Source organism: Pleurodeles waltl, chromosome 2_1 (genome assembly GCF_031143425.1).
Source record: "Pleurodeles waltl isolate 20211129_DDA chromosome 2_1, aPleWal1.hap1.20221129, whole genome shotgun sequence".
Lineage (NCBI taxonomy): Eukaryota > Metazoa > Chordata > Amphibia > Caudata > Salamandridae > Pleurodeles > Pleurodeles waltl.
In genome coordinates, this window is record NC_090438.1 from 84,385,767 (window position 1) to 84,674,124 (window position 288,358).

The 288,358-nt window shown below is 46.2% G+C and overlaps 1 protein-coding gene across 8 annotated transcripts; it reads right to left on the reverse strand.

Annotated features, from left to right (window-relative positions):
• Positions 1–25,882: 25,882 nt before the first annotated feature.
• Positions 25,883–232,597, reverse strand: LOC138261381 (V-set and immunoglobulin domain-containing protein 4-like). Of its 8 annotated transcripts, none has more exons than XM_069210314.1 (8): positions 232,186–232,597; positions 203,721–204,068; positions 189,198–189,482; positions 180,948–181,064; positions 180,287–180,442; positions 165,473–165,595; positions 121,466–121,487; positions 25,883–25,931 (listed from the first exon to the last, which is right to left on the reverse strand). In XM_069210314.1, the coding sequence occupies exons 1-8, from the start codon at positions 232,238–232,240 to the stop codon at positions 25,898–25,900; spliced, it is 1,140 nt and encodes a 379-aa protein (XP_069066415.1). In that variant the 5' UTR covers positions 232,241–232,597; the 3' UTR covers positions 25,883–25,897. The 8 variants fall into 8 exon arrangements, with proteins under 8 accessions (XP_069066415.1, XP_069066440.1, XP_069066395.1 ...); XM_069210294.1 differs by lacking the exon at positions 25,883–25,931 and adding an exon at positions 90,763–93,944 and having other exon boundaries at positions 203,721–204,065; XM_069210287.1 differs by lacking the exon at positions 25,883–25,931 and adding an exon at positions 90,764–93,944 and having other exon boundaries at positions 180,287–180,439.
• Positions 232,598–288,358: the final 55,761 nt, after the last annotated feature.

Sequence of the window (288,358 nt, forward strand, 5' to 3'; positions counted from 1 at the left end):
ATATAGGTAGAGGTGGAAATGCCTGCAGCCCCAATGCACAGCCATGGCCTCCTTCTCAATTTGAGAGCACCGCTGTTCAGTCTCTGTCAACGCACGGCTGGCATAAGCCACCAGAGCCCACTCTCCATATTGTTGTCCCTGCGCCAACACTGCTCCCAAACCAGTGGGGCTGGCATCAACAAATAACTCAGACTCTTTGTGTGGATCAAAATACACCAGTGTAGTGTGCTCTGACAATGTTGACTTGGTGGCTTGGAACGAAGCATCTTGGTCAGGTCCCCATTCCCATACTGCATTAGCCTTTATTAGGTCTCTGAGCGGGGATGTCAGGGCCTTCAAGTTTTTGATAAAACGACTGCAATAGTTTATCATGCCCAGATAACTCCGAACGCCAGACACATTGGTGGGAGCCGCTGCGGATTGAACGTCTTTTACTTTGGCAGGATCGGGCATGACTCCTTCCCCAGAGAAACGGTACCCAAAAAATGGGCACTTCAGTTTGTAAAAAGGCACACTTGTCTCTGGAAAGTGTAAGACCATTTTCTTGAAGCCTGTGGAATGTCGCTCGAAGACAGTGCAGATGTAGTTCTATGGTGGGAGCATGTACTAAAATGTCATCACTTACATTGAAAACTCCGGGTAGGCCAGCAAGCACCCCTCGAATAGTGTCCTGAAAAACTTCCGCTGCGCTGGAGATTCCAAAACTCAAACGCTTGTACCTTCTCAGACCCACATGAGTGGAGAAAGTGGTTATACCTCTAGAGTCAGGATAGCGCATGAGCTGATGGTATCCAGCGGGCAGATCCATCTTTGAGAACCATCGTGATCCTGCCATGTCCGCAACAATGTCATCCACGGTAGGTGTCAAATGATGTTCTCGCTCAATGGAGACATTCGGCAGGCGCATGTCGACACAGATCCTCACCTCTCCTGGCTGTTTGGGCTTCCATGCAATTACCATCGGGGATACCCAGGGTTTGGGACCATCAACCTTATCAATGATGTCAGCCTGCTCAAGCTTTCTGAGATCTTCTTCCACCTTCGACGCAGATGGAAGGCCACGCGGTGGTGTTTTAATGCCACAGGCTGGATGGATTTATCAATGTGCAACCGTATTACACGGTCTTTTAGACAACCAATCCCCTAAAAAAGATGCCCCAATTCGGCTAGTAATCTCTCCACCATTCCGAGGTGCACACTGAAAGCAAATGACACACGGTTGAGTTGTTCAGCCGTTCTGCAGCTCACTAACATGTCAGATCCAGTCTTTGTAAAAACATCCTGGTGCGTACTGAACTCTCCTCATGGGCCAAATTGGTGGTGAAAACCCCCACTAATGGCAGCGGTTGCGAAAACCCAAATGCATATACTTGAGTCGATGTTGAGTTTTCAACAGTGACTGCGCCAGTATGTTAATGGAGGCACCAGTATCAATTAATGTCTGAATTTTATGACCTGCAAGAGAGATGGAACATAGTGGTATTCGTTTTTGAGGATACCCTCCAGGCTGCAGAGCATGTATCACATGGACAGTCCCTTCTTCCTCTTCGTCGTCATCCAGATCAACTTCTTCACCAACGACTACCGTTGGTTGCAGTAAGTGAACAGTCTTAGATTTCTGGGACTTTGAATGTACCGCTGACCGAAAACCTTGGCAAAATGATTCATCTTATTGCAGCTTGTGCATTTCTTGCCTTGGGCCGGACAGACACCTTGATGAGGGAACGGGCCACCACACGAAAAACAAGTTTGTGAGCTAGTGGCCACCTTTTGCTGACTTTTCTTCTTCTCCGTGGCCGCGGTGGTGATGGCATTCACAGGTTCAACCTTGACCGGAGTCTGCAGTGTTGCTTCCATATGGGCTGCCTGTACTTTTGACAGTTCTTTGGATTGGCCCATTGTGAGACTATTCGCCATAGACATGCCAGATACCAGTAGTATGTGTTCTCGCAACTTGACAGACGCACGGTCCTGTATGAACTGCGCACAAATTTCATCTTCTGCGTCCACTAACGTACATGTGCGTGCTAGTTCTCTTAATCTGCCATAGAATGTATCAACAGATTAATTTGGGAGTTGCCTAGCCTTCCGCAACAAAAACCGCTCATAGTCCGGATTTGCTAAAGGTTCAAAATGAGCGGTTAAAGCTCTTTTTAACAACTGGTAATTGAAAGGTGGGCCCTCTTCAACTATGGACCTCCCCAGTTTATGAATAGCTGCACCTCCTAAGTGTGGGTGGCATCTCTCATCCTCTAATGCTGTGGCTGCAAAATAGGTTTCCAACATATCCATTCCTTCCACCGAGCTGCTTGGGTACAAGGAGGACCCTCCACAATAAAAGGTTCTAACGCAGGAACAGACGACATGGCTACCACTTTGCAGAAATGTACACAGTCACTTCAAAGTCGCTCACTGGTAGTATCCACAGTGCTGGACCTGGGTTAGTATGCAACAATAACTGCACAGGACAGGTGGCCTCACTTGGCTAGGTACTTGTGGGAAAAACTCAGTGCCACCTCATTACTCTTGCAATACATGGTAGTTGGCATGAGGCGCACCTGAGTCCTGACATGTTTTTCTCCTGTGCAAGGTTATTGATGATATGAAGTCAGTATGTCTAACAGGTTCATCCCCAGTGTATTTCTGAAGGATTTTCGTTTTTTCCTTTTTTTTTTTTGTGCATGAAAAAAACTGGAAACTCTCACTGTCCTTTTTTTGTTTTGTGCCATTTGTGCCCAGTGCCTTATCAGATTGTTGTTTCTGTTTGTTAGGTCTTATTTTATGCATTTATTTTGTTAACACAGAAATCCCACGATGTCTGCTTCACGTGAATTCACCTCCTCCCAGCGCGCCGCCTACTACTTACACAGAGCCTTCTGACAACTCCGACTGAAGATCCTGCCAACGAGTTGCCCCGGGAACAGCCAGGAAGCTTGGGGCCCACGTGCCGCCAAGCACAACGAACACACCTCAGGCAGCACACCTTGACGGGCCTGTTTACATATGCGACCGGGCACTGCAAATACCGCTGCTGCTCTTCCTCAGCAACGGGCCCCACCAGCGTGACACGGCCAGTGCGAGTACAGCATACCCCGCTGCCGCCGGGATGCAGCGCTTCCTTCAGGAGCAGAAGCAGCAGGTAAGAGAGCAGGCACTCGTTCGTCACCAATTTGTTGTGTTGGGGTTACGTAATGCTAGGCCTAATAAGAGGGTAATAACAGCAGGGTGGGGCACATATCACTTGGACAGCAGTTAATAGATACTGGCCACGAGGGAAACCTCCCTTGGCCTCTTTATTCCTTCTGGTTCACGTCACCGGGCAGACCACATAACCCCTAAAACAAAGGGGAGATTCACAGCATCTCCCTGCAGTAACGTGCACAATGGATTTACCCACACCAAACATAACAGAGAACAACCTGTGAGTTGGAAGGTCAGTGAAAATAGAAATAAATATAGTCCTTGAGTCTTTCTGAAGGAGTTCAGTGACGAGCCATCAACTTAACGCTCCCTGAAATCTGTTCTTTAGACTCCTGCCCCCTTCCATGCACTACAACCAGTATCCCATTAAGGACTGTGTAAACGTCTGCCAGATAGGACCCAAAGAAGATGCTGGGCCGCGGGTCGGTTTTGAACACAGTTCCTTTATTCACTCTATATTTCTAAAAGAATCATTTTCGTGCCTTCGCACACAACATTTATACTCTAGGATACGTCATGCCGGGCTGGAGTGTCTGCCGTGACTGCATTGACGGGTTCTTTCTTCACTTGGACGCCTACTGTAGGAGGCTGGCCTGGTTTATAGTGGGTACCTTGTGATACTTACAACTTGTGCCAGGTCCAGTTATCCCTTATTAGTAGTTTAGTAGTGTTCTAGCAGCTTAGGCTGATAGAGGTAGCTATAGCAGAGAAGCTTAGGCTGAACTAGGAGACATGCAAAGCTCCTACTATACCACTTATATCATACAGCACTATATCATAAGAAAACACAATACTCAGAGTTACCAACAATAAATGTACAGGTATGGTCTCAACTTTTTCAGTGCCAAGACCACAGCAAAGACCTCCCTCTCTATGGCAGACCAACGCTTCTCTCTAGGGGTCAACCTCCTGCTGATGAAAGCAACAGGTTGATCATGGCCCTCAGTATTAAGCTGTGATTGCACTGCCCCAACCCCCAATTCAGAAGCATCAGTCTGGACTATGAACTTTTTGGAGTAGGTGCAGAGCACATGGCCAGATTGAGCTCTTCAAAAGCTTTTTGACAGCTAGCTGTCCACAATACCTTTTTAGGCATCTTTTTATTAGTGAGGTCATTAAGAGGAGCTGCGATGGAGGCATCATTCTTGATGAACCTCCTATAGTACCCTGTGAGGCCTAAAAATGCTCTCACCTGGGTTTGAGTTGTTGGGGGAGCCCGTTCCATAATGGTCTGGATCCTCCCCTGCAGTGGTGCAATCTGTTCCCCACCTACCAGTTGGCCCAGATAAACCACTTTTCCCTGCCCTATTTGGCACTTTGAGGCCTTGATAGTGAGGCCTGCCTTTTGCAGGCCTCCAAAACTTTCCACAGGTGGACCAGGTGATCATCCCAGGTGGAGCTAAAGACAGCTATATCATCCAGCTATGCTGCACTAAAAGCTTCCAACCCTTGCAGGACTGTGTTCACCAACCTTTGAAAAGTGGCAGGTGGGCAGGTGCATTCTTCAGACCAAAGGGCATCACAGTGAATTGATAGTGCCCTCTAATGGTTGAAAATGCAGTCTTGTGTTTAGCACCTTCTGATAAGTTAATCTGCCAATACCCTGCAGTTAAATCAAAAGTGCTTAGATACTTGGCAGAAGCCAGTGTATCTATGAGCTCATCTGCCCTGGGTATAGGGTGAGTATCTGTCTTGGTCACTTGGTTGAGCCCTCTATAGTCAACACAAAACCTCATCTCTCTTTTTCCATCCTTACTGTGAGGTTTTGGGATAAGCACCAATGGGCTAGCCCATGGGCTTTCCGAAGGCTCAATCACTCCTAAGTCTAATATTTTCTGAACCTCTTGTTTAATGCAGTCCCTGACATGGTCAGGTTGCCTATAAATCTTACTTTTGACAGTTAAACTGTCTCCAGTATTGATTGTATGCTCACACCAAGTAGTGGTACCTGGTATCAGTGAGAAGAGTTCAGAAAACTGACTTAAAAGATTTACACAGTTATCTTTCTGCTCAGCAGTAAGACAATCTGCAAGTACCACTCCCTCCACTAAGCCATCAGCTTCAGTGGTGGAGAAGAGATGAGGGAGAGGGCCACTCTCCTCTTCCTGTCCCTCATCAGTTGCCATGAGCAGGGTGAGGTCAGCCATATCATAGTAGGGTTTTAGGCTGTTGACATGGAACACCCTAAGGGGACTCCTGGCAGTGCCCAGGTATACCAAGTAGGTAACCTCACAATTTTTCTCAACAATTAGATGGGGTCCACTCCATTTGTCCTGGAGTGCTCTTGGGGCCACAGGCTCCAATACCACACCTTCTGTCCTGGTTGGTACTGGGTCATCCTTCTGGTCATGCCATTGCTTTTGCAGCTCCTGGCTGGCCTGAAGGTTTTTACTGACCTTTTTCATGTACTCAGCCATTCTTGATCTTAGGCCAAGTACATAATCCACAATTGTAGGAAAGTACCATCTTGCCTGGCATGTTACCCCCATTTTGCACTGTATATATGTTATTTTAGTTGTAGGTGTCACTGGGACCCTGCCAGCCAGGGCCCCAGTGCTCATAAGTGTGCCCTGTATGTGTTACCTGTGTTATGACTAACTGTCTCACTGAGGCTTTGCTAACCAGAACCTCAGTGGTTATGCTATCTCATTTCTTTCCAAATTGTCACTAACAGGCTAGTGACAAATTTCACCAATTTACATTGGCATACTGGAACACCCTTATAATTCCCTAATATATGGTACTGAGGTACCCAGGGTATTGGGGTTCCAGGAGATCCCTATGGGCTGCAGCATTTCTTTTGCCACCCATAGGGAGCTCTGACAATTCTTACACAGGCCTGCCACTGCAGCCTGAGTGAAATAACGTCCACGTTATTTCACAGCCATTTACCACTGCACTTAAGTAACTTATAAGTCACCTATATGCCTAACCTTTACCTGGTAAAGGTTAGGTGCAAAGTTACTTAGTGTGTGGGCACCCTGGCACTAGCCAAGGTGCCCCCACATAGTTCAGGGCAAATTCCCCGGACTTTGTGAGTGCGGGGACATTATTACACACGTGCACTATACACTATACCTATGTATAGCTTCACAATGGTAACTCCGAATATGGCCATGTAACATGTCTATGATCATGGAATTGCCCCCTCAATGTCATCCTGGCATTGTTGGCACAATCCCATGATCCCCCGGGTCTCTAGCACAGACCCGGGTACTGCCAAACTACCTTTCCCGGGGTTTCACTGCAGCTGCCCAGGCCCAGGAAGGCAGAACAAAGGACTTCCTCAGAGAGAGGGTGTTACACCCTCTCCCTTTGGAAAAAGGTGTCAGGGCTGGGGAGGAGTAGCCTCCCCCAGCCTCTGGAAATGCTTTGATGGGCACAGATGGTGCCCATGTCTGCATAAGCCAGTCTGCACCGGTTCTGGGATCCCTCAGCCCTGCTCTGGCACGAAACTGGACAAAGGAAAGGGGAGTGGCCACTCCCCTGACCTGCACCTCCCCTGGGAGGTGCCCAGAGCTCCTCCAGTGTGCTCCAGACCTCTGCCATCTTGGAAACAGAGGTGCTGCTGGCACACTGGACTGCTCTGAGTGGCCAGTGCCAGCAGGTGACGTCAGAGACTCCTTCTGATAGGCTCCTTCAGGTGTTGCTAGCCTATCCTCTCTCCTAAGTAGCCAAACCCTCTTTTCTGGCTATTTAGGGTCTCTGCTTTGGCGAATTCCTTAGATAACGAATGTAAGAGCTCATCAGAGTTCCTCTGCATCTCTCTCTTCACCTTCTGCCAAGGAATCGACTGCTGACCGCGCTGGAAGCCTGCAAAACTGCAACAAAGTAGCAAAGACGACTACTGCGACACTGTAACACTGATCCGGCCGCCTTCTCGACTGTTTTCCTGGTGGTGCATGCTGTGGGGGTAGTCTGCCTCCTCTCTGCACTAGAAGCTCCGAAGAAATCTCCTGTGGGTCGACGGAATCTTCCCCCTGCAACCGGAGGCACCAAAGAACTGCATCACCGGTCCTCTTGGTCTCCTCTCAGCACGACGAGCAAGGTCCCTTGAACTCAGCAACTCTGTCCAAGTGACTCCCACAGTCCAGTGACTCTTCAGTCCAAGTTTGGTGGTGGTAAGTCCTTGCCTCCCCACGCCAGACTGCATTGCTGGGAACCACGTGTTTTGCAGCTACTCCGGCTCCTGTGCACTTTTCCAGGATTTCCTTTGTGCACAGCCAAGCCTGGGTCCACGGCACTCTAACCTGCATTGCACGACCTCCTGAGTTGTCCTCCGGCGGCGTGGGACTCTCTTGTGCAACTTCGGGTGAGCACCGTTTCACTCCACTTCGTAGTGCCTGTTCCGGCACTTCTGCGGGTGCTGCTTGCTTCTGAGATGGCTCCTTGTCTTGCTGGACGCCCCCTCTGTCCCCTCACGCAACTGGCGACATCCTGGTCCCTCCTGGGCCACAGCAGCATACAAAAACCCTAACCGCAAGCTTTGCAGCTAGCAAGGCTTGTTGGTGGTCTTTCTGCGGGAAAACACTTCTGCACGACTCTTCACGACGTGGGACATCCGTCCTCCAAAGGGGAAGTTTCTAGCCCTTGTCGTTCTTGCAGAATCCTCAGCTTCTACTATCCAGTGGCAGCTTCTTTGCACCCACAGCTGGCATTTCCTGGGCATCTGCCCACTCTCGACTTGATCGTGACTTTTGGACTTGGTCCCCTTGTTCCACAGGTACTCTAGTCTAGAAATCCATCATTGTTGCATTGCTGGTGTTGGTCTTTCCTGCAGAATTCCCCTATCACGACTTCTGTGCTCTTTGGGGAACTTCAGTGCACTTTGCACTCACTTTGCAGGGTCTTGGGGTGGGCTATTTTTCTAACCCTCACTGTTTTCTTACAGTCCCAGCGACCCTCTACAAGGTCACTTAGGTTTGGGGTCCATTCGTGGTTCGCATTCCACTTCTAGAGTATATGGTTTGTGTTGCACCTATCCCTATGTGCCCCCATTGCATCCTATTGTAACTATACATTGTTTGCACTGTTTTCTATTGCTATTACTGCATATTTTGGTATTGTGTACATATATCTTGTGTATATTTGCTATCCTCATACTGAGGGTACTCACTGAGATACTTTGGCATATTGTCATAAAAATAAAGTACCTTTATTTTTAGTATATCTGTGTATTGTGTTTTCTTATGATATTGTGCAAGTGACGCTAGTGGTACTGTAGGAGCTTCACTCGTCTCCTAGTTCAGCCTAAGCTGCTCTGCTAAGCTACCATTTTCTATCAGCCTAAGCTGCTAGACACCCCTATACACTAATAAGGGATACCTGGGCCTGGTGCAAGGTGTAAGTACCCCTTGGTACTCACTACAAGCCAGTCCAGCCTCCTACATTGGTTGTGCAGCGGTGGGATAAGTACTTTGCAACTACTTACCACTTTTGTCATTGTACTTTTCATAAGAGAAAAATATACAAAACAAGTTCAGTGTATGTACACCTAACCAAAAGGTTTTGCTTTTCTTCTCTCACTTCTTTGCTAAGTGCTGAAAAGTACCTCTAAAACTTTCAAAAAGTTCTTAAAAAGTTGTAAAAGTTTTTTTTTACTGTTCTTTAAAAAAAGTTCTGAAACTTTTTCTTTCTTTTTCTGTCCCTTAAACCTCTTCTATCATGTCTGGTACAGGCCAAACTCTTGATCTGGCCAACATAGCTTATGACAACCTTAGCTGGAAGGAAGCAAGGAGTCTCTGCATAGATAGAGGTTTAGGGGTAGGGAAGAATCCCTCAAGACAACGGTTAGTTAATATGCTCATTGAACAAGATAAGACCTTAGGTGGCACTTCTGGTGAGAAATTAGCTGATGGTTCCCATTCTGATTCTGGGGCACCCCTAGCAAAAGATTTGGGAGGGAATCTTTCCAACCTGCCCCTTAGCAGGACACCTAGCAGGGCTGGTACTTATGTGAGTTCTCATCACAGTATAGAGATTACTCCCTTAGGCCAGGTTGTTAGAGTGCCATCTGTTAGGGACAGGTCTCCCTCTGTTCATTCACACCATTCTTCTGTGTCAAGGCATGCCCAACCCACCCACCCTGAGGACAGAGTGTTAGAAAGGGAGCTCAATAGATTGAGAGTGGAAGAGTCCAGGCTGAAGCTTAAAAAGCAACAGCTGGATCTAGACAGGGAAGCATTTGACTTAGAAAAAGAAAGGCAGAGGTTGGGGTTTGGACCCCATGGTGGCAGCAGTAGTATTCCAAATAGTCATCCTGCAAAAGAGCATGATTCTTGGAATCTGCACAAGATAGTTCCCCCTTACAAGGAGGGTGATGACATTAACAAGTGGTTTGCTGCACTTGAGAGGGCCTGTGTTGTACAGGATGTCCCTCAAAGGCAGTGGGCTGCTATCCTATGGCTATCATTTAGTGTAAAGGTTAGGGATAGGCTCCTTACTGTGAAAGAAAGTGATGCCAATAATTTTACAGTTCTTAAGAATGCACTTCTTGATGGTTATGGCTTAACCACTGAACAGTACAGGATCAGGTTCAGAGAAACCAAAAAGGAGTCTTCACAAGACTGGGTAGACTTTGTTGACCATTCAGTAAAGGCCTTGGAGGGGTGGTTACAAGGCAGTAAAGTTACTGATTATGAAAGCCTGTATAACTTAATCCTGAGAGAGCATATTCTTAATAATTGTGTGTCTGATTTGTTGCACCAGTACCTGGTGGACTCTGATCTGACCTCTCCCCAAGAATTGGGAAAGGAGGCAGACAAATGGGTCAGAACAAGGGTGAACAGAAAAGTTCATACAGGGGTTGACAAAGATGGCAAGAAGAAGGATGGTAAGTCTTCTGACAAGGGTGGGGACAAATCTAAAAATGAGTCTTCATCAGGCCCACAAAAACACTCTGGTGGGGGTGGTGGGCCCAAATCCTCTTCAAATCAAAACAAAGAAAAGAAACCATGGTGCTATTTATGTAAAATAAAAGGCCATTGGACAACAGATCCCAGTTGTCCAAAGAAAAGCACCAAGCCTCCTACCACTACAACCCCTGCTGCTACACCTAGTGCCCCTAGTAATAGCAGTGGTGGTGGGAGCAAACCTACTAATAGCCAATCCAAGGGAGTAGCTGGGCTCACTTTTGGGAATTTAGTTGGGGTTGGTCTGATTAGGGAGACCACAGAGGCTGTGTTAGTCTCTGAGGGGGCTATTGATTTAGCCACCTTGGTTGCTTGTCCCCTTAACATGGATAAGTACAAGCAACTACCCCTAATAAATGGTGTTGAGGTTCAGGCCTACAGGGACACAGGTGCCAGTGTTACAATGGTAATAGAGAAACTGGTCCACCCTGAACAACACCTACTTGGTCACCAGTACCAAGTAACCAATGCTCATAACAACACCCTTAGCCACCCCATGGCTGTTGTGAATCTCAACTGGGGGGGGTTACTGGCCCAAAGAAAGTTGTGGTTGCCTCAGATTTACCTGTAGACTGTCTATTAGGAAATGATTTAGAGACATCAGCTTGGGCAGAAGTGGAGTTGGAGGCTCATGCAGCAATGCTGGGCATTCCAGGGCATATTTTTGCTTTGACCAGGGCTCAGGCCAAAAAGCAAAAAGGACAGGGTGACTTGGATCCTGGAAGAATGGACCAAGTGCTCCCTAAAGCTAGGGTTAGTAAAGGTAAATCACTACCTACTATCCCTCCCTCTACAGTGGATTCTAATTCTGAGGAAGAAGAATTTCCACCCTGTGCAGAACCTACACCAGAGGAGCTGGAAGCAGACACTGCTGAGCTTTTGGGTGAAGGGGGGCCTGCCAGGGAGGAGCTGAGTGTGGCACAGCATACCTGTCCCACACTAGAGGGTCTAAGGCAGCAAGCTGTCAAACAAGCAAATGGGGATGTCAGTGACTCTCACAGAGTTTACTGGGAGGACAACCTCTTGTACACTGAAGCAAGGGATCCAAAACCTGGAGCTGCCAGGAGATTGGTGATTCCTCAGGAGTACAGAAAGTTCCTACTAACTCTAGCCCACGACATTCCCTTAGCTGGACATTTGGGGCAAATGAAAACTTGGGAGAGGCTTGTTCCCTTGTTTCATTGGCCTAGAATGTCAGAGGACACAAAGGAATTTTGTAAGTTCCGTGAAACCTGTCAAGCCAGTGGCAAGACAGGTGGCACTCCAAAGGCACCCCTTATTCCACTGCCTGTGGTTGGGGTTCCCTTTGAAAGGGTAGGGGTTGACATAGTTGGCCCCCTTGACCCTCCTACTGCTTGAGGCAATAGGTTTATCTTGGTGGTAGTGGACCATGCCACCAGATATCCTGAAGCAATTCCTCTAAGGACCACTACAGCTCCTGCAGTGGCAAAGGCCCTCCTGGGAATCTTCTCCAGGTTGGGCTTCCCAAAAGAGGTGGTATCAGACAGGTGAAGCAATTTCATGTTTGCTTACTTAAAGGCCATGTGGAAGGAATGTGGTGTGACATACAAGTTCACCACACCCTATCATCCACAAACAAATGGACTGGTGGAGAGATTTAACAAAACTCTCAAAGGCATGATTATGGGACTCCCTGAAAAACTCCGCAGGAGATGGGATATCCTTTTACCTTGCCTCCTTTTTGCTTACAGGGAGGTACCCCAGAAAGGAGTGGGCTTCAGCCCCTTTGAACTCCTATTTGGTCACCCTGTGAGAGGTCCTCTAACACTTGTTAAGGAGGGTTGGGAAAAACCTTTAAAAGCTCCAAAGCAAGACATAGTGGACTATGTACTTGGCCTAAAATCTAGGATGGCTGAGTACATGAAAAAGGCCAGTAAAAACCTTCAGGACAGCCAAGAGCTCCAAAAGCAATGGCATGACCAGAAGGCTGTTTTGGTTCAGTACCAACCAGGGCAGAAAGTGTGGGTCTTGGAGCCTGTGGCCCCAAGAGCACTCCAAGACAAATGGAGTGGGCCCCACATAATTGTTGAAAAGAAGGGTGAAGTCACCTACTTAGTTGACTTAGGCACTGCCAGGAGTCCCCTTAGGGTGCTCCGTGTCAATCGCCTGAAACCCTACTATGACAGGGCTGATCTCACCCTGCTCATGGCAACTGATGAGGGACAGGAAGAAGAGAGCGACCCTCTCCCTGATCTCTTCTCTTCCACAGACCAAGATGCTCTAGTGGAAGGTGTAGTACTGGCAGATTGTCTTACTGCTGAGCAGAAAGACCACTGCATAAATCTCCTGGGTCAGTTTTCTGAACTCTTCTCTACTGTACCAGGTACCACTTCTTAGTGTGAGCACACTATAGATACTGGAGACAGCTTGCCTGTCAAAAGTAAGATCTATAGGCAGCCTGACCATGTCAGAGACTGCATAAAGCAAGAGGTGCAGAAAATGCTTGAACTGGGAGTGGTTGAGCACTCTGAAAGTCCATGGGCCTCTCCTGTGGTACTTGTACCAAAACCTCATTCCAAGGATGGAAAGAAGGAAATGCGGTTTTGTGTAGACTACAGAGGTCTCAACCAGGTAACCAAAACTGATGCTCACCCTATACCCAGGGCAGATGAGCTAATAGATGCACTGGCATCTGCCAAGTATCTAAGCACTTTTGATTTGACTACAGGGTATTGGCAGATCAAGTTATCAGAAGATGCAAAAGCAAAAACTGCATTTTCAACCATTGGAGGCCATTACCAATTCACAGTAATGCCTTTTGGATTGAAAAATGCACCTGCCACTTTTCAAAGGTTGGTGAACACAGTCCTGCAAGGGCTGGAAGCTTTTAGTGCAGCATATCTAGATGATATAGCTGTCTTTAGCTCCAGCTGGGATGATCACCTGGTCCACCTATGGAAAGTTTTGGAGGCCCTGCAAAAGGCAGGCCTCACTATCAAGGCTTCAAAGTGCCAGATAGGGCAGGGGAAGGTGGTTTATCTGGGACACCTGGTAGGTGGAGAACAGATTGTACCACTTCAGGGGAAAATCCAAACTATTATAGATTGGGTTCCCCCTACTACTCAGACTCAGGTGAAAGCCTTTTTAGGCCTCACTGGGTACTATAGGAGGTTCATAAAGAACTATGGCACCATTGCAGCCCCTCTTAATGACCTCACATCCAAGAAAATGCCTAAACAGGTATTATGGACAGCAAACTGTCAGAAAGCTTTTGAGGAGCTGAAGCAGGCCATGTGCTCTGCACCTGTCCTGAAAAGCCCCTGTTACTCCCAAAAATTCATTGTCCAAACTGATGCATCTGAATTAGGGGTAGGGGCAGTCTTATCACAACTTAATTCTGAGGGCCAGGATCAACCTGTTGCTTTTATCAGCAGGAGGTTGACCCCTAGAGAAAAGCGTTGGTCTGCCATAGAGAGGGAGGCCTTTGCTGTGGTCTGGGCACTGAAGAAGTTGAGGCCATACCTGTTTGGCACTCACTTCATTGTTCAGACAGACCACAAACCTCTACTTTGGCTAAAACAAATGAAAGGTGAAAATCCTAAATTGTTGAGGTGGTCCATATCCCTACAGGGAATGGACTTTACAGTGGAACATAGACCTGGGAGTACCCACTCCAATGCAGATGGACTCTCCAGATATTTCCACTTAGACAATGAAGACCCATCAGGTAATGACTAGTCTTATTGTCCTTCGTTTGGGGGGGGTTGTGTAGGAAAGTACCATCTTGCCTGGCATGTTACCCCCATTTTTCACTGTATATATGTTGTTTTAGTTGTATGTGTCACTGGGACCCTGCCAGCCAGGGCCCAGTGCTCATAAGTGTGCCCTGTATGTGTTACCTGTGTTATGACTAACTGTCTCACTGAGGCTCTGCTAACCAGAACCTCAGTGGTTATGCTCTCTCATTTCTTTCCAAATTGTCACTAACAGGCTAGTGACCAATTTCACCAATTTACATTGGCATACTGGAATACCCTTATAATTCCCTAGTATATGGTACTGAGGTACCCAGGGTATTGGAGTTCCAGGAGATCCCTATGGGCTGCAGCATTTCTTTTGACACCCATAGGGAGCTCTGACAATTCTTACACAGGCCTGCCACTGCAGCCTGAGTGAAATAACGTCCACGTTATTTCACAGCCATTTACCACTGCACTTAAGTAACTGATAAGTCACCTATATGTCTAACCTTTACCTGGTAAAGGTTAGGTGCAAAGTTACTTAGTGTGTGGGCACCCTGGCACTAGCCAAGGTGCCCCCACATAGTTCTGGGCAAATTCCCCGGACTTTGTGAGTGCGGGGACACCATTACACGCGTGCACTATACATAGGTCACTACCTATGTATAGCTTCACAATGGTAACTCCGAATATGGCCATGTAACATGTCTATGATCATGGAATTGCCCCCTCAATGCCATCCTGGCATTGTTGGCACAATCCCATGATCCCCCGGGTCTCTAGCACAGACCCGGGTACTGCCAAACTACCTTTCCCGGGGTTTCACTGCAGCTGCTGCTGCTGCCAACCCCTCAGACAGGTTTCTGCCCCCCTGGGGTCCAGCCAGGCCTGGCCCAGGAAGGCAGAACAAAGGACTTCCTAGGGGGAGAGGGTGTTACACCGTCTCCCTTTGGAAAAAGGTGTCAGGGCTGGGGAGGAGTAGCCTCCCCCAGCCTCTGGAAATGCTTTGATGGGCACAGATGGTGCCCACCTCTGCATAAGCCAGTCTGCACCGGTTCAGCCCTGCTCTGGCGCAAAACTGGACAAAGGAAAGGGGAGTGACCACTCCCCTGACCTGCACCTCCCCTGGGAGGTGCCCAGAGCTCCTCCAGTGTGCTCCAGACCTCTGCCATCTTGGAAACAGAGGTGCTGCTGGCACACTGGACTGCTCTGAGTGGCCAGTGCCAGCAGGTGACGTCAGAGACTCCTTCTGATAGGCTCCTTCAGGTGTTGCTAGCCTATCCTCTCTCCTAAGTAGCCAAACCCTCTTTTCTGGCTATTTAGGGTCTCTGCTTTGGGGAATTCCTTAGATAACGAATGTAAGAGCTCATCAGAGTTCCTCTGCATCTCTCTCTTCGCGACTTCTGACCGCGCTGGAAGCCTGCAAAACTGTAACAAAGTAGCAAATACGACTACTGCGACACTGTAACGCTGATCCGGCCGCCTTCTCGACTGTTTTGCTGGTGGTGCATGGTGTGGGGGTAGTCTGCCTCCTCTCTGCACTAGAAGCTCCGAAGAAATCTCCCGTGGGTCGACGGAATCTTCCCCCTGCAACCGCAGGCACCAAAGAACTGCATCACCGGTCCTCTGGGTCTCCTCTCAGCACGACGAGCGAGGTCCCTTGAACTCAGCAACTCTGTCCAAGTGACTCCCACAGTCCAGTGACTCTTCAGTCCAAGTTTGGTGGAGGTAATTCCTTGCATCCCCACGCCAGACTGCATTGCTGGGAACCGCGTGTTTTGCAGCTACTCCAGCTCCTGTGCAGTTTTCCAGGATTTCCTTTGTGCACAACCAAGCCTGGGTCCACGGCACTCTAACCTGCATTGCACGACCTCCTGAGTTGTCCCCCGGCGGCGTGGGACTCTCTTGTGCAACTTCGGGTGAGCACTGTTTCACTCCACTTCGTAGTGCCTGTTCCGGCACTTCTGCAGGTGCTGCTTGCTTCTGAGAGGGCTCCTTGTCTTGCTGGACGCCCCCTCTGTCCCCTCACGCAAGTGGAGACATCATGGTCCCTCCTGGGCCACAGCAGCATCCAAAAACCCTAACCGCGAGCTTTGCAGCTAGCAAGGCTTGTTGGTGGTCTTTCTGCAAGAAAACACTTCCGCACGACTCTTCACAGTGTGGGACATCCATCCTCCAAAGGGGAAGTTTCTAGCCCTTGTCGTTCTTGCAGAATCCTCAGCTTCTACTATCCAGTGGCAGCTTCTTTGCACCCACAGCTGGCATTTCCTGGGCATCTGCCCACTCTCGACTTGATCGTGACTTTTGGACTTGGTCCCCTTGTTCCACAGGTACTCTAGTCTGGAAATCCATCGTTGTTGCATTGCTGGTGTTGGTCTTTCCTGCAGAATTCCCCTATCACGACTTCTGTGCTCTTTGGGGAACTTCAGTGCACTTTGCACTCACTTTTCAGGGTCTTGGAGTGGGCTATTTTTCTAACCTTCACTGTTTTCTTACAGTCCCAGCGACCCTCTTCAAGGTCACATAGGTTTGGGGTCCATTCGTGGTTTGCATTCCACTTCTAGAGTATATGGTTTGTGTTGCCCCTATCCCTATGTGCCCCCATTGCATCCTATTGTAACTATACATTGTTTGCACTGTTTTCTATTGCTATTACTGCATATTTTGGTATTGTGTACATATATCTTGTGTATATTTGCTATCCTCATACTGAGGGTACTCACTGAGATACTTTGGCATATTGTCATAAAAATAAAGTACCTTTATTTTTAGTATATCTGTGTATTATGTTTTCTTATGATATTGTGCAAGTGACACTAGTGGTACTGTAGGAGCTTCACTCGTCTCCTAGTTCAGCCTAAGCTGCTCTGCTAAGCTACCATTTTCTATCAGCCTAAGCTGCTAGACACCCCTATACACTAATAAGGGATACCTGGGCCTGGTGCAAGGTGTACGTACCCCTTGGTACTCACTACAAGCCAGTCCAGCCTCCTACAACAATGTCCTGCTTAGGAGCTTTTAAAGGTTGTTCCCAACCCTCCTTAACAAGTGCAAGGGGACCTCTCACAGGGTGCCCAAAGAGTTCAAAGGGGCTAAAGCCCACTCCTTTTTGTGGTACCTCCCTGTAAGGAAAATGGAGGGAAGGTAACAGGACATCCCATCTCCTTCTGAGTTTTTCAGGGAGTCCCATTATCATACCTTTGAGAGTTTTATTAAACCTCTCAACCAGACCATTTGTATGTGGATGACAAGGAGTAGTGAACTTGTATGTTACACCACACTCCTTCCACATTGCTTTGAGGTATGCAGACATGAAGTTACTACCTCTGTCTGACAGCACTTCCTTAGGGAAGCCCACTCTGGAAAAGATTCCCAGGAGGGCCTTTGCCACTGCAGGAGCTGTAGTGGTCCTTAAGGGGATAGCTTCAGGATACCTAGTGGCATGGTCCACTACCACAAGGATAAACCTATTGCCTGAAGCTGTTGGAGGGTCAAGGGGGCCAACTATGTCAACCCCTACCCTTTCAAAGGGCACCCCAACCACAGGAAGGTGGATTAAGGGGTCCTTTGGAGTGCCACCAGTCTTGCCACTGGCTTGGCAGGTCACACAAGAGCGACAAAACTCGTTGGTGTCCTCTGACATATGAAGCCAATGAAACAGGGGAACAAGTCTGTCCCAAGTTTTACTTTGGCCTAAATGCCCAGCCAAAGGAATGTCATGTGCCAAGGTAAGAAGAAACTCCCTGTACTGCAAAGGGATGACCAATCTCCTTGCAGCTCCAGGTTTAGGGTCCCTTGACTCAGCATACAGGAGGTTGTCTTCCCAATACACCTTATGGCTATCACTGATATTCCCATTCTGCTGCTTGACAGCTTGCTGTCTCAAACCCACTAGTGTGGGACAGGTCTGCTGTGCCACACTCAGCTCTTCCCTAGCAGGCCCCCCTGCACCCAAAAGCTCAGCAGTGTCTTCTGCCAGCTCCTCTGGTGTAGGTTCTGCACAGGGAGAGGATTCCTCTTCCTCAAAAGGGGAATCTTCTGGAGAGGGAGGGATAGTGGGCAAGGATTTACCCTTAATAGCCCTAGATTTTGGGAGCACTTGGTCCATTGTTCCAGGATCCAAGTTTCCCTGTCCTTTTTGCTTTTTGGCCTGAGCCCTTGTTAAAGCAAAAATATGCCCAGGAATGCCCAGCATTGCTGCATGAGCCTCTAACTTCACTTCAGTCCAAGCTGATGTCTCCAAATCATTGCCTAGTAAGCATTCTACAGGTAATTCAGTGGCTACCACAACTTTCTTTGGACAAGTAACCCTCCCCCCTCCCCCCAGTTGAGATTCACAATAGCCATGGGGTGGCTAAGGGCCAGATGTAGCAAGCATTTTGTGCCATGCAAAATGCCGTTTGCGATGCTCATTCACAATTTGCGAGTCGGTACTGACTCGCAAATTGTGAATGCGACTCGCAAATAGGAAGGGGTGTCCTGCTAAATTGCTTTGCGAATGCGGTCGCAAAGCAATTCGCAGTTACCACCAGTGTTACACTGGTGGTAACCCATTCGCAAAAGGGAAGGGGTCCCCAGGGGACCCCTTCCCCTTTGTGAATGTTGCCAAAAAGGGGTTTTCAGAGCAGGTAATGGACCACTGCCTACTCTGAAAAACCGAAACCAAATGGTTTGTTATTTGTTTTATTTTGCAACTCATTTTCCTTTAAGGAAAACGGGCTGCAAAATAAATTTTAAAACTGCTTTATTTAAAAAGCAGTCACAGACATGGACGTCTGCTGTCTTCAGCAGGCCACCATCCCTGTGACTGCAGGGACTCGCAAAAAGCGACCCACCTCATTAGCATTAATGAGGTGGGTCTTTGCGACCCCATAGCGACTCGCAGACGGTGTCTGAGACACCGTACCGCATCCGATTTTGCGAATCGGAAATTGCGAGTTGCACCGACTCGCAATTTCCAATTCGCAAAATCTGAAAATGCTACATCTGGCCCTAAGTGTGTTATTGTGAGCATCAGTCACTTGGTACTGCTGACCAAGTAGGAGTTGATCAGGGTGAACCAGTTTCTCTATAACCATAGTTACACTGGTTCCTGTGTCCTTGTAGGACTCAACCTCAACACCATTAATTAGGGGTAGTTGCTTGTACTTACCCATATTAAGGGGACAAGCAAACAAGGTGGCAAAGTCAATGCCACCATCAGAGACTAAAACAGACTCTGTGGTCTCCCTAACAAGACCAACCCCAACTACACTGCCAATAGGGAGCCTAGCTATACTCTTGGATTGGCTATTTGTAGTTGTCTTTCCACCACCACTGCTATTACTAGGGGCTCTAGAGGTTGCAGTTGGGGTTGTGGTAGTGGGAGCCTTGGTGTTTTTCTTTGGACAAGTGGCATCACTTGCCCAATGGTCTTTTACTTTAGATACATAACACCATGGCGTTTTCTGATTGCGAAAAGAGGATTTGGACCCACCACCCCCAGAGGATTTTTGTGGGCCTGATGAAGACTCTGAATGTTTTTTATCTTTGTCGCCACCCTGGTCAGAAGACTTACCATCCTTCTTCTTGCCATCCTTGTCACCCCCTGAATGAACTTTTCTGTTCACTCTTGTTCTGACCCATATGTCTGCCTTCGTTCCCAATTCTTGGGGAGAGGTCAGATCTGAGTCTACCAAGTACTGGTGCAACAAATCAGACACACAATTGTTCAAAATATGCTCTCTCAGAGTTAGATTATACAGGCTTTCATAGTTAGTCACCTTACTGCCATGTACCCAACCCTCCAAGGCCTTCACTGATCAGTCTACAAAGTCTGTCCAGTCTTGAGAGGACTCTTTTCTGGTGTCTCTGAACTTAATCCTATATTGTTCAGTGGTTAAGCTAAATCCATCCAAGAGTGCCTCCTTCAAAACTTTGTAATTGTTAGCATCACTTTCTCTGACAGTAAGGAGCCTATCCCTACCCTTACCAGTGAATGATTGCCACAAGCTAGCAGCCCACTGCCTTTGAGGGACCAACTGTACCATACAGGCCCTCTCAAGTGCAGCAAACCACTTGTTAATGTCATCCCCCTACTTGTAAGGAGGGGCTATCTTATGCAGGTTTCTGGAATCTTGTTCTCTATCAGGATTACTATCAAAAACACTGCTGCTGCCACCATGGGGAACTAACCCCAACCTCTGCCTTTCCCTTCCCACATCCAAAGATTCCCTGTCTAAGGCCAGCTGCTGCTGTTTAAGCTTCAGCCTGGCCTCTTCCAACCTCAGCTTTCTGAGTTCCCTTTCCATAAGTTATCCTCAGGGTGGGAGGCTTGGGAATTGTGAGACACGGAAGAAATGTGGGAATTGGCAGAGAGAGACCTGTCCTTAACTGGCTGGAAACTAGTAACCTGGTCTTTAGGAGTGAAAAGTGCCCTACTAGTGTGTGACCCCCTTACACTACTAGTGTCACTAGATGGCCTGTTAGCTGACAGGTCCTTGGAAGAACCCTCCCCAGCATCCTCAGGGGACTCCTCTGAGTCTTGCTGGGTACCCCCTCCTCTACCTCCTGATCCTGGGATTGGCCAGACTGGTTCTGGTCACTTTCTAGGAGAAGGCTAAGGAAAAGATCTTTGTTAGGATTCTTACCAATTGCTAAACCTCGTTCAATGCAGAGACCCCTCAAACCTTTAAAGTTTAGATTCCCATATGTTGCCTGGACAACTGTGGGAGTAAGCTCTACTGCAGACATGACAGAAAGGGTGTAGGACAGAGAGAGAAAAAAGTTTTGAAACTTTTTAAAGAAAGGAAAAAACTTTTTCGAACTTTTGAAAACTTTTCAGAAACTTTTTTAGAAAGTTTTAGAGAAGGAAAGTTATACTGTTTAGGTTACTGTGTATATTCTGAAGTATTTTATATATGTTTTTCTTATGAAAAGCACCAATGACAAAGTGGTAAAGCAGTTACAAGTACTTATCCCACCGCTGCACCACCAATGTAGGAGGCTGGCCTGGCTTATAGTGGGTATCTTGTGGTACTTACACCTAGCACCCTAAACACAATACTCAGAGTTACCAAAAATAAAGGTACTTAATTTTAGTGACAATATGCCAAAAGTATCTCAGAGGATATACTCCCTTAGGAGGTAAGTAAAATACACAAAATATACACAGAAACCAAAATCGGGTAAGTAAAACACTTAGAAAAGTGTTGCAAATACCGTAGAACACAATAGAATGCAATAGGAGACAATAGGCCTAGGGGCAACACAAACCATATACTCCAAAAGTGGAATGCGAACCACAAATGGACCCCAGGCCTAGTGTAGTGTATAGAGGGTTGCTGGGAGTGTAAGAGAACACTAAGGGTGTCCAAGATACCCCACCCCAAGACCCTGAAAAGTAGGAGTAAAGTTACCCTACTACCCCAGAAAGACACTAAAGTCGAGATAGGGGATTCTGCAAAGACAACAACTGACTGCAAAGCACTGAAGATGGATTCCTGGACCTGAGGACCTGTAAAGGAAGGGGACCAAGTCCAAGAGTCATGCAAGTGTCCAGGGGGAGCAGAAGCCCACTAAACCCCGGATGAAGGTGCAAAAGGGTTGCCTATGGGTGGAAGAAGCCAAAGATTCTGCAACAACAGAAGGTGCCAGGAACTTCTCCTTTGGTCAGAAGATGTCCCACGGCGTGCTGGAGGATGCAGAGTTGTTTCCACGCAGAAAGACCACAAACAAGCCTTGCTAGCTGCAAGAGTCGCAGTTGACGGTTTTGGGTGCTGCCAGGGCCCAGGAAGGGCCAGGAGGTCACCCGCAGAAGTACCTGAACAGGCGTTCAAGAAATCTGAGCACAGCAGTCATCTCAGCACAACAAAAGAGGGTCCCATGAAGTCGGAGGTCAACTCAGCGAGTTGGGCAATGCAAAACGGAGTGCTGGGGACCTGGGCTGTGCTCTGCATGAAGGAAGTTTTGTAAAAGTGCTGCAGATCATGCAGTACACAGGATTACTGTCTGGCATGGGAAGGCAAGGACTTACCTCCACCAAATTTGGATAGAAGGACCACTGGACTGTCGGGGTCACTTGGATCCAGCTCCTGTGTCCCAGGAACCACGCTCGTCAAGATGAGAGGGGACCCAGAGGATCGGTAATGCAGAAGTTTGGTGCCTGCGTTGGCAGGGGGAAGATTCCGTCGACCCACTGGAGATTTCTTCTTGGCTTCCAGTGCAGGGTGAAGGCAGACAGCCCTCAGAGCATGCACCACCAGGAAACAGTCGAGAAAGCCAGCAGGATTAGGCGCTACAATGTTGCTGGTAGTCTTCTTGCTATTTTGTTGCGGTTTGCAGGGGTCCTAAAGCAGTCAGCGGTCGATCCTTGGCAGAAGTCGAAGAGAGAAGTGTAGAGGAACTCTGTTGAGCTCTTGCATTCGTTATCTGAAGAGAAACCCACAGGAGAGACCCTAAATAGCCCTCAGAAGAAGATTGGCTACCTAACCAGGTAAGAGCCTATCAGGAGGGGTCTCTGACGTCACCTGCTGGCACTGGCCTTTCAGAGGTCTCTATTGTGCCCTTACACCTCTGCATTCAAGATGGCAGAGGTCTGGGACACACTGGAGGAGCTCTGGGCACCACACCTGGGGTGGTGATGGACAAGGGAGTGGTCACTCCCCTCTCCTTTGTCCAGTGTTGCACCAGAGCAGGAGCTGGGGGATCCCTGAACTGGTGTAGACTGGTTTATGCAAGGAGGGCACCATCTGTGCCCTTCAAAGCATTTCCAGAGGCCAGGAGAGGCTACTCCTCTCAGGCCTTTAACACATATTTCCAAGGGGAGAGGGTGTAACACCTTCTCTCAGAGGAAATCCTTTGTTCTGCCTTCCTGGAACTGGGATGCCCAGGCCCCAGGGGGGCAGAAACCTGTCTGAGGGTTGGCAGCAGCGGTAGCTGCAGAGAAAAACCCAGAGAGCTAGTTTGCCAGTACCCGGGGTCCATGCTGGAGCCCCGGCGATGCATGGGATTGGCACCCCAATACCAGATTTGGCTTGGGGGGACAATTCCATGATCTTAGACATGTTACATGGCCATGTTCGGAGTTACCATTGTGAAGCTACACATAGGTATTGACCTATATGTAGTTCACGCGTGTAATGGTGTCCCCGCACTCACAAAGTCTGGGGAAATTGCCCTGAACAATGTGGGGGCAACTTGGCTAGTGCCAGGGTGCCCTCACACTTTAGTAACTTTGCACCTAACCTTCACTAAGTCAGGGTTAGACATATAGGTGACTTATAAGTTACTTAAGTGCAGTGTAAAATGGCTGTGAAATAACAAGAATGTTATTTCACTCAGGCTGCAGTAGCAGTCCTGTGTAAGAAATTGTCTGAGCTCCCTATGGGTGGCAAAAGAAATACTGCAGCCCATAGGGATGTCCTGGAACCCCAATACCCTGGGTACCTAGGTACCATATACAAGGGAATTATAAGGGTGTTCCAGTGTGACAATAAGAATTGGAGAAAATAGTCACTAGCCTGCAGTGACAATTTTAAAAGCAGAGAGAGCATAAACACTGAGGATCTGGTTGGCAGAGCCTCAGTGATACAGTTAGGCACCACACAGGGAACACATACAGGCCACAATTATGAGCACTGGGGTCCTGGCTAGCAGGATCCCAGTGACACAGGCAAAAACAACTGACATATAAGTAAAAATGGGGGTAACATGCCAGGCAAGATGGTACTTTCCTACACCTGGTGTCTGTTCCATGTGCGCTGCTCTCTTATTGGATAACTCTTGGGGGCGGCCTAGGGTGAGGATGTCTCTCATCCGCACTTTCGGTTCCTGTAGGATGTGCTCCCGCAGTTTTGATGAGGAACAGCCCTGGAGAAACTGAGCTCTTATCTCGTCTTCCTCATCTGGTAATGTGCACGTGCTGGCCAACTCTCTTAGGTGCGCATAGAACACGTCCACCGATTCGTCGGCGGATTGGTGTGCTTGCTGGAGGAAGAAACGTTCATAGTCCGCGTTGGGGTATTGCTTGAAGTGCGCCGTGATTGCCTCCTTGATGTACGTGTGTGGTTTTGCCTCGTGGGCAGATTTGGAAATCTTGTGGATGTCTGCCGTGCCCAGATGAAGAAGTAGGGTTCTCTTTCGTTCCTCTTTTACCTCGAGGGCCTCGAAGTATGTTTCAAGGCGTTCCAACCACGCCTTCCATCTTGCAGCCTCGGTGGGAGGGACGCCGGTGACGGTGAATGGTTCCAGGGCCGGAATGCCTGCCATGGTATTAGTGACGAGTGTGCCATGCAGGTGTGGGAGGAGCAGCGCAGGACACCACAGTTTGGATAAGGCAGAGAGAAGTTTACTCCAGAGCACACATGAAAATGTCTTGCCACTTGTGAACAACAGGGGCAGGGACCTGCAGAATGAGCCGTATGAGAGTCTCCTCTGTGGCCCCCTGATTAATACTGAGGCGAGGCTGCACAGGTAGCTGGCAGGCACGATGGGAAATGAGCAGACTAACTCTGCAGGCTGGGCAGCGTGTTGGGCAGAGTCTGTTGACAGCGTGCAGTAGGTGTGGTAGAGGCAGGGGAGAAAATACCTCTTTTGGAGATCCTCGGGCAGGGCCTCAGGCACCTTGCTGTCAGTGAAGAATGCGGCCCACTCCAAGGCTTCTGGCCGGGTGCAGAGAGACGTGGGGCTGCCACGTCCAGGCTGGAGAGAGCGCGAATGCCGGGCTAGAGGCACAGGTGAGCGCTGACAGCCCAGACAGCGCTTCAGCGGCTGCTTGATGAGGGGCACCGGACTGCGAAGGAGCAGTGACTGGGAGCAGATGAGGCAGCGGGGCTGCGTTACTCCTTCATCGCCAATTGTAAAGGTCTGCCAGATAGGCCCCAAAGGAATACACTGGGCCGCTGGTCGGTTTTGAACACAGTTCCTTTATTCAATCTATATTTCTAAAAGAATCCTTTTCGTGCCTTCGCGCGCATCATTTATACTCTAGGATACGTCATGCCGGGCTATAATATTTCGGCCCACGAATGAGGAGTATCCTAGAGTAACACCCCTGTAGACCAATGCAAGGTGGGCATGCCCAGCCAAGGGGGGCGATGCTACAGACTGGAGGAGCATGCAGCAATTCTTCAAGAGGAAGGCCCCCTTTAACCTGGTGTAGTTTTACAGGATAGACCTCAGAAGGCAAAGGTGGTAGCATAAATCTTTAGGAGCTAGGCAAGTGCCCAGAAGCCTACTTTCCCTGCCCCCAAGCCCTCTTTTCACTGAAGAAAAATTCCACTCTCCAAGTCACAACAACCCTCAGGGGAAAGGGGAATTAGAGGAAAGATAATACACATATGAATAATCTGGGTTCACGCAAAATGTCCGCTAAAGTCCCCAATGAGTTTACAACCTCCTATGCATGAGTGGGTCTGGAAAATACAAAATTAACACTGTTACTTATTCCAATCTCTCTCATTCTGCTACCAGTTGTTGAAATACGTTCTTACCCACACTTCCCTCTTTCCCGGCTGAAAATCCAGAACATTTAAAAAGCTGTAAATTGAGAACACTCAAGGACTGTGATCCCAAAGGAACAAAGTTAAGTACATTCTTATTATACATACATTTTTAATACACTATTCCTTTCTGCAAACCCGCCCTTTCCAAAAAAAATAGTAGCCTATTAGAACCTTCACTCAAAAGGAATTACTTAATTCCCATAATAAAGTAACAAAACTACCAAAAACTGGATTACACAAACATCAGTCCGCTGAGATAATCCAGAGGAGAAACGAGGGAACTAGAAACAAAAGTTTGATACTCAAGTAAAGTCTCTAGCTATTAGTTCATACTTCATAGTCTTTTTACAGGTGTTAAGTCTCTTTTTTATCTTTTAATTTCTAATAATGAGTTATACAAAATACAAGGTTGAGAAACGTCAAATTCATTCCAACATGGACCATGAAATGGATGGTCAGTAACTTCTTGAAATTGAAGAGTGCGCCTTACCCAAGGTTGGAGGAATGGGTTGCAATTTGTAAGTGTTTTTTCTTACTTGTCTTTGCAGGAGAAAGTGGCAGGACTACAGGAACCAAAAAGGAAATTGCTGTTGATTATCGCTTACTGGTACAGGAGATGACAACAGCAAATGGATCTAAATAAACAGGGTATAAAAAAGTGGAAATTTCAGGTTATAGAAATACAAACTGGATATCAAGCATAACTTGTGTCCTTTTAATTGCAGCCATACCTAGGATTTCGAGCGCGCTCTTAATCCCCGCACTTGGGAGCTCATAGCGTGTCTAGCATGACTTACTGCAGGGGGGATCAATGTGGAAGGCTGAGTAATGCTAAAACGCATACTCTATATTGGTCCATCCCACTCTGGGAGCCATGTCGGCTGCGCCGCGTGCTCGATATTGGGTCGCGCTGCAGCAGCCGTTACACAAGCACTCCTGTTCCATTTTATTATCACCTCCAACATCCCTGTCATGGAAACTACCTACCTATGCAGACATCATTCTTGGCATTTCTTCTATAGCATCTACATACTCTGCCAAAATTCCCTATTTCATTTAAATTCTTATCCTCTTTTCCTTTCTGAGTACATAATTTGAAGGAAGACAATCATTATAGCTTCCACACCTGTCACAACTAAATTATTTTTCACCTTCCCCACACCTATGATCCAATTTTCTTTCACTAATAGTTTTCATCCACCTCTCAATCGTGTTAGCTGTGGAGATGGTATCTGTTAGACCTGACAGCTCTAGGGTGGCCATCCTCCAACTTTTTGCATGGCTCCCTCCACTTTTCTGACACTGTTTTTGCTGGTTTTAGGACTCTGCGCACTTTACCACTGCTAACCAATGCTAAAGTGCATATGCTCCCTCCCTTAAACATGGTAACATTAGCCCATTCGCAATTGGCATATTTGATTTACTTGTAAGTTGCTAGTAAAGTGCACTAGATGTGTCCAGGGCCTGTAAAGTGAATGCTACTAGTGGGCCTGCAGCAATGGTTGTGCCACCTGTAGGAGGCTGGACTGGCTTGTAGTGAGTACCAAGGGGTACTTGCACCTTGCACCAGGCCCAGTTATCCCTTATTAGTGTATAGGGTGTCTAGCAGCTTAGGCTGATAGATAATGGTAGCTTAGCAGAGCAGCTTAGGCTGAACTAGGAGACGTGTGAAGCTACTACAGTACCACAAGTGTCACTTGCACAATATCATAAGAAAACACAATACACAGTTATACTAAAAATAAAGGTACTTTATTTTTATGACAATATGCCAAAGTATCTTAGAGTGTACCCTCAGTGAGAGGATAGGAAATATACACAAGATATATGTACACAATAGCAAAAATATGCAGTATAGTCTTAGAAAACAGTGCAAACAATGTATAGTTACAATAGGATGCAATGGGGACACATAGGGATAGGGGCAACACAAACCATATACTCCAAAAGTGGAATACGAACCACGAATGGACCCCAAACCTATGTGACCTTGTAGAGGGTCGCTGGGACTATTAGAAAATAGTGAGAGTTAGAAAATTAGCCCTCCCCAAGACCCTGAAAAGTGAGTGCAAAGTGCACTAAAGTTCCCCTAAGGACAAAGAAGTCGTGATAGAGGAATAATGCAGGAAAGACACAAACCAACAATGCAACAACTGTGGATTTCCAATCTAGGGTACCTGTGGAACAAGGGGACCAAGTCCAAAAGTCACAAGCAAGTCGGAGATGGGCATATGCCCAGGAAATGCCAGCTGTGGGTGCAAAGAAGCTTCTACTGGACAGAAGAAGCTGAGGTTTCGGCAGGAACGAAAAGGGCTAGAGACTTCCCCTTTGGTGGACGGATCCCTCTCGCCGTGGAGAGTCGTGCAGAAGTGTTTTACCGCCGAAAGAACGCCAACAAGCCTTGCTAGCTGCAAATCGTGCGGTTAGCGTTTTTGGGCGCTGCTTTGGCCCTGGAGGGACCAGGAGGTCGCAAATTGGACCAGGAGAGAGAGGGGACGTCGAGCAAGACAAGGAGCCCTCTCAGCAGCAGGTAGCACCCGGAGAAGTGCCAGAAACAGGCACTACGAGGATGCGTGAAACGGTGCTCACCCGAAGTTACACAAAGGAGTCCCACGTCGCCAGAGACCAACTTAGAAAGTCGTGCAATGCAGGTTAGAGTGCCGTGGACCCAGGCTTGGCTGTGCACTAAGGATTTCCACCGGAAGTGCACAGGGGCCGGAGTAGCTGCAAAAGTCGCGGTTCCCAGCAATGCAGCCCAGCGAGGTGAGGCAAGGACTTACCTCCACCAAACTTGGACTGAAGAGTCACTGGACTGTGGGGGTCACTTGGACAGAGTTGCTGGATTCGAGGGACCTCGCTCGTCGTGCTGAGAGGAGACCCAAGGGACCGGTAATGCAGCTTTTTGGTGCCTGCGGTTGCAGGGGGAAGATTCCGTCGACCCACGGGAGATTTCTTCGGAGCTTCTAGTGCAGAGGGGAGGCAGACTACCCCCACAGCATGCACCACCAGGAAAACAGTCGAGAAGGCGGCAGGATCAGCGTTACAGAGTTGCAGTAGTCGTCTTTGCTACTGTGTTGCAGGTTTGCAGGCTTCCAGCGCGGTCAGCAGTCGATTCCTTGGCAGAAGGTGAAGCGAGAGATGCAGAGGAACTCGGATGAGCTCTTGCATTCGTTATCTAAAGTTTCCCCGGAGACAGAGACCCTAAATAGCCAGAAAAGAGGGTTTGGCTACTTAGGAGAGAGGATAGGCTACTAACACCTGAAGGAGCCTATCAGAAGGAGTCTCTGACGTCACCTGGTGGCACTGGCCACTCAGAGCAGTCCAGTGTGCTGGCGGCACCTCTGTTTCCAAAATGGCAGAGGTCTGGAGCACACTGGAGGAGCTCTGGACACCTCCCAGGGGAGGTGCAGGTCAGGGGAGTGGTCACTCCCCTTTCCTTTGTCCAGTTTCGCGCCAGAGCAGGGGCTAATGGGTCCCTGAACCGGTGTAGACTGGCTTATGCAGAATTGGGCACATCTGTGCCCAAGAAAGCATTTCCAGAGGCTGGGGGAGGCTACTCCTCCCCTGCCTTCACATCATTTTCCAAAGGGAGAGGGTGTCACACCCTCTCTCAGAGGAAGTCCTTTGTTCTGCCATCCTGGGACAAGCCTGGCTTGACCCCAGGAGGGCAGAAACCTGTCTGAGGGGTTGGCAGCAGCAGCAGCTGCAGTGAAACCCCAGGAAAGGCAGTTTGGCAGTGCCAGGGTCTGTGCTATAGACCACTGGGATCATGGAATTGTGCCAACAATGCCAGGATGGCATAGAGGGGGCAATTCCATGATCTTAGACATGTTACATGGCCATATTCGGAGTTACCATTGTGAAGCTACATATAGGTAGTGACCTATATGTAGTGCACGCGTGTAATGGTGTCCCCGCACTCACAAAGTTCAGGGAATTGGCTCTGAACAATGTGGGGGCACCTTGGCTAGTGCCAGGGTGCCCTCACACTAAGTAACTTTGCACCTAACCTTTACCAGGTAAAGGTTAGACATATAGGTGACTTATAAGTTACTTAAGTGCAGTGTAAAATGGCTGTGAAATAACGTGGACGTTATTTCACTCAGGCTGCAGTGGCAGGCCTGTGTAAGAATTGTCAGAGCTCCCTATGGGTGGCAAAAGAAATGCTGCAGCCCATAGGGATCTCCTGGAACCCCAATACCCTGGGTACCTCAGTACCATATACTAGGGAATTATAAGGGTGTTCCAGTAAGCCAATGTAAATTGGTAAAATTGGTCACTAGCCTGTTAGTGACAATTTAGAAAGAAATGAGAGAGCATAACCACTGAGGTTCTGGTTAGCAGAGCCTCAGTGAGACAGTTAGGCACCACAGAGGGAACACATACATATAGGCCACAAACTTATGAGCACTGGGGTCCTGACTAGCAGGGTCCCAGTGACACATAACAAACATACTGAAAACATAGGGTTTTCACTATGAGCACTGGGCCCTGGCTAGCAGGATCCCAGTGAGACAGTGAAAACACCCTGACATACACTCATAAACAGGCCAAAAGTGGGGGTAACAAGGCTAGAAAGAGGCTACTTTCTCACACCACCCACATAAGTATCCCCTTAACCATGTCTCAGAAACGCCATTGCAAGCCCTGTGTGTGCAGTTTCACTGCCCCTTTGGCTTGGCATTTAAAAGTACTTGCCAAGCCTTAAACTCCCCTTTTTCTCTATATATAAGTCACTCTTAAAGAAGGCCCTAGGTAACTCATAGGGCAGGGTGCTTTGTAGATAAAAGACAGGACAGGTACATGTATGTTTTATCTGTCCTAGTAGTGGAAAACTCCTAAATTCATTTCCACTGCTGTGAGGCCTGCTCCTTTCATAGAATAGCATTAGGGCTACCCTCATATACTGTTTGAGTGATAGATTCTGATTAGAAAGGGGTAACCAGGTCACATTTAGTATGGCCAGAATGGTAATAGAAAATCCTGCTTATTGGTGAGGTTGGATTTTATATTACTGTTTTAGAAATGCCACTTTTAGAAAGTGGCCATTTCTCTGCACTTAAAATCCATCTGTGCCTTACAGCCTGTCTCCAATCCTTGTCTGGGCTGGGCTGGCTGACAGCTTCCTTGTGCATTTCACCCAGACAACCACAAACACAGGATACTCCGTCACACCTGCACTCATCTGCATACTGAATGGGTCTTCCTGGCCTGGACGGGTGAAGGGGGAAGGGCCTGACACTTGCATTTCAAAAGCTAGTGACCTACCCTCACACAATGGACTGCCTAACCCCTACTGGGACCCTGGCAGCCAGACCTGTACTGAAAGGGGACCTTGTTCACTTCAAAACCACTCTTTGAGATCTCCCCCACTTCAAAGGCATTTTGGGGTATAAACTTGGTCCCTGACCCCACCAACTCAGATACCTCTGGACCTGAACCTGCAACCTGTCAAGAGGAACTGCCTGGCTGCCCAAAGGACTCATCTGGACTGCTTTACTGAGAAGGACTGCTGCCCTGCTGTTGCCCTGCTGCCTTGCTGTCCTCTGACTTTGTTGAGAGAGAAGTGCTCTTCAAGGGCTTGGATTGAGCTAGCCTCCTGTTTTCTGAAGTCTCAGGGCCAAAAGGACTTCATGTCTTCAAGGAACTCCTTGTGTGACGGAAATTGACGCACCGCTTTCTGGAAATGACGCACAGCCTTCCTTACGAAGAGAAAATCGCTACACAGCAGAACCGGAACAATGCCGCTCGACTTCCTGGGTGAAGTTTGATGTAGCGCCTGCCTTGCGACCAGAGATTTGATGCACAGTCCTACCAGATTGACGCACAGCTGAACCTGAATGATGCAGCCTGACTTCCCGAGTGAAGAATTGATGCAGCACCTGAACATTTGACTCATCACCACCCTGGATCGATTCAACGCCTGTGACTTCAGCCTGCATGCCCAGGATTTCCACGTTTGCAGCGTGGAAATAAACAACGCATCGTATGGACCGCGCAGGAAATTCCGCCGCACACCCAATTCTTCCACGCATCTCCTCCTCTACACAAACCAGGTACTTTGTGCAAACGAGACAACTGTTGATTTCTAAGATTTAAGACTCTTTTTAATCTTGCAAAAGTGATATCTCAACTTGTGCTTAGTGAATTTTTATAGGTTTGACCTTAATTTAACCAGATAAATATCATATATTTTTCTAAACCTGCGTGGTGTATTTTTGTTTTGTTTTCACTATGTTACAGTATGATTTATTGCACAAATACTTTACATATTCCCTTCTAAATTAAGCCAGACTGCTCAGTGCCAAGCCATCAGAGGGTGGCCCCAGGATAATTTACATTGTATGTGACTTACCCTGACTATGATTGTGGTCCCTATTTGGACAAAGGTTAATACCTCTGCCAACTAGATACCCCATTTCTAACAGTATTGTTGAGACAAGGGTAATCTAACATCCATAACTGCTTCTGATCTGTTTTTGTTTTTGGCATTAACAATGCCAATGCTAATAATCTCATCTTCCATAGTTCCAAAATTAGACAACAATGAAAGTGCCCACAAAGAAGTTAGGAGCTCATCAAATGTTTACTCATCTTTTTGCACCCTTGTATGGATATTATATCTGTCAAATGCCAAACTGGAATTTTTCTTAAACCTCCCTACTAATTGCAGTAGTGCTCCTTCATATCTTTTATATTATGTTGCCCCTCCTGGTGAGTGATTTGGGGGTAGCATCCTAAAAACTACTGGCCCTTTCAACCCCCGGCAGTGTGACAGAATACGTTTACGAGGATCCACTGACATTTTATCAGCTTCATTGGCTTTTATGTAAGTGAAATAATCCTCTTCCATTGTCGTCGTGGAACAGTAGATTTCCCTTTCTCTTGTAAGAATTTTGGTGGTGCTTCATGGCGACTAACATTGTCTTGTGATAACGCAAGTATAACCTACATCATACAGTATGGCACAACTAGAGAAGAGTCTAGAAAGAGTTATTTGGGAGATCATAGTGGTAAGATGAGGTGTGGGATGAGACAAAAGAGAGATGAAGGTGACAAGAGTCTAGAAAGCGATTCAGGAGATCATTGCAGTAAAATAAGGTTTGGGTTGAGTCAGAGGTGGAATACACGAGGGAACAATCTAAAAAGGGTCATTTGGGAGATCACAGTAGTAAAATGTGGTTTTGGGGAGCCATGGAGAGATAGAGGATGGAAGAGTCTAGAAAGGGTTATTTTGGAGATCACAGTAGTAGTGTTGTGTTGGCTCTTGTTGTACTAATGAGAATGCTGGATTTGGGGGCAGCACCACCCGATTGTGAGGAACTGAGTCCAACCCCACAGAATGTGACAACTTTTGGCCTAACCCTTAAGGCTGGCTAGCACTACCTCACCAATACCCAAGAATAGAGGTGATTTGTGCCAGCCGTGAGTATGGCATTCTGATTTCTCAGGTTAATTGTGGTAGAACAGATCCTTTTCTCTCAGTAACATTTGTCTCATACATTCAAAGACTAACAGAAGCAAGACTTGGTTCAATATATTTTATTGAATCAACTACAAGCTAGATTAAAAGGCATGTAATACAATGATTGGGATAATGGAACATCCTAATAGCAGAGTGATGACGAAAAAGGTGAAACATAGGAATATTCCCACCATAGTGTCACAATGCTAAATTTAGGAATTACTACCTACGCCGCTAAGGTACTAAACTAGATCACAGCAGTGTTAGCCCAAATCCGGCCTTCAGGACCCCTGGGAAGATATTATCCCCCTATACCTGAATGTTTTACTAGCGAAGGGGGCTGTTGGTCTACCAAGAGTCCTCTCCCATGTAGGTAGAAAATATGTCAAGTCTCAGCAGACGGCTGCAATGAAGCTACAGCATGTGGTGGCAGTTTCCATCTGAAACTTCCCTCTAATGTATAGAGGGCAGAGCAATGTTTTCTAATAAAACAGCTGGTGTTCTAAGAAAAGTGCCCTAACGTAAGAACATGTATGTTTCCGTAAAGTAGCGGGGAATGTTATGTTCTACTTTGTACCAACAACAATATGATGTATAGCCTTGAGCAAGCACAGAGTGAAGATGTTGTGCTAAGAAATGAAAATAATTCCTAGGCAGAGCAAGCAATAGATAAAGAAATAAAAACATCACTGCAAAATGCGGCTTCTGGTAAGATATTAAACTAGGCTAAAGGCACAAGCTGCAGGCCTATCGCTAAACTAATGTGCCCATAAAATTATGTTAAAAAAAACTCACCATATCCTCCCTTGTCATATCAAAGTGTAGAGGTCAGCATAAAAGGACTATGTTAAAAATAAACTAAAATATGTACATAAATGTCCAAGTTGACAAGCAAAACACACTGAAGCAGGCCAAATAAAAATGGTCAATTCAGAATGTAGAGCTTGTGAAATTAAAAGTCAGAGTCATTTTGAAATTCACCACTTATATCCATGATAGTTGAATCAAGAAAAAATCCCACTTCTGTAGGTGTTAATGTCACCAAATTGATGCCAAGGAAAACCAAAGAGCACTCATGTTGCAAAGCCTCAGCTCCAGCCAAGGCAGCAGCATTCCGTGTAGTGGCGGATGTTAAAGTACCAAGAGCCACATGATCCACAAAAGGCAGCTCGTCGGAGGCTTCCCGTAGCAAACGCACCCTCAACGCGCATGTCTGGTAATACGCCTTTAGCAAGAACATCAACAATTCAGCATACAATGAAAGACACAATTGTAGTGCACATTCAAAAAGGCACCAAAGGCAATGAAGCATGGGCTGCTCACAATCCCAAACTGGTCTAAACAACAAAAACCAGTTGCACTCCAGTTCTTCAAGTTGTGGTGCTCCAAAATACTGCATCATGCGTTCACAAAACAGTTCCATTAGTGGAAGCGCAATCAGCCCTCCTTGCTAAGACGGGGAAGCCTTTGCAAATAAAATACAGCAACAGCAAAATGCCACCAATTAAGGCCAAAGTAAATGGGAATCACCCCATGCCCTAAAATATTGAATGTATGGCTGAAGGTACTATACGAAATATGACGAAAAAAAAAGATACTGATGAACCCAGAACCTACAGCCTTCAAGAAATGTATAATCCCAACAGTATTGGATGCATTAAATATTCACCCAATGAGTTCACTGAAGTGCCTTGGAAAGTTGGTATTTAAAAGGGACTGTATCTCTGCAGATGATCTCACTATTTGGAGAGCATAGGTCCCATGTGCTGATGTAGCATTACATGTTTCTGAAACAGTATAGCTTTTACTCTGCTTAGCCTGTCAAAATGTAAACAAGAAGTAGCAATATGAGGCCAGATGTCTGCTACTTTCCTCTGTTGCATGGGGGGAAAGTACTTTACAGCAACAAGCTACAATTTTGGAGCCCAAAACTACATAGGCAATTACAGTACACAATCCAAAACAGCTCTCACTGTTTAGAAGCACGTAACTTCCATTAGAGAGCTCCTGAAACACTGGCTGAATTAAGGAGACAGGAACTCTCTTCAGATAACAGGCCAAATTTGCTGCAAAAGTTTTACAAGCTCCGGGCAACGACAGCTGCTTACAAACCATTAAATACCTCACAGAAGCCTCACATTCGCTACTGCTAAGAAAGACCGCTTTTATTTCACAAACAGGTCTTTTGCTCTAACGTATTGCCATGGAACACAACCATTTTTCAATGTCTGTAGTGTCCAACCTATCTGCATAATGGCCTAAGTTGTCTCTGTTCATGTTGTAAAGATGACATGTCAGTTTGCATAATGGCAATTGCAGAAGAAATTATGTTGCTAAGAGTGTATATACTCTCAAACCAGGTGTTAATCCCATTATCTACAAAGGCTAATGCTTTCTGTAAGTTCTCCTGATCTATTTGCCTTAACCGGGCAGCGACTTCTTGTTCTGAAAGTTTCCAAACTTTGTTGTGAATTGCATATAAGATGTGCTTTTTACATTGCCTTCTGGGGCCTAACAAGAACCCTTGTGAGTTTGTGTTATTTGACAGGAGACTGAGGTGTTCTTTTAAAGCATCTAGTGAGGAACTTTTTAACCAATGTTGGCATAGTTTTCATATGCTATATGTTGCTACAGTGCCTGAATGTTCTGATGACACATAGCAGGGTCTGGTCTGTTCGCTCTAAAACCCCCTATGGAGTTTATACAACGCGCATGACAACCATTTGTATCTACTGGCCACAATAACCACCTGCTAAGGCTTGAAAGTGTTTGGTTAAAGGTTCCTTTCTGGACCCACCTATCGAGCTGTTCTTCAGTTGCATTAATGTATTTTTGCCACTTGTAAAATTTTGCTAGAGTGGGAATACTGGACGCATTTAATTCTTTAATTTTCACCAAGCCCAGACAACTCATCTGCTGCACTGTGTCATTAAAAATATCATTTATAAGGTGTAGGAAGCTGGCTCTATATACTATATCAAAATGAGATATAGGGGGTCATTACAACCTCAGCGGTCTTTTCGCAAGAACGGCAAGGTATCGCCGTGCTGAAGACCGCCAGTGGTGGCGGTCTTCCGCGCCACGTATTATGACTGCTGGCAGGCCGCCGTCCTTTTTCGCACGGAACGCCGCCAGCAGCCATACTGGCGGGAAAGTGGAGGTTGTTTAACCTCCACCGCCACGTCAACATAACACCGCCCACTGAATCACGTCCCATGATTCGGTGTGGCGGTGTTCTGGTGACGGTGTTCTGGTGGCGGAGCTGCCCCCATGGATCCCATCCCCTCCCGGAGGATCAACGGACAAGGTAAGTTGATTGTCTGTTAGGGAAGGGGGTGGGGGGGGGGTGTTGTGTGTTGTGTGCGTGCATGGGGGTGTGCATGTGAGAGTGTAGAGGGGGTGAGTGAGTGAGTGTATGCGTGCGGGGGTGCTGTGTGTATGGGAAAATGTGTGCGGGTCAGACGGTGTGCATGTCTGCTTGTATGTGTGCGGGTATGTGTTGTCGGGGTGTATGTGTGCGAGTAGGGGTGTGTATATGTGCATGTTGGGGTGTGTGCGTGTAGGGGTGCGTATATGTGCATGTTGGGGGTGTGTGCGTGTAGGGGTGTGTATATGTGCATGTTGAGGGTGTGTGCGTGCAGGGGTGTGTATATGTGCAGGTTTGAGGTCGGGGTGGGGAGGGGGGTTGTGCCACCTTAGGGGGTGGCAGAGGGGTGGGGGTTGTTGGGGGAGGATTCGTGGGGGGCAGTGGGGGTGGGGGAGACCCCTATCAGTGCCAGGGAAGGAATTCCCTGGCACTAATAGTGCCTACCGCCATGGATCTCATGGCGGTTCCCAACCACCCGAGATCCATCGCAGTATGCAGGGTCCTGATACCGTTGGCGGTCTAGTGACGACCGCCGGGCTGAAGACCGCAATCTCCAGCCCAGCGGTTCTCACCGCCATGGCGGTTGGAATGGTGAAGTGGCGGATGACCGCGGCGGTCATAATTCAATTTTTTTTCCGCCGGCCTGTTGCCGGTCCTACCGCCGCTTTACCACCGACCGCCAGGGTTGTAATGAACCCATAGTGTGCACAGAGTCCAGGGGTTGCCCAAGAGGCTTGACAGAGGCAATAATAGATAATACTAATGCTCTATTTGTGGTAGTGTGGTTGAGCAGTTAGATTTATCAGAGGGTAGTGTTAAGCATTTGTTGTACACACACATGCAATAAGTGAAAACACACACTCAATGACTTAAGTCCAGACAAGTAGGTTTTTATATAGAAAAATAGTTTTTCTTAATTTATTTCTAGAACCACAAGATTCACTTAGCAGGTAAGTACATCAAATGAAAGGTACTTTGCATAGTGATACTTAGAACTTTGAATGGAATCATCAATGTACACAGTTTTCTTTAAAATGGCAAAAAGCTGTTTTAAAAGTGGACACTGCAATTTTCAACAGTTCCTGGGGGAGGTAAGTAATTGCAGTTTTTGAGGTAAGTAACAAACTTACGGGTTCAGTCTCCAGGGCATAGGTAGCCCACCGTTGGGGGTTCAAGAAACCCCAAACACCCAGCACCAGCAACACAGGGCCGGTTAGGTGCAGAGGTCAAACAGGAGGCAAAATAATGTGGGCCACTATGGAGACGGGGGTATTCTGGTTCCGGTCTGCTTGCAGCTAAGTACTCGTGTTGTCGGAGGGCAGACCGGGGGGTATAGGGGAGCACTGGGTGGGGGCCCAAGTAGGCACTAAACATGCACCCTCAGAGGCACTGGGGCAGGCGGGTATGAGGTACTGGGTTTTTCAGAACCGGTACTGATCCGGTAACCCAGCGGTGCCAGGGTACACCCAAAGACCTCGGGTACTTTCCTGATTCAGACTACAGAAACTCAGAGTCTTCTAGGTGAAGTCAAAGATCGAATTTATTGGCTGCAACCAATTGACAAGTGTCCTAGAAGTACAACAGCACGATTTGTATGTTCTCAGGAGACTGTGTTTCAATGCAAAGTCAGGTTTCCTTATATACAGTTTTTTAAGCTTCAGGCAAACATTCTTGACATTTTGGTTGGTCATTCACATGTTTTCACTACAAAGGAAAAAACAGTGTCATGATGAAACCTTATATTTCATGTCATCCAACCCATAATAAATTACCCGGCAAGGCCTAGTATTTTACATCAGATAAGTGTGGACCCCTAATAAAAACGGGCACCTCCCCCTCGTAAAGTAAGAAGAAGAAAAGAGCAGGTGCAGGTGTGAGCAAGTTAGGCAGGGTGTGTGAGCGATAATAAGGGTTTTATGGCCTGGTGTGCCTTGATGCTATCTGATTCGGCCACTGGGAGAGGGACTGACCAAACAGGTTTGGCCTGAGGCAATGGTTCCAGCTTGCCCAGGTCAGAGAAAAGTCAATCAAGGTGTACGTGTCCTTGGAATCAAATCTGACTGTATTATAAGCCTATGTGAGGGCAACTTTTAAAAATGGCTGCCGTGTATAAAATGGGAGCCACGAGTGCAGGACGAAAATGGCGATTACGAGGTGAAAACGCTGCTGGAATTGAGCGAAAATGCTCATGCTTAGTGTACTAGTCATTATCGGTCTTTTGATACTAAAATCGTACTGCTGTGGCAAAGTAAATTACATGGGTCCAGAATTTTTAGAACCACAAACCCTCCTTTTGCCCTTACATAGGTAATAAACCTATTCTCATGCTAATCTGAGTCCAGGTCTATGTTTATAAGGCCATGGAGATGTTGCTGGAGCAAAATTCTAGTACTTGGTAACTCTCTCTGGACAGGTCTCCTCGAACATGAAGTAGCACAAAAGGCCACATATGGCAGGACAAAATAAGGAATACCTCTATCTGCAGTAGGTGGCATAAGATCACACACCCAACAATTAGTGATGTTCACTACTAACTAGTGTTGATGCAGAAGCTGTACAAAAGAATTGCTTACAAATTCTGATCTTCTGACCTGCTCATGTTCAGGAAAAGGGTGAAAAGAGTGCAAAGAAACAATAGTAGGAAAAGACATAGGTTGGGAAGTGGGTGCAGAAGTCAATTGAGTAGAGAAAAACAATCCCACCCATAAATGACAACGTCATGTTTAAAAGACACTAGAAAACACGTTATTAAGAACAAATAGACAACGGGAGAAAGTAGTGACCACTATTTACAAATGAAATAATAATTTTTCACAACCCTAACCAAAAAGCAAATCCTAAAATTATCTAGTAACATTTTTAGGGCTCCTCTGCATTTCAGTAATTTTTGTATGTTCAGGTGGAACAGTGGTGACTCTCATCAATGCTCTAAGGTGAAAAGGGGGTACTCTTTCCACAGAAAATGGACTTTATTCTGCTTTTACTAAACAGAATAGTACTTTAAAACAATGCCAGCAAAACAATCAGTCTCCTAACACCTAGTCTATACAATCACACGGAAACCTCTTGTGAAACCAACTATGCCCAGAGTCCGTTCAAAAAGCCTCTCTGGCAGGCTTCTATTGTCCATCAAATTTTCTTTTGTTGTTTTCTTTCGCATGGGCCTTTCAATTCAGGCCTCTTCGTGAGAAAAGTACTGCTTAGTTGGAGTGCCCTCCTGGCAAACACCCACAGCTCACTCGAAAGTCTCAATGTCTTAAAGCAATGCACCAGTGTCTCTCCTCTGTGGCAGACACTACAAACAATGTGCTCTTCATTGATCAAGGGCACAAATCATCTCGTGCAGACGCAAGCACCATTAATTGGGAAATAGCTCAAGCTCAGCAGCACTTTCAGACTCCAACACTCATTATTTAGTGTCAGAGGACGCTCAAGCTGCTCTTTCATGGGCACCACAATATAGTGCCTTTTTCCAAACTTGAAATCTCCGGTGCACTGCCCTTCTTCCGTTGGAGCAAAGAAAAGGGGGTGTGTGGCCAAAACTCAGGCCAAGGGGCTCAAGGGATTGCACACTGTCAGAGGTTACCAGCACATGACAGGTAGAGAAATGAAACCTCAAAACAGCTCTGCCATCAACAACAGGAATCCTTCTCTTTAGTTCTTTTACACTGAAACTTTGGTTTTGTGATGTCCAACGCCGTCTGATGGAGCAAGTACGATATCATGCGCTGGCGATCGCTGTCCAGCTTTGCTACTTCCTGGGTGCTGAGACTGTAGGGCCAAGACGTCTGTCTTTCATCTGTAGCTGTCACTGATGGGAATTAGGCTTAAATCAATGTCCTGCAGGTTATTATGACTTGATACCCGCAGAATCTAGTGACGTAGGAAGTGTGCCACAGCTGTTAGTTTCCTTCAATTTAGTACAAAAACAGTTCATGGTTTTTAACAAGGGGACTGCAAGCAGGTGGTCTGCAATCTTCAAAGGAGTAGCCATACACCATGGGCATAAAATACAAAGACAAAGGCAGAAGGGCAAAACAGGGTCTGTAGCATCTTTAATTCAGTTCTCTCCATTATTCTCTGCCATCTATAGCTACATGAGAATTCTATCTGAATGGATTTCCTCACACAGTGGCATTGTCTAATGGGGTAAACACATATTTGCCTCAATGATTAAGTCTAGGTGTTCCTCCTTACCTTAGAACATCTCAATAGAGAAATCACATGATACCGATTATCAGGGACATGTAGAAACCTTCCTTTAAAAACTGTGCATCAGGTGCACTATGCAATACACAGGCTAATAGTCAAATGTGCAAACAAAAAGACAAGAACTAGAGGGTCCTGATATTTGCATGATTAGGACACATCTGATCCCACAAAAAATTAAAGTAGCAGGAACAGAAGGGAACCGAAAACCAAATTAAAATAGACATTGAAAATTCGTCATGTTCAAAAAGGTAAACATAAGATATCTCCTATTGAGATGGAAAACGTGTCTTACTATAATATTGAGTCAGTTAACCAGTCTATCGCTACCCTGACAGTCAGGCTGGAAAACATTGAAGCAGGCAAATTCTTGAAAACCAGTCTGGTCATACCAAAGGGAATTATACATAACATGGGGGTCCCTGGTACATCACTGCAGTCTGGAAATGTGAACCTGAACAATACATCAATAATAATAAAAGGGCTGACTGGTGAAAGGAATTCGAAAAAGAGAAATGGGACTAGGACATAGCTAAAATCTCAATAACTAAGCATGGTGCGACATTGGTCAGGGGAAGTAACCAAAGAAAAAATCTATAGAAAGAACAAAAAAATTTTTTTGGGTGATAGTCAGGCATGTGACACAACACCAAGAGTACGGGTGATACACAAAGGCCAAAGTTACACAAATTTGACTACACCATATACGGTACTCCTAGCTAATGTTTCAGTTCCTTCTTCAGGAAAAAATGAAAACCTGGTTTTCTTTTAAGGAACGAAAGCCATATGCTACTTAGGAAACAGAACATCATTAACTAATGTAATATAGAAATTAGGCCACCTTGAGTCACAGATCTATAATTTCATCCTTAGGTCCAATCAAGGATACATAAATGTAGGGCTGCCTGTTCCTTTAAGGGAAGGGGCAGTAACGTGACTAACTGCAGGTGACACACTTTGATCCTGTATATCTCTTTTTATTTTCCTTCAATACCATTATAGCCAAATAGACATTCACTGGTGAAGTGTTGTCTTTTATGTTCACAGCATGAAATATCATTATCTGTGGAATTTAGTAACCAGAACAAGTTCAACCAACTGTTGCGTAGCGATGGGCATCGTCATGACCATCCCCTCACAACACAGGGGAGCTTGTAATAGTATCAAAAGCAGCAACAAACATGCAAAAAACAAATAAAAAATAATAAAAACGCACAAAACGTCAAGCCATCAGATATACTTGCTGTGTATCAAGCACAAAAAGCATAGACAAAACAATAGCATGTGTGAATAAGCGGTGACACACAACACCATGTCATGTACTTTATGCACTGTAAACCTGCAGCCCAAAACCCAATATTTGGGCCTGTTTAATTTGTCAGGTTTAAAATCCTTACCCTCCTTTTGACAGTAGATCACCAGGCAATGGAAATCTGCTGTCAAATATAACTTTACTGTTTCTCTTCTAACATACAGGACCAGCAAGAACAATTCATGATAGGACCAAATACATGAAAATAAATTTCCATTACTTAACTGTTACCCTCTTGTCAGTTACTTCGCAACATCAAACCACCTTAGTTTTACCTTTCTAAAAGTAAAAATTGTTACACTGACACTCCATATTAATTTGGCACCTACAATTTCCACTGTGAAAAATAAGTCTTAATTGGCAAATCGTTCTCATTAAGGCATGTAGGGGGTCATTCTGACCTCGGCGGTAAAAGGCCCTTACCGCCGGTCAGAAGACCGCCATAACACCGCCGCAGCCGCGGTTAACCGCCACGGTCATTCTGACCCACAACGGCCAAACCTCCAAAATTCCGTCCTCCACTGCAGCCCGCCACATCAGCGGGCAGCGAAAAACTGGAGATGACCAAACCTCCACCGTCACGCCAACAGAAATACGCCCATGCCATTACGACCCACGAATCCACACGGCGGTCATTCAAACGCGGTATTCCATTGGCGCTACACACCGCTGCGGTCAGAATACACACACAGCACCAAAACACAGCCACATTGGACAATTTGAAATACACACACCTGATACACATACACACACCACTCCCACACAATCAACCAACTATAAAACACACACCCACATCACCCACAAACCCCTGCGACCATAATTACTGAGAGAAGGAGAGAGAGACACAGCAGACAATCCAAAGCAAGACACACTGAGGCACACTACACCATCACACACACCACATAGTAGCACAAAGCACCACTCACAAACATACTTATCATCACATACACCACCCCACACCTCACCCACACCACCCCATGGCACCCCAAAGGCACCCACGCTTTTCGGACCAAGAACTCCGGGTCATGGTGGAGGAAATCCTAAGAGTGGAACCCCAGCTCTTCGGCTCGCAGGTGCAGCACACCAGTATAGGTAGGAAGGCGGAGCTATGGCAGCGGATCGTGGACAGGATCAACGTGGTGGGACAGCATCCCAGGAATAGTGAGGACATCCACAAAAGATGGAACGACCTACGGGGGAAGGTCCGATCGATGGTCTCCAGGCACAACATCGCGGTCCAGAAGACTGGCGGCGGACCCCCACCCACCCCTCCCGAATTCACATCGTGGGAGCAAGACGTCTTGAACATCCTGCATCCTCAGGGCCTCGCAGGAGTAGCCGGAGGAATGGACTCTGGTAAGTCCAATCTCAACTACTATATCCCCCCCACCCCACCAGCATGCCAACCCACACCCCCACCCTCACCCCCAACCCCCCAGCACACATCCTCCCTGACAATGTCTCACCAGCACAACCCACCCATCCCAACACCAACTCCTGCATGCCAACACAAATCATGGGCACCCATCACCTAAGCATGACCACTGCACTAAACCCCCCCCCCACTAACTACCCTCACAACACCTCCCTCAAGGGAATGCCTGCACTGGGGGACAAGGGCACCCATAACACGCACGCTATTGCACACACAGAAACAATAACCAAACTCTCTTACCCCATGCAGGACCCGAACGACAACACACCAGCCAGGAGGGTCCAGAAGTGTCCATCCCACCACCGGAACAGGCCCACACTGAGGATAGCAGCTCTGTCGACAGTGAACCTGATGACCAGCCCGGACCATCGGGGACCTCTGGGCAGTCGGTTCCCCTCAGGCAGCCACAGGCCACACCAGACCCGACCCCCTCTGCCAACACCAGCACAGCTCCCACCCAGCGGGCCCATGCCTCTGTCTCTAGGACAGCTCAATCAGCGGTGTGTCTGCCACTACAGGGCACCCAGGCTAACCCAACACCCCAACAACAACAGGGACCTGGGGGCAGTGGTAGCGGGCACACCGTCCAGGGGACAGAGGCCGGGGGAAACCGGGCAGCTCGGAGGGCTGCTGTGCGACAGGGGGGGAGGAGAGGCCCAGGGAACCCACTCTCCAAGAGGCCCTCACCACCCTCATGGGGGCATACCACCACTCCCAAGAAACGATGGCGACGGTACTGGCCAGGTTCACTGAGATCCAGGCACAGCAGGAGGAACGCTACATGGGGTTCAGGGAGGAGCTGAGAATCATCGGGACCGCAATGGGGACCATCGTCCTGGCCCTCCACAGGATAGAGGACGCGTTGCGGGACCATGGTGCACCACACAGGGCCCCTGTCACTAGCCCGGACCAGGAACAGCCTACCACCTCTGCCGGCGCTAGTGGACAGGAGGTCCCAACACCTCGACAGCCCCCCAGAACCCCACCTCCTGCTGAAGAACAACCACCCCGTAAGAGGAGCCTGAGACCAAAAAAAAAGACAGAGTAGGATGTCAAGACCCCCGCCAGCAGGACATACCCCCTCAAGTCTTCCCACTGTCCCACATTGCCACCCTGTCCAACCATGAACTGCCTATGCTCCATCCTTCCACAGGCAAAAGGACAATGCACCTGTGAGACTGAGAACTGGACTCTGCCATGGATATTCCTCCACCCCCACCCATCACCCTTAGAATCACATGTACCAATATCTAGCACTGTAAATAAATCACATTTTGCACACAAATCTGTTTTGAGTCATGCTGTATTATTAACAAATGTATTACATATTACTGTTCAATTTCTGTTCTGTCAATTAGTCATGACAACATACCAATGTCAATACGCTGTATTTCATGGGCGAACCAAGCAGAAGTCAGGTACTGAGTCAGACAGCACTGAGAAGGGAAGGGAAAGGCAAAAATTAATGAAAAACATCTGTGGGGAACTACAGAAAGTACAGATGCAGGAGGCTATAAGCAATTGTGAAATGGCGTGGGTGATTCTTACCTGTGTGTTACTGGAAATACTGTTGTATCACTCTGTCCCTATTGTCTGTGTCGTCCTCAGAGTCTTCCTCCTCTTCACTCTCCACAGGCTCCACGGCTTCTACAACACCACCATCTGGACCATCCTCCTGCAGGAAAGGCACCTGGCGTCGCAAACCCAGGTTGTGGAGCATACAGCACGCCACGATGATATGGCACACCTTCTTTGGTGAGTACATTAGGGATCCACCTGTCATATGCAGGCACCTAAACCTGGCCTTCAGGAGCCCAAAGGTTCGCTCAATCACCCTCCTAGTACGCCCATGGGCCTCATTGTACCGTTCCTCTGCCCTGGTCCTGGGATTCCTCACTGGGGTCAATAGCCACGGCAGGTTGGGGTAACCAGAGTCACCTATTAGCCACACACGCTGTCTCTGTAGCTGTTCCATCACATAGGGAATGCTGCTATTTCGCATAACATACGCGTCATGCACTGACCCTGGGAACTTGGCATTTACATGGGAGATGTACTGGTCAGCCAAACAGACCACCTGGATATCAAATCAAATCATTAACATTTATAAAGCGCGCTACTCACCCGTGCGGGTCTCAAGGCGCTAGGGGGGAAAGGGGGGGTTATCGCTGCTCGAACAACCAAGTCTTTAGGAGTCTCCGGAAAGCGGAGTGGTCCTGGGTGGTCCTGAGGCTGGTGGGGAGGGAGTTCCAGGTCTTGGCCGCCAGGAAGGAGAAAGATCTCCCACCCGCCGTGGAGCGGCGGGTGCGAGGGACGGCAGCAAGTGCGAGGCCAGCGGAGCGGATGGGGCGGGTGGGGACGTAGAAGCTGAGGCGTCTGTTGAGGTATTCCGGTCCCTTGTTGTGGAGGGCTTTGTGTGCGTGGGTGAGAAGACAGAAGGTGATCCTTTTGCTGACTGGGAGCCAATGCAGGTGTCTCAGGTGTGCGGAGATGTGGCTGTTGCGGGGTACGTCGAGGATGAGGCGGGCCGAGGCGTTTTGGATGCGTTGCAGGCGGTTTTGGAGTTTGGCTGTGGTCCCGGCGTAGAGGGTGTTGCCGTAGTCCAGGCGGCTCGTGACGAGGGCGTGGGTCACGGTTTTTCTGGTGTCGGCGGGGATCCAGCGGAAGATCTTACGGAGCATGCGGAGAGTGAGGAAGCAGGCGGAGGACACGGCGTTGACTTGCTTGGTCATGGTGAGAAGAGGGTCCAAGATGAAGCCGAGGTTGCGGGCGTGGTCTGCGGGGGTCGGTGCGGTGCCGAGGGCCGTGGGCCACCAGGAGTCGTCCCAGGCGGATGGGGTGTTGCCGAGGATGAGGACTTCCGTTTTTTCAGAGTTCAGCTTTAGGCGGCTGAGCCTCATCCAATCTGCGACGTCCTTCATACCCTCTTGTAGGTTGGTCTTGGCGCTGGCGGGGTCCTTGGTGAGGGAGAGTACAAGTTGGGTGTCGTCGGCGTAGGAGGTGATGATGATGTCGTGCTTGCGTACGATGTCGGCGAGGGGGCTCATGTAGACATTGAAGAGTGTCGGGCTGAGCGATGAGCCTTGAGGTACGCCGCAGATGATCTTGGTGGGTTCTGAGCGAAACGGAGGGAGGTAAACTCTTTGGGAGCGGTTAGCGAGGAAGGAGGCGATCCAGTCCAGGGCCTGGCCTTGGATCCCGGTGGAGCGTAGGCGGGTGATTAGGGTGTGGTGACAGACGGTGTCAAAGGCAGCCGAGAGGTCGAGGAGAATGAGGGCGACTGTTTCACCGTTGTCCATCAGGGTTCTGATGTCGTCTGTGACTGAGATGAGGGCGGTTTCCGTGCTGTGGTTGGTTCGGAATCCGGTTTGTGAAGGGTCGAGCAGGTTGTTGTCTTCCAGGAAGGTGGTCAGCTGTTTGTTGACGGTCTTTTCTATTACCTTGGCTGGGAAAGGTAGAAGAGAGATGGGGCGGAAGTTTTTCAGGTCGCTTGGGTCAGCCGTAGGTTTCTTTAGTAGGGCGTTGACTTCAGCGTGCTTCCAGCATTCGGGGAAGGTAGCAGAAGAAAAAGAAGAGTTGATGACGGTCTGGAGGTGCGGGGCGATGATGTCGTCGGCTTTGTTAAAGATGAAGTGCGGGCAGGGGTCCGAAGGGGCGCCGGAGTGGATAGAGTTCATGATGGATTTGGTTTCTTCCGTGTTGATGTGGGTCCAGTTGTTGAGGGTGATGTCCGGGGAAGCGGGTTCAGTGGTGTATGGTTGGGTCTGGTGTCCGAAACTGTCGTGGAGGTCGCTGATCTTGCGATGGAAGAAAGTGGCGAGGGATTCGCACAAATCCTGTGAGGGCGTGACGGCGTTGGCGCTGGCGCTGGGGTTGGAGAACTCTTTGACGATGCTGAAGAGTTCTCTGCTGTTGTGGCTGTTTTTGTCTAGTCTGTCGGTGAAAAAGTTCCTTTTGGCAGTGCGGATCAGGTGGTGGTGTTCGCGTGTAGCGTTCTTGAGGGCGGTCATGTTGTCAGCGGTGTGGTCCTTGCGCCAGGCCTTCTCAAGGGCACGACAAGTTTTCTTTGATTCTTTGAGGGTGTCAGAGAACCAGAGAGGTTTTTTGGTGTTGGTCTGTCGATGTGTGCGTTTGAGGGGAGCAAGGTCGTCAGCGCAGTTGGAGATCCAGTTTGTGAGGTTGAGAGCTGCGTCGTTGGGGTCGGTGGTGAGGGTGGGTTGGTTGGCGGCGAGAGCGGAGAAGAGTTGCTCTTCAGGGATCTTGTTCCACTGTCGATGAGGGATGGGTTGAGTGCGGAGGTGGGAGGTCTCGCGTCGGAATGTGAAGTGGACGCAGCTGTGGTCGGTCCAGTGTAGGGCAGAGGTGTGGCTGAAGAAGACGTGTTTGCTGGCGGAGAAGATAGGGTCGAGCGTGTGTCCGGCGATGTGGGTGGCGGTGTTCACCAGTTGTTTGAGGCCGAGGTTGGCGAGGTTGTCGAGCAGGGTGGTGGTGTTGGGGTCGTTTTTTTGTTTCAGATGGAAGTTGAGGTCGCCTAGGAGGATGTAGTCCGGTGAGGCGAGGGCGTGCGGGGAGATGAAGTCGGCGATGGCGTCGCTGAAAGAGGCGCGAGGTCCGGGAGGACGGTAGACGAGGGATCCTCTGAGGGTGGTCCTTGGGTCGGTGCGAATCTGAAAATGCAGGTGTTCAGCGGCGAGGGGGGGGTCTTCGGTGGAGGTGGTGACGCTGATGGAGTCTTTGAAGATGATGGCGACACCTCCTCCTACTTGGTTGGTGCGGTCTTTTCTGGAGATCTTGTAGCCTTCGGGGATGGCGGTAGCGATGTCTGGGGCAGAGGAGGCGTTCATCCATGTCTCCGTGATGAAGGCGACGTCCGGGGCTGTGGAGTCCAGGAGGTCCCAAAGTTCAACGGCGTGCTTGTGGACGGAACGAGCGTTGATCAGGATGCACTTGAGGTGGTTGATGGCGCGTGGGCTTATGGTCATGGTAGTTGCGTGGTGGAAGATGCGTTTGCAGGCGTTGCAGGCGAAGGGTCCATGGGTGCGTTTGGGGTGAGCTAGGAAGCAGGTTTTGGAGCGCCCTGGGTTGAGGGCGTGGAGGGTGGTGGGGTCGTAGCGGATCAGCGGGGCTTGGGGGAGCTGGGGACCAGGGGTCGTGGCGCTGGGCAGGGCGAGGGGCTGGGAGGAGGGGGGTACTTACAGTTAGGTGGGTCTCAGGAACACAGGAACTCGGGAACTTGGAGGAGCTGCAGCGGCAGGGGGAGCGACCTACCCTTGGGTCAAGGGTCGCTACCACTGTCGCGCAGCGGCCGCCATAAGAGGTAGGAGGAGGGGGGAGGGGTCAGCTGGGGGCGAATGGGAGCTGGGGGGCGGGGCGTGCAGGAGGTCGCGGCGGGAAAGCGCGAGGGAGGGGGGGGGACAGGTAGAGTGAGAGGAGCTGGGGGAGGGGGTTTAGGGTGGAGGAGGGTGAGTGTTAGGAGGTTTGGAGATTAGGGAGAGAGATAGGAGTAGGGTTGTGAAGATAGGGGAGGGGGGTTGTAGAGGTGGGTGAGGGAGAGAGGTAGAGTGAGAGGATAGGGAGATAGGTAGTAGAGGGGGTGGCGGGAGGGGGGGAGAGATAGAGAAATAGATAGAGCAAATAGATAGAGAAGTCGATAGATAGGGAAATAGATAGATAGACAGATAGGTAGGTAGGAGGAGGTGGAGAGTGGGGGAGTTAGATAGTGAGATAGGGAGCTAGAGAGATAGGAAGATAGGAGGAGTGAGGGAGGTAGATAGCGAACGGGTTAGCTAGGGGTAAGAGAGGGGGAGGCGAGTGAGGGAGGGGGATGAGGAAGGAGCAGGAGGGCAGGCTCGGGGGAAGAAGACGGAGGAGGTAGAAGAGCCGAAGACAGGAGAACAGAAGACAGAAGAACAGAAGACAGAAGAACAGAAGAACAGAAGAACAGAAGAGCAGAAGACAGAAGAACAGAAGAACAGAAGAACAGAAGCACAGAAGATCGGAAGAGCAGAAGAACAGAGAAGAACAGAGAAGAACACAGAAGAACACAGAAGAACCGAGAAGAAGAACACAGAAGCACCGAGAAGAACAGAGAAGAAGAACACAGAAGACCGGAAGAACACAGAAGAACAGAAGGGAAGAACAGAAGAACAGAAGAGAAGAACAGAAGAACACAGAAGAAGATTGCAGAGGGGGGGCGAGGAGGAAGAGACAGAGAGGAGGAAAAGAAGCAGGAGCAGGAGAGAAGGTGAGTGGCGCGGGGCAGGGCGAGGGGCTGGGAGGAGGGGGGTACTTACAGTTAGGTGGGTCTCAGGAACACAGGAACTCGGGAACTTGGAGGAGCTGCAGCGGCAGGGGGAGCGACCTACCCTTGGGTCAAGGGTCGCTACCACTGTCGCGCAGCGGCCGCCATAAGAGGTAGGGGGGGGGAGGGGTCAGCTGGGGGCGAATGGGAGCTGGGGGGCGGGGGCGTGCAGGAGGTCGCGGCGGGAAAGCGCGAGGGAGGGGGGGGGACAGGTAGAGTGAGAGGAGCTGGGGGAGGGGGTTTAGGGTGGAGGAGGGTGAGTGTTAGGAGGTTTGGAGATTAGGGAGAGAGATAGGAGTAGGGTTGTGAAGATAGGGGAGGGGGGGTTGTAGAGGTGGGTGAGGGAGAGAGGTAGAGTGAGAGGATAGGGAGATAGGTAGTAGAGGGGGTGGCGGGAGGGGGGGAGAGATAGAGAAATAGATAGAGAAAATAGATAGAGAAGTCGATAGATAGGGAAATAGATAGATAGACAGATAGGTAGGTAGGAGGAGGTGGAGAGTGGGGGAGTTAGATAGTGAGATAGGGAGCTAGAGAGATAGAGAGATAGGAAGATAGGAGGAGTGAGGGAGGTAGATAGCGAACGGGTTAGCTAGGGGTGAGAGAGGGGGAGGCGAGTGAGGGAGGGGGATGAGGAAGGAGCAGGAGGGCAGGCTCGGGGGAAGAAGACGGAGGAGGTAGAAGAGCCGAAGACAGGAGAACAGAAGACAGAAGAACAGAAGACAGAAGAACAGAAGACCGGAAGAGCAGAAGAAAGAAGAACAGAAGAACAGAAGAACAGAAGAACAGAAGACAGAAGAACAGAAGACAGAAGAACAGAAGACCGGAAGAGCAGAGGACAGAAGAACAGAAGAACAGAGGAACAGAAGAACAGAAGAACAGAAGAACAGAAGAACAGAAGACAGAAGCACAGAAGCACAGAAGATCGGAAGAGCAGAAGAACAGAGAAGAACAGAGAAGAACACAGAAGAACACAGAAGAACCGAGAAGAAGAACACAGAAGCACCGAGAAGAACAGAGAAGAAGAACACAGAAGACCGGAAGAACACAGAAGAACAGAAGGGAAGAACAGAAGAACAGAAGAACACAGAAGAAGATTGCAGAGGGGGGGCGAGGAGGAAGAGACAGAGAGGAGGAAAAGAAGCAGGAGCAGGAGAGAAGGTGAGTGGCGCGGGGCAGGGCGAGGGGCTGGGAGGAGGGGGGTACTTACAGTTAGGTGGGTCTCAGGAACACAGGAACTCGGGAACTTGGAGGAGCTGCAGCGGCAGGGGGAGCGACCTACCCTTGGGTCAAGGGTCGCTACCACTGTCGCGCAGCGGCCGCCATAAGAGGTAGGAGGGGGGGGGAGGGGTCAGCTGGGGGCGAATGGGAGCTGGGGGGCGGGGGCGTGCAGGAGGTCGCGGCGGGAAAGCGCGAGGGAGGGGGGGGGACAGGTAGAGTGAGAGGAGCTGGGGGAGGGGGTTTAGGGTGGAGGAGGGTGAGTGTTAGGAGGTTTGGAGATTAGGGAGAGAGATAGGAGTAGGGTTGTGAAGATAGGGGAGGGGGGGTTGTAGAGGTGGGTGAGGGAGAGAGGTAGAGTGAGAGGATAGGGAGATAGGTAGTAGAGGGGGTGGCGGGAGGGGGGGAGAGATAGAGAAATAGATAGAGAAAATAGATAGAGAAGTCGATAGATAGGGAAATAGATAGATAGACAGATAGGTAGGTAGGAGGAGGTGGAGAGTGGGGGAGTTAGATAGTGAGATAGGGAGCTAGAGAGATAGGAAGATAGGAGGAGTGAGGGAGGTAGATAGCGAACGGGTTAGCTAGGGGTGAGAGAGGGGGAGGCGAGTGAGGGAGGGGGATGAGGAAGGAGCAGGAGGGCAGGCTCGGGGGAAGAAGACGGAGGAGGTAGAAGAGCCGAAGACAGGAGAACAGAAGACAGAAGAACAGAAGACAGAAGAACAGAAGACCGGAAGAGCAGAAGACAGAAGAACAGAAGAACAGAAGAACAGAAGAACAGAAGATCGGAAGAGCAGAAGAACAGAGAAGAACAGAGAAGAACACAGAAGAACCGAGAAGAAGAACACAGAAGCACCGAGAAGAACAGAGAAGAAGAACACAGAAGACCGGAAGAACACAGAAGAACAGAAGGGAAGAACAGAAGAACAGAAGAACACAGAAGAAGATTGCAGAGGGGGGGCGAGGAGGAAGAGACAGAGAGGAGGAAAAGAAGCAGGAGCAGGAGAGAAGGTGAGTGGCGCGGGGCAGGGCGAGGGGCTGGGAGGAGGGGGGTACTTACAGTTAGGTGGGTCTCAGGAACACAGGAACTCGGGAACTTGGAGGAGCTGCAGCGGCAGGGGGAGCGACCTACCCTTGGATATTCATTGAATGGTAATTCTTCCTGTTCCTGTACACCTGTTCATCGTCATTTGGGGGGACTAAAGCCACATGGCTCCCATCAATTGCACCAATGATGTTGGGGATGTGTCCAAGGGCATAGAAATCAGCTTTCACTGTAGGCAAATCACCATCCTCTGGGAAAATGATGTAGCTCCGCATGAGTTTCATCAGGGCAGACAACACTCTGGATAAGATCTTGGAAAACATAGGCTGAGACATCCCAGATGACATGGCCACTGTTGTCTGGAATGAGCCAGTTGCAAAGAAATGGAGGACAGACAGAACCTGCACTAGAGGGGGAATTCCTGTGGGTTGGCGGATGGGGGACATCAGGGCTGGCTCCAGCTGGGCACACAGTTCATGGATGGAGGCTCGGTCAAGTCGGTATCGTAGTATTATGTTGCGTTCTTCCATTGTGGACAGGTCCACCAGCGGCCGGTACACGCGAGGATTCCTCCTTCTCATCGCTAGTCCCAGCGGACGGTGCCTAGGAAGGAGAATATGGAGTACAGAGTCAATCCACTCACAGGTACGTACAACACAGCTTGCACAGTACAGGTAAATGTATGGTTTGATATGTTTGTATGTGTGCCATTGCAAGGCCTAGGCCTGTGTGACGCATTAGAAATTAAGCCATGTGGGCCCTTGAAATGGCCGATGCCTGACCTGTGAAGTGGGACAATGGGATGTGAGGTCACTGCGCTGGCGGGGCACACCGTGGCGGTAGGCGGTCGAAGACCGCTGTGCGAAGACGCATTGGTTAACATTGAAGCCTATGGGTTTCAGGAGCCAATGACGATGTGCGCCGGCGGTCGCGGAACGCACCGCCGCGGTACGCACCGCCGCGGGCGTGACCGCCATTTTCTATCTGCTCAATCATTCGAGACCTGATCATCCACAGGAGAGGACCTATACTGCAAGTGCTGCTGTGAACTCGGTCTGGAAGTGACAATGGCTGCTGCTACTGGTGAAAGGGCCCCCGCCTTCAGTTCAGAAGAGTTGGAGAAGCTCGTGGACGGGGTCCTCCCCCAGTATGCGCAACTCTACGGTCCTCCAGACCAACAGGTGAGTACACTCAGTGCACATTGAATGGGTTATGCCTGTGTGGAGGGGGGGGGGGATGTAAGTTGGTGGGGTGTGGAGGGAATGGGGAGTGCAACGCACGACAGATGAGAGAATGGGAACCATGACAAGGTTGGGGAGGGGGGGGCATGTACTCCAAACATGCAGATATGTGACGGTTTCTCTTTCCCACCCTGTACATGTCAAACAGGTGAGCGCCCACCAGAAAATCGATATTTGGCGTGCCATCGCCGAGGAAGTCCGGAACTTGGGGGTCCACAACAGACGGGGCACCCACTGCCGCAAGAGGTGGGAGGACATCCGCCGCGGAACGAGGAAGACCGCAGAAACACTGCTGGGGATGGCCTCCCGACCTAGGAGGGGTGCCAGTCGCACCATGACCCCCCTGATGTCCCGGATCCTGGCGGTGGCCTACCCTAATTTGGATGGGCGCTTGAGGACAGCATAGCAGACACAAGGGGGTGAGTATCCGCACATTCTCCTATCTGTATGCGCATTGGAGGCGTCTGGGTGGGGGAGGAGGGCTGTGGGTGACATTAGGCCCGGGCGCTCTCTGTAGTGTAGTCCGCTCCCTTAGGCATGGCCCTGTGCCCCCGCCCCCCACCTCTCTAGGGTGCCAAGTGCAGCTACCCATGCTCCAGCATCACACATGTGCGCGTGTGTTGTCCCTAGACCTGTTTGCCTAGTCAGAAGTACTGAGTAGTGTACCCCAAGTTCGCGACTTAGTGCACGAGGCACCTGTGTCTGTCCTCTCTGCAAAGGGTATTGCTAAGGCATGCACTCAACTTTGTTTAATTTCTCCCCCCACCCTAAATCTTTGTCTTCTTGTGTTTTAGCATCATCAGGCGGAGGAGATTTGGCGTCGGAGCAGGAGGGAGCTGCAGGTCACCAGGCCCCGGTGGGCACTGACACAGACACCGAGGGCACCAGTGATCCGGAGGGCGAGGGGAGCACCACAACGGGGGCCGGTTGTGACACCAGCGACACGGACACGTCCTCGTTTGGGAGCTCCCCAGCGGTGGCGGCACCATCTGTGCCCCCGGCAACAACAGGTACAGCCGCCACCCAGTGCACCAGCACCGCCCTCCCAGCAGCCCCTCAGTCTTCGCTCCGTGGCCGCTCGGCCAGGAAGGCGCGCGTCTCCTTCGCCCCAGGCACCTCAGCCCCTGCCTCTGTTACCCCTGCTGCCCTCAGTGCGGAGCTCATTGACCTGGTGAGGACGGTCATTGTTGGGCAGACTACCCTTCTGAATGCCATCCAGGGGTGGAAAGGGAGGTGCATCGGAGCAATGCCTACCTGGAGGGCATTCATTCGGGTCAGGCTGCCCATCAACGAGCGTTCACTGCTCTGGCCTCAGCACTGACGGCAGCCATTGTCCCTGTCTCCAGTCTCCCTCTTCTATCTGCCTCCACCCTTTCTCTGTCTCCTGTTCCTCAACCTATCCCATCCACACCATCAGACCAGCCTGCACACACCTCAACACCCAAGGCCAGCTCATCCAAACATAAGCACCACAGAAAACACAAGCATTCACCCAAGCAACACACAGATGCAGACATATCAACAGTCACTACCACCTCTGTGTCCCCGTCCTCCTCATCTCCCTCCTCCCTCCCTGTGACGTCTACACTCACACCTGCATGCACCCCAACATCAGCCAGTTCTTCCACCACCAGCAAACCCTCCACTACAGTCCGCACACCTGCAGTCACCACCCCCACTGGCATTTACACGTCCCCTGTGTCCTCTCCCACTGTGTCTGTCACCCCCTCTTCCAAGACACATAAACGCAGGCAGACACCCAAACAACAGCCAACCACCTCACCACAGCCTACGTCCCAGTCACCTGCACCCAAGGACAGCACACCTGGCTCTCATACAACCACATCCTCTTCCTCCACTTCTCTCACCACTACTCCTACCCCTTACCTTGGTCCCAAGAACAATTACCTCTCCAGTTTTGACCTCTTTCCCTCCCCCGACCCACCCCCTCCAACTGGGAAAAGTCCCAAGGGCACCTCAGCCACCACCAGCCCAACTCCTACAGTGCAAGTGGTGCATGGCATGTGGAGTCCACCCTTTGGCGGCAGTAACACTTCGGTGAGCAGCAAGGGGACAGCCAGGCCCCCCCCCCAGGCAAGAGGACCCGGAAATTGAAGGGCCGCCGTGAGTGGACAGAGACGGCTGCCCCCAAGGAGGTGACTCCGGCCACTTCACCGGCCACAGCAGCCAGGGGAGGCAAGGGCCCGAGAGCCCCATCTAAGGAGCGGAAGGACAGCAGGGCGGAGAGGACAACCACCAGGAGCGCGGAGCAGGAGGGCCCCACAAGCCCCATCCCGGCTGCAAGGGACGACACCAAAGGGCCCAGGACTCACTCCCCGAAGGGGCCTGACACACCCCGGTCAGAGGGCGACTGAGCAGGGTGTCCAGGCCAGGTATGACTCCCTTGACATACTGCAAGAGCACCGCTGAACAGGGCCCCGCCGTGAAGACAGGTACCGCTGAACAGGGCCCCGGCGTGCAGAAGAGCACTGCTGAACAGGGCCCCGCCGTGAAGACAGGTACCGCTGAACAGGGCCCCGCCGTGAAGACAGGTACTGCTGAACAGGGCCCCGCCGTGAAGACAGGTACCGCTGAACAGGGCCCCGCCGTGCAGAAGAGCACCGCTGAACAGGGCCCCGCCGTGAAGACAGGTACCGCTGAACAGGGCCCGCCGTGTAGACAGGTACCACTGAACAGGGCCCCACCGTGAAGACAGGTACCGCTGAACAGGGCCCCGCCGTGAAGACAGGTACCGCTGAACAGGGCCCCGCCGTGAAGACAGGTACCGCTGAACAGGGCCCCGCCGTGAAGACAAGTACCGCTGAACAGGGCCCCGCCGTGAAGACAGGTACCGATGAACAGGGCCCCGCCGTCTCAAGCACCGCTCCGCTGGGCCCCGCCGTCTCAAGCACCGCTCCGCTGGGCCCTTCCTGTCAAGCACCGCTCCGCTGGGCCCTTCCTGTCAAGCACTGCTCCGCTGGACCCTTCCTGTCAAGCACCGCTCCGCTGGACATCGCCATGTCATGCACCGCTGCGCTGGGTCCCGCCGTCTCAGGCACTGTTTATGGTTCACTGTGCCCACCATGCCTCCTCCTTGACCAGTGGACTCTGTAATCCACCTGAGAGACTGTGGCTTTGCACTCCCCAGGATGGCACAGTGGGCAATCCACCCACTGTAGAGACTTGAGAGACTGTGGCTTTGCACTCCCCAGGATGGTCCAGTGGGCAACCCACCCACTGCAGAGACTTGAGAGACTGTGGCTTTGCACTCCCCAGGATGGTACAGTGGGCAACCCACCCACTGTAGAGACATTGAGAGACTGTGGCTTTGCACTCCCCAGGATGGTCCAGTGGGCAACCCACCCACTGCAGAGACTTGAGAGACTGTGGCTTTGCACTCCCCAGGATGGTACAGTGGGCATGGTGGCTCCTCGTGGATCTGGCGTCGTGGACTCATGTGGCTGTGGTGGCCCCCCCTTCCCTTCCCCCTGAGGTGCCTGTAGTTTTGACATCGGATGCCCCTGCAGTGTTCTCTCCAAAGGACTCAGGTCTCGTGTGTGGGCTTTGCCCTTGTTTCGCAGAACCTTGGCCCACGGACATGTTAGATTCGTAGGATGTGCAGGACTTGTTACTTCAGTGATACACTGATGTGTATATCTTTTTGGTTTTTGTAAATATTTTTCACGGTTGCTCAATTATTTCCAGGTGCTTTTTTTGTACATGAAAATTTATTCCAAATTTGGTTGTGTCATTGTATTTTTAAAGGATCTTTGTGTGGTGTCACTGTGACTTCCTGCTCTGCATTGGTGTGTACATATTGGGGGGGTCACATATGTGTATGCCCATAACCTTTCTTCCTCCCCCCTCCCGTGTGTCGTAGGTGCAGTACTCACCGTTGACGTCTGCGCCGGAGTTCGTACTCGTGGTAGATGAGCAGGTAGACGAGAGCAGGTATGATGTTCAATTCGGGTTCCATGCTGTCCGGATTCCGCGTGGAGTGTCTCGAGGTGAGCGTTTTCCATTGGAAATGTCTGTTTCCGCCGTGTTTTTATCGGCGGGGCTCCCGCCCCGGAAAAGGTGGCAGATTGGTGGGTCGTGATAGGGTGGGCAGTACATTGTCTGCCGCCTGGCTGTTGGCGGTGACCACCGCGCTGTTTGTTTGTTCCGCCGTGGCGGTCGGAGTGTTAATGCGGCGGGCTGTGTTGGCGGTTCCCGCCAGGGTCAGAATTGCATTTTTTTGACCGCCGGCCTGTTGGCGGGTTGGCCGCCGCTTTATCACCGACCGCCAGGGTCAGAATGACCCCCGTAGCCTTCAAAATTTTTAAAAAAAGGGCTGCATCTTATTTTCTGTCTAAGACTTAATGCAACACTTCGTTTTCTGTCAAATAAAAGCAACTAGCAGGCATAATTTTATTTTTTTAGAGCGGAGACACAAATGTATCAGTTCTGCAGAGCATTTAACATGATGTTGGGACATTCGAAGAAACCCCTTTTTTTTATATTTTCCCTTTGGAATTAAGTTCTTTAATTGTATTGATGTTCTTCTGGAGAAACCAGAAATCCCACTTTTAGAGGCCCGTAGGGTCATTCTGCATTTCACAGAGACAAGGCCCTAAGTTAAAAGGTCACAGGTGTCAACATGACAGTATCCTCCATTGTTTATGGGAAAACTAAAGATAGCATCTCAGCAGCGTGACTTGAGCCAGCCTCTGTAGCTCTCCTAGCTTCTGCCACTCTGAATCTGTCAAAGACAGTAGGCCTTCCTATTTTCCTTCTAACCTGCAATAATTCACTCTATTTAAAAAAAAAAAAAAAAATCCCTTTTAGGCGCTAAAAAAATTATCTCTATTTCCAGATTATTAAACTACATTTACTGTGAATAATTCACAAACCTTAATAACACACATACCAGTTGTTAGAATAAATGCTTGTTGCAATCCCATGCAATGGTACATATTTCATCAACCTCGAATGAATGAACGTCTCAGTAGGCCTGGCTGAAGTTAGAACCTTCAACCTTGATATTAAAACAAGCCTTTGTACTGGCACATTGACTCATTGAATCATAAGAAGGCACAACCTGCAAATATATATCAAACCTAAATGTATGCATTTACTGAAGCCTGAGACACTTTAAAAAGTACTCTGAATGAAAGAAAATGCAGTTTAAACAGTACTTTTGCCCAAAATCGACTTTGATATTTTAGGCATTAAAAAATCAATATCCTACAATTTTCTTGCATAATATGCATTACCAGAATGTCTATTACACAATCCATGAGTCAGCCATTGAAAATATTAACTTATACTTTATAGAAATGAGCTTGTTTGCTCCTGCGCCAAGGGAAAATTGCACATACAAATGTCATTTTAGCTGTGCAACATAACTTAAATTAAATTTTAATGTTAGGAGGTCATAGTATAGGTATTAAGCTTTATAAATATTAAAAAACGATTTTGAAAGGCACTTATTTTTTAAATAATTTTTCCATAATTAATAATTTTCTTTTAAAAAAAAAAATAAGAACCCAATTATTCTTTTTTTTTTTTTTGATAATTCCACATATAAAGCAAGCTGCATCCCTTTGCCTATGATTTGGGATACATTAACTCACAAGCCTAAGCGCATAAGCCTAACTTGAAATGCGTCACATTTTTGCGCCACTTTCATTTAAAAGGAAGGTTATGCAAAATTCCACCCATGTTTAACTGGGAAAGTGCTGGCTGAATTGAAAATAGATAATTTCGTTTTTTTTGGGGGGGGCCCTATTTATATCTATTGAATGTGTTTTCTAATTTATTAAGCATTTAACGGCAGTTTTGTATATGTGCACAATTGCTCATTCTATAAATTAAAGAGCAACATATAGCTATGTTAGCACATCACATGGTTCATTTCTGGATTTTTTCTAAGTTTCTACTTAATATTAATTAACCAACATTTTACTTAACAAACTGAAAACATCAAGAAGACCCACAAACACACATTGAGCTAATTTCAGATATAAAGAGAAAACACTCAGGACACACAATACAGCGCGCTTTAGCCATTTTTCATAAATAGCGCCGTCGCAATTTACTTACAGAACCGTTTGCAGATCCTAGTTGTAAGTCATATTTACAAGAAAAAAAAAAAACTTTTCTCAATTATTTCCGAGAATAGCGGACCCATACTTTATTAAACGTGATGGGGCCCACTCCGTGCTTCACATATAGTTCAAAGGTTGGAGTTCCAATCGGAGGAACCGGACATGAGTCCTCCAATCGGGAGTTCCTTTTACAACCAAGACAAAACAAATTTCCAAGTCTGCTAAGACCAGGCATCTTTGCTCACTAGTCTAGCTTCAAACTTCAAAGGATTATCGTTTACGATAGTCTCGTGAATACACGAGTCCTTCGGCTTTGGTACTTGCAAGTTCCAAATCAAAGTGATCCCAAAGGGATACCAAACCAAATGTCCAATTAAGGACCAAACCAAGTGTCCAACTAAGGACCAAACCAAGTGTCCAACTAAGGACTGGGAGACGCTCCACTTATACTTAACTGAAAATATCAATGACGTCACCAGAAGACTCGTCTTATCGTTTCGCTCTACCAAAAATCAAGGGTCCAAATCAGGGCGATAGCCAGGGCAGCAGTCCTTCATAGCCGTCGGGAAGCGGGGAACCTCGCAACAAAGACTTTCGGACCACGTCGACATGCAGGGGTCGATGAAGTGGCGGCCTTCCTCCAGAATTTTCACACGAAGCTCCCCACGGACCTCAGGCTTGGACCGGTACCACTGGTATCGCCCCACGTTGGGCGCCAACTGAGGTACTGGGTTTTTCAGAACCGGTACTGATCCGGTAACCCAGCGGTGCCAGGGTACACCCAAAGACCTCGGGTACTTTCCTGATTCAGACTACAGAAACTCAGAGTCTTCTAGGTGAAGTCAAAGATCAAATTTATTGGCTGCAACCAATTGACAAGTGTCCTAGAAGTACAACAGCACGATTTGTATGTTCTCAGGAGACTGTGTTTCAATGCAAAGCCAGGTTTCCTTATATACAGTTTTTTAAGCTTCAGGCAAACATTCTTGACATTTTGGTTGGTCATTCACATGTTTTCACTACAAAGGAAAAAACAGTGTCATGATGAAACCTTATATTTCATGTCATCCAACCCATAATAAATTACCCGGCAAGGCCTAGTATTTTACATCAGATAAGTGTGGACCCCTAATAAAAACGGGCACCTCCCCCTCGTAAAGTAAGAAGAAGAAAAGAGCAGGTGCAGGTGTGAGCAAGTTAGGCAGGGTGTGTGAGCGATAATAAGGGTTTTATGGCCTGGTGTGCCTTGATGCTATCTGATTCGGCCACTGGGAGAGGGACTGACCAAACAGGTTTGGCCTGAGGCAATGGTTCCAGCTTGCCCAGGTCAGAGAAAAGTCAATCAAGGTGTACGTGTCCTTGGAATCAAATCTGACTGTATTATAAGCCTATGTGAGGGCAACTTTTAAAAATGGCTGCCGTGTATAAAATGGGAGCCACGAGTGCAGGACGAAAATGGCGATTTCGAGGTGAAAACGCTGCTGGAATTGAGCGAAAATGCTCATGCTTAGTGTACTAGTCATTATCGGTCTTTTGATACTAAAATCGTACTGCTGTGGCAAAGTAAATTACATGGGTCCAGAATTTTTAGAACCACAGGTATAGGGTGCAAACAGGGCGTTGGGTTCCCAATGGAACTCAATTGGCGGACCCGGGTGTCACTTAGGCGCTGCAGGCAAGGCACAGGAGGGCTTCTCGGGCAAGCCACCTACTGGGCAGGGAGGAGGGCCACCTGCTGGTCACTTCTGCACTGGTGGTCAGTTTCTCTCGAGTCTGGGGGCTGTGGGTGCAGTGCTTCTCCAGGCGTCGGATATCTTCGTCCCAGGCAGTCACGGTCAGGTGGATCCTTGGGATTCCCTCTGCAGGCGTTGTCGTAGAGGGGTGGAGAGGTCAGCCCAGGGTGGACACTTAGTCAGAATTGCCTGGGGTTCCTCTCTGGCTGGTTGGTTCCTCTGGACACGGGCCAGGGGTGTCAGGTGCAGAGTAGTATGGACTCACGCTTCTGGAGTGAGGTGGGAGCCCCTTTAAAGATGGTTCCTTTGTCTTCTTGTTGGACAGGTCTGCTGTGCACGGGAGTTTCTTGGTCCTCGTGAGGCAGGCAGTCCCCTGGAGGCTTTTCAGGGGTCGCTTGTCCTGCAGGACGCGTTGCTTCTTCTTGTGCAGCTTTTCGAAGCAGGAGACTGGCTGGTAGGGCTGGGGCCGAGTCAGTTGTTGTCTCCTTCTCTTCTCTGCTGGGTTTTCAGCTCAGCAGTCCTTCTTTATTGAGGTCATCAGGAATCTGACTCTCTGGGTTCAGGGAGCCCTTAAATATAAGATTTAGTGGTGTTTTTAGGGTTAGAGGGCAGTAGCCAATGACTACTGTCCCTAAGGGTGGCTCCCCTTTGGGGAGGGGGGCATATTCCTATCCCTATTGGCCTTGATCCTCCAAAACCAGATGGAGGATTCTGCAAGAAGGAGGCCACTTCCACTCTGTACACCTTAAGGGTGGTCCTGGCTGAGGTGGTGACTCCTCCTTCTTTTTCCTAATTATCCCTCTGGACTTGCCGCCAAAAGTGGGGCTTTGTCTGGGGGCTGAGCATCTCCACTAGCTGGAGTGCCCTGGGGGACTGTGACACAAAGCCTGAGCCTTTAAAGCTCACCTCTAGGTGTTACAGTTCATGCACGGGGTGAAGCACCTCCACACAGTGCAGGCTTTGTTTCTGGTCCCAGGGTGCACAAAGGCTCTCACCCCATGGGGTCAGAAACCTGTCTCTCAGTGGCAGGCTGGCACAGACCAGTCAGTCCTGCACTGAAGGATTGGGTAAAATAAAGGGGGCATCTCTAAGATGCCCTCTATGTGCATTTTGTAATATATCCAACACTGGCATTAGTGTGGGTTTATTATTCTTGTATAAATGTTTATGATTTGATTCTGAGCAGTACCAAACTTCCCAGTATTCAGTGTAGCCATTATGGAACTGTGGAATTAGTTTTTACAAACTCCCGAGCCATATACTTAATATGGCCACACTGTACTTACAATGTCTAAGAATGGACTTAGACACCGTAGGGGCATATTACTCATGCAGCTATGCCCTCACCTGTGGTATAGTGCACCCTGACTTAGGGCCTTAATGCTTGCGAGAGCGGTGACTTACCTATCCCCCAGGCAGTGTTTTGTGTGCATGGCACCCTGAGGGGGATGCCATGTCAACTTTGCCTTTTCCTCCTCACCAACACACACAATCTGCAATGGCATGTGTTAGGTGAGGGGTCCCTTAGGGTGGCACAACACATGCTGCAGCTCTTAGGGACCTTCCCTGGTCCCAGGGCCCTTGGTACCACTGGTACCTTTTACAAGGGACTTATCTGTGTGCCAGAGGTGTGCCAATTCTGGGAACAATGGTACATTTTTTGTGAAAGAACACTGGTGCTGGGCCCTGGTTAGCAGTCAAGTCAGCATCAAAATCAGGCAAAAGTGTGTGGGGGTAACTGCAATAAAGGCCATTTTCCTACATAAGGGTGTCAGGAATGCTCTAAGTAAAGCTTCCCTTCCCTGTATTTATCAATTTTTAGTACCCCAGACTCTCTTTAAGTCAGTCATCTTCATCCAAAATTCATAGCATTCTATAGCCAGCCGGGAAACAAAGGAATCAGAATAAATCAATTTTGTGTCCATAAACAGTACATTGTGCATTTCCATTGGAGTCAATTTACAATAATATGACTCTGCATTTTGAACATTATGCCCAGAAAAATATACACACTTTTCCATATATGTTTTTGAACTCCCCACTGATGGGGTAGGATAATGTTCCCATTGTGTATAATTAAAAATAGTCTTTAGGGTGATGTCCATAATAATTATAACAGAACATATCACCATAATTTTCTTTTGTTTGATAAATATCTTCCCTTTCAAATACAGTAAAATATTCTAGCTCAGAAAGCATGCAATCAATTATTTTCACATCCCAATGATCAGAGGCAACCTCAGTTGTTATCAAATCATTCTTTGAAAGTTTGAAAACATATGGAATTTGAAGTACCTCCATCAAACCAAATATATCAAAAGATACTTTATCCCAAACAATCCCATTAGGAATTGGTATAGCTGAAATGTCCACTAAGGACAAATCTTGACGGACCTTATGCGAGAACAAATATTGTTTTAGGACCTCATCGACCAATTTGGCTGCCGAGCATTTAGGAAAGTAATCACCAGGTAGGAGTAAGAAAATGGCAATGACAAACCCAATCCAAAGGAGGAAGGCGACTAAAGTTACTGAGAGCCACAGATAGTTCAATGGATAAATAAAATAGTTAATCTTGAGCCAATATATCAGCTTATGTGGTCTTGACAATAGTGTTGCATCAAAAGTAGATGAGTCAGAGAAAAAATTATTGTGATCAGTGAAGTATCGAAAAGCAGTTAGTGCAAAAGCTGGAACCATGTAAGGCTGTGGAGAACTAGCATAAGTCTCCCTCAGTGGTTCGTAGTAGATGATTCCATCAGTTTGAGTTGCATTTGAGTATTATTGCTCATTATTTTGGTAATTTTGTGTCACAAATGAAAATTGTGGTACTGATGAAAAATCATTTTCCATCCTTCCCAAGCACGGGGAAGTGTCAGCATCGCTGCTTAAAACCTGTAGAGGAACTTCCAGGTCTGTAATGAAAGGGATTTGGAAACTACCCAGGAGCCCTTTAGGTCTGCTGTGTAGGATCAGCCTCATGGTGTAACTTGACATTATCAATAGAAATAAAGTGGTTTTCCCTTGAACCAGGCAGCAGTGGTAGAATAACAATTCTTGTACTGTGTATTCTCAGGACTGGAACCGGTGCAAGATATGAAGGAGCAAACTCCTTTTTCACAGCAATCTTTTCTCGCAGTAGATCCCCAAATTTTGGAATCCAGCTGGTTGATGTTATTGGTGCATTCCTTATTCCCAAGGAGGTGGCACAGGCAGAAACGTTTTCATCATGGAACTATTGTTATATCCTGCAAGACAGTGACACGTTCATTTATGTCAAAAGGTGTGTCTGCTGCCTCTGCACCAGAGCCATTGGGAACATACATTTGTATTCCAAACAGCACCTCATAAGGGGTTCACCATCCCCGGGACCTTCTGGACAGATTATTAAGTGCTGCCTGGACTCCATACAGATGAATACGCCACCTACAACTCATGTCTTAAATTATTGCTGTTAAGGATTGCTTTAAGTATCAAATCTTCCATTAAAACACACTGTTACCCTCTGGATGGTAGGGTGACGAGAAAAGGAGTTGGACTCCTACCAAAGCTGTGGTGTCTCTGAATGACCTTGAGGGTAAGGCAGCCCTGGTCCAAGTGGAAAGTCATGACTGCATAAGTAATGATAGAGACTTGCAAATCTTTTATAACAGTTTGAGCGCCAGCTGATCATTATGGCAATACCCATAAATATCTGGAGCATGTTGACAGCCACTAAAATTTATTTGTATGCACCATCAGGTGTCGTGGGGACCACAGTGGTCCAGGTTCACACATTGTAGTGGTTTATTTGAAATGAGAAGGGGTGTCTGTGGTGGGTGTTTGACGGTGGACCCTTTTATTTTCTGACAGATGTCACAACTAGGACGTACTGTACTGTCTGTATAGAGAAATGTCTGTTGAAGTAGAAAAATAGTAGCCGCCACACCTGCATGGTCAGAAGAAACTCCCTCATATGCCACTGATATCAACTCGGATCTTTGGTCTTGGTTGAGGATCACACGATCACCCACCCCTGGCAATGTTACTAAGGCAGTATTTAGGTTAGTTATGCAGTTGGAATATTTGGTAGGATGTGCCTTTGGTAATGGCTTGCCGTCAGCGGAATCTTTCACAGCAGTTAGTGTTTCATCATCCAGCTTTGTTCGTTACCGAGTAATTGCTGCAACAAAAGCCATAGCTGCTGCTGACTTAGCTGCTTCATCAGCCAAAGGATTGCATGTAACTTGTATTCCTACACTTTGATGTCCCAATGTATGAACTATATGGGCATTGGGTAGCATTTCTTTCAGATCTGCTACTTTCCCCCACAGTAACCTGTGCTTTCTGATGTTTCCTTCTGAATCTGTGAACCCATAAAGATGCCAGTAATGCAGGTATTCATTATAGGACTTGACACAGTAGTACAAATTACAGATTATTATTGTTATTTGTTCTAGATCTGTGTGTTCCGGTGCCATCACCAGAGACTTCAGCTCTGTTAATTGCGCTGTACAGTCCCCTAAGGTCTGTGTGTAAGTATTTTGTGGATGGAATGCACCATCTTTTATGTAGCCACTCATAGCCGCAAGAGCAATGGAGTATTGATGTTTAATGCCTATTGACTGGTTGGGCTGAACCATCAGTATAAATAACTGCTTGATATTGATCAATAGGCAAAGTGTTCGCTGGTATTGGATATTACATTTCGTATTGAAGGAATTCTTGAGTTTGTAATTTGGGTCGAAAATGTAATAAACATCAGTGACTGTCAGAGACGTTGCCTATTGGATCCAGCGCGGGTGTAATGTTTTCGCATTTGGAACGCTAGCTTTTGTAACAGCCTCAAAGATCAGAGATACAACAATAATGTGTTTCCCCTGAGCCAGGGGTCTCCCTTTAATGAAAGCCATCTGAACAGCAGTCAGAATCTTTTCTGTGGGAGCAAAGCTTTGTTCTGCTGTGGAGTACAGGTGTGATTTGTGTGCAATAGGGATGGTATCACCCTCATTAAATGTGACATAGGTGAAGCCAATGGCACCAGCAATTAGTCTGATGACCAAATGTGTTTTGTTGTCCCTTGTGTGTAGATGTTTTGCTGCAAGCATATTTTGTTGCAATGCTCTGAGAATGCGTGTGTGTTTGACTGTCCAATATTACACTGAGAAGTCGGGCATATTAAATCATATAATGATTTAATGCATTGTGCATAATCTGGAATGTAAGTTCTGCTAAGGTTTAAAAAGCCCAATAAGGAATGGAGCTTTTTTATGGAATCTAATGGTTGCAACTGTGCACTCTTTTCTAGAAAGTGGGGCGCTAGGCTCTTGCCTTCATCTGATATCTTCTATCCCAAAAATAGGACACTGAGAAAGGCATTTTTTAAAAATTAAATTTGTAGCCAAATTTGCACATCCCACAAGAATGTGGGCCACCTGTTTTAGGTGGTGAATGAGATCATCATCCTTTAGGTAGATGTCGGCGACAGGACAACGCATCATGCTCAATATTGTGTAATATGGATGTTACATGTGCTGAGTACAGGCCAGGACTGTTCTTGTACCCTTAAGGGAGCCTACAATTTTTTTCTGCAAGCCTAAAGCACTAAATGCTGTTAAATCCCCTACTTTCAGGCACTATATTTTGGCAGAAAAAGCCGTTGGAAATAGCCAACGTTGTTTTGTATTTTTTGCACACTATGTTGGTAATGAGTGCTGTGCTATGTGCATTTTGGATAGCAAATGTGCGTGTATGTCTGTTTAAATGTTTGTAATCTAAGACTATTCTATATAAGTGGTCCATCTTAGCAACAGGAAATTAGGGATTATTCATTGGTGAGACGCAGGGCTCAATGACACCCTGGTACTCTATCTATGCGAGAATCTCTCTCACAGGTGTTTTAGCTTAATGCTTAATAGGCTATCAAGGTTGATGCTGTGGTTGGGACCTAATTGGTATTATGTGGCAGGGAGAATCTTTATCCCAACCAACATGATTGCGATACAGTGCGAGGGCTTGTGCCAATGCCCAATCAAGTGCATACAACTCTTTTAACTCTACAGGAACAAGGGGCAAGAAAGAAGGCTTAATGATCTCTTCCCCTCGTAGGACATCACAAACAAATTCTAGCAGCCAATCTTATTCGGCCAACAAAATGTCATAAATGCCAGTTCATCATTTCCAGAATATGATATCATTTGTGTCCTCAGTGTCTCCCTCTAACTGTATTTTCATTTTATACACTCTATTGGGAGGGGAGACACGCATGTCTGCAGTCTGGACTTCTATGAAGTTGTCAGTTGCTTTCACCACCACATGCTCTTGAAGATTTGGATGAACTATTGTGACCTCTGGTGCGCAGTCTAGCAGAGGCAATGCCCAGTTCCTGTTCTCTCATCTTGGGTGGCATTTCCTACAGAAATAGTTGCCAACTTCTTTTTTTTGAATGGGGTTTTTGTGGTGGAAGTTTTAATTGAAACTTCTGATGAGTGTTGTAAACCTTTTTTTGGTTTCACATACTCTGTTTGTTGTTCTGATTGCCCACCTCTCTCACTTTGCTTATCTGGTGCATCCTGAAAGGAACAAGAATGGCATGTATCAGTTTATTGATCTATCAGAAGTTTTTATTTTATTCCTATTTCTTAGGTTATATTGTTTTTAAGAGGTCTCCGAATGTGGCGATTCTCCCCTATCTTTTTTATGTGTATGCTTTTGTTTAACCCACCATTTATTTGAACCTTCAGCTGCTTGCTTGGTAGAATCCTTATTGGATTTACCTTATAATTGTGGTCTACTAGGTCTGGCTCCCAAACTATCCCAACCTATACTGGAATAAGCTTTAGCAATAATTTTAGGCAGCTCATGCTCTTGATCCTGTGGAGGAACATCCCAGAGCTGCATGTGCACTGCCAGTCCTACTGCTTCCCCCTTAAGATTACTTCTTACTAGAGGACATTGTAGCAAAATTGCCTGTTTATTGGATCCTGAATTCCAGGACCAGGGCCACCCTGTATTCATCTTGAATTTGTTTTAACACTTCCAGAACATTGGCAAGTGTTGGTGTAATGTTTGCAGTAGTGTAGAGTGCAGCAAACACCATGCCCTAGGTGGTGCAGTTATCCACGAGGGAACCATCCCAAATGGCAAGCACAGAGTGAGAATTCTGTGTTTATCTTGGGATCCTGTATGGACAAACACTGCTTCCAGCGAGTTTATTTTTTGAGCTAACCAAAATGGAATTTCTTACCCATAATCAAATGCACTGTCGCAGGTTTAATTCCTGGTGTGACTGCGTGCGGTTGTGTTGGAGCAGCCTGTACTAGGTCAGCGTTGGACCTGGCCCTTTCTACAGGGTCATTCCCCAAACCTTTTGGCTTTTCCTCCTAATTTTTCTGACCGTTTTTGGCTGTCGTAATGACTCTGGTCACTTTATGACTGCTAATCAGTGCTAAAGTGCATGTGCTCTCCTCTTACGACTCGGTTGTCCCATCTCTAGGGGGCACGTACGGGGACTGTCGGAAGCCTGGGAATCACCTTGAACAGTTATCTAGAGTCCCATGCTGACTCCGGTTAGTTTCTCTTTTGGCCATGGTATACTTGTGTAGTACTACATTTGCTTCCTGGGACTGCAAATCCCATAATGCACAGCCTGATAGTCAGGAAAGCCTGGATTCTGTTTCCCATTGTTTTCTATGGGGTAAGTCCAGTTGCTCCTTTTCACCGGATCCTCTCTTCCAGGACATGCAAGTGTCTAAAATTACACACACCTGAAACCTCTCCTATGCAGCCCAGCTTGGAACTGCTTATAAGCTGCCATTTCCTCAAGATCCCCATCATGCGTTGGAGTTCGGTTCCTTTGTGTTACAGACCCCTTATCAGATGGTGTTCCAGTTTTGTTCCTGTTCTGTTCCAGCTTGATCCTGTTTCCTGTTTCTCTGCCCTGTTCCTGATTGTTCCAGCCGGAGTCTTCTCCCTATCTCCTAGCCTTGTACCTGTCTGTTTCCTCCAGAGCCTGCTCCCTGTTTCTCTGCCCTGCTCCTGCCTTGTTTGAGCCTGAACCTGCTCTCTGTTTCCCAGTCCTGTTTACTGCTCATTCCTACTCCCTGTATTCCAGCCCAGTCCTATCCCTGTTTGTTCCAGCCAGAAGTTTGCACCCTGTTTTCCAGTCCTAGTCCTCCTTTTGCTTCAGCCTGAGCCTGTTCCCAGTTCTTGCCTCTGCCTCTTAGTTTGTTCTCTTCTATTTCTGTTTCTTCTTGGTTATTTGTGTCTTGTAAGTGTTCTATCAGTCTTCACCAGTGTATAAGTGTCCTACTTTGTACTTGGGTTGGCTGCTGGTTTCGAGGAGGCAATTCCAGCCCCCATCTTTGTCTAGTGTTATACGTTGTCTTTCCTGCCTAACAGTGGCAATGTGCTATTGCTGTTTTCTCAGGAATCGCCACTGTGTTTCCAGCTGGATCCATAAGAGCGTGTCTTGTGTATGTAAGTACTATCCTTGTTTGTGCTCTAGGGTCCAGAGACCGAATCACTTCTCCTGCCTCCTTTCTATGGGGCTGGCAGGGTGACTATCTGTAAGAGCAAACTGCACAGAGGCATTGACATTCCCTGTCACTGTGGGAGGTTCTGCGCCTTACTCTGTGTACAACCCCAGCGTGTTTGTCCATTAGTAATCTGTTTGCTGTTTGTTCACACAAGGGTTGTTCTGCTTTTACTTTCCTGTTTCCTGTGCCTGTCCATAGCTGTCCTTTGTGTGTACACCTTTAGCTGCTCTTCTGACCCAGCACACTACCTCTTTAGGATATTCGGTGACCTCAAGGTGTGTCCCAACCAAAGTCCTGATCAGACCCACCCGAAACCGTGACATCTCCCTTGTAAACTCGGTATGATTGGCTTATACCTGATTGGCACATTTAATTTACCCATAAGTTCCTTGTACAGTGGTATCCCTATACCCAGAGCCTGTAAATTAAATGCTACTAGGGGGCCTGCAGCGCAGCTTGCGCCACCCACAGAAGTAGCCTTTAAACCTGTCTCTGGCTTTGTCAGCGTGAGGACAGCGCTGTGTTTGAGCCTCCTAGGCTGGGACAGAAATGCCTGGAGAGCCCCTTCTTGGCGTTGGCTGAGGCACCTGGAGAAAGCTTTCTCTTGTGGGCAGTGCAGAGCTTGGAGAGCAATTTATCTTTTTTGGCACTAACACCTTGTGAGCGATTCGCAGGCTGCCGACGTGCAAAAATCACAGCTGGGACCCAGACATTCTCCGTGCTGCCCCTGGTAGCCTTGGGGCACCACAGAGTGAAGAATGGAGCGAGCACACTCCTAGCGGTGCACCTGGGGTGAAGCACGCTCCGAGGAGTACCCCTCTAACAGGCACTGACTTTGGATTGATCACTGCTGCGGCCCGAGCAGGCTGCATTAGACTAGTGCACCAGATTGGGTGCGGGCAAGTCAGTTGGGGTTGACAGTACAGGTGGGGAGGAGGCCCCCAAGCTCCCCCGAGGCCCCAGTGTGTTGTGGATATGGACAGGTGGGGAGGAAGCCTCATCAGAGGCTCCCCGCCCCACCAGGCCCTCATCTTTGTTCCGAGGATGGGTGGGGAGGAAGTCTCCTCGGAGGCCTCCACCCCACCGGCCCTCATTTGTGCAATGAGGTCACGGGCGGAAAGGAAGCCCCTTGTGGTTCTGCTCCCCACGGGAGGGTTGGTCGTGCCAGTCACAGGGACTGTAGGTGCCCAGTTTGGGTGCGGGCACCAGATGGGGCCGGTATAAAAACAGAGGGGGTGCGTGCCACCCCCGCAACCATAAAAACACCCCCGTTTTGGTGCCACGGATTACCGAGGGCCCCTGTTTTCTTCGTGGCATTCGAAGTGCCTTCGTCATAAAAAAACTGTTACCTTTAATGACCACATGTTTTTCTGATGTTCCTTTTATGGACAGTCTGCGAATATTGTGCTAGCCTGTTGTGTTATATGACGTGCCATATGGTTGCTGATGTTCCTTTTATGGACATTTATGCTAATCTGTTTTTATGACTTGCTATGTGTTTCCTGATGCTCCTGGTATGGGCATTTATGAGGATCTTGTGACATGCATTACTGTAGTAATGTTTTCCTGACTACTGTTTATGTTGCAGAATAATGAGTAACCTGTGTCTTATATGTGACTACTGCTGGTTTCTGCAGAGTAACTGTACTGTGTAATGTTCTGACAACTGCTTGGGTAGCAGGATATTACTGACATGTTGTGTTTGGTGTACTGATGTTGTGTACAATACAATTTATTTATATATAACTTTGTGTTGTGTTTTCTTTGTGGTGGAAATAGTACGTCACATGTGTTGTGTGTGTTGTGCAAACGTTTTACACATTGCATCTGGGATAGGCCTGACTGCTCGTGCCAAGCTACCAAGGGGGTGAGCAGGGGTTATCTTGGGTATGTAACTCCCTTGTGCTGCCTAGAGTGGGTGGATTCTACCTGGCTTAGGTGCATACTCTAGCCAACCAGAAACCCCATTTCTAACAGCCAGTATTTAATGTTTGCATTGCAAATTGTGCTAAGAATCTATATATTGCTACAAGCTCAGTGTTAAAGCGGCGAACCTCAGCTACCACCAGTGTGCATATATCAGGTTGTGATGTGTATGTGGCCAATTGTGGTCAGGTAGGAGCTTCATTGCTCAAAGGACCTAGCCTAACATGCAATGCTGTATCTGGTAGGGCACCATCATGTATGCGTAAGCTCTGTATTCTACAGGTGCATTAGCATGTGTTTAGCAATGAAATGTATTAGGGTTCCCATCTACTGCTGGAAAGTTAAACCAAGAGTAAAATATTTCTGTTCTGTAGACTAGATGTGCCTCAACTACAAATGTAACAGCACCCCCTGGGCTGCAAGGCCATTATGTATTAAATGATTAATGAGGAGGGGCCCCATGTTTACTGCAATTACCCCTTGTTGTGGATTTGCCATGTTAAATGGACTTGTTCAGAGATAAGGACACCAAATGGGGATTAATCCTTTTAAGGTTAAAGCCTGAACAACCTACAGTCTGAAATAGGTGTTACCTATCCAGCTGAGGAGGAGATCCTCAATACCACAGACTTCTCTGTATATAGTATTGGGGTGGCTTTAGCACGTAGTGAGACAGAGATACTCAGGAAGATCCATAATTCAGTGCCTGATCACACGTTGGTGGCGCCATGTTGTGATGGCTCTCATTGTACCAATGAGACTGCTGGATTTGGGTGATAGCACCACCAGATTGTGGGGAACTGAGTCCAATCCCACACTGTGTGACAACTGTCAGCTTAACCCTTCTGGCCAGCTAGCAGTACCTTACCAATACTAAAGAGTAGAGGTGATTTTTTGCAGCCATGCACTTGACATTCTGATTTCTCAGGGAAATCGTGGTGGAAGAGATCTTATCCTTTTCTCTCGCTTACATTTGTCTCACACATGCAAAAACAAACAGAAGCAGGACTTGGTTCAATGTATTTTATTGAATCAACTGCATACTAGATAAACTAAAAACGCATGTACTGCAATGATTAGGATAACGAAACATGCTAATAGCAGAGTGGTGATCAAAAACGTGAAACATAGGAAAATTCCCAGTATAGTGTTACAGTGCTAAAAATAGCAATTCCTACCTACCCTGCTAAGGTACTATATTAGAGAACAGCAGTGTTAGCCCTAATCCGCCTTTCAGAACCCCTGGGAAGACACCATCCCTCAATACCTGAATGTGGTAGTAGTGAAGAGAGCTGTTGGTCTACGAGTGTCCTCTCCCATGTAGGCAGAAGTGACGGCAAGTCTCAGCAGACAGCTGCAATGAAGCTACAGCATGTGGTGGCAATTTGTTCCCTCTAATTTATAGGGGGCAGAGAAATGTTTCATAATAAAACAGCTGGTGTTCTATGAAAACTGCCCTAACATAAGAACACGTATGTTTCCATGAAGTGGCAAGGAATGATATATTCTACTTTGTACCAACAACAATATCATGTATAGCCTTGAGCGAGCACAGAGAGATGTTGTGCTAAGAAATGAAAATAATTCCTAGGCAGAGCGAACAATAGATAAAGAAATTAAAACATCACTGCAAAATGAGACTTCTGGTAAAATAATACAATGACTTAAAATAAATTACTACTAGGCTAAAGGGCACAATCTGTAAGCCTATGGATAAAATAACATGCCCATAAAATGATGCTAAAATAACCTCAGGACAGTAGAATGAGATTTTGGGATGAGCTGGAGAATGGAGATAGAGGAAATATTGAGAGAAGTACAAAATGAGAAATAGAGTAGTGCATTGAAGACAGTCAAAGGTTTTTTCCTTCCTCTACAGTAGGAGTTAAGTAATAAATATATTGATGCATATCTAAATAGAAAAGATATACATGAATAGTGAAGCTATTTTTGGTGTATTTTCATAAATATTTATTACAAATTCTGAGCACATGGAGGTCTGAGACATACAATCCCACCAGCACACACTTCACATAAATTACATTTGCCATGAGGCATGCACACATTCATGGGTCACAGAATACTCTGTCATAAAGCATGAGCGAGTGTATAATAAAGAACGTTCAATGTATTAGCTCAGGAATTCAGGGTTATAGAGGTCACATGTTTTTAAGTGTTTTTTCATTTTCAATCTATAACTTGAATGTTAACTATTATTTACTGTATGTAATAAAGCACTGTATCGAATTGTATAAAAGGCCTGTCTGTGAGGCAGATTGTGCAGGTCTGAGGTAACGCCCACAGTGTTTTTCTCCCTGCAATGACAGTAAATACTGCCTTTGGATTGCCAAGAAGAGTATGTGTGGTATTTTGAGTCTTGGGAGTGTTTTCATTCACCCCGTAACACTCTGTCCCGCTCTCTGCTCCTCACTGTCTCTGTTCCTCTTGTTGTCCCTCTCTGCCTGTTTCTGTCGATCTTTGTGTCTCTCTCCCTGCGACATAAAGCAAAAAGAAACCTAAAAATGGCTGCCACATGCTTGTATTAAAAATGTAAAGTTAAAAAAATATTTACTTTCATGGCCAAACTAGTGTTTTTTTTAAATAAGTGTTTCAGTTGGACCATGTATTTTACGATTATTGCTGTTGGTGAAAGAGATACGAATAAGCCATCCAATAACCAAGTACTTACATTGGCAGGCACCTATAATGTTAACACTCACAAACTTGAAGAAAATTGAAAATACATCACCATCTAATAGTGCACCATAGTGCAGGAAACAAAATAGCTGGTAATCTGAGTTGATATCCTAAATAAAATCAAAAGCACACTTTGAGCGAGCTTTGCCATCAGTGTAAGTTCATAACCATACCTGGCAAATTTCAACTGTTATAGATTTTTGAGCCAGACCGATAACTAGTAATTTTTAACTGTGTGCTTTTTTCAGTGAATATATAGTGTATATATATATGCAGATGTGCAGTGTCATATGTTATTTATTAAAATATTTAATTTGGAGAGGGGGGCCATTACTCACAAGAGATGAAGCCTTGAATGAGTCATGATACCCCTCCCACAACAATGGTAATATATAGCATATAATGTGCTGCAGATCTATATATACGGTTTATGCCACGGCATTTTTTCAAGTGTATTTGTTTTAGCAATAGTTATTTAACCAAAACAAGGATTAAAAGGGTTAAAATTGTGTAGTAAGGTAAAAATCATACTGAAGAGACTCCTGACTATTAGAAGAGTTGTTTCCATGTGTAAATAATTAAGAAACACAATCTCTTTTTCTCATGTCAGTTTTGCTGTACTGCAGTAATAATTTCATAATTTACTTTTGAACTGTAGTAATACGTTTTAATGCATGTTTATTATTAAGTGGCTGTAAATATCCTGTGTTTTGTGGCCACCTCATAAATATATATATATCCAAGAAAGAAGTGACTCAAACAGATGATCTCACTAAAGAACAAAAATATATATACATGTATACATGTATGTATTATATATATATATATACTCACTGAAAAAACAAATGTTAAAATTACGTTATAGTTAGGTGAAAATGTCAGTGACCTCATAACAGTCATGGTTATCTCAAGTAACTTTACCTCGTGCCCTAAGGTAACCATAATTCCCGCCCCTACGAAAAGCGCCCAACTTTTTAGGCCAAGGGGGATCCCACTGTGACCCCTCCAAAAGGGCTAGGGGGTCAGGGTATCCCTACTCTCTTACCTTATATATATTTTTAAGAACATTTTCAGGACAGGGGCTAGTTCCCAGAGTCCAGTAAATGATGCCAGCACCATTTTTCTTCATGTTGCTGGCACCCAAACAGAGTGCTTGCTCCCACGCAAGCATGTCTCCCTTGGGAGCAAATTGGTCCAAGGAAAGAAATCACCCTGGACCAATCAGAATGCTCTTTTTTAAAATTGGGGTCAAGAGGACTCTCCCGAGAGTCCATCAAATCCAACCATGCAGATATAAAAACTATATTTGGAGATTAATATCTCCAAACTACTGAACGGATTAACATCAAATCACAGAAAGCATGTTTTTTTGACCAAGATTAGGTCCCTGCCAAATGTGGTGAAATTCCTTCAGCAATTTTTGAAGTAATGCTTCTTAAAATCTGTGGAAAATGCAGGGGCATTTTGCATTTTGGGACCCACATTTTTCTTGACCTTCACTTGATGGATTACCCTAAAGCTTTCTATGCACACACTAGGCAAAAAGGAGAAACTTTAAGGAACGTTTCGAGGAGATTCTTTGAATAGAGCCAAAGTTATTAGCAAAACAAAAAAGGCTTTTCCTATGGAACCGCTGACCTAACTATGAATCCCACTGTGTAATACTTAGATAGATAGATAGATAGATGTTATAGTTAGGTGAATATGTCAGTGACAACATTAACGTTGTGAACTCAAAAAGCTACAGAAATTCACTAGTTATAGTTAGCAGGGCTAACTATAAATTGCACCCCCACCATGCACTGCTTATGACCTCACATATTACATCACTCATGACTCCCTGAACCTGTTTTGGCCCCAGGGACCCTATCCCCCAGGGCCTCTATCAATTATAAGTGGGTATCCCGGTGCCTGACATCCAGTTCTCCACTGGGAGCCACACGGAGGCAGCCAACCCCATGCCATGTATGTCCTTTGGTCCGCAGGGACTGTGTTGCAGCCAGGCCCTGCTTCTGACTCCCCCAGGTATCCAACTAGATGCTGCGCAGCCTTTGGTTCTGTGCAGTGGGAGAGTTAGTCACAGAAGGCTGCCACCCCCGCACCATGGACAGCTTTTGGCATGCACACTGTAGGGCTGGCCTTTGGGATCCAAGGAACCCCTCCCTTGGGGCCAAAACATATATATTAAAGGAAGGGGGCGTGCAACCCTCTCCTGACCCTTAATTGGCCAGGGGACCTTATTCCCCAACAACAAATACAATTAAGCAGGGGAGGAGAGCATGCAGCTCCACTCCTCAAGCCTTAATAGGCAGCACGGATCACATGGCCTGGTGCCAAATACAATAAAAATGTGGTGGCTGACACACGGTCCCACTCCCCATGCCTTCTTGGGCCCTGGGGACCCCATCACCTGGGCCAAAATCTAATGCACCCCTGGCTTTGTGCTCCCCGGGTCCTATAATACCATGTACCCCCACTCACGTTATTTAAACAATGCAGCCCAAGACCATCATTTTTTTTTTAATTCCACTGGAGTCCTATGGGATTGCTGCTTAAATTGCAGTTTTTGTTACCATTTTGACTATGGGGGGGGTCCGTATGGATCCCTGCATTGGGCCTAGGGGCGGCAGGGTATCCCTACCCTGCCCCCTTATATCACCTTTTATTAATGTTCAAGAAAGGGGACTAAATCCTGGAGTCATATAATGACTACCAACAACATTTTTCTGGCAGCCAGTCAGAGCGCTCACTCCTGCAAGAATCGGCTCTCAAGGAAGCGAATTGGCCCAAGGAAAAAAAAAGCTCTGTGGGCCAATCAGAATGCTCCATTTTTAAACTGGAGCTCCCACAAGACTTTTGCAATCCTCTCGCAGACCCAAACATCCAGACACATCAATATTTTTTAAACTTTAAATTCTCAAAATCTACTGTAACAGATTTACACCAAATCACACAAAGCACACTTTTCCAAGATCCAGCTTCCTGCTAAGTTTGGTGTAATTCTGTTCAGCATTTTTTGCGGTACCGCTTCTTCGAAAAAGAAGTCTGTGGAATATGCATGGGGATTTTGCATTTTGTGACCCCCTTTTTCTCATCCCCCGCTTGACGGGTCTACACTACACACTACACAAACTAGGCAAAACAGAGGACTTTTTCAAATGTTTTGTGGTAATTCATCAAATGGCGCCAAAATTATTAGCAAAACAAAAAGCACGTTTCCTATAGAAATGCTGACATACTATACCCACCCAGCGGTGACCTGCACTCGGGGACTTAGTCCCCTGTCCTGAATTTTAACAAAATGATATAAGGGGGCCGGGTTTTAAATCCATGCTCCCCTAGGCCCTGCAGGGAGGACCCAGATGGACCCCCCTGGGGCCAAAATTGTAAAAAAAAAAAAACTGCAAATTTTGCCATGATCCCATGGGACCCCTACGGGATTGTATTAAAAAAACTGAAAAAAACTAAATGGCAACCCAAATTGCATTCTTTAATTAAGAGCAGGGGGTTATGCAGCCCCCCTCTCGGCACCAGGGACCCCAATCCCAGAGGCCCAATTTAGTTATATAAGAGGGGGAGGCACCTAGGCTCTCTCCCCAAGCAGTGTTTGGCCCAGGGGGCCCAATCCACAGGGCCCAATTTAATTTATATGGGAGGGGGCACATTGCCTCTTACCCGAGCTGTATCTGGCCTCGGGGATTACATCCCCTCTGGGCCTAATGTATTTAGTAATGTGAAATGACCGTGTGGCCTCCTCTCTGAGACCTTTCTCTGAACTTTTAATGGCTCCAGGGTCTCCATCTGCCGGAACCGACTCACTTGCTGTGTCCTGGAGAGCTCAGTTACTCACAGCGGAGGTCCTGCCATGAGTGAAGGGCCCCTGCCATGTGTGGGGGGCCCCTGCCATGACTGCAGGGCTTATGCCACAAGTGCAGAGGCCCTTTTATGAATCATCCTCTAAGTCTGCTCCTAGCGGGCAGAAGCTTTTCAAATCCTCCTGCCAGCTGTGAGCAGCATTGTGCTCTGTTTCCCTGCCCCCATCAACGCAACAGATTGCCTGCATTTGAAGAGAGCAGCATAAATATCTTATGTATCCAGGTGGAAGCGATGCCGGCTCATGCAGCATGCGAGGAGCCAGCTGGGCCGCTGGGCTCTAGTGCTAACCTGGCAGCCCCTAACATGTGCTTGGTGGATGCCCCAGGTGCCAGGTGGTTGATAGTTATTGTGAACCAGGCTTCCCGTGAAGTGTGTGGTGTAGGGTCAATGTTGCAAATAACATATGCTTTCTAGACCTAAGGGAGTTTTATCTGTGATGGCATTAATGATGCTTCATGTTGTTTTGGATTATTTTGTGCTTACTTTCAGGCCATACTAGTTTATACAGTAATGTGTGGAAAAGAAGCTTGGATGATGCCTTCAGTGATGTCATCAATGATGTCATTTGAGATGTCATCAGTGATGTCATAAATGATGTCATAGAATATGTCATGAGTGATGTAATGTGTGAGGTCATAAGCAGTGCATTGAGGATGCAAGTTATAGTTAGCCGTGGTAACTATAACTGGTAAATTTCTGTGAATTTGGATTTTTGAGTTCAAAACATTAATGTTATCAGTGACATATTAACCTAAGTATGGAGTTAGTTTAACCCATTGATGCACATATATATATATATATATATATATATATATATATATATATATACACAAAAAAACAAGGGTTACAGGGATGTTATAGTTGGGTTCAGAATTTACATGCAGAAAATCATAGAAATTCAGCTATTAATGTTAGGAAGTTAGAGTTATTTCAAGGATCTTTAACTTGTGCCCTAAGGTAACTATAACTTGTGCCCTCACCATGCACAGTCTTCTCATCAATAATTGTACTGCCAATGTTACAGTGATATTATCAATGATGTCATAGAAGATGTCATGAGTGATGTAAAATCTGTGGTAATTAGCAGTGCATGGCGAGGGCACAAGTTATAGTTAGCTTAGGGCATGAGTTAATAACTATAACAGCAGAATTTCTATGGCTTTGTGCATGTAAAATCTGAACGTAACTAGACCGTCCTTCCATCCTTTGGTTTTTTAGTGTTTTTCTAAGGTTTTTTTTTAATTCCATTTCCTAAGTATACTTTTCAGTGTATTTCTAGGGTTTTTTAACATTAAGTAAGATGCCCATCTCAATGCACGGTGAGGGAGGGGGAGTTTGGATGCAGGGCCTGGCCTAGCATTGTGCTGCCCCACCCAAGCTTGTTAGCTTGGATGGGGCAACAAGCCAACCCTGCTTGTTGCCCCACCAAGCAGGTGGGGCAACAAGCTCCCACCTGCTCCCTCATTACAGCCCTGTGTGGCCTTTGTTCTGCACTGCCCCCTCCCTCCTGCTCTTCATGGTCGGTTATACCGTAACTGTCCCTCCTGTCTATCTGGGATGGTCAGCTTGCTACCCCTGCCTCTTTTCCCCGTTGCACTCTGTTGTCCAAGTGCACGGCCCTGTCTCCTCCCTATTGCTTTCCATGGTCTGTTGTGCTTTGTGCTGCACTGTGGTCCTGCTTGCCCTGTGTGGTGTATTGTGCTGCTGCAAACCCAGATGCTTGTCCTCATTTGTTATGAAGCTCCATTTCCTCATTTACTGCAGTATCTTCAGTAGAAAATGGTTTCAGTTTTCCACTTCGATTTCACCAAGATGATGTTCAGATATGTCACAAGATTTGCATAGATTCAGAATGTTAGCGCTCTAGTTGCTCATTAGAACACTGTAATAAAGCTGCTGATCACCAGGGTGTTAGCTGGCAGTCTGCTGCTGGTGTGCATATGTAGCTATGTATAGAGTCAGAGAGTGTAATATGCTATTTGTTAGCATTATTGAGTGTGAGGAGGGGCCATGACTCAAAAGAGGGAAGGCCTGCACATTATCGCTTATGGCATGCTGTTTTTTCATATGTAGTAGCTATAAACAATGCTTTAAATGGAAAAAGACAAGTGCAGGTACTCACCAAGTTGAATGGGTTGGGTCTGGAAGAGGTGTGTCTGGAAGCGCGGCTTCCAGGCAGGTATTTACAATATCAACATTTTTTTTCTTCAATTTAAAGTGTCCTAATGGTCCTCAGCCAAGTTCAGCTCATAAGTGCAGGGCGTAATTGATATTTTTTGTAGTTTCATATACCGTTAACTTGGCCCACGGGCATTTTAGCTTTGTATATGGGAAGCAGAAGTTCTGCTTGAAGACATATTTTTTTGTTTTTATTTTACAGGGAGATTAAATGATGTGCCCAGAATCATAGGATGTTGAGCCTGTGGTGGGATTCTACCTCCCCATGCCCTAAAAGGAAAGAAGTATAAGTCTCGGTACACAAGGGGAGAACACTGAGAAGTGCTGGTACTCAGTACCAGTGAGTAGTTGCCCATTTAAAACATTGGTTATAAATAAAGGTATTTATACATATACAGAGCACAGGCATTTTAATCCATTCGTTAACATAAAATCACAAGAATTAGGAGTAATATATATTTTCCCAGTTGGTTTCTAATTTAAATTGGTTATAGAATTGCATCTGTGAGACAATACGCAGTGTTTTCTGTAGTTGACCTTAACTGTTTTAATAAACAGACAAATATATGGTTATTTGTACACTGACTGTAAATAACATTTTTATGTTTTTTTAGACTATACTTATTTCCATTATATTTATATAAATTGTAAGACTGTGAATGGTTAATTGGGGTGAATAGTAGTCCACCACAAGTAGGAAAGGGCCTGATTTGTGTTTGGGAGGCCCGGCTGACAACTCTTAACATTGGCACAGTGTTAAAAAATGTCTGGTGTGGAGAACATAATCCTAATATTGGCAAGTACAAAATGGTAGAACAATTTAATTTTTGAAATTGTAATTTTATTTATATAGCGCTTACTACCCCTGACGAGGCGTCAAAGCGCTTTTCGGGGAGTAGCACGCTACTGCAGAACCCAAGAGGAATTAGTGTTGGGTTAGTACAGGGAAATATGCAACAAATCCCATACACAACTGAATGTAGAAAACCGGTTTCTAATGCAAAATGGTCCTTTGCCACTCCAGCTTTTTTTTATTATTTAAAACCATTGAAACAGAATGATAAAGAAAAAACTCAGCCCGCTCCCAGGATAAAAGGTTCTTGTCAGAACAAACCATTTTGATTAAAAATGAGCTACTTTTTGCTCACTACATTCTTCTCATTGCCTTACTTGGGTCATTTGAAGGTCAGGGATGGCTGCCTGCTGTGGGCTGGATGCAGGTCCTAGTCCAGTTAGGCAGGACATGTACTCAGTGACCAGGGATGGGACATGGGGGACACTACACGTCCTCCGCGCCTCCATGTAGGGTAGGAAACAGTCAGTCAGGGAGATGAATTTCATATCACTTTGATTCATTCGTCTATTTGTTCGGGCAGTTCCAGTTACACGGCAGAAGCTTTACAATTCCTAATAGATTTCACAATCGGCCCAAAGTAAAGAGGGCCACCTTTTTGTTTTTGTTCAATGTCTCCCCAATAGTTTGGGGGACTTTACATTATGAAATTGATCCACGCACTGCAGTGAGGATTCGAAAGACAGGTCACAATGTAATACTATTTCTCAAGCCCTTGGATTATTATAATTCTACTATTAGTACACTTAGGAGACATTAAGACACATCTTCAGGAATCTGTCTTTTTTTTTGTTGCTTTTAGACACATTATTTACTGCCATATTTTGGCTCTGAGCACTGGGTACTGAAGAATGTCCAGAGCTTGGACCACACAATTAAAACATTCAGAATATCAGCGAAACCCAGTTGGCTTTTTTACGTTTTGTGTTGGGACACAGTAACATGAAATGTACCTGTGGCATAAAGTTTAAATGTCACACATGAGCTGGCTGCATTGTGCACAACCTGGCCTGGCAGTTCGGGCTGGACTGTTCCCATGAGGAACAGGGTCAAGACTGATTTGCATATGGCTGGGTTCAAACTGGGGTGGCATGGTGAGCAAAATAATGGATGGATTAAACCCAGATCTGTGACTGGGGGTGGATGTTTGATTGGTTCCGCATTCCGTCCATCCAGTTACGCGATCCCACAGCGTTGTGTTTTGCTTTTGCCATCCTAAGTGCGCCGGGTATGCCCAGACGTGGGTCCCGGGCTCACTGTGCCACTGGATTCAAGCTAGCCTGGCTGATGAGGGGTGAAACCCCGAAACCGGTCCCAGGATGCTTGTTTCCGGTCCAGGGAGAACCTGGCCTGGCAGTTCGGGCTGGACTGTTCCCATGAGGAACAGGGTCAAGACTGATTTGCATATGGCTGGGTTCAAACTGGGGTGGCATGGTGAGCAAAATAATGGATGGATTAAACCCAGATCTGTGACTGGGGGTGAATGTTTGATTGGTTCCGCATCCTAAGTGCGCCGGGTATGCCCAGACGTGGGTCCCGGGCTCACTGTGCCACTGGATTCAAGCTAGCCTGGCTGATGAGGGGTGAAACCCCGAAACCGGTCCGGGATGCTTGTTTCCGGTCCAGGGAGAACCTGGCCTGGCAGTTCGGGCTGGACTGTTCCCATGAGGAACAGGGTCAAGACTGATTTGCATATGGCTGGGTTCAAACTGGGGTGGCATGGTGAGCAAAATAATGGATGGATTAAACCCAGATCTGTGACTGGGGGTGAATGTTTGATTGGTTCCGCATTCCGTCCATCCAGTTACGCTATCCCACAGCGTTGTGTTTTGCTTTGCTTTTGCCATCCTAAGTGCGCCGGGTATGCCCAGACGTGGGTCCCGGGCTCACTGTGCCACTGGATTCAAGCTAGCCTGGCTGATGAGGGGTGAAACCCCGAAACCGGTCCCAGGATGCTTGTTTCCGGTCCAGGGAGAACCTGGCCTGGCAGTTCGGGCTGGACTGTTCCCATGAGGAACAGGGTCAAGACTGATTTGCATATGGCTGGGTTCAAACTGGGGTGGCATGGTGAGCAAAATAATGGATGGATTAAACCCAGATCTGTGACTGGGGGTGAATGTTTGATTGGTTCCGCATTCCGTCCATCCAGTTACGCTATCCCACAGCGTTGTGTTTTGCTTTGCTTTTGCCATCCTAAGTGCGCCGGGTATGCCCAGACGTGGGTCCCGGGCTCACTGTGCCACTGGATTCAAGCTAGCCTGGCTGATGAGGGGTGAAACCCCGAAACTGGTCCCAGGATGCTTGTTTCCGGTCCAGGGAGAACCTGGCCTGGCAGTTCGGGCTGGACTGTTCCCATGAGGAACAGGGTCAAGACTGATTTGCATATGGCTGGGTTCAAACTGGGGTGGCATGGTGAGCAAAATAATGGATGGATTAAACCCAGATCTGTGACTGGGGGTGAATGTTTGATTGGTTCCGCATTCCGTCCATCCAGTTACGCTATCCCACAGAGTTGTGTTTTGCTCAACCTCCATGTGACTGCAAGGGCTGTCTCCCTGCCTATCACTGTAGCTTGGCTGTCTGTAGACAAAACATAGCAGTGGTACCTGCCAAAAGAAACAGTTGTGATTTAGAAAAGTCTACATTTAAATATGAGCTAAGTCCCCCCAAGTGTGCCTTTGCAGCCCCCAGTCCAGTGTGTATACAGAGTATAAAAAACCTGGACGTGCTAATATTTACACTGGTTTGTCCAACAAGTAATTGTTTACAAAGTATTATATTTAGTGCATAGGCCACAGTGACTTCTTCGGTGGAGACTGCCTACTTATCACTCAAAGGCACTTTTATAAAAGTTTCCTACTTAAATGCTGGAGAGTATATTCTGCTTTAGTGAGATTTGTAAAACCAATACTGAACCATCAGCCAGTATTACAGTATTACATGTTCAGCTCCAAATTACAGTCACATTAAGAATGTATTCTTTTTGAAGATTTTTCACCGATCTAGTTACAAAGGTGACACTTATACCTTCTTTCTGGAAGTAGACAGACAAGAGTGCACTGGTTGGAAAATTGGGGAGAACAGTAATGGGTCAGATGTCCTGGAATGTGCGACTGGTGAGCGGTCAGGGCCATGAATATCTTCCATAAAGGGGTGTGGTTTTACTCTCACATTTACATGAAACAGGGCCTAGTATGAGGAAGGGTTTTGAACTGGTTGCTTCCTTGCAATCCTGTCTCTGCTCACAGTGTGGGGGTGGAGTGTAGAATCTTGACTTTGAACAACTCTGGATAGTTTGCAGGAAAGCAGACAGTAAATGCTGAAAAAGTGGGCAGGCGTCTGTTTAAATTATTTGGAGATTGGGTTAGAAGCTATCAATTACTTGTATTATTATTTGTATTATTTGGGGATTGGGTTAGAAGCTATCAATTACTTTGTATTATAAAACTAGGGCCCGTATTTATACTTTTTTTAGCGCCGCATTTGCGCCGCTTTTTGACGCAAAACGGTGCAAACCTACAAAATACAATGGCATTTTGCAAGTTTGCGCCGTTTTTGCGTAAAAAAACGACGCAAATGCGGCGCAAAAAAAGTATAAATACGGGCCTAGGTTCTCACTTTCTGCCTCTCAGATCACAATTGAACATGGGAGTAACCAAAAGAGGAACAAGAAAAGGTCTGCCTTCTCTTTGCTATCGGCTTAAAGAAGAACTCAGAGAATTCTGCCTCTCCTGCACCCTTGCCTTCAAAGTGCTGACGAGGATCCGTCCGGCTTGATCTCTTTAACCTCAAACAGACACAGTGAAGACTGTGATTCTTCTATGGAGGAAGCCAATTGCACATTTGTCTGTGAACGAGTCTGGACGTTATGAAGTCCTTCAGCGGCGACTGCCGCAAATCTCTCGGGAAGGGGCAGGTGGGGGTAAAAAAAACAACAAAAAAAAAACTTACTTTTCCGACGCCAGCCACCTTGCTCCTGTTCCCCCGCAGTCTCTGGGACACCAGCACAGGCTCCCCAAGTAATCCTGGCGCTGCCCTCATGCTAAACCTAGCAGGATTGGTCTGAGCAGCTTGGTCTGCCATTCAGACACTACATAGGAGTATGTGCAGTTTTTCCAGCCCAGCTGTTAAACACAGCCGGGTTGGAGAAACCTAAGTGCGCATGTGTGTTTGGCCGGCCTAGGATGGCCGGCCAAACACACATGTGCAATTTAGTGCACTCCACTCTCCCTCCTTCCTCCCCCCGCACATGCTGCTGGCTGAGCCAGCTGCTTAAAAATAAAACGATAAACTTTCATTTTATTTTTCAGCTGCTGGCTTAGGCGGGGGGTGGGAGGGGAGCTCTTTCGCCATTTCGAAGGAGCCACCCCTGATTAGCCCTTGTGGAACAAGAATAGTTGAGATTGCTCTCCAATGCTGAACCGAGGTCTGAACCCTAGAAGTCTGGCAGTCTACTAGGAGCCATCAGGAAGAAGCTATCTAGCACATTCAGAAAATGCTGACTTAAATGTAGCACAAAGCAATGCCAGAGAGGTCAGTCTCGCTTGAGAACCAATGGCTGCAAACTCCAGAAGACCCACTAGGAATGGAATCAACTGAATGTACCAGCGTGAAAGGTAACTGACTTTACCCCTGCCTCCCAGCCTCCTTGAGAGCTATTTTACTTTCACTTGTTTTTTTTTCATTTTTGGTGATAGAGTAGTCTCCAGTGGCCACTTTTGGTAATGCTCATAGACAAACTGACTTTTATAACACTGGTACTCATATAAGCTTTTTTGAGTTAACAACTTTTAAAACAATTATACCTGTGGTTCCTTTAATCGGAATGTGACCAGTTTGTGTCACTTTGTTTACAATCTTTCAACATTTGTCTTTTACTAAATTTATTTAGAAATGAATTGTGTAGGTGGCTGCTTTAGGGCACAGTCACTTAAGGTACAGCCCAGGTATTCCCAGGGAACTGTGTTGTGATATTGTATTATTGATCTAGCAGGAGACTATATTATTAGGCTGATGGCATCCCTTCTCCCAGATCTATAATGCAAAACCTCACCTGGCCCGTTGCTGCATTAACCTTCCTGTGCCCTGCATTTAAGAAGTCACTAATTCCATTTCTTTCGTCTATTAAACCATGATGAGTCTATGCTGCTTAGGTCAATTTCAATGTGTAAACTAGATTTTAAGGACTTGATGGTTCTGCCCTGCCAGAAGGGAGCAATAACACACTGAGCGTGGCGCCTTAAGGTTACTTCATAGACACAATTTACCAAAACACTCCTTACATCTCTTGTGGAAAATGTGTCAAATTTCAAAAAAATATAAACTATTTTTGAGTGTTTATAAAACAGACTTTCCCTGTGTCATGTCAGGCCCGGCTCCAGAAATCTGTGGCTGGGAGGTCCATGAAGAAGAACCAATGGGCCATGAAGAACATCTACTGCTTTAAGCAAGAACAGCTGTCTAATTCTGACAATTTTAGCAAGTTATGTATCTCTGTAATGTTCCGACTCAAGTACAGGACCATTAGCCATGCCCTGTGCCCAGTGCCAGATTTGTATTTGCAACAAGGCATGGGTGCAGACCACGCCCTGTGCCCGTGGCCCCTAGGCACAACAGCAGGCAATGCCCAATGGGTACTGGATGCAGGGTACTGAGAACCAGTACTGGGCTCCAGCTATTATCTGTACCAGTGTCCACCAGGCGTAGACATGTCCCATTGTTACTACAGTATATGACATGTGACTTATAGGGCGCTATGGCACCGCACCTTACCATAAAAAGTGAATATCATTGTTTTTAAAGTTTGAATTCTAATTATAATGTCCCCTGGATGATGCAGTCAAAACACATAGGGGCATATTTAATAAAAGTGGCACTGCACACAGTGCTGCACCACTTTTCTTGCACCCCTTAGTGCCCCCCTAACACCACCATGTGTGCACTATTTTTAATATACGGTGCACCATGGCGGCAATTTTTGATGCTAGTCAGGCACTTTGCAGGACTGGCATAAAAAATGTTAACGCTAACCCTGCAAAGCACTCAGAGGCACATTGTAATCAATGAAAGCCTCCTTTTAACGCCTGCTCTGAGCAGGCGTTCAAAGTGCTGAAAAAATTGGTGCAAGGAACAAAAATGTCACAAGGAAATCTCCTAGATTTCCTTGCGCCATTTCTTTGCACCCCCCCTAATGGGGGAAGGCCATCTTTACATATGTTATGCCTGGCGCAGGCATAATGTAGCACAAGGGGTGACAAAGTGGCACAACGCATGCATTGGGCTGCTTTGTAAATATGGCACAGCGTTTTTGACCTTCTAGCGCCACAATGGCATAAAATAATGACGCTGATGTGTCAGTAGATGAGCTAGGGGCTCTTGAATATGCTCCTTACTTCACAGGAGAAATGTCAAGCCTATAAATTAGATATTATTCATAATTTTTGGAAATTACAAAATCCCTGGGAATTACAGATTTTAATGAAGGATAAGGCTAGGTAGTATTTTAGTATAACAGAGCACACAGCAATAGGGCGTAGTAGTGTTTTAAATTTACTTTCCTATTTTAAAAATAGTAATCTAAAAAATACATACCTGATAACATGTTGTACATTTCAGCTGACATTTTCAAACATCTTGAATTATCATATCACAGGAACTGGCTACTGGCCTTGTAGAAGTAGGGATTTGCTAATTATAAACATTGCTTGTGCAGTACCCTGCTGTATGACTGGCTGCAGTAAACTGTATACTCTGCTTTCACTCAGGGGCCAGTGCTTAATTTGTAAATTAAAACGTCCCGGTGCCCAAAGCTCTCGTCTGAAACACGCCACTGATGCAATTAAATGTGCGAGCACTGAATACTGAGGCAGCATAATCCTGAAAACATCTCTGCCTCTCTAGCCCATTTACAGTTACTCTCTGCCCCTTCAGCTCACTCTTGCAGCTTTCTCTCTTTGTGAAGCTTTTTCGCTCCTCTCTTCTGTCTTTCTCATATGTGTCTTTTGCTCGCAGTAAATTCTTGACTCAGAATTATAAGTTCTGTCCCTCAAAAATAAGTGGCGGTGACCCGTCCTGGAAACCAGAGGGACAAATTAACCACTGCTAGGGATGCGCTGACTGACAGTAGGAAACCACAACAGCCACCGCACAACAGTTGGATAGTTCTCCTCTCCAACCAACAAAAGTCCTGCCCTGTGAATACCAGCATACACAGAATGGGAGGTACATTGCTAGTGTGAACTCATGAAGTGGCTGGCACATGCATCCTTCTGAACCTGTGCTGTGGGGGATCTTTACCACTACTGCACAGGCCTCTTTATTTTTACTCCTGTTATTTTCTTTTAAAATATTTTTAAATCTTTTATACAAATTTACAACAAACATTTGCAATGCAACGGGTCTCGCATTTGCTTGCGTTAGAGCTATTGCCACAAAAATGTAAAGAAAAAAACTAGCATGGTCGCGCTATGTAAAACCCAGCGCGAACGCGCTGCATGGAAAATAAAAAGATAAATTAGTGCAGAAACCAATCTGAAAAGATGGAGCCTTGTATGTTTTCAGTAGTTGGCCGGTGCGCTCGGGGAGGGCTAAACACCGGAAAAGTATGACGTATGCATGCCTTTAACTAATGTAATCAAGCAGATTTTGAAAAGCAAGCCCACGAACCAATGAAAGTGACAGGCGTAACATGGGCGTGGTTAAAAGCCCAAAGAGAGATTGCAACAGGTACGGATTACTTGTGCGCTCAACCCTAAAAATATGCAACATGCTAATTGTCGCAGGTCATACACCACTATAAAGAAACATAATACACTGTTGCCCATTATGTATTCTTTATGCATACAGGCATAGACATTATACTAGCAGGGGAAATTAAAATCCAGTTTTGCTAAATTTTAAAACCTTTAGTTAAAGGTCACAAAATTTCAAATAGCCTTCTTGGATGCATGTGTGCCAGCACAAGCCATATTTGTTGAACTCTCAGCTAAGATTTCATAGTTTGGATGAGGATTTTTTAAGTCTATTTTAGAGCCCTATTCTGACATGGGTTTCTTCACACTTTCCATATCAGTCCGACTTTACTTACCTGAAGTGTGTAAGACCACATGGGTCTTCATTGAGCCCTATTTTATTTAATGCATAACTAGCGTCTCTGGGGGCACTGATCGGGCTCCTAGATGACTCTTACTTGCAGCCTTTCAAACAGCTTCAGCAGCCTGGTTGTCAGCTAACACATTAACATGGATCTCTGAGAAGACAGAGATGCTTATCGCAGGAGGACCACCTCCCTTCCGTATCAGGACCGCAGCTTGGTGGTCCCAACCTCCTGCTGGTACACAAATAAGTGAAGAAAGAAACATAGCCATTATGTTTGCTTCAGGCTGAATATTTACTTCCCTCATAAGCATCGTGGTCTCTACCTGTTCTCTCCTCTTGGGAATGTGGATGAAAAAAACTCCCATTTCTCCATACTCATGGCAAAAGCCTTGTTATTCAGGCGACCATCTCAGCTAGGTGATATTATGGAAATGCCATTTGAATAGTCTTGCCACATCTTTGATCAATACATTTTAGATAGCCCAAAACCTGGTGATTCAACTGCTTGGGTCTGAGAATAACTGGATCTATATTGTACATCTCTCAAGGCTGCTTTGGCTGCACTGGCTCCCAGTAGCCAAGAAAGGTTATTTTATATTGTTTTGAATGATGCACAAAGACTACCAGACAGATGGAACATTTTTACACCCACAGGAATCTTAGGCCTTGTAACTAGGCTTACCCAAATGTGATATTAGATAACCCAGTTCAGGCGTCCGCTACTTCTGTTATAGAGGGGGTGGGTTTGTGGAACTCGCGCCACCTCTCTTCATGTTGAAATTAAGACAATCCATCTTTTAGCAAGGGACCTAATCCCCATTTCTTCAGAATTCAAAGATGTCACTGTTAGACTGGGAGTCATGGTGCCAAGACACCCTTAGGATATTCATACAAAAGATGATTAAGTTAATTCCTGGATCATGTTAAAGTGCCAATTCCTAAAACCTGAGTTCAACAAATTTTGTCGTAGTTTGGACTCTTGCTCTGAGCAAGACTGCTGGTCTCAGGATTACAGTACTTTCGTTTGTAGGTGACTAAGGTGGTCATTCTGACCCTGGCGGTCAAAGACCGCCAGGGCGGAGGACCGCGGGAGCACCGCCGACAGGCCGGCGGTGCTCCAATGGGGATTCCGACCGCGGCGGTAAAGCCGCGGTCGGACCGGCACCACTGGCGGGCTCCCGCCAGTGTACCGCCGCCCCATTGAATCCTCCAAGGCGGCGCAGCTTGCTGCGCCGCCGAGGGGATTCCGACCCCCCCTACCGCCATCCAGATCCCGGCGGTCCGACCGCCGGGATCCGGATGGCGGTAGGGGGGGGTCGCGGGGCCCCTGGGGGCCCCTGCAGTGCCCATGCCACTGGCATGGGCATTGCAGGGGCCCCCGTAAGAGGGCCCCTACATGTATTTCACTGTCTGCTGCGCAGACAGTGAAATACGCGACGGGTGCAACTGCACCCGTCGCACAGCTTCCACTCCGCCGGCTCGATTCCGAGCCGGCTTCATCGTGGAAGCCTCTTTCCCGCTGGGCTGGCGGGCGGCCTGAAGGCGACCGCCCGCCAGCCCAGCGGGAAAGTCAGAATTACCGCCGCGGTCTTTCGACCGCGGAACGGTAACCTGACGGCGGGACTTTGGCGGGCGGCCTCCGCCGCCCGCCAAGGTCAGAATGAGGGCCTAAGTCTCTTCCTACAACTAGTTGTTACTGTTGTCCAAACCTTACCGGCTTACTAGTAGTACCTCACCAGGAACACAATAGTAAAAGGTGATTTGTAGCAGTCGCTTACGCATGGACTCAAAGTAAGATCTCTCAGGGTTGTCGTGGTTAAACGGAAATGACCCTTTTCTCACAGATTTATTATGTCTCATACAAACAAAGGCAATAACACAGATGCAGTGAAGTTATAATAGTTTTTATTCAACATAACTGCAATTTGTGATAAGTTGCATGAACTGCAATGATTAGGATAATAAATATACCAAGCAACAGTATTGTGAAGAAGAGAGTCATTGTTAGAAAGACTCCCACCATTGTGCAATATATGAAAGAAATATATGTATATATATATATATATAAGATGGAATAAGCCCTAATACCCTAAGGAGAATAGGTCTAACCTCCTACCTAAAAGGAGAGCTGGGTTCGTTAAACCTAATCTGCCAAAGCCGTGCCCATGAGAGGAGCCCCCAACCCTCGTTACCTTGGAATGAGGTCTCTATCTCAGACTCCGCAGGGACACGAAGACTGGGTCAGCGTCAAGATGACTGCAGCATCGGTATCAGCGATGGTGGCGATGCCCTCTGGTAGGAATCCCTCTGATTATCTGTCTAAAATTGTGTAGTATTTAAACAGATCTACAAGGTCCCCTGACATAAGTGTTATTCATAACAATAGATAACAGGCATGCTTGGGACGGCAATTAATATCAACAATCCCTCAAGCGTATAGAGAGGGAAAATCCCTAAGTGTGAATGCCTACTGTATGTTTGTCTTTCGTGCTTGATCTTGACGCCTTGGCGCAGTGACACTGATAATAGAACCCATAACAAGTGGCCTAACTATAAACAAGGCCGCCATCTTAACGGAAATAAATAATTAAATGGACTAAGACAGAGCAAGCTAAGTAGGTTAAAAGTCACTGGGTGACGGGGGCACGAGTTTACAAGCCTACGGCTAAGCTAACTCCTGTTATCCCGTTAAAACAAACTAGGATTCACTACAATTTCACAAAACTTGACATGTTCATATCATCTGCTTGACTGATGGACACCTTAGTAAGAGTAAGAAGTGCTTTTTCCATTTCATAAAAGCACTCTAAATGTGTTCAGGACTTATGTACAGGGTGGGTGTTCACAGAAAAACACTAACTTATATTGAATGAGTGTCATAAAACATGACATAGCCAGTACTCCACAGCCCCAATACCAATGCGAGTTCTGCAATTTTTCTTTCTATTCCAGTACCGATCCTGAAAGATCAGGTACACCAGTCCACAGTGCTATAGACAGCCACAAGAATGTGGCCATGGAACTTTCATACTCATCATGGCAGCCTTTCCTGCTCTAAAAGAATCCTCACCTCATCCCCTGGCAGCCCCCCCTCACCAGCTTACAGCTCACAGGGAAAATGCCAGATTGGAACAATGGACAATCTCACATTGAGCAGCGGCCGCTGCCACAAATCTCAAGGGAAGGGGGAGGGGGTGGAGGGAGGGAGTACATAGGGGGAACAAATTAAACAATATAAATGTATTTTTTAAAACGTACCTGTCTCTGCTGCCGCTGCCAGACGCCTCGATCCTCCTCCCTCGATGGTGTTGGTTTCCCAGCAGTTCCTGGGACACCAGCACAGGCTCCCCGCGCAATCCTGGCACTGCTCTCATACTATACCTAGCATGAGAGCAGCGCCAGGATTGGTGTGAGCAGCTTGTTCTGCAGCTCAGACAGTGCACTGGGGTCTGTTCAGTTTCTCCAACCTGGCTATGTTGCACAGCCAGGTTGGAGAAACCTAAGTGCGCATGTCAATTTGGTCAACCTAAGACGGTCCGCCACACTGACATGCGCACTTAGTGCACTGACTCCACTCCTCCTCCCCACTCCCATGGACAAGTCACTCCCCACCCCTCCCCGGCACATGCTGGCTGAGCCAGCAGCTAAAAAATAAAACTATACTAAAATGTTGTTTATTTTTCATCTGCCGGCTCAGCTAGTGGGTGATGCTACTTCACCATTGTGAAGGAGCCCCCTGGCCTTTAGTATCCGGACAAAATGAAAACGCCTTTCTTGAAGAAGCTGGTGCACAGTCCACTTCATTAACTTTCTAGAACATATGGAACTGAGCCTTATCAAATGCATGTACAGTTGGATAAACAAGTCTAAATTCATTCTAACTAATGTATATTTTAAACAATATAAAGTTGAACCTACAACTGTACAATCACACCGAGGTGTGTATGTTTAGAACAATGAATGTGTGTTCACAAAAACAAATGTACATTCGAAAAGTATCCACAGAACATCAAATCAACAGCATCCAGCTTAACATGCACTTAGTGAACTGACCATTCAGTTTGCACAGGCTTGGCCTTGATTAGGAAGACACAGAAAAATAATTCCTTAACGTGTGCTATGTTCTGCTGCTTAGGCGATGTAGCTCACCCAACTCACGAGGAGGTTAAGGATATTATGGCTAGAGAGTACACTGAACACAATGAAATGCACTGAAACTAAACACATAAAAGTGCTACAAAAAATCCTTAACTCGGTGTTTCAGCCTTCCAGGGTGGGTAAATTGAGGGTCGCAAATTGGGAAATAGTAACATCTGTTATTTTTATAGCACTTACAATAGCCAAAAGTGTGATATTTGCAGCTACACATAAAAGGCAGTTTTTATTTGTATTTAACATATTTTTAGCATTGTGCAGCAGGTAAGGAAATGTTTGGAATTAATAAACCTAACCACCACTAAGTATGTTCTTATTGTATGTACATCTTAATATGTTTTTTCTTGGTCAGGCAGAATCTTTCCCAGTTTGTTTCTGTAATGTCACTGGTTTTGACGTTTAAGTAGGTCGTGAGAGGTCCTTCATTTCTTGAGCTAGAGTCGGGGTGTCGCAGGATACCCCGCTGCCTATATGTGCATGGAACCTGGTTCTTCCCTCCGGCTGATTTCACACCTGCAACAAGGCCCAGCCATTCACCTGAGAGTTTAGCCAAAGAAAGACGACTGCAGGCCCGAGTGCAGCATTACAAAAACAACCAGGCGTTTGTTCACTTGTGAATGGCCTTGGGTGGGTCAGGGGGCTCCTTTGGGAGGTCCTGGTCCACCTGCCCTCCCACCCCCTCCCTCCCAGAGCAAGGCGTTGTCCTTCTTCCGTTTTATTCCTGACGTGGCTGCATCAGCAGTTCATATTCATTCTCTGGTTTGCGCGATATGGCCTGGTATTCACTTTCCTTCGCCGTCATCAGCTGATATTCGTTCTGAGTCCTGGGCATTGCTGTGGTGCGGTTCTGGCCACTGGTTTGGTGGCATCCATTGCCCTGGGGAGGTACGTTGACTGCGGCAGAGTCCTGGCTTGCACGTGCATTCAGAGCGTTCATGCTGCAAGAGAAATGAAGGCGGGTCAGCCATCGGCAACGTGGTCGATAATGCATATTTATGGTTCAGTCTACAGCCTTTCCATGTATTCCCAAAGAAAACCACTACATTCACAGCTTCTTGAAGCACAGGGCAGAACGCCCAAGTGAACGCACACAATAGTCATCGTGTGGGGCTCTTGGGGCTGAATTGCTGGAAGTTGTATTCAGTATTGTCCTTTACTAATATACAAAAAATTCCTTGTATCATTTCGTAGTGCTGCTAAATTGTCACCATTTGGCATGAACCCTGCTTCTGAAGACACGGGGCTCGATGTACGATGGCCTTACGAAGTCGCAAACAGCGAAAATCGCCGTTTGCGACAAGCAAAAAGGGTTCATATGATGTACCATCCCTATTTCACAAGTCGGTCGCAATTACCGACTCACAAAATAGGGATTTGAGACTCGCAATTAGGAAGTGATGTCCCTTACTAATTGCGATTCGCAGGGGGATGTATGACTGTTTTGTAACCGTAATTGCGGTCACATAGCAATTGCAATTACCACCAATTTCAAACTGGTGGTAACCCATTCGCAAACAGGAAAAGGTCCCAATGGGACCCATTCCCCTGGCACTGATAGAGGTCTTAATCGCCCCCCTCTCCTTCCCCCTCCCCAAAGTCCTCCCTCACCCTCCCCCTACGACATACACACACCTACACGCACAGACACACACACGCATTCACACATGCATACCCACATTCACCCATGCATGCATACATTCATACACACACAGCAACACACACTGACAAACATACAAGCACACACGCATTCACACGCCACAACATACACGCACACTCACACCCATTACTGCATACACGCATTCTACATGACTCACACCCGCATGCACACATACATAAACAGTCACACCCACCTACACACACACAACACCCCCCACCCCCCTCCCCTGTTGGAGAACCCGACTTACTTGCTTGCAGGGGGTCCTCCAGCAGGAGACGGGAAGCGGCGCTGCTGCCAGCAGCAGCGTCCACCAGTGAAACACCTCCAGACTTTATCATGCGTCTGGCAAATTATGACGTAGCCGAAATTCCGCCAGCCTTCCGGTGGAATTCCAGCTACGGTCATAATTTGGTGGACGGCAGATAGCCATGGCGATGGTCTTTTGGAGGTTGTCGCCTTTAAGGTAGGCGATTTTTAACACCAAGGTTAAAATGAGGGCCATAATTTGTTTATAGCCCCAGGGAGGTGGCGGTCCCTAGGGCTGCAATGTCGGGCCCAAGCGGCCCCACCTTACAATTCAAATTCATGAAAGCTCCAGGGAGGTGGTGGTCCCCGGGGCTCCGGGGGGCCCAGGTGCCATCCACGGCATTATATTCGCAATGCCCCCAGGACTTGGCCCTCAGGATTATGAAGAGCGGGAGCCTGCACTTCATTTTAATTATTAATTTTTACTGGATCTGCCGCGAATCGCTGTGAAAATTAAAAACAAATGCCTTTTAGCCCTGAGGGGTTCCCTTTGGGACGGCAGTACCAGAGCTAAGGGTTTAGGGTGTCAGTACCCTGGGCCTTTTTGTTTTTAGGTCAAGCGCGCAGGCACCTTGACCTTTTGTAAGTATTGTGGGCTTTTAACCACACCCACCTCACGCCCATCACTTTCACTCATTTGGGGGTTGCCGTTCAAAAATCCTTTGTCATCATTTGTAAATGCTTTATATTTATCCCTTCTTGGGGAGGTTTTGTTACCACCTTGCAGACTGACCCTGTTAGATGGATTATTGCATGATTGATGATATGTTTGACTGGTAGCGAACTTCTTTTTCCTTTTGTGTCTCTTCTTTGCATTCTTGCTCATGCGGCCATGGCACTTTACATCCACTCGCTTATGTCAACTAATCTTTTACTTTTCATTTTCAATATATGTGGCAAGAAAAGTCCTGTTAGGAATTTACAACACCAATAGCTCTAACTGGAGCAAATGTGAGACCCATTGCATTGCAAAGGCTTGTTTTTATGTGGAGCTGAGTCCCAACATGGCTGCCAACACTTCGTTGTTGAAGTGTTGACAGCCAATCAGATCTCATCACAAGATCAGGAGGGGTTGATAATCCTTCACATCCATATATATACAAATTTGGATTTCATTTAATTTCTCAAAAACTACTGAACAGATTCACATCAAATAACAAAAAGGGCTCTTTCTGGACCAAGAGCTACCTTTCTCCCACATTTGATGTAATTTCTGTCCGATGGTTTGGGTGCTATCACTGTTCAAAATCCCTATGGAAAAATGAATGGGGAAAACATGTTTTAGGACCCCTACTTTTTCTCTGCCCCAGCTTGACGGATCACCCCGAAACTTTCCACACAGTAGCTGAACTGAGTATTGTATTTTCTTGGAAAATTTTGTGAAGATTCATCATATATATATTTCACTCCTGCTCGGTCCATGTTTAGTCTTTGGCGCTCTTTTGGCATATGCGGAATGCGAATCTCTTGCGGCTGGACCACACTGCTCCTTATTGTACTAACCGTTGCTCCACACAACTGAAACTGGATTTGCACTGTTGCAGAAAACAATTCTTTATTTTTATCCATAATTATTCCACCCATTTGGCAATACACATCTGACACGTTTTGGTCCATCCTGGACCTTGATCACGGACAAATTCACAGTCTGTTTTTCTTGCATAAAAACACATGTGCACATTACTTTATTCCGTTTCATTCTGCCACCACTTCATTAAAGTGAACAGTTAATCAATATTTCTGCCAATTCCTACTTATTCTTCTACTTATTATTCAAGCAATTCGTAGAGTTATTAGCAGGTACTATGATAACTCCATCTCCTCCATTCCCTGAGGAGAAAAAGTAACAGTGACTTGGAGGTCCGGGGGTAAAGACCACGCTGGGGTGAGGTTCTTGCAGATGCTCAAAGTGGCAAAGAGGTCGCAAAATTACCCAGTGTTCCCTTATACTGCCCCCACAATGGGAAGACAGCAATGTGGCAATTTTGGAAACACATTCTCTCAATGCCACCAGCAACCACTTTAACTATCCTTTGAATGACTATTATCAATTCAAAGTCTTGCCATTTGGCATGAAAATTGCATGGTAGTGGGTTAACCCTTCTAAGACGTCAAGGTCATCAAGTATTTCATTGCCTTAATGACAGCTCATCAGAAGCAAATCAGAGCACATTGCCAGGTTTTCCACATAGTCCTCGCTTTATGTTTTCCACAAGTTGGGACTCACTCAAAAGACCAAGAAGTCATTCCTCCTCCCATCTATTAGCATAGTCTTTCTGTGGGCATTAGTGGACACAGTTATATGGAAAACCCTTTGTTCAGAAGAACTCATCTACCGGTTTAAGTTGATGGGCTGCTAGTTACAAAACGTGCAGCACACATTAGTCAGCCTCTTGCAGTCCTTTCTGGGAGTGAGGTTTACTGGCAGCCAAGTTAGGGATTGTTTCAGTGGACCATGTTCATATCAGACCATGGGTGATATATATTGTTCCTTGGTCAACCCTGTGTAACTTGAAGTACAGTAGCAATACTATACATTAGCAATCTAGGTGGCACATAATAGCTTGTATGAGAGTGTGAAACTTTGGCTAGACAGTGCAATATGAATAAAATACAATAGTTAGCAAAGAGGATATACAACAGTGTTCAAGGGGGTGTGTAACATTAGTTAGACAGTGTAACTTGAAGTACAGTAGCAATACAATACCGGAGGGAGCTAAGTTGAAAATATATGCAAAGGGATGTGCCACTTGGTAAGAAGTTGTAATATGAAGAAAAAATGCACTAGAGTAGTATTAAACAATTTCTAATACTGTGGCATACATCAGGGTTCAAAATGAGCTAAGCAGACAGTGTGTTATATGCGAAGAATATGAGCTTCATGCAGCAAGGTATTAGAACAGTGGTTCCCAACCTTTTGACTTCTGTGGACCCCCATTTTATCAATACTAGAGCCCTGGGACCCCCACTGAATAATTATTGGAATCCGGGGACCCCCACTGAGTCATTACTGATAGATGGAACCTAATATTATTGCATTTTCTAAGCAGTCTTGGACCCCCTGAGGAGGCTTTGCGGACCCCCAGGGGTCCCCGGCCCACAGGTTGGGAACCACTGTATTAGAAGATTACCAATGAGCATGTGTTACCAGCGATGGTCAGTGGTGTGCTTGATATGGGATGAGGCAAGGGGGCACACTGGCTGGCACTATGGCCCTAACAAGACAAAACAGGTAAGACCCTCCGCTTGAGACACCCGAGTAGTGACAAACAGGGGAATTTTTCTTCACACAACCACAGCAGGTGAAAACATATATAAACTATTTGAAAATCAGCCCAACACTGGTAACAAGTATGACTACGAAGAGGCATTCACCGCACTCGATAAGTACTTTGACTGACAAATAAACCCGGATTTTCAATGAATGATATTGAGACCAGCCCATCACCAAGATGGCGAGTCTATCGATATGTCCTCCGGAAGGCTAAGGGAACCTTGAAGTATGTGCACTGAAGATGGTCCTGTGAAAGAAGTGAGTGCTCAAGGACGTCAGTCTGCGGCAGTCCACCGCCATAACCTCTGAGAACCTGGAGTATCCCTCGACCAAATCTAAACGACTGCGCAATCTCATGACCTGCTAACAAGTGTGAGGAGTGGCTGGATACACCTTGACTAAACTATCAGAGATGGAACACTTCAAGAAGCACAAGGTCTTCAAGGGGGAGTCAGCACAAGCTGGCAGAAAAGGACACACCCTTAGGAACACAACCAACTTGTGTTTGAGCCCCGACTCAAAAATAAAAGCTAGCGAAAGGACTGTGGCTACTGTGGCCTTCCCTCTCACAGACTGTCTGGGACGAGGGAAAACCTATTCTGATTATAAGAAACTCAGTCACTTTGCACAAGTGTGTAGAAGTGGACAGCGTCGCACCAGTGGACAGGGCGAGAGGTCGCAAAGGCCAACTAACCTTCCAGGAGGATAGAGAAACATAGGGGCTCATTTACAAGCCCTGTTCGCTGCCGGAAGGTCACTTTTATTGACGGTACAGCAGAGCACACCAGTGCTTAATTTGTGCGTGTTGTTTCTGGTGCGGGGCACCAGCACTTATTTTTGAGGACCAGCACTTATTTTTCTGCCTCAAGCATTTACTGCGGGCAAAAGACACATATAGGAAAGACGGAGTGTAAAGAAATGGCTCCCTGTTGCAGTTGCCCCCCACTTTTTGCCTGATACTGATGCTGACTTGACTGAGAAGTGTGCTGGGACCCTGCTAACCAGGCCCCAGCACCAGTGTTCTTTCACCTAAAATGTACCATTGTTTCCACAATTGGCACAACCCTGGCACCTAGGTAAGTCCCTTGTAACTGGTACCCCTGGTACCAAGGGCCCTGATGCCAGGGAAGGTCCCTAAGGGCTGCAGCATGTCTTATGCCACCCTAGGGACCCCTCACTCAGCACAGACACACTGCTTGCCAGCTTGTGTGTGCTGATGGGGAGAAAATGACTAAGTCGACATGGCACTCCCCTCAGGGTGCCATGCCAACCTCCCACTGCCTGTGGCATAGGTAAGTCACCCCTCTAGTAGGCCTTACAGCCCTAAGGCAGGGTGCACTATACCACAGGTGAGGGCATATGTGCATGAGCACTATGCCCCTACAGTGTCTAAGCAAAACCTTAGACATTGTAAGTGCAGGGTAGCCATAAGAGTATATGGGCTGGGAGTCTGTCAAAAACGAACTCCACAGCTCCATAATGGCTACACTGAATACTGGGAAGTTTAGTATCAAACTTCTCAGAATAATAAACCCACACTGATGCCAGTGTTGGATTTATTAAAAAATCACACCTCCCCCCTGCAGGAACTGTAACACCTAGCAGTGAGCTTCAAAGGCTCAAGCTTCGTGTTACAATGCCCCAAGGCACTCCAGCTAGTGGAGATGCCCGCCCCCTGGACCCAGCCCCCACTTTTGGCGGCAAGTCCAGGAGAGATAATGAGAAAAACAAGGAGGAGTCACTGGCCAGTCAGGACAGCCCCTAAGGTGTCCTGAGCTGAGGTGACTCTGACTTTTAGAAATCCTCCATCTTGCAGATGGAGGATTCCCCCAATAGGATTAGGGATGTGACCCCCTCCCCTTGGGAGGAGGCACAAAGAGGGTGTACTCACCCTTAGGGCTAGTAGCCATTGGCTACTAACCCCCCAGACCTAAACACGCCCTTAAATTTAGTATTTAAGGGCTTCCCTGAACCTAAGAATTTAGATTCCTGCAACTACAAGAAGAAGGACTGCCTAGCTGAAAAACCCCTGCAGAGGAAGACCAGAAGACAACAACTGCCTTGGCTCCAGAAACTCACCGGCCTGTCTCCTGCCTTCCAAAGAACTCTGCTCCAGCGACGCCTTCCAAAGGGACCAGCGACCTCTGAATCCTCTGAGGACTGCCCTGCTTCGACGACGACAAGAAACTCCCGAGGACAGCGGACCTGCTCCAAAAAGACTGCAACTTTATCCAAAGGAGCAGCTTTAAAGAACCCTGCAATCTCCCCGCAAGAAGCGTGAGACTTGCAACACTGCACCCGGCGACCCCGACTCGGCTGGTGGAGAACCAACACCTCAGGGAGGACCCCCGGACTACTCTACGACTGTGAGTACCAAAACCTGTCCCCCCTGACCCCCCACAGCGCCGCCTGCAGAGGGAATCCCGAGGCTTCCCCTGACCGCGACTCTCTGAAACCTAAGTCCCGACGCCTGGAAAAGACCCTGCACCCGCAGCCCCCAGGACCTGAAGGACCGGACTTTCACTGCAGAAGTGACCCCCAGGAGTCCCTCTCCCTTGCCCAAGTGGAGGTTTCCCCGAGGAAGCCCCCCCTTGCCTGCCTGCAGCGCTGAAGAGATCCCTTGATCTCTCATTGACTTCCATTGCGAACCCGACGCTTGTTCTAACACTGCACCCGGCCGCCCCCGCGCCGCTGAGGGTGAAATTTCTGTGTGGGCTTGTGTCCCCCCCGGTGCCCTACAAAACCCCCCTGGTCTGCCCTCCGAAGACGCGGGTACTTACCTGCTGGCAGACTGGAACCGGGGCACCCCCTTCTCTCCATTGAAGCCTATTCGTTTTGGGCACCACTTTGAACTCTGCACCTGACCGGCCCTGAGCTGCTGGTGTGGTGACTTTGGGGTTGCTCTGAACCCCCAACGGTGGGCTACCTTGGACCAAGAACTGAACCCTGTAAGTGTCTTACTTACCTGGTAAAACTAACAAAAACTTACCTCCCCCAGGAACTGTGAAAATTGCACTGTGTCCACTTTTAAAATAGCTATTTGTGAATAACTTGAAAAGTATACATGCAATTGAAATGATTCAAAGTTCCTAATGTACTTACCTGCAATACCTTTCAAACAAGATATTACATGTTAAATTTGAACCTGTGGTTCTTAAAATAAACTAAGAAAAGATATTTTTCTATACAAAACCTATTGGCTGGATTTGTCTCTGAGTGTGTGTACCTCATTTATTGTCTATGTGTATGTAGAACAAATGCTTAACACTACTCCTTGGATAAGCCTACTGCTCGACCACACTACCACAAAATAGAGCATTAGTATTATATATTTTTACCACTATTTTGCCTCTAAGGGGAACCCTTGGACTCTGTGCATGCTATTCCTTACTTTGAAATAGCACATACAGATCCAACTTCCTACATTGGTGGATCAGCGGTGGGGTACAAGACTTTGCATTTGCTGGACTACTCAGCCAATACCTGATCACACGACAAATTCCAAAATTGTCATTAGAAATAGATTTTTGCAATTTGAAAAGTTTTCTAAATTCTTAAAAGACCTGCTAGGGCCTTGTGTTAGTCCCTGTTAGCATTTCTTTTAGAGTTTAAAAGTTTGTTAAAAGTTTGAATTAGATTCTAGAACCAGTTTAGTTTCTTAAAAAGTATTCCAACTTTTAGAAGCATAATGTCTAGTACAGATGTGAATGTGGTGGAACTCGACACCACACCTTACCTCCATCTTAAGATGAGGGAGCTAAGGTCACTCTGTAAAATAAAGAAAATAACAATGGGCCCCAGACCTTCCAAACTACAGCTCCAGGAGCTGTTGGCAGAGTTTGCAAAGGCCAACCCCTCTGAGGATGGCAACACAGAGGATGAAGATAGTGACTTGGAGGGTGATTCCCCCCCACCAGTCCTATCTAGGGAGAACAGGGCCTCTCAAGCCCTGACTCCACAAATAATAGTCAGAGATGCTGGTTCCCTCACAGGAGGGACCAACCTCTCTGAAATCACTGAGGATAACTCCAGTGAAGAGGACATCCAGTTAGCCAGGATGGCCAAAAGATTGGCTTTGGAAAGACAGATCCTAGCCATAGAAAGGGAAAGACAAGAGATGGGCCTAGGACCCATCAATGGTGGCAGCAACATAAATAGGGTTAGAGATTCTCCTGACATGTTGAAAATCCCCAAAGGGATTGTAACAAAATATGAAGATGGTGATGACATCACCAAATGGTTCACAGCTTTTGAGAGGGCTTGTGAAACCAGAAAAGTGAACAAATCTCACTGGGGTGCTCTCCTTTGGGAAATGTTCACAGGAAAGTGTAGGGATAGACTCCTCACACTCTCTAAAAAAGATGCAGAATCTTATGACCTCATGAAGGGTACCCTGATTGAGGGCTTTGGATTCTCCACTGAGGAGTATAGAATTAGATTCAGGGGGGCTCAAAAATCCTCGAGCGAGACCTGGGTTGATTATGTTGACTACTCAGTGAAAACACTGGATGGTTGGGTAACTGGAAATGAAGTGTATGACTATGTTGGGCTTTATAATTTGTTTATGAAAGAACACATTTTAAGTAACTGCTTCAATGAAAAGTTGCATCAGTATCTGGTAGACCTAGGTCCAATTTCTCCCCAAGAATTGGGAAAGAAGGCAGACCACTGGGTCAAGACTAGGGTAACCAAAACTTCCACTGGGGGTGACCAAAAGAAAGGGGTTACAAAGCCTCCCCAGGAGAAAGTGGGTGACACTAGAAACAAAGAAAAAGAGTCCCCTGTAGGCCCCCAAAAACCAGACCAGGTGGGTGGGCCCAGAGACACAACCCAAAACAAAGGTGGGTACCAGGGTAAGAGCTGGGATGCCACTAAGGCATGGTGCCATAACTGTAAACAGACAGGGCACCATACCAAGGACACTTCTTGTCCCAAAAACAAACCCCCTAGCAAAATCCCAGGGGTAACCAGTGTAGCCATTGGAGATGACTCCTCAGATGAGGAGGTCTTCATAGCCTTCAACTGGAAAAAGGGCCCAACAGGTGAGTTGGAGATTCCAGAGGGAAGTAGACACTTCCACCACCTACTGGTGAATGGAATCCCAGCCACTGCCCTGAGAGACACTTGTGCCAGTCACACTATTGTGCATGACAGGCTGGTGTTCTCAAACCAGTACATCCCAGGTGAGACTGCCAGAGTAAGAGTTAGCCCAGACAGGGTCACTTGTAGGCCAGTGGCTTTTGTGCCCATAGAAGTGGGTGGGACTTTTAGATGGAGAAGGGTGGTAGTCAGTACAGACCTCCCCCTTGATTGTCTCCTTGGAAATGACTACCCAGAGGTTAGTCAGAGCCCAAGAGAGGAACTGGTCCAGTGCCAGTCCTCTCCCAAGGATTCTGGAGTGCCTGCCTCTGCAGTAAATGCAAGTAGGCCCCAGAAGAAAAAGAAAAGGAAACAGAGTAGGAAAGGTGGACAACCTTTAGCCAAGGTTCCAGCAAGCCAAGGAGATTCTGCTCCAGTAGGGGAGAACTCCAAAAGTGGCTCTGATAAAGTCCAACCTGACCCACAAGAAGTCCTGGCTAGTCAGGCAACTGTTAAGCCTGAGTGGGTGGCTCCTCAGCTAACAGAAGAAAGAGTGGAAGAAGGGTGCTTACTACAAGATGTGGTAACCCCCCACTCTAATACAGCAGACAGGCACCCTGAACCCAAAGAAGCCTGTAACTTAGCCCCTTCCCTTGTAGGTGAAGAGCTAAAAGTGTGGTTCTGGGCACTGACAGCTGTCAGTGGCCTCTGCTGGGTGTTAGCCTTTATGGCTGCACTATCCTTGGCATGGTGGTCTGACCCCATGCCAAATAGCAAGTTAGGCCCCCTGACCCTGTTGGTCATGGTGGGGTTACTCCAGCTCTGGGTAACCTCTTTGGGTAAGCTAGGGGTGACCCTGGCTAAGATAAGATTAGCAGAGGTGGATACCTCTAACCCCAAAATAGAGAGAATGGGTGAAGACATAAAAAGCACAGACAAGAGGCAATTCAGACTAGGTCCTATCACTGTGGAAGTGGGTCAGTTCCCCAGAGGGAATGACCTGAGCAGGAGGATGTAAGGCAGAGTAGGCCCTGCAACAAACCAGCCTATTTCCTCTACTCTTCCTCGCCTCCCAGACTAGGAAGACTCTCCCAGCTTTGGCTGAGTCTCCTGGCCTGTGGGCTGGGGGGGGGCTTGTGTAAAGAAATGGCTCCCTGTTGCAGTTACCCCCCACTTTTTGCCTGATACTGATGCTGACTTGACTGAGAAGTGTGCTGGGACCCTGCTAACCAGGCCCCAGCACCAGTGTTCTTTCACCTAAAATGTACCATTGTTTCCACAATTGGCACAACCCTGGCACCTAGGTAAGTCCCTTGTAACTGGTACCCCTGGTACCAAGGGCCCTGATGCCAGGGAAGGTCCCTAAGGGCTGCAGCATGTCTTATGCCACCCTAGGGACCCCTCACTCAGCACAGACACACTGCTTGCCAGCTTGTGTGTGCTGATGGGGAGAAAATGACTAAGTCGACATGGCACTCCCCTCAGGGTGCCATGCCAACCTCCCACTGCCTGTGGCATAGGTAAGTCACCCCTCTAGTAGGCCTTATAGCCCTAAGGCAGGGTGCACTATACCACAGGTGAGGGCATATGTGCATGAGCACTATGCCCCTACAGTGTCTAAGCAAAACCTTAGACATTGTAAGTGCAGGGTAGCCATAAGAGTATATGGGCTGGGAGTCTGTCAAAAACGAACTCCACAGCTCCATAATGGCTACACTGAATACTGGGAAGTTTAGTATCAAACTTCTCAGAATAATAAACCCACACTGATGCCAGTGTTGGATTTATTAAAAAATGCACACAGAGGGCATCTTAGAGATACCCCCTGTATTTTACCCAATTGTTCAGTGCAGGACTGACTGGTCTGTGCCAGCCTGCTGCTGAGACGAGTTGCTGACCTCATGCGGTGAGAGCCTTTGTGCTCTCAGAGGACAGAAACAAAGCCTGCTCTGGGTGGAGGTGCTTCACACCTCCCCCCTGCAGGAACTGTAACACCTAGCAGTGAGCTTCAAAGGCTCAAGCTTCGTGTTACAATGCCCCAGGGCACTCCAGCTAGTGGAGATGCCCGCCCCCTGGACCCAGCCCCCACTTTTGGCGGCAAGTCCAGGAGAGATAATGAGAAAAACAAGGAGGAGTCACTGGCCAGTCAGGACAGCCCCTAAGGTGTCCTGAGCTGAGGTGACTCTGACTTTTAGAAATCCTCCATCTTGCAGATGGAGGATTCCCCAAATAGGATTAGGGATGTGACCCCCTCCCCTTGGGAGGAGGCACAAAGAGGGTGTACTCACCCTTAGGGCTAGTAGCCATTGGCTACTAACCCCCCAGACCTAAACACGCCCTTAAATTTAGTATTTAAGGGCTTCCCTGAACCTAAGAATTTAGATTCCTGCAACTACAAGAAGAAGGACTGCCTAGCTGAAAAACCCCTGCAGAGGAAGACCAGAAGACAACAACTGCCTTGGCTCCAGAAACTCACCGGCCTGTCTCCTGCCTTCCAAAGAACTCTGCTCCAGCGACGCCTTCCAAAGGGACCAGCGACCTCTGAATCCTCTGAGGACTGCCCTGCTTCGACGACGACAAGAAACTCCCGAGGACAGCGGACCTGCTCCAAAAAGACTGCAACTTTATCCAAAGGAGCAGCTTTAAAGAACCCTGCAATCTGCCCGCAAGAAGCGTGAGACTTGCAACACTGCACCCGGCGACCCCGACTCGGCTGGTGGAGAACCAACACCTCAGGGAGGACCCCCGGACTACTCTACGACTGTGAGTACCAAAACCTGTCCCCCCTGAGCCCCCACAGCGCCGCCTGCAGAGGGAATCCCGAGGCTTCCCCTGACCGCGACTCTCTGAAACCTAAGTCCCGACGCCTGGAAAAGACCCTGCACCCGCAGCCCCCAGGACCTGAAGGACCGGACTTTCACTGCAGAAGTGACCCCCAGGAGTCCCTCTCCCTTGCCCAAGTGGAGGTTTCCCCGAGGAAGCCCCCCCTTGCCTGCCTGCAGCGCTGAAGAGATCGCTTGATCTCTCATTGACTTCCATTGCAAACCCAACGCTTGTTCTAACACTGCACCCGGCCGCCCCCGCGCCGCTGAGGGTGAAATTTCTGTGTGGGCTTGTGTCCCCCCCGGTGCCCTACAAAACCCCCCTGGTCTTCCCTCCGAAGACGCGGGTACTTACCTGCTGGCAGACTGGAACCGGGGCACCCCCTTCTCTCCATTGAAGCCTATGCGTTTTGGGCACCACTTTGAACTCTGCACCTGACCGGCCCTGAGCTGCTGGTGTGGTGACTTTGGGGTTGCTCTGAACCCCCAACGGTGGGCTACCTTGGACCAAGAACTGAACCCTGTAAGTGTCTTACTTACCTGGTAAAACTAACAAAAACTTACCTCCCCCAGGAACTGTGAAAATTGCAGTGTCCACTTTTAAAATAGCTATTTGTGAATAACTTGAAAAGTATACATGCAATTGAAATGATTCAAAGTTCCTAATGTACTTACCTGCAATACCTTTCAAACAAGATATTACATGTTAAATTTGAACCTGTGGTTCTTAAAATAAACTAAGAAAATATATTTTTCTATACAAAACCTATTGGCTGGATTTGTCTCTGAGTGTGTGTACCTCATTTATTGTCTATGTGTATGTACAACAAATGCTTAACACTACTCCTTGGATAAGCCTACTGCTCGACCACACTACCACAAAATAGAGCATTAGTATTATCTATTTTTACCACTATTTTACCTCTAAGGAGAACCCTTGGACTCTGTGCATGCTATTCCTTACTTTGAAATAGCACATACAGAGCCAACTTCCTACATTGGTGGATCAGCGGTGGGGTACAAGACTTTGCATTTGCTGGACTACTCAGCCAATACCTGATCACACGACAAATTCCAAAATTGTCATTAGAAATTGATTTTTGCAATTTGAAAAGTTTTCTAAATTCTTAAAAGACCTGCTAGGGCCTTGTGTTAGTCCCTGTTAGCATTTCTTTTAGAGTTTAAAAGTTTGTTAAAAGTTTGAATTAGATTCTAGAACCAGTTTAGTTTCTTAAAAAGTATTCCAACTTTTAGAAGCATAATGTCTAGTACAGATGTGAATGTGGTGGAACTCGACACCACACCTTACCTCCATCTTAAGATGAGGGAGCTAAGGTCACTCTGTAAAATAAAGAAAATAACAATGGGCCCCAGACCTTCCAAACTACAGCTCCAGGAGCTGTTGGCAGAGTTTGCAAAGGCCAACCCCTCTGAGGATGGCAACACAGAGGATGAAGATAGTGACTTGGAGGGTGATTCCCCCCCACCAGTCCTATCTAGGGAGAACAGGGCCTCTCAAGCCCTGACTCCACAAATAATAGTCAGAGATGCTGGTTCCCTCACAGGAGGGACCAACCTCTCTGAAATCACTGAGGATAACTCCAGTGAAGAGGACATCCAGTTAGCCAGGATGGCCAAAAGATTGGCTTTGGAAAGACAGATCCTAGCCATAGAAAGGGAAAGACAAGAGATGGGCCTAGGACCCATCAATGGTGGCAGCAACATAAATAGGGTTAGAGATTCTCCTGACATGTTGAAAATCCCCAAAGGGATTGTAACAAAATATGAAGATGGTGATGACATCACCAAATGGTTCACAGCTTTCGAGAGGGCTTGTGAAACCAGAAAAGTGAACAAATCTCACTGGGGTGCTCTCCTTTGGGAAATGTTCACAGGAAAGTGTAGGGATAGACTCCTCACACTCTCTAAAAAAGATGCAGAATCTTATGACCTCATGAAGGGTACCCTGATTGAGGGCTTTGGATTCTCCACTGAGGAGTATAGAATTAGATTCAGGGGGGCTCAAAAATCCTCGAGCGAGACCTGGGTTGATTATGTTGACTACTCAGTGAAAACACTGGATGGTTGGGTAACTGGAAATGAAGTGTATGACTATGTTGGGCTTTATAATTTGTTTATGAAAGAACACATTTTAAGTAACTGCTTCAATGAAAAGTTGCATCAGTATCTGGTAGACCTAGGTCCAATTTCTCCCCAAGAATTGGGAAAGAAGGCAGACCACTGGGTCAAGACTAGGGTAACCAAAACTTCCACTGGGGGTGACCAAAAGAAAGGGGTTACAAAGCCTCCCCAGGAGAAAGTGGGTGACACTAGAAACAAAGAAAAAGAGTCCCCTGTAGGCCCCCAAAAACCAGACCAGGTGGGTGGGCCCAGAGACACAACCCAAAACAAAGGTGGGTACCAGGGTAAGAGCTGGGATGCCACTAAGGCATGGTGCCATAACTGTAAACAGACAGGGCACCATACCAAGGACACTTCTTGTCCCAAAAACAAACCCCCTAGCAAAATCCCAGGGGTAACCAGTGTAGCCATTGGAGATGACTCCTCAGATGAGGAGGTCTTCATAGCCTTCAACTGGAAAAAGGGCCCAACAGGTGAGTTGGAGATTCCAGAGGGAAGTAGACACTTCCACCACCTACTGGTGAATGGAATCCCAGCCACTGCCCTGAGAGACACTTGTGCCAGTCACACTATTGTGCATGACAGGCTGGTGTTCTCAAACCAGTACATCCCAGGTGAGACTGCCAGAGTAAGAGTTAGCCCAGACAGGGTCACTTGTAGGCCAGTGGCTTTTGTGCCCATAGAAGTGGGTGGGACTTTTAGCTGGAGAAGGGTGGTAGTCAGTACAGACCTCCCCCTTGATTGTCTCCTTGGAAATGACTACCCAGAGGTTAGTCAGAGCCCAAGAGAGGAACTGGTCCAGTGCCAGTCCTCTCCCAAGGATTCTGGAGTGCCTGCCTCTGCAGTAAATGCAAGTAGGCCCCAGAAGAAAAAGAAAAGGAAACAGAGTAGGAAAGGTGGACAACCTTTAGCCAAGGTTCCAGCAAGCCAAGGAGATTCTGCTCCAGTAGGGGAGAACTCCAAAAGTGGCTCTGATAAAGTCCAACCTGACCCACAAGAAGTCCTGGCTAGTCAGGCAACTGTTAAGCCTGAGTGGGTGGCTCCTCAGCTAACAGAAGAAAGAGTGGAAGAAGGGTGCTTACTACAAGATGTGGTAACCCCCCACTTTAATACAGCAGACAGGCACCCTGAACCCAAAGAAGCCTGTAACTTAGCCCCTTCCCTTGTAGGTGAAGAGCTAAAAGTGTGGTTCTGGGCACTGACAGCTGTCAGTGGCCTCTGCTGGGTATTAGCCTTTATGGCTGCACTATCCTTGGCATGGTGGTCTGACCCCATGCCAAATAGCAAGTTAGGCCCCCTGACCCTGTTGGTCATGGTGGGGTTACTCCAGCTCTGGGTAACCTCTTTGGGTAAGCTAGGGGTGACCCTGGCTAAGATAAGATTAGCAGAGGTGGATACCTCTAACCCCAAAATAGAGAGAATGGGTGAAGACATAAAAAGCACAGACAAGAGGCAATTCAGACTAGGTCCTATCACTGTGGAAGTGGGTCAGTTCCCCAGAGGGAATGACCTGAGCAGGAGGATGTAAGGCAGAGTAGGCCCTGCAACAAACCAGCCTATTTCCTCTACTCTTCCTCGCCTCCCAGACTAGGAAGACTCTCCCAGCTTTGGCTGAGTCTCCTGGCCTGTGGGCTGGGGGGGGGGCTTGTGTAAAGAAATGGCTCCCTGTTGCAGTTACCCCCCACTTTTTGCCTGATACTGATGCTGACTTGACTGAGAAGTGTGCTGGGACCCTGCTAACCAGGCCCCAGCACCAGTGTTCTTTCACCTAAAATGTACCATTGTTTCCACAATTGGCACAACCCTGGCACCTAGGTAAGTCCCTTGTAACTGGTACCCCCTGGTCCCAAGGGCCCTGATGCCAGGGAAGGTCCCTAAGGGCTGCAGCATGTCTTATGCCACCCTAGGGACCCCTCACTCAGCACAGACACACTGCTTGCCAGCTTGTGTGTGCTGATGGGGAGAAAATGACTAAGTCGACATGGCACTCCCATCAGGGTGCCATGCCAACCTCCCACTGCCTGTGGCATAGGTAAGTCACCCCTCTAGTAGGCCTTACAGCCCTAAGGCAGGGTGCACTATACCACAGGTGAGGGCATATGTGCATGAGCACTATGCCCCTACAGTGTCTAAGCAAAACCTTAGACATTGTAAGTGCAGGGTAGCCATAAGAGTATATGGGCTGGGAGTCTGTCAAAAACGAACTCCACAGCTCCATAATGGCTACACTGAATACTGGGAAGTTTAGTATCAAACTTCTCAGAATAATAAACCCACACTGATGCCAGTGTTGGATTTATTAAAAAATGCACACAGAGGGCATCTTAGAGATACCCCCTGTATTTTACCCAATTGTTCAGTGCAGGACTGACTGGTCTGTGCCAGCCTGCTGCTGAGACGAGTTGCTGACCTCATGCGGTGAGAGCCTTTGTGCTCTCAGAGGACAGAAACAAAGCCTGCTCTGGGTGGAGGTGCTTCACACCTCCCCCCTGCAGGAACTGTAACACCTAGCAGTGAGCTTCAAAGGCTCAAGCTTCGTGTTACAATGCCCCAGGGCACTCCAGCTAGTGGAGATGCCCGCCCCCGGACCCAGCCCCCACTTTTGGCGGCAAGTCCAGGAGAGATAATGAGAAAAACAAGGAGGAGTCACTGGCCAGTCAGGACAGCCCCTAAGGTGTCCTGAGCTGAGGTGACTCTGACTTTTAGAAATCCTCCATCTTGCAGATGGAGGATTCCCCCAATAGGATTAGGGATGTGACCCCCTCCCCTTGGGAGGAGGCACAAAGAGGGTGTACTCACCCTTAGGGCTAGTAGCCATTGGCTACTAACCCCCCAGACCTAAACACGCCCTTAAATTTAGTATTTAAGGGCTTCCCTGAACCTAAGAATTTAGATTCCTGCAACTACAAGAAGAAGGACTGCCTAGCTGAAAAACCCCTGCAGAGGAAGACCAGAAGACAACAACTGCCTTGGCTCCAGAAACTCACCGGCCTGTCTCCTGCCTTCCAAAGAACTCTGCTCCAGCGACGCCTTCCAAAGGGACCAGCGACCTCTGAATCCTCTGAGGACTGCCCTGCTTCGACGACGACAAGAAACTCCCGAGGACAGCGGACCTGCTCCAAAAAGACTGCAACTTTATCCAAAGGAGCAGCTTTAAAGAACCCTGCAATCTGCCCGCAAGAAGCGTGAGACTTGCAACACTGCACCCGGCGACCCCGACTCGGCTGGTGGAGAACCAACACCTCAGGGAGGACCCCCGGACTACTCTACGACTGTGAGTACCAAAACCTGTCCCCCCTGAACCCCCACAGCGCCGCCTGCAGAGGGAATCCCGAGGCTTCCCCTGACCGCGACTCTCTGAAACCTAAGTCCCGACGCCTGGAAAAGACCCTGCACCCGCAGCCCCCAGGACCTGAAGGACCGGACTTTCACTGCAGAAGTGACCCCCAGGAGTCCCTCTCCCTTGCCCAAGTGGAGGTTTCCCCGAGGAAGCCCCCCCTTGCCTGCCTGCAGCGCTGAAGAGATCCCTTGATCTCTCATTGACTTCCATTGCAAACCCGACGCTTGTTCTAACACTGCACCCTGCCGCCCCCGCGCCGCTGAGGGTGAAATTTCTGTGTGGGCTTGTGTCCCCCCCAGTGCCCTACAAAACCCCCCTGGTCTTCCCTCCGAAGACGCGGGTACTTACCTGCTGGCAGACTGGAACCGGGCCACCCCATTCTCTCCATTGAAGCCTATGTGTTTTGGGCACCACTTTGAACTCTGCACCTGACCGGCCCTGAGCTGCTGGTGTGGTGACTTTGGGGTTGCTCTGAACCCCCAACGGTGGGCTACCTTGGACCAAGAACTGAACCCTGTAAGTGTCTTACTTACCTGGTAAAACTAACAAAAACTTACCTCCCCCAGGAACTGTGAAAATTGCAGTGTGTCCACTTTTAAAATAGCTATTTGTGAATAACTTGAAAAGTATACATGCAATTGAAATGATTCAAAGTTCCTAATGTACTTACCTGCAATACCTTTCAAACAAGATATTACATGTTATATTTGAACCTGTGGTTCTTAAAATAAACTAAGAAAATATATTTTTCTATACAAAACCTATTGGCTGGATTTGTCTCTGAGTGTGTGTACCTCATTTATTGTCTATGTGTATGTACAACAAATGCTTAACACTACTCCTTGGATAAGCCTACTGCTCGACCACACTACCACAAAATAGAGCATTAGTATTATCTATTTTTACCACTATTTTACCTCTAAGGGGAACCCTTGGACTCTGTGCATGCTATTCCTTACTTTGAAATAGCACATACAGAGCCAACTTCCTGCACGGAGGAAGAGAAGAAAAAAAAGCATCACTATGGGAGAGAGCAGAAAGCTACAAGAGTGAGCTGAGGGGCAGTGAGTGGCTTTAAATGGATTAAAGAGGCCCAAGGTGGCTTCAGTATTACGCTGCCTCAGTACTCCGTGCTCGCACATTCAGTTCCAGGAGCCGCGTGTTTAAGAGGAGGGCTTTGAGCACCGGCACATTTTTATTTACAAATTAAGCACTGGTGCACGCTACGGAGCCATATATATAAGTCCACATAAAGCCACCTTACGTCGCTTTTCATGGCCTTATAGATATGGATTAAGGAAACGCAGAGCAAGTTGCTGTGCTTTCTAACACTGTGAAAGGGAGCGGCAAGGGAGGCACAACAAGGAGAAATAACATTATTTTATTTCTCCTCGTTTTTTCCTCTTTCTATGTGTGCTGCATACTATACACACAACAGACACCTGGATGCCCAGTCCTCTGGATCCACTGGTCAGCCAAAAGAGAGAGCAGCTAAACAATGAAGCAGCCAGCTGGACGAGACATGCAAAAGACTACAACATTCAAAGAGACAACTGCAAACCAATACCAAATCATAGGGTAGGAGGAAAATTTAGGAAGAAGTTTCAGAAATATCTGTGGTGGGTCATTGAAAGAACAGTGATCATGGCCAAAAGAAAGTGTGAGAGCATCACACACAATGCATATTCTTCAAAAAGTGGGAAGAAAAGCGTGTACCTGAAAAGCAAGACAGGGATGAATGCTCAATCCTAGAAGAAGAACCAGACATACAGAGGAACGAGTAACAACCTATAGCTAAGGCAAAATATGTGGATTAGCATCAAGCCAGTCAGTTCTGACCCAAGCTGGCAACAAGAAGAGGTTCTAGCATGACGTAATTCAGGTCAGTATCATGCTTGGTCCAATTCTGTTCCAACACAGAGCCTTGAAGACTATGCCTTGATGCACAAGAGATGAACTCACAAAACGTAAATTGTTACTATATTTACTTACCATTAGCATTCTCTGTAAAATTATGGCTGGAGAGGAATGTACACATAAACATCACAAACCAAGTAACCTGACACTTGTCACAGCAGCAGTTGATAATAAACAAGCATTTTCAATGCAACGGGGATCGCATTTGCTCGAGTTGGAGCTATTTGCGTTGTAAACTCCTAACCTAACTTTTCTTGCCACACAAATTAAAAGAAAACAAAACACAGCGCGATCGCGCTATGTAAAATGCAACGCGATCGCGCTGAAATTGAAAACGAAAAAAACAGAGCGCGATTGCGCTATGTAAACCCCAGCGCGATTATGCTGTGGGAAAAATTAACAGATAAAGTAGTCCAGAAACCAGGCTTAAAACATCGAGCCTCGTATGTTTCTAGTAGTTTACCGGTGCTGTGTAGGCGGGCTAAACACTGGAAAAGGCATGACGTATGCATGCCTTTCACAAATGAGAGCAAGCCCAGGAACCAATGAAAGAGACTGATGTGACCTGGGCGTGGTTTGAAGCCCAAAGAGAGATTACTTTATGGACTAAGCGCTTTGCACTCGCCCATAAAAAGGGCCCTGAAGCACTTATGCATCAGTTGGCCAGTAGCCTAGAATTACCTGCCCATGTTGTCTGTCAGCAGTCCTTTCTCATCTCCAGGGAAACAGAGTGTGGGTGTTAGAAATGGGGTCTTTGGTTGGCAGTCAGGTTACCCCCATCCAAGCAAGGACCCTCACTCTAGTCAGGATAAAGGAGAATCACACTCATTTAACCCCCGCTGACCCCCTTGGTAGCTTGGCACGAGCAGGCAGGCTTAACTTCAGAAACAATGTGTAAAGTATTTGTACCAACACACACAGTAATACAGTGAAGACACTACAAAATGACACAATGCTGGTTTAGAAGAATAGGTACTACTTATCTAAACAAAACAAGACCTAAACAACAAAAATCCAACATACACAAGTCGAGATATGAATTTTTAAAAGAATAAGAGTCTTACACCCTCATTACAATCCTGGCGGTCAAAGACCACCAGGGTTGTTTTGGCGATCATACCGGCAACAGGCTGGCAGTACAAATCGCCATATTTTAACCGCGGTGGTAGCGCCGCGGTCACACCGCTGGGACCAGCGGTTTCCCGCCATCGTTGTCCCGGCGGTTATAATCCGCCAGGGCAGCGCTGCCCTGGGGATTAATTGGAGTCGCGGGCCCCCTCGGGCCCCTGCACTGCCCATGCACTTGGCATGGGCAGTGCAGGGGCCCCCAGACACAGCCCCACCCTGCTTTTCACTGTCTGCTTTGCGCAACGGGTGCAGCTGCACCCGTCGCACGGCCGCAACACCGCCGGCTCCATTAGGAGCCGGCTGCAATGTTACAGCCGACATCCCCGCTGGCCCAGCGGGGATGTTGTAATGCGGCCAGTGGGTTTGTGGCCGCATAGGTGGCCGCTCGGCGGTTCAACCTTGGCGGGCGGCCTCCGCCGCCCGCCAAGGTTGTAATGAGGGCCTTAATCCTTAGAAAACAGTGGGAATGCTGTTGTAACACAAAGTACCTGGTTAGCGTAAAAAACTAAAGCTGGAGAAATCAGTGATGCGTTGATTCCTTACTCGCAAGTGAGGTCTTGCGTCGTTTCCTTCTCCAGTCGGGTCGGCGATGTGTTGCTTTTCTCCCTCGCAAGAGAGCGATGCGTCGATTTCTGGACGGGCAACTTGGATCCGCTCAGATTTGGGTTGGCTTTGACACCCAGGGACGATGCGGTTGCATGTTATCAGGAAACCGCGCTGCATGGGGTTTGCATCGTTATCAGCCTCTGTTAGCAGGTGCTGCGTGTCATTTCTCCAGCCACGTTGCGTCAATCTTCCAGCCGCGATGCAGGTGGAGCCTTGATTTCAGCTGCAAAGCCGGCGGCGTGTCTTTTATCAACCACGTCACGGAAGGTGCGTCGAAAATTTCCAAACATGGTGGTCTGTGCGTGGATTTTCATTTCTTGTCTGCCAACTTCACCTTTCAAGGGCCCAGGAACTGGATAGGCCACCACTTGGCAGGGCAGAAGTCTCAGCAGAGAGACATGGGAAGTCTTTAATGGCCCTGAGACTTCAACAACAGGAGGCAAGCTCAGTTCAAGCCCTTGGAGATTCTTCTCAATCAGGAATGTACAACGAAGTCCAGTATTTGTCCTCTTTCACAGGCAGAAGCAGCAACTGCAGGATAGCCCAACAAAGCACAGTCACAGGCAGGGACAGCACTTCTCAGCTCTTCTCCTTGGCAGAGGTTCCTCTTGATTCCAGAAGTGATCTAATTTTCAGGGGTTTTGGGTTCACTACTTATACTCCTTTCTGCCTTTGAAGTAGGCAAACTTCAAAGAAAAGTCTCTCATCCTGCCTTGCCAAGGCCAGGCCCCAGACACACACCAAGGTGGTTGGAGACTGCATTGTGTGAGGGCAGGCACAGCCCTTTCAGGTGTGAGTGACCACTCCTTACCTCCCTCCCATCACAGGTGGCTTATCAGGATATGTAGGCTACACCACAGCTCCCTTTGTGTCACTGTCTAGAGAGAGGTGCGAACAGCCCAACTGTCAAACTGACCCACACAGGGAATCCACAAACAGGCAGTCACAGAATGGTTTAAGCAAGAAAAAGCCTACTTTCTAAAAGTGGCGTTTTCAAACACACAATCTAAAAACCAACTTCACTAAAATATGTATTTTTAAATTGTGAGCTCACAGACCCAAAACTACAAATTTCTATCTGCTCCCAAAGCAAATCTGCACTTTAATTATATTTAAAGGCAGCCCCCATGGTAACCTAAGAGAGAGACTGGCCTTGCAAAAGTGAAAACCTAATTTGGCAGTATTTCACTGTTAGGACTTGTAAAGCACATCAGTACATGCCCCACATTTAACATGCACTGCACCCTGACCATGGGGCTACACAGGGCACACCGCAGGGGTGCCTTACATGTATAAAAAGGGAAGATTTAGGCCTGGCAAGTGGGTACACTTGCCAAGTCGAATTGGCAGTTTAAGCTGCACACACAGACACTGCAGTGGCAGGTCTGAGACATGTTTCCAGGGCTACTTATGTGGGTGGCACAATCAGTGCTGCAGGCCTACTAGTAGCATTTGATTTACGTGGCTTAGGCACCTCTAGTGCACTTCACTAGGGACTTACTAGTAAATCAAAAATGACAAATAATGGAAAAACCAATCAACAATACAATTTACACAGAGCATATGCACTTTAGCACTGGTTAGCAGTGGTAAAGTACCCTGAGTGCTAAAGCCAACAAAACAGGTCGGAAAAATTAGGAGGAAGGAGGCAAAAATATTGGGGATGTCCCTGCAAAAAGTTCCAAGTCCAACAGTGGGCACTCTAGGCAGCTGTCGAATTACATTCAAAATAGTATGGGAACTGTTATCTCAAGTGCTATGGAGTGCGGTCAGTGAGCATGGGTGCGGAGTCAACGGTGTGGCTATAAAGCACTGTTAAAAAATTTGGTTACTGGTTGTCTGGGGCGTGAGTCCTGGTCAAGCAGTAACCACAATCCCAATCAGGCTATGACATAAGTAACCCCAAATTAACCTGTGCTCAACTCCTTGGTAGCTCGGTACAAGGAAGTCAGGCTTAACTTAGAAGCACGTGTAAAGTATTTGTACAGCATTTCAAACAATAAAACAAGGAAAGCACCACACAAGACATCCCACACCAGGCCACAAAAATAGAGCTGAATTTAATAAATAAAACAAGACCAAAACAACAATTTTTAGAGAAAATAGTGCTAAAAGGTGTAAAGCACCAGATAAAGATATCTCGTCACACTGGAAGGAGAAAAAGTCACAAGTTCAGGCCGACCAGGATGGATTGTGGACCAGCTACAGCAACCCACTTAGGCCTGCTTAACAGAGTAACTTTAATCCTGGTTTGCTGAGCACTGTGTGGGTGTGTTTCAGAGATGTGTTGCACATCCAAGGCAATAAGTCGCTTTTGAGAAACAGTGAGGCTGCAGTGCGAGTTCCTGGTGCATTAGTGTCGAAGATCCCATTGAGGGGGGCTTGTGATGTAAAATCTGGAGTCAGGGATGCAGCGCGCAGTCAGGGCGGTGTACCGATTCCGAGGAGCTGTAAGGCTGCGATGCAGAGCTTGGTGTCTTCATTGAGACTGCATCAATGAGAGATGTGAGGGCATGCTCTGAGGATGCCTGGTGCAGTGGGGGTTTAAAAATTGTTGCGGGCTGCAGTAGCGATGCAAGTCCTCGCGATGGGTCCAGTCCACACAGCAGCTGAGATGTGTCAGTTCTGCTCAGGGTTGTGCTGCATAGTGGAGGAGATGCGTCTGTTCTGATGGATCCACACAGGCTGGCAAAACACTTTAAGCCCACTTCAAGGGTCCAGGACTTTAGTGGCACCACTTGGCAGGGTAGACTCACAGTTGGCAGAGTCCAAGTGCAGATGGAAGGTTGCTGGAAGCCCATTATGTCCCTGAGGCTTCAGATCAGGAGCCCAATCAACTAGCCCTTGATGTCACTCTGGGTTCTGGGTAGGTCCAGTCCTTCTCACCCAGACAAGAGGGCAACAGGCAGCAGGTCTAAACAGCAAGTCAGGAGTCCAGCAGAATGCAAGTCAGCAGAGTGGCAGTCCTTCTTCCTGGAAGAGTACCCACATTCCAGAGGTGCACTGAAGTGGTGGTGCCTGAGGACCTTCTTTTATACACTGTTGTGTCTTTGATGTGGGGAGAAACTTCTAGAGTCATACACTTGAAGTGTACAGATGCCCTGCCTTCATGGCCCTAGTTCTAGATCAGGTGTCTCCAACCAGTCAATCATCACCAGGCTTCAGATAGCAGGGCCTGATAAGGAGTAGTACTGGAGTCAGATTTATGACCCACCAGGGCACAGGGGTGAAGAAGTGAAGCACTGAGGTATTTAACTCTTAAGTAAAAGTCCTTGTCAACTCAATATTGGAGGTGAGAACAAAATGAAGTTTCTCAATGCTTTTAAAATAGAGAAAATTAAAATGAAAAGTTACATTATGATTAAGTTAACTTATCCTTTTAATGTTCTCATTTTTTTTTTCAAAGTGTTGCATTTACAAGCAGCAAGTCTCTTGCTCCCAGTAGCCAGTAGAAAACCGTGCCATATGTATACCTGAAAAATTCAGTCATTGTTTTTAAAGGGCATAAATTTAAAGTGAAGAACAATGTTCCACATTATGAACATTTTGCACTATAAATTTCTCCCCTTAAAAAAAATAGTTGTATGTTTGTGTTATACATGTAACGGTGCCATATATGGCAAAAGGTATTTCCTGTGCCACAAATACATATGACACAGTCTCTCAGTTAACCCATACACATATATCACATTCATATGCATACATGCGACCATAGATAGGCTGCAAGTACCAAATGGCTAAGACAGGAAAATGCCAACTTTCTGAAAGGGGCATTTTCAGAATTGTATATTGAAATCTGACTTTACCATGAATTAGAATTTTAAATTAGGATCCCAGAGACACCAAATATGAACTATGTATCTCTTCCCATTTGGACATTACACTTATAAAATGTAATAAAGTAACTCCAATGTGATCCTATTGGGGAGATAGTCCTTACAGGAGTGAAAAACATATTTAAGAGTTTTTCACAATCAGGACATGTAAAACGTAAAAGTACATGCCCAGCTTATTAAACATGTTGCATTCTGCTCCTGGGGCTGTCCGGAGTCTACCTTAGAGTTGACATATATGTATTAAAAAGGAAGGTTTGGGCCTCGCAAAAGGTTTATTTTTGCCACATCAACATGGCAGGTTAAAACTGCATGCACAGGCTTGCATGGACAGGCGTGAGCCATGTTTGAAAGGCTACTGAAGTGGGTGGCACAGTCAGCGCTATAGGTCCACTAGTAACATTTAATTTACATGTCCCAGGTACATGTAGTCCACTTTACTAGGGACTTATAAGTAAATTAGATATGCCAATTGGGTATAACCTAATGTTGTTACCATGTTGTGAGCAGAGAGCTCAATCCTTCTAGCAAAGGTTAGCAGTGGTGAAGTGCACAGAGTCCTAAGATCAGCAAAAAATAAGTCATCAAGAACAGGAGGTCTGAAGGCAAAGCGTTGGGGGGAACCACACAAAGGATGTCAGGTCTAACAAGCACGTCTTTCACCTTCAGGAAACTGCATATAAAATAATGCACACTTTAAATGAATACAAGTTAAACTAATCATAGTGAGATATACTATCTTGCATTATTAGAACTCTGTTGGTTAATGTGATCATGTCTGTATGTGTAACCAGAGAGCCACAAAATTAAATCCTAGTTGATGCAGTGGGGAATAGCGAGTTGTGTATTTTTAGTGCTGTGAGGTCCCAAACTGTGACAGAAAGAACTGTCAATAGGTAAAGTCATTAGTTTAAAGTTGTATTGCACACAATATCTGATGGGTGCCACAAAATGTGCAAAACAATTTAGGTTTAAGATAAGAAAAAATGTGCTTCCAAATACATAGATTTTAGTAATACACAGACTGTACCTAGTACAAACATTTTGAATACCTGCCCATTAAAAGTATGCACTCCACAGCCCAACTAATAACATCCTTATTATACAGCTCAAAAAGAATACATTTTTGTCCTCATGAAGTTTCAAGTGAATGCTATCAATTAAAGTTAAAACCCCTTCCACCAATCTCTACGTTTGCAGATTAACATACTGCACACATTTACATTTTTCAGGCAGTAAACACCCAAGCAGGAAAGGCTTGTTTCTTGTTTAGCCATCTTTTCATTCCTGGCTTTGCAGAATGAGAGATTCCCTTCCTTACTCTTCAGATGAGACAACTATCGGCATTAACCATCTGTGGTTGGTTGTTGTTTAACAAAAAGTAAAAGAACTGTTTCTGTTAAATTAAAAAATGTTTGGACATGTTGTGCCCCTCAGATCCCACCCACTTCGACCTCTGACTTTAGTTCACACTGGCAGAGTTCTGCAGTGATGGCTTCCTTGTATTTACAGTAGGAGGGCTTGGGGGGGGGGGGGGGGTACAATAATAAGACCTGGACTTTCTCTAACCCAGCTGTCTTAAGACAGCTGGATTAGAGAATTTTAAAGTGTGCATGTCAGGCTAGCCATCGCAAGATGTCCAGCCAAAGGGACATGTTCCTTTTAAACTAAAGTGCAGAGCTTCCTGCTGCTGCCACTCAGCAGCAATCGCCCCGTCCCGGCTGATACTCGGGTTAGAACGGGGTGCTGAAAAGTAAAATGGTAATAAATAAACTTTATTGCCATTTTAGTTTTCAGTTCTGGGGGCATTTTTTTAACAGGGCGAAGCTCCTCCGCTCTATTGGATGGGCCAACCCTGGGGCTCTGACAGGAACAGCGGTGCTGCTGTTTGCTGCCTGCAGGGTTGCTCAAGGCAATATGGCGGCCCAGGATTCATGAGGAAGGATGGAGGCAGAGAAGGGTAAAACATTTAGGACAGACGAGACATCAAAGGGACATTATTATTCATTGTCCAAAATATAATATCATATTTGCCTTTGATCCCACTGCAAGACCTGATGTAGACATTGTTCCACGTATGGAAATATCGTTTGCTTCTTTAAAAGAGTGCAACATTAGGACAACGAAAAATATAATTGTATTTTAATCTTCTTTTGCATTGGGTTACTCGATTGCAATTCAGGAAGAGAATTACTCATTTTGTAATGTCTGAACTCGTAAAACGTTCATTGAATACCAGTAAGGAAATCTTTGAAACACACTGTTGTGAAATAGTCAGTTGAGCTTGGACAAGACCTGACTTTTGAAAACGTCATGGAATGTAACAATAATTGAGAAAATATTCCTGTAACTTACCTTGGCATTTCACTGATCTGTCCTGAAAGAAAATAAAACCTTAATTTAAGTCGAATATTTGATTAAAGGTAATTAAGTTTTTGAAATGCGTCAAATGAAAATTAAGAATCTCATTCATGACCATATTGGAAGAAAGTTTCAACGCTCATTATAATAATAAGTGAACATACGCCTGCCTGAGCAATGACTTTGAGATAATTCGGAAGGATGTCCATTAACAGCTAATCTACACATACCTAATTTAGGTTTTGTGTGAGTTGCATAAAAAATAAACATAAGTAATTACTACACCTATGTAGCACACTCTACCATTTGTCTCTCTCTAGGCACTGATAATAGTGGAGATTATTACCCAGCTCAATGGTATGGATTTCATCAACCCCAGAAGGATGAAAGGCTGGGTAGGTCCACCAGGATTCTAACCTGTGGCCTTCAGTCTCCACAGTCGCGGCTCGTGCTGTGCGGAAGGGGTGAGGGAGGGTGGGATATCCGGTGGGAATAAAAATGAAATAAAAAAAATAAAATATACAAACACTTACGTCCTCCGTCACGCTGCTTCTCTCCTCTGTCGCTGCAGGCAGGCACAGGCTCCCAGCCTGCCCTGCGGCCAATCCTGATGCTGCTCAGAGAAGCATCAGGATTTGCTGGGAGCGCTCAGTCAGAGAGCTCCCAGGCAGACTGGGAGCCGGTGCAACTAGGTTGCTGGGCTGAGAGAGCCTACTGCGCATGTGTGTTTGGCCGGCCCCAGACAGCCGGCCAAACACACTTGCGCTCTGAGGGGGAGTGCTGTGCACCCCCCTCACTCCTTGTAACCCCTGTGGCCCTGCTCCTTTATAAGGGAGCCATAATAAACATTGTTTATTATTGTTTCTTTGTAAAGGTTTGCAGCTGCCGCTGCTGGTGGGGGGCAACTCTCCACCGCCCTAATGGAGTAGCCGCCCTGAGTCTCTGTACAGATTTCTACAACAAATGCATTAGTCCAATAAGCTGTTTTACCGGATCAGACAACAGCAACGGACATCTATTTATGTACTCCCGCAAATGTGTAATTTACATTTTCCATACATTATTTATTAGTTAACAAATCTAGAAAGGTTTTTTTTATTTTTTATTTTCAGTCATCCTATTCAAAGTTCACAACTTGAGAATTTGTAACTAACTGGGACCCTTCAAAGCTTTTCAAACAAGGTTTTCCAGGTCTATTCAAATGTAAATTAAAAATAAAAACTAGTTTAAGTGTATGGTGAGTGCCTCCAAACTCTAGTACATTATAGATGTTCAAAATATTTGCTCTGTATGTCTCCAATTACACCTCTCCCACTCCTTTTTTCTTGCGTAAACCCCTTCAAAAATCCAACCATCCTTACATATATCCTAAGTATGGAACTTTTATGCAGTTCTTCCATAAATTACCTTTGTGTAATTTAGATTTTCATTGTTGCCTTTGAAACTTGGCCATTTTAGGCTTTGTGTATCCCATGTAAACCATTCATTTTCTGGAATAACTGAGATTTATGAGTTAAAAAGTCTCTCAGAATTCATCCCAGAAACAGCTGCAGCATTCCATGACTACCATTGCATCTTCCTGACACCTAAGATGGGTCATGCCTATTCCATCCCAGGTTCTCTGGACTTTCTTGGTTCTTCCCTAGGACTATGTCACCATTTTTAGGCTATATGTGGTTTTACGGCTACGTGGCTAACTTTGTAACCTAGGGGTGTCACTCGACTCAAAATACTGTGAGTCTGGGGAAACACAAATCACTTAGGCCCTCATTACGAGTCCTAGGACTCGCGGTGGCGGTCGGACAACTGCCAATGCAGCAATCCGACAGCCACATTATTGCCGGCCGATGGCCTGGTGGTGTCAGCGGTCTTAATCTGCCAGGGCAGCTCTGCAAGCAGCGCAGCCCTGGAGATTACGAATCCTGTGTCCACCAGCTTTTGCATGGCGGTTCCACCACCATGCAAAAGCTGGCGGAGATAGGGTGCCGGGGGCCCCTGCACTGTCCATTCACTTGTCATAGGCAGTGCAGGGGTCCCCATGGACAGCCCCATTGCGCTTTTCACTGCCTGAATTACAGGCAGTGAAAAGCACGACGGGTGCTGTCACACCTGATGCACTGTAACATTGCCGCCGGCTCAATTACGAGCCGGGGTCAATGTTGTGGGTAGTTTCCCACTGGCCCAGTGGAAACTCATAACAGGGCCAGCTGGCAGAAAACCGAACTGGCGGTCTTCCGACCCAACGAGTTTGGCGGTCAGCCTCCGCCACCTGCCAAACTCATAATGAGGCCCTAAATCTCTTTGTGGCTAAAAGTTGTAAATATAAAGGGGTTGATTTACAAAACAAATCATAAAAGTGCATGCAGAGATTTGCATCCCTGCTAAATGTACTTTTATTTTTTTTAAATTCAGAATCAACACCAAGACACCTGGTAAGCTGTGCAAGTTTCCATTGACCAGGCATAATACATGGAATGTCACGGGGCAGCCAAAGGGCTCCTATTTCCTATGTGCAGAATTCTATCATAGATGTAAGCACGGTGGATTAAAGCCTGTTGTGCAAATGCACTTTCTATTTTCCCCATGGGAACACATTTGTTTTTACAGAATAAGCCCTTCTCCTGAATCCGCCCTAAGTCTTGGTGTGATGTGTCCCCCTTCCCATCCTAGAAGGGGACATACTCCAATCATTTCCAGTGTGAGAAAGGGTCTGATACAGAGTTTGTGAATTATAACAAACATACATGTTTGCAGGTGTCCACAAAGTCAAAAGGCAAACCATGCCTTATAATTGTATGATTTAAACCGATGTATGATTGAAATTGATGTTCATGTCTCTAAACTCATGCGCAGCACACATACATATATATATATATATATATATATATATATATATATATATATATATATATATATACACTGCAGGAAACTGCAGTTGCCCAAGTTGTTACTAGAGGTTCCTCTGGAGTCAGGTGCACAGGCATTTAAATTATTTTATGAAGCTACATTTCCTGAAGTCATTACTAGTGGTTCCGCAATATCCTGTGCTCGTTTTCTAAATGTTAGATAGACATACCAAGGCGGGTGTATAGGGATGAGTCAACATTGCAACTTACAATAAATGTCTTGAGTGTTATGAAATAGTTGACGTCATCCTACTATACATAGGGATTAGCAGCCACTAGGATGTGCAAGTGTCTAAAAAGGTAGACTTTTGAGGAAGTGTTTATGGTATATATTTTTATAATGATGTCACTGCAGGTGCACAGGAGGCCAGGAGTCTGACTTTTATACTGGCATACTTGGAGACCTGCACTCAAACATACTGACCAGAAATTCCTTCCACAGCAAACTGCAAATTATCTCTTTTTCCTAGAGTTGCTATGAAACTAATTTCCTATTTCTGATGTGGAAGAACTGACAAATGCACTGAAAGCTGAACAATACAATCTGTCTAATACAAAAGAGAATTCACTGACAACAAAATAAATATTGCCATCCCGCCGGCAGTGTTTTTAAACTATCTATTAAACTGTTTTTAGGTAACAAATCATTAAATAAAACAACTATAATAATTTGTTACTTAATTATTGGAAAGAGTTCAATATTGTTACAGCAGTAAGTCTTTTTACCAATGAAGCTCTTCAGAAAATAAAAGAAAATGCTCTTGTTCTGTTCTTACTCTCTTGATACTTTTAATAACTGTCCCACTCCCTTTTGTCCTTCTCATCGGCTGTTATAAGGTCGCCTGTCTGCATCCATCAAATCAAATCATTAACATTTATAAAGCGCGCTACTCACCCGTGCGGGTCTCAAGGCGCTAGGTTCCATCCATAAATGAAAACGTCGGATCACAGCCAGTCCTTTGTTTTCAGTCCACCTCCTACAAACAGGCGAGGATGTGGCGGTGTGGCCAGAGCAGCCCTCTTTGGAACTGGGGAACCAGACTAGTCTCTGCTCCAGCACAACACCCTGCGAATCATGTAATCTCTCTGGGCCTAAAAAACATGAATGTGTCCTTGTGTAATGTAACTGGTGCTCAGGTAAAGCGCTCCAGTACTTCCTGGTCAAGTTCAAGCTATATTATTTTATTTTATTTTTGCAATTTTATATAGCGCGGACATGGCCCGAAGGCATGAGAACGCTTTACAACACACAGAATACTAGGTTACATTAATATTAAAAGAACTCGGACGTTTACATCAAGGTACGTATACAGGAATTACCAAAGGAGACAGTTACTACAATAGGGCGGAGGGCATGAACAGTTAAAATGAAGTAGATCATGATGCACTGGAGAAAGTAAATAAGTCTGGTCGAGGGCGAATTAATCAAGATGTCTATCAAATAAAAGGAGCTTGATGTCTTTTTGAAGGCTGCTAGGCAGGTGGTTAGATGGAGTGAGGGAGGCAGAGAGTTCCGGATTCTACTGGAGCTGCCCAAGAAGGACTGATTCATGTATCGTTCTCGCCTGAAGGTGGGGGTTCCAGGAGCAGGGATTGAGCATTTCTGGGACCCCTATTTGCTCCGGAAAGTTTCAGTTTCTCATTTAGATAGGAGGGTGAGGAGGAGTGTTGCGCTCTGTGGGTGATCCAAGTTGTTTTGAATTGGGCCCACTCTTCAGTGGGGAGCCATTGGAGGGTTAGCGAGGCAGGGGAAATGTCTTGAGACTTACAACGACACATGGTGACATGCAGTGTTGCTCTCAGAATGTCTAGGTGAACTTTGGGAATGCCTGAGACACGGGCAATTCCATAGTCTTATTTAGAGAGAACGAGAGACTGAACCACTGTTTGAAGGTCTTATACCGGAATCATTTGTCTGATGCCCCAAAGCTGCCTAAGCTGATGTTGTGTGCATTTGGCCATGGATGCTAATTGACTGTGGAAATTCAGATGATTGTTCAGTGTGATTCCGAGTGATCCGGTACTCATGACAATGGTATAGTGGCCAAAGAAGGCGGGAAGGTTGGCCATCCATTCTTGTAAATCATTTTTGCTTTCTGAAGTGAGATCAAAAGGAATTCTGTTTTAGTTGAGTTGAGTTTTAAATGGTGGGTAGACATCCAGTTTTGAATAATTGAGAGTGTATTTGAAAGCAGGGCAGCATCCTCTGATGATGAGATTTTCATGTATATTTGGGTATCATCGGCATAGAGGTGGAAGAGAGTCCCTGAGTTTCTGAGCATCAAACATAGAGGTTCTAGGTAGAGGGTTGGGGAGAGGATCGAACCTTGGGGGACACCATGGTGAATGCTGACTGGTCTTGAGAATGAGTTGCCCATTTTCACAATTTGGGAATGGTTGGATAGGTAAGAGGGAAACTAGTTGAGGACCGTTCCTCCACATCCCATGTGTAGTACGAGAATACAAAGGAGTCATGATGGTTGACAACGTGGTATGCGGCGGATAAATCCTGGAGGGCCAGAAGGCAGGAGTTGCCGAAGTTGAGGACTCTAAGGGAATCGTCAGCTATCTGGAGGATTGCAGTTTCTGTACTGTGACCCTGGCGGAAACCTGATTGAAGAGTGTCTAGAACATAGGTACTCACAAACATTTTCCCAGGGGCCAAAACGTTTGGTCTGTGATGTGACTGAGGGCTGCATTGATGCCAGTATCACTGGTCTAGGAGGTTGTTTGTTTGGATGTGTGAGAGCTAGTTGGTATTCTAAGCAGCTTTCTATGACTTTGCCTAAAAATGGGAGTGTGGAGACTGGGCGATAGTGGTTCAAGTTCTCTGGATCCAGAGTTTTTTTTTTTAAGAGTTGAGTGATTTGAGCCATTTTTAGTTGTTCAGGGAAGAGGTCCTGATTAAGAAAGGAATTGACCAAGGTGGTCCATATGGGAAGTAGGTGTGTGGCAAGAGATTTGCTGATAGATCCTGGAAAAGTGGTTAGAGGGTTTTACTATGGAGATAGTTCATAGTAGGTCCTGCTTGGTGATTGGAGAGAATGATGACCATGGTTGTATTGATTTGCACAGTAGAGATTCAACTGTTTCAAAGGAGTCGTTAATGGAAAGTGAAATATTGATGTCTCTAACTTTTTTATCAAAGAAATCCATGAAGTCATTGCAACAAGACACGGATGGCTTGGGAGCTGAAGTGATCACTGGGTTAGTCGACTGGGCAATAACCTTGATCAGGCACTTTGGTCTACTCTTTGCAGAATTCACAAGAGCTCTAATATGGGAGTATTTGGCTCTGAGGATTTGGTCTTTGTATTGTTTTCTTGCTATGAAAAGTTTAACCATACTGAGGAAGGATGGTGCTTTTCTCCATCCTTTCATGTATTTTCTGATAAGCTTTCATTCTTCATAAAGCTCTTTAGAGAACCAGGACCTAGAGGTTTTGGCCTGGAACATTTGCTCATCAGTGGTGTGCAGTTGCCAATAAGGGATTCCATGCAGGAGTTGAACTTGTTGGTGGCCTCGTTGATGTCAAGATGGGTCGTGAAACATAAAATTGCAATTAAGTACATAAATACAAATTAAGCTGGCCTGTGTTTAGAATCTCAGTGCTAAGATGAGCTCTACGAAATGACCCACTACTCGTCCTCACACTACGGTATCTACCCACATGGTGTGTATTCTACATTACATGTGTGTTAGCAGGGCTGGCTTTAGGGCAATACTACTGGTGCAACTATACTGTGTGCTGACCTGGAAGGGGGCACTGTCCTCAGGGGGGTGCTGTATTGAGCAATAACCTATGATTCAAAAGTACTTGCTGCAGAGTTCCTTGTGCATCCAGTTTTCCGACAGGAATAAAAATGTGAAGATAACTCTTGTGATTAATATTCTTGACAGAGACCATGGCGTTTTGTCTATTGGCAGTTTTGATTCTCAATGAAGTAGTGCAGAGGGTTAATATGCCTGCTGCAAAGAACAGATCTGTATTTTATGTGGACAGCTGAGTGGATTAATAAAGCTAACTGTTACCAGCTCTTTAAAACAAATGAAACGTATGTAAGGGAGGGGCTATGGAGAGATGAGAGACACTTTTGCCAGGTGGTAGAGAGGGAATCCCAGGAGTCGATGAAAAGTATAGTTACCCTACATAAATATAAAAAATACTTTTAACTGCAGACATTGACTATTGCAAGCATTTTGGTCCTACTGTCTTCCTTTCTACTTATTATAGATCTATTTTCTCCCATATCGCCATATTATCTTTAGCCTCCAATCCCCACTAGCTGGTCAAATCATTTTTCTTAAGTCTTCCGAACTGAATGTGGCAATTTCAGCGAGGAAAGCACGTGACAAGTTGAGACACAACAATAAGCTCTGTGTGAGGTTGTTTAGTTTTATACAAATTAAGATGAATGCACTCTGGGTGTCGGATAAAAAGATTGGTTTGAATTACTGGCATAAGTGAGATCCATGCGTTTACACTAACTAATCTAGTAAAAGTGAGGGGATGTGTTTGAATGGTAACATTAACTGAGCTTGTTTAAACTTGCCACCCTCAACCCTTTTGGTGACCTGTAATACGAAGACTATAAGTGAACATTCCCTGACTGTGAGACGTACTTTATTTCTCTGAGGGCATGTAGCTAATTAAGAAAAATTGGACAAGAAGGTGAATTATAATGCATATGTTTAAAAGGTATAAACATACCGTTATTTCACATATAATTATTAACAATAATGTGCAAAATTGTTGCAAAAGGCAAGGCAATTAATGTCCTTAGGACGGGGCTAAATGACTGGGCCCATACTTATAATTACTACCTAGGTTTGACTTATTGGCACCTTTAAGTAGCGGCAGCTGTCGCAGATCTCATGGGGAGGGGCAGGAAGGGGAGGCACAGGGATGAGTGGGGGGGAGTAATAAATAAAAAATTTACCTTTTGCTGCCACAATCTCCTGCTGCGTTGCTCCTCTTCCCTCAATGTGGTGTTCCAGCATTCACTGGGACTTTAGCACAGTCTCCCAAGCAATACTGGTTCTGGCTTTGACTGCCGCTCAGAGACAAACCTGGGGTATGTGCGGTTTCTCCAACACGGCTGTTAAATAGTTGAGACGGCCGGCCAAACACACATGCTCACTTAGGTGCACTGTCTCCTCCCCCACCTCCTGTGGCCCAGCTCCGCCCCTCCATTCACATGTTGCTGGCTGAGCCAGCAGGTGAAACATAAAACGATAATGAAATTTCATTTTATCTTTCATCTCCTGTCTTAACCGGGGAGGGGACGTTCCTTCGCCATTGCGAAGGAGCCACCCCTGACTATATGACTGGAAAGATCAACAATAAAGCATTACCTCACAGCCACAAAGCACTTACGCCAAGTACAAGGATAGTGATTGTAAACAGATCTGTAACTCCAAGAAGTTAATAATTATAAGTATGGTGTAATCAACGTAAGAGAAGTAACAGAGCATTATCCTCTAGCCGCGAGGCACTTTTTTATTTAATACAAAGAGTGCTAAAGTATGTGTGGTTTGGGTAGACACCATTAGAAGGTTAAGCCCTTTATTCATAACAAAATTACCACTCCAACATGGCACATACTTAGGATCACACAAACAGGAGTATAAGAAGGTAACGAGGGACTAAGAATTGCGGAACTGGGCATATTTAGACATGGTCACAGTGTGGAGCCCCAAGTGTAGCAAGAAATACAGCAGGGTGCTTGTAAATGCATATTGCCCGGTAAGGGGGCCATACAGGAGCATTTTAGAATAGGATTTACTTCTATCACAGACTAAACCATGATCATTATGCCACTATTTTGAAGAAGCAATCTATAGACGTTAAATTGCAATTGGTTTTTGTAGACATAGCACATGTGAGTTAGACACTAAAACAAAGAGCCTGACAAGCGGACAGTCAGGGCAATACCAAATAATTCTGTGTCAGGACCGGAGGCTCTGATTATGCTCCTCCTTCTATGCTTTAATCTATTCAAACACTACACTTCCCAATAAATCCCAATTAACCCCATTTCAATCACATGAAAAACCATAGAGAAGGAACTCTATATATGTTACTGATTGCAGAACACTTCCTCTTTCTTTGTTGCTCCCACAACCAGTTAAGTGCCTTCACCTTCTTCTGTTTAATTATTTTGCAAGGCGAACATGCTTCACGAGCTGCTTATCACTGTTGCACTAACGCTGTGTTGTATCATTTAACCTGACTTGCTTCCCCTGCACACCGGAGCCCAGTCGTTCTTCTAGAGAGGGAGCAGGAGCGGACTCCAGCCATGTATGCTACAGCAGTCCTATTTCTAGTCCCACATAGGGACTGAGAGCACGCACACGCTCGGTTTGATCGCTGCACGCGTCATTCACATGTGGCAACGATCGGAGCCGGATAATCTTCCTTCCCTGAGGCAGAATTTCCCTTAAAGGGCCAGGGAGAGAGAAAAGCGATTGTGCAAATAAATACACAAGCCCAATAGCATCCATGGTGCTCTTACTGCTTCCTCACGCCCTGTTGTAATCTGGTTTACACAGGGTTGTAATAATTGCATAGGCTCTGCCTGGAGTGCTGCAAGTGGCTCCCTCCATGTTCTATCAACCAGTATTACCACCTTCTGGGGTTGTGCACTCCCCTGATTGTGGCCCTTGGCTACATTATTGAATCGCAGTCCCCTTGGGACCCTCGCTTGATTGGATATAGCTCAGTCATACACCTATGAAGAGGATGAATATTTTGGTGAGGACGCTCCTTCTTTGGAAGAGGGTCTTGTGGGGGCCTTGGACAATAGTGTCTAGTTATCAGTAAATAAAGCCTTGGCGAAAGTATTAGGTCCCCTTACCCACCATTTTGAGAGCTTCACTCGCCAGAAAGGCTGATTACCCCCTCTTGCGCCTTCTGACGAGCCCCAAACTGACCAAGGTAACCCTTCTGAGGGTAAAACAAAAGCAAAGAAATGGCCCCATTCTGACATCTTTGAACGACTGTTGGCGACAGACAGTGGGGACCATGCCTATAGTGCCTCACAGACCCAGAACTGGCATGATGCAGGGGACCCCTCCGACAATACAGATTCAGGTGCCTCATCCGTCGTCAAATCAGATTCCAATCAAGAAGATCGCCTAGGCCTGAGTAAACGGAAACGAGCAGACAAGCCTCAGGATCAAGTCGCTAAAGCGTCCAAGGTCCTAAGTTTTAATCCTGATGAAATCGTGCATCCTCTGTCCTCCAGGGAAATGCCAATGTGGTGATTTCTACAGAACGCCGACACTCCTTTTTGATGAGGATCGATCCATAGCTAAATGATCTAGCTTCCTCAGAGGCAGGCCCTGTGGGGCAGAGACTTCTGCTTGGAGCTCCCTTTATTAAAGACCTTTCCAAGTTTGCAGCCACGTTCAATTCAATGGACAAAGCACAATAGTCATTGAATAAGGTGCTTTGCAACACTCTTTTGTAGTGGGCCGGATGAATGCAAAGCCGATCGTCAGGCAGATTCTACTATCAGGGCCTCCAATGTGATCCCTCATCCTACAGACGTGGTTATGACCAGGGACAAACTACTGAATCCACCTTCTATCCCACCTGCTATCGGGGAGAACATCAACGCTTCCGCAGAAGCTAAGGCAGAGGTCAGCAAGGAACCTTTCAAGATTCCTCCTCTTCAGGTGAGAATTTTTCTTTATTCAGAGGTAACTTTGGGGGGGGGCAGAATATGCTTGTTTCTTTCGAATTGGCAGAAGATAACCAAAGACCTGTGGGTCCTAGAGACGGTTCAGGGCTTCAAGCTCGAGTTCTAACACTTCCCCACTCAGGTAACTCAGCCCTCCCAACTCCATGTTCCCGACGAGACCAAGAAGTTATTTCAGACAAGCTACAATCTCTTCTGTCCAAAGGGGCAATATGTCATTCTTTCCCTCACCCGTGGGGCGGGGGGGGGTTTGTTCATCAGTCCCATCTTCTTGGTGGACAAGAAAGGAGGGGGATCTCACCTCATCTTAACCCTAAGGGAATTCAATGTCTGGGTAGTTTACAGGCATTTCAAGATGGAAGGGATCCACCTTCTTAGAGATATTTTGCAAGAGGGGAATTGGATGGTCTGTTTGGAGCTAATAGATGCATATCTGACAATTCTGATTTTTCCTCCTCATTGGCAATTTCTTCAGTTCCTTTGGTTCGACCAATGTTTCGAGTTCCAGGTCACCCCTTTCGGACTCTCGTCAGCCCCATGGTTCTTCACCAAACTGATGAGACCAGTGGTGGAGTCCCTTCGCGCTCGGGTGAGGTTGATTGTTTACCTCAATGATCTGATCCTCATGGCACAGGATCCAGCGGTGCTCACCCTGCACCAGTCTTGGACTGTTCAGTTGCTTCCGGACCTGAAGTTTCTGATCAACCAGGTCAAGTTGTGCATAATTCAGTCTATGAAATTCCTGGGTTTCCAGTTAGACTCGGTGAGGTCTCCGTTGATCCTTTGGGCACAGAAGGTGCGCAACATAAAGAAGGAATTACAACTCCTTCTGAGCAAACAGTCTATTTCACTAAGGACCTTGGCACGGATGGTGGGGCTTCTGACGTCATCTATCCAAGCTATATTCCTGGGTCAGCTCCACTATAGAGTTCTTCAGAGACTCAAAATTTCTCACCTCCAAAAGGGATTGTCTTCAGAACAAATTCCCATATCAGAGGAGGACAGAACAGAGATGACCTGGTGACTCGAACACATGGATGCCTGGAACTGCAGGGTGATTTTTGGTAGCTCGCCGTATGTTGTTCTCGAGTCGGATGCCAGCAGATGGGGCTGGGGGACCCATTGTGGATCCCTGACTGCAGGGGGTCATTGGTCAGAGAAGGAGCTCCACCTCCACATAAATTGTCTGGAGCTGCTGGCGGGCTCTTTGCGATCAAGAGCCTTTCACCCATTCGGGCTGATTGTTGCATTCTACTGTGGATGGACAACATCGCGGCAGTCAGATAAGACAACACACTGGATGATACGAAATCATGGCTACTGGCGGAGACTGCCAAGCATTTTGGGCATTTTTCTCTTTGGCACTGTATTTCAGTGATTGAGGAATATCTTCCGGGAGAGAAGAACTCAGTGGCGGACTGGAATTCCAGATTACTTGAGCATTGCAACGAAGCTGCATCCACAAGTGTTTCACTGGATCGATCAGTGGTGGGGTCCATGCTCAATGGACTTATTTGCCTCTCTTCTGAATCACCAATTACCAAGGAATTTCAGTTGGAGACCAGATCCAAAGGCGACGGTCATGGATGCATTTCTTCAGGATTGGTCCAACCATCTGGGTTATGCTTTCCCGCCTTTCAATTTAATCCCAAGAGTTCTGGCGCAAGTACGTCGGCAGCGAGGGAAAATAATCTTGGTGACTCCTCTCTAGAGAGCACAACTATGGTTCCCTGCAGCTCCTGAACTATCTTGCGGTTTCCCATATCTGATACCGGTTCGGAGCAAGTTGTTACTGGACCTGTTGGTGAATCCTCACCCATTGATTTTGCCGGGCTGGTTACACGTAGTAGCATGGAGAATTTTAGGACTTGTTGGCAAATGCCAGGCTTTTCTTCACACACTTCCTTCTATATTAATCAGGCATGGGCATCAGGCACCCATAAATGATATGCCTTTGCTTGGAGAAGATAGGTGCATTGGTGTTCAGATGGGATTCTGATCCCATTAACGTGGATGTCAATCTGGTGATTAATATTCTGGCTTCATTGGTGGCCTCTGGCTTGCCTATCGATCAATTAACAACTATTGTTCAGCTATTTCAGCAGGTCACTTACCCGCTGCAGGCAGACCAACATGGGAACCCCTAGTTTTGTGTAAACCTATGAGGGTCATTCGTTTTTCTAAGCCACCTCAGGCCCAATATTCTGCCCTTTGGGACATTTTTGTGGTTTTGTCATTGCTACAGAAGTGGCCGGAGAATAAATACCTCTCTCAGAGAACTGACAATGCTTTTGCGCCTGATATCCTGTAAAAGAGTTGCAGATGTCAGAGAATTTGATTTGGCTGGCAGAATATTTTCTCCAGAAAGGGCTTCCTTCTCTATTTCTAGACAGACTAAAACTAATATCAGAATGGTTTGTCACCCAGCATTTCCTCATAACTCGTTGTGTGTGGTTCAATGTTTAAAAGCTTATGAAGCTGCTATAAGTGAATTCAGGAGAGATCCTGGAGGGCAGGTGCTCATTGCTCTTCAGAAACCTTTTAACCCTGTGGCGGCTGCCACTATGGCTAGATGGATGCGATGGCTTCTCTCCAAAGCTGAAACTGGCATCTCCATTTTTGGAGCACATTCAGTCTGAGGATCCATCTAAATTCATTACTTTCGGAGCCAGATTGGAGGACATTATGAAGGCGTCTGACTGGTCGACGGAATCGACGTTTAAATCTTTCTATTACAAACCCATTGTGGATATCGCTTCAGTGGTGGTGGCTCAGCTTTAAACAAGCATAATCAGAGCCTGCGGTCCTGACATAGAATGAAAACTTTCTAGTTCACGCAACAAGAATTTTCAATTCTATTAAGAACACAGAGGCAAGGATTATTCCACCCAAAAGCGTGTTCCAATTCTTCCTATAAGTTAAGTACTGGATCTTCTTGTGTATTAGATGGTATATTGTTAACCCACCCTGTATTGCGCTGTATTTCAATATGAGTTTTGCCTAAATTACTGTTGTTTACATCATTATGGATATTATGGCTTCTTAATTTTCTGAATTTCCAGGTTACAATCAGAAAAAGATCTGAAAAAATCCATGATTGGAAGGGTTGTCTTCTTCGGCGATTGACATGTGGTCAGTCAGGAAGTGGATTGTGGTTTGGGTTTGGTCTGATGGTCAAGTCCACCTAAGATTGATGGCTTCAGGTTTTCTCTTAAAGTAGCCCCAAGGTGGTCAGTTGCTCTCAGTTTCCTGTTTTGGAATCAGATCTACGTTCAGAGACTAGGGGGGTTATTCTAACTTTGGAGGAGTGTTAATCCGTCCCAAAAGTGACGGTAAAGTGACCGATATACCACCAGCCGTATTACGAGTTCCATAGGATATAATGGACTCGTAATACGGCTGGTGGTAAATCCGTCACTTTTCCGTCACTTTTGGGACGGATTAACACCTCCTCCAAAGTTAGAATAACCCCCTAGTTTCCCTAGGAGTTCTTGTTGGAGCTAAAGTTATTACTATTGTTCAAATTATGGATTTATGTGGAGAGTTCTTTGTTAACTGTCTCTTTTTTGGAGCAAAGAAAGAGGAAGTGTTCTGCAGTCAGTAACATATATAGAGGTCCTTCTCTATGGTTGGTCATGTGATTGAAATGGGGTTTATTAGGAAGTGTAGTGTTTTAATAATCTTTCTTTTATTGGCTCCTGGAAAGAATAAAGCATAGAAAAAGAAGCATAATCCTGGCCTCGGTGTCCTTAATAAAATTGAAAATTCTTGTTGCGTAAGCTAGAAAAAATTTCATCATTGACTAACACTTCTTGCAGTTAGACAAATGATAAAAAGGGTGTGACACTTATCCTGCAAGACAGTAGTTTTGAGACTCGTTTTTCACGAGGTGTATTTTAACTACTGCAGCCCAGATGTAAAATGATGGTAGCTCATTAACTTTGTACTTTGCCAAATAGTCAATCAGATCTGTGTAGACATGAAAGCATTGTATATTTAATTCCTGTCGGGCAAGACAGTAGCTTCAAGACTTGTTTAAATCAAGGGGTTCTTTAACTATGGCAGCACAGCTGTAAAATGATGGTAACCGGTTACTTCTGTACTTTGCCAAATAATCAACCACAAATGTAGAGATGTGAAAACATAGTGGGGGTCATTCCGACCCCGGCGGTCAAGGACCGCCGGGGCCGGGGATGCGGGAGCACCGCCAACAGGCTGGCGGGGCCCCGCAGGGCATTCTGACCGCGGCGGTTTGGCTGCGGTCAGAACAGGAAAACCGGTGGTCTCCCGCCGGTTTTCCGATGCCCTCAGGAATCCTCCATGGCGGCGCAGCTTGCTGCGCCGCCATGGGGATTCCTACACCCCATACCGCCATCCTGTTCCTGGCAGTTCGCCCGCCAGGAACAGGATGGCGGTATGGGGTGTCGTGGGGCCCCTGGGGGCCCCTGCAGTGCCCATGCCAATGGCATGGGCACTGCAGGGGCCCCCGTAAGAGGGCCCCACAAAGAATTTCAGTGTCTGCTCAGCAGACACTGAAATTCGCGATGGGTGCAACTGCACCCGTCGCACCTTCCCACTCCGCCGGCTCCATTCAGAGCCGGCTTCCTCGTGGGAAGGGGTTTCCCGCTGGGCTGGTGGGCGGCCTTCTGGCGGTCGCCCGCCAGCCCAGCGGGAAAGCCAGAATGGCCTCCGTGGTCTTTCGACCGCGGAGCGGCCATATGGCGGTTCCCTCCAGGCGGGCGGCTCCCGCCGCCCGCCGGGGTCTGAATGACCCCCTGTATGTCTAATTCCAGTTTCAGCAACAGTGAACACATTGACAAATTTGGAGTGTTATCCCTAATATCTGATTGTATATGATTACAAAGGTAAATTTATACTTGAGTGCCTGAGGTATTTCACTATACTTACCAATGCTATGCACAACGGTAATTTAAACTTAATATAAACAAATTTTTTCTTCACAGTAGTAACCTTAGTGAAGATTTCTTATGACATTGTGTGATATAACACTTGGACTCTCGCCATCTTCTATATCTTGTTTAACACACATGATGGAGAGGACAGCTCCTTGATTTTCCTGTCTTCCTGTGTATTTCTTTTTTCACGTGGTGAACTTCCTGGATATGACATTTAGGTTCTCCTCATCTTCTACAATTTTTAATTGCATGCTTTATGGTCAAATTTAAGATGACTTGGTTACAAGTGCCGTCCCTATCTTTTTCCTCCATGTACCCTTTTGAAAGCCCTAGGCCAACAGTAAGGGGCGAAACACGTGTTGGCTATGTTATGGAAAGCTAGGCTATGTCATGAAATGCTGGACAATAGCTTTGTGTGGATTTAAGCCAAGTGGCTACGCAACAACATTAAATTGAACCTTGGAACACACAACAACCCGTTTGAACTCATCTAATTGATTATTAAAATTGATTATGAAAAATCGTTGGAACAGATGGCTATATGGATCTAATCATTCTATGTCTAATATAATTGAGATAATCCAGTTACCTGGAGATTGAAAGGTTATTCATACATTTGGAGGACACACTTGGATGCACTCCATACTCATTCTGAATAAGAGGGCCTCATTAGAGTGTCTTTGGAGCCTCCAGTAAAATTATGCCACAGGGTAGAAATGGGTATTACGTGGCGGGCCAGAGTGTGTCTGGCATTATCAACATTATTTACTAATGTTAATAGGTAGAGTTTTTCATCAAAAAGCATGGGTGGTTGCATGGGAGTGCCTATGCACCGCCCATATAACGCCCCCTTGAGGCTAAGTAACTCAAAGCAGTGGTTTGCATTACTTTTCCTTAAATAAAGAACGCAAATATCAATTTGTGTTGGCTGGTGTCACCAAAATGTTTTTGTTTCGGGTTTGTGTTGAAAAAATAACATAAAGATGACACAAAACCTTTGTAAGTCTTGGCCCTAGTCTCATAGGAACCTTATGGACTAAGATCCTCTGGAAAAGAGAAGCAAGTGGTTTGCCACAAGTGGTGCAAGTCTCCACTGGTCTCTCAGCTGTATGCCTGTTGAATATTATTTCATCGCTTGGTCAACAAGGGTGTCTAAGACTCCTAGTCACTCTGACACATTCAGAATTGAGGCCTACAGCAGGTTGCATCTGTGCTTGGGAAAGATAGGCCTAAAATCACTCTTACTCTTAATCAAGAAATTGCTTTGAAATACATTTTAGATCCATTCCTCAGGAGCAGAAATTCAGGACAGTCAAAGGAGCACCTTTTTCTAATAAAGTGTTGAATATGGCCCTTACTAATATATTGTTGGAAACGGCCCTTTCAGCAGGGTTATCCCCAAACGTTTTGCCTTTCTCCTCCTATTTTTCTGACCCTCTTTTTGTTATCTTTAGGACTTGGGGCACTTTACCACTGCTAGTCAGGGCTAAAGTGCATGCCCTCCTCCCCTCAAACTTGGTATAACTGGCTTATACCTGTTTGGCTTATTTATTTTACCTGTAAGTTCCTTGTAAAGTGGTAAACCATATACCCAGGGTCTGTAAATTAAATGCTACTAGTGGGCCTGCAGTGCTGATTTTGCCACCCCTAGAATTAGCCTTTCAAACTTGTTTCAGGCCTGCACTGCAGCACCTGCGTGCTCTGTGTCCTGCCACATTGACTTGGTAAGTCAAACTACTTGCCAAATCCTAAACTTTCTTTTTCCTACACCTGTCACCCCTAAGGTAGGCCCTAGATAGCCTTATGGGCAGGGTGCTGTGTATGCAAAAGGTAGGACATACAGTTCTATGTTTTACATGTCCTAGTAGTAAGGAACAGCCTATTTCATTTTTCACTACAGTGAGTGCTACTCCTCTCATAGGGTTGCATTGGGAATTCCATTATATATGTCTAAGTGTTAATTTCTGATCTGTGAGGAGTAGAGTGGGCATGTTTAATATGTTTGGAATGGTAGTGAGAAATCCTGCTTACTGGTGTAGGTGGATTTTACATTACTCTTTTGGAAATGCCACTTTTAGAAAGTGTGCATTTATCTGTGCTTTAAACTCTAGTGCTTTCTATCCTGACTCCAGTCCACGTCTGGGGCAGAGTGACAGCTTCACTTGGTGCATACTTTCCAGACAGCCATAACAAAGGAAGGGCTGGGAGTGACAGGAGAGGCATCTGCATACTGGGGTTCATCCTGAGCTGGGGAGAGGGAGGGTTGTTCACACCTTACATGTGAATAGGCTGTGTCCTGACCTCACACAATGGGCTAATAACCCACTAATGATGTCTGGAGACAGGGCTAGGTTGAAAGGGTGTTGTGCTTCGCTTGAAAGGGCTCTTTTGAAGTTACCCCTGAACAAAGGCACTTCTGGAGTATAAGTACAGGGATTCTGGCCCCATGATTTGGAGAACACATTTGGAACTGGGACTGAACCCAGTTGGAAGGACTGCTGGACTGCACAAAGGACTCATCTGGACTGCTCTGTCATTGCCCTGCTGCCTGGTGGGTGGCACAAAGGACTCAACTGAGTTTCTTTTCGGCATGTTGTTCTTCTGCCACTTGTACCCTGATACTGGACTGCCAAAGTGCTGCCTTGCTATTAGGGGAGAACGCCATTGGAGCTGCTGGCTTTGCTGTGCTGGACTGCCTCACACCACTGCCTGCTTTGTGCCCCCCTTGAAGTGTTCTTTTGGGGGCTCTATTAATGGCCCCTGGTTTCTCCTGTGCATGGTGAGCAATTCTTCTTTCTACTTCATTGGTGGAGATTAGTGCCTGGTGGGCACTTTACGGATTCAGCTCATCTCTACATATAGAGTCTGGGGGAGTGATTCATTCTTCACCATTATGCTACCTGATGCAGGGAGAGCACCTCACTTTTCCCTGCTGGCCGAGTACATGAAGAGCACTGCACCCAACATGGCAGGCGCTCTTTGTCTTCTACCTCCTCTGGTTACCAGGGTGTGTGGCCCAGGGAGCATGGAGGACTGCCCCCCGTCTCAGTAGCATAGCGCACAGAGATCACTCTTTTCCAAGAGAAGTGGGACAGTGCAGCACACATTTCTTCTCTGCCAGGTGTGTTGTTCAGTCCACAAGGGAATCCCCTGGCTGTTACGGGCAGGAGAACCCGGTTCCCAGATCACAGATGCAGTGTGGGCCACCTGGAAGGGACTAATGCAGGTTTGCACCAAAAAGTTTAGCATCGTCTTGTGCCATTCCTGAGCACCAGCTGGGCGCGATATTTATGGAATGGCGCAAGCCGGAGCAAAGGGTGGGCTAGCATTAAAAAAAAAAATTACGTTAGCCGGGTGAGGCTGGCGGTATGGGAGAAGGGGCTTTTTCACCAAAAAATGATGCTAGGCTGGTTAGAGTAAGAAAAGATGACTCTAACCAGCCTAGTGTCATTTTCGGACTCAAAACCATCCATACCACATGACTCCTGTCTTAGAAAAGACAGGAGTCATGCCCACTACCCCAATGGCCAGAAGAGGGGACCAGTGTCCCCTGGGCATGGCCATTGCACCCTGTGCCATGCAGGGGGGCCCAAGTTGGGCCCCCAATGGCACTTTAATTAAAAAAATATATACTTACCTATACTTACCCTAATTACCTGAGATGGGGTCCCTCTGGTGTGTGGGGGTGGTCTTGGGGCTTGAGGAGGGCACCTGTGGACCCATTCCATGCTATTTAACCATGTAAATGGGTTCCTTAGGTCCCTTAACGCCTCGTCTGACCCAGTCATTAAATAATGGTGCAAAGCAAGCTTTGCACCACTATTTAGCCCCTCCTCCCACCCATGCGTCATTTTAGGACGGAGAATAAATATGGGGCTATGGCAGAGGTCTTCAAACTGGGGGGCGGGCCCCCCTAGGGGGGCCTCAAGTGATCCCGGGGGGGGCACCAGACTCTGGCCAAAAGAAGCATTGTACAGATAACAGACCTTTGTTTAAGGCAGAAGCACGTTATTGCATTTTTAAAAAGGCAACAGTACTTAACTGCAATGTTTAAATATGTTTAAACATATTTAAACATTGCCATCTTTATAAAATAATTGTGAAAAATTCTGAGGGGGGGCTCAATGATTTTTATTTTTTAGCTGGGGGGCACGGTATTAAAAAGTTTGGAGACCACTGTGCTATGGGGTTAGCACAATTTTTTAGATGGAAACACCTAGCTTGCATCTCATTGACGCAAGGTAGGTTCACGCATCTAAAAAATGGTGCAAACTCCAATATTTGACGTTAGACAAGTCTCACATCAAGCTATAAATATGGAGTTAGTTTTGTGCTGAATTTGCGTAAGACAAGGTGGCACATTTGGTGCAAATGGCATATAAATATGCCCCTAAGTATAGTAGGTGCTTTGGTGCCCTACCCATGAACTTATATGTATCTGGCTCGCAGGCATTTACTGTACAAAATATAATAGGAGCACAGAAGCATCAAAACCAAGTTACTGTGGAGCCTATGACTCATTCTAAACAACCAGCCATAAAACATTTAATGAAGGCTGCGTTTACTTCGTTCCGGGTAGGGTGACTGAACAACAGGTTCCAAAACGATGTCACAGTGACAATTGGCAAATTGCGTACTCTGCACAGTATTGCTGGTAACTCAAGTGCTTTAGTCTCACATTAATATCACCACTCACTTTGCAGGGCTCACAAAATCTACCATAACTAGTCTAGTAGGAGTGCAGTGACTCTGTGTCCTTAGGTTGTGTGTCATGATTTATGGGTAGTTCTTAATTCAGGTCATTGGTTGTGACGATGATGCATTCTACCTGAGTGTCTCTAGTGTATTACCCTATTTACCCTCATGTGATGATTCTGGTGACCTTTTTTGATTCATAACCCAACTGTGGGGAGGTATTGCTTGGGTATCTATTCTAAGGTGAGGAATCTGTAATTAGAAGTCTCTATCAGATAAACAAGTTACTTACCTTTGGTAGTGCTCTATCTGGTAGAGACTCTATCTAGCCACAGATTCCTTACCAACCCTCCCATCCTCCCCACTTCTGCAGACAGATTATTTCTACCTAGAATGGCCCTCTAAGGTCCATAGTATCAGCACACTGGTACATTGACTTTCGAACATGGCTCCATGCTTCTGACGCGTACATGTAATGAAAAGAAAGTGATGTCAGTGCACCTATCTAGGTATCTCGCACACCACTTCCAGTGAAGATGATGCAGAGGTGGAGTCAATCGACACCACCTATTGGCACGGAGAGGTACTGCTCAAGATTTTCCATATCCAGTCTGATATCTGGGGAATATTCTATGGTAAGGAATCTGTGGCTAGATAGATTCTCTACCAGATAAGGCAGTTCTGGAGGTAAGTAACTTGTTCATCATTGTCACTGGGTCTAGGAGGCCAAACTTGACTCTATCCTTCTGCAGGTTGGGGCACAGTGCAAGAAATTCCTTTTGTTTGATCACTGTATCATGTGAGGAGTCGGCTGTGATGTGTACCAAAGGGCAATCTTGTTTGAACGGACATCCATTCCCTTTCACTTTCTGAAGAATAACCTTAGTGTTTTGGTGTCTCAATGACATGCAGTGATGGCTTTGGTTTGTTCATTGGTCTGGGCAAACAGGGCCTAAATCTGTACACTCTCTGGAAGTACAAGTTGCCTGGAAATGTGATGTGAGGTAACTTCGGTAAAAGGATACCAGAAAAGCAGTTGTGTTGTCCTCTTCCATCTCCTCTGGTATGCCATAATGTCTGATATTATCTCACAACGAGCGGTCCTCCAAATCTGTCACTTACCTGTGTAATCTTTCAAGTTCGATATTCCAGTCCGTTTGGAGGCCAAATAATCGGTCTACATCCAGGTGTTTGTTTATCACAGGTATCCAGTCGAAGCTGCATGGAAAAACCGAACTGAGAGACATAACATCTGCAGTAAATTAGTCATGGTAGTGTCAAGTGAAATGACCTTGGAGCTCATGGCCATAATCTCTGTCAGGATTGTCGCTAACATGATGCTCCGCCTGATTATGCTTGAGCAAAAGACAACTGTCCGGGCGTTTTTGGGACAGGCATGCAAAAAGAAAGCCTGTAACACCAGTCAGGACACCCGGGAGAGATGAGGCACGTGAGTGCGCAGGCTACAGATCTCCAATGTCAGGTGCAACCTAAGGTTGCTAATCAAGTGCTCACAGTGTATGCAGCCCCAGTGCACACCAATATCTATAGACTCAGTCACAGAGAGTGCTTTATGCTGTTTATATTCCAGTCACTTTTCCTGCAGAATCATTTCAGTGAGCTGCCCAATACCTGTTTTAGCAAAATATTGCTCACTGCAGAATCAACAGTCTACAGGTATTGGTCTGTACTGGCACTGCCTACACTGTGGTAAGCCATGCAGGCTCATGAAATGTATTACTTAGAGACCATGCAGACCCAGAGGACCACAAAGTCCAATCCACTCGAACATATAGGTATGGTGTGCCGGCCTCTGAGGTTGACCCCTATAACAGATATTTATTAAGGGGGAAATTGTCAGGGTAAGCGCCGTTGTTCGGCCGGCCATGGATGCACAGAGTATCCAAAATATGGCACCAATGCAAAATGCCTTGTTTTATATAACACATGCCATCTTCTATGCCCACAAAAGCCCTCTCTCCACTGAGCCCACGTCCACTGCAGTGCACTTTATACGACATTCCCCACATGGCAGGGAGAGTTATTACAAGCTCATCTCCTCTGCCAGCAGTGGTGTAACGAAAATTGAGGGGGCCCCCTGCAAAGTATAGGGAGGGGCCCCACTCCAGACTCAGTAAGAAACTCTCAGACCATGCTACTGTGGTGAGAGGGGTGTTGGACATGGCTGTGCTTAGGGAAAAATCCTGAAACTGTTTGCTTTTCTCCTGCTGCCTATGCTGTCTCCCCCTGCTGGGCCTTAGGATTCTGAAGACTCCCCTGCTGTCTGGCAGGGGGGAGGTCAGTTCCCAGCCTTACCTGTAGTAGGAAGAGATGGGGGGGAAAGAATTGGTGGGCAATGCACCCCGGGTAACCCCAGAGGAAGGGTATACTAAATTTTGGGGGGGGAGTGACCCTGGTTGCCTCGAGAAGTATGAGCACCTATGCTGCTGTCAGGAAAACTATTGCCAGCGTTGTTAAGTTCTGCCCTCAGCATAAAACAATTCCACTTTTCCTTGTACCACGTTGGTAGCAGTGGCGTCCTCACTCCCGGTGGCTCTTGTGGAGGCTGTTGTTAGAACTAGCTTCTTCAGGTTTAGCTGCCACTCAAGATGGTGGCTGCAAATCCTTGTGAGGTCAGCGCTCTAGTGTTTCTACCTTAGTCTCGTGCTGAAGCTTCCCTCCAGCTGTTTCTCTCTGGGAGCCCTGCACTTCAACTGTCATCCTGAGAAGAGTTAGCAGTGTTCCTGAGGTGCTTCGTTTCATAGAGAATTCTTCCAGTTTTGAGTAATTAATTTTTTTCCTTGTTACGGTGTGCACACCCGCTACTTTTTCCCTTTTGAAGAACCTGAATTTTTTCCATCTTCCAACAACTGGCTATCGGCTTTCTGAGGAAAATTCGTTTTGGCTTAACAGAACTTCAAGCAACTGCATTAAGGAATCCTTTTGTGTGATTTTCAGACTTGCCAATATATACATATATAGATACACATATATATTCAAGAACTCTTTGCTTTGCAGACTTGTCAGTCTTAGAGACAAACCTCAGTGCTCAGACTAATTCCTAGAGACTGTTATTGAGAAAACTGAACCTTGAGAAGGAGTTTTCGATTCCTGTAAAAGACATTAGTAGTTTGTATTTTTTGTGAACTTTTGAACTGTTTTCCAGAGAACCTTGGAAACCTCTGACTCCTGGAGATAAGAAGATATTAAGTTAATATTGTTCTCGTAGAGAAAGGCTAGTCTCTCAAAAGATCCAGGTTAGGAGAACGATAGAATTGGGTGAATGTGAATGGCTGAACAGTTGAATGTGCAGTAGGAATGTACTTATCTATGCCCTTGTAGGAGGCTGGCCTGGCTTGTAGTGGGTACCAGAGGTACTTACACCTTGTGCCAGGTCCAGTTATCCCTTATTAGTGTAGTAGAGGTGTTTCTAGCACCTTAGGCTGATAGAAGGTAGCTATGACAAAGCAGCTTAGGCTGAACTAGGAGACATGTAAAGCTCCTACTATACCGCTGGTGTCATATGCACAATATCATAAGAAAACACAATACACAGATATACTAAAAATAAAGGTACTTTATTTTTATGACAATATGCCAAAAGTATCTCAGTGAGTACCCTCAGTATGAGGATGAGAAATATACACAAGATATATGTACACAATACCAAAATTATGAAGTAATAGCAAAAGGAAGTAATGCAAGCAGTGTAAAGTTACAATAGATTGCAATAGGAGCACATAGGTATAGGGGCAACACAAACCATATACTCCAAAAGTGGAATGCGAACCAAGAATGGACCCCAAACCTATGTGAGCTTGTAGAGGGTCGCTGGGACTGTAAGAAAATAGTGAGGGTTAGAAAAATAGCCCACCCCAAGACCCTGTAAGGTAGGTGTAAAGTGCACCTACAACCCCCAGAGAGCACAGAAGTCGTGATAGGGGGATTCTGCAAAGAAAACCAACACCAGCAATGCAACAACAGTGGATTTCCGGACCTGAGTACCTGTAAGACAAGGGGACCAAGTCCAAGAGTCGCGACAGTGTCGAGAGTGGGCAGGAGCCCAGGAAATGCCAGCTGATGGTGCAAGGAAGCTGCCACCGGATGGAAGAAGCTTGGTGTTTTGCAAGAACGAAGAGGACTAGGAACTTCCCCTTTGGAGGATGGATGTCCCACGTCGTGAAGAAGCTTGCAGAGGTGTTCCCATGCAGAAAGACCGCAAACAAGCCTTGCTAGCTGCAAGGGTCACGGTTAGGGTTTTTGGATGCTGCTGTGGCCCAGGAGGGACCAGGATGTCGCCATTTGGATGAGGAGACAGAGGGGGCGCCCAGCAAGTCAGGAAGTCCTCACAGAAGCAGGCAGCACCCGCAGAAGTACCGGATCAGGCACTTAGAAGAGGAGTGAACCGGAGTACACCCGAAGTCAGAAAAGGGAGTCCCACGACGCCAGAGGACAACTCAGAAGGTTGTGTACTACAGGTTACAGGTTACAGGTTAGAGTGTCGGGGACCCAGGCTTGGTTGTGCACGAAGGAAATCCTGGAAGAGTGCACAGGAGCCGGAGCAGCTGCAAATCACGCAGTACCCAGCAATGCAGTCTAGCATGGGGAGGCAAGGACTTGCCTCCACCAAACTTGGACTGAAGAGTCACTGGACTGTGGGAGTCACTTAGACAGAGTTGCTGAGTTCCAGGGACCACGCTTGTCGTGCTGAGAGGGGACCCAGAGGACCGGTGATACAGTCTTTTGTTGCCTGCGTTTGCACGGGCAAGATTCCGTTGACCCACTGGAGATTTCTTCAGAGCTCCTGGTGCAAGACGGAGGCAGGCTACCCCCAGAGCATGCACCACCAGGAAACAGTCGAGAAAGCCGGCAGGATGAAGCGATACAAGGTTGCAGTAGTCGTCTTTGCTACTTTGTTGCGGTTTTGCAGGTGTCCTGAGCAGTCAGCGGTCGATCCTTTGGCAGAAGGTGAAGAGGGAAATGCAGAGGAACTCTGGTGAGCTCTTGCATTCGGTATCTGAAGAATTCCCCCAAAGCAGAGACCCTAAATAGCCAGAAAAGGAGGTTTGGCTACCTAGGAAGGATGATTGGCTACTAAGAGAGGTAAGAGCCTATCAGAAGGAGTCTCTGACGTCACCTGCTGGCACTGGCCAGTCAGAGCAGTCCAGTGTGCCAGCAACACCTCTGTTTCCAAGATGGCAGAAGTCTGGGGCACACTGGAGGAGCTCTGGGCACCTCCCCTGGGAGATGTAGTTCAGGGGAGTGGTCACTCCCCTTTCCTTTGTCCAGTTTCCAGAGCAGGGCTGGGGGATCCCTGAACCAGTGTTGACTGGCTTATGCAGAGATGGGCAGCATCTGTGCCCATCAAAGCATTTCCAGAGGCTGGGGGAGGCTACTCCTCCCCAGCCATCACACCTATTTCCAAAGGGAGAGGGTGTTACACCCTCTCTTAGAGGAAATCCTTTGTTCTGCCTTCCTGGGCCAGGGCTGCCTGGACCACAGGGGGGCAGAAACCTGTCTGAGGGGTTGGCAGCAGCAGCAGCTGCAGTGGAGACCCCGGAAAGGCAGTTTGGCAGTACCCGGGTTCTGTGCTAGAGACCCGGGGGATCATGGAATTGTCTCCGCAATGCCAGAATGGCATTGGGGTGACAATTCCATGATCTTAGACATGTTACAAGGCCATGTTCGGAGTTACCATTGTGACGCTATACATAGGTAGTGACCTATGTATAGTGCACGCGTGTAATGGTGTCCCCGCACTCACAAAGTCCGGGAAATTTGCTCTGAACAATGTGGGGGCACCTTGGCTTGTACCAGGGTACCCACACACTAAGTAACTTTGCACTAAACCTTTACCAGGTGAAGGTTAGACATATAGGTGACTTATAAGTTACTTAAGTGCAGTGGTAAATGGCTGTGAAATAACGTGGACGTTATTTCACTCAGGCTGCACTGGCAGGCCTGTGTAAGAATTGACAGATTTCCCTATGGGTGGCAAAAGAAATGCTGCAGCCCATGGGGATCTCCTGGAACCCCAATACCCTGGGTACTTCAGTACCATATACTAGGGAATTATATGGGTGTACCAGTATTCCAATGTGAATTGGTGAAATTGGTCACTAGCCTGTTAGTGACAATTTGGAAAGCAGAGAGAGCATAACCACTGAGGTTCTGGTTAGCAGAGCCTCAGTGAGACAGTTAGTCATCACACAGGGAACACATACAGGGCACATACTTATGAGCACTGGGGCCCTGCCTGGCAGGGTCCCAGTGACACATAGACTAAAACAACATATATACAGTGAAATATGGGGGTAACATGCCAAGCAAGATAGTACTTTCCTACAGCCCTCATCACCCGACTGCAGGTACTTCTTTTAAAGAAATCCCAACAAGAAGAAAGGCGCAGGTTTTCAGAGACACACACTGAATATCATTTCTTCAAGTGGGAAACACAGGCTGGAAGTGGAACTGGAGGCGGTCTCTCTTTTTCTATCCCCATTCCCCTTTCCCCCTAGAGGATGCAGGGTTCAGATAATCATTTAAAGTCTGAGCACTCATCTGTTGGAGGGAGTTGGGTAAAAGGCATCTGATCCTGTGGAAGTTTGCTTTAATGGATAATCTTCTGACAGATTGAAGTGCCTAAAAATACTTATTTCGACCCGAGCAGAACGGCTGAAGGTTTAGATTTTAATGCCTGGGCGGCACTTATGGACGAAATGCAATAACAGTTAACCCTTACCCTAGATGAAAACAAAAACTTGAGAGAGGAAATAAAAAGATCTCATGTTGAGACCGAACAGCTCATAGACAAATTAAATAACTTAACTTCTAGGAATACCGCAGGCACTAGTGGGGTTTCAGGTAAAACCTTCCCTACCTCTACCTCAGAAATATCCACACAAGTCATTCATTCCATCTCCCCTATCATTCCCCTGGCCTCACCTGAACGTTTTAGTGGAGATCCTTACAAGGCGCAGATATTTTTAACCCAGTGCTCCTTACACTTCCTTTGTCGTCCCGTTATTTTTAAGGAGGATCGGTCAAAAACAGCGTTCATTTTGTCTTATTTGAGTGGAGATGCGGCTTCATAGTCCATGCCTTTGGTGTCACGAAATGACCCTATATTATATGATTTTGAAGTCTTTAAAACCGAATTCCTTCGAATCTTTGACCGCAGAACAGACTTAAAACAAGGTAATAGGGATTTGACCTTGTATCTGGCCCAGTTCAACAAATTAATTGTGGAGACTGATTGGCCGGGAGCCATAGGGCTGCATTTTTTTACCAAGGTTTACGAGAAGAAGAATGAAGAGTTAAGAACTTGTATCGCTTATAGAGCATTTAATCAAGTTACGGTGAAGAATCGATGTCCCCTGCCCTTGATTTCAGTACTGCTAGATCAGGTAAAAGATGCAAAAATCGACCAGAAACTAGATCTTCGCGGAGTGTACCATTTAATTCGAGTTGCTAAGGCAGACGAATGGAAAACGGCCTTCCGCACACGGTTTGGTCTATACGAGTACTAAGTGATGCCTTATGGGCTATGTAATGCGCCGTCTGCTTTCCAGCACTTTGTGAACGATGTTCTGAGAGAGTTTTTAGAACAATTTGTAGTCGTCTACATTGACGATATTTTAATCTTCTCCCAGAATTTGAGAGACCATGTAGATCACGTGAGAGCAGTTCTAAAGAAGTTGTTGGAAAATAATCTATATGTGAAGTTGGGCAAGTGTGCCTTTCATGGGAAGGATGTAGAATTCTTGGGATTCATCTTATCGGAAAATGGAGTTTCCATGGATCCTGCTAAAATTCAAAAAATCCTGGATTGGCCTTCTCCTAAAATGGTGAAGGAGGTGCAAAGTTTTATTGGCTTTGCAAATTTCTACTGCTGATTTATAAAAGAGTTTTCTAAAAAAGTGGTCCCCATTACAAAACTTTTGAGAAAAGGAGTACCCTTCCATTGGTTAACTGATGCTGAAGAACCTTTTGAGTTCCTCGAAAGAGCGTTTACGACCGCCCCGATCCTTCTCCATCCTAACCCTGAGGAGCCATTTGTTGTGGAAGCTGACGCCTCCAACCAAGCGATTGGTGGTGTATTTTCTCAGAGGCACAAGGAAACAGGTCAAATTCACCCAGTGGCATTTCGATCCAGGAAATTAACTCCTCCTGAAAGAAAGTATCCAATTGCTGACAAAGAGCTTTTGGCAGTGAAGGATGCCTTTCAGGAATGGTGGCATTATTTATTAGGGGCTCGTCATGTAGTCCCTGTGTTCATCGATCATGAAAATCTTCAGTTTTTAAAGTGTACTAAGACATTAACTCCAAGGCAATTGAGATGGTCCTTGTACTTTGAAGATTTTAATTTTACCATTGCCTATCGACCTGGTTCTGCCAATGACAAGGCAGATGCATTATCAAGAATGAATAACATACCTGGAGCCAGAGAAACTGAAAAGATTCCAATTATTCCAGCAGACAAGTTTGTTTGTACCTTCCATTTTTCTGAAATAAAAAGGAAGGTTTCAGAACCCATGTCTGACCAAGAAATTTCAGATTGGGCCAACAAAAAAGAAGGAAGAAGGGTTTTAGAAAAGCTTCCTTTTGTTGAAAATGCATTATTTTTGCCAACTCGTGAGTTGCAAGAACTAGCGCTACAAGTGTGTCATGAAGATCCTTTAGCTGGCCATAAAGGAATTTTGAAGATTACCGAATTATTTAAGAGGTATTTCTGATGGCCTGCCATGATCCCTCAAATAAAGACAATATGTTCAAACCTGTGATAAATGCATTTGGGGAAGGACAACACGTTTAGCTCATGAAGGTGAGCTTCAGCCTGTTGCCGTTGTACCATATCCCTGGCACACCATTACTATCGATTTGATTGTAGATTTACCTTTAGGTCAAGGTTTTGACAGAATCCTAGCTTTTGTGGACACCTTTTCTAAAATGAGTCATTTCATCCCTCTGAAGAAGGGTCCAAGAGCCTCTCAGTTAGCACAGTTATTTTCACAGCACATAGTGAGAGCTCATGGCATTCCGTTGGTTGTAATCTCAGACCGAGGTCCCCAATTTGTTTCCCAATTCTGGAGGGCCTTTATGAAACAACTTGTAATAGACTCACGTTATTCTGCCAGTTATCATCCGGAAACAGATGGACAGACAGAAAAAGTTAACCAGGAGATAGAGCAGTACCTATGCTTGTATCTCCTGGACCAAGATAATGATTGGCCAGTTTTAATTTGGACAGAAGAATTTGCGTACAACAATGCTATTCATGCCTCCACTGGTTATTCTCCTTTCTATTTGAACTGGGATAGGCACCCAAACATTATCTTAGGAAGGTCAGGAGGCTCGGTCCCAGCTGTGAATGAATTCAGTAAGAAAATTCAAAAGACCTACCAATCCGCTAGAGAACACTTGACCAAGGCGAAGGTCTCTTGCAAGAAACATGCTGACAAAAAGAGGAGAGGCAACCCTGGTTATTGTGAGGGTGAGAAGGTCTGGCTATCCACTCAACATTTACATTTAAGAGGGAACAAAAAATTCCAGCCTAGATATGTAGGACCCTATAAAATAAAGAAAATTGTAAATCCGGTAACAGTCATACTCGCCTTGCCCCCTCGGATTAAGGTTCATCCAGTATTCTATGTCTTGCTACTCAAAAGAAGCCCTCCCAATGTTAGGACAACCACCCCTACAGTTCCTATCCAAGTAGATTCACATTTAGAATATGAAATGAATAGAATTTTAGACTGAACGTTTAAAAAAGGAACATTATATTACCTCATTGATTGTAAAGGTTTTGGCCCAGAAGAAAGGTCATGGGAAGCCTTCCAAAATGTGCATGCTCCTCGGTTGATAAAGCAATTTCACTACACTTTCCCCAACAAACCTTCTGTGGGGCGGAGTTCTTTGGAGGGGGTACTGTCAGGAAAACTATTGCCAGAGTTGTTAAGTTCTTCCCTCAGTAAAAAGGAGTCCCTTTTTCCTTGTACCCACATTGGTTACAGAGACGTCCTCACTCCCGGTGGCTCTTGTGGAGGCTGTTCTTAGAACTAGCTTCTTCAGGTTTAACTGCCACTCAAGATGGTGGCCACAAATCCTTGTGAGGTCAGGGCTCCAGTGTTTCTACCTTAGTCTTGTGCTGAAGCCTCACTCCAGCTGTTTCTCTCTGGGAGCCCTGCACTTCAACTGTCACCCTGAGGAGAGTGAGCAGTGTTCCTGAGGCACTTTGTTTCATAGAGAATTCTTCCAGTTTTGAGTAATTAATTATTTTTCTTGTTACGGTGTGCACACCAGCTACTTTTTCCCTTTTGAAGAAGCTGAATTCTTTCCTTCTTCCAAAAACTGGCTATCAGCTTTCTGAGGAGAATTTGTTTTGGCTTAAGGGTGAGCACAGGGTATCTAGCAGATGTTCCCGACCACCCGGGACCATAGTAGCGTGCTTAGCCTGGCTGGGCCTAAGCTTTAGCCAACTGGACCAAACTGCCTCCAAAGCGAGCTCCCTTGAGCTCGGGGTACCCCGCGCCACAGGGGCTGCAGGCCTATGTTATGCCACTGTCTGACAGTCTCTGTCCCCGATTCACCCCTTAGCTCCCTGTGCCCAGGAAAATAGACATTCTCCCACATGTCACCCTCGCCTCTGCTCCAGTCATTTCTACTCACACTGACAGTGTTTGTTCCTGGAAGCTTTCGATTTTCCATCTTCTGTGGAAGACTTCAGCACAGCGTGTGGGTCTGCAGGCGGGGTGGGGCAGGGCACTGATGGAGTATGCACTGTTGCCAGCAGGAGATCAGAATTAAAGTGGTCACCTCAGTCCCTTAGTGTTTGTGTCAGCAGTTTTCAAATTTCAGTCTTCCGATTTGTTTTCGAAGAGCTTTTAAAAGCAAGCAAGCAAGTCGTTTCCTAGTAGCCGGAGGTTTTCACTGAGCTGCCATCTTAAATCAAGGTGGAGGCCCATCACAAAAATAATTTTTTTAAGAATAAAGCTTTACGATATACGTGGACTGAAGAACACAAATACCAACATGCACTTACAGAGTAAATACATAGTTAGAATCTTAGACATGCATCAAATGAATCCACATGTAAAACAGTAATTTATATAAAGCACATGATTATCAGACAAACTTGTGGTTCCTTGTGTAAAAACAATGTAAACAAACATTGGCAAATCCAATAAATGTCTGTGAAAAAAGGCAGAGGTAGCATCCTTGCCAATGCTTGTTATCATTACTTAATTACCTAATGCCAGCTGCTGCATCAGGATGTATGTGCACACCTGCAGTCAACTTGGAATGGCTTTTCTGTTAAAGAATAGCTAGTCCAAGATGATGTCTGACGCCAAGATGCATTGCAACATGTGTTGTGATGTCCTAGTGGTCATCATACAATTTTTTATTTACTGTTCAAACATGGGCAACAGCCTTGTAATTATGGTAAATTAAACGTGATTAAGAAAGAGAACTGTTGCACAAAAAGTAAGCAAAGACCCGGTAGGACTTGGTTATGTTATATTCTGTGGATTTGTAGAATGCACCAGAATGGTACCCAGGTGCTGGAGGTGTGTAGGTTGTCTGCTGGTGGTTCATTGAAGATCCAGGTCTTCAGCCTCTTGCGGAATTTAAGAAAGGAGGAGGAGGCCTTGATGGGTGGAGGGAGGTCGTTCCATGATTTGGGTGCGATGTAAGAGAAGACTAAGCCACTGTTATGCTTTTGTGGATACGGTAGTATCTGTGAGTGATAATGAGGCTGAGCATAGGAGTCTGGTGGGTTAAGGAAGTGAAGTTGAGGTACGCTGGCCCTAGGTTGTGCAGTGCCTTGTTTGCATGCATGAAGAGGTTGAATTGGCAGCGTTTTTGTGTCTATCAGCAGCCAGTGGAGTTCTCTGAAGTGTGATGTGATGTCTATGAGACTTGGGATGAGTCCAGCAGTGCCACGCTGGATGATCCGAAGTTGGTGGAGGAGGTGGCTGGAGATTCTGGCAGAGTGTGTTGCTGTAGTGTAGTGTGCTAGTGACTAGGGCTTGAATGATGGTATGCCTGGTGCTTGTGGGCATCCATTCAAGATTTTTCTGAGGATGCGTAGTATGTGGAAGCAAGAGGAACTGACTGCATTCACCTGTAAGGCCATGTTGAGTTTGTCATTTAGGATGATTCCCAGGTTTTTTCCATGGTTATATGGTATAGGTGTTAGGCCAAGTTCTGATGTCCACCAGGTGGAGTCCGAGGGAGTGTTCTTGTTCCCGAAAATCAGCACTTACATCTTGTCCAAGTTGAGTTTCAGGCAGTTGGTTTTCATCCCTTCTGCTATGCAGATCATGCATTTGATGCAGTTGGATCTGGCCGTGGAGGACTTTTCAGACATTGAAAGGGTGAGCTGGGCGTCATAGGTTTAGGATATGATGGTGATGCCTCGAGATCTGCTGACATTGGTGAGTAGTGTCATGTAGATGTTGAACAGGGTAGGGCTGAGAGGTGATCGTTGAGGGACTCCACAGATCACATCCTTCAGCTTTAATGTGTAGGCTGGGAGTCTGACTCTCTGTGTTCTTCCTGCTAGGAAGGAGTATATCCATTCGAGGGCTGGATTTTGGATGCCTGTTGTGTGCAGTTTTTTTAATAAGGCTCGGGTATGATATGGTGTCAAATACAGCAGAGATGTCCAGCAGTATTAGGACAGCTGTTTCTCCTTGGATCACTAAGGTGCGGATCTCGTCTGTGGCAGTAATGGATGCTGTCTCCATGCTATGGTTGCTGCTACATCCAGATTGGGTGTGGTTGAGAAGATTGTGGAGTTCCAGGTGGTTTGTGAGTAGATGGTAATCTCCATCTCTATAACTTTAGCTGGTTCTGTAGTAGGGATATGGGGCAGAAGTTGCTCATCTCGTTGGGGTCTGCCAATGGTTTCTTAAGAGGACTGTGACTGCAGCATGTTTCTAGTTCTCTAGGAAGGTTGTGGAAACAATGGAGGAGTTGATGACGTGAGAAAATTTCTTTCAAAGATCCTCCTAGATTGTAGATATGTGGACAAGGGTCTGTGGAGGCCTCAGAGTTGACATTTTTCAAGGCGGAAGTTATGTCTTACTTGATGAGTGTTCTCCAGTTGGTTAGGTGTGTGTCCGCATGGGAGGTGGGCAGGTTGCTTATGATGTCCTTGTGGTTCGGTTGTTTTTTAAAGTTATTGCTGATCTTTCCATTTTTGTTGTGGAGAAAGTTGGAGAGATTATTGCTGATGTCCTGGGAGGGGGTGATGGAGTTGGCTGAGGCTTCTGGGGTGGTAAACTCCTTGATGATGGCAAAGATATCTATGCTATTGTTGTAGCTAACTTTGATCCAGTTGGTGAGAGATCTTCTCTTGGTGTCTCTCAGAAGGTGGTGGTGGTAGTGCCTGACAGCGACCTTGCAGGCTTTGGCTTCATTGTTCACTCTCCTTTTCCTTTCCAGATGTTTGCAGTATCTTTTTGAGTCCCTGGATTCTTCTGTTTACCAGGAGGCCTGTTTGTTGGTTCTGCTGTGTTTTAGTTTTTTTGGCTGCAAGAGCATCTGCATGGTTGAAGATCCGCTGTTTGAAGTTGGTGATGTCCTCAAATGGGTTGTTGATGGTGTTGAATTGGTCTGTTGATCTTTTCCTGTTCCGGCTGGGTAGATTAGTGGCGATGGGAGCTTAAGCTTGCTTCATGGAGATTTTGAAGTGGATGATGGAGTGGATGACCCAAGTGTGGGGTGAGGCAAAGTGGTATAGCTGATGCTGTTGCAGCTAGTGAAAATTGCATCTAGAATGGGTCCTGTGCTGTGTGTGGAGTCTGTGATGAGCTAGGAAAGTTCTGTGTTGTGCCGATCCTCAAGCAGGCTGGTGGAGCACTGATCAGAGGGTTCTCTTAGGTGGAAATTGAAATCACATAGAAGTGGGAAGGTCTTGATGGTGAGGAGGGTGATGGAGTCAGAGATGAGGTTGCTGAAGTTGCCTCATGGTCTGGGTAGTCTGTATGCTAGTGTGCCCTTCAGGCTGGAACTGTTGTGGATTTGTAGGCTGAAGTGCATGTTCCATGAAGTAGGGGTCTGGCTCAGTGAAAGTTGAGCAATTAAGGGTGCCTTTGTATATGATGCAAGTCTACCCTCCGGATTTGTAATAGCGGTCTTGGCTTGTGATCTGTGGTCCTGCTGGGATGGCCACCACGATGTCTGAAGATGAGTTGGAGGTTCATCCAGGTTTCCGTCAGGAAGAGAGGTCTGGTGCAGTGTGGCTGAGGAGGTACCAGATTTTGATCTTTAGTTTTTGAGCAAGTGGGTGTTGAGGAGCAAGCATGTGAATGTTTGCTGAGTGCCTGCTGTGCTGTTTGGTGAGGTGAGGTTGTGAGAGGGGTGTGGGAGTCGGAGTATGGGGTTAATGTGAGAGCGTGATCCTGCTGGTGATGCGAGAGTGGAAGCAGGTGAAAGGTCCTACTGTGCAGAGAGGTGCAGCGTAGAGTAGCGTGGATAGGCGTCCTGGGTTGAGCACGCGAGGAGTCGCTGCTGAGTAGCAGTGCAGGGTGATCCTACCAGGAGTTGTGGGACTGGGGGTGGTCCAAGTGCAGATGGGCTTGTTTTTGGCTGCCTTTATGTAGGTCTTTGGAGGGGTTGGGGCGTCGAGGGGAGGGAGCAGGGCTAGGAAGGGCGGACGAAGATGTGACAATAAAGAAGATGCAGCAGATAAGGAGCAGGGGGAATCGATAGGGGGGAGGCAGGAGTAGGAAAAAGCATAGGGTTGGGGGGGCTGTAAGGTGCACAAGAAATGGGCTGAAAGGGATTGAAAAGAGCACAAAACTGTAAAAGTTCGAAGGAAGGCAAAATAGTTTGCCAAAAGGTACAAAAGTTCAGATAAAGGCACAAAGAGTTCGGAAAAAGGCACAGAGAATTCAGAAAAAGGCACAAGTGTTTAGAAAAAGGAAGAGAAGTAAAGTACAGAAAGGTCACAAGAGTGAAAAGTTCAGAGAAGGCAACAGTGGAAGGCGGAAAGTTAAAATGCAGAAGTGGGGAACAAAAGAGATTGCGTGAACAAGATAGATTGCGTGAGAGGGAGAGGGCAGAGAGAGGAGGCTGGAGGAGGGGCGAGGCGGGGCCAGGCCGGGTCCGATGGGGCCTAGACGGGTCAGAGGACGAGTGCCAGGAAAGTAAAGCGGGGTGCTTGGGTCTAGGCTTTGATAACTTGTTAAAATACATTTCAAAAAATTGGAAACGGGTATTACAGCAGGGTGGGACGCATTAGGAAGAAACGAAGTGGGTCAGGAACAACGGAATGGAGGAGGAGGGGGACAGTAGTGGTTAAAAGGCGATTTGGCAGGGACGCTATTGTCTATTGTAGCAAGAAAAAATGAAACCCAAAGAATGACATGCACAGCCGTGGAGCGCTGGAACACAAATATAAGTACTGGCAAAGCCAATAGGTCAGGCTTTAAAGTGGAAAGCTCATGTAAACAGCATTTCTGCATGTGTTACCATAATAATGACACACCTATTGACTTTGCTAGCGGTTGTATGGTGTAAGGTGAGTGCTAGGAAGGGGGAGGAAAAAATCAGATAGCGAGAGTGAGAAAGGAGGGACGAGCAGAAGTGAGGGAGCGAGGAAGAAAGGGAGATATAATTAGAAAGGGGAGGAAGGGAGGGGTAGGGAGATAGAGGGAGGGAGATGTAGCAAGTGAGAAAAATAGAGGCAAAGGGAGAAGACTGAGAGGGCCAAAGAGAAAGATGGTGGACTACAATAGAGCGAGCGAGTAAGAGAAGGACAAAGAAAGTGAGACAATGAGAGGGAAGAGAAACTCAGAAAGAGGAAGAAAGAGTGGTGAATGGACACTTTCAGTGGGACACCTTTTAAATATTTTTCGATGTATCGTTAGATGCTGTGATTGGTTTGCGGTTTTTAGGAATTAATGACTGCCACGTGTGGCTCTGGATCCACCTCTCTGAACCAGTAACATGACTCGGTTAGTTAAATGCTCACAGCTGGCACCTCTGATGATAGGTATATTCTTTAAGACACCTTTAGGCCCGTATTTATATTTTTTTAGCGCCGCATTTGCGCCGCTTTTTGACGCAAAAACGGCGCAAAGTTACAAAATGCAATTGTATTTTGTAAGTTTGCGCCGATTGTGCGTCAAAAAACGACGCAAATGCAGCGCTAAAACAGTATAAATATGGGCCCTAGGGCCATATTTATACTTTTTGACGCAAAACTGCGCTAACGCAGTTTTGCGCCAAAAAAATTAGCGCCGGCTAACGCCATTCTGAAGCGCCATGCGGGCGCCGTATTTATTCAATGACGTTAGCCGGCGTTAGCCGCCGGCGCTGTCTGGTGTGCGTTAAAAAAAAAGACGTACACCAGGCAGCGCCGGCGTAGGGGGAAAATGGCGTATGGGCGTCCGCAAATGGTGCAAGTCAGGCTGAGGCAAAAAAATTCGCCACAACCCGATTTGCGCCATTTTTTTACGACGCCCATCCCCCATTGAAATGACTCCTGTCTTAGCAAAGACAGGAGTCATGCCCCCTTGCCCAATGGCCATGCCCAGGGGACTTCTGTCCCCTGGGCATGGTCATTGGGGATAGTGGCATGTAGGGGGGCACAAATCAGGCCCCCCTATGCCACAAAAAAAAATTAAAAAAATACTTACCTGGACTTACCTTAATGTCCCTGGGGTGGGTCCCTCCATCCTTGGGTGTCCTCCTGGGGTGGGCAAGGGTGGCAGGGGGTATCCCTGGGGGCAGTGGAGGGCACCTCTGGGCTCATTCTGAGCCCACAGGTCCCTTAACGCCTGCCCTGACCCAGGCGCTAAAATCCGGCGCTAATGCAGGATTTTTAGACCCGCCCACTCCCGGGCGTCATTTTTGCCCGGGAGTATAAATACGACGCATATGCATCGGAGTCATTTTTTAAGACGGGAACGCCTACCTTGCATATCATTAACGCAAGGAAGGTGTTCACGCAAAAAAATGGCGCTAACTCCATGAACTTTGGCGCTAGACGCGTCTAACGCCAAAGTATAAATATGGAGTTAGTTTTGCGTCGAATTTGCGTCGAAAAAAACGATGCAAATTCAGCGCAAACGGAGTATAAATATGCCCCTTAGGGCCATATTTATACTTTTTGACGCAAAACTGCGCTAACGCAGTTTTGCGCCAAAAATATTAGCGCCGGCTAACGCCATTCTGAAGCACCATGCGGGCGGCATATTTATTCAATGACGTTAGCCGGCGTTAGCCGCCGGCGCTGTGTGGTGTGCGTTAAAAAAAACGACGTACACCAGGCAGCGCCGGCGTAGGGGGAAAATGGCGTATGGGTGTCCACAAATATTGCAAGTCAGGCTGAGGCAAAAAAATCGCCACAACCCGATTTGCGCCATTTTTTTACGACGCCCATCCCCCATTGAAATGACTCCTGTCTTAGCAAAGACAGGAGTCATGCCCCCTTGCCCAATGGCCATGCCCAGGGGACTTCTGTCCCCTGGGAATGGCCATTGGGCATAGTGGCATGTAGGGGGGCACAAATCAGGCCCCCCATGCCACAAAAATAAAAATAAAAAATACTTACCTGGACTTACCTTAATGTCCCTGGGGTGGGTCCCTCCATCCTTGGGTGTCCTCCTGGGGTGGGCAAGGGTGGCAGGGGGTGTCCCTGGGGGCAGGGGAGGGCACCTCTGGGCTAATTCTGAGCCCACAGGTCCCTTAACGCCTGCCCTGATCCAGGCGCTAAAATCCGGCGCTAATGCGGGTTTTTTAGACCCGTCCACTCCCGGGCGTCATTTTTGCCCGGGAGTATAAATACGACGCATATGCATCGGAGTCATTTTTTAAGACGGGAACGCCTACCTTGCATATCATTAACGCAAGGAAGGTGTTCACGCAAAAAAATTACGCTAACTCCATGAACTTTGGCGCTAGACGCGTCTAACGGCAAAGTATAAATATGGAGTTAGTTTTGCGTCGAAAAAAACGACACAAATTCGGCGCAAACGGAGTATAAATATGCCCCTTAGTTTTTTAATCGATCCGAGTTTGAGTACCTTTATCATTGGTAATATTGCCTCCGCCTATTTACAGCATTTAACAAGCATTTGCAATGCAATGGGTCTTACGTTTGCTTGAGTTAGAACTATCAGCGCTATAAACTCCTAACCGGTCTTTTCTTGCCAAATAAACAGAAAATGAAAAGTAATACAATTTCACATAAGGGAGCAGATTTAAAGCGCACGCCGTGTGCGTGAAGGAGACTAATCAGAACAAGAACACCGGTCCAGTTTCACCTTTGCATAGTGCTAAAAAAAAGAAAAAAATGATTGTGCTGTGTAAATCTTTGAATTCACAAAGGAGCACTAGGATAAACAATAGAAGTAAACTGGTAGTCATGAAAAGCGCTCAATTACTGCCCAGCGAGATCGCGCTGTCTATGAAATAAAGAGAAAAAGTAGTCCAGAAACCATACGGAAAACTTGGTGCCTTGCATGTTTTCAGTAGTTGGCCGGTGGGCTAAACACCAGAAAAGGCACGAAATCTTGCAAATTTTAAAAGGCAAGCCCACGAACCAACGAAAGTGATGGGCGTGACATGGGTGTGGTCAAAACCCCTCAGAGAGATTACAACAGAGACAGAGTGCTGGCACACCGGACCCTAAAAACAGTGGTGGTGGTTGTGAAGGTGGGGGAAACCACACTTATATGTGAATTGTTTCTGCAAAGTGCATGTTTTTAACTGGTTATAAAGAGGCTACCATGTTACAACACATCGTATAACTTTCTGTTGCAGTTTGCTTCACTCAGAAAATACTTTCACCCACTGGTAAGCTTGCCTAAATGGTCTTCTCAAATATACACGTTTTATAATGAGAAGGAATCCTGCAACAGCTAACAATCATTGGAAAGGCCAGTAAGTCGCAACCATGATTCCTATTGGCTTTGTCAGTGCGTTTTAATGTTAGATAGCCACCAGGAATAGGCGCGCATCTGACTTGGCCATCACGCAATGGATTTGTAAGATGAAATAAAATGCATTCAAAGATGTCCAGCGTGGATCCGCATCCGAGGAGGCCATCTTCATTAGCATTTCTTTTGTTTTAAGCAAGGGCTGACCCACAGCACACTTTAAGTGTAGGTTATGTGTTGAAAGAAATAGGTCTTAGCAATAGACAGCTAAAGCTGTCTGTAGCGGAGACCTTAAAATGGTGCATTTCACCGATGCACGCAAAAGCGATCTTTGACCACCACTACCAGATTAGTACACCTATGTTGCCAGCTACCTTTGCAGGACAACACAATTTGGACTCACAACTTAAGGGGCATATTTATACTTTTTGATTCATAACTGCACTAACGCAGTTTTGCACCAAAATGTCTAGCACCGGCTTGTGCCATTCCTGAGCTCCAGCTGGGAGCAATATTTATGGAATGGCACAAGCCGGCGCAAAGGGTGGGCTACCGTTAAAAAAAAAAAGATGTTAGCCTGGTGGGAGTGGCAGTATGGGGGTTTTGCACCAAAAAATAACGTAGGCTGGTTAGAGGCAAGAAAAATGCCTCTAACCAGCCTGGCATCATTTTCTGATGCAAAACCATCCATACCACATGACTCCTGTCTTAGAAAAGACAGGAGCCATACCCACCACCCCAGTGGCCAGCACAGGGGACCAGGGTCCCCTGGCCATTGCATCCTGTGTCATTGTGGGGGCCCCAAGTTGGACCCCCAATGGCACTTTAATTTAAAAAAAATATATACTTACCTATAATAACCCTACTTACCTGGGATGGGGTCCCTCACCCTCCAGTGTCCATCTGGTGTGGGTGGGGATGTTCCTGGGGCTTGAGGAGGGCACCTGTCGATCCATTCCATGGTGATTAACCATGGAAATGGGTCCACAGGGCCCCTAATGCCTGGTCTGACCCGGGTGTTAAATAATGGTGGAAAGCAAGCTTTGCACCATTATTTAGCCCCTACTCCCAACCGTACATAATTTTAGCACAGGGGGATAAATATTGGGCTATGGGGCTAGCACCATTTTTTAGATGGGAACACCTACCTTGCATCTCATTGACGCAAGGTAGGTTCACACATCTAAAAAATGATGCAGACTCCAATATTTTGACATTAGATGTGTCTAATGTCAAAATATAAATATGAAGTTCGTTTTGCGCCAAATTTGTCTAAAAAAATGACACAAATTCGGCGCAAATGGAGTATGAATATGCCCCGAGTGTCTAGAGCGGTACTCTGAAGGACTCCAGACACAAGACAACTGAGACATTGACAACATTCTAACAGAACAGACTGCAGCGATGACTGGGACAGGCAGCAAACAGGACACAAAGCAAAAAAGACACAAGCAAGAAAGGAAAGCAAGCTGATACATATACTCAGCGATGCACTTTGACTTCCTAATCTAAATTGTTGCCTTTATTGAGGTGCACAGTTTGTTTTGTAATGTCCTTTGGTAAAACAAGGGGAACCAGCGATAGTAAATACAGAGTGCGCCCCATTTCGTTACAATTCACTTTGTATTGAGGAAGATGCCGGATGAATTTGTAATCCATGTCCTTTGGTGTAGCCATGACAACGGGAAGAGTCTGTCTCTCTTGACATTCCCTGAGGTCAGAGGTGCCCCATCAATGCCTTTGTCTTCCAGTCTTTTTTCTTGGTTGGTACTCATCTTTTGTTGAAAGCTAATATTCATAACACAGCCAGAGGCTCTGGAATCCGCCAATGGGAAGATGAGGAAGGGCCCCATTAACCTAGTGAGTAGTACTTCAATGTGGAAATGAGCCTTCAATGGGACAACCTTAAAATGTGTTAAACGTGTATGCAAACTATATTTTATAGTCACATTACAGAGCTGAAAACAAAATCCTGAGTAAAAACACTTAGTTACAAATAATACCTTCAGATGGCTGGAATTAAGCACATAAGTAAATGCATTCAACACAGAAGACACACATTGCCGTCACATGATAAAAACATAGAACAGGGAAGGCACCTTTAGGAGACAAAAAAAGAAAAAAAATCAGTGTATCAAAGCGTGTAAATATAAACACACATTCAATGCATACTTAGAAACATGCAATAAAAAAGGAAGGGCCAGATTTAATAGAAAATGACGATGTGCGGCGCTGCGCCAAATTTGGCATCGTCGTGCACAGTCATTTTTGAAATGCAGGGATGCGCCATATTTACTAGAATACGGGGCACCCCTGTGTTTCCCCCTGCGCCGGCGTTAAATTTGCTGCTGTGCGTCAACGCAGCCACACTTGCAACATAGTGCAAGGATGGCTGCATTGATGAGGTGATAACACCTTCCTGCACATAAAGAATTTTAAATGGCGCAAAATACGTGAGGTCCTGGACCTGTCCTGGGACCTGGAGGGACCCATTAAGTGTGCCCTCGTTGCCTGACTGACTCCTGCTCCTGTCACAGGTCTAGCACATGCAGAGGTGGTGGCAGAGGGCCATGGTGTGTTAATCCACAGTTGTACTCAGACCTTTTTTTATCTGTGTCGCACTAAACCGGATCATAGTCTAAATGTCCCTGGTGTATACTGTGTATGTTTGTACGTGTACATGCATGGCGTGTCTGAGTGATCCTTGGTTATGAAGGCCTGTGGGATCCATATTAGCTACCTAGGCCATGGCCTTGTGCTCAAATGGAGGTGACAGTAGAGGTGTATTGCTGGCATTCCTGAAGTCGGAGGGAGAAGACCTAGAGACTGAATTGGGAAAGGAGGAGGCAGGGTTCCTTTAGAAACTGTATTAGGTTTTTTACTGACAGAACTTGCTGTTTAGTCTTCTTGTAGTGCTGGCATCTGGTAGTCTGCAGTCTGTTGTTGGAGGTCAAAGGGTCCCAATAGATGAGTCCAGTCTTTGTTGTTCCCCTTTTCACTCTTCAATGTGGCTAATGACAGCCACACCTCACACCCCAAAGCTCATGCGTATTGGTGCCTCTTGTAGATGCCCAAGGCTGAATACCATCCTGCTCTGAGGAGCATCACTGTACAGAAAAGCTGTGTCTAGAGAGCAGCTTGAAGAGGACAATAGAACTAGTTCTGAAACTGCAGACAGTGGATCCATATCTCCTATCTGCATAAAAGTGGAAACCACTAATCCATTTGTTGTTTCAGTCCCAAGTCGTACATGGAGAAGCAAGGAAGGGTTCTGCAGAGTACTCAGGGGTGTGCTGTACAGCCTGGGCTGGTGTTTGCCTGAGAGCCAGCTTCTAAAAGGGGAGTGGATATAATTTAAGCCCACCCCTTGAGCTTATTACTTGTTTTGAAAACTGCATTGTGACCTGAGCTGCTGTGGCCATGCTGTAAAGGTTGTGGCATGTACTGAGCCACTGTGCCTGAATTATGAATCCAAAGAATGCCTGTAAATATTTGGAATGAAGAATGGGTAATCTATACTTGCCTGCATATACTTACCCTCACAATATTTTGGTAGGTGAGTTTTGCTCTACAATATTTTGCAGCATAATATTTTTCTACATTATATTCTGACATACAGACAAACATCATATTAACCACTGTCCTTTGTGTCGCCTTTAATTACAGATACATTGAATGAATAGATGAACGACGTCTTATAGTCGCGTTGGACATACACAATGAACTTATAGTTTTAGTAAGCTTACATTTTTAACTGCAATGCTTCAAGTGCACGTGTTCTACCTGTTGTACAAGCCTTAGTTGAACACTAAGGGCCTGATTACAACTTTGGAGGACGATGTTAATCCGTCCCAAATGTGACGGGTACCCTGCCCACCGTATTACAAGTTCCATAGGATATAATGGACACGTAATACGGCGGGTGGTATATCCGTCACATTTGGGACGGATTAACACCGTCCTCCAAAGTTGTAATCAGGCCCTTAGCCTAGTAAATACACTTCATCATTGAGATAAGCAGTACAAACACACATCTTTGTGTACTTCCCAGCCTGTTCTCATGCCCTTATGGCGCTCCAAAAACGTACATACAGCGAAGGCACAGCTTTCCAAATAAAATACTTTTTATTGGTAACATACGTAAACACACATAGAATGCTATTTTCGTACTGCAAATGTTCCCAGCACAAAGCTACAACACAAATCTCATATACAACACAAAACAATCTCACTGCCCCCATCAACTATTTGAAATTCACCAATCAACTGTTGATAACCAAATAATTGCGTTCACACAGAAATTAAAAACAGAAAATTTAAATAGAATAAACAACATCACAGGCCAAAAGATAGAAGTCACAGCGAATGACAAATCAGCATATGAGTTAGAGAGAAATACTCCTCTGGGCTGACTCCAAATATAAATGACACTTTAAGTAGCCAATTGATAACAGGGACTGACACAAAGCAACCTATAGCTAAAAGGAGCTGGTCCCCTCTTGTGCATTATGTTCAGGTCATGCCAAAAGGGCTGTAAACTGCTAACGCTGCCTATAGCCAGACTCAAAAAGCTAATGGAATAAACTAATATATCTGTTACTTGAGATGCTACTCCCTAGGATAACAATTATTTCGAGATATTTTGTTATATGTAATAATAAAAATGACGATGATGATGATATTAATAATGCAATAATAATAATTTTGTGTTTTCCCACATTTAGGAATACCCCGCTAGCTAGCGCACTAGATCCAAGCATTCAAGTAGGGTGACAGCACATATGTTTTAATTGCTTGTCTACCAATCCTTGAAGATTACTATTATTTCTGAACCTTAAAGAATGAGCACAAAATATGCAAAAGTGAATAAATCAGTCTTCCCACTCACCGGATGTTTTCCTTCTTCTTCTCTGGATGACTACAGCCACAATCAGGATGCAAAGGAATGCAAGGCTCAGGACAATTATCAGGATGATATAGGGGAGGGCCAGGCCGCTGCTAGCACTGGAGGCTAAATACAAACAAACATTAAACAGTAATCTTCACTGGAATACAGCAATGCATGGTTATTTTCGAGTGAGCTGTAACAGGTGTCACAGGTGTGTAAGAGCATCAGCTGCACAAACAAATCTTGAACAGAGGATCTTTTTCAGTCATTCTAATAACAGATATATTTTCTTCAAACATGTTCATAAAATGATTGCAGAGCCCTGCAGATACTGGTAATTGAAGAATAAAAGGTGTCCCTGATATATCTTTGCAACCCGGCTGTCATGCTGGTCACCCTTGCTCTAGGAGAGCAGTGGCTGCTCTAATGTAATTCTCTTATATTCTTTAAACTCAATGGATCAGGGTTCATTCATTAGTGTGAACATTAAGTAAAATTAGGCGGAGGGCAGGGCACTCGCAAGTAGTCATTGACCAGGATGGAGTCAGACGGAAAGCTGTGGGATCTACTCCAGTATGGTTACTAACTACTTTGGAGTGTCCTACTGTTTGTTCTCTTGGATTGTTTTCTTGAATAACAAGTGCAAGATTATCGCAGCACACTAATATCGTGGGCACATTTTCAAGGGACAGAAAGGTAAGTGTGCAGAGAGAGGTATAGATTTATTATTCTTAAGTTCACACAGCAGCAGCACGAATGCTCTTAAAAATCCCAAAACATCAGTCTATACGTAATGGAATTTCCTCATTACACTGGCTCCCTGTTGCCAAGAGAATTCAATTCAAGACCCTATGTTGTATGTATAGAGCATTACATAACCTTGGTCCTGAGATGCTTAGACCTTTAGCCACTTTTTATGCACCAAGTAGACAACTTAGATCCTCCTCTGCCATCCTAGCGAATGTTCCTTTAGTGAGGAAAGTGATATGGGGAGGAAGATCCTTGTCCCATCAAGGAGCGAAACTCTGGAACAGTCTGCCTATTAATATTCGAGCAAGCTCTCAGGAAATTCCATTCTGAAAAACCCTGAAAACATGGGTATTCAGAGCCTGAACTTAAGTGGTGTTGTGTATTTCTGCGATTTTGCCTGCAATATAAGCGCTACGAGGCCTTTGGGCAGTTTAAGCGCTATACAAGCAATCATAACATAACATAACATCTATGTACCTTGATGACATAAATATATTGTCAAGGTACAAAGATGTGTAATTGGGCATAGAAAATCTATAAATGCTTACCTTTCAATATTTGGTCCCTCAACATTAAAAAAAAATGCCATTGTAAATTGGACGTTTGAAATTTCAAGTGAAATTTACAAATTGTTTGCTAGATGCTGTGTTTTTCGTGATACTAATTAGGTGGAATTTACAAGAAGCTTACTTGTTGACAGCGGCGGCTCCTCCACTAAGGCGGCAGAGCGTTGCCCTAATGCATTCAGTAAAAGGAAAACTAAAAAGATAATAACTCTGTGTAATTATCATTTTATTTTTCCCGGGAGCCAGGTTAGGAAGCGGTGGGGCTGTGCTGGAGGGGTCAGATGAGGGCTGGAGGAGGGGGTATGTGCACCATAAATGTGCATGTCTATTTGGCTGGCCATGTTGGGCCGGTCAAACAGACATGCACACTTTGCATTTCTCCACCTGGCTGTATTGCATAGCCGGGAAGAGAAATTGCACAGGCCTTCACTTCCTGTGTGAGCGCGGAATCAACATGACGCTGCTGTCATGCTGGTGACAACAGCATCGTGATTGGCTGGGAGCTTGTGTGCTGCTGAGGAGAAGACGAGGATGGAGGAGAGACGAACGTATCTCATAAAGGAGCAGGTAAGTGTTTTTTTAATTGACTTATTGTTTTTAACCACCCCCCTGCCCCCGCCACCCCCGTTCAGTGGCAGCCGCCACTGCTTGTAGGACTTTTGGTGATAAGCTACATGATGTGAAGGCAGACCTATTGTTTCCAATATATTACATATACACCCAGAGTGCACTTTGGGTCAGCCACTTTCTCATGATTGAATGGCTTGTATTTTTATCTCACTTTACTGCTAATGATTTAAAGACTTTCCCTTGTTCTTGTGTTTGCCCCGCCTAAGAACTTTTCGGTCTCACAGTGTTCAGATTGGATGAGTTATATCCTTCGCCTGTTGATTTCGTGGGACTGTTTTATCATTCAGCACTCAACTGTGGTGCATTTGTTTCCTTCCCTCTCCAGTGAACCCGCAAGTGCTGGTGCCGTAGTGTGTTTACTTTATAAATCCTCCATGGCCGTGCTCAGAGGCCCTGCACCAAAGGCCAACTCTACTCCAAGTGCCTGACCCCACTCTCCATGCTCTTCCCTAGGAGCAGGGATCTGCTGTCACTGCAGAAGTGTGCCTAGTGGGGGCTGTTAAGGCACATGTGCCCCATAAATGCAGATGAATCCGCCCCATTAAATTTCTCCCACCCAGCAGGTGGCAAACAGCAGCTGCATCAAAAGGAGCGTCACAGCCCATGAAAAACTCACCATAACCTCTTCCACTGGCTTTTCTAATCTCTATACTCATTCTGGTGTTGTCCCACCAATTCAGGAGACTGTTGTGTGGTGCCCAACAGTGTTTTTTAACACATTGCCACGCTACGTCTCCCAGGGCCCAGCAACAGTGACACTGGGAAAAATGTATCTATATTTCAAGCATACCTGAGTTAGGGCTTTAGACTGAAAGGGTCTAGGGTGCTGGGTTGAAACCAGTAGTTTGGCTTATTAGAGTTGGCTTTGCCAATGCTTGTTTTTTAAACCCTGTCAATGAGGTTGTAACTGGAGTTCTTGTTTGTGAAGTGAGGTCTTGGGCTGCTTTTAGCTGTGTGCGCCTCCTTTTTTATTTTTTACACAACCTGTGTTTATTGATTTTCATGGATGAATGCATATTTTAATATAATTGTCACACAATACAGTTTACCACATTCATTTTCTTATCTAATAACGTTATACATATAATCAGTAATTGTATTAACCTCGACAATTTCTTATATTTGTCTCAGGTGTAGTCATGCACTTTACCTTAAGGCAAAGGAAATCTGTAATAAAAACCCCAAAACAAGTATATGGGTCGGAAGTGTCACATCCCTGTTTACATAGGGTACATTTGTGCATCAGATCGTTGGCGAGCCTGGGCATAACACACAGCTGATATTGTAAGGCAGGTTTTTGAATGTACTCTGATTGTCAAAGCATTTGAGTACAACATTTGCACAACATTTACTCTGCCCATGGGCCTATGTACGTTGGCTCATAGCCTGGTCTTTATTGGGGTTTTTAATGACTGGGCTTTTTATTGCCTTTGGGCAGGGCCACTGGAATTATACAGAAGAGAAGGACCAAGCTTGAGTTTGAAACTATTTTTTTGTTTAACATCTGCCGCCTTTGCAGCAGATGATAAATTATGTGTCAAGTGCATCAAAACCATAATTATGTGGAAAAAGTTGTGGTGGCAAAATCACATAACTCCAGTGGTCCTGGTTTTGGGAAACCTTAGTATGTGTGGGTGTCATATTCCTATTTTCATGCAGGGGTGTTTCTTCAAATGTGGCTAGTATTTCGCCCCACTGATTGGCTAAACGTTTCTTTCTAAGGCCACCATTTTATTTGCCGTGTACTGTGGCGGGTGTAGTCACAGTGTCCTGGCCTACCTTAGCTTCCCATAACCACATGCAGCTGGGTTTAGCTCAGTGGCGGGAGGCACAGCACAGTATTTTAGAGGGGGGCCAGAGATGGGATTTACCAGGGGCTCCCTCACATCCCACAAAAATCTTGCCTCCTGTGCTAGTAGTATCTGTCCCTGTGCCTGGGGAGAGCCGCAGCCAATCATGTGCAGGGCCACCTTTGATCTAAGGACTCATTCTATCTCAGAAGACAGGTAATTGATTAATAGGCAGATAAAACAAGAGAGATGCTTAGAAACCAGCTCAGGTTGTGAGAGTTAACGCTCACCAAAGATGGTGAATGCGAAACTGGATGTGAAAAGAGATGGATAAAGCATAGACATGTAGACAAGCCAGCAGCCATGTATAATTCTTTCTGGAAATGCCCAGCAATCCAGCAGCTCGAAGGATTCCTTGGTGATGATAGTATATCTAACTATATCTGTTGTATTTTATGTCTCTTTACTGGCATGGTGCTGGGCAGCTACAGAGTTAATTGCAGAGTGGTATTGTTGCCCCACAGCGTTTTATACAATGTGTGGCAGTAACACCTTCTCCCACAGCAAACAAAAGACCCATTGCTACCTGTCACCGATCATATGCTGAGTGACACACCTATTCCTTCATAAGGTGCTTTGCTGCCTACCTCATCTCCCTGCACTGCAGTTACTGATGTCTCTGTGGCATGCTTTCCCTCATAGGCTGTACTGATACCTAGAAGGGTCACATAATGAATGCATCTCATACACATTGAAGTTCACCACACTCCAAAGTCATCACAAGAAATGTTGTAATGCTTACTAGCTTTTGGGAAGTTCTCAGAAGAAGAGCCTACTCTGTGTTGTAATGTGTAAGGCAATTAGAATTGCTGCATGGACGACATCCCAAGCCAAGGCAAGACAATCTATCTATTTATGTAAAATCGGAAGCCTTCCTAGTGAGGCTAGCTGTCTTGTTTAGGACTTGGCTAGAGTCAGCCTTAGCTGTTTGTGTGCAAGACATACTGTTTCCAATACATTGCATATACTAAGAGTGGGCTTTGGTTCAGCCCCTTTCCCCCTTGGCTTCGTTCTGTCTGGCTTACTTGCTCCTGTTTTGGTGGCTTTCCTCCCAATTCCTGTGTTAGTCCCACCCTGTAGCAGTTTGGTCTCTGTGTTCTGATTGGATGAGGTATCCTCCCACTGCTTCCAGGCCTTGTTTTGCAGAGAGCGGGAGGGACTATTTTCTCACACTGTTTCCCTGCTCCCCCTCCCTCTACCCCCAGGTCTATCCCCCACTAAGATTCCTCTCCTCCCCAAACTCCCTAGTTTGTTTTTTTAGCAAGTTGTTTAGCTAGTCGGCCCCAAACATTTGACAAGGGACTGTAGTTTACCACAAGGTTCAAGAACCTGGACATTTCTGGATCAAAAAAGAAGAGTTTGGCTTGCTATATTTTTATTGTAGGCACATAATGCTTAAAGCAGTGGCTGTTAAGCACCTTATATTGCAAAAATAATGATAGTACATCTGTTGTAATCAATGATGGATGCTCACAGGTTGTAAAAGAGGTAGGTTTATTAGCTCAGTTGTAGGTTACAGATAAAGCCCCACCAGGAGCAGCATCCTGCCGCTCAGCCCTTCTCACTCCAGCTGTCCACTCATCCAAGCACAAACACTGTCAACATTCCAACCATACAGTGACCTCACTCACTGGCTGAGCAGCAGGGAACATTAAGGTAGTGGGGAGAATGCATAAAATAGAAAGAGGCCACAACACCTCTCCCCCCTTATGAAAACAAGGAAATATTCAACAGAACGGAAAACTGCAAAACACCCCCTTCAACCGTCCTCATAAATTGAGTACTATCCCATCGAGATAAACAGAACAGGTTAACAAACACTCTCTGCAATAAACAGAAAAGGTTAACAAACACTCTCTCTGCACAACTTCAATACTTCAATAGGATGTAGAATGGTAAAACACAGTTAATCAATACGTTCCACAAATTTACAATACAAGTGTACACAAAACACAAAGCTTCTCTGCTCACCCAACAGAGAAAACTAACTAATTGTTCCCCTCAACATCATGCACACTATACCAGGGCCAGCCTGTTGCCTTCCACAACTCAACACTCAACAGGACTGGAGTTTCTTCCACCTATACTGTATTAAACAGAACCAGGGTCTCACATACCCTCCACTGCATTGGTGTATGTGTAAACACGTACCCCCATCACCATTCACTTAAACAGAAACAGGGTTTCACCGACCCTCTACTGCATTGGAGTGTAATCACGTACTACCATCACCCTATACTCGAACAGGACCAGGTATTTACCTACCCTCTACTGCATTGGGATGTAACTACCTACTCCCTTAACATTGGGCTTAAAACACTGCCCCCACATCCTTAACTCCATAGGAAGGATTGACACATATCACTGGGGTGTACCCCCTTAACAATGGGTTTAACACACTGCCCCCATATCCTTAGCCCCAGAGGAAGGACTGACACATCACTGGGGTGTACCCCCCTTAACAATGGGCTTAACACACTGCCCCCACATCCTTAACCCCTTAGGAATGATGGTCAAAAACACAATTTCATATATGGAGCAAGATACTAATATCACAAAATTAAAATGTCACTCTGCATGTGACTCTAGCATTGAACCTCAAATTATACATTCCAAAATCAAGCATGGCTTTAAAACTTCAGGCCAATATACACATGCAAAATATTGTAAGCAAACTTTCATGTTAAAATAGCATTAGGGCGCACCTCCCATGTGTAACATACATGCCACGACTCAGCAACTTTAAAACATGTCAGTAACGGCATAACATTTTTCAATTCAATACAGCATTAAAAGTTAATTTCAGCAGCAGAAAGCATTGTCAGCATAAACATAACATTACTCAATTCAACCCAATACATCTTTAAAATCCATTATAGCAGTATTGAAAAATACACTCAAGTAATGTATGGTATTGAGTGAAATGCACATGACAGTAAATCTAAAGTTAAATTATTGTAAGGAAAATATTCAAATACTCCACACCGGTGAGTGTCTTCTCACCCGAATACATTGCCACTGTACAGTTTATTCCATTTAAATGCACGCACAGTTCTTTATCCTCATATGAAAAATTGGCACACATGTGCTCCACTGCACATGAGCTGTTCCCATGTGCCACGTAGGCATTGTAGTCTTCCTCTCAGAAAGCTTCCTGGAAACAGATCAGGTACCCAGTGATCTCTCTTGTAGAATGGGGGGCAGGGAGACTCAGCAATCCAGTCAACAGGTAGACTGTAACTGTTATTCACAATGTGTGCCCTTCAAGTGGCTTCTGCACAGGTTCACTGATCACTCTAAAGAAAGTGTTTAAATGCTGACACCAGTTGTTCCTCCATCTGACTTTCCACTAGGTTGCCAAATGTTCAGTGCCGTAACATTTTTAACTCTGTACACATGCAGTTCAGCAGACCATTTCTTCAATATGCCCAGTCCATACAAGCAGGTACAACAGATCTGGCTCCGTGCACAGCTGAGCAGCCCACCTTCACAATCTGCAGGCCACTCCCTGTTTGCTGCTCACCTAGTAGATTAAACAGCTTGCCTTGAAGTTAAACAGGTCCCTCACCCTCCAACTTCTGTTGAGTACAGGCTGTCTGGTAGAAAAGACACTGGTGGGGCTCACAGGGTGGAAACAGGTGTGTCTGCGAGGAAAAGGGAGGTGGGTTGTAGGTGTTTAGTCAGTTGATGGAAGGTCATTTGTTAGTTGATGTATGCTGGTCATTCGTTGTGCAGGGCTTTGTATGCGTGGGTCAGCATCTTGAACTGACATCTCTTCGGGATCGAGAGCCAGTGTAGCTCCTTGAGGTGTGGGGTGATGTGAGTTCGATTGGGGAGGTCAAGGATGAGTCTTGCAGCTGAGATTTGTATTGTCTGTAGTCTCTTCAGGATGTGTGCAGTGATTCCTACATAAAGAGTGTTACTGTAGTCCAGCCTGCTGGTGACGAGGGCTTGAGTGATGCTCCTTCTAGTGTAGATTGGGAGACACCTGAAGATCTTAAATAGTACATGTAGGGTGTGGAAGCCGGGGAACAAGACTTTGTTTATCTGTTTCTGCATAAATAACTGTGCTGTCCAAGATGATACCAAGGCTGCCAGCATGGTCGGGCAGGGAAAGGGCCAAGTTCAGCAGGCCACCTAGTGTCGTTCCATGGCAAGGTGTGGTTCCCAAAGATGAGGACTTACGTCTTGTCCGTTTTGAGCTTCAGACAGTTGCCCTTCATCCAGTCGGCGACATTCATCATACGTCTGTGGAAGTTGGTTCTGGTGGTGGAGGGGTCTTCTGACTGCGAAAGGATGAGCTGGTTTTTGTCAGCATAGGAGACACCCAGAAATTGGGAAAACTTGTACTGTTCTTCGAAAATAGGTGACAATTTTGGATAGGGCTAATGGCGTCATCAGAAAGCAGGGATGACTGTCCTGATGTTCAGGTGTACAGCAAGCAGGACTCCAGAGCATATGCGTGAGTAAATATGCATGAAGGATTCTCCGCAACTTCCTTTTCTGCTGCTGGTGTGAAACCCTTGTCAAGGTGAACCCACAACGTCACTAAATTAAGCTGAGCTCAACTCCCTGGTAGCAATGGCACGTAGCAGAAATGCTTAACTTAGAGTAATGTGTAAAGTATTTACATGACAAAAACAGTAATGAAGTTGAAAAACAAAACAATGAAAATCCCAAACAGAATTAGAAAAATAGAGCTTATTTGCAAGCCCAGTGTGTTACTGGTGCATCACTTTTTGTGACACATTGGTTGTGCATTGTGCATACCTATACCTACAAGGCCATGCAAACCACTTTGTGTGGCTTTTCATTGCCTTTTAGATATGGTGTAGGGCAATGCAGCGAAAGTTGTTGCCTTGTCTCACACTGCATCAGGGAGGTGTCCCATGGGCATTGCAGTGCGTTTCCCACGCAACACCCATGGGTTTTGGCGCCTTCCCAGATTTAAAAGGCATTGTAAATACAGGAATGCGTCAACATCTTATGCCTCTACTGGAGAAGTGCAACAAGGGAAAATATCATTATTTCTCCTCATTTTTAGGGGCGAGCCTGCGAGTGCATGCACTAGCGCATGCTTCTTGCACGCGACACACTCTTGTGATCAGCAAAAGGGCTTGAACCCACCTGTCACTCACGCTTTGTTGGTTTGCGTGCAACTCTTCTTTACAGCCTCGTAATTCGTCAAGGCATGTCTGGCATCATTTCCGTCCCTGTGTGTGGAGCAGGGATCAAGCACAAAATTATTTCAACTTAATTAGTGCCCGTCCACAGCACCCAACATGATTGAGGTACTATTTTGTTCTAATTTCTAGTGCCCTGCAAACAGAAGGCTTGTGACTTTGAAAAACGTGCCCAGCAAGACAAACACAATTTAATTTTTTTATTTTTTAAAGCTAACTATATTTTATTTTATTAAGTCGTCTTTTCTCAATTTCGACTTGTGTTTTTTTTTTTTTGGGCTCATGGGCGCTGTTGTCAAAAGATGACAATTAACTTGTTTGAAATATGCAAGACTATTACGCTTGTTTCTTCTTTCTATGTGTGCTTACTGTCCTGCCACTTACAGCATGTGTTTTTGCTAGCGGTAGGCAGTTCAAGCAGCTATTTGGAAAGATTCATCCGTGTGTTTTTTTTTGAGTGATCTAGTCACTCCTGGATCCTTCTTTTATGAGCTACATGCACTATTTAAGGGAGGGCATAGAACAGATGACCGGCTGGTGCACTAGGGGTACACCACAGGCAAGCCCATCTGAGCCTGTCCATGCCCGACCAGGAGTCAAGAATCCTGGTCCAACATCCTCAGGAAGGGTTTCATACTCGAGCGAACAGTTGCGTCTACTCTGTCCGACAATAGCACCTAGCTGCAGCACAAATGTATATCCCCTTGCAGGTACTCAGGAATGTCATCAGTGTAATTATAATCCCTTAGAGTCAGGGAGTCTGACGCCTCCCTCGGAGCGGATCGCCTGGAGAGAACAAGCAGGCAACTTATCGCCTCTTGAGTTTTAATTACCGCTCCCAAGTGCAGCATCACTCAGGTGTCTTTTTAATAGACTGTAAGCCTGACATAGTTTTCCTCCTGGAAGTTTGGATCCATGAGCATTCCATGCCTGATATTGCATTAGCCCTTACCACAGACTATTCCATAACCAGGCAGGATCGAATTGGGAAAAGGGTGGTGGATTAACCATCATTTTCAAGTCTTGTTTCTCCTGCCATATTACTAACCTTTCTACTTTAGATTGCGAATGTGCTTTCTTCTCCATAGGCATGACTAATCATTTTCCCCTTTCTGGTTCTCTAATGTACTGCTCTCCTGGCCCTACGAGTAGTTCGAGCTCAAGGCTGGCTGAGGCACTCAATCCTTATATTCTTAAATGTGTCAACTGTACTATACTTGGTGATTTCAATATTCATTTCGACAACACAAAGTGTAATAAAGCCTCCTCCATCATGGGTTATTTTAAAGCTTTGGGGGCTACAATTTTTACCTAGCAGACCTACCCACAAAGCATGATATCTTCTAATATTTAGAATAATTTACTAATATATCTGGTGTTTTTGTACAGTCACTGTTTCCTCCTAGCAATTATGCAATGCCAGTTTTAATCCAGTGGCCTCCTGTGATCCTCTCTAGATGCTGGGCTAAATTCAATCCTATAGACTTTTGCTTTCAAACTACAGTGCCTGAGCTAGAAGGGTCTATGGACTCCCGCACTAGCACGGTGGATCATGGATTCTATCCAATATTAGTACTCCCTTTGCAACCCAGCAGTAAAGTTAACACCCGCCTCCTCTCGCCCTATTGTTTATGGACACGGTCTTTGTCCTGAAGAAGGACTGCAAGTGATTGGAGCGCCTTCGGGGCAAACACTATTTAGTAGAATATAAACGAAAGCTGAAGAAGGCCACTAGAACCTGCCCTAGAGCCTGTAGATCCTCGTGTGCTGCTTATTACTCTAAATACATTTCTACAGCTAGCAACTCCCTCAGATTGTAAAATCTTAATTAGATCCCTCTAATAATGTCCCTCTCGCTCTCAAAAGGACTGCAGTGCATTGGTGAAATGTTTCTGCAACAAGGTAACGACTACTTATTCCAACTGAGAGACTGCAATTGGTGCCCCTAAAGAGCGACTGACTTTTTTTAGCCTATAGAGACCACAAATTATCTGACTTTAACAGGCACAAATTGTACCTCTGGATAAGCTACGCAGAGTGATCGCTGCACTCTCTTCGATCTTAACTGAGTTGCTGAATACTCCCTTAGCTTGTGGCAAGGTGCCTGGAGCATGGAAACAATTAATGGTACTACCACAATAAAAAAAAAACTAATTTGTAGGTATCTGACTGGGCCAACTATCACCCTACTTTCTATCTAACCAAGCACCCTGAGATGCATGTTAATGCTTTCCGCATTTCTGGAAACAGCGCTGCTAGCTGTCACTGAACATTTCAGGGAGAGTTGGACAGAGGAGGAACTGCAGCTCCAATTCTCCTGGATTTAAGTGCCAAAAAGTGGCTCTGTTTCACATTGAGTTCTCCTCAAGAGATTAACAGATGATGGGGTCCAAGGACTTGCTTTATGGAAGATTATCAATTTCAGGTCATTGCAAAACCTTACGAATCTTCAGTGTAAAAACGACCACATGGCTATCTCATGGAGTTTACCAAGGCTCCTCTTTGTGCCCAACACTCATATGTTTGCCCTTTTGCAGATAGAGTGGAAAATCACAGCTTCTTTCTCTACTCCGATGCGGATGATGCACAATTTATGATATTGCATTCCACGATAGCACCACACCCAATATGGTTCACAGTCTTGAGGAAGTGGCAAACTGTATGCGGCTCAATACCTGAAATTAAATGGAAGCAAGGCGGAAGTGCTAATCCTGGTTTATCAGCCCCAGTTGTTGGCCACAGGCAAGCGATTAAGGATATGAGTTTTAGGCTGGATGATTGAGTGACCATGGATGAGCAAATGACCAAGGTAGCGGCATGCTGTTTCGGCTTCCTCAGATGTTAAAGAGAGATTCTATGGTTCTTATCTTTGGATACCCAAAAAACTATTATGCAGGCCTCCAGACTGGATTATGGCAATGTGTTATATCTGGGAACTACTAATTCCTGCTTAAAGCAGCTACAGACTGTTCAGAATGCGGCAGCTCTTCTGCTACGCCATATTCCCTATAGCACTTCAGTCTCAATATCTTCCCCTACCGCACTGGCTTCCAATAGCAAAATGCATGAAACATAAGGCATTATGCTATCTGTATAAGCCATGTATTATGCTGGTCCTTTATGTATACAATTGTTGATCAGTCCCTATATCCTTAATTGGGTACCTATAATCTGGCCATTATTCCAAAAAGTGAGACTGGCAAGGCTGGCAGGGTGGTCCCTTGCCTTTTTGGGGACAAAGTTATGGAACTCCCTGCCACTCAATTTTCATCTATGCAACTCTTCAGATGTTCAGGAAGATGCTCAAAACCTAGGCTCTTCTAGATTTAAATTCTGCTCTATTCTATTTTTCTCTCAGCTAGTGCTAGGAAACTACGCTGGGGTGGACATGGGATTTATAAATCTGAATATAATTAAATTGTTGCCTTCATTCTGTTTTCCTTTTTTTCCCTCTTTCTTTGATTTTTGCCTTCTTTCTTCTTTCTTTTCCCATTCTTTTTTCCTTCTTTCCTTCTTTCTGCCTCTTTTCATCTCTTTCCTTCTATTTATGTCTTTCTTTCTCTTTCCTTCTCGTTCCTTTTCTTCCTTTCTTTCTTTCCCTTCGCTGTTTTCCTTTTCTTACTTCCCCTTTCTTTCTTTTCTCCTTCTTTCCTTCCTTCTCTCCACTTCTATTTCTTTCCTACTCTTTCCTTCTATTTCTTTCTATCTTTTCTCCTCTTTTCTCTTCTTTCCTACCCTTTTTTCTCTCTTTCTAATTCCTTCCTTGGTGCACTTCTCTTGCCTTTTTTCTTGCTTACCTGCTTTCGTTCTTACATTATTTCTTTCTTGCCTTTTTTTTTCTTAAAAGCAAGAGGCACAGCCAATGACATACTGGTTCACTTTGTTAGGTCTTTGTTAGCTAAGACCTTTCGATTTTACTAAAATTTAATGTATTACAATGTTACAATGACCTATAGGGGTTTTTAGCTAGACCTCATCTATTAGTGTATGGTTGGTGTCCTTCACATTTTTCTTCCACCTACTCTAACAGGCATCAATGTGCAATGTATCAGCTCACTTCAGGCATTGGCTGACTTCACTTACGAGTTATGGCATGCCGCCTTTCACAAGGAACACATTCACCATACAAAGCAGTTCCCTTCAGTGCCAGGAAGTGATATGGTAATATGGATTTTTTGTTGAGACAAAAAAAAACGTTTTTAGCTTGCAGCAAATTATATTTTTTTAGATTGATGAGAGCCCAGCATATTCCAAAACAATAAAGTTTTGCAAAAACTATGGCAAAACAAAACAAGAATCGCCAGAATTGCAAGAAGGTTGGTGGCCAACTCCAGGCCTATGGGCTTTGCCAATGCTTGTTTTGTCTGGGAGGACAAAGGGAGGGCAGTTCCTGTACGAGAAACTGTTTCCTTTGTGGAGAAGAAAGACATGGAGGGGCATATTTATACTCCGTTTGCGCCGAATTTGCGTCGTTTTTTTCGACGCAAATTCGACGCAAAACTAACTCCATATTTATACTTTGGTGTTAGACGAGTCTAGCGCCAAAGTTCATGGAGTTAGCGTCATTTTTTTGCGTGAACACCTTCCTTGCGTTAATGATATGCAAGGTAGGCGTTCCCGTCTTAAAAAATGACTGCGATGCATATGCGTCGTATTTATACTCCTGGGCAAAAATGACGCCCGGGAGTGGCCGGGACTAAAAAACCCGCATTTGCGCCGGATTTTAGCGCCTGGGTCAGGGCAGGCGTTAAGGGACCTTTGGGCTCAGAATGAGCCCAGAGGTGCCCTCCCAAGCCCCCATGGACACCCCATGCCACCCTTGCCCACCCCAGGAGGACACCCAAGGATGGAGGGACCCACCCCAGGGACATTAAGGTAAGTCCAGGTAAGTATTTTTTTAATTTTTTTTTTGGCATAGGGGGGCCTGATTTGTGCCCCCCTACATGCCACTATGCCCAATGACCATGCCCAGGGGACAGAGGTCCCCTGGGCATGGCCATTGGGCAAGGGGGCATGACTCCTGTCTTTGTTAAGACAGGAGTCATGTTAATGGCGTCTGGGCGCCCCAAAAAAATGGCGCAAATCGGGTTAAGACGATTTTTTTGCCTCAGCCTGACTTGCCCCATGTTTGGACGCCCAAACGCCATTTTTCCCTACGCCAGCGCTGCCTGGTGTACGTGTTTTTTTTTCACGCACACCAGGCAGCGCCGGTCGGCTAACGCCGGCTAACGCCGGCTAACGCCATTCAATAAATACGGCGCCCGCATGGCGCTTCAGAATGGCGTTAGCCGGCGCTAATTTTTTTGGCGCAAAACTGCATTAGCGCAGTTTTGCATCAAAAAGTATAAATATGGGCCGGAATTTCACAATGATGGCGGAACTAGGACTGTGGATTTTCTACTTGGTGGATTGGTGGACAGTAAGCCAGGGGCCAAGAGCTGAAAGGTGCGCGCCAGGTAGTGTCCTCTTGCTTTGTGAATCTGAAAAAGGATGAATGGTTCCACATAGCTCATGCCTGCCTGGTCTTACTCATCTCTTGTGAAATGGACCTGTAGGCATCCGTAAACGTGCAATGCATCCACAAAAGATGCACTGCAGGTGATTCAATGTCAGAGTCACTGGAAGAAGGTGGACCGCCCAGAATTCAAGCATCGGCAAGTTTCTGACATCCTGTGCATGAGGTATGAAAACTGACATCACACACAAACACAGTTAGACTCAACAGTTGTGCAACAGACATGAATGCACACGTCATTCAGAGGTCTCTACAGGTATGAGAGGACAGCGTGGGCACGACTACTGTTCTTAGAATAGCCCAATTCCCTCCTTGTTTACCTGCAGAGTGGGTGGTTGTCATGTTATTGACAGGTGTGTGCCTTCCCGTAGGATCTGTGTGATAAGGACGCCTGTTGTTGCCATGTGATTCAGTAGTATGCATGACAGTCTTCAGGATCCTGGTACTGGGAGGCGTCTGACTGGCAGCTCCAGCTGCTAAAAAAATATACAAGTTTTGCACTAGTTAAATAGTGTAAGCTTGACGAAACTGTGCAAATTTTTAAAAAATTTGAATCTGCTTGACATTTTTCGTGATCCATCATTATCCTAGAAGCCTGCACACTTCCCAGTGTATTTCCCATAGTGTTGGTATTCCTGACACCGTTTTCTCCACCTAAAATGATAACTTAAGCATAGGTTTTATTCACCTCACCGACCTTGTCACTCTCTAGCTGGCGTGGATGGTACTGTGCTAATCCAATGCTTAAAACCTCTGCTTAAAAAAACAGACATTTAAGGCGAGTAGTTGTGGAGTGTTTATGGTGGTGTGGAGTAGTCCATATTAAGGAGCTGCTCTACCCCTAAATCTTGGAACTACCCGGGGGTCCAGGCTCTTCTTCGTATAGTTTGCACTGCTATGCCTCCAAAATTCTAGCATTCATCAAATTTATGTGCTTCTAATCACCTATCCTACAAAAAACTGATTATATAAAAATTGTACCGTTTGCAGAGGATGGTGCTTTAGTATGGTGAGTACTGCCAGACCATTCTGTTGGGACCGTGTCTTCTGGGCTGACCATGCGTGACTTTGGTGTGGTCCATTGTGCAATGATATCATCTGTTAAAAAAGTAAGACGTTTCTCAAGAAGTATCTCATCCGTTTTTCCTACATGCCTCAGCAATGCTTCTGGCAAGAGGAACAATCACTGAACACAAGAACGCAAAAGGAGCTGTAAACCAAGGTAAGCACAGTAAAAGTTGGAAGACAATGCAAGCTAGAGAATTTTCCCAACAGCAGCATCCAGCTCATCACCTCTCCAATTCATATATTGTGCCTCACTCAATACTTTATAACAACCATCAATGAGGAGAAGATAACTGTCCCTAAGCCATGACATTTAAGAAAAGAAGGAATTGGTGTCTCCACCTATTATGAAAACAAACGAGGTGTAAGTATTTGTGTATATGTTGTAAACTCTAAAAACTGCAATGGGTATGACTTCACAAGCACGGCCAGACCTAAACACAAGATCCCCACTGGTGTCACTATCAGCAAGACTTATTGCTTACGAAAAACAGAAAGTAGCTTTTTGGGTCAGCCGCTTACAACCATTGGTTTGTGTTAAACCTCTCCTGCCAGTGCTTTGAGGCAACATCAATCACATCTTGTAGTAATCTAAAGGCTACAGTGTATGAATTTCTTATCTCACCCCATTGAGTGTTTCACATATCATTCCACCTATTAGGGCTTGATTTATATATTTCTACCTTTGGTGCTTCTGCTTCACCTCTTTAAATATCTTAGTCTTACTAGCAATCACTATTTCTCCACCTCTCTTTTGTTCTCTATTATTAATTCCTTTCTCTCATATCTCTTTCATCATTTCAGGTCCCCCCAACCTCAATTATCGATCTCTATCTCTTTGTCTACCTCTCTTCTCCTCTTGTGTATTGACCTAAGTATTTTTACTTTTCTCATTTTGTTGTCTCTTTACTTTGCATCTTTGTTTTTCCTCAGGTCTCTCTGTTTACATCCACGTGCCATTGCCTTTATCACACTCTAATTCACCTTTTTTCTACATTGCCTTTCTCTTTACCTCACCCCTTGGATATCTTTATTCCTCTGCCTTTCTCCACATTTCCTTCTTCCTACCTCTCTTTTTACCTCACTCTAAAACCTTACCTAGTTATCTATCTCCCTTTCTCTGCCTGCATATTGTGCTCTCCCTTTATCATTCCTTCTAGCTATCCCACGTTTCTATATTCATTTTACTTCTTTTTCTACCTCACATATCCTTCTACATCTTCTCTATCTCTAACTCCTTCTCCCTCTACTACACCTTTTGCTATACTGTTCTCTTTTTGTCTGTGCCTTTTCAAGTATCATTCCCTGTCCCATTGCTCTTACTCAGCAGGGTCTTGCCAGAAAAGTGCACACTTATAAGGAAGAGAAAAGGGCTAAAGCAGTGAAAAATAAATTAGGAGAAAAATATCAAAGTTCAAGAGACAGAATGGTGAAAAGCATCAGAGCAGAGGTACAATGACAGTTGCAAGCAGACACTTGCTTATAGAAACACCGGGGTTAAAGGTGTGTATATCTAAACTACCCAAGGTCACTTACCACAGAGGCAAGACATTAAGGGACCACCTGTGCCCGAGATACATTACTATTACCAAGAAAGAAATGTGGCTTCCCATTACACCTAAAGGGTTCTATGTTTGTCATGAGTGCAGCATGTGCATGTTGGGTTTGGATAAAACAAAAAGCTTTTGTTATAACACAACAAGAAAATATATAATCAGACACTTTATCAACTGCAAGACAAAATATGTTGTGTATTTTCTGGGTTGCATGTGTAATAAAATGTATGTGGGAATTACTGTAAGGTCTTTGAAATCGCAAGTACAGGAGCATGTCCGTGCCATAAGGAATAAAGATACTAGATATCCTTTAACCCTCCACAAGATGCAACATCACTCTGGTGATGCTCGTATTTGGTTTCATGGGTGGATTATATACCCCTGACCAGAGAAAAAGAAATAGAGAGTTAATCTTACGTCAAAAGGAGGCTGCATGGATATATCGCCTTCGGGCAGTTGAAATGGGCCATAATACAGATGATGAATTTCATTATTTCTTATAATTTGTTGCCTGTGTACTCTTGGCTTATATTGTAATGGGTTGATAGAATCACTAACTAACCTGGCGAACATTGTTTCGTGATCTGTCCGATTCTCTGATCCATGGTTGCAACATGACTATATGTTTAAAATTGTTATACGCAAACAGATACAAATTAGGGTAAGAAAATTGCATTAGTATAACATTTATAATAAAGGATTGGTGAGATGCTGGTGGTGATGATTAAGATGAATTTGGATTTTTATCATGAAAGAATTGTTGAAAATATGCATTCAGATTGGATTGTCATTTGGGACCAGGAGTTGGATATATTCCAATATGATTTATTATAGATGATCCCTGGTCTTTGGTTTGATCTAAACTCAAGGTTATTGGAGGATTAACACAGTTCAAAATGGCGACCACAAATTTAGCTGAATTCAACAAAAGCCGATGCTCTTCACTTATGACCATTCCTTTGTGCAATGATGATCGTATATTGGATATATGTAATGATGTGCAATGGACAGGCACAGTATTTTACGCTGTCATGATTTATATGGCTGATGTTAAAGAATGTTAGACCCTTCGCTTGATTGAAGGATATTGATAAACAACATAGTCCAAGATGGCCGCCATTAACACAGTCGATTTTGATGTAGGACGTCTTCCGATGTACGGGACTGTAGTTCCGGGGAATGGCATTTTATTCAGGTGTATGCACCTGTGAATAATGAATGGGCGGTCTATTTAAAATCTGGTTGTTCCTGCATAGTTTGGTTTGCCGGAACATACTGCATATTGACTATTGGGTACTATTACCATCTCTTCAAACGCCGGAATAATGGGAGGTGTCTAAAGGGCTGCACCATTTTGTGAAATAACAGAAAGTATTCTTATGGCATTATCTGTGAGCGACTGCTTATAAGTTAATCTAAAACTGTTTTTGGAATGAGGTTAGAAGTCTGTGTTGCTTTATATTAAGAACTATACCAATGATAAAAAATTAGGATTCATTAGTAATGCTGGAAAATAGTTTGCACTGTAAGAACATTGCTTGAATCTGACTCGATTAGAGTTCAAATTATGGTGACCTCGGACATGCCTCACAAATACAGAAAAAACATTTGGGCAATTTGCGACCGAATAGAGGCATATTATTGACTGTTGGTAAAAGTAAGGAGGACGTGTTATTTGACAATAAAATGCAAAAGGGATAATGACATCTCATATCCTCCCCTTTGGGTAGAATTTTCATGGATGATACTATTGGAGAAAATAAAATAATATAATTTATAAGGGGTGACAGTTGCCAAGGAGAATTTTGTAAAATATGCGATGTGGTGTTTTCTCTTTACATTAGATGTATAATTGGAGATATTAAGGGCACGAGAGAAACAGGATATGACAAACCAGTCTGAAATTGATCGACTAGGTATGTGCAGGATGGTGTATTTAACATAATTGGTTATGCATGATTGTGCATATGTAAGTAGTGGTATTTATATAAAAAAAGATGCAAATTTGGTTTTAGATAACTGATTTGTGAGTGTACAATCACTTAGGGATATATTATGTTGTATTAATTTTGGGTGATAACATAAAAAACACAAAACAAAATGTAGATAATAGAGTAGAGGTTTATATATATATATATATATATATATATATATATATATATATATATATATATATATATATATTTAAAAATATTGTATATACATATATTTTATATGTATATGGCAAATAATTGTTGATGATATTTTTTGTCGTATATGTCTGTGTATTTTTTATTTTGGAACATTAGAAATAGTCTGGTAGAAAAATTTATAAATTCCCTTGCCATTTCTTACTTTTCTTCTATTTGTTTGTATAAAGATATGTAGTCATGCGTGTTTCATGTTTTTCTTCATGTACAAAAATTAACTTTGGAGACACATGTAGTTGGTATTTGTCTTGTGTTGTTTGTGTATTCAATGCAAATTATATGTATTGTATTACAGCCCTGAAGAAGTCATATGTTGGAGGATGAAACATGTTGGCTGTTGCTATTATGAATATACATATTGCTGGAAAAGAGAAAGATAATAAAGAGAAGATTTTTATACCCTCACATTAAAGGATTGGACTTTAAAAAAAAATGTTTATTGGGGGTGGTGCACTACCATTATTCTAAACAGTCACAAACAGCTTACTCACAGGATTCCACATAATATGTTGTTTTTGCAAGTAGAAGAAAAAAATCTATACTCCAACTCAAAAAGAAATAGCTTGTTTAAGCTTTTTAGGTACAGTTTGGCTGGAAGTCACCAGGTATCTTGAACTTTCCATTATTTTTTTTCGTATATAGACTTTTCCCAATGTTTAACATATCATTCAATTTTGTTTGATATCATGAAGGACAGAATGAGCCGCAAAAGAGTAATAAATTAAAAGACTTGCCAAAGAGATGGCCCCAAAATATATGTCGGCTGGGGCACATAAATTCTTAAGATGTCAATGCCCGCAAGTTAACGGGCAAATAGAGTTTTTGAATAGGATCATTAAAGAGAACATCAGGTGAACTTTTGCAAATTACTTGGACTGAATAATTTCTCTTCCAGAAAAGGTGTGGCTGTATAGAGTTACACTTCACAGTACCACAGGAGAAAGTATATTCAGGTTGTTAAAAGGAGGGAAACTTGCTTATTGGGGCCTCATTTACAAGAAACTGATGCATTGCCATTGATGCATCAGATTTCTTGCACCTGTCGCAATTTTCCTAATGACACCATGGATGCTCTGTATTTCTAATACAGCGCTCCATGGTTCACCTTTTCACAAATACATCAGAAATTTCTCGTTGAGCTAATGCAACTCCAGCAATGCGAGGAGAGTCCCATTAAAAAAGGCTCTGCGACAATTTTACGCCTGGTCTGAGCAGGTGCTACAATTTTGATGAAGTCATAGAGTGATGCAGTAAAAGGTTGTAAATCTCACTTCATCAGTTCTACATGGCTTTTTCCGTGGCAACACCCAGCCTGCATACACTATACCTGGCGCAGGTATAATTTGACACAGGGCTTTACAAACTGACGCATTGGGCCCAATGTGTCAGTTTGTAAATATAGAGCAGTGTAGTGCAATACTAGCACTGCCGCTGTGTCAACATAAAAATGATGCAGCGGCGGCACAAGGGGCTTGTAAATGAGGCCCTTTGTGTGTTAAGATGTCTGTGAGCAATGAAGACAGCCACAGTCATACTGTGGTGAAACAAGTAGCTTTGTGGCAACGCAGGTCAAATAAGCACTATGACTAAAAAGAGAAACATCCTAAACAATGCGTCCTAAACAACGCAGATGTTTCCTACGCAAGTGGAACAACGCTTGCCTAAACAACAACTTCCTTTTCCTCTGCCTTAACCATGCATGCGTGGTTAAGGCAGAAAAAAAGCAGAGAACGGTCTACTGGATTGGGAAAGGACTCAGTGAGGTAAGTGGGGCTGGGGCAGCAAGTTCTGGGGTTAGTTTTTAGGGGTTGGGTGGATCTAGGGTGGGTGGGAGGGTTGAGGTAATTTATTTTTAGGGGCAGGGTCTGGGGTAGGGGAAGTTTATTTTTTAGGGCTTAGGGTGGGTGGGGTAGTCAGGGTAGTTTAGTTTTTAGGGGTGGGGTGGGGGTTGGGGAAGTTTATTTTTTTGGGCTTTGGGTGGGGGTTGAGTTAGTTTATTTTTTAGAAGCAGGGGTGGGGGGTGGGGTACTTCATTTTTTAGAGGTTGGGGAAGGTTAAGGGAAGGGTGGGAGAAGGGCGGAGCAGAGGAAGTATCGGGAGAGGACGCGGTGAGGTAAGTGGAGCTAGGAAATATTTTTGGGGTAGTTTTTAGCAGTGGAGTTTATTTAGGGCTTAGAGTGGGGGGCTTTCGGGGTAATTTTTTTGTTAGATACGGGTTGGGGGTCAGGTAGTTTATTTTTTAGGGGTTCGGGTGGGTGGGAGGGGAGGGTAGTTTAGTTATTAGGGGTGGGGCAAAGTTTTGGAGTTCATCGCGGGTGGGGGTGTTGGAGTAGTTTACTTATTAGAGGTGATGGGAAGATTTTAGTGCTCAGGGTGGGTGGGGTACTTTTTGTAGACATTGGGTGGTTGGGTAGTTTATTTTATAGGGCTTAATTGGGTGGGGAGTGGTGTGGTTTAGTTAATAGGATTGGGGGAAGGTTTTGGAGCTCAGGGCGAGTGGGGGTGTCCGGGTAGTTTAGCTTTTAGGGGTGGGGGAGGTTTTAGGGCTCAGGGCAGGTTGGGGGGTCGGGTAGTTTTTTTTTTATGTAAACAGGGGCCAGGGTTTTTTGGGAGAGGTTTTTAGGGATGAGGGTAGTTTTGGGCTTCAGGGCGGGTGGTGGGTTGGGGTCGTTTTTTAGTTTAGGAGAGGGCATTGCATGACACAACCATGCATGCCGTTTCCACATATGCCTTTACTAAGCATGCTTTTACAACAAAAACTTGACCTAGACCTTGATGTCTCTTTTCCTTGCAGAACTGTATGATCCCAAAAAATGTCACTCCTACGGTATTCTGGGACCTAGAAATGTCACATTACATCGGCCATCTTGTGACTGCCAAGTAGCACTATTCTAAACTCAAAGATTAAGTGAATCTTGCTAGTTGCAAGTGATTTTGGGGCATATTTATTAAGAAATCATGCACAGCGCAGCAAGTCACCATGCTGTGCTGTACTGCACGATAGGGAAGGGGCTGGAATGTGCCGTACTTAACACTGCACAGTGCATTCCTGTCTTTTCCCTGCGCTGTCGCACAATGTCTAGCGCCAATGCAGACAACCTTGCACCATGGTGCAAGGGTGCCTGTGTTGTAATTAGAATTGTATTTTTGTGCAGGATGGGGCACCTTCCTGCACAAAAACAATCCTGAGATGCATTGTCCTCTTTCTATGTGTTCTGCTGAATGCAAAAATAGATATTTTTCCTTGTTATGCTTCATCTGGGGAGGCGTAGCATTTTGACGCATTCGAAGGTGTAACAGTAATGGTAAATCTGGGAATGCGTCAAAATCCAAGGGCGATGAATCAGAACACCCACGCTCCACCCATGGAACACCTTCCCAGGGCAGAGCAACGCAACACAGCTATCTGTGCTGCATTGCGTTACTCTAGATTTATCAGACAGGCAAGGCCATGTAAGGTGCCCTTGCCTGGCTTGATAGCTTAAGAGTTGCGTCGCTCTTGGGCCCCATTGTGTGGCGCGAGGGCGACACATGTCTTTGATAAATTTGGCCCATATTGTTTTGTAAACATTATCGTTCCAAAAGAAAAATCAACTGATTCATTTAAACATTTGCTCATTTCTATAGAAAGTCAACCACGTTGCACGTATAAAGACTTTTGGTATGCAATTCTATACATTTAAAAGATCTAGGGCCAGATGTAGCAAACCATTTGCGACTCGCAAACGGCGAAAATCGCCGTTTGCGAGTCGCAAACGTGGGTTTGCCATGCAGAAATGCATATTGCGAGTCGTTACCGACTCGCAATATGCATTTCCGACTCGCAAATAGTAAGGGGTGTTCCCTTCCTATTTGCGAGTCGCAGTGGGATGCAATACCATTTGCGACCGCGTATGCGGTCGCAAATGGCATCGCAGTTACCATCCACTTCAAGTGGATGGTAACCCACTCGCAAATTGGAAGGGGTCCCCATGGGACCCCTTCCAGTTTGTGACTGGACCCAAAAATATTTTTTCAGGGCAGGGAGTGGTCCAAGGGACCACTCCCTGCCCTGAAAAAATACCGAAACAAAAGGTTTCGTTTTTTTTGGCTACACTTAAAAAAAAAAAAAATGCTTTATTTAAAAGCAGGTCACGAACATGGAGGTCTGCTGACGTCAGCAGGCCTCCATGTTAGCGAGTGCCTATACTCGCTATGGGGCCGCAATTTGCGACCCACCTCATGAATATTCATGAGGTGGGTCATTGCGACCCCATAGCGAGTCGCAGTCGGTGTCTGAGACACCGTACTGCATAGCAATTTGCGACTTGCAAATTGCGAGTCACAGGGACTCGCAATTTGCAAGTCGCAAATTGCCATTTTGCTACATCTGGCCCCTACTTCTTTTTCAACATATGCACCCCATGTATTAAATTACTGACCTCTGACACTTAGATGCACTTCTTCACTTTGCTGTGTTGTCTTTGCGGGGATGCGGTTTTCAGCTTCACAATAGTAAGTCCCAGAATGAGATGCTTGAAAGTTGTTGATAAGGAGCGAAATTCCTGACTGAAAGACTGTGCCGCTTCCAGGTGCCTGGTCCCTCTTGAACCATCTATAAGTAATCGGAGGTGAGCCTTCCGCAGAGCATGTGAGATTCACTGTGGCTCCTTCAGAAACTTCAAGGGAGGATCCTTCATGCTGGATCAACGGCTTAGTCACTGCAACTACAATGCAAAGAACAATGAGTTTACGTTGAAAACTAGATTTCAATTATATATAGTATATGAGTAGGAGCCTCTCTGTCCTCAACTTCACTACCTTCAGCTGCTCAGTACCCAAACCCACTCCACCGCCAACATCTCCACTCTGTCCTTCTGGGCCTGGATATTCAGAGTGCTGGCCTTTGAGGGGGGCCTAGATGCACAGAAATGGGAACCACTGAGCAGGACTCTGCAGGCAGCATGGTACTAAGACAGAGATCCTATACCTTGCTGCTACAGCTAGAGGCAGCATGACAGTAAAGCAGAGACCCTATACCTTTGCTACTACAGCTGCAGGCAGCACAACACTAAAGCAGAGGTCCTATACCTTGCTGCTACAGCTGCAGGCAGCACAACACTGAAGCAGAGGTCCTATACCTTGCTGCTACAGAGGTCCTATACCTTGCTGCTACAGCTGCAGGTAGCACAAGCAGACACCATGGTACTAAATCAGAGGTCCTATATCTTGTTGCTACAGCTGCAGGCAGCACAACACTAAAGCATAGGTCCTATCCCTTGCTGCTACAGCTGCAGGCAGCACGACACTAAAACAGAGGTCCTATACCTTGCTGCTACAGAGATCCTATACCTTGCTGCTACAGCTGTAGGCAGCACAAGCAGACAGCATGGTACTAAATCAGAGGTCCTATACCTTGTTTCTACAGCTGCAGGCAGCACAACACTAAAGCAGAGGTCTTATCCCTTGCTGTTACAGCTGCAGGCAGCACAACACTAAAGCAGAGGTCGTATCCCTTGCTGCTACAACTGCAGGCAGCACGACACTAAAGCAGAGGTCCTATACTTTGCTGCTACAGCTGCAGGCAGCGCAAGCAGACAGCATGGTACTAAATCAGAGGTCCTATACCTTGTTGCTACAGCTGCAGGCAGCACAACACTAAAGCAGAGGTCCTATCCCTTGCTGCTACAGCTGCAGGCAGCACGACACTAAAGCAGAGGTCCTATCCCTTGCTGCTACAGCTGCAGGCAGCAAAACACTAAAGCAGAGGTCCTATACCTTGCTGCTACAGAGGTCCTATACCTTGCTGCTACAGCTGCAGGCAGCACAAGCAGACAGCATGGTACTAAATCAGAGGTCCTATACCTTGTTGCTACAGCTGCAGGCAGCAAAACACTAAAGCAGAAGTCCTATCCCTTGCTGTTACAGATGCAGGCAGCACAACACTAAAGCAGAGGTCCTATACCTTGCTGCTACAGAGGTCCTATACCTTGCTGCTACAGCTGTAGGCAGCACAAGCAGACATCATGGTACTAAATCAGAGGTCCAATACCTTATTGCTACAGCTGCAGGCAGCACAACACTAAAGCAGAGGTCGTATCCCTTGCTGCTACAGCTGCAGGCAGCAGGACACTAAAGCAGAGGTCCTATCCCTTGCTGCTACAGCTGCAGGCAGCACGACACTAAAGCAGAGGTCCTATACCTTGCTGCTACAGCTGCAGGCAGCACAAGCAGACAGCATGGTAAATTCTTTGCAGTAGTTAACTTTTCGTTAGTGGTTGCTGAACTCTGATGTAAAACTAGTGCTTAGGAGAAACTCTTGCCCGGACAGCAGTGGCGGCCCGTCCTTTAGGGCGGAGGGGCCACGTTCCCCCACCCCATGAAGAGGGTCTGTCAGGCTGAACAAAGGTCAGCCTGACAGACACTCTTCATGTTCAGGTCAGGCAGCCAGGAGCAGAGGCGCGATTTGCGCAGACTCCTGGCTGCCTGAGCTGAACTTTGCTGGGCTGAGGAGATCACAGCTCCTATGGCCGTGACCTCCTCGGCCCAGCACAGGTGCCTCGAGGCCCTCCCCTGGGTGACGAGGAAAGCATCACCAATTGACACTCTCCCTGGCGCTTCAGGTTTAAGCCCTGAAGCGCCCAGGGTAAGTGTCAATCAGTGACACTTAGTCACAGAGTGGGGTGGGGTCAGCAGTCTCACTGACCCCATCCCACTTTGTGACGAGGCTGGGACTGCTGCCTTCCCTCATTGGCTGACCTCAGGTCAGCCAATGAGGGAAGGCCGCAGTCCCAACCCTCCTGGGACCTGGAGGCTAAAGGTAAGTGTGTGTGTGTATATGTATGTGTGTTATGTTTTACATTGAATGTTTGGTGCGCGCGTGCATGTTTGAGTGTTATGAATGTTGTTAATGGATGTGCGTGCGTGCGTGTGTGTGTGTGTGAAAGAATGAATGAGTGTGATCTTGTAAAATGAATGTTTGGTGCGTGCCTGCATGTTTGAATGGAATGAGTGTTGTTAATGGATGAGCGTGCATGCGTGTCTGAAAGAATGAGTCTGTGTGTGTGTGTGCCCCGCCTGCCCCCCTCCCAAAGCTGGCGGCCGCCACTACCGGACAGTATTAATGTCCCCAGCAGATGGACGGGGAGAAGAACCCGGCAAATAAGCCATTACGTTTTAAAATGTAATAAAAAAACTGGGGCATTGTGGTTCCTTTTTTGTTATGAAAATATTTGGTTGCTTAGTCACATAAATTCATGTTGCACCAGAGACACTGTTCTCGGTATCTGAAATGTTTACAGCCTTACAATGCGAGACACATCATTATTTATGCAATGGACACTACTGTTCTGCAGGGCTTTCCCAAATGAAATAGATGTTTCTAAAGGAGAAAATGTGGATACCGAGTAAACCCAAAGCTGAAGACCAGCTCTAACTCATAACCAGGGACAGAACATAACAAGCATTTGCAATGTAATGGGTCTCGCTTTTGCTCGAGTTAGAGCTATTAGCATTGTAAATTCCTAACTGGACTTTTCTTGCCACTTAAATGAAAATGAAAAGTAAAGCAGTTGACATAAGTGAGCCGATTCACAGCGCCATGGCCGCCATGAGCGCGAAGGAGAGACACAAAAAGAAGAAGTTCACTCTCAGTCAAACGTATCAGCAATCGTGCAATTAACCATGTAACAAGGACAGTCTGCAAGGCGGTAACAAAACCACCTCAAGGAGGGCCAAATGTAAAGCATTTACCAATGATAAAGAATTTTTGAAAGGCAGGTCCACAAACAAGTGAAAGTGATGGGTGTGAGGTGGGCGTGGTTACAAGCCCACAATACTTACAAAAGGTCAAAGCACTTGTGCGCTCGACCTAAACACAAGTTGCATTCATCAGTTGAGCGCACCATCCCCGTCAAGGAAGTGGAGAAGTTCATCAAGGAGTTTGGTCTGCCAACCAGTGGACTCTGAAGATCCTCCAACGCCAGATCCATGCAAGGGACATCAGCGAACTGATCGGCACCCTCCCCTATGCCATAGCGGACCACGTGTGGTGAAAACGTCCCCTCCAAGCACCTGACCAACCACCACAAGGACATTGCATGGATGGCCATCCAGGGAGATCTGCCAGTAAGAGCCTTCATGCATGCAAGAGGACTCAATTGATACAAGTCCTGCCCGAGCGAATGCATCGCAGTCGAGATATCCTACCAACTCTTCTAGGAATGCGCCTACACCCAGGACCTGCTGAAGGCCCTAAGCAAGGAGCTTGGGGCCTGGATACCAACATCATGCATCACCGCAGACTCAGTAATCTATGGTTTGTTCCCTGGGACCCACGCACTCACAGACCACCAGGACTGCTGGAGGCTCCTATACTGTTCTAAAGATGTTCGTCTGTTTTCCAGAAACTGCCTGGTAGTAGGGAAGGAGACATCGACCCTGTGCTGCCGGAAGATTATCCAAAGCCTCCTGCGCAGCACTGGATGGATCAGATGATGACGAAACCTGAAGGGGTCCCCTCTGTACCCTTACGGGGTGGAGCGTGGCCTGGAGAAACCACTATCCTGTGGTCTGTTTCACTTCACTCCAGGACACAAAAGGCAAACGGGGAGAGGAGGATACAGATGAAGACAGGTGTAATAAATGTTAAGTGATGTGAAGTAGTGTATTCTTTTGACTAACGTGACCTTTTTCCTTAACAGGTGAAAGGACAAAGGGATAGCTTATACGCATGTTGTAATGTTTGTTACCCACGACTTACGATCAAAGAGGTTTTTGTGAAAGGTGACGATTGTCTGTATCTGAACACCAAACACCAATTTCTGACAAAGGGGGGAAAAATCCCTGTCAACTCTTTTGTTTTTCCCACTATAAAATTATGAAGAGCGGGATGATTGACAAAGTTTATTTTACTTTAAATATCTACTTTTGGAACATTGGTGCTGTTTTAAGAACATTTCTAGACAATTATATTGCACATTAAGTAGGTGGTAACGTGAAATGTATCTCAAATGTCTTATTAGTTCAGTCAGTATCACATAAAATGCATTGAAATGGAAACACATAAGCATACTTAAAATGTGGGAATAACGTACACAAAAAAGCCTAAAACTTGGCAGCTTGGGTAAGAAATGTGGAGGCTCGTACAGGATGATTGAACATAACGAAATGAAAACGTATGCGAAAACAGACCGACCAAGCAGTAGCATTTGCAATGCAACGGGTCTCACGTTTGCTCGCGTAAGAGCTACTAGCGTTGTAAGCTCCTAACCGGACTTTTCTTGCCACATAAACTTATAATGAAAAGTAAAACAGTTTCACATATGCGAGCCGATGGTTGCCATGAGTGTGAAGGAGACAGAAAGGAAACAGAAGTTCAATTATACATGTTACCGGCAAAAATGCAATTATCCATGTAGCAGGGTCGATGTCATGCAAAGCGCTCAACTTCTGCGCTGCGAGATCACGCTGCGCAGGAAACAAAAAGATAAAGTAGTCCAGAAACCAGCTGAAAAACAGAGCTTCGTATGTTTTCAGTAGTTTACCGGTGCCCTCGAGGAGGGCTGAACACCGGAAAAGGCATGACGGATGCATGCCATTCACAAATGGAATCAATCGATTTTTAAAAGGCAAGCCCACAAACTAATGAAAGTGACGGGCTGACACAGGTGTGGTTAGAAGCCCACAGAGAGATTACAACATGGTCTAGAGCACTTGCGCGTGCTTGACCCTAAAAAGGGCACATCTTTTATTACAACTGTCACATGTAGGCCCGTTTACTACTGCAATCATCAAAAGAACGTGCACACGTCTTGTAACACGAACCAAGTGGCTCTTGAAATCTGATGTCATGGTGTTAATAAAGTAGCCTATATGAAAGCAAAACTAATATTTTTAGGAGAATTACTTTTCTTCCTTAAGAAGCCTGAGAACTTTATACAGTGTTTGTGATGTATTTGTTATCAATGTAAGTAAAATGACTAAATAGCAAAATATAGTTACTGAACGTGCAGCATCACTGGCTTATTTTGTGGTATAATTTAGTTAACCTTGCTGCATAATTTGCTCCTCACTCCCACATAATCATACTAGCCGTGGCTATGAACTTTGCTGTTTTTACCACTCCCTTTATGCTTCGATAGCACTGTGGAAATACAATTACAATTAAAAACACACACTTCACAGCGCAGTTGTTAACTCTTTGCATTACCCCTCAAAAAGAATAAATATTTGTCCCCACAAAGCTTTGAGTGATTCGATCATTTAATGCTGCTCCCAAGCATCTTTTACATTTGCAGATGAGTTAGTAGAGCACATTTGCATTTCATTCAAGAAGCAGACGCCCTGGGAAGGTCTCCTTAGCTGTCTATGCAGCTTTCACAGCACAGGAGACTCAAATTAAAGTTCAGCTAATGCTTACACATATACACTTAGACAGCCTCTCTCTCTCACGTAAACATGGTCTCACCTGCAAGCACGCACACAACATACATTTAAAAGCATTTTTTTACTTACATCAGATGCCAGGGGAGGCTATATTCCAGCTAACTGTATTTTTTTTGTATTACACTAATAGTGAATAATTATTCACTGTTAGTGTAATAAAAAACAATTGTGAGGAAATAAAGAGAGCGGAGTCCCAACCGACGTCCATACTGTCTTCCTGGCACTGATCTGGCCACCTCTGAGGCCAGCGGTCACAAAGACAGTGCCAAGGTTCACAGGGGACAAGCTAGGAGTCGCAGCTGAGACCCCTGGTGACCCCTAAATGACCTCCATGTTAGAAAGGTTGCCGTCTTCTGCGCCCTACAAGGTGCACACAGAGGAGAGTTGGTCCAACACCCTGTGGGTGGATCCATGGGCGTAGGAAGTGTGGGGGACGCAGGGGATATGTCCCCTCCAGATTTTTGAGTGGAGGGGACAGAGGGGACAAGGGTGGGGTGGGAAGAAGAATTTTCTCTTCTCTTCTGTAATTCGCAGGGCCATTAGCGCGTGAAAGCGCAACCTATACTGGCCCTGCACTTGACCTGTGACCTGCCTCCAGGACACTCGCCCTCTGCCCTTTTGTTGTGCTGCAGCACACAAGGGATTCCTTCTCACCTTGCCATCATCAGCTGCCTTCAGTCTGCACTTCTGAGAACAAAGGGAGACGAGAGGCCCTTTGTTGATTGCTGTCTGCATCCCCTGAGCCTGACCCTTCCTGTCCCTTGAAGATCGAACCCTGAAGACAGCAGCAAGACTTGAGGAGGTTAGGAGGTTTGGGTAATTAAATAAAGTATTTCCAAGTATCTCCCCTTCTTTTTAAATACAGTGTTGTGTTGCTGAGTATCTCCCTTTTTAAATACATTATTGTTGAGTTACTCTGAAATATGAGCAGGGCAGGCTTTAGCGCGCTGATGCAACAATGTTTGTTAGGGCCCCCGTTTCTGTCGCCTCTCTCTCTCTCACTCTCTTCTCTCCTCTGTCTTCAGCTTGCCTGCCCCAGTGCTAATTATTGTCCCCTAAGTTGACATCCTGCCGACCCAACATTCTGGTCTCCTGTCTCTCCCTCAGCCATCCTGGCATTTATGACAGCCCACTCTGAAGGCCAAGGGCTGTCTGTAAATCTCATTTCCTGCCAATGGCCTGTAGATGCGAAGCCAGCATTGTGGCAACTCACAGGCTTTACAGTACTTCACAGGCTGCGGTGGAACAGAGCCTGACACTGCTGGATAGACAGCGGAGAGACCAGCACACAGCATGGGTCCCAGAACGCACCAGATGGCCTGAGAGATGGACAGAGCCAGGTAAGTCAGCAGGGCCGGCTCTAGGGCGATGCAATAGGTACCACCACACCGGGAGCTTACTTAGGATGTGGGTGCTGTGTTTGCACGTATATTGTGGCTTTAAAAGCACCTGCTGAGTGTTCCTTGCCACCAACAGTTTTCAGGCAACAATAAAAATCTCAAGTTAATTCCGGTGATTAATGGTCTTCCTGGAGAGAGAGATTGAAGTTTTGTCTAGTGGAAGTTTTGACTCATCATAGCGTACAGGGTTACTATGCCTGCTGTAAGAACGTCTACATGCAGATCACAAAGTGCATATAATGTGAATATGTCAGTGGGTTACTGGTTTTGTCAGATGTAGGAAAGTACCCTCTTTTTGGCATGGTTACCCCCACTTTTTGCCTGTTGTCAATCATTTTTGACTGTGTTCACTGGGATTCTGCTAATCAGGACCCCAGTGCTCTCTCCCATTAAATTTGGTTGCTTGGACCACACACACACACACCACATTTATCATACTGGTGCCCCTTATAAGTCCCTAGTATATGATACCCAGGGCATTGGGGGATCAGGGGTTCCCCATGGGCTGCAGCATGTATTATGTATTATGCTACCCATAGGAGCCCATGTAAAATGTGACTGCAGGCCTGCCATTGCAGCCTTCGTGAAAAGGTGCATACACCCTTTTGCACCCGGTCACTGTAAGTCACCCCAATGGTAGACCCTCCTAGCCCAGAGGGATGGGTGCAAGTACCTGTGTGTGAGGGCAACTCTGCAGGATCAGAGGTGCCCCCACGAACTCCAGCTCCATTTTCCCGGACCTCGTGAGTGCGGGGTCACCATTTTACGTGTATACTGGACATAGGCCACTACCTATGTCCAGCTACATAATGGTAACTCCAAACCTGGGCATGTTTGGTATCAAACATGTCAGAATCATACCCCAATACTATTGTCAGTATTGATTGTATGATTCCATGCACTTTGGGATCTCCTTAGAGGATCCGCAGCATTGCTCCTACCAGTTTTCTGGGGTTTTCCAGGCAGCCCATGCTGCTGCCACCCCTCAGACAGATTTCTGCCCTCCTTCTGCTGCTTGAGCAAATCATGCCCAGGAAGGCAGAACAAAGGATTTCCTTTGGAAGAGGGAGGCAACACCCTCTCCCTTCGGAAATTGGTGTTACAAGGCTTGGGAGGGGTAGCCTCCCCAAGCTACTGGTATGCTGTGAAGGGCACATTTGGTGCCCTCCTTGCATAAACCAGTCTGTACCAGTTCAGGGATGTCAGCCCCTACTCTGGCACGAAACTGGACAATGGAAATGGGCGTAACCACTCCACTGTCCATCACCACCCCAGGGCTGGTGCCCGGAGCTGCTCCAGGTGGCCACTTGATTCTGCTGTGTTGAAACCAAGGTGGGCAGAGGCCTCTGTGAGCATCTGAGTGCCAGGTCAGGCAGGTGACGTCACAGCCCCCTACTAGGTGGTCAACCCTGCTAGGTGACCAATCCCCCTTTCTGGGCTATTTAGGGTTTCCCTCTTGGGTGGGTCCTCAGATTCGACGTGCAAGATTCCAGCAGGACTCCTCTGCAATGTTTACTTTAACTTCTGGCCACTGGAACCGCAACTGGACTTCACAGGAACCTACAATCTGCAGTTCCAGTGACGGCTTCACCCTGCAACATTGTTTCTCTGGCCCCTTCCAACAACTGCAACATTTACTGGGCTGTGCTTCCTCTGAGGGCAGCAAGTCTTCAGTCTGCATGAGAAGAAAGAAGGAAAATTCCTTGGAGTGAAGGAGTCACTTACATGCATCCACAGGCACCAACTGCAACAACAACTGGCTGCTACGATCTCCTCTCCTCCTGAACTGCATGGATCTTGCATCAGGGATAGTAGTCTAGAGTGGTCTCCTTGGTCCTCTCTACCAGTTGTCCAACTTTGGAGCAGGTAGGTCCTTGCCTTCCCATGCAGGACAGTACCCCCATGCACAGGCTTGTTGACCTCTCCTCCAAGGGATCTTCATGCTCTGTGTAGCCCCCATCACTCTTCTCTGTGAAGCATAGCCCTCTACGTGCTTCGCCTGCGACACGGGATCTCTCTTCAGGTGTGCTGCGTGGGCCTCTCTGCAGCTCTTGGGCTCCTTGCCTGTGGGTCTTCTGTGGGGGCTGCCTCTCCTTCTCCAGACTCTATGCCTAGCTGAGGGTCACCTGGGACTCCCCTCCTTGGGTTGAGTTCCCCTCAACCTTGCTGGTCCCCGGCAGCTCCACTTTTCTTCTTCTGCAACATTTGCCTTTGCCAAGGCTTGTTGGTGGGTTTTTCACACCACAGACTGACTGCAATTCTTCATCCAGCATGGGACGTCGACTGCATCACCTAGGAATGCTTCATCTGCTCCAGTGCTGTATTGCTGACCATCTTCGTCTCCCTGTCGACCAACTTCTGCATCCACAGACGGGTGGGAAGTGGCTTCTGCCACGACCGGACACTCCAACGTAAACTGGAATAGGTCCCCTTCTTTTCCAGATCTTCCTCTTCCATGATCCACCTCTGGTTTCTTGCAGTCTTGTCTGCGTTTGCAATATCCTTCTCTGAGGTCCTTTAGGTGGGTTGGGGAAAAACCAGTAACTTACCTCTTTTCTCCTGGTCGCTGGGGGGCACCCTGGTACTTACCTTTGGGGTTTCCTAGTTCCTCCAGCTCCCCTCTACCGATTCCACTTCCTTGGGTGGGGACTCGACTTTCGCATTCCACTTTTTTAGTATATGGTCTGGTCCCCACTAGGCCTTCAGTATTGCCTATTGCTTTTCACTGTTTTCTATTGCTTTTTATGCCAACTTCTGATTGATACTGTAAATATAATAGTTTGTTACTTACATCCTATTGGAGTATTGCCTATCTAGTGTTTTAGTGTTTGTGTTACTGTAATAAGGAACCTTTATTTTCATAACACGTGTTTCTTTCATGTGTGTAAGTGCTGTGTGACTACAGTGGCATTGCATGATCTTTGCATGTCTACTAGATAAGTCTTGGCTGTTCATCCACAGCTACCTCTAGAGAGCCTGGCTTCTAGACACTGCCTAAACATCACTAATAAGGAGATACCTGGGCCTGGTATAAGGTGATAATACCACGGGTACTCACCACACACTAGGCCAGCTTCCTACATCAGAGAGCTCCTTTTTTTGTCCCCTGCAATTTATAAATTAAAACTGAATATATAGCAGTGAGCAATTAATTCATTTAAGAGTTGCATGCAAACATCAAGGTATAGATTAGAGCGTTATGATTTCCCCTCACTTTTTCATTAACTTAATGTTGCAAAACAAGTTAATTTGAACGCAAATCAATTCTTATTATTAAACCATGGTGTTAAGTTTTAAATTCAGAGTTTGCGCTTCTCCAGATAAAGCACTCTTAAACTATACCTGCTACCAGTATGGATGACCTGTGACACCTACATCTTGTAGTCCTCTGTCTTATGTAACATTTCTTATACACAGATTTACACACATCTGATGATTGTCTCTGCGTAATGTCTGTGTGATGTAAAGTGCTTTGACACCCTAGACTGGTATGAGGGCTGAATGATGGAACAAGACATGCGTAAATCATGCATGCCTTAACAACGTGGTCTCAACAGCAACCGTGTCTTTACTACGCATGCCTTTACAACAAATTTCGTTGTAAAAGCATGTTTGGTGAAGGAACATGTGTGGTAAATTCTCCCCGCCCTGCCCCCTTACACATGATACCATACTCCACCCCGCCCAAGCACTTAAAACTGCCTCTGCCCTGAGCACTAACACCCCACCCTGAGCCCTAAAAGTAACCCTGCCCTGTCCTAAAAACTACCCCGACCCCCACTCTGAACCCTAAAACCTACCCTGAACTGCCCTAAAAACTACCTTGTTGCCCCTGCCCCCACCCTGAACCCTAAAACCTACCCTGCTCTGTCCTAAATACTACATGACCCCCACCCTGTACCCTAAAACTTACCCACATCGACAGGAAGCACTGCGCCCAGCAGGCAGCACAGGCTCAGAGCAGGTGTTAAAAGGAGGCACACCATTGTTTACAATGGGCCTCAATGGGCTTTGCAGCATTAGCGTAAAAAAAATGTATGCTAATCCTGCAAGCTATGAACTAGCGTAAACATTTTTGACGCTAGTTCCCTAACTACCGCCATGGTGCAGCGTATCTCAGATATGGCACACATATGGTGGCGTGAGGGGGTCGCTAAAGGGTGCAAGAAAAGTGGCGCTGCACTGGTTAAATCTGGCCCTTAGGGCGTACTTTTCTGGTTTGCATCACAGAGCACCTTTAAATAGATGCGCTGTGCGCAAACAGGAAAAGTGCATTCTGTTACAGAGAATGCGCAGGGAAACCAGAAACTCGTACAGCACTGGGGCAGCGCATTCAAGTGGAATACGGAGCGGCTGCTTGAAAGCCGCTCTGTGTTTCACTGTTCAGGCAGCAACCCGTCACCACTTTGAGGAGGGATTAGAGATCCCTTTGCAGCTGGGTGCAGTGAGTGACTGCACCGGCATGCAAGCCGATGCCAGGGGGCGGTCCATGGGACCCCCTTGTCACTCTCCAGAGGCTGACATCAAGGGGAACACTGATAGTGCACCACATTTGTGTTGCGCACCTCCTGACAACTTCTTTGCCTTTGCTCCCATGTCCATAATACGGCATGGGAGCAGAGGCAAAGAGATATTGACATTTGCATGGGGCCACTTCCCCATGCAGATGAGGGAATGCCCATTTGAGATAGCGCTGGCGCTACATGCGTGCCAAGGCTCTATGTGCTACAGAAGGGGCCATACTGCCTGTCTACAGGCGCGCGGCGTATGGGCAGGTTTCCAGTTAAACCAAGGAGGTGAAACAATAATACCTCCTTGGTTGTGGCTAGCGCGGTCCTAGGAAGCTCAATCTCGAATGTGGGATGGGCGACTAATTGACCAACTGACATTGACAACTTGTCTGCAGTTTGTAAGTGACATTCTAGTATTTTTTTATTTAAATAGGAGTAGTAGTTTTCCGGGTCCTGACGAAGCGTTGCAGGATCATCAATTGACCCATAAAAAAAGTGAAACATGTTGACCACAAATTAGCAGGATTAGGCACACTACCTTTTCTTCCGCATAGAGTTCAGTGGGACATTATTCCTTCCAACACTCTGGATTATTTTTAATCTTGGCCTGCGCCTTTTTCCCTGATTCATTAAAGTGATGTTTGAGGCACAGAGCTAATTTTAACCTTTTCACTCTCTCCTACACACTTACACCCTTTCTATCCTCTGAGTCAGTATTCGTTTCAGACCTCTTCCTGGCAAATTGCCTCCGGTTTAGAACCATCCCCATTGCCGGGATGGTCCACCAGACATTGCAGCACCGGTCTGACGAGGAGATAGCCCAGTGATGATACTTGTCACCCTTTGGCTGCTTGAGGGCTCTCCTGATATCATAGATATCCCTGACACTCTCCGTCCCTGCATCTATTAATTGTTTCTTTGGAACAGTGTACCTTTCTATATAACAGGCCATACTGCCGTCTGCGGCCCCTCTGTAATACCAAAGTGCCCTGGGGGTGCACAAAGCAGGGGCACATACCAATTGAGCCCCCAGGGGCACTTTCTGGAAGGCAGCCCTGGTATTGGTGCCTGAGGTGCCATTACTCGTCTGCGCTTTGTCGTAACAAATGCACTTATACACACAGAAAAGTGCCCTCTGTTGTCACTGGTCTGTATTTTGTTCCCTGAGGGGTTCGGGGGGGGGGGGGCACACTGTGCCAGGTTGTTTCATCTGGTACCAGTATTCACTTTATAAACCCAACAGGCTTTTATAAAGCCAATACTGGCAGCAGCAGTCATCGTGTAATTCAATTAAGTTCAATTATTTAGCACAGTAACGCCATTGCATGTGGAATTAAATACAGATGGGGTATGTTCTGATTCATTTTAAAGTTGAAAACTCCGAATCGGATTTATTCACCACACATGCCACATACCTCACCCCAGCCCAATGATATTTACCACATGTGGTAAATACAACACCACATTCTGCCCAACTTATTTTGAGGGTGTCAGCCAATTGTCAGGTGTATTCCTCAAACAATGTCAAAGTTTTAAGCAAATCAACACATGGCTTTTCTACTGACAAAATACACAAAAGTGTTAAACCTTTCAAGCCCACCCGGTACCTTTTTTCAAATACTAATAAATCAAAAAACATCTGAACGGATTTACATTGAACCAAACAAAACATGCTTTTTGAGTAGAGTTCCAAACTCAGCCTTAGTTTGATGTAAACCTGTTGTGTTTTTTGTCGAAGGTGCAAACAAAATGTCTTAAGGGAGCTAAAATAGGACACGTTTTTGACATATCTCAACTTTTTTTCTCCTACACAGGATTACGTGAAATTTGGCATGCAGATTTGTCATGGGGGCCAAAGGTATAGGTAAATCAAAAATGCCTTTGAAATTGAATGTGTGGCTGAGCCGTAACTACAGAGTTGACTGCCACTGTGTAAGGAACATTAGGAGGTCAGTAGATCACCTTCCTTTGGGTAGAGCATCCTCCTCTAGTACATAAGAATATGTAATAAGAATAAGAAAATAGATGTGATTTTTAAAACTATGGGGATGATGAATATCCATAAGCCACAGGCCCTGACTAAATTTGCTATAACTGTTTTGCAGCAACGCAAAACATTCTGGTTTAATACTGTATGCTGGTGTTTAGAAGCCTTTGTCTTGTGGTCTTATGGTACGACAGAAGTCAGGACTAAACCAGGACCATGTGTTTTCTAACAATGCTGCCTGCAATAGCTCTTGCACCATAAGAACAGTAGGGTCAGTCTGGGACAGAAATAAAAGTGGCTCCCATTAGCAAATTAGATAGCTTAAAAAGTGTCCCATATTTGCAAACTGGGGCAGTTTTGAAATTGTTAAGACCCACTGTATAAAAGGTATGGAAGACTGCATATATTTGTGTTTGATGCATGCAATGTTTATTTTAATGTCAGGGAAATCAACAGTGAAATACCAGCCCATCAGACCTTAAAACAGATCCTCAGGCAGCCACAAAATGGCCCCACACTGACCTGTCAGACCACCCCCTCGGGAACTGCCTGGTTGTCCAATAGGCCAGTCCGACAGTTTGAGAACATCAGGAGAAGACGTGCACAATGTTACTTTCTTACCTTTCCTTACATCCAGGTTAATGACTGCCTCTTTTTTCACCAAGTCACCGGTTCCGTTCAACATCAGAGACACTTCACAGGAGTATTGTCCCCCGTCGTCAATCTGGAGGTTCATGATAGTGAGAGAGACAGCGCCCCCTTGACGTTCCCATGGGAGGCTCAGCCGGCCTCTGTCCTTTGTCAGGAATGTGTGGTCTCCAGTGCTATCACTTGCTAATATCATCTGCCCATGCATTCGCCATGTGACTCTATGCAGTGTATCATGTACGGGTGAGTAGGAGCACGGAAGAATGACTGAACTTCTCCAGGTCCCATGAACGTCTTGCTGGACAGTCAGATTAAATTCTGCTGTAATTTAACATAAATGATAGATTTTTAGTCAGCGATAGGAATCAGCAGTGACTGTAGTAAAAACAGAAAAAAACACCTCAATTCAATAAATGTATAACTTTTCGGCCAAACCTTTTTAGGACCAGAGAAGATAGTGTTGTGGGTTCACCTTAGTGTCTTGTTTGGGCACAGTTAGTTTAGCTTCAGGCCTGTGGCCCGTACCCTTTTACCCAGATACATATTTCATTTTATTTTATTCATTTTAATATATTTTAGCATGGCCTGCATTTAGCAGAGATGTTTTTATATTCTAATCAACTGCCTTTCTACGAAAGTGTTACTGTCTGTTCCTTGGCAAGACATTTCATCCTGTGCCTCTGTTCACAGCTGTATATGATAGTTTACTAAGTATTGCCAGCCCAAGAGTTCAGTGACAACCTTCTAAACCAAGACATATTATCATGTCAGGCCTGTCCTCAGAACACAACACGCTTTGTTATAAAAACACCACACAGGTGGAAGCCAATCATCCTCCATATGTCTACATTGAATTTTCATATAAATTCTTTCTGGAAACCTAGGAATAACATCCTGACTCAAAGAGCTATGCAGAAACCTGTACCAGGTCCAATACTCGTAAGCCTCCTCTTAACCAGTGAACGCATGACCAGGTGTGGTTCCAGACTTAGATCATAGGAATTATTTTAAAAATGGGTTAGCTGAAAAAAGCACTACCTTAAGCTATTACCTTGACTCCCACACCTCAACATTAGCCCATCCATGGTTTTTAATTTGCCTCTTGCAGCAAAATCCTCTAACTCCTTAAACCCAACAGACACCACATCCTTCGATAAAGACAGAATGAAATGGTTACATTCCTGAATGTGGAGATAATTAAAACCTGCTGGAATCTTCTAAAACTTGTGTATGGCAGGCATCCTACTACCCAACTCCTGACATGTCTTGTAACTAGTTTTCTTTGGCAATTTAGTGATTTTAATGAAAACAGGGAGACTAAATGCAGATTCCTGCACCATATTTCTTTTAAAAAGATCATCCAGTACCCCCTCATCATTCAAAATGTCTCCTCATTAAATCAAAACGCACTGCTTGATAGTACTTCCACATATGTGGATGAGCCAAGCATTTAAAAGCAAAATATCCGTCTTACTTTGGTTCACCCCCAATACCCATATATTCCTCTAGTAGATCGAAAGCCCCCTGCACATATGCTTTATCGGGCTTGAGGTACAGAACCATGTCGTCTGCTAACCACTTTACTCTGGGCATCCCCTCCACCGATGCTATTATCCCAGGTACTCTATGTAATTTAAGTGCTAACGTCTCAATAAAGAAAGCAAATAGTACGGGGGATGGCGGGTGCCCCTTTAACTAGACACCTTACCCACCATATTAGAATTCACTATTACCTTGGCCTGCGCTCCCTGGTACAAGTTCTTAATCATTGTAACATATTGCGAAGGTAAACCGAATTTCAGCAAACAGAGAAACAAAGGGTCCCAGTTGACTAGGTCAAAGGCCTTCTCAGTGTCAACCATAATTTCTGCTGCAGGCTTTTGGTTACATGAAAAGAAATCTATTGCATGAATCAAAAAAATGTGTTAGCAGCCCTAAGGCGGCTGGAAACAAAGCCCCTCTGGTCCTTGAGAATCAACACTTGCCCACTATGGTAATATGTATGGCCCATATTTTAGTCAGAAGCTTATAGACAGCATTAGGCAGACTAATGGGTTTGAAAGATTTGACATTTGACGGAGATTTACCTTTTTTGACAAAACTGGCAATAATAGATTCCTTAAAGTAGAGGGGGACTACCCCACCTTTCTTTATGTAATTAAATAGCTGAGTTAGAAAGATCACCGGTTGCTGTGTAAATAGCTTATAAAATTTAGACGGAAATCATCATTATTGCAAGCTTTCGCATTGGGCATTCTAGATAAAACTTCAAAAGCCTGACTTCATTATTTCCCCCACCACTGCCATGAGCAATGAATTGGGGAGTTGTGGCAGTGTTAGCAAACTAAAATACTTCACTATGCAAGAGGAGGGCACCTGATATGCAGTTTCACACATCTGTCTATTATGATGTAAAAAGACAGAAGCAACTTCATCTTTCTCAGGTGCCATCCTATGAGTGACGGGATCCTCAATTTTCCTAGCAGCTGATTTATCATGCTTAATCCCGGTGCACCAAGCTAGGAATGTTCCAGTCTGCTGGCTCCTCTCATGCAGGTGTGTGCTGATAGGTTTTAGAACTATTAATTTCTTCTAATGTAAAAAATCCTCTAGATGTTGTTCAGCCTTACCCAAACCCTTTACTAAGGATTCCTTACCTGATGAGTAAATATCAGCCCTCATAGCAGCATCAAGCGCTAATTGTAGCGCCTTTATTTGCCCGGTGCGCACTTTGTTCTGATTGGCTGTATAAGCGATGATACGTCCAAGTGCTGTGGCCTTAAAAACTTCCCAAACTGAAAAAAGCAAGGCTGTATTTCTATTGATTGCAAAAAACTCAGATATGAATGCATGCATGTCTTGCAGCCATTTCTGATTAGTTAATAGAGCCCTATTGAGCTGCCATCTAGGCCTTGTTCTTGTGGGGGATAGCTACTTCTATTGAAATTGACACCACCTAATGATCCAAAAAAGCATTTGATCAAGTGCCCGACCCCATTCTCCTATGCGACTGGGAGGCCAATCAAATATCAAGACAGGAATCGGTTTGAAAGTGTTGAGAGAGGCATGTGAACTATGCCATACCAGGATGCTCAACCCTCCAAGGATCTACAAGCCTAAAATTCTGTTTTAGCACAGAAATCTCTTTCTTAGTCCTGGGCTCCAGCTGTTTTTTAGCCTTAGTAGATGTATTTAAAGACAGGTCCTGAATGAAATTGAAATCACCTCCCCCTAAAACCAACAGGCCCTATGCCCCATCGCAATATTGTAGATGGACAGTAAGGGTTCGATCTTATCACTAATAGGACCAGATTGAGAGGGGAGCCATGGACCAATACCTTCAGCCACAGCCACCTGCCACGAGGATCCCTAATCACATACCTTACTTCCCAATCAATACCATTACCCAAGTATATCACTACACCTCTTGCTGACACCCCAGCTGAAGCAAAATACCCACGGGAATACCTCTGGGGAATAAAGATTTTAGGAGCATTACACTTCAAATGAGTCTCTCTCGAGGGTGACATTAGCCATCGTATAAGGCCCCCCACATTTATGTTTGTTAATGATACAATTTGCATTACAGGAGATACTCCTTAAATTTTGCATTGCTCGATTTTAATGATCTGCTGCGGCTGCCCCTGCTCAAACTCAATCCGTCTTCTTTGATAGAGCTCAACTTTTTCCTTTTCTTCCCACTGCAGGTGCCCATTCCCACCCAACCCTCACCCATACCAAAACCTCCTTACCCCACTACCCTTTCTCCCCCCAGAGGGGGAATTGCCTGCAGTACCCCCTCCCAACCCACCAAAAAGAGGGTGCCATGACACTGCACCACAATGCACTCATGCCCACTAAGGGGCACCCATACCCCAGGAAGCACATCACTCTTGAAAAATGGCCCCAGCACATAGGAAACAATATAACCTGAGACCTCTCAAGTCAGTCAGTAAACCCAGGGCTCATTAGTTAAATTCACTCACCCCCAGCCACACTGGGTGCCATGACATGGCACCCCAGTGCACTTGAGGCCCGGGAGTACTCTGAAACCCCCTGCCCCCTACCCCGGAGCTCACACCCAAACATTCCGGCAAAGCTTATGTATTACACTCTCACTATTTCTTAACTACATGCCATTCACCTTGAGCACATTTGGCATACTTATGACTTTTACCCAATGTCACTCCTGCAAGAGAGAAAATCATCATAAGTTATTATACTCATCTACTGTCCGAAGAAGGGGGAGGTGCCAATCATGTATACATTCTAAGCTTAATTGAATACTTAACTTGGGAACTCAGTTGAATACATTCAGAAGCTTCTAGGCCTCCCCAGTATCAGAAAAGAGATGAAATTGTCCTTTTGCCAAGACCTTAAGCTTAACCTGTTGAACAATGGATGCCTGAGCCCCCTGGCTTTAAAGGAATCAATCATCCTGACAAAGTATATTCATCTCTACACCATGGCTGCAGACATATCTGAGAAAACTGAGGCACCTCAAAGATGAAAAAGTTCTCTTTTGAATAGTTTTAGTCAGGATTCTATCTTTGACTCAATAGTTGGTGAAGTTTACCAATATTGTTTGAGGGTATTCAGCCTTAGCAGGGCGATGATCTGGCTTCCTGTGGGCTCTAGTAAAAGTCAAGACGCCCACTAGCTCAGGCATTGCCTTTTTATTAGCAAAGCATCCATCCATTCAGGTACCTGCTGATCCTCGCTCCCCTCCGGTAACCCTTCTATCCAAAGGATGGACTGTTGTAATTCTCTAGGTCTAGCAACTTGTCTTTGAATAGGTGCCCATTCTTTTCCAGCTGGTTTACTTCCTGCTGCATAGATACAACCTTATCCTCTAGGTCTGAGATCTGGCTTCTGCCTCCTTCAGTCTTCCCAGAACCTGGGACATTCTCGCCTCGACTTTTTGTAGGTGCTCAAGGAGAGCTGCAATTTCCTGGGTCTGTGTCACTTTTAGCTCTTTACCCTCCATTAAAATGATTTCAAGTAAACCTTTAACTGATGACTCAGAACTACCCTCCATATCTCCTGTTCCCTGCTGTACATTGGGGCTCCTTGGAGTAGCTCTGCATTCTGGTGCCGTCTGTATTGCTTCATCACTCGAATTCACAGTCTGAGGTGCAGCTACCACCAGGGATGCCTGTTGAGGAAGACGAAACAATCCTCCATTGCTTTCCATTGCTTTAGGTGCTACCAGAGCATCTGTCTGTGTACTCCTCTTCATTTGTTTAAAAAACAGATGGTATGCCTGGAACTGGTTGAGCTTGGAGCAGCCTACACTGCAATATTGCCATTTCCCAGTGTGCTTTTAGTAACTGTGCCCTCTCGGCCAGATGGAGAATTAGTTAGCTGAAGATCTGAAGTTTCCCCTGCTCTCAACTTCAGACCTTTTTCACTCCCTATTTGATTCTTTGGAGTCCGAGCCTTCTCTGCTCTATAGCGCTGGCTTCCATCCTTTGTTGCACGTTATGGCTCACCCGATTAGTGACCGCCTTAACTTGGGCCCCCTTATGCTTTGATTTCTGAGCTGGGGTGGTTTGACTGAACGCTGTGGCAGTAGAGTTCACCATTTTTCGATGGAGTGTTCACAAGCTGTGATGAGCTGATTCTTGACTAAATCCAAGTATTGGGCTGCTAATTCCATGGATACTCAGACTGCTAGTGTGTAAAGTGCTTATATACTGCAGCTCATTGCAGCTATAAAATCCTCCTCAGATGGTGGAAGACAAGTGAATTGCAACCTTTTTAGAGCCGTTTAGCTGATGATTGACCTCCAAAGCTATGAAATATCCAGCATCAAAATTATGCGGACTTTTTTCTGACTGCTTCTGCATTAGAGTTTTAATGCTTCATGAGATTCATACTTGGTGCAGTCTGCTACTACAAAAAGGCCCATGTGCTGCCCTCAGCCACATTCTACCCAGGGGATGAGTCAAGTCTCACCCTAACTCCTCGCGTCGGGCCGCACTCACCTCCATAGACCCGGAATAAGCACCTCGTCATGTCTTGTGACTTCACCCACAGAGGCAGGAGGGCTTGTTGTGCTTCTCCCTGTGCTCCTGGTTCGCATCCTCTTCCACCAAAGGAAGGAGCTGGATTTGCCCATTAGGTGCCACCACGCTGCCCCATCTCTGTCAATGGCATTATCGCCAGCTTGTGGTACTGAAAATATCTGGACCCGTGTTATAAACATCGTCGTATCACAACGATTTTGGTATCAGCAGACCGAGAATGATTAGAATAGTATGCACAAGCATTGAATTCATATTCAGGTGACGAAATCACCTGAATATCAGAGTTTCCGTCCTGAAACTCTGAGGTTCCATTTAAACGACAGCCATTTTGTGATTGCCCTCACATAGGCCAATGACTAATGCCGAAAACGAGTCTGAAGGACACGTACATCTTTGCTGACTCCTCTGTGACCTGGGCAAGCTGACTCCACTGCCTGAAGCCAAACCTGTTCGGCCAGTTTTCTTTCTCAGTGGCCGAATGAGATTAGTATCAAGGCACAACACATCATAAAACCTTTAATCACACACAAACCATGCCTAATCTTACACACACCTGTCCCTGCTTCTTTCTTTATGACTTGCTTTACAAGGAGGAGGTGCCTGTTTATATTGGGGGTCCGTCGATATCTGATGAAAGTACTGAGCCTTGCCGGGTAATTGATTGAGGGCTGGACAAACTGAAATATGGCTTGTCATCATAGCCCTGCTATTTCTTTGTAGTGAAAATATGTGAATGGTCAACTGTAAAATAAGGAATGTTTGCCTAAAGCATAATATTTTGTTTAAAAGAGAAGGTTAGCTTTGCAAGGGGAGCAGTCTCCTGAGAATATACACCGTGTTGTACTTCTAGGATACCTGTTACTGGCTGCAGCCAATAAACAAGATCTTTGACTTCACCAAGAAGACTCTGTGTTTCTGTAGTCTGAAACAGGAAGGACTCGAAGTCTTAGGGTGTGTTCCCTGGCACCACTGGGTTCTGAAAAACCCAGTACTTCAAGCTACGTAGATCAATGTTCCTTCAGCGTCAGCGGCGCTCGCAGCCCATCTGAGTGGGCTTTCAGGGGAGGGGCCCAACGAGTGTGCTAGCAGCAGACCATGTGGGTTGCGCCCACCGCCATCAGCCCTGTACGTAAATCTCATCTTGAAATGAATTGCAGATCAAGTTGGATCCTTGTGCGTGTGGTCATTCTTAGCATGACCCATATTGTAGCACAGAAAAGAAGTGTAGCTGCGGATTCTACATCTGAGGCTTATTTTGTGGAACACATATTCTGTTTGGGAAGGAGGAGGTGTGGACTTGTTTCAAAAGTCACACAACTCTTTCAAGTTGTCCATGCCTCTTGGATGCGTTACGGGCTAAAAAGGTTTCTTAATTACACTATTGTTGCACCAGGACTTTTCAGTGTCCAGACTCCATGAGTCTCATTAAGAGTCCATATGCAATTCCAGTGGTGTTGGTCACAAGAATTTCTGGCCCCATCGGAATTACAAGAGTCCTGGAATTACAGTGGTGCCAGTAACGTGAGTTACTGGCTCCATTGGAATTCTAAGAATCCCTCTGTAATTCCAGTGGTGTTGGTACCAAGAGTTACTGGCCCCTTTCGAATGACAAAAGTCTCTTTGTAATTCCCCTGATGCTGATGCTGAGAGTTACTGGCTCCTAGTCTCTCTGTAGTTACAGTGATGTTTGTACCAAGAGTTACTGGCCCCAGTGGAATTACAAGAGTGTCTCTGTAGTTCCAGTGGTGTTTGTACCAAGAGTTACTGCCCCCTTCGAATTACAGGAGTCCCTCTGTAATTCCAGTGGTGTCTGTACCAAGAGTTACTGGACCCACTGGAATTACAAGAGTCTCTCTGTTTCCACAGGAGGTAATGAGGACTTACTGAGGAGCTCAGACCTGGAATTACAACTTCCCCCATTAATTTGACATTTTACAGGAACACTCAAAGTCCTACTTCTAAGCCCCAGTAAACTCTGATTTTGTTACCAGACACAACAACAGAGTCCTCGTAAATAAGCCTCTTGTGTCTACCGCAGCAGCACTTGATTGGGTCCCTGAATTTGAAACCTGCTTGCCAACCTCATCTTTAAATTGTCATATATGCATATATTGTGTTCAGTTAGACCCAAAGAAGTTGGTGTGAGATGTTTGTTCGGTATACCCAGCGCACCCTGCCCTTTATATTCACATAGGGTGTCTTTACCCATCATACACAGAAGGGACAAATGGTGGGGTATATAGTTATATAAATGAATAGCTAAATGGGGCATTATTCAATTTAACATTTCCCGGTATACCGTCCTGGAAAGGCACAACATGGTCCTTGGCATTCTAAACTTGTATGATTATGGAGGGTGGACATAGCTAAAGCTATATTGATACAATGGTGAGACCTCATCTCCTGTTAGGATGGGTGTTGCAATATTGTGGTTGAAATAACCTACAGAACATTAAATCCACTACATGAATACCTTTATATTCAAGTAGATGTGGAGTTAGGAACAGTTAATCTATACTTCCTTCTGTATGCCTACCTCATCATTATAATGGTAGTTGATCAGTATCGGTGGCATCAGTAATTTTTTTAGCCAATATTAATGACCTTGGTTTTGTGACACAAACCTCAGCACACTACCTAGAATGTGTGACAGAATAGAAGAAGGCACATGCTACTAAACTAGAGCCTTTTATGGATGCAAGCTCCTTATCTAAGAAAGCTTACCCTATACACAGCAATCAGTTTGGGACCTTCATTGAAAACTGGATATGGAAGGCTCTAAGTGGTTTGCAATGTGGCAGCTCTGACTTCATCATATCTCACCAAATGTTTTTCTAGCCCTCATCAGAAATTAACAAGCAAACTTAATCAGCGCTCACATTGGCACATTTGCTGTATGGTTTGGCGAAATCCTTGATCAACTGGGTCTTAGAGACCCCTTCAATAATCCAGCAATCACAATTTCTTGCTTTGGTAAAATCTGTGGTCATGGAATTTTCTATCAAGCTTAACTTTTCACTTTAACACACAAACATTCAAGGGGTTAACCTAAAGAGAAGCACAACCTTATTTAGAAGTCCACCTGATACCCATGCTTAGGGATAATTTCATGAGAACTGTGTAAAGTGCTGCTATACTTACCCCTAGTGAAAGCAATTCATGTTTCCCAACTGTGCCTACGCAAACTTTAGCTTCTCTGGTAGATCCAGATTATTGTCCCAGGAAGGTCACAACTTCAGGTTACAGGGTAAAGGCTTTAGGGTTTAATGATGACTGACTGAGGGAAAAGGGTGTGGAACAGCTGCCTAACATCCATTCCACTCCGGCCAGAAAGTCCTACCTCTAAAAACATGTGTTTCCCAGCCCCATCTATTTCATTAATAGGTATATATTGATTTCAGTGAAGGCCTTTTTGAGAACTTGTAAGCCAAGTAAAATTAGAACATCACCACAAATATGATCTAACCCATGGTGCTCCAACTATGACTTCCAGGTTTGAAACTGTGATGGTATTATTAATCTGGGAATAGTCCAGGATTTTTCTCTTCAGTGTCTTTTAGAGTCTTCTTTGCACTCCCTGTGGCCGCTTGCCACGAATGCTACGAACCCCACTGGTCCGTCTGTTCTCAGATTTGAAATAAATAAATCATTGGGATTTCATTGGCCCAACGCCAAGCAGAATTAATTTTTGACATGGAAGGCAATCATCCTGAAAGTTTTAGGCATAAATATATTTTGACTCATAAAGTGAAAAGGTTTCCAAAATGTCAGTCCTGGTATTTCATGATTTCTTTTCCACAAATTTTAAGCTAAAGCCCTGCATGTTAGATGTAGTTTATATATTTGGTGGAGAACAATAAAGGAGTCTGACATCACGTTTACAATCAGTGGGTCTACTCCTCCTATGCATATACATGCATATACATGCTATATTGGTTTGCATTATTAATTTAAGGATTCGATTATTTTGAATCTGAGAGGATGAAACACTAGAATAAAAATCATTTTATTTTTGGCTATACATTGTGGGCCACATTTACTAACCTTTCACGCATCACAGTGCAGCAAGGAAACAAGGGAGAGAGCAGGAATGTGCCATATCTACCATTTTTGCTGCCCCGTACTGCTGCTGCACTTCAGGCAGCCTGGCAACAAGGTAGGCATCCTTGCTCAGTGGTACCAGCGTGCCTACTTTACCAGAAGAATTCCCTCAAAGCAGATTCCTCTTTCTCAGTGTGCTGTAGAATGTTGCTCACATAGGAAGAGGAAATAACAAGGAGAAAAAAAACAATTCTCCTCAATATGCCATCCTCTGGGAGGTGTTGCGATTTCACACAAATTGGAAAGGGTATATTCATAGAGTTGTGATATCATGGCAAAAAAATAGGTTTTCTGAGGGGCTTTCTAAATGGTGGTTCGAGTTCCGGTATATCATAATAGCCCACTGACAAGGGCTGCACCAGTCCTTGAAGGCCCTATATAATGTGGGGAAGGGCCTTTATCGTCCATCATAGTCTGAGGCTGAAAGGCTATAATGCTATTACAATATTCAGCCTACTGTGGTTAGAATGCTTTAAATCAAATATTGATAACCAGCATGCCAAACACTGAAATATTGGAGCAGAAAGTCTATACCAGCCATTGTTGGCCCTTAGCCACTTCAATGTTGATGCAGCTTTCAACATTCCAGTGTTCTAACTTAGGGATGTCTTATGCTGGAAATTATATTATTCCTCTGGTTCCCTTCTTTGCATGTGTGATAATAATGTTCCAGGCGTTCATACTTGGGGCCATATTTATGAACCGGTTTGCGTCACTCTTGTAAAACGCAATATCGTGCAAGAGTGATGCAAACCTTAAGTCAGCTTTTTGAAGCCACGCAGAGCCACTTTGCATGGCTTAGAATGGCTCAAGAAATCTGGAGTAATGTAAAGCAGCACAAATCACTGCTCTGAGCAAGAGAGGCCTGCCATGAGCGTTGCGTGGGTATTCCCATGTAATGCCCATGGTTTTCGATGCATTTCTAGATTTACAAAACCTGGTAAACCTCGGAATGCATAATAAAGTGCCTCCCCAGGTGAGGTGTAACGAGGAGACCTATCTGTATTTCTTTTCATTTTTTCCTCTTTCTATGTGTGCTGCTTTCTGCAGCAAATATAGAAAGAGGAAAAACCTCTCAGGATTGTTTTTGGGCAGGAAGGTCTCCCTTTCTGCACAAAAACATTCCTACCTACAACACAGGTTGCTTTGGTGGTAGACAGCCAAAAGGGCATCAGTGCAAAGAAAAAGAACAGGATTGTCTGGTATTGGATAAATATGGCACATTCCTGCCCTTTCCCTGTGGCGCAGGGCAGCAAAGCACAGCATGGTGACCTGCTGGCCGTCCTGTGCCACAAATGTCCAGAATATGCCCCTTGATGCTTTGGGGACAATACACAGACTAGTCCTATTGTAATGTTTTTTGGTGGTGGGTCTTCATTTAGAGGCTCAGTGACCCTACAGTGGTGACTCAGTATGTCTACCCCTACCCACTTCCTGCTCTTCCTCTAGAGTCTGGGATGTCCTGACACAGTTGAACCCTGGCAACAAACTTCCTTTGGAGTCACAGGGGGTCAGGCTGTGCTAGTGGCTCTGGAGTCTGCCACCATGTCCTGTTCTTGGGCTTTGCACTAGGATACAAGAGAACTCCTCTGAGAAAGGGCCCCCCAACTGAGTACTCCACACAGTGCAGCCAGTGAAAACCACCAGCCTTTCTTGAGACTTCCTCATCTGCAAGCACCCGCCGACATATGACTGAATCATTCTCACAAACATTCCTTCTCATGTTCATGTGCAGACACTATTCTTACCCTGCATACACTGTCTACCAGGCACTGCCCACGCAATCCATCAGGTCACCCTTCTGTCACCATGAGGAAGTTTTCCAGTTGCTCTACCTGATGCTTTATGGAAGGTATTGTACAAAGTTTGGAGGATGCATGTTTTAAGGACATTGAAAAATGATTTGTATTAGATTAGATGCAGTAGTGCTCTGGATGTTATATGGGGCCAAGATAGTGGGCTCTGTAAGGATTGCATTGCCCTGATGTGAAACCTCAAACCCTCTCCTTTTTCTGCACCTCACTTTTGACCTCCATAGCATTTCATCACAAGGTGCCGAGCTGCTGAATTTCTAGTAGTTCTAGGTTTTAAAGGCTTTACTTGTTACTAAATCAAGAGCAAAGCATATGTGCTCTTGAGTGGAAGTGTCTTTGCTTGACAGGACGTACCCATCATGGTTACATGAGCCAATCGCCAATACAGCACTCTGCACCAGTGGGGCACTCTGCCTGCTGCAATGACTGCCTCTGTGCTGAGCAGTTCCAGGTTTGATGTGCTTAGTAGGACATGGTAGCCTGAAATCCCAAAGAGAAGAGAAGAGAGGACCCAGAGATTGCAGTGGACATGCCTGGGATCCTTAGAAACTCTTCATCTCGTTCCTGTACCTTGATGTGTAGAGGAGTTAGAGAGCTATTTAAATAAAACAACGTTCACAAAGAACCAAATGCAGATTTCTGAAGAATGCTCTAAATCTCTGTAAACTCTGATAACTTGGAAAGACCCCGAGACCCAAAAGGAGAGCTGGGCTGAGGTGATGCAATCCCATGAAGGAGATTGCATTAATAGACTTTGGCAGCACTAGGAACAGGTTGGAGATTTTTGAATCTCTTGAAATCTCTTCTCCTTGATCTTCATACAGCTTTATCTAACGCTATGTAGGCCATGCTTCGATTCAACCTCCAGGACCTGCAGGAGATAGAAAAGGCCCATAATTACCTCAAAAATAGGTACTTTCATTACCTGGATTTTCCATTTATCTCCATCAGCTTTGACTCAACTAGTGAACTTACCACTTGACTGTGAAGATGGGAATCCAGGATAAAGAAGGATTAATTTTGGATCCACAAGCTGAGCAAAGCAGCGAACAACTGCTTTATCAGCCCACAAACCCAGAGAGGAATTTTTACAACATATGTGGGAATGGGGAAAGGACCTATGGCAGCTGGCCAGATTAGTTTACTTCAATGGTCCATTCTTAAGGGTGTATGAAGAACCACTGTTTTGGAAGGATTAAGCATCAAACAATTGACAGACATCCACCACTGGGTGATTTCAAGGAAGTTCTTTCAGTGGGGCGTTTTGGCGACAGCATATTGTAAAAGTGATTGTGTCATCAGCATACATGTAGAATGTCCCATGCAGATGGAGCAATTTCACAAGAGGTCTCCTGCACAAGCTAAATAAAGCTGTGAGAGTGTAGATGCCTGTAGGACTCACCTCAGTGGTGTTGGTTTTGATGAAAAGGGAGGCGTGACAGGCACAGTACTCTGGCAAGAAAGATTAAATTTACTTGAGAGCTTGGCCAGAGACCACCAGTTCCCTAAGGAGTTTAATGAATATGTTGTGATTTGTAGAGCTGAAAGTCATCCGTAGGTCTAAACGCATCAGGGCCCAAAGCTGTTGGTTTCTTCCAATCTGCATAGCTCATCTAGGTCTCAAAGCATCTATCTCAGTACTCTTGCCAGGTATATTTTCTTCTTGAATGATCCCAGTGAGCCCAACAGAGTTCACTTTCGTTTTTCTCTACAATTTTCAGCACTGATAATAGCAAAAGTTTTATTTTAGTACCATCAAGACCTGAACTCCCTTCCTTTCTCCACTAGGTCTCTGTTTTATCATCCGGCCTTTTGCAAGGCACTAGAAACGTGGCTATTGACAACTGCCATTTAAATGCAACTCTGGTTACATTTATTACAGCGCTGAGCTACATCAGAGGGAACTACACTCTGCACAAGCTAGTTTTATTTATTGATTTATATGCACTGATTTCGATAAAGTTATTATTTTCATGTTTTCGTGGTACTTGGGTAGTACATTTTTTATGTTATAAACTTAGTTTTCCTCATTCTTTTAACTCTTTTGAACTGAATTACCTATTTGAGTTGTAGTCTTTGCAATCTCCACTACCCCACTTCAAAGAAGCCATCAGCTAGCCCTGCCCTCCAAAAGAGTGACACACGTATGCTATTTAGGTGTGTGCTTGGTTTGCTCCTGAGATAGTTACCTCTTTAGGGGGTGGTGGATGGTTTGCCATAGCGCATGCACAGGTCTTTGGTCACTTTTGCCACATCTTCTCTACTCCAAATTCAAATTATATTTCTAAAGGAGGTCCTGGAAGTGCTGAAATACACATCTGACACAACTCTCAAATTTGAGACACAAGTGCAATCCATCACGTGTAACTTGGAACTGGTGTTAGTCCCATCCCATGAATTCTGAAGGTCTTCAGAGGCACTTGAGATAATTAGAAGTACTGCCAATCACCACTGTCACTCAGGCAGTCCAGGTGCTATTGGTCCAATGCTCTAGAATTGGGTGGTGACTCCCAAGGGATAACAAGATCAAGCAGTCTGGGCCTTCTTATGGAAAGTGGTGTTTGGGGACAGACAGGGTTGTGGGAGGTGACTCACCACTTTGATAATCACTATCTTGATGATTGCAAACAGGACTTCAGCACATTATCTATCGCCCTCAATAGAGCAAAAACTTTATATTTTCAGACTGTTATTAACTCACCCCTGCTGCATCCTTAGGCCCATATTTATACTTTTTTAGCGCTGCGTTTGCGCAGTTTTTTGATGCAAAATCGGCGCAACCTTACAAAATACAATTGTATTTTGTAAGGTTGCGCCGATTTTGCGTCAAAAAGCGACGCAAATGCAGAGCTAAAAAAGTATAAATATGGGCCTTAATGTCTAGCACACACCATGAAGATCCTCCTTTCTCCCTCAGCCAACATCGCCCCATCCTTGTCGGGCAACTACTTCACTATGTTGTGCTCCCTCAAAACGTACCACCTTGAGGACACCACAATAACACTACTTCTGGCTCCACCATCACACTCCTACAACTACATCACAACCATTTCACACCGACCTGAATTTTCACATCTTGGAGAACATCCCCAAATAAATCCATTCCAATAACAAAAGTGCCAATCTGTCCTGAGGGCTATCTCACCTTTCAAACCCTCAGGCCATCGAGCTTCTAAGTCCTCACATCCATCAATCCACCCTTTCTAGCTACTCCTTTCACCCACAGTTGCAAACACATAACTTAACATTTGTAAAATTGCACTTCTTCTACCTCTGTTCTTCCTCTCCAAGATACTAGAGCAATTATTTTTCAATCACCTCACACACTACCTCTCATCAAACAACCTCCTCAACCCCATCTATTCAAGGCTACGTTCATCCTGGTCCAAGGACAGTACACAACAGGTTGTCGTCCTCCCTCTCTGGATCATTTTACAGTCCCATGGGACCCAAGGCCTCCCATCTATCCCCAAAAGCTCTGTCCTTGGACATAGTTATTTTCTCACTGTGTTTCACCTCCTATGCTACGTTATCTGGCCTTTTGTCTGCTCATATTGTCGCATCATATTAACTCTACCCTGATGATACCCATGTGATACCCTGACGATACTTCTTTTCCACCTTTTAGAGCTTACGTCCAGTTACACATTTCCATCTGCTTCACATCCATCCAACAACACATGGTACGACAGTCAGTCATGCTTATCATCCTTAACAAAGACCATTTACATTCCCTTCATTACCGAACCCATCGCTTTCATAGAGTTCACCCATGATCCCGCGGACTACTTGAAATTTACCCCTGCGGGACAGAAACATTTGGGGTTCTCTTTAGCCCATCGATGAAGATGCAGATCTTCATCAAAAAAACAGTAAGGTTAGCACTTTGTCTACCATTCAATATAGCCAAAGCCCTCAAAAACTCACAAGTATTCGATAGGCTTCATCTGCTGTTAAGCATCCTCAATTACTCCAATGCACCAAGAGGCAAGGTTCTGAACTTTGCTGCCCAAACTCTGCGCAACTCACTTGGCACATCCCGACCTTATCGTATCACCAAGCCAGCTTCCTCTTCACCGGCCACAGGGCCTTACACAAATGACTTAGTCCTGTGTTGTAATCAGCAAATGTCCTGGCCCCTGATCAAATCTCTGACAGCTCATCATTCTGAAAACTGACTCAGAACCCAAGGTCTGCTAATCACAATTTTCTAGCAACAATATATCCACCTTTCACTGCTTCAAAGTTTCTTGTCTTTTACCTTCTAGTACCCCTACCACATAGCATTCAGGTCATGCACTCTCACCAAGAGTGTAAAATTACACTCTGAGGTCATCTGTTGCAACTGGAAAGACGTATATGGGTCCTGACACACACCATCTTTATAGTGGTTTATATGCACATGTTACAGTGCTTAATTTGTGCTTGTTGTTTCCGGTGCGGAGAACCAGCACTTATTTTTGGGGGCCGACACTTATTTTTTTTCCCCAAGCATTTACTGCGAGCAAAAGGCACATATGGGAAAGACAGAGAATGAGAAAAATGAAAAAGCATCACAAAGGGAGAAAGCAGGAAGCTGCAAGAATGAGCTGAAGGGCTGTAAATGGATTGAGGAGGCCCAAGATGGCTTCAGGATTACGCTGTCCAGTATTCCGTGCTCGCACGTTTGATTACAGCATCTGCGTGTTTCAGAGGAGAGCTTTGGGCACCGGCATGATTTTATTTACAAATAAACCACTGGGCATAACAAAGGGCCCCGTGGTGCGGTGCGGGGTGGGCAGCTCCAGGGGCCTCCTCCGCCCAGTATACTGAGCACAGGCGTCAGCCCCCTAAGTGGGTCAAGGGGGGTAGGGGCCCCATCAAGTTACTGTGCAGGGGGGGCCTCAAGTTTCGTTACACCACTGGTCAAGGATAATATTATTTTAGCAATTCACCTCTTTCTGTTTGGTCTCTCTTGATAGTTCACCTCTTATAGACCTTTTTAGGGTCGAGACTGCGTTGCATGCAGTCGCACATGCGTATTGCTAGCGAGACACCTTAGGTATTAGAAAAGGGTTCGGAGCCCCGTCGACGTCACGTCAGTGTCTTTCATTGGCAAGCTGGCTTGCCTGTTAGAATCCACTTCTTTTGATTAGTGGAAGGCACGCATACGTCATGCCTTTTCCGGTGGTTAGCCCTCCTCGAGCGCAGCGACCAAGTACAGAAAACATGCGAGGCTCACTGGGTTTGTGGACTACTTTTTCTCTATTTTCACAGCGCGCTCTCGCTGGGCAGAAGTCGAGCGCTTCGCATGCCATCGACCTTGTTACACAGTTAATTGTACTTTTGCCTGTAGCAGTGTGATTGCGCTGTTTTTTTTCTTTAAATGCAAGAAAAATCCGGTTGGGAGCTTACAACTGTGAACAGCTATAAATCCGACAAATGCGAGACCCTAGTGCATTGCAAATGCTTGTTTTTACTGCGTTAAGACTTTGCTCTGCCACACTGCTATTTATTGTCACAGTGCATGTTCCCAGTCCCTGAACTTGTAATGCAGAATTGGTTACTCCCAATTGGAATTTTTAATTTTCCAGTAAAGCTAAGCTAAATTGGTGCAGAAAAAGCACGAGTGGCACAGAAGTTAAATGTCATATGTGGGCTGCGGCATGCATTGGCACCATTGACATAGATGATTTGAGCCATAGAACACAACTGTTCCCCAGCTGGCTGCAATTCAAAACCTCTGCAGTGAAACATGGCATGAAAAGCCTGAGAAATGTAGAAAATCTACTTTTGTGCATAAGATAGCTAACCTCTATTGACCTTACATGCCCACAGGGCTAGGTGCAATGTATTAAAGTGAGACATGCTAAAGATTAAGGAAAGGTAGGGAACCACAGTGAACTATTGCCACAGGCTGTTTGTCGCTGTGTACGCCAAACTATTTTTTCCATAAACAGACCTGATTGTAAATGAAGATCGTTTTTCATAACTGATCCTGGGAAACTGCTACAAATTTCATTCAAATTAATGTTCATGTTTTAACAAAAATGTAGTTCACTGGTTAAAGCAGTGGATAAGTGACGAAAAGTGAATTTTAAAATGTTAACTTTTTGCTACACTCCACTACTAGAATGCCCATCCAAGAATAGGTGTGAATGACTGTCCTTTTGGAGGGCAACAGACCTGCTTTTGGGAGCAGGAAGGCTGACCTGTGCCAACAGAGACCACTTAGGAGGAAATAAGTGATCTGACAAGGGACAAAAACAGATGGCAGCCCAAAAGACTACCACAAAAGCGCTCACTTTGATAAGGAGATCAAAATGAGACTTGTAGGAACTGAAAACATTCATTCCCAGAGCTACCTCAGACAATCATCCCTGCCCCACTGCAGGAGGGAACCAGGTTCCAGCAGAAAGTGAGGGGATGTCCCCTGATTTTAATAGGGATGTATCTTAATGGGAATACCATGCTCCTTCATGGTGAAGAAGACTAGGACAATGTTAAATGGGGGATTTAGGATTGTTTGTAGTAATCTGGGAAAGGAACTGCTGCAAAGGAAAGTTGAGTTTTAGCTGGAACCTTGCCAGGACTATCCCTTCAGTCATTGGCTAGTGCAAGGGATAGGAATGGTACATCACCACAACTTCTTCAGAACATTCCTGCAGCTGGAAAAAGAAGAACATACTGATTGTAACCTGAAGAAAGAAGACTGACGGACTCCTACTACTCTCCAGGGGCGATCTGGCTGGCCTCTTGTTGCTTATACAGAGAGACAAAAGGCAGAGGACTTCTATGCTCTGAGTAAGATTCAGTGAACTGGACCATGAGAATCCTAGCAAGAATCCTAGCAAGAGAGACCTGATACCTAGAAGCCTGCAGCTCTGAGGGCTTGATGGCTGTAGGGGCACCCTGCATCAATAAACTATTGGAGCTTACGTTGAGGTGAAGTATCTGGCCTCATGGAATCCAGCCCAGGTACAGCATCCAAATTTAATTTGCGAGAGCATTCTGAGAACCAAGAAAGTGAGCAATCAAAAAGTACACCTTGGGACCATGACATGACTGCTGAGTTTCACCAGAAGCAAAATAATCTTGTAATTTACAAAATGTGGCTTTGTCTCTTGCAGAGGTTTTGAAGCCAAAATCGAATGCTTCAGTGGAAAAGTGAAGACGCTGTTATCTGCCTTTGCAGGCTTTGACATAATGCTTGACCCCTGTAGGAAGTAACCAAGTACCAAGGTAACATCTAGGACCAGTGCTTCGGGTTAGGAGTACATGAACGCCTCTGAATCACAGTAAGAAATTATTTTCAACTCACGATCTCCTGCCAACATTGACATTCAATGGTGCTGTGTTTTTTCTTGCTACTTTTTGTCCTAACATTTTAAGAATCCATATCTCTGGTTCTCTTCATATGATTTTACTTGTTTCTCAGGACTGCAGTTGTCACTTACTGGAAAGTCAAGTCAGAGTGCGAGGATGCAGTACCTTGAAGTCATCCAGGATGAGTGCATTTCACTGTAAGAAAAGCTTAGGGTCATAACAGAGTACTGGCACTGACTGGATTCCAGATGCGCTTGCACAGAACGCGTTGTGCAGCAGAATGTCATCAGTAACCTACATTTCACAGAAGGCAATGGATTTATGTATCTAGAGAGACAGCGGCCATCTTGGATTTTCAGGTTAACTTTCCTTGTGGTGCACAGCGTCCTTGTTAATCAATCATGCTACAATGTTGCTGCAGCAAGGACCTCACTAAATGGATAATGGATCTCAAGTATTAAGACCTTTTGCTTCCTACAAGTCCCTACTACGGACATTTTGGCGTACATAGAAGCATTCTGAAGCTGTCTGTGATCTAATACAGTGGTTCCCAACCTGTGGTCCGGGGACCCCTGGGGGTCCGCGAAGCCTCCTCAGGGGGTCCGCGACTGCTTAGAAAATTAAATAATATTAACAGATTAGGTCCACAGCTTTCAATAATGACTCAGTGGGGGGTCCTCGGATTCCAGTAAAGATTCATTGGGGGTCCTCGGGTTCTAGTAATGATAAAGTGGGGGTCCACAGAAGTCAAAAGGTTGGGAACCACTGATTTAATATACACTTGGAACTACCTCCTGTGTTGTTAGTTTGAACTCTGGATATTAACTACCTGGAATATTTAGGTTTGGATTGTATGTTCCACTGAGTTCCTGTAAAGGAATAGGACACATTCTAAAGAGGACAAGGCAGATGTAAGTATATTATTGAATGTTGTGTACAAGGAAATGCATTTCCCGTTTGTGTATATATTGCTAAGAGAATGGATTCACAGGATGTTAATGGTAGTTCTTGTTTTTCAGTTCTACAGAAGTCAAGTAGAAACTATACTCAACTTCCCCAAAAGAGTGCAATACTTAAGGTAGTCATCCTAAACATAAAGGGTCTACGTCACAAAGGTTATGTTTGTTTGCTATTCATTAAAAAACTTCACCAGTGGTATCTTTACGTGTGCGTAGACAGTCCTATCTTTTTATGTGTGAAGACTCCACAATCAAAAAGACATTACAAGTGCAATACCTTGTGAACAGCAAACAACTGTACACGCACACAAAAGTGTACGTTTATCTTTGTGAACCAGGCTAGGGAGAGGTGTGAGTATACATTTATTATTTAAGAGATGTATGTGTCCTTTTGTTTAGTGTACAGGAATTCCTGTTTACCTACAGTAGCATAGAGAGTTGGTTATACATATATGTCACTAAGGAGCATCTATTCTCAATTACTGTTAAACGTAGCATTCCTATGACAGTTACTTAACCCATCTATTTATCCTGTAGAAGTCTACTACAACCTGCAGACCACCTTTACCCCAGAAGTGATGAGGCACTGGGTGGAGTCCAGTGTCTTTGTCATTTCTGTTATTCCATCCCCATTGTACCGCTTGTACATTCTAAACATATTTGTGGACTGTGGTTGGTGGGGATGGTGAGAGACTGAAAAGATCATTGCTTGCTTTGGATCCTGCACACACGGTTCGTTGACCCAATGCTGTTTTTGAGTCCTCTGTTTAAGAAATGTTAATGTTTTTCATAAATTGGTTAAAGAATTGCATTGCGCTTTATTCTATTTAATAATATTAAGGACTGCTTCAACTTATCCTCATTTATTTTGGAAACTACCGGCTGTGTGTGCCACTGCAAAGATTTACTTAAATCTGAGTTGTGACCTGACCGGAGTAGGTTTAGTAGGTTGGTGGATGCGCTCCTTCCCAAACGTATAATCCTCTTTGAGTGATACACAGAAACCTGACCCTACCCATCCTAAAAAGGCATGCCATAGGATCCTTCAGACAATCAACAATTGTGTGCCTGGCAAAAAATGTTTGAAGTCAGTATGGCAAGTCTAGTTTGTGTTCTGGTTGCATTCACAGGTTTGTTACACAATCCGGTAGGCTCGCTGAATACTCAAATCCATGGAGGCGCAACATAAACTGTCTCTCAAGGTAAGACAGGGGCTACAAAGCAATCTGGCTTCCCAGGCAATCCCAGGTTATTACAGAAAACTAATTCCCTGGGCAACCCACCTCCAAAGCAAGCAAGGAGACCAAGGTCAAGAAGAGTTAACAGCAGCCCATCATTTGAGTGGCTCATTTATTTTGCCAGCCAGGTTGCCTTGGAAGGCCATTCACAATCATGAATTTCTGAGTTATCTCACAGACAAGTGGATTGGAGATGGACTGTCAGGAGCTGTGGCTACAAGTGCTGGGGGTTTAAAAGTGCAGGACCCATGTGCCTGGTGATAAATTGTATTTGTTTATCATTAACAAGATGGGAAGACCCATGGACTTACCTTTGCATGAGAAGGCACTCTAGTAAGTCCTAAAGGGAGGTGCCTTCAAGGCTACTTGAGGCTAACAGCCACCGAAGATTTACAAAATATATGCAATGGGTCTATTCCTAAGGGAAGTGGTGGAGCATGATGGACGGGCATCCTTTCAGATGAGTGCGTGGAGCCAAAGTAGGTGTAAGTGAGCATGAAGTCCCTTGATGAAAGTGTGACTACAGGGATCACCCACTCCCACTACCTCATGATGTCCTACTTAATAGAGGATGTAGACCATTACAGGAAAAGGTCCAGTTTGGTCTGTCTGTTTGCATGCTTCATGATGTTTATATAAACTACTACTGAGAGCTGGAAGGTACCAAATATATGTTGTAGGGATACTACATACATTTCCAGTCCTGACAAGCCTATTGCCCCTTGGTGGCACAAAATACAGACTAAAATGTGCCATCCCATTGATGTTAGGGGTGATTATACCCACCAAACAACTTACTGTTTTACTCTTGCCAAAAGACCTGGCTAGTAAACAAGATTCAAAATCTTTAAGACGATTTTAACATGCACTTGTTATCCCTTAGACAAAGAGCTCTGCTTACAAACTACACTGAGCCCACCCACTCACACTACGTGCAGTGGGCGAGGATCTGGAGATGAAGCATGCCACTGGTGGTCCCTGTGGGTGAGGATCCTACTAATATATCCATGAGATGCCAGGGATGCACCAATTTACCTGGGTGCAGATCCCCCACCATCTCGGGGTATACTGAAACAACTGACCTCTTAGACCTTTAAGAGTTAATTTCTAGACAGGCTAACCCTCTCTTGTGTAATTATGGGTGGGTCCTTTGCTTCATGATCTACCAGGCATGGGCACAGAGGAATAAACAGGCTAGCTAGATTCATGAAACTGGATGCACAGAGTAGCTCAGAGTTCATCTCTGCTCTTGGGCACTGCTCTGCACTTCAGGGCAACTGCAGCAGGCCATCGCAGCATCAGATCTTTGTAGCTTAGTCACATCTGTCAGTGTCCCAACCATGTTCTCTGTGCAGTGCAAATCCTCTCCACATCATCAATACTCAGGGATCTCTGCAGTCATAAGGCCTGGTCCTGGTCTTTGCCAACAGCAAGCCTGGGGTCTTGTTCTGGCTCATTAGGCAGGATGTAGTGAGTTTCTTTTCAAGTGATTAGTAAGACTGCATTGCAAGAGAAGGCCAAAATGGAACCCTTAAGCTTCTCACTTGAAGGGGACTTGCCAAGCATTCTGGGGGATATCCAGGTGGACCAAGGGCTTCTGAACAGTTCAATTTAGCCAGATTAGTTGGAGGGTTTCTGTTCTCTCAAATGCTTTGCTTTCTCCTGACCATTTCTGGTCTCCTCCCCTGTTGCAGGACTTTTGTCAAGTGTCTCGTCATTCCAACATCTAGTTACCAACCTGCCTATCTCTTCCACCGCACACTGTTGTTATCATCATCTCTATACAATCCTTCTTCAGTTTATCTGTCATTGCAGTGGTGTCATGACTTGCAACCAGGACACCTCCCCATTCCCCAAAACCCTAACTGTACCCCATACAGCCCAGATTAGTGAGGTGGAGTGCACTCCTGTGTGGAATTGTGTTAATTTAGCCTCTGAATGACTATGCACTGAGTGCTGTGTACTTCTACAAACTACCTCTTTCATGGTAGGGTTACATGTCTGCATGCAACGACCTTTAATTCCTACTGAAGACTGGTGAATAAGGAACGAGTTGGTTATATCACTTGAGTGTTAGTGGTTCTGTTGTAGACTTTTATCATACATGGCATTGTGTATTGGCAGGAGTGTACCAGTCCTGCCAAGGCAGATGCCCTGACAGCTTTATAGCCCATCATTCTGCCTCACAGGGGGTTGAAGCCCTCTGGCGAGGCAACCCCATCAGACACACTACCATCACCAAGGTGGGAAACCTTGAATAAACTCCACTGCAGACACTCATTATGCACACTACTCCCTCTGACCCCCAGATCGGTATTTAGACAGAATATCGTAAACACAAATATTGTGGGACAGAATATCGTGTCAAAAATATCGAGGACAAGTTTCTATTGGGAAGTAAAGTTTTACTATATATAGCTCCACATATATGTACATTGATGATTATATATATATATATATATATATATATATATATATATGTATCTTCAAGGTATGTGGATGTGAAGTTAGGAATAGTACATCTGTATTTATCTATTTGCACTTACCTTTTCGATATTCTGTTCACATGATATTTGTGTTTCCAATATTCTGTCAGTTATTCCCCTCCCATTCCCTAACCCCCTCCCTCCCCCCGCCACTCCCCAGGATCAGGCAGCGCACCTCTTACTGGGCCAGTCACCCTCAGTGAGTAAACTGAGCTGGGCCCTTTGCCACTCATCTGTCACCCAACAAAGCACCAAAACCCCACTACATCTTTCTCTGCCCAACTATACTCCAGACCTCCTACAGACTAGAAGTTGATATAAAGTCCCCACTTAAAAGGCCCTTACTACTGTGGTGCCCTTTAAATTCCCAGTGGTTATGGCTTTTTCTGCTTAGCATGACGTGGAACAGTGGTCAACACTTGTGTTAACACGTGAGGGATAATCCAATAAAGGGAACATCTGCACACCAGGCTGATTGCTCACCTATTTAACTCTTGCTTCTGACATCAGCTGTCATTAGTTCAAAACCACGTATTGCCAACAAAGCCTTCCATTTTTCTGAGGCCGGAAAACTGAGGCCTATATTTATACTTTCTTAGCACCGCATTTGCATCATTTTTTGACGCAAAAACAGCGCAAACTTACAAAATACAATTATGGCACATATTTATACTCGGTTTGCGCTGAATTAGCATCATTTTTTTTTTACGCTAATTGAGCGCAAACCTAACTCCATATTTATACTTTGCCGCTAGACACGTCTAGTGCCAAAGTTATGGAGTTAACGTTGTTTTCTGGACGTGAACATCTACCTTGCCTCAATGAGATGCAAGGTAGGCGTTCCCGTCCAGAAATGGACAAAATGGCCTTTGTGCCATATTTATCCCCCTGTGCTAAAATCCAGCACAGGGGTATGGGGGCCTTAAATAATGGTGCTAAACCTGCTTAGCGCCATTATTTAACGCCTGGGTATGGGCAGGCATAAGGGGACCTGTCGGCATATTTCCATGATTAGAGAACATGGAAAGTGCCCACAGGTGCCCTTCACTAGCCCCAGGGACACCCCCACCCACACCAGGAGGACACCTAAGGATGGGGACCCATCCCAGGTAACTCCTGGTAAGTATATATTTTTTTTTATTCTACCCCGCTCGGGCCCTGACTCGGGGCCAGCACCAGCCATGCCCAGGGGACATCTGTCCCCTGGGCATGGCCATTGGGTGGTGGGCATGGCTCCTGTCTTTACTAAGACAGGAGCCATGTCCATAGGGCTTGTGTGCCAGAAAATGGCACTAAACTGCTTAGAGGCAGTTTTTCTGCCTCTGAACAGTGTAGCACCATAATTTGGCGCACAAGCCCCGGTTTCCCCTACGCCCCCACCCCACATGTTAGCGTCCTTTCCAAGGAGCCTGACAGGGCATTAGCGCCATTCCATAAATATGGCGCCCGGCCGGCGTCTTGCCATGGCGTTAGCCGGCGCTATACTTTTTCACGCAAAAAAGAATAAAACTGCTTCTTTATTTTGTAAGTTTGCGCCGCTTTTGCGTCAAAAAATTATGCAAATGCGGCACCAAAAAAGTATAAGTTTGTCTCTGAGTATCTTTAAATTGGCTAACAGTAAGACTTGCTAGGAAATAGGGAAGTTTGGAATGAAGCAGTAAATTTAAAAAAGCACGAGGATGATGTGGCAGTCCTAATGGCCCTGTGGCTTGAATACTATCAATAAGGGCACCCACTCTGTCACATGACGATCACATTGAATTTCCACAATTTCCTGTAAATAGTAGCATTGCATCATTTGGCACAGCCTCTGTTCCTGTGCAAAAGGCGGGGCCATGGTTGATTTTCGAGTTATTTTGCAACTGCGAATGCATGCGCCCAAGACAGCAAGGCTGCAAAATGAAGCAATATCCTGTTCTGTAACAGGTTCGTGAAGTATTCTCTTTTCGGTGGACGTCATGCTGCAATCACAGAATAAATGGAAACAGGCTACGACAATGTCTTCCAAAATGGGGAACATTTAAAAATCACACAAAAGCAGCACCGGTCATTTTAAGGGACATGGGCAGCTTTAAACATATGTAAAAAAGAGTTTCACATTTGGGAATGCAAATGCAGGGCGGGTGTCTGCTGTCCCTTGCAGGCCTCCATTCTTGCATTTGCAGCCAATTACATGGAGTCGTAAACTGCAAACTGGCTTATTAATATTCATTAGGCAGTCATTTTTGTGACCTCCTGCAAACGTTATGTTTGTGATGCGACCTATTAGTACAAATGTTGCATCACAATTTGCATTCCTATTTGTAAACCAGCGGGTTTACAAATTGCACATCCCTGGTTTGCGTATGGGAATAGTACCTAAGACCCCATGTTATATTGTATTATTGTACTTGCATTTCTATAGTGTTTACTATCCCTCACAATGTGTTGAAGCACTTTACGCCAGGCACCAAATTGCTCCGGAACCTAAGATTGCTAGTGAGGCAAGTGTTATTGATTATTGTTGGTTACTGGAATTAGTTTTATGTGCTCAAGCGAACCATTCAATGGGTTAGCGTCTGTTTCTTTGCTGTACATCAGAGGTCTTCAAACTGGGGACGGACCCCCCTGGAGGGCCGCAAGTGATCCCTGGGAGAGGGTGGGGTGGGGTGCCAGACTCTGGCAAAAAGAAGCATTATACAGATAACAGGCCCTATTTTTAAGCAGAAGCATGGTATTGCATTTTTAAAACGGCAACAATACGTAATTTTAATGATTAAATAGGTCTAGACATATTTAAACATTGCCATCTTTATAAAATAATTGTGAAAAATTCTGAGGGGGGGGCAATGATTTTTATTTTGCAACTGGGCGGGGGGGGGGGGTGTCATTAAAAAGTTTGGAGACCACTGCTGCACATTAAAGTAATGGGGATTAGGGGTCATCATTATAGGGAAAAAGGGGCTTAGGCAGTGCTTAATTTGAGCTGGTGGTTTCCGGTGGGGGCACCAGCACCTATTTTTACAGCCCAGCACTTATTTCTCCACATCAGACATTTCCTGAACCCAATGTATGGAAAAACAAACAAAACAACAAGCATTTGCAATGGAATAGGTCTTGCATATTTAGAACAATTGAATTGTCATCTTTTGACTACAGCACCGATGAGTAACAACAAAAGAAAACATGCATGGAAACTGAGAAAAGATGACGTGGCAAAATAAAAAAGTTAGCTTTAAAAATAAAACTTTGCAATTTTGTTTGTCCTGTTGGGCGCATTTCTGCCAGTCACAAGCCAGGAGAGGCTAAAAAGAACAAATAGCACCTCGATCACATCTGGAGCACCGGACGGGCACTAATTAAGTTGAATCAATAAGTGCTTGATCCCTGCGTGCTTTGACGAAGTACGAGGCTGTAAAGAAGAATGCCACGCAAATCAACAAATGGTGAGCAACGACAGAATCTCGCAAGCGAGACGCACCTTTACTGAACACAACAGAATCTCGCAAGCGAGACGCATGCCCTAGCGCATGCATTCGAAGGCTCGGCCTCAAAAAGATGGAGAAGGAGAAATACAGAAAATGTGGCAGCAAGGGAGAAAGCCGACCTGTAAGAGCGAGATAATGGAGCAGGGAGTGCCTGCAGTGAACTGAAGAGGCCTGAAGTGGATTCGGGACTGCGTACCCTTTCTATTCGCACTCTGAAATTTTATAGCGCCAGTCCTAGGTGTCTGAGCAGCGCTTTGAGCACCGGCACTTATAATTTTACAAATAAAACATTGGGGATTTCACGCTGATGTTTGGTGGGGTTAATGTATGCACCACAGGAGAGTAGGAAGCGTTAGCAGCGTTAGGTTGCAGGGGAATCACTTCCCAAAAAAGGGGGGGTCGTGCTCTTTGAAATGAGTTGTGGAAAATATTCAGTAATGTACTCAGCTATAAATACATGTGAGTTAGAGAATTTTGTGCTCAAAGCACAGGTTGACCAATCACATTTCTGTGGCCTATTGCTATGTTTGGGTGTTACACTGATGTGCAGCCTAACCCCAGACAGTTTTAACAAGTGTAAAAATGGCAAAATAATGTAGTAATACTATCAGAAAATGTGCCGCATTACGCTGCATAGTTAGACTTCTCTTGCCTCTTAAATTAGTCAGCCCTGCCGCATAATTTTGCCCTCTTCTGCCGCACAATTCCACTGGCCCTGCTCATGATACACTACCAACGGTATTGTTGGGTAGAACAATTAATTGTGCCTGTTAGAAAGTGCAGACCAACAGGACGTAGAGAAATGGACATGGCCGCATTTTTTGTTCCCTTTACTTTTTTTTTGTAACATCCGAAAACTGCACGTACTGGCGTGCGCATGCAAATGGTTTTAAAGTAAAATAAAAATACATTCGGATTTTGTTATTAGAACGAGATCAGGCAATGTGCACAACCTTATAATTACAATATTATAACTTTTTTAGAGGGTGGGTACAGCTGATTAATTAACAAAAACGAATACATTTTTATGTTCACTCACCTCGGCTTATGGTTAGACTTGCCACGAAGTACAAAAAAAACGCGAACACTCTCATCCTGGGGTGGCCAATGGAAGCCGTTCTGTGCGCCCAGAAGTGGGTTTCCAGCGCCTGTGAAAAGCTTGGCTAGGACCTGTCCTTCTATGCAAGCTACGAGTGGGGAGGCGGGGACACCCAGAGACGGACTGCTGCGAGCAGGCACCTCAGTCTTTTATGCCTCTCAGTGTTCCGTGAATTTCACGTCCCCGTTTCCCTTCCCTAACTGAACACCCACTTCTTGCACCTGTCGTTTCACCATCACTCACTTCTGCCCCTGACTTCACTGCCTCTGTTGTGACACACGAGTGAGGGAAGCGGGGAAGAAGAGCAAAGGCTGCCCCCGCAGGGGGCATCACGGGCCGGCGCCATAACGGCCGCCTGGGACCCGGAAGGAACCGGTTGTACCTGTTTTTCACGTCTTGGCATTCGCCCGGAGGGGGTCGCCTCCTCCCCCCCCCCCTGTAAGCGACAAAGGGGGGAAGAAGGTGCCAAGAGCCAGGGAAGGACTCCCAATGGGCAAGGTTTGAGGCATTCAAACCACCTAATGGGCTTTGTCGCAGCAGATACCCAACGCGGTCTGGGGGACATTTAAGGAGCCCCTCTTGGACCCAAAACAAGAACACCAGGTCAACAAGACCAGGTACAACGTGCAGGAGAAGCGAAAACCACCCTCCCACCCGGACAATAGCTCATCTAGTCACGATGCCAGACAGAGCAGGAGGAAGCTAGGGGCAAGCGGAAAGTAACGGATGTTTTACCGAAATTGGACAGCGAGCACACCTAGTAAGGCTGTGTGCAATGAAAGGCCACACACCTTGGGATGCCTCACGGCAGGGTGCAAGGAGCCCGTTGAAGGGGAGGAAGCAGAACACGGCACTCGCAGCCCAGGAACACAGGTAGCGAGTTGGGCCTAATCCAAAAGAGATGCTAACCCCCTCAGAGTAAAAAAGGTAAAACAGACACTGTCGATTAAGACCCCTCCAAAAAACTAAGCGTGGGATTGCTCATGCCCATAATGGAACAAATAAATGACATTACAGAGGCCAGGACTTAAAGGCCGGTCAGTCACTGATAAAGAATTGTTTGTGGTGAAAATTATTAGGAACTCATTTTAAATTGAGTATTGTGAATTGTAAACAAAACACGTTATGGTGACTGTAATCTGCATAAATTACAAATGGTGATGGGTTTGGCAACATTTTGAAGTTGCGGGCAATTACACGTTGGTTATGAAAAAATAAAAAAGCGGCCAATTTTATCCACTACCAAATGTGGCATGTATGTATGATTTAAGCGCGCTAATGGCACAAGTTGCATTGTCATGTCAATTACTGGAGTGAGACAAGTGCGGGAGTTATGTGCGTTATGGCCACAGCTGTGGAACAAGGGAACCGGGTATGAGTCCTGGCGTCTGCCCAAGAGGCTGTGATCCTGGGCAAATCACTTAGGGGCATGTTTATGAAAAAATAGCACAGAGTGTCACCAGCTGCACTGCAAGTGATAGGAGAAACGCAGGAATGCGCTGTATTTAGCATAATACAGCGCTTTCCTGTCCTTTTCCCTGCACTGTGTGAAGTGCACCGATGCTACATATGTTAGGAAGTGGCACTGGCCAGTGTGTGCACGTGTGCCCACTGGTGTTCCAAACATGTGCTCAGCCTGCCACAGCAGGCCTGGGTGCGCACACCTGCACCTAGGGTGTTCTTTACTGTGAGTCCAGCCTCTCACAGCAGTGTGTGATTACTTGCAGCCGTAGCGTTTTTTTAAACATATATTCAGTCTGTGGGTGGTGCCCCAAACATGTCCAGCTTGTCACTACAAACCTGGGCGTGCACACTTTCACCTCCCTGTGCTTCTAAACATGTATGCAGCCAGTCATAGCAGGCCTTTGCATGCACACTTGCACCTATGGTATTTTTAAACTTGTCCAACCTGCCATCCCAGGTTTGTGGGTGCTCAAGGGCACACATGCCCAGGGAGTTAGGAATACCCATGTGCGTTTTCACTCCACCTGAGAGCTGCTCTGCCCACAAGTTGACATGGGGAAAGTTTACAATTATTCCCAGCTACAATATTGTATTGCGGAGGAGCAGCCTCATACTGTTTCCTATCATTGAAATTGTCCTGACAAACCCCTTTCTATGGTAAAGGTGGTTTCGTAAATAATAACTGAGAAAACCACTTCTAGAAAGTGGGAATCTCTCTGCTCTAAAACGCTTCGTGTTCCTTTTAAATTCGACTGCAGTTCACACTGGAGGCTGGGGAGCACATCTGTGCATTCCCCAGCGACAGCTATAAACCTCGGGCACACAACTGGAATGACAGACCTCTGCCATTTGAGGGCCTGGCGGGAGAGATTGGAGGGAGAGGTATGGGCACTCGGCCTCTCAGAGCCAGATCATGGCCCCACTAAAGATAAAGATGTGTATTCCATGGCCCGCCTGGTTCACTGGGCAAAAATTTAGGGGAGACATCTGTGGTTCAAAGGGGAACCCTCTAAATCACTCCCAACTTCAAAGGCACACTACAGTGTAACTACTGGTGCCACACTGCAGCAAATGAGATGCAGGACCGGAGGTACTGGACTGCGTGGTGCAAAATGACAGAGGAATCTATTGAGCCCATAGAAGGGATTGTGCACCCTTCAAAAATCATGGCGGGCCTGCTTGCCTGCTGCTGTGTGCCACCCGAAGTGAGCTCTCCAAGGACTTGTTGGCTTGCCCCCTGTTCTCTTGTGGAGGTCTCAGGGACATCAAAGACCTCCATGGAGGGATCTACACCTTCTACTGGTGATGTCTGGAAAGCGGTGCCCTCTCAAGCGCCCACATTGTTTGCTGGATCCCATCTGGTAGCAGCCGTGTAAGCATGAACCAAGTATTGTGTCTGAAGACCAGATTGAATGGTTCAAGCCCCAAAGTAATGGCCTGTATTCAAGCTATGTGGCCCTGCATTTTGGGGCTTTGATATGCATAAGCATCTTGCTGGTGCTCAGTGGATTCACCGGTTGTGGGATCCCACATGGCCCATTTGGTCATCCGTGCGCCAACTACACGCTCATTGCTTGCAGCGTCCTAATCACAGGTTGCAACCCTCGGAGGTGGCGGTGTACCCATAGCAGTGCCACATTCTACCTTGTGTGGCACCGCTGAACTTGCACTCTCTTTGTGTTACCGTGATTGTCTGGTGCGACTCAAGCCATTGTGCACCAGACGTTGTGCCTCATTCTAGGAAGGTATGGATTTGATAAATCTTTGTGTGTGGCCTGAATTGTCTGGTCCGTCTCAAGTCATCATCCACGAGACATTGTGCCTCATTCCAGGGAGGTACAGATTTGGTAAATCTTCGTGTGTGCCCGGGATTGTCTGGTGCGACTCAAGTCATTGCTCACCAGACGTTGTGCCTCATTCCAGGGAGGTATGGATTAGGTAAATCTACATGTGTGACCAGAATTGTCTGGTGTGACTCAAGTCATCGCACACCAGACGTTGTGCCTCATTCCAGGGAGGTATGGATTTGGTAAATCACTGTGTGTGACTGGGATTGTCTGGTGGGACTCACGTCATAGCGCACCAGATGTTGTGCCTCATTCTAGGGAGGAAATGATGTGGTAACTCTTCATGGGTGGTCGGAATCATCTGGTGTGACTCAAGTCATCGTGCCTCATTCCGGGGGGGGGGGTAGGAGGAGTGGATTTGTGTACTGGAGTCCCCGGCTTGGCCTGGGAGCTATTGTGAGCGGCATCTGTCCTATGGTGACCCTCTCCCCATGCTTTGCAGAACAGGGGTGTGCTGGAAGGAACAGTGAGTAGACCTTTGAGTGAGCTTCCACTGTGAGCCAAACCTCCATTTGTCAATTGCTGCCTGATCAGCCTGTTATCTATTTTCCCCCCACCTTTCCCCTGCACCCTAAATAAATGTAACCCTGGCCGCGATTTTCCTACCACCTGGGGAAAGGTTTCTTTCATCTCCAGCCCTTGAGGATAGGGTAGTTGGAGTTGGTTGAAGGGTGGAGGAGGGCGTGGGTCCACACGGTCTGCAAACACAGTGACCACTGACCTGCCGGATATCAGTGCAGTGCATTAGGGTGCTGGGAGCAAGTGTGTGCAAGTGCGTGCTATACGAGCCTGTCTGATATCCATGGCACCACATAGTGGTGTGGAGTGAGTGTGTGGGAGTGACTGCCTGTGATCAACTGCCCCGCATGGCGGTGTTGACGTACACATTGTTTCCTTGTCAAAAGTTTATCACAGCTGACATTGGTGTCTGCCTGTGTGGCCTAGACCCACAAGGCTAGTTAAAAGCACTGTAAATACCTGTGTGTAGACATTGCTGCTATAGTTGTGAACTGGGGGTGCACCCTATAACTGTGTGATATTGAATTGTAATAATTGCTAGGGTGGGTCACGTGCTGACAATGTTTTGCACCATAAGGGTGTTGGGAGGGAAAGTAGTGTTTTCTGTCCAACTGTACATATTGCTCATGTTGTTTTAACATGGTTGGGCCTAGTACTGCTAGTATTATTTCCATATCTGAATTTTGCCCAGAAGTACAATATGGTCATGTCGTGTTAATTAGTGTGTGGGTTGAATACACATCTTCTTTGCATACACAATGTGTGAAGTCCCTTTTGTGATGCTTTGTATATACTTGTCATAGAAGAGTGCGTGCCAATGCTTTACACATTGCCTCTGTGATAAGCCTGACTGCTCAGTGCCAAGCTACTTAATGGTGAGCGCAGGTTATACAGTGAGTGTAATCACCCACCCATGATGGGAGTGGTAGGTTCTCCTGGGCTAGGGCTCCTTCTCAGCCAGCCATGAGCTGGAACGAAGGTTGATGGGTCATTGTCGCTGGCAAGTTGGAGGTTAGACATTTTTGCTTATGAATGTGCTGGCAAGTTGGAGGTTAGACATTTTTGCTTATGAATGTGTTAACGCGTCCCTTTATGTTAATTTATACACATTAGGACTCGTTTTAGGCCGATGAATCTTTGGACCCAGTGGTTAGACACCATAAGACGAGATAACTGATTAATATATCAAGCAATACATTAATAACATTGTCAACATATATCACCACAATATATTTCACTTTAAACATTAGTTAAATCTTCGGTGCAATCATGACCTTTCAGTCATGAATAACCACACCTTATTAAAGTTTTGTGAATTTTATTCCCTATTGATTACAATCTAATAGCAAACGTATTAATCTCAAAACCAAGAAACAAAGGGCATAATCACAATGCGGTAATAATGCAAAGATCTCAAACATAAGATAGTAACATGAAGATTAATATATCTAGTGCGTAGAACCCCATAGGTATTCAGTTCAGCATAGCACCACGTCAGTCTTGTCTGTTATGTCAGTCAAGATGAATACCTCATCTACCCACTAATTAGCATTGGCACGTTGGACTTCATGCAAAACAATTTAGAAAAACAATTTGGAAAACATCTAGCTAAGGTCTCTAATCAAAATACACAGCAGTTGGTACCTAGAAAGAAAAGGCAAATAAGTGAATTTCAATAGACAACAATATAATTACCCTCCGGGATAGGTCAGCATACAGGATCAGTCTTCGTCTTCAGGACATCAGTTTGATCACCGTCAGTCTAACAATCTAAGGACAGGGGACATTTCCCTCATAAGGAGGGAAATATAATGGGGCAGTCTATGGGCGAGGATGGTTTTGTCTAAGTCTCAAGTCACCAAATAGAGTGACAGAGTTTCTAGATGCAATCAATATCATTCCCTACCTAATGCTCCCGAGTATCCAGTGTCATGAGTTTTTATCCCTTTTTTCGTAATAAATTCCCCCAAAATTCTATTGGACAATCACTTCACCCCACTATCTGTGACCTATCAAATTATACATTAAGTAATGCACTTGCCATTCTTCGATAATTTTCTACACTTTGATTGGTCTTCGTAATTGACGTTTTTCGTAGGTGGCACATCCGGGGTTACTTCATTTTCTGGCACACTCTTCGGGTCAAGAGTTCTCTTTTCCGCGATTTAATGTCCTTGAAAGTGTCCATGTTTGTTGCAAAGCCTACAAAATTTTATACTAAAGCTGCTAGTATGCGGATGAGAAAATCTAGCAATGTTACATATAACGGAGAAAAGGACAATTGCTGGGTCATGGCCTTTTGCGAGTCAGCACACTGAAGAAACAGAAAAATAAGCTTTAATATGAGAGCTACATAGCTAGTTTTCGACTCACGCTAACTTAAGATGTATGAATTCTAATGCAATCTTTATATGTGTTAATAATTTTCAGTTAGTCATAATACAAACAATTAATTCCTACAGTCAACATTAGTTATGCATATGAAAATTCTCCACGTTACAATACGTTTCAATGAATAATATTATTAATGCAGCATTGTTAAATATAGGCATTCCACATCTAAAATGGTGACGTTTAAACTACGCTCTCTCGAATGTATGTGGTCCAAATATTGGGGGCAGAGGTAGTTCAATTTGACATTCCCAGTGGTGGTAATTTTAGGAGGGAGAGGGTCGGACACACAGGCACACATTCACACTCACACCCATTCATTCACACAAGCGTGCAGACACCCATCCAAGCACAATACTCATTATCAAATATTCATACACACACGCATGCACCAAACATTCATTGAAAAAACCGCACACACTCTTACCTTCAGCTGTGCCTCGGGTCCATGGAGGGTTGGGACTTCTGTCTTCCCTCACTGGCTAACCTAAGGTCAGCCAATGAGGGAAGGCAGCAATCCCAACTCGTCACAGAGTGGGATGGGGTCAGCGAGACTGCTGACCCAACTCTGTGACGAGGTGTCACTGATTGACATTCGGCCCTGGGTGCTTCAGAGCTTAAAACTGAAGCAACCGAGTCCGAAGCAATCGGTGACGTTCCCTCCTTGTCATAAAGGGGAGGGCCTTGAGGCACCTTTGCTACGCTGAAGAGGTCACGCCCACAGGGCTTTGACTTCTTCAGCCAGCAAAGTTCAGCTCAGGCAGCCGGGAGCCTGTGAAAATAGCGCAGCTCTAGCTCCTGGCTGCATGATCTGAAAATGAAGAGTGTCTGTCAGGCTGACATTTGCTCAGCCTGACAGGCACTCTTCTTGAGGGGCAAAAGGTGGGGGGGACATTGCCCCTCAGCCCCAAAGGACGGGCTGCGGCTGGACATTCCCTACTTCTATCAATAGGGCTTCTGGGAGGCCACACCCCACATCAAGAGCCTCCACTGCACTTACTCATTAACTGGACTTGTTTGATTTGGTAGATGCACAGCGTGCTTTACATCCACATGTGTTTGAGCATACTGATTAGCCCCCACTGCATGACATGTTCTCTCGTCTTGATATGTGGCTGGGGTCCGGGGTGCTAATGCCCATGGCAAGTGGCACTGATGGTAACCCATGAAAGTCTCACCCCTCCACCACAGTTTTATGGCTGGTGTCTAAAAGGTACTGAATTGTGAGATTCTAATTTCTGGACTGAAATTGAGGAAGCCTTAGTTGACTTTTTCCACATAAATGACAATTCTGTATTCTAAGGGAGGCCTTCAAAGTGTATATTAGGGGAATGTGCAAATCAAAGTGTGCTGGTGTTCTCATATCGATTTGTAATCATTTGGACAGCCTGGAGTCCCAGCTTCGATTACTAGAAAACACCTAGGAGTCCCCTGAGGATAAGGCGATTCTTGCCCGAGTGCAAGAGACTTTGACGGAAAATAGAGAGAAGGCGGAGTGTGAATTCCTATACTTGAGCTGAGGTGCCCGAGCCTGACGTTTTGGTGAGGGAGACAGGCCGAGCAAAACACTTGCCTGGGTCGTAAGTGAAGTGAAGAAGTGAACAGTCTTCTGTGACAATCACAAGTAATGTGCAGAAATCATGTCAGACCCCAATGGTTTCCTAGCAGAGTTCCAACAGATCTAGGAACATCTATGCACCCCAGTGATGGATGCACCATGATCACCCCGATCTGTGAAGCTCAGTGTTCGAGTTTCACTTGCTTGGCTTGATGGCGTGGACAGGGAGATATTAAACTCCTGATAACACTTGAAGAGATCAGTCGGGCCATAATGAGCCTCCCTAGCGGTAAGGCCCCAGCCATACATTTTTACAAAGAATATACAGACCTATGGGCACCATGCCTTTTAGCTATGTATACTGCTGCACTTGGTAAGGGCTGGCTGCCCCTCTCCACCATGGAACATGTCATAAGAGTACTGTTGAGACCAAATAGGGGCCCTAGTGCATGCTCTTCCTAAGGACCACTATCTCTGCTGAATACAGATAGTACTATCTTTGCAAAACTATTGGTGCAGCGCCTTCAACCACTTATGCAAGTCCTGGTCTTACCAGAGCAAGCTAGATTCATCCCCTCACTGAGTAGTTTTCTGCTACCATTAGTAGCGGTGCTTCTGGATGCTGAAAAGGCATTTGATTTGCTCAAATGGCCCTTTATGATGGCAGTCCTACAACAAATGAGCTTGGAGAACTGTTTCTTATCTCAGATCACAGCATTATATCCTTACCTCATGGGCAGAGTTAGAGTAAACAAATGGTATTCAGCTCCATCTGTATTGGCAGGGGGACCCAGCAGGGCTGTGCTCTTTCCCCACTGATCTTTGCTTTAATAATTGAGTTTTTAGCTTGCTTTGTGAGACAGCTGCATGCCTACTTAAGCCTGATCCTTGGATGTGGACCACTGATTATCTCACTCTACATGGACAGTGTGATACACATACAGTGACCCGAGGAGAACCTGTCCCCCATTATCCGTGGCATTGTGTGCTTTAGAAGATATTCAGGGCTACAGATCAATTGGTTCAATTTAGAGGTAATTCCACTAACAGACTTTTCTTCTGCACCTACAATGGACTATCCATTGCAATGGAGTCCTGTTGGCGTTAAGTACTTGGGAATATGGGCCACCTGTGACCTAGATGATCTTATAAAGGGAAATTTTGAAACAGCACTTGAACGATTGACAAAGTGGGCCAATGGATGGATCTGTCTATGCCTCTCATTGATTAGGGCGGATTTCCCTAAACAAAATGGTTGTAGTACCCAGATTCCTATATCTATTTTCTAACATCCAGTACCTCTCCCGACAAGCTTCTGTAAACAGTTAAGACAAGACCTTCTTTGGCTGATATGGGGTGGGGGCCAACCAAATTTTCACAAGGAGGTCCTCTTGTGACCTTTAAGGGCCGTTGTGCCTTTTACATATGATACCTAGTTGCACAAGCACCCTGTTTGAAATAGTGGGCACCATCCCAACCAGCTGCTACACATGTCAAAGTTGAATGCACTGTGAACCACACCCAGTGGATTTTAAGGACAGTTAGCACTCACATACGGCGGTGAGGAATGATGTGGATGCAATCACATCAACCTGTCGCGCATGGTGGGACTTAGGGCCATATGTACGAACACTTTTTCCCATAGACACAGAATGGGTAAAAACCTTTGCTACATCTGGCCCTTAGTACATTTGATTGCACTTGATATGCCCATACTTTCCCCTACTTCCTCTTGCAGATAATCCACTGCTCCCACCTACCAAGGAAAAGATGGTGAAGTAAAGGTATGGTCAAAACAACATCGCTCGGTGACCTTTTCAATGGTGCCACTTTTCTTTCATTGCCGACTTTCCTAAGCTGATGTAACACCACACCTTTGGTACTGCTGTGTTAGCAAAGACTATGGGCAAGCAATCTTGCTGCACCGAGCTGAGTAATTTCCAAAATGCAGGGATGCACCATATTTAAAAGTATACGGCGCAGCCCTGTGTCTCCCCCAGCGCTGGCACTAAATTAGCTGCCTATAGCCAACACAGCCACCCTTGCGCCATGGTGCAAGGATGGCTGCATTGCAGGGGAGATTGGTTTTGTGCAGAAAGGGACACCTTCATGCACAAAAACAATCTTTAATGGCGATTTTCTCCTTCTATGTGCATCTGCAGCACACATAGAAAGAGAAAAAACAAGGAGAAATAAAAGCATTTCTCTTCATTGCGCCACTGTAACGCCTCCCATGGGGAGGGGTTAGTTTTTGGCGCTGCCTCAGGTTTAGGATTTCTCATAAATCTGAGTCAATGTCAAAAAGCAATGGGTGTTGCATGGGTACACCCACAGCAACACCCACTTGCACGCCCCTAAGCCGCAGAAAACTGCGTTGGAGTGGCCCATATCTACAAGGCTGGGTTAAGCCACGAGATTCTCCCCTTTCAAACAAGGCCTTCCTGAACGTCGGAGAGATATTGACATCAGCGCGCCTTGCGGTGCGCTGACATCATAGAGGGGAGGGAAGGGGGGGGAGGAGGAAGACACAGAAGATCTTCCATGGCTCCCGGGGTTTTAAAAAATAAATAAATCCTCGGGTGCAGATTTTTTAACCCCCTCCCTGGTGTCGCCCACTGGTCGTGACCCACACCAGGGAGGTAATGCAGGCATCTGCCAGTGGCCGACTCCCGCACCCAAGGGGTTAAGGAACACACTGTTTTTAATAATCAACAATGCAAATAAAAGTGTACTGGTGACGTTTGTAATAATTTATAGTTATTTGTGTACAGACAAACATCTTGTGTTTTTAACACATGAAGTTGTGCAGAGTATCACAGTCCTTGACTGAGAGCGAGATGGCAGGCAAAGAGGAGTGGTGGATTCTTATGAGTGCCTCACACAAACCTGAGCTACAGTGAGCCAGTGTAGCATTTGTTACTGGAGTCCCACCTTCCTCTCAATGCCTCAGTTTGTCCCATCTCCAGGCTATTCATTGACCCTCACCACTAATGCATGAGGCAATAAATAATCTTTGCCAAAATAAAACAGTATAGTGTAATACTTAGCACATTGCCATATCACTGGCCCTGAATGAATGAATTTTCTCTGGTATTTAAACTTGCACGAACATGATTCACTTCATCGAACCAGACTTGCCTGTTGCCCTGTACAAGTGTGACTAGCAGAAGAGTTGTAAGTGGGATGGACAGATTCTGCATTTTAAAGAAGCACCACAATACGGTGATGGTGAGAGTCACAGGTACCGCTCCTCCAGACTGAGAGAGGGAAGAAGGGGCATAGCTATCTATGGTGCAATAGGTGCAGTGGCACAAGATTCCAAGAGCCTGAGGGGCCTTTTGAGCCTGATTACTGCTGTACTTTACCACTCGTCCAGCAGTTAGATGGCCCATTTAACTTACCTGCATTAGGGCCCTTTGCACAATTGGTACACCACTACTGATCTATAGTATTTTAAAGAATGTAATGATACATCAGTGACAAACTAAACATGAACTGATCTAAACAGAAAAAAGTGAATGAAAGCACCAATGACTTTTCCCCTTTTCTCTCTCATCCTTGCTGTTTTGCATCTTTCTCTTTCCACTATGGTCCCCAGGGAAACCATACAGCTATTTAAAAATTATAGATCTATATATATATATATGTATGTATAGATCTATATATAGATCACTTTTGTCGAGCGAGCGGCCCCCAGGAAAACCACACCCACATATAAAAGTTATATAGGTTTTTATATATATATATGTGTATATATATATATATATATATATGTATATATGTATATATGTATATATACATATATATATATATATATATATATATATATATTCACCACCAGCACCACCAGTTCTCTTGCAATTGCAGATTGCATCTTCAAAGCAATGCACATACTTAAACTGATGCTTTTCAACTGTAGTTTTTAGGCAGCATTAAACAAGTCAAGTAAGTCTTGTGATTATGTTTGTGCTACAAAAGGATCAGACATTTTTGTCTAGTGGCAGTTTTGGTGCCATAACGTAGCGCAGAAAGTTTATATGCCAACTGCATAGATCAAATCTGTATTTTATGTAAATAGCTGAGTGGATTAGTAGCCAGCCGTTACCTGCGCTATAATACAAATGTAATGTATGTGCGGGCAGCTATGGAGAGATGAAGGGCACTTTTGCTGGGTGGTAGTGAGGTGGTAGGAGGTCTTGGGAGTGGAAGCACCAATAATGATTGTTGGACTGGGCGCTAGAGGCACTGAAGACTGGGACGATTGGTATGTGACAAGGTGAAGTAATGGTGTGTCTTTTTTTGAGTGTCTTGAGAGCACGTGCTCCAGCAATTTTGTGACTGTCTACGTATACTAGTGTTTTAGAGCGAAAGTTTAGCCAGTAGCCGAGATGGCATCTCGTTGGATGACTGCTGCTCAACCCCTAACTCGGGTTTTAGAGAACAGCTCCTACATAGGATCAGAGACTAAGGCAGCAGATACCGAGACAGCATCTAAGGGATAGGATGATGGCGCAGACTCTGGGAGTAATTTTTCAGTCGGAGGAGTCCCATTCGATAACTCCTCCTCCAGCTATTCTGAAGGAGGTGATGAGGAGAGTCCTGCTGTTCCTTCACCAGAACAGTCTGTGCAGCGGGACAATAGCGGGTTATCCCAACCCAGAGAGCAGGTGCATGTGGCAGCAAGCACAGAGAGGGTGCTTTCCTGGGAGCTCCCTAATTTAGTTCAGCCCCAAATTCCACCGCCCAAATCGTATTGTGGAGACATCAAAATTATCTATCACAAAACAATCTGGTTTGGTAAGGCAGGCACCTGCATTTTGGGTCCTGGGCTCGACGGCCATATAGGGAAACCTACCAAACCCAGAAATTTCTAGAAACTAGACACCCCCGTGAGTCCACAGAGGTGTGACTTGGGTGGATTCCCCAAAGTTTTCTTACCCAGGATACCCTGCAAAGGTGAAATGTTGAATAAAATCTCAATTGTTTCTTGCATTTCTGTCACACAAACTACAGGAATATGCTGGGATCCACAAAATTCCTACCACCCAGTGTTTCCCCACCTGTCTTGTTAAAAATGGTACCTCACTTGAGTGCCTGTACCTTATGCCTGCGTCAGGAATGGATCACCCCAGGGTCAACAGTTGCCCTCATGTAAGGACCAACATTGAACGATGTGCAATCTAATCCTGACTCGGGCACTAAGCGTACCCACACAAGTGAGGTACCATTTTCATCGGGAGACCTGGGGGACTGCTGGGTGAAAGGAAATTTGTGGCTCCTCTCAGATTTCAGAACTTTCTATCACCGAAATGTGAGGAAAAAGTGTTTTTTTTGCCAAATGGGGTTTGCGACAGATTCTGGGTAACAGAACCTGGTGAGAGCGCCACAAGTTACCCCATCCGGGGCTCCCCTACGTGTCTAGTTTTAAAAAATGCACAGGTTTGGTAGGTTTTCCTAGCTGCCGGCTGAGCTAGAGACCAAAATCCACAGCTAGGCACTTTCCAAAAAACATGTCAGTTTTCAATGTAAAAATTTGATGTGGCCATGTTGCATTTTTGGGTGTTCTGTCGCGGGCATTCGGCCTACCAACACAAGCAAGGTACCATTTGTATCGGGAGACTTAAGGGAATGCTGAGTGGAAGGAAGTTTGCTGCTTCCCTCAGATTCCAGAACTTTTCATCACCGAAATTTGAGGAAAAAGTGTTTTTTTGCCAAATTTTGAGGTTTGCAAAGGATTCTGGGTAACAGAACCTGGTGAAAGCCCCACAAGTCATCCCACCCTGGATTCCCCTAGGTGCCTAGTTTTGAAAAATGCACAGGTTTGGTAGGTTTCCCTAGGTGCCGCCTGAGCTAGAGGCCAAAATCCACAGCTAGGCACTTTCCATAAAACACGTCAGATTTCAAAGTAAAACTGTGATGTGTCCATCTTGTGTTTCCTGTCGCGGGCAGTAGGCCTACCCACACAAGTGAGGTACAATTTTTATCGGGAGACTTAGGGGAACACAGAATAGTAGAACAAGTGTTATTGCCCCATGTCTTTCTCTATATTTATTCCTTCCAAATGTAAGACAGTGTATAAAAAAAGAAGTCCATTTGAGAAATGCCCTGTAATTCACATGCTGGTATGTGGACCCTGGAATTCAGAGATGTGCGAATAACCACTGCTTTTCAACATCTTATCTTGTGCCCATCTTGGAAATACAAGTGTTTTCTTGATACCTATTTTCACTCCTTATGTTTCACCAAACGAATTGCTGTATACCCAAGATACAATAAAAAACCCATTGCAAGGTGCAGCTCATTTATTGACTCTGGGTACCTAGGTTTTTGATGAACCTACAAGCCCTATATATTCCCGCAACCAGAGGAGTCCAGCAGATGTAATGATATATTGATTTAAAAAATCAACCATAGATGGAAATAGTTATAGAAGAAAACGTGGAGAACAATGGTTCTTTTTTTCACCTCAATTTCAATTTTATTTATTTTAGCTGTTAATTTCTGTAGGAAAACCTTGAAGGATCTACACAAATGACCCCTTGCTGAATTCAGAATGTCATCTACTTTCAGAAATGTTTAGCTGTCCAGGATCCTGCATTTGTTTTACACCCATTTCTGTCACTAACTAGAAGGGAGCTGAAAGCACAAAAAATAGCAAAAATGGGGTATGTCCCAGTAAAATGCCAAACTTGTGTTGAAAAATGTGGTTTCCTGTTTCAAGTCTGCTTGTTCCTGAAAGCTGGGAAGATGTGATTTTGGCACCGCAAACCCTTTGTTGATGCCATTTTCAGGGAAAAAACACATGCTTTCTCCTGAAGCCCTTTTCCCAATGTTTCTGAAAAAAATGAAATTTTAGCTGTATTTTGGCTAATTTCTTGGTCTCCTCCAGGGGAACCCACAAACTCTGGGTACCTTTAGAATCCCTAGGATGTTGGAAAAAAATGAAGCAAATTTGGCATGGATAGCTTATGTGGACAAAAAGTTATGAAGGCCTAAGCACAAACTACCCCAAATAGCCATAAAAGGGCTCAGCACTGGGGATGGTGGGGAAGGCCCAGCAACTAAGGGGTTAACAGAGCCACCTTCAACAGGAACCTACCCTTAGGCTTACTTCTATACTAAGTAGCCTAATTACGTAAAGTATACGCCGGTGTCATGTATGATACCTTGAGGCATTTTAGCCAACCCACCATACTTGCAATGATGATACGAAAAATTACATCAACATCAATGCAACAAAATATTAGAGACAATACTGGAATATAGTGTCACATAATGAGGTCACTTGACAGCTATGACAACACTGTTTATTCATCTTGTCATGGTTTAAAGTTGCTGCACCAACAGCCAGAATAGTTTTTCGTAGCAGGTAGTACCAGCGTTTGGCCAAAGACTTTGGCTCAATTTATATAATTCGCCAGAAAATTGATTGTTTACTTTGGGTAGTGTTTGAAATTGTTCACAAATATATATTCCATCATATTGGGCAGGTATCCTACTTGTCTAATAATATCTGGGTTGAAAATGTCCTCTAGGGAATGTCACAGTAAAATAATTTTACTCACTACCGGAATTCATGACAGTAAACCATGCATCTGTGGGTGGGAGATGTTAACAATGACATTGATTATGAAGTCTTACAGGTCAAGTCATGAATTCCTGCCTAATAATGTGCAGGGTTGTAGTGAGTGACTTATATTTCTTGTATTTTTTGCACTAGACATCAGAACTTTGCACACTTTCATTCAGTAGAATTTTAGTCTTACATTTTGCAACTTTTTAAAAATGTCGCCATGAGTAACAAGGGAGAAGAACTTCTAGCAGAAACAGGCATTGCGGCATGCCATGTGTTCTGTTGTGGGTCGTGTGGATTTGGCAATAACATGCAGAATATGAGTGCAACACTTTCAGCCTGCCTGCCTTTCAAGCCAATAACACATTGAATTCTGGGACTTGTGTTTTCACATTGGTATTGGACATAACAGACAAGTTTAAAAAACTAATGGACAACCACACAAAGACTTCGGCCCTCATTTAAAATGTGTTAGCGCCACCATTGTATCATTTTTTTTGACATAACGGTGGCACAAGCAATGCTTTACACTGCTTCACATTTACAAACTGACACATTGGGCACAATGCGTCAGTTTGTAAAGCCTTGCATTACATTATACCTGCGCCAAGTATAATGTATGCAAGGTAGGTGTACCCTCGGGAAAAGCCAAGCAGAACTGACAAAGTGAAATTTACAACATTGCACTGCATCATTCTGCAACTTCACTGCTTCCGAATTTCAGCACCTGCTTAGAGCAGGCATTAAACTGAAGCAGGGTGTTTTCTTTATGGGAGCCTTACTCACATTGCTGGAGTAGAGTCATTTTTTGGACACTAGTCCAGCAATGAGTCAATTTAGCGCCACAGATGCATCAGACTTTCTAACGCATCTCTAAAAACATGCGCCATGGAGCTCTGTATTATAAATACAGCTCATCCATGGCGTTGTTAGGGGGATGTAGGGCAGCGCAAGAAATCTGACGCATTGGCGCTGATGCGTCAGATTCTTGTAAATGAGGCCGTTTGCATATTATTTATTCTATTATCACAAACAGTGTCTGAGTCAGAAAATAAGCCCGGCACCAAAATAAAAGTGCCCCATTGGTGAATTAGATAGCTAAAAAAGTGGCCAATGTTTGCGAATTGGGACAGTTTTGAACATGTAAGAACATGCTGCATAGGTGTTTGCTAGTAAGGAAGACTGAATGGATTTGAGCTTACTACAGGCAATATTTGTTTTTTGCTATAAGGGGACTCAATAGTAAAAATTGGCCCAGCAGGCCATAAAACAGGCCCAAAAAACAGCCAGAAAACGTCTCACACACTGAACCGTCCAACAAACCCTTTGGGCGCTGCCTGATTTTCCTATAGGCCAGTCTGACCATGATCACAAATGTTTCCAGTACAATCATGCTAGAAAAACCAAATTAGTAAGCAATTTTACATAAGCACTTTAGAGCAATAAGAGTTGTTATAGCACTATTTCCAGACCATTATGTTGTAGAAATGGCAGTAATATCATATGTATCTGAGTACCTGATCACTGCTATGTTCTACTCACAATAGAGTACTGAAATGTCACACATAGGGGATTGAAAAGTCCACACACAAGCGCACTGACAACATGGGAACATCACACTTAGACAAACTGTAAAATTGGCAGGTATGTGGATGGGGACTACACATCTTCCTTTGGTCCTACAATTGGAAGAACAGGTTGGTTGCTGCATGTAAAGACTTAGAAGTATAATAGAGCTGCTCTTTGGCTCCAGCACTAGCAGAGCAGTGTATTATAGAGAAAGTGGGGCATCCTAGTGTAGGTGGAAACATTAGTGAGTGTTACCTACAAGTAATGCGGCATATGGCAGACCTACATGTGTGTCCCATTTCCTGTAAGTGCAGAATTGGACAGAAATGGCACAGTTGAGATGTATGGTTGCATGTGGGTCCCTGTAGTCAAAGAACAGTGGTTTGTGTTTGAACCTCATGACTAAGTTGTATGACAACATGCCCCAGTACAGAGGTATTGGTGTTGAGTGCTGTAGGTCATATTTCAGGTGCCATTACTGGAAGAATTGGGCTGAGTGCTTCACATGAGGCTTAAGTAGAGGTGCATGTTGGTGCATATATTGGTATGGAAAGAGGTGAAGATAGAGCTGCCTGTAAGTCCCAATACTAAAGGATAATTGGCTGTTGTTTCGGGTCAGGAAGCACATGGAAGAGAGGCATATAGGTCCCAAATCTGGAACAGCAGTAGGTGGGGGCTGGAGGTCAGGAGGCGCATGGCGAAGCTACAGGAGTGTCTGTGATGGGATGCAAAAAATGTATTTAATTTCAAGACGTGTACCCAACTCCTTTCCATTTTATTATTTCATATATATGTCAGGAGACTCTGAAGGGGGATTAACTGAAGATGAATGCATTCTGTATTACAAGCTCGGTGACACTAGAAGATATTGCCCATTCTGCTTCTAATTCTGTTGCATCATAGTACACAGCCTATATATTTTATAGAACTAGATTGCTGCATGTGTCCCGCACACCATCACTGCCAATACTTTATTCGATTACCAGCAGCAATGGTAAAGAGCCTCTGATTCTATTACTATGGTGATTCCCTGGAAGCTAACAATGCACTTGTTTGCTGGCATGAATAGCTTATAAATTAGAGCACTATTTATACACATCATTGGATACTAATTTTGAGCCATTTATGCACTTTAATCTTCTCATCCTATGGTTATTTCGTAACATTTTTATATGATTTTGGTTAATTATAGTTACCTGTGTTTGGTTTTGGATGTTTGCAGGTGCTCCAATCAAATTTCAAGGTGTCATGTGGTGACCAACCCCCCTTCCTGGGCTATTTAGGGTCTCCCTCCTGGGTGGGTCTTCTGATTCGATGTGAAAGATTCCAGAAGGACTCCTCTGCAATGTTTACTTCATCTTCTGGCTACTGGGACTGCCACTGGACCCCCCAGGAACCGAAAATCTACTTCTCCAGCGACTCCGCTCCACAACATTGTTTCTCCGGCTCCTTCCAGCAACTACAACATTTCCCTGGCTGTGCATCCCCTGAGGATGATGTGTCTTCAGCCTGCACAAGAAGCAAGAAGGAATATCCCTTGGAGTGAAGGAGTCCCTCCCCTACATCCGCAGGTCCCAGCTGCAATGATGGTGGTGGTGACTGCGCATGTGGTGAATTGAGTGCTAGTCTGCATGTCTGCTCTTGTGGTAACTGTGGGCAAGGATGTACAGGTGGCAGGATGTGGGACTGAAGATGCACTGCTTGCAGGTGTGAGTGCTGATGTGACTGTGAGGGAGGAGGAGGAGGGGGAGACAGTGGACGGAGTGGCTGTTGTGTGTGCTTTTGTGTGTTGGCTGTGTGAATGCTTCAGGTGTCATCTGTGGTGCCTGTGCTTGTCTGTGTGAGTCCTGTCTGTTGTCTTCGATGCTGCTGGTCTGATTGTGTCCTTGGGATGGGTGGGGGGGGAGCGCTTTGGGACTGGGAACAGGTAGCTGGAGGGGGGGACAGAAGAACCAGGGACACTGGCTGCCATCAAAGAGGAGGCCAGAGCCTGAAACGATCTCTGGAGGGCAGCCAAGCCACTGTGAGTGCCCTCCAGGTAGGCATTGCATTGCTGCATCTGAGATGCCAGCCCCTGGATGGCATTCACTATGGGTGACTGCCCTATAGAGATGGATCTCAGTAGGTCAATAGCCTCCTCATTGAGGTCAGCAGGGCTGACTGGGGCAGGGCCTGAGGTGACTGGGGCGAAGGAGACACCCACCCTCCTGGGTGAGCAGACACGGTCAACTGGGTGGGGGGCTACAGGGATGGTGGTGCCGGTACAGGGGGTGGTGGAAGATGATGTAGCTAGGGTGGTCCCAGAGGGGTCCACCACCACCTGGGAGCTTCCATCAGAGGAGGAATCAGTCAGTAGTGTCAGCTCCTACTCCCTGGTGCTCCCTTTGCCCTCCAACCCACTGGTCCCCTCGGCATCTGTGAACTCTGCCTCCTGGGTCCCGTGGGCTGCAGCTCCCCCACTCGCCGGTGCCCCTGCTCCTTCGCCTGATGATGCTGATGCACACAAGGACAGGATGAGAAAAGGAGAGAGGGTAGGGGAGAAAGAAAGGGAGCACAGGGTCAATTTCAGCAACAACACATATGGCATACACACCACAAGGACTCACTGGGACTAACAATGTGCACTATGAACCACAATACCAAACCATTGTCTTAGAACTACAGTAGAAATGAACTCAAACATTACCATCTGCACACCTACTGGGACTTACTAAGCCATGTCTGCCAGGGTATACCAGCTACTTGTCAATACCAAATATACATAGCACTCTTCATTGCTAAGCAGGACTCTACAAGATTAGTTAAACGGGCATACTGGACCATCCACTGACTAGAACCGTGCACCCATACAACATGGCAGGCATTAAAACAGAATTCCACACAGTGTGTACTCACCCCCTTGTGGCTGCTGTGCTGCCCTCAAGCGCCCATCCAACTCCGGATTGGCCACCGCCAGTATGCGGGCCATTAGGGGTGTCAGGGTCCGACGGGCACCCCTCCCTTGTTGGGAGGACGTCCCCAGCTGGGCCTCAACGGTCTTCCGGGCCCAGCGTTGCATGTCTCCCTACATCTTTCTGAAGTGGGTGCTCTGCCGGATATGTACCCCCAGGGTCTGCACGTCCATGGTGATGGCACGCCAGGGCCCTTCTGATGGGTGCTGACCTGCATAGGGAACACAGACGAAAGGACACCATTAACTCAACACTACATTCTGTTACAGCAATGGCTTACATACTGCATAGATCCCACATTGACCTCACACATTACTGGTACCTCTGCATACACACTGCATGCAGCAAAAATACACTCCCCAAATGACACACTGCCAGCACACACATACATCTACATACAGCGATGTCGCATCCAAAGTACCCAAAAAGGGCTCACCTGTTGATCAGGAGGCCCATACAACTGTCCATGAAAGGGTAGGACCCCATCCTTAAGCTTCTCCAGGTCCTGCGATGTGAAGGCTGGGGCCCTATCCCCTGTAGCACAGGCTCTCGCAGGTTCCAGACTCAGGACACAGCAGCACATGCAGTGGAGGTGTTGAAGTGTTGAGAGTCTGGAATCAAGTGAAGTGGGATAGAGAAAATGGCAGTCATGTCTGCGCCGGTGAACACCGTCACCTCTGGCTGTGATCATCATTGGTTCCTGTGCTCGATTGACTACCATGTTAACCAATGAGGAGTTGCACGGCGGTGCAACCGCCCACTGCCATGACCCCAAACGCAGCAGGAGTGAGGTCACTTCCACCTGTCCCTGCATACAGGACAGGCAGTTGTCATTTCCTGATGCTGGTCCTCATGGTGGTCAATTTAATGTGCATCATAGGTACCAATGGTAGACACCAATGCAATTCCAGTCCACTACATACTTTGGTTTACTTGTAGACTCCGGCACTCAAATTAGATCTCATACCAGTGCACTGCTTGAATATGTGTAGTTGACAGTACATTTCAAATGGGATGCTACTATCACGACACACGACTCAGACTCTGTCTGACAAAATGGCTAATGAACAGTATTAATATTTTTGAGGAAGTCCGTTTGCATGTAGAGGACACCAGTGCAAATTACAATCATTGTTGGAGTATATTGGATGTGACCGCTCTGTGTGCTGTTATATTGTGTGTTCACCCTTCCTGTAGTCACACACTTCTGATGTTTGTTTACTTAGATACCAGCCACTGCGGAGGAGGCAAGCACCCGTGTAGAGACCCCTAGTGGACTTGGCTACACTGGAGTAACGGCACATTATACTGACCTATCATCTGGTCGGGGCCACAATCACTGAACTATGTCAACAATTGGAGCCAGATCGGATTCCTGCTATTCATAGAGCTACAGCAATACCCCCTGCAGTACAGGTTCTGACAGTCCTCCACTACCTGGAAAGTGGTTCTTTCCAGGTGACTGTGGCCTTGGCTGCAGGAATATCACAGCCAATGTTTTCGAATTTGCTTAAATGAGTTTTGGCTGCCTTGATGAAACACATGAGCAGCTATGTCGCATTCCCCTAGAGTGAAGATTTGCCCACTTGAAGGCTGCATTCTACACAATGGGATACATACCACATGTGATTGGGGCCATTGAAGGGACCCATATTGCCTTGATCCCTCCCAGGACACATGACTAGGTCTACAGGAATAGAAATAGTTACCACTCATTAAATGTCCAGATGGTGAGCCTTGCAGATCAATACATCTCTCACCTTATTGCCAAGTTTCCAGGATCTGTGCATGATTCATGTGTATTGAGGAATAGCAGCATCCCACAGGTGATGGCACGACTACAGAGAGAGAGAGTGTGGCTCATAGGTGAGCTTGAGTTTTCACCCAATGTATGTCACTGTATACCACCTGAAGTTGTCCTCTGTGCCATTGTACATGAGTAATGTGTGTCTCTCACTACGTCCAGGTGACTTGCTACCCAAACCTATCCTGGCTGTTGACACCAGTGAGGAATCCAAGGACAGGGGCAGAACATTGGTACAATGAAGCACATGGTCGTACCAGAAGGATAATTGAACGGACTTTTGGGCTACTGAAAGCCAGGTTCCGGTGCCTCTATATAATTGGTGGATCCCTCCACTACGCCACTGGGAAGGTCTGCCAGATTGTGGTGGCTTGCTGCATGCTGCACAATTTGCCCTCAGATGCCATGTGCCATTCCTGCAGGAGGAGGGCGAAAACAATCCACCTGTGGCAGCAGAAGACACTGAAGGCAGTGATGAGGATGAGGATGAGGATGAGGAGGAGCAGGATGTAAACAAAAGGACACATCTGATACAGCAGTACTGCCAATGACACTCAGGTAAACTGAACTTCTGTTTATTCCTCCATTACAGTTGAGTGATGTGTGGCTGCTGTATTGTGTCAAGCAAAAATGTGTGCATTATGTGAGCTGACACTGTTCCATCTGTTGTCAGTTGTGCCAGTATTATGGTGATGTTGTACAAGCTTATTCTGCCCATGTAATATGTCAGCAGTTTAGCTTTCTCAAATACATGGTCACTGCAAACTGTGTCCTCATCCCATGCAGTACTTAGCATATGTTGCTAGGAATATGCTTACACAACCGATCTGTGACTCCTATTTCCCTGACAGTGTTGCCCAGAGTAGGCGGTCCAGAGGAGAGATTGGCATGCTGACAACTAGGCATAGCTAATACTGTGGCATTTTGTGTGAGGGCCTGAAATGGGTTGTTTCCCCTCACTGATGGTGTTTGGAGTTAATTGCTGTGCAAATTACTGAGTAGAAGGGACCGTCTGAATGTAGGCTGTTATGTTACTGTGGCTAATGTTGTTCTAATACCTTTACTCCTCAATTCATTGTCCCTAATGCTTTCCCTTTTTGCAGATCTTGGTGTGGTCACAAGTGAGAACTAATGTGATGATTACAGACTGCTTTCACAAATTTGGTGGATGGATTCACACTTTACAAGACATTTGCACAGGATAATACATTGTATATTGTTGTAAATAAAGCACAGAAACTTCAGTTGTGTTCAAGGGTATTTATTGAAGTGACAAAAAGGAAGTGATAGAGTGGGGTGATGGTGGACGGAATCTTCAGTGTAATGGCCCAGTTAGATTGTAGCACATGTACAGTATCCATGGGGCCATAGGAAAAGGAGCAATGGCAGCTAAAAGTGAACAAGGTGTCTCAGTGGCACACAAGGGAGACATTCAGGAGGGGCTCATTTCCTGGCGGTGGTTTGGGTCTTGGCTACAGTCTCTGGTGTCTGTCTGGGTCGCAGGGAATGTTTGCGGGGTGGTTCTTCTGCTGCAGAGGGAGGGGTGCTGGTGGCCTGTAAGTCTTGTGGCAGGTCCTCCTGTCCACTTGCTGCAGCAAATATGAAAGGCTGGTGGGTACACTGGCTAGTGGAAGGTGCCCGCTGGTGTGTTGCGTACTCACAAATGATATTCGCCATGTCACCCAGCACCCCTGCAATAGAGGTCATGTTGGCATTTAAGCCCTGCAACTGCTGCATGACCTCCTGGTGGTGTTCCCACCGCAGCCGCTGGTTCTCCTGCAAGATGGTAAGTACCTGGCGCATCCTGTCCTGGGATTTCTGGGTGGCTCCCAGGACATGTGTGAGTGCCTCCTGGGCAGTTGGTTCCCTGGGTTGGGCCTCCCCTTGGCACACAGCTAACCTCCCACTGACCCTGGCCCCCTGTGCCAGTGTCCCGAGACCTTCATCGTCTTGCCCGTATGGTGTTGACTCGGGTCCCTGTACACTGTTGATCGACGTGTCCTGGGGACAGAGATTTGTGGACGTTGGGTGGCTGATGTGGTATTGGAGTTGGGGGGGGGCTGTGGTGGAATGGGTGTTAGTTGCAGTACCCGACTGACCAGTGGTCCCAGATGGGCCAGGGACATCATCCAGGACGAGACATCCAGAGTTGCTGTCAACACTGAGGATTTCTTCTGGTGGAGAACTGGGTTGCCGTGGCACATGGCCACCGCTGACATTGGCTGGGGTACCTGTGGACATGTAAAAGATTTGTTACAGTCATTGTCAGTTACATATTCAGCATTTCTGGCTTTCCCTATGGGATGGATGTTGTCCTTCCACCATTGGTTAGTGTATGGTGATGGATTGTGGGACTGGTAGTGCTACATGCTGCCCATGAGTTACTGTTGAGTGTGCATGCAGAGCAGGGAGGGGTGTGCTTGCAGTGCGTAAGGCATGCAGGGGTACACAGTTGAGGGTGGTAATGGGGAAGATTCTCTTTATGGGATGGAGTGGGGTGAAGGGAGTCAGGGTGAAGGGGTGACATGCCATGCAGCTATCGGTGGTGGTGGGGTAGTAATGGTGACTTACCAATGTCCAGCCCTCCAGTGATTCCTTTGAGGCTCTCTGGATGCGGGATAGCCAAGGCTTTCTCCTCCAATGCTGTCAACTGTGGGGAAGGAAGTGGGGGTCCGTTATCAGTATTCATGATGGCAATGTGGTGCCTGGAGGCCATTGCACGCACCTTCTACCGCAGCTCATTCCACCTCTTTCTTATGTCCTCCCTTGTGCGTGGATAGGTTCCCACAGAGTTCACCTTGTCCACAATCCTCTGCTATAGCTCCATCTTCCTGGCAATAGGTATCTGGTGGACCTGTACACCGAACAGCTGTGGCTCTACACTGACAATTTCTTCCACCATCGCTCGAAACTCCTCATCAGTGAAACGGGGGTTCTTTTGTAGGGACATTCCTATTGTGTAGTGTGTGTGTTGTACAGAGGGTGTTAGGTGTTGAAGTATGGTGTGTGGTGTGTGATGCATGATGGGTGTATAGGTGGCTGTGGTTTGTGTTTGCAGTTCTAGGGATATGGGTCTGTCAACGTGTAGCAGTCTTTTCGAGTTTGCATAGAATTGTGGTTTGTGTTGGGGTGTTTAATAGTGGTGTTGATGGGTGTGTCCGGTGTGTATGTGTCAGGTCTGGCCAATGTGGCCTTCTGTTGGTGTGGAGTGGCCAGTTCAACTGCAGCGGTGCACACCACCAATGGCTGACCACCGGTGAGTGTCCGCTGTGATGATTCATAGTTCATAATTTAGAGGGTTGTGTGTTGCAGGCTCAGCGGGAGGGTGGTGGGTCTGATAGTTTTTCACCTACGCTGGGTCTGGTGGAATTGTGGTTGTGATTGCTTTCTGTCAGTTTTGTGGGTGTGTGTCATAATGTGGTGGGTGGATTGCCACCTCTGCGGACTGGTGGAGGCCATCACCACGGCGGTCTTTGGAAAAGACCACCAATGTCATACTGAGGGCCAATGTGTCAGTCTAAAAAAACTGCCCTTACCTCTTCAGGAACATGAGAGTTTGGAAACATTCTTGCCCCACTATGTTTTTTAGGTCTGTGTTAGAGACAGTTTTATCTGTCTCTAGTTGTGTTTATCTGTGTATCAGTCCCCGTTTGGGAGACAAAGAGAAGGCAGGGGCTACTAAGCCACACTTATGGTGGCTAGGGTACTTTGCCTTTACTGTCCCAGGCTCTCTCCTACTATGACACTGCAAATTGTGCTAAGTACAACCATTTCAACACTTGACTCTCAGTGGTAGCAATGGGGACCAGTCAAGGGCTTCTCAGGGAGGTTTGTGCGGGGTTAGTCTGGTTCAGCAGGCAACACCACACCCAGCAGTGTAGTAAGATCAAAGTCTAGCCAACTTCTTTTATTTATAAAAGACAAGTACTTTATTACACATCAAGTAGAAATACTGCACACTACAATCACATGGAAACACATGATTCACGCATATGTTTCTTAGGCACTTCAAAGTGCGTCTATTTCCTTAATGCATACAAGGCCTTCCACAGCCTAGGGCCATTCTACATCAGCCATCAACTGAGATTCTATGTCCTTACAAGACAACTATGCTCTGCCTCGCTAAACCTTGCACACACACTCCGCATTATTTACATATTCAGCGAATTCCACTCCTTCTACTACACAGCAGCCAAGTCCTGGAACAGCCTGCCCCTCCACGTCCGACCAGCTCCCTCCCTGGTGGACCTCAGAAATAGACTCAAGATGTGGCTTTTCAACAGAGACACAGCACCTTAAGTGTCGTGTTACCCTTTTGGGTGATAGTGCTGCGCTTTACACATGCTATGATTGATTGATTGATAAGGCGCTATACTGTCTTACCCCTCTGTCTCCATATCAGGTCTTCAGGATTCATGATGTAGATGGACAACGCTCCCTCACATTTCTCTTAACACACAGGAGGCAGATTTACTACATACCTGCATGAGGCACGTTATCTCATGGCAACACAAGTCCTTACCTAATAGTGCTGCCTTGTGGTACTTTGCGAAGGGAAGGTGTTGGACCTGGCTTTTTGACAGGGACATCCCCAAACTTTTTGCCTCCTTCCTCCTATTTTTTCTGACCTGTTGTTGTTGGCTTTTGACCTCTGAGCACTTTACCCCTGCTAACCAGTGCTAAAGTGCATATGCTCTCTGTGTAAATTGTAATATTGATTGGTTTATCCATGATTGACTATTTAATTTACCTATAAGTCCCTAGTAGAGTGCACTACATGTGCCTAGGGCATGTAGATTAAATGCTACTAGTGGGCCTGCAGCACTGGTTGTGCCACCCACCTCAGTAGCCCCTTAACCTTGTCTCAGGCCTGCCATTGCAAGGCCTGTGTGTGCAGTTTCACTGCCACTTCGACTTGGCATTTAAAAGTACTTGCCAAGCCTAGAACTCCCCTTTTTCTACATATAAGTCATCCCTAATGTGTGCCCTAGGTAACCCCTAGAGCAGGGTGCTGTGTAGGTAAAAGGCAGGAAATGTACCTGTGTAGTTATATGTCCTGGTAGTGTAAAACTCCTAAATTCGTTTTTACACTACTGTGAGGCCTGCTCCCTTCATAGGCTAACATTGGGGCTGCCCTCATACACTGTTGAAGTGGCAGCTGCTGATCTGAAAGGAGCAGGAAGGTCATATTTAGTATGGCCAGAATGGTAATACAAAATCCTGCTGACTGGTGAAGTCGGATTTAATATTACTATTCTAGAAATGCCACTTTTAGAAAGTGAGCATTTCTTTGCACTAAAATCTTGTTGTGCCCTTCAATCCACGTCTGGCTAGGTTTAGTGGACAGCTCCTTGTGCATTCACTCAGACACACCCCAAACACAGGGTACTCAGCCTCACTTGCATACATCTGCATTTTGAATGGGTCTTCCTGGGCTGGGAGGGTGGAGGGCCTGCCCTCACACAAAGGACTGCCACACCCCCTACTGGGACTCTGGCAGACAGGATTGAGCTGAAAGGGAACTTGGTGCATTTCTTAGAGACTCTTTGAAGTCACCCCCACTTCAAAGGCACAACTTAGTATAAAACAGGGCCTCTGCCCTACCTCATCAGACACTTGCTGGAGAAGAAACCTGAACCAGAAACTACATCCTGCCAAGAAGAACTGCCTGGCTGCTCAAAGGACTCACCTGTCTGCTTTCTCCAAAGGACTGCTGTCTTGCTGTTGCCCTGCTGCCTTGCTGAACTCTTGTCTGGCTGTGAAAGTGCTCTCCAAGGGCTTGGATAGAGCTTGCCTCCTGTTCCTTGAAGTCTCAGGACCAAAAAGACTTCTTCCTTTCACGTGGACGCTCCGTGCGCCGAAAATTTCGACGCACAGCTTGTTTCGCGGCGAGAAAAACGCCGCACACCGACGCTGATCAACGCGACGCCCTCGGGACGATCGAGACTTCGACGCACAACCTCGCAAGGACAAAGCCGCCCGACTTCCAAGGAGAAATCGACGCGACGCCTACCGTGAGTGCGAAACTTTGACGCACGGCCTCGCAAGGACAACGCCGCCCGACTTCCAAGGAGAAATCGACGCAACGCCTGCCGTGAGACCAAAATTTCGACGCACGGCCTCGCAAGGACAACGCCGCCCGACTTCCAAGGAGAAATCGACGCGACGCCTACCGTGAGATCGAAACTTCGACGCGCAGCCCCGCAGAACGACGCGCAGCCGGAAAATAAGCAGGAGAATCCACGCACAGACCCGGGACATCTGGTAATCCTCGCGATCCACAAAAAGAGACTGTCTGCGCGCCGGAAAACGACGCCCGACTTCCCCGCGTGGAAAAGAACGACGCAAGTCTGTGTGTGCTGAGCGGAAAACGACGCACACACCCCTTTTTCCACGCATCTCTTCTCCTGTGGCCCTCTGAGGAGATTTCCCACCAGAAACCAGGTACTCTGTGCTTGAAAGACACTTTATTGCTTTTTAAAGACTTAAAGACTCTTAATATCACTTTTCAGTGATATCTTTACAAATTCGTATTGCAACTTTGATCGTTTTGACCTACAATTATCCAGATAAATATTCTATATTTTTCTAAACACTGTGTGGTGTATTTTTGTGGTGTTATACTATGGTGTTGTATGATTTATTGCACAAATGCTTTACACATTGCCTTCTAAGTTAAGCCTGACTGCTCGTGCCAAGCTACCGGAGGGTGAGCACAGGCTGATTTTGGATTGTGTGTGACTTACCCTGACTAGAGTGAGGGTTCTTGCTTGGACAGAGGGCAACCTATCTGCCAACCAAAAACCCCATTTCTAACATTGGTGATCAGCGGTGAGGATAGGACTTGTGTTTGTGCAGTGACATACAGTAGCTAAGTATTTCACTACCTACCCACAGTTGAAGGTCAACTTGATTTTTCATCTCTTTTGACTTTTGGTCTCTGATGTCCCCCTGGATATACTATTGATATTTTGGACTTTGGATTTTGTTTTTTGCTGGTAAGATCCTATCAGAATGGGATCGCTTACCTACTTATTCTTTTTGCCTACTGACCACCTCACTAAGGCTGACCTAAGGAAGCTTTGCAGAGAATGTGGCCTTCCTGTAGCAAAGAGATCTACTAAAGCAGAGATGCTACATGCCTACATAGTCTGGGAGGAAGACAGATGGGCAGAGAGAGAGGCAGCAAGAAGCCAAATGACTAAGTACCCCTCAGAGGAGGAGGAGGACTACTCACATGAGGAGGAAGACGACTCAGATGAGGAAAGAGACCCAGTGAAAAAAGAATGGCTCATTGTAGGAGGCTGGACTGGCTTGTAGTGAGTACCAAGGGGTACTTGCACCTTGCACCAGGCCCAGTTATCCCTTATTAGTGTATAGGGTGTCTAGCAGCTTAGGCTGATAGATAATGGTAGCTTAGCAGAGCAGCTTAGGCTGAACTAGGAGACGTGTGAAGCTACTACAGTACCACTTAGTGTCATATGCACAATATCATAAGAAAACACAATACACAGTTATACTAAAAATAAAGGTACTTTATTTTTATGACAATATGCCAAAGTATCTTAGAGTGTACCCTCAGTGAGAGGATAGGAAATATACACAAGATATATATACACAATAGCAAAAATATGCAGTATAGTCTTAGAAAACAGTGCAAACAATGTATAGTTACAATAGGATGCAATGGGGAAACATAGGGATAGGGGCAACACAAACCATATACTCCAGAAGTGGAATGCGAACCACGAATGGACCCCAAACCTATGTGACCTTGTAGAGGGTCGCTGGGACTATTAGAAAATAGTGAGAGTTAGAAAAATAACCCTCCCCAAGACCCTGAAAAGTGAGTGCAAAGTGCACTAAAGTTCCCCTAAGGACAAAATAGTCGTGTTAGAGGGAAAATGCAAAGAAAACACAAATCAGCAATGCAACAACGATGGATTCCTTTCTGAGGGTACCTGTGGAACAAGGGGACCAAGTCCAAAAGTCACAAGCAGCTCGGAGATGGGCAGATGCCCAAGAAATGCCAGCGGTTGGTGCAAAGAAGCTCTTACTAGGCTGAAGAACTGTGAATACTGCAGGAACGACAAGGGCTAGAGACTTCCCCTTTGGAGGATGGATCCCCCACGCCTTGGAGAGTCGTGCAGAAGTGTTTTCCCGCCGAATGGACGCCAACAAGCTTTGCTACACGCAAATCGTGCGTTTGGCGTTTTTGGACGCTGCTGGGGCCCAGGAGGGACCAGGAGGTCGCAAATTGGACCTGCAGAGAGAGGGGACGTCGAGCAAGACAAAGAGCCCTCACTGAAGCAGGTAGCACCCGGAGAAGTGCCAGAAACAGGCACTACGAGGATGCGTGAAACGGTGCTCGCCGAAGTTGCACAAAGGAGTCCCACGTCGCCGGAGACCAACTTAGAAAGTCGTGCAATGCAGGTTAGAGTGCCGTGGACCCAGGCTTGGCTGTGCACGAAGGATTTCCGCCGGAAGTGCACAGGGGCCGGAGAAGCTTGCAAAGTCGCGGTTCCCAGCAATGCAGCCCAGCGAGGTGAGGCAAGGACTTACCTCCACCAAACTTGGGCTGAAGAGTCACTGGACTGTGGGGGTCACTTGGACGGTGTCGCTGGATTCGAGGGACCTCGCTCGTCGTGCTGAGAGGAGACCCAAGGGACCGGAGATGCAGCTTTTTGGTGCCTGCGGTTGCAGGGGGAAGATTCCGTCGACCCACGGGAGATTTCTTCGGAGCTTCTGGTGCAGAGAGGAGGCAGACTACCCCCACAGCATGCACAAGCAGGAAAACAGTCGAGAAGGCGGCAGGATCAGCGTTACAGAGTTGCAGTAGTCGTCTTTGCTACTATGTTGCAGGTTTGCAGGCTTCCAGCGCGGTCAGCGGTCGATTCCTTATCAGAAGGTGAAGAGGGAGATGCAGAGGAACTCGGCTGAGCTCATGCATTCGTTATCTAAAGTTTCCCCAGAGACAGAGACCCTAAATAGCCAGAAAAGAGGGTTTGGCTACCTAGGAGAGAGGAAAGGCTACTAACACCTGAAGGAGCCTATCACAAGGAGTCTCTGACGTCACCTGGTGGCACTGGCCACTCAGAGCAGTCCAGTGTGCCAGCAGCACCTCTGTTTCCAAGATGGCAGAGGTCTGGAGCACACTGGAGGAGCTCTGGACACCTCCCAGGGGAGGTGCAGGTCAGGGGAGTGGTCACTCCCCTTTCCTTTGTCCAGTTTCGCGCCAGAGCAGGGGCTAAGGGGTCCCTGAACCGGTGTAGACTGGCTTATGCAGAATTGGGCACCTCTGTGCCCAACAAAGCATTTCCAGAGGCTGGGGGAGGCTACTCCTCCCCTGCCTTCACACCATTTTCCAAAGGGAGAGGGTGTCACACCCTCTCTCAGAGGAAGTTCTTTGTTCTGCCATCCTGGGCCAGGCCTGGCTGGACCCCAGGAGGGCAGATGCCTGTCTGAGGGGTTGGCAGCAGCAGCAGCTGCAGAGAAACCCCAGGAAGGGCAGTCTGGCAGTACCAGGGTCTGTGCTACAGACCACTGGGATCATGGAATTGTACCAACAATGCCAGGATGGCATAGAGGGGGCAATTCCATGATCATAGACATGTTACATGGCCATATTCGGAGTTACCATGGTGAAGCTACATATAGGTAGTGACCTATATGTAGTGCACGCGTGTAATGGTGTCCCCGCACTCACAAAGTTCAGTGAATTGGCTCTGAACAATGTGGGGGCACCTTGGCTAGTGCCAGGGTGCCCTCACACTAAGTAACTTTGCACCTAACCTTTACCAGGTAAAGGTTAGACATATAGGTGACTTATAAGTTACTTAAGTGCAGTGTAAAATGGCTGTGAAATAACGTGGACGTTATTTCACTCAGGCTGCAGTGGCAGGCCTGTGTAAGAATTGTCAGAGCTCCCTATGGGTGGCAAAAGAAATGCTGCAGCCCATAGGGATCTCCTGGAACCCCAATACCCTGGGTACCTCAGTACCATATACTAGGGGATTATAAGGGTGTTCCAGTAAGCCAATGTAAATTGGTAAAAATGGTCACTAGCCTGTCAGTGACAATTTGGAAAGAAATGAGAGAGCATAACCACTGAGGTTCTGATTAGCAGAGCCTCAGTGAGACAGTTAGTCACTACACAGGTAACACATACAGGCACACTTATGAGCACTGGGGCCCTGGGTTACCAGGGTCCCAGTGACACATACAACTAAAACAACATATATACAGTGAAAAATGGGGGTAACATGCCAGGCAAGATGGTACTTTCCTACACAACCCCCCCCCAAACGAAGGACAATAAGACTAGCCATTACCTGATGAGTCTTCATTGTCTAAGTGGAAATATCTGGAGAGTCCATCTGCATTGGAGTGGCTACTCCCAGGTCTATGTTCCACTGTATAGTCCATTCCCTGTAGGGATATGGACCACCTCAACAATTTAGGATTTTCACCTTTCATTTGTTTTAGCCAAAGTAGAGGTTTGTGGTCTGTCTGAACAATGAAGTGAGTGCCAAACAGGTATGGCCTCAACTTCTTCAGAGCCCAGACCACAGCAAAGGCCTCCCTCTCAATGGCAGACCAACGCTTTTCTCTAGGGGTCAACCTTCTACTAATAAAAGCAACAGGTTGATCCTGGCCCTCAGAATTAAGTTGTGATAGGACTGCCCCTACTCCTAATTCAGATGCATCAGTTTGGACATAGAATTTTTTAGAGTAACAAGGGCTTTTCAGGACAGGTGCAGAGCACATGGCCTGCTTCAGCTCCTCAAAAGCTTTCTGACAGTTTGCTGTCCATAATACCTTTTTAGGCATTTTCTTGGATGTGAGGTCATTAAGAGGGGCTGCAATGGAGCCATAGTTCTTAATGAACCTCCTGTAATACCCAGTGAGGCCTAGGAAGGCTCTCACCTGAGTCTGAGTGGTAGGGGGAATCCAATCAATAATAGTTTGGATTTTCCCCTGAAGTGGTGCAATCTGTTCCCCACCAACAAGGTGTCCCAGATAAACCACCTTACCCTGCCCTATCTGGCACTTTGAAGCCTTGATAGTGAGGCCTGCCTTTTGCAGGGCCTCCAAAACTTTCCAAAGGTGGACCAGGTGGTCATCCCAGCTGGAGCTAAAGACAGCTATATCATCCAAATATGCTGCACTGAAAGCTTCCAGCCCTTGCAGGACTGTGTTCACCAACCTCTGAAAAGTGGCAGGTGCATTTTTCAAACCAAAAGGCATTACAGTAAACTGGTAATGTCCTCCAATGGTAGAAAATGCAGTCTTAGGTTTAGCATCTTCTGACATTTTGATCTGCCAATACCCTGCAGTCAAATCAAAAGTGCTTAGATACTTGGCAGATGCCAGTGTATCTATTAGCTCATCTGCCCTGGGTATAGGGTGAGCATCTGTTTTGGTTACCAAGTTGAGACCTCTATAGTCTACACAAAACCTCATTTCCTTCTTTCCATCTTTAGAATTGGGTTTTGGTACCAGTACCACAGGAGAAGCCCATGGACTGTCAGAGTGCTCAACCACTCCTAGTTCCAACATCTTCTGAACTTCTTGCTTTATGCAGTCCCTGACATGGTCAGGCTGCCTATAGATCTTACTTTTGACAGGTAAACTGTCTCCAGTATCTATAGTGTGCTCACACCAAGAAGTGGTGCCTGGCACAATGGAGAAGAGTTCTGAAAATTGTCCTAGGAGATTTATGCAATTATCTTTCTGCTCAGCAGTAAGACAATCAGCCAAAACTACCCCTTCCACAAGAGCATCTTGTTCTGTGGAAGAGAAGAGATCAGGTAGAGGATCACTGTCTTCTTCCTGTCCCTCATCTGTTGCCATGAGCAGGGTGAGATCAGCCCTGTCATAGTAGGGTTTCAGGCGGTTGACATGGAGCACCCTAAGGGGACTCCTGGCAGTGCCTAAGTCAACCAAGTAGGTGACTTCACCCTTCTTTTCAACAATTGTGTGTGGACCACTCCATTTATCTTGGAGTGCTCTTGGGGCCACAGGCTCCAAGACCCACACTTTCTGCCCTGGTTGGTACTGAACCAAAACAGCCTTCTGATCATGCCATTGCTTCTGGAGCTCTTGGCTGGCCTGAAGGTTTTTACTGGCCTTTTTCATGTACTCAGCCATCCTTGATCTGAGGCCAAGTACATAGTCCACAATATCCTGCTTAGGAGCTTTTAAAGGTTGTTCCCAACCCTCCTTTACAAGTGTGAGTGGACCCCTAACAGGGTGTCCAAAAAGAAGTTCAAAGGGGCTGAAGCCCACTCCTTTCTGGGGTACCTCCCTGTAGGCAAAAAGGAGGCATGGTAGAAGGATATCCCATCTCCTGCGGAGTTTTTCAGGGAGTCCCATAATCATGCCTTTGAGAGTTTTATTAAATCTCTCCACCAGTCCATTTGTTTGTGGATGATAGGGTGTTGTGAACTTGTAAGTTACACCACACTCCTTCCACATGGCCTTCAAGTATGCAGACATGAAATTGCTTCCTCTGTCTGATACTACTTCCTTTGGGAAGCCCACCCTGGAAAATATTCCCAGGAGGGCCTTTGCCACTGCAGGAGCTGTAGTGGTCCTTAAAGGAATAGCTTCAGGATATCTTGTGGCATGGTCCACTACCACCAAGATAAACCTATTGCCTGAAGCAGTAGGAGGGTCAAGGGGGCCAACTATGTCAACCCCTACCCTTTCAAAGGGAACCCCAACCACAGGCAGTGGGATAAGGGGTGCCTTTGGAGTGCCACCTGTCTTGCCACTGGCTTGACAGGTTTCACAGGACTTACAAAATTCTTTTGTGTCCTCAGACATCCTAGGCCAATGAAACAGTGGTACCAATCTGTCCCAAGTTTTCATTTGACCCAGGTGCCCAGCTAAGGGAATGTCGTGTGCCAGTGTTAGGAGGAACTTTCTGTACTCCTGAGGAATCACTAATCTCCTGGCAGCTCCAGGTTTAGGATCCCTATTCTCAGTGTACAAGAGGTTGTCCTCCCAGTAAACTCTGTGTGAGTCACTGACATCCCCATTAGCCTGTTTGACAGCTTGCTGTCTGAGACCCTCTAATGTGGGACAGGTTTGCTGTGCCACACTCAGCTCCTCTCTGGCAGGCCCCCCTTCACCCAAAAGCTCAGCAGTGTCTGCTTCCAGCTCCTCTGGTGTAGGTTCTGCACAGGGAGGGAATTCTTCTTCCTCAGAAGTAGAATCCACTGTAGAGGGAGGGATAGTAGGAAGTGGTTTGCTTCTACTAGCCCTAGCTTTAGGGAGCACTTGGTCCATTGTTCCAGGATCCAAGCTTCCCTGTCCTTTTTGCTTTTTGGCCTGAGCCCTTGTCAAAGCAAAAATATGCCCTGGGATGCCCAGCATTGCTGCATGGGCCTCCAACTCCACATCTGACCAAGCTGATGTCTCCAAATCGTTCCCTAATAGACAGTCTACAGGTAAATCTGAAGCTACCACAACTTTCTTTGGACCAGATACCCCCCCCCAGTTGAGATTTACAACAGCCATGGGGTGGCTTTGTGTTATGTTGTGAGCATCGGTTACTTGGTACTGGTGTCCAAGTATGTGTTGTTCAGGGTGCACCAGTTTCTCAATCACCATTGTGACACTGGCACCTGTGTCCCTGTAGGCCTGGACCTCAACACCATTTATTAGGGTTAGTTGCTTGTACTTCTCCAAGTTATGGGGGCAAGCAACCAAAGTGGCTAAGTCAATAGCCCCTTCAGAGACTAAAGTAGCCTCTGTGGTCTCCCTAATCAGACCAACCCCAACTAAATTACCAAAAGTGAGCCCAGCTACTCCCTTGGATTGGCTATTAGTAGGTTTGCTCCCACCACCACTGCTATTAGTAGGGACACTAGGTGTAGCAGTAGGGGTTGTAGTGGTAGGAGCTGTGGTGCCTTTCTTTGGACAACTGGGATCTGTTGTCCAATGGCCTTTTATCTTACATAAATAGCACCATGGTTTCTTTTCCTTGTTCTGATTAAAGGAGGATTTGGGCCCACCACCCCCACCAGAGTGTTTTTGTGGGCCTGATGAAGACTCATTTTTAGATTTGTCCCCACCCTTGTCAGAAGACTTACCATCCTTCTTTTTGTTGCCATCTTTGTCACCCCCTGTATGAACTTTTCTGTTCACTCTTGTTCTGACCCATTTGTCTGCCTTCTTTCCCAATTCTTGGGGAGAGGTCAGATCAGAGTCCACCAAGTACTGGTGCAACAAATCAGACACACAATTATTAAGAATATGCTCTCTCAGGATCAAGTTATACAGGCTGTCATAATCAGTAACTTTACTGCCATGTAACCACCCCTCCAAGGCCTTCACTGCCTGGTCAATGAAATCAACCCAGTCTTGTGAAGACTCCTTTTTGGTATCTCTGAACTTTATCCTGTACTGTTCAGTGGTTAAGCCATAACCATCCAGGAGTGCATTCTTAAGAACTTGGAAATTGTTAGCATCATTTTCTTTTACAGTAAGGAGCCTATCCCTACCTTTTCCAGTAAATGATAGCCATAGGATAGCAGCCCACTGCCTTTGAGGGACATCCTGTACAGCACAGGCCCTCTCAAGTGCAGCAAACCACTTGTTAATGTCATCCCCCTCCTTGTAAGGGGGAACTATCTTATGCAGATTCCTGGAATCATGCTCTTTTGCAGGATGACTATGGGGAATACTGCTGCTGCCACCATGGGTATCTAAACCCATTTTCTGTCTTTCCCTCTCTATTTCTAAAGACTGTCTATCCAAATCCAGCTGTTGCTTCTTGAGCTTCAGTCTGGTTTGCTCCACTCTCAATCTATTGAGCTCCCTTTCCAACAATCTGTCATCAGGGTGGGTGGGAGGGACATTTCTAGATACAGAGGTATGATGGGAATGAACAGAAGGAGACCTGTCCCTTACAGAGGGCACCCTAACAGCTTGGCTACCAGTATAATGTGAGAGCACATCATCAGTATGATGTGATTCAACCTCTGTACCAACTATGCTAGACTGTCTAGTAATGGGCAGGCTGAGAAGTTTCTTTCCTGAACCTTTTCCTGGGGGAGTCCCTGGATCAGATTGAGAACCATTAGCTACTTTTTCCACAGATTGGGCACTTATGGCCTTATCCTGTACTCTAAGCATATTAATTAACAGTTCTAAGGAAGGATTCTTCCCTACACTCAAACCTCTCTCTATGCAGAGACTCCTTGCTCCTTTCCAGCTAAGGTGATCATATGCAAGTTTGGACAGTTCAACTTTTTGGCCTGTGCCAGACATTTTTAGAGAGAGTTAAAGTGATAGACAAAAGAGAAAAAAAAAAGTTTTCAGAACTTTTTGGAAAGACAGAAAAAACTTTTTAAACTTTTAAGAACTTTTTGAAAGTTTAGAAGTACTTTTCAGCACTTAGAAAAGAGTGAAAAGAGGAAATGCAAAACTTTTTGGCTATGTGTATATACACTGACCTTGTTTTGTATATTTTTCTCTTATGAAAAGTACAATGACAAGAGTGGTAAGTAGTCTCAAAGCACTTATCCCACCACTGCACAACCAATGTAGGAGGCTGGACTGGCTTGTAGTGAGTACCAAGGGGTACTTGCACCTTGCACCAGGCCCAGTTATCCCTTATTAGTGTATAGGGTGTCTAGCAGCTTAGGCTGATAGATAATGGTAGCTTAGCAGAGCAGCTTAGGCTGAACTAGGAGACGTGTGAAGCTACTACAGTACCACTTAGTGTCATATGCACAATATCATAAGAAAACACAATACACAGTTATACTAAAAATAAAGGTACTTTATTTTTATGACAATATGCCAAAGTATCTTAGAGTGTACCCTCAGTGAGAGGATAGGAAATATACACAAGATATATATACACAATAGCAAAAATATGCAGTATAGTCTTAGAAAACAGTGCAAACAATGTATAGTTACAATAGGATGCAATGGGGAAACATAGGGATAGGGGCAACACAAACCATATACTCCAGAAGTGGAATGCGAACCACGAATGGACCCCAAACCTATGTGACCTTGTAGAGGGTCGCTGGGACTATTAGAAAATAGTGAGAGTTAGAAAAATAACCCTCCCCAAGACCCTGAAAAGTGAGTGCAAAGTGCACTAAAGTTCCCCTAAGGACAAAATAGTCGTGTTAGAGGGAAAATGCAAAGAAAACACAAATCAGCAATGCAACAACGATGGATTCCTTTCTGAGGGTACCTGTGGAACAAGGGGACCAAGTCCAAAAGTCACAAGCAGCTCGGAGATGGGCAGATGCCCAAGAAATGCCAGCGGTTGGTGCAAAGAAGCTCTTACTAGGCTGAAGAACTGTGAATACTGCAGGAACGACAAGGGCTAGAGACTTCCCCTTTGGAGGATGGATCCCCCACGCCTTGGAGAGTCGTGCAGAAGTGTTTTCCCGCCGAATGGACGCCAACAAGCTTTGCTACACGCAAATCGTGCGTTTGGCGTTTTTGGACGCTGCTGGGGCCCAGGAGGGACCAGGAGGTCGCAAATTGGACCTGCAGAGAGAGGGGACGTCGAGCAAGACAAAGAGCCCTCACTGAAGCAGGTAGCACCCGGAGAAGTGCCAGAAACAGGCACTACGAGGATGCGTGAAACGGTGCTCGCCGAAGTTGCACAAAGGAGTCCCACGTCGCCGGAGACCAACTTAGAAAGTCGTGCAATGCAGGTTAGAGTGCCGTGGACCCAGGCTTGGCTGTGCACGAAGGATTTCTGCCGGAAGTGCACAGGGGCCGGAGAAGCTTGCAAAGTCGCGGTTCCCAGCAATGCAGCCCAGCGAGGTGAGGCAAGGACTTACCTCCACCAAACTTGGGCTGAAGAGTCACTGGACTGTGGGGGTCACTTGGACGGTGTCGCTGGATTCGAGGGACCTCGCTCGTCGTGCTGAGAGGAGACCCAAGGGACCGGAGATGCAGCTTTTTGGTGCCTGCGGTTGCAGGGGGAAGATTCCGTCGACCCACGGGAGATTTCTTCGGAGCTTCTGGTGCAGAGAGGAGGCAGACTACCCCCACAGCATGCACAAGCAGGAAAACAGTCGAGAAGGCGGCAGGATCAGCGTTACAGAGTTGCAGTAGTCGTCTTTGCTACTATGTTGCAGGTTTGCAGGCTTCCAGCGCGGTCAGCGGTCGATTCCTTATCAGAAGGTGAAGAGGGAGATGCAGAGGAACTCGGCTGAGCTCATGCATTCGTTATCTAAAGTTTCCCCAGAGACAGAGACCCTAAATAGCCAGAAAAGAGGGTTTGGCTACCTAGGAGAGAGGAAAGGCTACTAACACCTGAAGGAGCCTATCACAAGGAGTCTCTGACGTCACCTGGTGGCACTGGCCACTCAGAGCAGTCCAGTGTGCCAGCAGCACCTCTGTTTCCAAGATGGCAGAGGTCTGGAGCACACTGGAGGAGCTCTGGACACCTCCCAGGGGAGGTGCAGGTCAGGGGAGTGGTCACTCCCCTTTCCTTTGTCCAGTTTCGCGCCAGAGCAGGGGCTAAGGGGTCCCTGAACCGGTGTAGACTGGCTTATGCAGAATTGGGCACCTCTGTGCCCAACAAAGCATTTCCAGAGGCTGGGGGAGGCTACTCCTCCCCTGCCTTCACACCATTTTCCAAAGGGAGAGGGTGTCACACCCTCTCTCAGAGGAAGTTCTTTGTTCTGCCATCCTGGGCCAGGCCTGGCTGGACCCCAGGAGGGCAGATGCCTGTCTGAGGGGTTGGCAGCAGCAGCAGCTGCAGAGAAACCCCAGGAAGGGCAGTCTGGCAGTACCAGGGTCTGTGCTACAGACCACTGGGATCATGGAATTGTACCAACAATGCCAGGATGGCATAGAGGGGGCAATTCCATGATCATAGACATGTTACATGGCCATATTCGGAGTTACCATGGTGAAGCTACATATAGGTAGTGACCTATATGTAGTGCACGCGTGTAATGGTGTCCCCGCACTCACAAAGTTCAGTGAATTGGCTCTGAACAATGTGGGGGCACCTTGGCTAGTGCCAGGGTGCCCTCACACTAAGTAACTTTGCACCTAACCGTTACCAGGTAAAGGTTAGACATATAGGTGACTTATAAGTTACTTAAGTGCAGTGTAAAATGGCTGTGAAATAACGTGGACGTTATTTCACTCAGGCTGCAGTGGCAGGCCTGTGTAAGAATTGTCAGAGCTCCCTATGGGTGGCAAAAGAAATGCTGCAGCCCATAGGGATCTCCTGGAACCCCAATACCCTGGGTACCTCAGTACCATATACTAGGGGATTATAAGGGTGTTCCAGTAAGCCAATGTAAATTGGTAAAAATGGTCACTAGCCTGTCAGTGACAATTTGGAAAGAAATGAGAGAGCATAACCACTGAGGTTCTGATTAGCAGAGCCTCAGTGAGACAGTTAGTCACTACACAGGTAACACATACAGGCACACTTATGAGCACTGGGGCCCTGGGTTACCAGGGTCCCAGTGACACATACAACTAAAACAACATATATACAGTGAAAAATGGGGGTAACATGCCAGGCAAGATGGTACTTTCCTACACTCATGGCTCAAGCACGGTGGATGGAAGAGCTAGATGAGTTTCTTGAAAAGGCTGAGGCAGCAAGTCTCTTAGCCCTGGAAGAAGAAAAGATTGCAGCTCAAGAGCTGAGCTGTAAAGAGCTGAAACTGGAGGCCGGAAGGGCTGAGTCCAGTTCAGATGGTGGCAGCAAAAATCTTGCATCTAGTACTGCTGAAGAAGGGCACAAGCCCAGAGATGTGGTGCCCAACTTGAAGAAGGGAGTTGACACACCCCAGGCAGTTCAAGGGTATGAGGTAGTTCCCGTTATGCACAGGGTCCCTGAGAAGGATTGGGGAACTGGCACAGGGAGTCATATTCCTACTGGGGGGAGGGACACTTTACTGACTCTAGCAGAGAGTGACAGAGAAAAGGGTTCCCCCCTGGTGGACGTCCTGGATATAGAGTGTAGAGACATCCCAGAAGAGTTTGGGTTGAGTGTCAGGGACAGACAGAAACTGTCTCACCAGTCTCAAGAGGGTGATGTAGAGTGCTTTTCCAAGGCTGAGTTACTAGGTGGTTGGGTGAAGGGTACTGTGGTTAATACATGTGAAGGGCAGAGTGATGTAATTGCTGGAGAGCATATGTCTGGTCCTTATTTTCCAGAGCTACGCCAACACCAGGTGGAGTGTGAGTTCTCTGACCCCAGGGAACTTACAGTGGAGGCAGACTTTTTGGTGAGTACCAGAGAGTCTGAAGAGGCATTTGGGGGTGCTCCTGAAGGGAGTGGTCTAGGTGGTTCCCGACCAAGTGAGGTGGGAGAGGATTGTAGTGTCCCAGGTAGGTCTCAGAGCCTAACCTGTACCGTAGGGCTACCTTTTGAGGGAAGCCCCGCAGTGTCAGAAGAACTTGGGGGGATGACTGTAGACAGCATCCCAACAGTTCTGGTGTCTGGCAGTACCACTCCTAGTGAGGGGGTGCAGAAGTCCAGACATAGGGTTGAGAGGGGGTGGCCGACCCCAGTGGAGGATCTTGAAAGTCAGGGGTCAGCTCTGAGAGCAGAGCCCCCCAGGAATGACCCAGGTGAAACCGTTTCTGGTTTGGGGGAAACCCAGACTCTGCCGGATGGGCAGAGGTCGGGAGACCTGCGCCAACCAGACTCTTGTGTGGCCCTTGGGGATGGCGTGTCCCTTGTGGGGGGTGAGAGTGCCCCCCAGGAAGTCCTGGCATGCCAGGCAAAGATTCAACCTCAGGGTGGTGACTCTGGGTTGGCTTACCAGGTGAAGAGGTCAAACTCTGACCGGGTGGGAGGTAGGTGTGCCTCCCAAGAAGTCCTGCTGTGCCAGGCAATTGTCCAACCTCAGGGTGTTGACTCTGGGTTGGATGGTCAGGTTCAGAGGTTAAACTCTGACCTGGTGGGGGGTAGGTGTGCCCCCCAGAAAGTCCTGGCGTGCCAGGCAGTTGTCCAACCTCAGGGTGTCGACTCTGGGTTGGATGGCCAGGTTCAGAGGTCAAACTCTGACCTGGTGGAGGGTCAGTGTGCCCTCCAGGAAGTCCTGGCGTGCCAGGCGATTGTTCAACTTCAGGGTGGTAACTCTGAGTTGAATGGCCCAGTTCAGAGGTTAAACTCTGACCTGGTGGAGGGTCAGTGTGCCCTCCAGAAAGTCCTGGCGTGCCAGGCAATTGTTCAACCTCAGAGTGCTGACTCTGGGTTGGATAACCAGGTTCAGAGGTTAAACTCTGACCTGGTGGGAGGTAGGTGTGCCTCCCAAGATGCCCTGCTGTGCCAGGCAATTGTCCAACCTCAGGGTGTTGACTCTGGGTTGGATGACCAGGTTCAGAGGTTAAACTCTGACCTGGTGGGGGGTAGGTGTGCCCCCCAGAAAGTCCTGGCGTGCCAGGCAGTTGCCCAACCTCAGGGTGGTGACCCTGGGTTGGGGAACCAGGCTCAGAGGTTAAACTCTGACCTGGTGGGAGGTAGGTGTGCCTCCCAGAAAGTCCTGGTGCGCCAGGCAATTGTTCAACTTCAGGGTGGTGACTCTGAGTTGAATGGTCAGGTGCAGAGGTTAAACTCTGACCTGGTGGAGGGTCAGTGTGCCCTCCAGGAAGTCCTGGCGTGCCAGGCAATTGTTCAACTTCAGGGTGGTGACTCTGAGTTGAATGGGCAGGTGCAGAGGTTAAACTCTGACCTGGTGGGGGGTAGGTGTGCCTCCCAGGAAGTCCTGGTTTGCCAGGCGGTGATCCAGTCTGAGGGTACAGACCCTGGGCTGGAAGACCAGGTTCAGGGTGTCCCCCCGGACCTGGAGGGAGGGGCTACTGATAACAGTGCCCCTACCATGTTGTCTTCTGAGGAGGCCACTCCTAGTTGGAGGGTGCTGGACCCCAGAAGGGAGGGCAGGGGGAGGGAAGCCTCACCCCGGGCCCTAGTCCAACCTGAAGGTACAGGCCCCAGGTTGGAGGGCCAGTGGCAGGTTAACAGCCCTGCACTGGTGGAGGAATGGTACAGGGTGACTTCTGTAAGCACCCTGACCATGTTGGACTCTGGGGGTACCGCTCCAGGAGGGAGGGTACAAAGCCCCAGAGGGGAGGACCAGGTTCAGGCTGTCATCCCTGACCTGGTGGAAGGGAGAGTGGTTAAAGGGTGCCCAGCACCTGGGGCTACCGCCCCCCACTCTCCACAGCCACAGTGGTTGGAGAGCTTTGAGAGGCCTGGGGCCTGGCTCTCATCCCTGGCAGCTGTCAGTAATCACTGTGGCTTGCTGTCCGGGTGGACAGAGTTATCCCTGGGGAGGGGACAAGTGTCACACCCCAGGGGTAGAGTGGGCAACCCCACTATGTTGGTCATGGTGGTACTATCCTGCTCCTGGGATACATCTGTGAGCAAAGTAAGGTTAGGTGCTGCACAGATGGGATCCGCAGGAAAGGAGAAAGGTTCCCCATGGATGGGCTTAGTGGGCCCTGAGAGTATGGACAGAGGGATCCAATGGGAGTCAGGAAGGCGAAGAACTGGAGCATGCCCCTGCTGTTGTGGGCCTGGGTCCTTGTTCTGTCGCCTCAAACAGGGAAGTACATCAGGATAGTGATTGTTCTCCCCTGGCTTTAGGCTGGTGGGGGGTCATGTTGGACCTGGCTTTTTGACAGGGACATCCCCAAACTTTTTGCCTCCTTCCTCCTATTTTTTCTGACCTGTTGTTGTTGGCTTTTGACCTCTGAGCACTTTACCCCTGCTAACCAGTGCTAAAGTGCATATGCTCTCTGTGTAAATTGTAATATTGATTGGTTTATCCATGATTGACTATTTAATTTACCTATAAGTCCCTAGTAGAGTGCACTACATGTGCCTAGGGCATGTAGATTAAATGCTACTAGTGGGCCTGCAGCACTGGTTGTGCCACCCACCTCAGTAGCCCCTTAACCTTGTCTCAGGCCTGCCATTGCAAGGCCTGTGTGTGCAGTTTCACTGCCACTTCGACTTGGCATTTAAAAGTACTTGCCAAGCCTAGAACTCCCCTTTTTCTACATATAAGTCATCCCTAATGTGTGCCCTAGGTAACCCCTAGAGCAGGGTGCTGTGTAGGTAAAAGGCAGGACATGTACCTGTGTAGTTATATGTCCTGGTAGTGTAAAACTCCTAAATTCGTTTTTACACTACTGTGAGGCCTGCTCCCTTCATAGGCTAACATTGGGGCTGCCCTCATACACTGTTGAAGTGGCAGCTGCTGATCTGAAAGGAGCAGGAAGGTCATATTTAGTATGGCCAGAATGGTAATACAAAATCCTGCTGACTGGTGAAGTCGGATTTAATATTACTATTCTAGAAATGCCACTTTTAGAAAGTGAGCATTTCTTTGCACTAAAATCTTGTTGTGCCCTTCAATCCACGTCTGGCTAGGTTTAGTGGACAGCTCCTTGTGCATTCACTCAGACACACCCCAAACACAGGGTACTCAGCCTCACTTGCATACATCTGCATTTTGAATGGGTCTTCCTGGGCTGGGAGGGTGGAGGGCCTGCCCTCACACAAAGGACTGCCACACCCCCTACTGGGACTCTGGCAGACAGGATTGAGCTGAAAGGGAACTTGGTGCATTTCTTAGAGACTCTTTGAAGTCACCCCCACTTCAAAGGCACAACTTAGTATAAAACAGGGCCTCTGCCCTACCTCATCAGACACTTGCTGGAGAAGAAACCTGAACCAGAAACTACATCCTGCCAAGAAGAACTGCCTGGCTGCTCAAAGGACTCACCTGTCTGCTTTCTCCAAAGGACTGCTGTCTTGCTGTTTCCCTGCTGCCTTGCTGAACTCTTGTCTGGCTGTGAAAGTGCTCTCCAAGGGCTTGGATAGAGCTTGCCTCCTGTTCCTTGAAGTCTCAGGACCAAAAAGACTTCTTCCTTTCACGTGGACGCTCCGTGCGCCGAAAATTTCGACGCACAGCTTGTTTCGCGGCGAGAAAAACGCCGCACACCGACGCTGATCAACGCGACGCCCTCGGGACGATCGAGACTTCGACGCACAACCTCGCAAGGACAAAGCCGCCCGACTTCCAAGGAGAAATCGACGCGACGCCTACCGTGAGTGCGAAACTTTGACGCACGGCCTCGCAAGGACAACGCCGCCCGACTTCCAAGGAGAAATCGACGCGACGCCTGCCGTGAGACCAAAATTTCGACGCACGGCCTCGCAAGGACAACGCCGCCCGACTTCCAAGGAGAAATCGACGCGACGCCTACCGTGAGATCGAAACTTCGACGCGCAGCCCCGCAGAACGACGCGCAGCCGGAAAATAAGCAGGAGAATCCACGCACAGACCCGGGACATCTGGTAATCCTCGCGATCCACAAAAAGAGACTGTCTGCGCGCCGGAAAACGACGCCCGACTTCCCCGCGTGGAAAAGAACGACGCAAGTCTGTGTGTGCTGAGCGGAAAACGACGCACACACCCCTTTTTCCACGCATCTCTTCTCCTGTGGCCCTCTGAGGAGATTTCCCACCAGAAACCAGGTACTCTGTGCTTGAAAGACACTTTATTGCTTTTTAAAGACTTAAAGACTCTTAATATCACTTTTCAGTGATATCTTTACAAATTCGTATTGCAACTTTGATCGTTTTGACCTACAATTATCCAGATAAATATTCTATATTTTTCTAAACACTGTGTGGTGTATTTTTGTGGTGTTATACTATGGTGTTGTATGATTTATTGCACAAATGCTTTACACATTGCCTTCTAAGTTAAGCCAGACTGCTCGTGCCAAGCTACCGGAGGGTGAGCACAGGCTGATTTTGGATTGTGTGTGACTTACCCTGACTAGAGTGAGGGTTCTTGCTTGGACAGAGGGCAACCTATCTGCCAACCAAAAACCCCATTTCTAACAGAAGGTATTACAAGAGTGGAGTGTGGATATTTGCCTACTCATGTTTTTAACACAAACACATATTTACGAAGGCTCGCAAGCATGGGTTCTCACCAAAATGGTGTGCCTGACTGGCAGAAGTCTATTGAGGAGAAATATTTGTATTTGTCTTTGTTAATTCCTTTTTTCATAAGTGTTCATTCTACAGCAGGCAAAGAAAGAGGAAGCTGCATCTTAGGATTGTTTTTGTGCAGGAAAGTCTGCCTTCCTGCAAAAAAACAACCCTGCTTTAACATAGACAACCTTGCTCTGTGGTGCAAGAAAGCGTGCATTGGTGCAAGGCAGCACATAGTGCGCCAGTGCAAGAAGAGAGCAGAGATTCTCCATATCTTTGTAAATGTGGAGCATTTCTGCCCTCTCCCTTTGATGCAACGCAACAAATTGCCATGCTTTGTTTCGTGAAAGAATGGTAAATCTGTCCCACAGCATGGAGCCTGTTGGGGTTTCTCATTTAGTGCTTGGTTGGAGCTTTACAAGGGCCCTGTTGGTTCACTGCAGGGTGGAAGGTTCACCAGTGATAAGTGGGACTTTCCCTGCAGGACCATGTGAAGGATTACAAGAGGTAGGATGACATACTGCTGTGGTTTAAGGGGTATGAGTCTGCTCTCCATATGAATCTGGTCCCTAAAGCTCATTGGGTGGCGGGTCTGTGGAAGCACTTTGAGGTAGAGGGAAGAGATACTCTGGCATCCTTAGGGGATCACTAGGGGCTCACTGACCCTATCATGAAGGACGCCCTGATCACTAGGGATGGTCTCACCCATTATCATTATAAGGACAAGTTTATGTCCTATAAGAAGAAGGAAACCCAAACATGGTTGGAATGTGATGATTCATTCTGCAGGTCACTGGATGGTTGGGTGAAGGGCAGTAAGGTGACAACGTATGAGGGGCTTTATAATCTGATTGCTTGGGAGCACTTGTACAGTTTATGTTTTCCAGAGTTGCGCTAGCACCTGATTGACAGCAAGCTGACTGTCCCTAGGAAGCTTTTGCAAGAAGCAGACCTCTGGGAGAGCACCAGGGTCCAAAGGAGGTATGGGGGAGACCACGCCAAGGGTGGGCAGGGTCCCTCTCAGACGAAAGGGGGGGTAAGCGTAAACAGGGGGAGTTCTCCAAGGGGCCCCAATCTGAGTCCCAGGGTAAGGATTCCCAGCCCCCAGTGAGAAGAAGCCATGGTTCTCCAAAGGGAAACCTGTGGCAGGGGGCCCCCCAAGTAAGTGCTATGCATGTGACCAAGTGGGTCATGTGAGGGGGGGACCCCAAATGCCCTAAGAGTGCACCGGCACCCACTGGTGCACAGTCCCAGGGTTTGGCCAGTGTAGCGCTTGGGGAGGAGTTGGTTCCAGGTGGGTGGGAGCCAGCTGAGATGATGCTTTTCTCACTAGGGGACAGTGAGATGGTCCAGAGAACCCTAGTGCCTGAGAACACTAAGAAGTACAGGCAGTGGGTGATCATCAATGGACAGAGGGTGGAGGCTCTGAGAGACACAGGAGCCAGTGTGACTAAAATGAGGAGTTACCTGGTGTCTGAAGAGCAGATAGATCCCCGGGTACTTCACCAAGTAGTTGCAGTGGGCGCCTGTGCAGAGTGGCGCAGGTTAACTTTGAATGGAGGTGAGGGGGGTTTCAGGTTCCTTGAAGGTAGCTGTGAGTCCAACCATGCCTATAGACTGTTTGCTTGGCAATGACCTGGAGGATTCCCCTTGCAAGGAGGTGGAACACAGGTCACACTTGGAGATTATGGGTCTGCCTGGGTGGGTATGCATCCACCAGGTCTATGGCAGCCCGTGAGAGTGATCAGGAGCAAGGTCCTTAGGAATGTGCACCCTCCTCTCAGACTGCACTGTGATGTTGCTGCTCCATGGAGAAGTGACAATCCTGGCCTGTCCCTTGCAAACAATACACATCATATAGCCATGCTGCAGTAGATGATGAAATCATAGGTGTCAGGGTCCTGCAACATAATTGGCACATGTGTAGACCCACTACTAGTAGAGGTGAAATACAGACATATTCCAGTGCATTAAGTGACTTTGGCTGGTCAGATTCCTTTTCAAAAGCAACTGCATAATGTTTATGCGTGGGTTAAGCAGGCACAGGACTTCTGATGCATTTTGGACATTTGCCAATGATTTGTTGCTGCGATAAAAACTTGTAAATGTGGATGCATCAGTTCTTAATGGAGTTTTAAGAGGTAATGCCTACCTTGCATGTGATTAAATTAACCTGACGCAGCTCGTTGTAGCGCAGGTAAAAAATGACGCACAGGAGAGAAAAGTGACACATTTTGCCAAATACGCCACTTTGTAAATATGGAGCACTGAATGCAGCGGCGGCACCAGTTCCTTGTAAATATGGGCCTTGACGCGTAGAATCAAGGCAAGCATGTCCAATCTGCCTTTTTCAGACAGCAAGGTAGACCTTCCAGTAGCCGGGCAGTCCTTCTGGAAGCAGGGAAGTCCTTCTTCTGAATCTTACCCAGGCTCAGGACTTTTCTGAAAGTCTTGTTTTTATTCCAGGTGCCAGCCTTCGTGTGAGTGAATTCTCTGATCTACCCTGCCAAAACTGATTCTGGTCAGTTCTTCCCTTCCCTTGAGTTTGGCTCCAAACTGTCTAGGGTGTCAAAAAGCAGGACAGAGCTGGGCTGCAGGCAGGGACCTTTGATGTGTAAACAGGGCATGGCACAGGTCCTGCCCAGCCATCCAGTCAGGAAGACCCACTCCCCTCACACCTAAGCCTTCTTTTTTACTGTGTTCCATGTCTGGAAGCAATACACAAACTTCAACAGTAGATCCATTCACAGTAATGTGACCCATGACACTGGCAGAAAGGTACAGTTGGTTTGGACAAGAAAATGCCAACTTTTTAAGAGTTGTGTTTTCAACATTGTAACTTAAAATTTGATTTTGCCATTAAAGAGGATTTTAAATGACAATTCACTGAAGTCAGCATATCTCTATCTGTTCACAATCTGAAGTTAGTACTTATTAAACGTAGTTGGGTAGCCCAATGTTAGTCTATGGGAAAGATACACTTTACAACAGTGAAAAATTCCTTCAAGTATGTTTCACTGCCAGGACATGTAAGACACACATGCCCTATTTTTTAAATACAATGCACCCAGTCCTATGGTTGTTAGAGCCTGCCTTAGGGGTGACTTATACATATTGAAAAGGAAGGTTTAGTCCCAGCAAAAGGTTTATTTTTGCCAGGTCAAAATGTCAGTTTAAAACTGCACTACAGGCTTTAGTGGCAGGCTGGGGGGAATGTTTTGAAAGCACAGGTAATCATAAATATTTTCCCAGGGGCCAAAACGTTTCCTCTGTACTTTGACCATGGGCCACATTGATGCCAACAGTGTGGGCAGTCGGGTGGGGGGGGTTGAGGGAAGGATTACCGGTAAGGTTGGGCATAGGGTAAGCGAAGCATCTACATCTAGTGGCTAAATTGAACAATGTGAAAGCAAAAAATCTGGGATTGATCCTGGCTTCCCCACTTTACAAATTTGTGTGATCTAGACAATTGTTTTATTTCACTTTCTTCCTTTTTCTTCGTTATCACACATACCAAAACCTTGAAATACTTGACTTCCAGATGTGCACTGTACAAAAACATGTCCTGTGCTTGATATAATAAGCTTCAATGTTATTCATGAATAATAGGGACCCAGGCCACCCAACAAGTTCACCTAACAATTGACTTGCCTCTCCATTCCACTATTGCCTTTGTTGTCAGGGCAGGGAAATAATTAATGTTTCTTAATTCATGTTTGAAAACTATCACTTTTAAATTAATACTTCTCAATGCTCTGCTATAATCTGATGTACTAAGGTGAAAACATTCTGCATGTTAATTAAATGCACTTTTTGAACTTTGAAGAGAATTTGTCATATTTTTACACTTTCGCTGCAAAACATCTTTAAAAATGAAGATGTTCCTAAAGTTAAGCGGGCCCAACTTCCTAACTACTTCCATTCTTCAACACCAATTAACCTTTAAATAAAAGCTTGCTTGTCTACTTAACATAGTATTGTTAGTGCTGAATCAATTAAACAGCAGTCCAGTGCTGCTGTTGACCAAGGGGTTGCAAGTAAAAGTCAGGAGTGCCACATGTGGCCCCAAGGCCGTACTTTGAGTATCAGTGTTTTAAAGGCTACTTTATTAGTCTACTTTAGCACAATGAGCGTCACAGCCCACTAGTAGCATTTCATTTACACGCCCGGGGTACATGGGTAGCATATACTATGGACATACAAGTAAATTAAATACTCCAATTAGGTGTAGTCCATATTTTAAGGACAGAGTACAAGCACTTTACCACAAGTTAGCAGGCAAAAAGTTCACAGAGACCTAAAAGCCAACAAAAATGGGTTCAGCAAAGGAAGGCAGTGGTAGGCAAAAATATGTGGTGATGCTACAGAAAGGGCCAGGTCAAACAATAGTCCATTCTTGGAATCGGGATCCAATAGACAGAAATGCTTTCCGTTTTGCATTGGTTTCTCTGGAGATATCAGTTGTGATTTGGACTATGTGTCTGTTCAGGTCATAAGGGCCATGTTTATAGGTTGTCAATAATATCTGCAGGATTTGTTCTTGATGAAAGAAATGGGCTATGATCAGTCTGTCTTTGTTCATAGAGGCTGCATTATTGTTTTTGATCCTATGTGCCTGGTGTAGTTCCAAGGGTAGGAGGAAGGTGACTCCTATAAGTCATGTAAGGCACAGAAGGGGTTCTATCTAAATGTTCTGTGCATCATCCTTCTCCATCTTCTTGAGTATTCCGTAGAATCTCACATTGTATCTCCACTCCCTATCCCCGAAGTCTTTTATCTTCAGTTTGAGGCACTAAATATCAGTGTCCCAAGACTCTATATGTTCCATCTGGCCTTCCAGTGATGACACTCTTTCGTCTAGTCCCTCTACTTTGTTGTGGAAGACTCCAGTTTTAGCTGGTATATTCTTTACTTCAGTGGTCAGATCCGTAATTTTAGAGTCTATATTGCTCAACTTACAGTTGGAGTGATTTTTTTCAGTGGCTGCCAAAGGTGGTGATGAGTTGGTTGGTGTATTACTACCCCGCCACCTCTTTGACAAGCAATTGCCTGGAGGACTTGCCTAAGGCTATCTTGATGGTGAATATGGGTAAGATATAGCAATAGTTGGGTTCTGCAAATTGATGTTAGGAGATATTGTGATGAGTGGTCTTGATGTATGCACCTTTGCTCGTTAGGTATTGAAAGAAACAATACTACAGGTGTTCCTACCAAATATACCTATGCTACAGTTTCCACCTTTTGGCTCTGTTCCACCATAATGAAGAACCTCGCCAGCCCCTATTTCCCTCACTCTGTCTGTTCCAAGGACTTCTTTCAAGACAGAGCAAGGCTATTTCTGTAGTAGGTGAAGAGGACTTTGTCAACCCGTAAAGATGCCAGTGTTGATGTTCATATGGATAGTGCACTGATGTGTGTGACACAGGTATGATTTGAGCTGGATCATGAAGGAGAGAAAAAGAAGACTTGCGGATTATAGGTGTCAGGGCAAGTGTGGCCCACCACACTTAAAACATTACATTGGATGTCCTCAATAGCATCTCACTGGTCAATGCGGTGGTGTGGTGTTAATAACAAGCAGGCATCAATGAGTGAGAGAGGATACCAGGTTCACCCTCTCAGGTTTGTCAGCACAGCTTAGCTGTTCTGGGTCATGCCACAGAGATGATGCAGCATGGCCTGGTGGCAGTTACTGATGAGAAGGGGACTAGCAAGCCAGAAATCACTGTAAGTCTCTCAGGGGATGCCAGATGCTAGTCCGAGGCCAGATGCCAGTCCATCCAGTCACTTAACAGGGGTGAGGACTCCCCTTCTCACTTCTGCGTGCCATTATCATTACAGCTCAGCAAATCTTTGGCCAATGATTGGGCTGTGGCCTGCTGTATTCGCATCTCTGCCAGAGGCCCTCAAGTATCATTTCTACTGCTCCTGTACCTCCTGCGTATTGGACCATCAAGACCAAATCAACCGCCTGGCTCCCCAGTGTTCACCCATCCATTACAATAAAGAATGGGCAGATAGAGCCAGATAGAGGATTGATGGGGTGCTTTTTATCCTTGGGGTGCCAGAGTTTCAGATCGAGGCAGTCATCTTTGTTGATAGCTAGAGCCCGCTCCAATGTAGTATAGTTTCAATGCTGCGCTAAGGTATCAATTGGAGTTGTATATGATGTTTGAGGCACACTTTTTTATTGTATGGCACACTGATCCTCCATGGAGCTGAATGGTTTGTGTGGCAACTAAAGCAGAGGTGACCCCAGCCTCTGCATGCTGCCATCATTAGATAACTTTCAGCGAGGCAGCCTTGATGTATAGGGCCACCTGGACTCTCAAGGCGGTATTGTTTGCCATTTGGCTTATTCATTGTAAAAAAGATACTGCAAAGTTGTGTCCATGTCAAGCTCTGTTTGCTGTGAGCAGGAAACAATGGGCCTAAAAGTGCGAGAGGTGGAGGGAGAATAATAGGTTTCAGGGAAAACATGTTTAGGGGAGCCAGAAGCTTCATGAGATCTGTGTTTGTCGAGCTGAGAGGCAGACAGTCTGCACTCCTATCAAAACCACAGGTGCAGTGTTTTAGGTGCCAGTGCTGGTGAAATCACTGGTGTCCATTATCTGTGCTTTTACACTCAGTGGCATGAAGGGTGCCACTGAGCTCCTGTGGCAGTGGGAGGCAGTGAGGTGCCTACTTGGTGTCAGGGAATCAGGTTGCACAAAGGCAGGGCAGTCACTCCTATGCTGTCAGGGTCTGGGTGTGCTGCCTGTGCTAGGGAGTCGATTATGCACTGCACTAATCTGCCATTTTACCCATTAGTACTGCTGATCTCACTGGAGAGGCCTCAACACATCATTGAGAAGCTCCAGCACAGACATACCCTGAGTCTCCAGGCATCCACCCTCACCTAGTTTTCTTAGTTCCTACTTGTCATTAAAAAGCCACCCTTGACAAGATAGGGTGGAGAGCACTATAGCAATTGAATAGCAAAGAGATTCTGATCTTGATCACATGATGCGTTTCCACTCAGTCAGTCAACTCGGATTTATAAAGCGTGGCTAATCACCCAGGAGGGTAACCAGGCACTGGGTTCTTGATGGGCTGAGTTGAAAAACCATGTCTTAAGCCTCTTTTTGAATTCCTCAATGGAAGGTGCTGTACTGAAGTGGGGAAGGAGTTCATTCCAAGACTTGGTGGCAAGGTAAAAGAAGGATTGCCCTCCACTGTAGCTTCGGCAGGTGCAGAAGTGTAGATGAGGGCAAGGGAGTTGGAGCGAAGCATGTCTGGAGGTTTGGTGGAAGTTCAGGCTGTGGCTGATGTATGCTGATCCTAGATGATAGAGAGCCTTGTAGAAGTGTGTCAGCATCTTGAAGAGGCATCTTTTATTGATGGGAAGCCAGTGGAAGTTCCTAAGGCAGGGGTGATGTGGATCTGTTTGCGGAGGTCGGGGATGAGTCTAGTGGCTGTGTTCTGAATGGTCTGGAGTCTCTTCAGGAGTTGGGTGGTGAGTGCTATGTAGAGCGTATTGCCGTAGTCCAGGCAGCTGGTAACTAGGGCTTGAGTGATGGTTTTCCTAGTGTTAATGGGGAGCCATATGAAGATCTTTTGGATCATCTTTCCACAGCATGTTTCTTCAAGGGGTTGAAGATCGCCAAATCTTGCACCTTGTAAGTCATTAACAATCATACATTCCATGGAAGAATCACCTGGAACTCCTGCTTCTGCCTCTAAATATGAAATGTAATTAACTAAATATGTCAGGATGTTGGCAGAGCACTTGAGCCACTTCAGGGAGCAGACATCTTGTTGCCCAGTACACCTGCTTCCTTGTGCACTCTGTACTAAAATTTTGGACATTCAGACTAGTTTTCCAAACTTTCCTATGAATCATAATGTAAACATCATGTTAAGGGTCATGACACAGCAAGGTATTTTATATGACTTGTATTGGGCCACTTACAGTACTCACCACCTTTAAATGTTCACTTTGGCCCACATAGAAACATTGCATCTAATGTCCCCCAGAGAAAATAAAAATCCCCAGGGAAGCTGGAGAGGGGTAACCAGGACGTTTTATTGGACAAGATTTTGTGTAAGTTGATTTCGTCGACAGCCATAACACTGTGCATATGATTCTCCCACTTTGCACACATAGGTCAATATTTATGTATGGTCTGTGTGTGTAAATATTTAAGTAATCACTCCCAAATCTAATAGATCAATATACACAACACTTTCTTTTTTACTTGTGTTATCTGCGATATTCTAGAATCGCCAAATGGCCTTAGGACTTACTGGTGGTTCCTGTGAGCTCCAGGGTTGGTAGAAAGTTTAAGCCTGGTTTTTGATATTCACCGGAAGGTGATAGGGGTCTCCGCTTGTCAGTTTTTGGGAATGTCAGTGAAGGTCACCAGTACAGAGATTGTTTGCCCATTTTGTATTTTTACATAGCGCAAACTCAAAATAAAGATATTGGAGCACTTTGCATGAGCACTAGCTACATTACATAACATCACATCGTAGGATATTGAGCCAACCCTAAGACTTGAACTTGGTTTCCCAGTTCTAAAGTCGGCAGCTCTAGCTGCAGAGGATGTGGCACCGTGGTCAGGCCCGTAGCCAGAAGTATAATTTTAAGGGCGTATGGCCCTGAGCTATGAGCAAACACCTAAGCTGTGCTCTATAGGTGTATTGTTTCCCAAATACTTGTTGTATGATCAAATCTCAGTTCCTAGAATATCATGGAATATAAATAACAAGGACAGAATATTGAAAGATAAGTGCATGTAGGACAGTATTGATTTGCTATTCCACATCTAAATACCTTGAAATATGTATTTATATTGTGTAGGTACATATACAGGGATTAAGGTATAGAAAAACTATACTCACCTGTCAATATTTTGTTTCAATATTCTGTCCTCGATATTCTGTGCCTTTGAAATTCAGGGGCACACAATGTGATTCTGTATGAAGGAATACATAGGGGGTCATTACAACATTGGCAGTAAATGCCACTTACAGCCGTGCAGAAGACCGCCAACACACCGCCGCGGCCGTGGAATTCCGCCACAGCTATTAAGACCCACAGCTCGGAATCCGCCAAAATCTAGACACCCACACAAGTCCGCCACACCAAAGGTCAGTGATAAACTGGCGATAACAAAACCTCCACCGTCACGCCAACAGGAATACGCCCACACTATCATGACACACGAATCCACACGGCGGTCTTTCAACTGCGGTATTCCATTGGCGGTACACACCACCGCGCTCAAAATACACACACATTTACAAAACACTACCACATTGGACAATTCGAAATACACACACCTGATACACATACACACACCACTTCCACACACCCAATTCAATATAAAACACACACCGCATCACCCACAAACCCTTACTACCACAATTGTGACTGAAGGCCAGAGAGAGACACCACCATCTACAAACTAGCATCCACAGGCACTCACCACCATCACTCACACAACATTCACGCACAAAACACCACAGACCCCTAAACATCACCCCACACATCACAACATACACCACACCACACATCACCCACACCTCCCCATGGCACCGCAAAGACACCCCAGGTTTTCTGAGGAGGAGCTCAGGGTCATGGTGGAGGAAATCATCCGGGTAGAGCCACAGCTATTTGGAGCACAGGTGCAGCACACCACAATAGCTAGGAAGATGGAGCTATGGCGCAGAATCGTGGACAGGGTCAACGCAGTGGGACAGCACCCAAGAACACGGGATGACATCCGGAAGAGGTGGAACGACCTACGGGGGAAGGTACGTTCCGTGGTCTCAAGACACCAGATTGAAGTTCAGAGGACTGGCGGTGGAACCCCACCTCCTCCCCCAGAACTAACAACATGGGAGGAGCAGGTCTTGGCTATACTGCATCCTGAGGGCCTCGCAGAAGTGGCTGGAGTAATGGACTCTGGTAAGGCAAAGCTTTCACTACTTCATCCCCCACCCTACCTGCATGCTATCACATACCCCCACCCTCACTCCCATCACTCCAACTCCTTACATATGTCCCCCTATCACAAACCACACACCCAACACCAAGCCCTGCATGCAACTACAGAGCATGGACACCCATCACCAATGCATGGCCACTGCACATACCCACACACACGCCTAAACATTTAGCACACAAGGTCCTACACAAGAATGCAAGCACTGGGGTACAGGGTCAACCACCCATTGCACACCATGGCACACACAGATGCAATAATCATGCCTTTACACCCCTGCAGGACCTCTACCCAACGTCGCCGGACAGGAGGGTCCAGACATGTCCACTCCACCCACAGAAGAGGCCCACAGTCATGACAGTAGCCCAACTGGATCTAGATGACCAGCCCGGCCCATCTGGGACCTCGGGACAGTCGGTTCCCCTCACACTGGCACAAGCCACAACAGAGCCTCCCCCCTCTGGAAACACCAGC

Excerpts from the sequence above, each read along its gene's own strand:
- LOC138261381 (XM_069210278.1), bottom strand. The coding sequence starts at position 232,240 with ATGAGAGTGTTCGCGTTTTTTTTGTACTTCGTGGCAAGTCTAACCATA. Across the intron at positions 189,483-203,720 it reads TAACCTGGATGTAAGGAAAG|TTGCAGTGACTAAGCCGTTG; the intron begins GTAAGAAAGTAA and ends TTTGCATTGTAG. Across the intron at positions 121,488-165,472 it reads AAGAAGAAGGAAAACATCCG|GACAGATCAGTGAAATGCCA; the intron begins GTGAGTGGGAAG and ends ATTTTCTTTCAG.